The following is a 288,358-nucleotide window of genomic DNA, read 5'->3' as shown; positions in this document are numbered from 1 at the left end:
GTTAGCTAGTGGATTGCAACTTAAAGGTATTTTTCAGACTACTTCCAAGGCTGTGACACAGAGAAAAAGTAACTGTTGAGGATAACGTAATTTTAGATACACCTATTACGGAGTCTGAAATAGAAAGGGCTATTTTTTCAATGAATTCTGGTAAAGCTTCTGGTCCAGATGGTTTTCCCGTAGAATTTTAAAAATCTTTTTCTTCTATACTTTCTCCTTGGCTTTGTAAAATTTTTAAAGATGCATTAAGTGTAGGTAAATTACCACAATCTTTTTATGAAGCTTCTATTTCTTTAATTCTTAAAAAAGATAAAGACCCTACTGAATGTGCATCCTATCAGCCTATATCCTTGTTAAGTATGGATTTTAAGATTTTTAGTAAAATTTTGGCTGTTAGATTAGAAAATATATTACCTTGAAATATTTCTGAAGATTTATTGGATTATATGACTGGATTTATTAAAAATCACTATTCATCTTTTAACATTAGAAAATTAATTAATATTGTTTATACTTCTTCATCTAAAATACCAGAATGTGTTATTTCTTTAGATGCTGAAAAAGCATTTGATAGAGTTGAATGGCCATATTTATTTACTACAATGCAACAATTTAATTTTAGTTCAAAATTTATATCATGAATTAAATTAATATGCCATAAACCTTTAGCTTCGGTTTTTACCAATAATCAAAGATCCCCTTTTTTTCAGCTATTTCGTGGTACAAGGCTAGGTTGCCCTTTAAGTCCTTTACTATTTGACATCGCTTTAGAACCGTTGACTATAGCTATTCGTGAATCACCTAATATTCTGGGTATTACCTGTGGGGAGAGGACGTATAAAGTATCATTATCTGCTGATGATTTGTTATTATACATATCTGACCCTGAAAGATCTATCTCTGCTATTTCGTCTTTGCTTGCTCAATTTAGTAATTTTTCTGGTTATAAATTGAATTTTAACAAGAGTGAACTATTTCTATTAAATATGCAAGTTCCAATTTATAAACATTTACCATATAAAATTGTTACAGATTATTTTACTTACCTAGGTATTAAAATTACTAAAAAACATAAAGATTTATTTAAGGTGAACTTTTTACCTTTAATTGATCAAATTAAGCAACTTGCTATTAGGTGGTCTCCACTATCTTTGTCACTGGTTGGTAGAGTTAATGCTATTAAGATGATGATACTACCTAAATTCTTACATTTATTTCAAGCATTACCAATTTTTATTCCTAAAGCTTTTTTTTTTGATACTATTGACTCTAAAACATCTTCTTACTTGTGGCAGAACAAAAATCCTAGATTGGGTAAAAAATATTTACAGAAGCCTAAGAAGGAGGGCGGCTTGGCTTTACCAAACTTAAGATTTTACTATTAGGCAGTTAATATACGGTATTTAATATTCTGGACACAAGAATGGACTACAGCTACTTGCCCACAATGGGTAAATTTGGAATGTAAATCTGTGCAAGATTTTTCACTGATTTCAATCTTAGGATCTTCACTTCCTTTCTCTTAATTCAAATTGAATAAACAGATAACTAATCCTATAGTCAGATATACATTACAAATTTGGTTTCAATTTCGTAAATTTTTTGGTTTGAATAAATTTATTTTATCATGTCCTATAATATCTAATTATTTTTTTCGGCCATCTATGGATCAAGCTTTTCTTTTATGGAAAACAAAAGGTATAACATGTTTTCGTGATCTGTTTCTGGATGATAACATTATGTCCTTTGAACAGCTATCTAATAAATATAATTTACCTAAAACCCATTTTTTTAGGTATTTGCAAGTTAGAAATTTTTTGTATAATGAGTTACAGTCTTTTTCAAAAGAATGTCCATTGGACATTACAGATAGAATTTTAGCCCTTAATCCTTATCAAAAGGGTTTAGTAGCCATCATTTATAAGATGATCATGAATTTACATTTAGATGTATCAGAAAAAATTAAGAAAGAATGGCAAGAAGAGTTGCATTGTCCTATATCTACTGAGCAATGGGAAAAAATTTTATTATTGGTAAATTCATCCTCTACTTGTGCTAAACATGCCCTAATACAATTTAAGGTTGTACATGGAGCTCATATGTCTAAGGATAAACTGGCTCGATTTTATTCTCATCTTAATTCAACCTGCGATAGATGTCATTCTGATGTTGCTTCATTGACTCATATGTTCTGGTCTTGTCCTTGTTTACAAAATTATTGGAAAGATATTTTCAGTATTATTTCAAGAGTTTTAAATATTAATTTCCAACCGCATCCTCTTACTGCAATTTTCGGTTTACCAATGACGGAAAATAACCGTTTATCCGCTTCATCTCAATGAATGATAGCATTTGTTACATTAATGGCTAGAAGATCTATTTTATTGAATTGGAAAGAAATTAATCCTCCAACTGTATTTCAGTGGTTTTCTCAAACTATTTCTTGTTTGAGTTTAGAAAAAATTAGAAGTGTGGTTTTTGATCCTTCAGTTAAATTTGAAGAAACTTGGAGACCTTTTATTCAACATTTTCACATGAGTTGAATTGTCTTTTCCTAAACCTTACTTATATTATCCTTAATTGTTTGGATGGAGGTTCGGAGTTATTGGCACTACTGTATACGTACTTAACATTATTCAATGGCCCATGTTGGTTAGTGTTTTTTTTTGTTTTTTTCTCTCTCTTTTTTTGCGGTTTTTCTTTTTTTTCTCTTTTTACTACTTTGTTCATTAATGTTCTGAGTTTGAGAGGTTATATATTTTTATTATTATACATCTGAATGTCTATTTAAACTATTAATTATGTACTCTCAAACATTTTGTATTCATGTTTCATTTATGTTTGTTTAAAACTAATAAAAAGATTTAAAAAGAAAGAGAAAAATCGCGTCACACTATGTGGATTTGGGTGTTTTTGATTATTCGATTTTAGAGTCGTTTCTAATAAGTAATCTGGAGATGCAGTTGCAAATCGAACAAATGATATTAGAGCATTGTAAATTGGAGGCTGAACAGAAACAGAGAGAATTTGCATATGCAATGGAGGAATTAAGGTCTGGAAATCAGTCTACTGGTTCTAAAAAACCTTTGTTGCTAGTCAAGAAATTAAATTGGTCCCTCCATTTAGTGAAACAGAAGTGGAAAGATATTTTCAACATTTTGAAACTATTGCTCGGATGTCAGAGTGGCTGAAAGATAAATGGTCAGTGTTGTTACAGAGTGTAATTAAAGGTAAAGCACAACAAGTTTACACAGATTTAACTGCTGCGCAAGCACTTGATTATGATATTGTGAAAATGCATATCCTAAACGCATACGAATTAGTCCCAGAAGCTTATAGGGAAAGATTCAGAAGTTTGAAAAAGTCTGTGGAAAAAACTTACGTGGAATTTGCCTATGATAAAGCTGTGTGTTTTGAGAGATGGTTTTCTTCTAAAAATGTAAATGGGGACTAAGATACATTGAGAGAGCTGATTTTAATGGAGGAATTTAAAAGAAGCATTCCTGTTGAAGTAAGGCCCTACTTAAATGAGAGGGGTACTGATAAATTGCAGGACTGTGCTAGATTAGCTGATGAGTATGTTTTAATCCATAAGAATAAATTTCCTCAGGGCAGAAATTTTAAGAGGAAAAATAACATGGAGACTCAAGGTAAATCAGAAATTAAATCAGAAGTTAATGAGAAAGGTAAGGAGGAAGGAAAGCCTGCAAAGGAAAGACAGTTTAGTCTTATTTGCAACTATTGTAAGAAGCCTGGCCATGTAATAGCTAACTGTTTCAGATTGAAAAAGAAAGAGAAGGAAGCAGTTCCAGATGCTTGTGTGCAACATGCTAAAGTTACAGGGTTTGATAAACACAACTGAGGCTTTGTTAGAGTCTGACCAAGTTAAAAAGGGATATGATCATTTTATAACTGAAGGGTTTGTATCCTTGAAAGAAGGATCTACTCTGGTGCCAATAAAAATCCTTAGGGATACTGGTGCTTCTCAATCACTGATGTTAGACAGTGTGTTAAAGTTTAATGAAGAGTCTGATACTGGTGAGGTAAATTACATAAGAGGTGTTGGGAGTGATGTTATGCCTGTACGTTTACATAAAGTAAATTTAAAGTCAGGGTTAGTTACTGGATTTGTTAAAGTAGGATTACAGCATAGCTTACCTGTGAAGGGTATTTCTTTATTGTTAGGTAATGACTTGGCAGGTGGACAAGTTTTTCTTGAAGTACATTTGACAATGGAGTCAGAGGAACCAGAGTTGAATTCTAACACAGATTCTTCCTGTGTTGTGACTAGGGCTATGGCTAAAAAGATTGATGCACAGAATGAGGTTGTTACTCAGGACTGTTCAACTCAGGATTCGAGTTTTGAGGATGTGTCAGAGACTTTCTTACCTTTGTTGTTTGAACAAGATTCTTGGAGTAAGTCTGACTATGAAGATTTATCTCTGTCTCGGAAGGAGATGATAGCAGAGCAGAATAGAGACTCTGAGATTATAAAATTAAGAGAACAAGCTTTACTAGGTAGTGAAATTGAGAAGGTGCCAGTAGGATATTACTTGGAAAAAGGAGTGTTGATGAGGAAGTGGAGATCATCTACAATTCCTGCAAGTGAGGATTGGAATGTTGTTTACCAGGTAGTTGTCCCGAAAGTTTATCGAAATGAGATTTTGACTTTAGCTCATAGTGTGCCTTTAGGTGGACATCAAGGGGTAAGGAAAACTGTGGACAAGATATTAAAACATTTTTACTGGCCTGGTTTAAGAAAAGATGTGGCGATGTTTTGTAAAACGTGCCATACTTGTCAAATTGTGGGTAAACCAAATCAGGTTACACCAGTAGCTCCATTACAACCTATTCCAGCATTTGGTGAACCGTTTTCTAAAGTTATTGTAGATTGTGTTGGTCCATTACCAAAGACAAAAACTGGTTATCAGTATTTGTTGACTATCATGTGTACTTTGTCTAGGTTTTCAGAGGCAGTACCACTTAGGAATATAAAAGCTAAAACTGTGACAAAGGCCCTTATAAAATTCTTTACTTATTTTGGATTACCTAAGGAAATACAAACTGATCAAGGCAGTAATTTTATGTCTGGATTGTTTCAACAGATAGTTTATAAATTGGGAGCTAAGCAAATCACTTCGTCTGCATACCATCCAGAGTCGCAAGGTGCCTTGGAGAGGTTTCATTCTACCCTCAAGAATATGATGAGGACATATTGTGTGGAAAATGAAAGTGACTGGGATGAGGGTATAAACTTCCTTTTATTTGCAGTAAGGGAATCGGTACAGGATTCTTTAGGTTTTAGTCCATTTGAACTTGTGTTTGGGCATAGAGTTAGAGGACGTTTAGCTTTATTGAAAGAACAGTGGATTAGTAAGAAAGTACACACTAATTTGTTGGATTATGTTTTGAAGTTTAAGGACAGGTTACATAAAGCTTGTAGCTTAGACAAGGAAAATTTAAAGTTGGCTCAGGAGAAAATGAAGACTTGGTATGATAAAGACGCTAGGATGAGGATGTTTAAGCCTGGAGATAAGGTGTTGGTTTTTTTCCCAGTGCAGACAAATCCTTTACAAGCTAGATTTCATGGTCCTTATGAAATTGTGTCTAAAATCAATGATGTGGATTACGTGATAAGAACTCCAGATCGTAGAAGGTCAACACAACTTTGCCATATAAATATGATAAAACCATATTTTGAGAAACAATCTGATACTGTGACTGTTGTGGTTAGTGAGAATGAGTTTGATTTAACTAGGAACATGATAGATGATTCATCTGAATTTCATTCTAAATCCAACATTGTTTCTGTTAGGTTACAAAATTCAACCATTCTGGAAAATATTGATGAAAAATTAGCACATTTACAGCTAGAGCAGAAACAACAGATGAAGGAATTAATTTTTAAATATAAGGAGTTGTTTCCAGATGTTCCGAGAAGGACTACTATAGCTTCACATGATGTAGATGTTGGGGATGCCAAACCTATTAAACAACATCCATACAGGATGAACATAGAAAAATGTGAACCTGCTGAGAAAGAAATTGAATATATGTTAGAGAATAACATTATTAGACATTCTAACTCGAATTGGAGTTTGCCATGTGTTATGGTGCCAAAGCCAGATGGTAGTATTAGGTTTTGTACGGACTATAGGAAGGTGAATGCTGTAACAAAAACAGATGCATATCCAATTCCTAGAGTAGATGATTGTGTAGATAAAGTTGGAAAAGCAAAGTTCCTTACGAAGATTGATTTATTGAAAGGGTATTGGTGTGTTCCATTAACAGACAGAGGTAGAGAGATTTCTGCATTTGTAACTGCATCTGGGTTATATGAGTATAATGTTCTTCCATTTGGGATGAAGAATGCCCCAGGTACTTTCCAGAGGATGATTAACTATGTGATTCAGGGATTGAAAGATACTGATGCTTATATTAATGACTTAGTGACAGGAAATGATACTTGGGAAGCACACATTATTGCGGTGGAGAAATTGTATGAAAGGTTTTCAAAAGCTAACTTAACTATTAATTTAGATAAGAGTGAATTTGCACATGCCACTGTGACTTACCTTGGTTATGTTGTGGGTCAAGGTAAGGTAGCTCCTGTTCAGGCAAAAGTTCAGGCAATTTTAGAGATTCCCACTCCAACGGGGAAAAAGACTCTCAGAAGATTTTTGGGAATGGCAGGGTATTATCGAAAATTTTGTAAGAACTTTGCTAATGTTGCCCTTCCATTAACTAACCTTCTGCAGAAGAATGTGAAGTTTGTGTGGACAGTGCCTTGTCAAGAAGCATTTGAAAAATTGAAAACAATGATATGTCAACAACCTGTGCTTAAGGCACCTGACTTTGAAAAACCTTTTTCATTGGCTGTGGATGCTAGTGATGAGGCTGCAGGAGCAGTATTAATGCAAAGGAATGAGGGTGATGAGGTTGATCATCCAGTAGCTTACTTTTCTAAGAAATTTAATAAGCATCAAAGAAACTATTTGACAATAGAGAAAGAATTGTTATCTCTTGTTTTAGCTTTGGAATATTTTGAGGTATATGTTGGTACAACTCAAAAACCACTTATTGTTTACACTGATCATAATCCGTTAGTTTTTCTGAGAAAGATGAAAAACAAAAACAGAAGATTATTAAATTGGAGTTTGATGTTACAAGAGTACAATATTGTGATAACTCATACTAAAGGTAAAGATAATGTGGTTGCTGATTGTCTATCTCGATGTTGAATGTACAATGCAATTTTTTTATGGAGTGGTTTTTTTTCAATTGTAACACTCCAACTATATTGTGAGTTATAAGCTGTTATATGATGGTATTGTATATTATGTATGTTATAAAATTTATACATTTGTTTTTTCTGTAAGCAATTGTTAAAAATTTTTGTTCTTGTCAGACCAAAAATGTTTTTTTTTGGAGGGAGGTGTTATGTACTCGTGACACATGACAGTGGTACCCTTGTCATGTGACTGGGGTTGAAGCTATATTGGACTTGAGGTAATGGTCTTGTGATGGTGGAGTGATGTCATTTTCCCGCCAGTAGAGATCATGTGACAGGTTTTTTTTACAGGTTATAAAAGGAAGACACCATCCTGTGAGGAGGGGCAGTTCATGGCTGGATTTGCCAAGTTGACTTCATGCCACTGCGTGATTTAATGTGATGACGCAGTTTAATTGAAAGATGAACTTTTATCTAATGCCTAAAGTTTAAAAGGTCATTGCCAGCAGGTCCTTTACAATACTGCTAGTTTGAGAATCAGTGGAGAGTGAAGATCGGAGTTCGGGAGTTAAAGATCGAGGAGAATCTATTTCGACGGTGAAACAGGTTCGACCTTGTTTAATCCTTATTTGAAAGAAATTCGTTGACTGTTCTCGTGTTAATCTCTGCGGGATAGCAGAAGATTGAGGATAGTGTGATAAAGGAAAGGTCAGTGCCTTTAAACTGTTTCGTTTCGTAAATTCTTCGTGGGAAAAGTTTGACGCTGGGGATCGAAACAAAACGACGTGAAAGAGAATTTAAATCATCTTATAAAGTCTCTCCTTTTAAATGGACTGTGAGCATGTTTGAACTTTTGGCAATACTACTTTGAAGAACTGTTTGAGCTGCATCGCTTTAAGAACTGTTTAAGCTGCCACACAGCAGCTGTTTCCGGTTACGTTGGTGTTTGTTTACTTTTGGGGGGTTTGTTTTCAGTGTTTAATAAAAGTGTTATTTGTTATAAAAACCCTTGCCGAACTCATATATTTATTGTTGCCTGAATACGTAACAGAGGAAACCATTGCTCTAGAAAAAAACTTTGCTGCCCGCCTTGAGTTTGCAAAAAACCACCTGAACATTTTACAATGCTTCTGGGGCAATGTTCTGTGGACAGATGAGGCAGAAGTTGAACTTTTTGGCAGAAAAGCACATTGTTATTTTTGGAGGAAAAACAGCACTGCACACCAACACCAAAACCCCATCCCAGCTGTGAAGCATGGTGGAAGGAGCATCATGGTTTGGGGCTGCTTTGCTGCCTCAGGGCCTTGAGAGCTTGCAGTCATTGGGGGAACAATGAATTCAAAATTGTATAAAGACATTTTACAGGAGAATGTCAGGGTAGCAGTCTGTCACCTGAAGCTCAATAGAAGTTGGATAATACAACAAGAGAATGACCAGGTGCTGTGTCTCTCCATGGCCGACGTGAGAAGAACCCTGTGCAGGGTCAACCCACGGAAGGCTGCTGGCCCAGACAACATCCCTGGTAGAGTGCTCAGAGGATGTGCAGACCAGCTAGCAGATGTTCTCACTGACATCTTCAATATCTCCCTGAGCAGCGCCACCATTCCAACGTGCTTCAAGGCCGCCACCATCATCCCCATGCCGAAGAAGTCTTCAGTGTCTGGCCTAAGTGACTACCGTCTCGTTGCACTCACATCCACCATCATGAAGTGTTTTGAGAGGCTCGTCATGAGGCACATCAAGACCCTGCTGTCCCCCTCACTGGACACCCCCTGCAGTTTGTGTACCGTCCCAACCGCTCAACAGATGACGCCATTGCCACCACCCTCCACCTGGCTCTAACTCACCTGGACAAAAAAAGACACATACGTTCAGATGCTGTTCATAGACTTTAGTTCAGCATCCAACACAATCATCCCTCAGAAACCGATTGGAAAGCTGAGCCTACTGGGCCTGAACACCTCCCCCTGCAACTGGATCCTAGACTTCCTGACTGGGAGACCTTAGTCAGTCCAGATCGGGAGCAACATCTCCAACACCATCACACCGAGCATGGGGGCTCCCCAGGGTTGCGTGCTCAGCCCACTGCTGTTCACTCTGCTGACCCACGACTGTGCTGCAACTCACAGCTCGAACCATATCATCAAGTTCGCCGATGACACGACCGTGGTGGGTCTCATCAGCAAGAACGACGAGTCAGCTTACAGAGAGGAGGTGCAGTGGCTAACGGACTGGTGCAGAGCCAACAACCTGTCTCTTAATGTGAACAAAACAAAAGAAATGGTTGTTGACTTCAGGAGGGCACGGAGCGACCACTCCCCGCTGAACATTGGCGGCTCCTCGGTAGAGATCGTAAAGAGCACCAAATTTCTTGGTGTTCACCTGATGGAGAATCTCACCTGGTCCCTCAACACCAACTCCATAGCAAAGAAAGCCCAGCAGCGTCTCTACTTTTTGCAAAGGCTGAGGACAGTCCATCTCCCCCCCCCACCATCCTCATCACATTCTACAGGGGTTGTATTGAGAGTATCCTGAGTAGCTGCATCACTGCCTGGTTCGGAAATTGCACCATCTCAGATCGCAAGACCCTGCAGCGGATAGTGAGGACAGCTGAGAAGATCATCGGGGTCTCTCTTCCCGCCATCATGGACATTTACACTACACGCTGCATCCACAAAGCAAACAGCATTATGAAGGACCCCATGCACCCCTCATACAATCTCTTCTCCCTCCTACCGTCTGGGAAAAGGCTCCGAAGCATTCGGGCTCTCACGACCAGACTGTATAACAGTTTCTTCCCCCAAGCTATCAGACTCCTCAATGCCCGAAGCCTGGACTGACACCTTACTGCCCTACTGTCCTGTTTATTATTTATTGTAATGCCTGCACTGTTTTTTATTGTACTTTATGTAGTCCAGTGTAGGTCTGTAGTCTAGTATAGCTTTCTCTGTTTTTCTTTATTACGTAGTTCAATCTAGTTTCTTGTATTGTGTCATGTAAACCATGGTCCTGAAAAACGGTCTCATTTTTACTATGCTCTGTACCAGCAGTTGTGGTCGAAGTGACAATAAAAGTTGACTTGACTTGACTTGATCTGAAAGACGAGAAAATCACAACAAAATATTTAAAATGCAGAAAATACAAGTTTTGGAATGTCCAAGTTAAAGTCCTGAACTTAATCCTATAGAAATGTTGTAGAAAGACCTGAAGCAAGCAAGGAAGCCCACCAAAATTCCAGAATTGAAGTAGGAATAGCCTAAACTTTTTCCAAGCTGATGTGTGGGACTGCTCAACCGTTGCTGGAAACATTAGGTTGATGTTATTGCTGTACAAGGTTGGTGGGGGGGGGGGGGGGGTGAATCACACCAGTTACTGAAAACAAATGTTCACATTTTTTTCCAACAAATACATGTAACATTGGATAATTTTTAAAAATAAGTAAATGAATAAATACATTGGCATGCAAAAGTTTGGGCACCCCTGGTCAAGATTTCTGTTACTGTGAATAGTTAAGTAAGTAGAAGATGAAATGATCTCCAAAAGTCATGAAGTTGACGATGAAACATTCTTTTCAATATTTTAAGCAAGATTAGTGTATTATTTTTGTTTTGTACAATTTTAGAGTGAAAAAAAGGAAAGGAGTGCCCATGCAAAAGTTTGGGCACCCCAAGAAATTTGGAACCATATAACCATATAACAATCACAGCACGGAAACAAGCCATCTCGGCCATCCTAGTTCGTGCTGAACTCTTAATCTCACCTAGTCCCACCTACCTGCACTCAGCCCATAACCCTCCACTCATTTCCTGTCCATATACCTATCCAATTTTACCTTAAATGACACAACTGAACTGGCCTCTACTACTTCTACAGGACGCTCATTCCACACAGCTATCACTCTCTGAGTAAAGAAATACCCCCTCATGTTTCCCTTAAACTTCTGCCCCCTAACTCTCAATGGAAACAGCCTATTCACGTCAACTCTATCTATCCCTCTCAAAATTTTAAATACCTCGATCAAATGCCCCCTCAACCTTCTACGCTCCAATGAATAGAGACCTAACTTGTTCAACCTTTCTCTGTAACTTAAGTGCTGAAACCCAGGTAACATCCTAGTAAATCATCTCCTAGTTCCTAGTTATGGTTCACTGTTATTGAACCATGGCACAATCAAAGGGAATTAGGAGAAAATGGGGAATTAATGGTCGGGACTGTGACACATAGAGTAGTTGGGATGGGGATTTGGTGTTGGTGTGCAGTTCCCCTTTTCCTCCAAACATAGCAATGTGCATTTCTGACAAAAAGTTCAACTTTCATCTCATTTGTTCACAGAACTTTGTCGCAGAAACGTTGTAGAATGTCCAGGTGGTCAAGACATGCAGCAAAGATTTTTTTTAGAGCAATGGTGTCCTTCCATGAACACAATTCTTGTTCAGTGTATGTCTTATAGTCGACACATGAACAGTGACTGTGCTGATATGACGTGTCAGAACATGATTGGAGAGAGTTCTGAGCATACACATGTAAAGGGGGTTTCTTTTTTTTCTTTGTTACTGTTGGGAAAGGGTTTCCTTTTGTTAACTAGCAGGAATGCTAATTTACTGATACCGAGAATGGTATTCCTTTGTAAACCAAATGGGGATTAATGTTCTTTCTTCTGAGTCTGTAAGCTTTTGTTGACGGGCTTTTGGGCAGATTGGCGCGAGGGGGTCGAGAGAGAGGACGCAATGCTCTAAGCTGGGCGAGGATCGGACCCCAAAGTGGGGTCCGAGGCCGGGAGATTCTCCGAGGAGGGGGGGGGATGAAGCTAGATGTGCTTGGTTGACCACTCGGAGGGTCCTGAGCTGTTTGGAGAGTCGAGGAGTTCGGAGGGTCCTGAGCTGCGAGTCGAGGAGGGGATCGAATGGTGGCCAGAAGACTTCAGTAATTGAGCTCCAACGGCTGTGCACGAAGTGGTTTGGACTTTGATAAGTTTGGCGCCTTTTCTTTAATTTTCTCTTCATACATACTGTATCGTTATTAATCACTTAGTTATAGTAACCTTTATAAATTGTACTCATTTAATCGCATATGGTGTACTGTCTGTTTTTGGGCGAGGCGGGGACATCACACAGCATCCACACCGGCTGATTACCCAGTTTGGCGGGGCCGAAGGCTGCTCCCCCTAGACAAGAACGAGCTGAGCGAGCCTGAGGCGACCCAGGGAGTTACGCACAGAAATGTTAAAATGAACTATTTTATCCACAGATTTTCGATTATGTTTAGTTCGGGGGACTGTGAGGGCCATGACAAAACCTTCAGCTTGCACCTCTTGAGGCAGTCCATTGCAGATTTTGAGGTGTGTTTAGGATAATTATCCTGTTGTAGAAGCCATCCTCTTTTCATCTTCAGCTTTTTTACGGTGTGATGTTTGCTTCCGGAATTTGCTGGTATTTAATTGAATTCGTTCTTCCCTCTACCAGTGAAATATTCCCCTGCCATTGGCTGCAAAACAAGCCCAAAGCATGATCAATCCACCCCCGTTCTTAACAGTTGGAGAGGTGTTCTTTTCATGAAATTCTGCACCCTTTTTTCTCCAAACACGCCTTTGCTCATTGCGGCCAAAAAGTTCTATTTTAACTTCATTAGTCCACAGGACTTGTTTCCAAAATGCATCAGGCTTGTTTAGATGTTCCTTTGCAAACTTCTGATGCTGAATTTTGTGGTGAGGATGCAGGAAAGGTTTTCTTCTGATGACTCTTCCATGAAGGTCATATTTGTGCAGGTGTTGCTGCCTGGTAGAACAGTGCACCGCCACTCCAGAGTCTGCTAAATCTTCCTAAGTCTTTAGCAGTCAAATGAGGGTTTTGATTTGCCTTTCTAGAAATCCTATGACCAGTTCTCTCGGAAAGTTTCCTTTGTCTTCCAGGCCTCAACTTGACCTCCACTGTTCCTGTTAACTGCCATTTCTTAATTACATTACGAACTAAGGAGACAGCTACCTGAAAGCACTTTGCTTTCTTTGTAGAGCCTTCCCCTGCTTTGAGGGCATCATTTATTTTAACTTTCGGAGTGTTAGGCAGCTGATTAGAGGAGCTCATGGCTGCTGATTGTTGGGACAAGGTTTGAGGAGTCAGGGTATTCATAAAGCTTTGCATCACCTGGCCTTTCCTAATGATGACTGTGAACAAGCCATAGCCCTAACAAGCTAATTAAGGTCTGAGACCTTGGTAAGAGTTATCTGACAGCTCAAATCTCTTGGGGTGCTCACACTTTTGCATGGTGTTCTTTTCCTTTTTTTCACTCTAAAATTGTACAAAACAAAAATAATACACCTATCTTGCTTAAAATGTTGAAAACAATGTTTCATCTTTAACTCTATGACTTTTGGAGATCAGTTCATCTTCTACTCACTTAACTATTCACAGTAACAGAAATTTTGACCAAGGGTGCCCAAACTTTTGCATGCCACTGTATAATGTTCTGTTATTTATTAACTCGGTTCTCTTTATCCAGTTTAAAGACTTACGTGAAGATCTGATCATATTTTAGGTCATTTTTATGCAGAAATAGAGAAAATCCGACAAATTTCACATACTTTCTAGCACCACTGTTTGCCCTCCCGAGGGGGGGGGGGGATGGGGTTCAACATATTGGAGAAGTATGGATCAAGTAAAAAAGAAAAGTGTGGATAAAGATGAAGAAAAGGCAAAAGATAAAAAAAAGAAAAAAATAAGAGTGGAGTGAAAAGAGTCAAGTGCAAAAGAGTAAAAGATAACAAGATTTTAAAAGCAGAATGAGGGTAAGGGCACTTTATTTGAATGCCCGTCATATTCGAAACAAGGTCAGTGAACTTGTGGCACAAATTAGTACAAAGAGGTATGATTTAGAATTGGTTGCAGGGTGGAGAGGATTGGGAATTAAATATCCAAGGATATCAGGTATTACAGAAGGATAGGCAGGAGGGTAAGGGAGGTGGGGTAGCACTCTTAATTAAAGATGAGATCAGGGCGATAGTGAGAAATGTTATAAGATCTAAGGCGCAGAATGTTGAATCCATCTGGGTAGACATTAGGAATAGTAAAGGGAAAAATATCATTGGTGAGAGTTGTCTATTAGCCACCAAATAGTAACATTACAGTGGCACAGGCAAAAAGCAGAGAAATACCTGAGGCATGTAAAAATGCAACAGCAGTTATCATGGGGGAATTTAACTTGCACATAGATTGGGTGAATCAAGTTGGTCGAGGCAGTCTTGAAGAGGACTTCATAGCATCATCTGTAATGGTTTTCTTGAACAGCATGTTACTGAACCTACAAGGGAATGTGCTGTTTTAGATCTGGTCCTGTGCAATGAGACAGGTAAAATTAGTGATCGTGTAGTAGGGATCCTCTTGGAAAGAATGAACACAGTATGTTTGAGTTTCTCATACAAAAGGAGGGTACAATAGTCCAATCTAAAACCAGTGTATTATACCTAAACAGTGGAGACTACAATGAGATGAGGGAGGATTTGGCTAGAGTAGATTGGGAACACAGGCTATATGGAGGGATGGTTGAGGAACAGTGGAAGACTTTCAAAGAGATTTTTCACGGTGCTCAGCAAAAGTATATTCCAGTTAAAAGCAAGGACAGTAAGGGTGGGGAGAGCCAGCCGTGGATAACTAAGGAATTAAAAGAAGGCATCAAACTAAAAGCTCGTGCATACAAAGTCAGCAAGAGTAGTGGGAAACTGAAACATTGGGAAAACTTTAAAAAGCAACAAGGAACTACTAAGTGAGCAATAAAGAAAAGGAAAATAGGTTATGAAGATAAACTAGCACAAAACATAAAAACAGATAGTAAAAGTTTTTATAATCATATGAGGTGGAAAAGTGAACATAGGTCCCTTGGACGGTGAAAAGTGAGAATTGATATTGGGTAAAGAGGAAATGGCAGAGCATTTGAATGACTATTTTGTGACAGTCTTCACAGTGGAGGACACGTCAAACATGCCAAACTGCAATGTTATGGATGCGATGGGCGGTGAGGACCTTGGTAAATAGTTATTGCTAAAGAAGTAGTGCTGAGTAAACTTGTGGGCCTGAAGATAGACAAGTCCCCTGGTCCTGATGGAAATGGCAGAAGTTATAGTAGAGGCTTAGATGATAGTTTACCAGAATTGTCTGGACTCTGGGTAGGCCCCGGTGGATTGGAAGATGGCAAATGTCATGCCACTGTTCAAAAAAGGATGTAGGCAAAAGGCAGGTAACTAAAGGCCAGTTAGTTTAACATCTGTAGTTGGGAAAATGCTTGAAGCTATCGTTAAAGAAAAAATAGTGAGGCACCTGAAAATAAATGAATCCATCAGGCAGACGCAGCATGGATTCAGCAAAGGCAGGTTCTGTTTGAGAAACTTACTGGAGTTCTTTAAGGATATAATGAGCGCAGTAGATAGTGAGGAACAGATGGATGTTATGGATATCCAGAGAGTGTTTGTTAAGGTGCTGCATGAAAGACTTATCCATAATATAAGGATGCATAGAGTTGGGAGTGATGTATTAGCATGGACAGAGGATTGGTTAACTAACAGAAAGCAGAGAGTTGGATGCATGGTCGTTTCTCTGGTTGGCAATCAGTGGTGAGCGGTGTGCTGCAGGGATCGGTGCTGGGTCCGCAACTGTTCACAATATTCATTAACAATCCGGAAGAAGGGACAGAATGTATTGTATCTAAGTTTGCTGATGATACTAAATTGAGTGGAAAAGCAAATTATGCAGAAGATACGGAACTTCTGCAGAGAGATATAGATAGGTTAAGTGAATGGGCAAGGGTCTGGCAGATGGGGTACAATGCTGATAAATGCAAGGTCATCCACTTTGGAAGGTAAAATGGAGAAGCAGATTATTATTTAAATGGTAAAAATTGCAGCATACTGCTATGCAGAGGGACTTGGGAGTGCTATGTATGAATCACAAAAGGTTGGTTATCAGGCGCAGCAGGCTATCAAGGAGGCAAATAGAATGTTGCCTTTCATTGCTGGAGGGATTGAATTTAAGAGTAGGGAGGTTATGCTGCAACTGTACTGCGTACTGGCGAGGCTGCACCTGGAGTACTGTGTGCAGTTCTGCTCTCCTTACTTGAGGAAGGATATACTGGCTTTGGAGGCAGTGCAGAGATGAGGTGATCAGACCATGAGGAGAGATTGAGTTGCCTGGGACTGTACTCGCTGGAATTCAGAAGAATGAGTGGAGATCTTATAGAAGCATATAGAATTATGAAAGGGATAGATAAAAAAGAGGCAGAAAAGTTTTTTTCCACTTGTAGGTGAGACTAGAACCAGAAGACATAACCTCAGGATTTGGGGGAGTAGATTTAGGACAGAAATTAGGAGGAACTGCTTTTCCCAGAGAGTGGTGAATCTGTGGAATTCTCTGCCCAATGAAGCAGTGGAGACTACCTCAGTAAATATATTTAAGACAAGGTTGGATAGATTTTTGCATAGTAGGGGAATTAAGGGATAAGGGGAAAAGGCAGGTAGGTGGAGATGAGTCCATGGCCAGATCAGCCATTATCTTATTGAATGTCAGGGCATCCTTGATGGGCCTGATGACCTACTCCTGCTCATATTTTTTATTTTCTTATGTTTTTGTTCTCTAGTTATTGTCAGCCCAACTCTGCAAAATGAAACTGACTGCATTCACCCTATATTCCTTTATATACTCACTTCTCTGTCTCTTACATTCTAAGAAATATAGTCCTAGCCTGTCCAACATCTCCCTATCACATAGCTCCTCAGGTCCTGGCAACAAGGGCAACCAAAACCAAACACAATACTCAAGAGTGGCCTCATCAGCAGGCTGTAAATCAGAACCATGTAAAACAGAACCTGTTATACTCATTGCTGTGACTTATAGAGGCCATCATGCCAAAAGCCTTCATCATCAACATGTCTACCTGTGACTCTCAGGGAATCATGTATTTGTACTCAAAGATTCCTCTGTTCTACAACACTCCCCAGTGCCCTGTCGTTCACTGTGAAAGTTCTGCTAGATTTGATTTGCCAAAATGCAAAACTTTTGCACTTGAATTAAATTTCATTTGCCATTCCCTAGCCCAGCTGATCTGTAATTTTTGATAACCTTCTTATGCCATCTTCAGACTTACTAATCATGCCTTGTGTTATGAACCCCATAACTGGGTTACTTACCAGCAAAGATAGAGAGGTCTGTTGAAGTCTATTTTTAACAGTATTTATTGATAAAAATACACAAAATAATATCAATGCAACCATACAGATAATATACGTCGTCAGTACTAAATCTAGATGCGCGGGGTATAATAATAATCAATAAGAAATTGCTCTATCGTTGTCTAGGGCAGAGGTCGGCAACCTGCGGCTCCAGAGCCACATGCGGCTCTTTGATCTCTGTGATGCGGCTCCCCGTGGTTTGTTAGCTTTTGAAATGTAATTCGAAATTTGAAGATTATGGTGATCTTGTACAATATGAAAACTTTGCTGAGACACCGTTTCCTGGCACATCCGAACCAGCTTACAATTAGCCACCGTTCCGACTAAGGGAGATAGCCTACGGGGGTTTGTGAGTACGTGTCTTTTGGAGCATCCGCGCCCACGGGGACGGGTTGAGGGAGGCTTTAAAGCAAGGCTGTTTAGTTCGAATAAAGTTACCTTTGGCTGCAGTCTTTATTTTAGCGCTGCGTGTAGCGCTACACCGCTACAACGTGTTTTTTATCGCTATTAATATACATCACAACTGCCAATGCCTGACACCCGCCAGTGCGCGCTTTCTTTTAATTCTTCGATCCAAGGTAGGCTACCTATGTAGTAACCTTCAACCCAACGTCTTTTTTTCGGAGTTCAAAATGTTTTTGTTGCATGCAGAAATGTAATTTCGTTTTCTCTGCAGGAGTTCATCAATTTCAAAAATGCAACACATTATAGTTTGTTTATACATAGCATAAAGGCAAAAAAAACCCGTTGTATGCAGTGTTATTTCATTTTGTGGCTCCCAGTGTTTTCTTTTCTGTGGGAAATGGGTCCATATTGGCTCTTTTAGTGGTAAACGTTGCCGACCCCTGGTCTAGGGGATACTGTATTGTCCAATAGAAATATAAAAGTCACTGTTAGTTCGTTCACGCTGCAGCGTTTTGGTTTGAGAGAAAGACGGGTTTGAAACTTGCCCAATCCTTTTATGATGTTAATCCTTCGAGTCGTCTTTGGGAGTTGGTTTCCCTGTGGTTAGCTAAAATCCGTTCTTCCGTGGTAAAAGCCACCGGTTCCGGGGCAAAAATGGAACCGAACGCACGTGGCCTCCTGCCATCGGCTTCTGCTATTACGGGATCGCTAGCGTTTCTTCTGGTGCGTCTGAGGGGCTGTTCCCACAGACCCTCTTTTATCCTGACTCACAGGGTCTCAGATGTCGATCAGCTTGGGGGTGATGCAATCCCTCCACCAACCAGCCCACTTTGCCTGAGGGCTTCCACGTAGCACAGTATTGCAATACACAAGTTCATCTTTAAGAGACAATGGCCGTGTCCCGTAGCTTTATATCGCCGGGGAATGAGACATTCTGCATGTCTCTCTCTCATTTCCTGGGTCTCCTGACACAAATCAATAGTGATCTTGCGATTCTCACAAAGGAGGGGGCTACCCAGCACCCTTCGGCCCCTCAGAGCTGTGGTACATTCATAAAACTTGTACATTGTTAATTAAAGTAATTGATTTACATAACACAGTAGCAAAGATGTAGTCTACAAATCACAACAAGAGAAAAAAATGCATGTCAAAGGGCAATGTTATGATAATCATGGGATTTTTCAATATGCAGGTAGATAGGGAAAATCAGGTTGGTATGACAAGAGGACGCAGCCTCAGAATGTAGGGACATGGAGAGGAGGATGACATTTGCTCCCCTGTCACCTGTGCTTTCTGAAGTGCCTCCTACCGACAATACAGTACCTGACCCAACATCAACAGTAAATGTACACTACCAAGAGAAAAAAAAGTCTTTGGCATCATCGTCAGGCCATCTGTACCTTCATAGGAATGGGAAGATTGAGTTTCAGGAGTTCTCATCCGTGGTTGCAGTTTATATACCACCAGTGGCCGACTCTAAGAAGGCACTTGCAACATTGCATGATATCATCTGCAAACAAGAAACAGCCCAACCTGACGCAGTTCAAATTATAATCAGAGACTTCATCCTGCTCAGTTATCACCAGTGTGTAACCTGTTGCCAATACACAAGACTACAGCTATACTACGATAAGGAATGCCTATCATTCATTCCCTAGATGGCATTTTGGCAAATCGAACCATTTGGCTGTATCCCTACTAACTGAGCCAAAAAAGCAAAGCTCCAGAGATCAAGTCAACTAAGAGGAGGTCATAGAAGGCAGAGTACAGGTCTAGGACTGGGTTGAGTCAGTGGACTGGGTGGTGGTTCAAGCACTCATCTGAGGATCTGAATGACTACACCAAGGTTGTACCAAATTTTACCAAAACAGCTGTAGATGAGTGTGTTCCCATGAAAACATTCAGGGTCTACCCCAATCAGAAGCTCTGGATGACCCATGAAATCTGGATTTTGCTAAGAGCCTGATCAGAGGCATTCAAATCTGGAGATTAATAATGCTACGAGAGGCGAGATCTCCAGAAAGCCATCTCACGGGTGAAGAGGAGATTCTGGACTAGACTGGAATCAACGAAGGATCTTCGACAGCTGTGCTAGGATTTGAATGCTATAGCCTCCTACAAAGTTAAATCTATCGACATGGAGGAGAGCAGAGCTTTACAGTACTTCCAGATGAGCTCAATGTGTTCTACGCTCACTTTGACCACCGGAACAGGGAGGAACCATCGTGCACCCCCATATCTACCAATCATCCCTTGGGCTCATTATCTGAAGAGGATGTGTGGGCTGCCTTCAAGAGAGTGAATCCAGGAAAACACCCTGTCCCAACGGAGCACCTGGCCGAATACCGAACACCAGTGCTGACCAACTGGCTGGTGTGTTCACGGATATCTTCACCACTCGCATCGGCAGTGTGTGGTACTCATCTGCTTCACTCAGGCTTCATTCATACTGGTGCCCAAGAAGAGCATGGTAACCTGGCACAATGACTATCGCCCAGTGCACTTACTGTACACCACACTGATGAAGTGTTTGAGAGGCTGATGTTAAAACATATCAGCAACTTTCTGAGTGGCAACTTGGATCCTCTCCAATTTGTCTATCGAAGCCACAGGTCCACAGCAGATGCCATCTCATTGGCTCTTCACACAACCCTGGAACAGCTGGACAGCAAAGATGCATACATCAGGATGCTCTTTATCGATTTCAGCTCAGCATTTAATACCATCATCCCCTCAAAACTAATCAGTAAACTCCAAGACCTACGTCTCAATACCCCTGATGCACCATCAATAACTCTCTGAGACATGAGGCGAGATATAGGCTTTTATTGGCTGGAAGAAAGAACAAGCAGCAATTGACCACCACACTGCATCCTGGAGACTGAGGCCGGGGCTCAGGCTTCAATCACCTTTATACCGGGGTCCGTGGGAGGAGCCACAGGAGCAGTCAGTGGGAGGGGGGGGGGGTGTGCCCAGACAGGTATATGTAGTTCACCACAACCCCCTTGTGCAATTGGATCTTGGATTCCTCACTTGCAGACCCCAGTCAGTTTGAATTGGTAAAAGCATCTCTTCCACAGTCTCCATCAGCACAGTAGCACTACAGTGATGTGTGCTTAGCCCCCGCTCCACTCACTGTACACCTGTGACTGTGTGGCTTAGTACAGCTCCAATACCATATTGTTCTGTAGATTTGTTGAGTATGCCTGCAGGAAAAAGGATCTCAGGGTTGTATGTGGTGAAATGCTTGTACTCTAATAATAAATTTTACTTTTCAGCTTTAGAACTTTTTAAGTGACTAACACTCAGCACATGGGACAGAATAATCCCCAGGGTTAGGTCTGGGAATAGAGGCAGTCTACCCTCTTCTCCTGTTTAAAAATGTTTTTTGTTGCTGGTTGAATTTGATGATTACTTCATTCAGTATTAATAGTTCAACAACTGGTCTGTGTACAGGAAGGTGAGAAACCTTTAAAACAAGGGGGGGGGGGAGAAGGAGTGGAATATGTATAGAACATAAGGTGAGAGACCATTCTGGGTAGATGCTTTGCAAGTAAAATGAACACCAGCACATTTGATCCTCATCTCTGCATCTCCTGTGTGTGTTATTCACGTACACCTGGCTTCCCAGTACCACAAACAAAACAGTAATGCTGATCACCTCCACTACTTTATGATTTCCTGTCAGTCGCCTTATGTACAGACACTCTTGTGCTTAGTGTCACTTTTTTTGTAACATGCATACTATAAATTCTTATTAGATTATAATGTTTTGAAAGATTACTTACCAAAATAATTCAAAATATAGAATCTTTCACATGAAGCAAACACAATCACCAACTCACAACACAAGGAAATGATTCCAGGCTGTCAAAACAACTGATAAGCACAATGACATATTTTGACTGGATGGAAAAGGCGTTCAGCAGGCCAGCGGTTTATTATCAGTGAACTACGACCTCTATTTTGTGTGTATTGTTAGAATTTGTAACAGTATTGTAACTTTAACCACTTACAACGTAAAGATTTCGAAGCTCTAAAATATTTGAAAGCATCGATTGTGGTATGTTTATTATTTAGAAAATCTGGATTATAATCAGTAATGTGTAATTAAGTACTGGGTATTTCAAACTGATATTAACGTTTATATAAGGAAAATTCCAGTTGTCTGGCAACAAGTGCTATGTTTGCGGAAGCATTTCGGTTACTGCGGGGCCACGTAGCCATGCAGCTTAGATGGAACAGTGTGGGAGAGAACACTGCGGCGCACTACTGCTGGCTGAGCAGGGTGCAGAGCTGTTCTTTCCTACTCTCACATACTGCCTCCTGTCAGAAGGGAAGAAGAAAATTTGGGATTGAAAGTAGATGATGAGAAACAGCTCATAAAGAAGGTTTAACCTGACAATGGAAAAAATACATTCAAGTAGGTAAATGCTTGAAACTTGTAATTAGGCTACAATTATAATCCACAGAAAGCAGCAAAACAACTTAAAGGTGTTTTTGTAGTGGGCTGGGTTGATCAGACACAAAAACACCTAAACCAGTATGAGTGTTCATGAAATGTGTACAAACACAACAAAGTAACTTAAGACTAACTTAAAACTTAATTTATTATTATAAAACAAAAAGCACAAATATACCACACTAAATACTATGTCATCAGTTTCAAAGATTTTGGGGCTCACGATTCTCAGTCACTAATTGATTGTTGTCATTGCTGGGAGATCTCTGAATTCCATCTGGTGAAATCATCCTAATCAAGTCAAAGAAGAAAATATACGGAGACTGTGAAAGAACTAACAAATCTAAATGTGCGAGATATCATTAACGCTGCGAGGGATCATTCGATGTGGAGAGCCGTGATCACCCAAGCACATAATGCTCAAGGCACCTATCGATTTCAATCTTTTGTCTAAGTGAAAACCTAAGAACTGAGCGATAGGTGCCTTAATAAGTAGAGGTTCAATCTGCAAACATTGAGAGACCGGCAGAGACAGATAAACTCTTTGGCCTTTTGTTCTCATGCCACTAGTGTACACTAGTAGTAATTAGCCTATAGTGTAAGAATGCAACTGCTGTTAATAAGCATTTACCTAATCTACAGGGTGTAACTCGTACCGACATCTTACATGTTACAGGCTTTCAAAGAGCTAGTGAGTCATTTGGAGTTGTTCAGACTTTTATCTAAAATCTTTACAAAATTTAATACACCACACAGAGTTTATTTCAGTCTAACTCTACCGATGTAGTGAGCACCCTTCACCTTACATCTTACAATATGTTGTTGATGCTTTAAGTTTTAACTAAGGGATATGTCATCATCTTCTTCATTAACTTTCTCTAACTTTTGCTGTACATTCCTTCAACATATGGTCCTGAGCTGTATAACCATATAACCATATAGAAACAAAGAAAATAGTAAAGGAGTAAAGGATGCGAGACAGTAAAGGAGACCAAGGACTGACACGTTGGAAAGAGAATGAGAAGTAGGAATGAAATGGGCAGCCACCGGGAGATCTTCCTTTCTCTGGTTGACAGCGCATAGGTGCTTGGCGAAGTGGTCCCCTAATTTACGTGGGGTCTCACTGATATACAGGAGGCCACACCAGCAGCACTGAATATGGTAGATTACACCAACAGACTCACAGGTGAAGTGTCACCTCACCTGGAAGGACATTTTGGGGCCCTGAATGGTAGTGAGGGAGGAGGTGTAGGGACAGATGTGGCATTTGTTTTGCTTGCAAGGATAAGTGCCAGGAGGGAGGTCAGTCGGGAGGGACAACTGAGCAATGAAGATCCCTACAGAAAGCAGAAGTTGGTGGGGGGGGGGGAGAGAGAAAGATATGCTTGGTGGTGGGAACATAGTTCAATTCATAAGTCAATATACCATAAGACATAGGAGCAGAGTTAGGTCACATGGCCCTTCAAGTCTGCTCTGCCATTTCATCAGGGCTGATCCTTTTTTCCCCTCCTCAGCTCCCTTCCCAATCTTCTCCCATTAACCTTTGATGCCATGTCCAGTTAAGAACCTGTCAAGCTATAAGACCATAGGACATAGGAGCAGAATTAGGCCATTTGGCCCATCAAGTCTGCTCCGCCTATTTAGTTTCAGATTCAGGTTTTTTTTATTTCATGTACATTGAAACATACAGTGAGATGCGACATTTGTGTAAACAAGCAACACATCCAAGGAAGTGCTGGGGCAGCCAGTCACGGTCACCTACGACTGGCTTTGCCGGCGTCTCGGAGAGGCAAGCTCTCCGAAGGTGGGTACATGGCTTGGAAAGGTTTGTGCTCAGTGTGGGGTCAGGAGTGTGGGCAGAAATCTCGTAGTAGGGACCGGAGAGCTGTCTGACAGTGAGGCCAGACCTGATTAGAGCATGGCACGGAACGTGAATGGAAACTCGCCCGGAATTAGGACTAGGGTTGATTCCTGTGGATAAGAGAAATGTGACCACGAGCAAGGACGTGGATGAGAGGGATATGGAGAGCTATGGTCCGGATGCAAGTCGTTCGGACTAGGCAGTTTTTAAATGGTTTGGCACAAAGTGGATGGGCTGAAGGGCCGATTTCTGTGCTGTAGCTTTCCATGACTCTATGAACGTACATCATAGTTGATTAAAAAACTTCACCAACTGAAACTCTATCCTCACATACACAACCTGAGGAAATTATTGGAAGTGCATTGGCACTATTGTCAACACAAGAATTGGGAGCTTTGAACAAGTCGATTTGAAAGGATCTCATCTTGGATGCAGCAAACAGAAAAAGCCACCAGCTATTCCCAATTCTAGTGTGTTACTTTCTTCCAACAACCTAAATCAAAAGAAAAGTCATAGATTTTATTTCTTTACCAGGTAAAACATCTAATTTGTGATGAAATGTTGTTCAGTAACTAATCCTGATAAATCATCTCACTAAAGCACTGGTTGGATATGTCAGTCAATGAGTGGGAAGAGCAATGCATGGTTAAACCTGCAAGGTTAACTAGAAATAAAGATGTTTGGTGTTGGTTGCAATTCTTTCTTTGTTCATAATTGTCACTCACTGGCCATCTTCCCTTCTGCTTGAGGTAGAGTACTTTCTTGCATAAATTTACAAATGTTTTCACACCACCCTATTTTCTACACTATCCATGTAGAAAAATTGAAAACTCCTGAGATTTGATTATTCAGCACAGGACTCTTAAGTCCCAGATTCAATTTTGTTGATTTTTTTTTGAAAATCAGTAAGTTTATTTTTGATCTCCGGAGAAGTGCCCCACGATGCTGAAAATCATCCTTAATGACAATTCCAAGAAAATGTGGTTTGCTTTTGCTTGAAGACAATCAGCCAAGTTACAGGGTAGCGTGAGCTATCGCAAGCAACTTGGCAAGTCCATGCCCTTCAACAGAATGGTGGAGAGGCTCAAGGAAAGGTTAGTCACATCAGACACAGAGATGCTCTTATACTGTTTGGATGGGAATGAGGGGCCTAAAGATGGAAAATTCCATAATGCCGCCAGGAATATTTTTCTCAACAGCATGGAGTTATCTGTTTCTGTAGAAATTGGCCATTGAATGCACAATGTTGCTGAGTAAATACTATTATCTCTGCAATCCACAGCCCGTAATTTCCCTTTGGGAGTTGTGGTTTCGAACTAGCTGTACTACTTGGTGTCTTTGTGGTATCCCAAAGGATTTGGCAAGCTGGCCTCTCCAGAGCGCTAGTACGGCCATGGCCATTGCTGGAGCATTGGGCCAGATTGAAGCAGCGTTGCCCAGGCCAAGGAGCGAGAAATAAATTGATGTCTAGCCGATTTAAGCGCCGAGCCACATTAAAAAGATTAAGGTGTCGAGGCTGAGAGTGATGGACAAACCAGTGTTCAGCTCACTATTCTGAGGCTCTATCACTGAACTGGCCCTGCAGCTGTGACCTGCACCAATCCGGTTCCTGGACTGGCGTCAGCACTGGATTTGGCACAACCCTCCACACCATTGAGGACATTTTCAAGAGGTAGTGACTCAGGAAGGTAACATCCACCACTAAGGACCCTCACAACCCAGGCAAAGCCCCTTCTCATTACTACCATCAGGACAGAGGTACAAGAGACCGAAGACATACACTCAATGTTATAGGAACAGCTTCTTCCCCTTTGCAATCTGAGCAGCCCATGAAACCGTGAACTTACTTATAGCCCATTTAGGGCAGCAATGAAGGTCCTCCATCTCTGGCGGTGTTCAGGACTTCCTTCATCATGTCAGTAGCTTCCTCTCGGTTTTCACTACTGTCGCTCATGCAAGTCTCAGGTGGAGACTCAGGAATACCGTCACTGATATCGAAGGATTCTTCATTGCCGCTGCCTTTCAAATTTTGTTTTACCAGTCAGAGTTGTTAGCTCTGAGATGAACCCTTGAGGTGAACCACTCTTAGTCTGGCCTCTACCCTTTGACCTGCTTGGCATGGATGACCCTAACAAGAGCCAAAGCATAAACCCCTGACTCCAGCCAACACATCTCTCTGGATCATTGGGAGAGTTACGGTCCTCTTGGAGGAACCCATGAACACTATTTCATTATTCCTATTTTTGCAGTATTTATTTACTTTGTACTTTAGAGCAAATTTATGTTTGCACCATACCGCTGCATAAAACAACCAATTTCAAATCATAAAAGATGGTGATCATAAATCTGATTCTGATCAGACTGCAAGATCTTCTGAGAAAAATTCTGGAAAAGAAGTAAAATTTATTCCCTAACAGATAAAAGAGAGACTGTTTTGAACAAACGGAACTCATTTCACCATGTAATCGAGGCTATGTGATTGGCTGTCCATCATCTCTGACAGTGACAGTAAAAGCCAATGGTTACCTTTCCTGTCACTTTGCCCCTCCTCCATCGCCGCAGGACTTGAAGGTCGGGTTAAGTTGATGTGACCTTGTGGGAGAGTTTTTCAAGTGGAAAAGTCATTGCACTGGGGCTGGTCCACTCTTTCAACCTTGGAAGTCCTGTTTTGGAGGTATGAGTAGTCGTCACAAACTGGGATTTTCCTTGGTGGCTGTGGATGACCATGACATCTTCATCGCCTTGCCATGACCTTCACTCTCCAAGAAGCGTCACAGACCCACCTTCCTGGCCATTGGATCTTGCTGTTGATCTCGCCGGAGCGGAGTTCCCATGCTGGGACAAGCATGTCCCTACCTCGCCGAGGTATTGAGGTCCACCAGCTAACCTCACCTGGTTTAGCCCGCCTGTCGAAGTGGTGTACTGGGCTGTGGCCACTGTCACAGTTACTTGGAGCCTCAGGTGAGAGCTGTGTGTCCAGAGGGGACCAAAGGTGAGTGAGCTGCGCGAGAATGGACATGACAAGTCCTTCACCAGAGGTGCTACCCTCTCCTGGACACATCCCGAGCTTATATATTTATTAGGCTATGTAAATGTATGTAAAAATTAATAACTTAATACAAATTAAATGGCTGTTGACCACATGACATAATTTATACAAATCGATACCATTGATAGGATGTAATATACAAACCTTCTCTTTTATTCTCGACATAGTTTCCTACCTTACTACAAAGTGGTACATATAGCCGGAAATGTCTCTTGGCTTGTCATAAAACAAGCCAAAAGATCTGGTGCTTTTACTTTGAAGTGAAACATGGAGTTACCATGGTAACCTTGCTCAATATTTGCTCTTCAATCAGAATGACTAAATCAGACTACCTAACTTGTTCAACCTTTCCCTGTAACTTAGGTGCTGAAACCCAGGTAACATTCTAGTAAATCTTCTCTGTAGTCTCTCTATTTTGTTGATATCTTTCCTATAATTCGGTGACCAGAACTGTATACAATACTCCAAATTTGGCCTTACCAATGCCTTGTACAATTTTAACATTACATCTCAACTCCTATACTCAATGCTCTGATTTATAAAGGCCAGCATACCAAAAGCTTTCTTCACCACCCTATCCACATGAAATTCCACCTTCAGGGAACTATGCATCATTATTCCTAGATCACTCTGTTCTACTGCATTCTTCAATGCCGTACCATTTACCATGTATGTCCTATTTGGATTATTCCTACCAAAATGTAGCACCACACACTTATCAGCATTAAACTCCATCTGCCATCGTCCAACCCACTCTTCTAACTGGCCTAAATCTCTCTGCAAACTTTGAAAACCTACTTCATTCTCCACAATGCCACCTACCTTAGTATCATCTGCATACTTTCTAATCCAATTTACCACCCCATCAACCAGATCATTAATATATATGACAAACAACATTGGACCCAGTACAGATCCCTGAGACACACCAATAGCCACCGGCCTCCAACCTGACAAACAGTTATCCACCGCTACTCTCTGGCATCTCCCATCCAGCCACTGTTGAATCCATTTTACTACTTCAGTATTAATATCTAACGATTGAACCTTCCTAACTAACCTTCCATGTGGAACCTTGTCAAAGGCATTACTGAAGTCCATATAGACAACATCCACTGCTTTACCCTCGTCAACTTTCCTTGTAACCTCTTCAAAAAATTCAGTAAGATTTGTCAAATGTGACCTTCCACACACAAATCCATGCTGACTGTTCCTAATCAGACCCTGTCTATCCAGATAATTATATATACTATATCTAAGAATACTTCCCATTAATTTACCCACCACTGACGTCAAACTGACAGGCTTATAATTGCCAGGTTTACTCTTAGAACCCTTTTTAAACGATGGAACCACATGAGCAATATGCCAATACTCCAGCACCATCCCCGTTTCTAATGACATTTGAAATATTTCTGTCAGAGCCCCTGCTATTTCTACACTAACTTCCCTCAACGTCCTAGGGAATATCCTGTCAGGACCCAGAGATTTATCCACTTTTATATTCCTTAAAAGCGCCAGTACTTCCTCCTCCTTAATCATCATAGTTTCCAATAACTTCCCTACTTGTTTCCCTTACCTTACACAATTCAATATCCTTCTCCTTAGTGAATACCGAAGAAAATAAATTGTTCAAGATCTCCCCCACCTCATTTGGCTCCACACATAGCTGTCCACTCTGATTCTCTAAGGGACCAATTTTATGCCTCACTATCCTTTTGCTATTAATATAACCGTAGAAACCCTTTGGATTTATTTTCACCTTACTTGCCAAAGCAACCTTGTATCCTCTTTTAGCTTTTCTAATTTCTTTCTTAAGATTCTTCTTATATTCTTTATATTCCTCAAGCATCTCATTTACTCCATGCTGTCTATATTTATTGTAGATATCTCTCTTTTTCCGAACCAAGTTTCCAATATCCCTTGAAAACCATGGCTCTCTCAAGCTTTTAACCTTTCCTTTCAACCTAACAGGAACAAAGATTCTGTACCCTCAAAATTTCACCTTTAAATGACTGCCATTTCTCTATTACATCCATCCCATAAAACAAATTGTCCCAATCCACTTCTAAATCCTTTCCCATCTCCTCAAAGTTAGCCTTTCTCCAATCAAAAATCTCAACCCTGGGTCCAGTCCTATCCTTCTCCATAATTATATTGAAACTAATGGTATTGTGATCACTGGACCCGAAGTGCTCCCCAACACATACCTCCGTCACCTGACCTATTTCATTCCCTAACAGAAGATCCAACACTGCCCCTTCTCTAGTCGGTACCTCTATATATTGCTGCAAAAAACTATCCTGCACACATTTTACAAACTCCAAACCATCCATCCCTTTTACAGTATGGGCTTTCCAGTCTATGTGTGGAAAATTAAAATCTCTCACAATTACAACCTTATGCTTACTACAAATATCTGCTATCTCCTTGCAAATTTGCTTCTCCAATTCCCGCTCCCCATTAGGTGGTCTATAATACACCCCTATAAGTGTTACTACACCTTTCCCATTCCTCAATTCCACCCAAATAGTCTCCCCAGACGGCCCTCTAATCTATCCTGCCAGAGCACCGCTGTAATATTTTCTCTGACAAGCAATGCAACACCTCCCCCTCTTGTCCCTCCAATTCTATCACACCTGAAGCAATGAAATCCAGGAATATTTAGTTGCCAATCACACCCCTCCTGCAACCATGTTTCACTAATAGCTACAACATCATATTTCCAGGTATCAATCCGTGCTCTAAGCTCATCCACTTTTCTTACAATGCTCCGAGCATTAAAATAAATACATTTAAGAAATTTTCCACCTCTTCCTCTCTGTTTATCTCTAACAGTACAAAGAACTTTACTGTCTTCTTTTTCTTCCTTCTCCCATACATCTGTTCCTACACTCTGGTTCCCCTCCCCCCTTGTATCTAGTTTAAATCCACTGGAGCCTCTCTAGCAAACCTACCTGCAAGAATATCTGTCCCCCTCCAGTTCAGATGTAAACCGCCCCAACGGAACAGGTCCCACCTTCCCTGGAAAACTGCCCAATTATCTATAACTCTGAAGCCCTCCCTCCTGCATCAAGTCTTCAGCCACGTGTTGATCTGCACTATCTTACTATTTCTAAACCCACCTGCACGTGGCACTGGTAGCAATCCTGAGACTGCTATCCTGGAGGTCCTGTCCTTTAACTTGGCACCTAGCTCCCTAAACTCACCTTTCAGGACCACCTCAGTCTTCCTATCCACGTCATTGTGCCCTACATGGACCACGACATCCGGCTGCTCACCCTCCCTCTTGAGAATACTGAGAACTGGATCCGAGAGATCACGGACCCTGGGACCAGACCATTTGGGATTCTCAATCTCTTACACAGAACCTCCTATCTGTCCCCCTAACTATCGAATCTCCTCTCACTACTTCTCTCCTCTTTTCCCTCCTGAGCTGCGGGTCCAGTCTCGGTGCCAGAGATGCAACCACTGCAACTTGTCCCTGGTAGGTTGTCCCCACCAACAGTATCCATAACGGTATACTTATTGTTGATGGGAACAGCCCCAGGGGTGCTCTGCTCTTTCTGTCTATTCCCCTTCCCTCTCCTGACAGTTACCCAACTGTCTCCTGACTCCTAGGGGTGACGATCTCCCTGAAACTCCTGTCTATTTCTGCCTCTGCCTCCTGAATGATCCGAAGTTCATCCAGCTCCAGTTCCCAACACGGTTTGTCAGGAACTGCAGCTGGATGCACCTTTTGCTGGTGTAGTTATCAGGGAGAACTGTGCTCGCCCTGACTTCCCACATATTGCAAACGGAGCACTCAACTGCCCTAACTGCTGCCTCCATTACCTACTCCTGAGCTAAATAGATTAATTAAAGGAGCTTACCCGGCCTTACCTCACCCGGAGTGAAGCTCGTTCTCAGCCTCTGCTCGCTTTTTAAATTCCCCCACTGATCTTAGAGGCCGGCCTTCACGCACTTGCCCAGTCGTGCCCCGCTCAACCTCATCTATTCCTGTTCTCGCCAAAGCCTGATTGAGCCAAAGCTGTCCCACTCTGCCTCAGTCCACTACAACAATGGCCGCAATGATGATGGCTGCTGTATGTGGCGGTCTTTCTTTTAAACTTTTGGTGCGCTACGTCACGCGCCTGCGCAGTCTAGCCTCTTTGCCCCGATCAGTTTTAAAAAACCCAGCTTCTCTCCGAGCTTCTTTTACCTCTTCCTTCTCCGCCTCTTGCTTCGATTTAAAAAAATTGAAAAAAATGCTGAAAAAGTACTGATCTAATTTTAGGAGCAGTTCCATTTCAAAACAATATTTAGTCCTCAAACAGAGTCAAAGTAAATTTTTAAACATAGTACACATACATCACCAGAGACTACCTTCTGATTTGTTTTCCTGCAGGCATTTACAGGAAAATAAATGTAACCCTCTCGCCATAGGCTTGTAGTGAGTTAGTTATCACTGTGAATTCAATCTAACAGCTACCTAATTCTACTTGGGAAACAATGATGAGAAGGCCATTTCCAATAAATAAACAAGTCCAGGTTAAATATGATTTTGGGTAAAGACAACAGGTAACAGTTTGAATATCCCTTTAAGGGAGATTAGGATTGTTACTTGTATGAACACTGACCACCCATGCACATTTCCTGTTGGCCAGAAAGCAATAATTTAACTCGTACCACTATAAACTTAGATGAAAATTGTATTGATTGACAAAATATTTTGAACTTTCACAAAAAAATGGAAAGGCCCATTATACATATATTAGCCTAAAATGTGCATATAATTGTTGGAGCTCATTGTTGCATAATCAAACCGGTTTGTTTCACTCCATTTACTCATGGTACCAAACAATTCTGCCTGAAAACACAGCCCAAGCAAAATATAAATAAATATGCAAGGAATGTCCAAGAATAAAGCAGCAAACATTCTCCCAGGTCATGTGATAACCAGTTAATTAAAAAATTATCTGTACATTCTCCATGAAACCGTTGTCTCCATTAGGATTTTCCAGCAGCAGTATCTAGCCTTCCAAATGGATTCTGGGAGTGTTTCACCATGTTCTTCACTCATGTTTGTCTTCCATCTCCATTTCTTCTTCCTTCTTCTCCTCCTTATTTATATTTGCACAGTTTGTTGTCTTCTGCATTCTGGTCCAATGCAAAGTTGGGCAGTTTTTAATTTATTCTGTCATAGTTATCGATCTATAGTTTTATTGAGTATGCCCACAAGAAAATTAAAGGATTGTATATTGTGACACATATGTACTTGATAATAAATTTACTTTGAACTTTAAGCAGGTGCTACACCTTGCCCAAGGGTGACCCACAAGCTAGCACAGGGAAATAATGCAGAATGCCGCCTTTGGTAAAGATTCATCTCCACGCTGCCACCCAATTTGTAGCTTAGAAGAGTTTAACACACGCAGTATCTCCTGTACCCAATAAAGTATCCTCTGAGTGTATGTTCATGGTCTTCTGCTGCTTTGGCCCATCCACTGCAAGGTTAGACATGTTGTGCGTTCAGAAATGCTCTTCTGCACTCCTCTGTTGTAATGCATGGATATTTGAGTTACTGTCACCTTTCTGTCAGCTTGAACCGTCTGGCCATTTTTCTCTGACCTCTCTCATTAACAGTCTCCTCTGACATCTCTCATTGCCACAGAGCCTCTATTTACTGGAGTGTTTTTTTTTCCCATTCCATTCTCTGTAAACTCTAGAGACTTGTTGTGTGTGAAAATCCCAGGAGATCTGAAATTTCTGATATACTGAAAGCACCCTGTCTGGCATCAACAATTATGTCTCAGTCACAGTCACAGTCACAGTCACAGTCACTTAGCTCACATTTCTTCCTCATTCTGATGTTTGGTCTGAACAACAACTGAACCACTTGACCCTGTTTGCATCCTTTTATGCATTGAGTTGCTGCCACATGATTTGCTTATTAGGAATTTGCATTAGTGTGCAGGTATACAGGTGTGCCTAATAAAGTGGCCACTGACTGCAATATCAAAAGCAACTTAAACAATTCTCAAGTGCCTTGCTACTTCAAATTCCCTTCCCAATTGAGCTACAAAATGAATAAAACAGTGTTTCTACAAGTTTTCTGGAAACTGATACATTTGGAAGCAACTGTGTTTGACTTAGACTTTGAAGCTCAAGGATGGCTACCCAGACTTTGTCCTATACTGTAAAAATGTTTACAAGTCACTAAATTGATCTAGTCAATCCTCATTTAAATACAATTCATTACATCTCTGAATCTAATTTCTCCAACCCTGACACCCAAAGCCTACTTAATTAAGAAACAATTAACAAATACTGAGAGTTTATTTCTTTTTTTTTGTACTGTCCTTGAGAATTTATTTTTTGGCCAGTAAAAACTTGATATAAGACAAGCTAAAAAGAAACCAGGCTTTGATAATCCACACTGTAAATGTGTCAGTGCCTGGGCAAATATGCCCTTATCACAAGTCTGGATTAGAAATCATCTCGGTATGGTATATTGATATTCCAAAAATATTCTATGGATCTGTGAGAAGGTTTAATTATAGTGAAGGTAGAAAGTGTGTTTCCTGTGGTGCCTGAGTTGTGACCAGAGGATGCAGCCTGAGAGTACAAGGATGCTCCTTTAGAACAGAGACAAGGGGGTATTTCTTTAGCATGAGGGTGGCGAATCTGTGGAATTAATTGCCAGAGATGCCTGTAGAGGCCAAGTCATTGGTCCTTCAGTATACTTAAGGTTGAAGTTAATAGGTTCTTGATTAGTAGGGCCTCAAAGGTTACAGGGAGAAAGTAGGAGAATGGTATTGAGAGGGATAATAAATAGGCCATGATGGAATGGTGGAGCAGACTCGATGGGCTGAATAATCTAATTTTGCTCCTAAGTCTTATTGTCTTATGATCTTATGGCAGGAAAATATAGCCAATGCCAGAAACATGTCTAGAGAATTTTGTTTTTTGTGAGTTTGAATGTAATTGACCAGACTTCCATTCTGTCTCTAATTTTGTGTAATAATAATAGCAATACATCAAAAAGACCCCAGAGTTACCTCAAATACTTGTAAAAAAATCTATAACGTTATTTGAATTTTGGGACCTGCTCCTAAAAGTTGCACATTAGAGATGACTTATTAATAGAAACAAATTATTCAGCTCAATTTATGTTCCTTTAAAATCTGCCACTTCTTACCTAACATTGTTGACATTTTTTCCTCCCTCATACCAAGGTTTCACATATATCCTATTAAATGTAATTATTTCCTGTGAATATTGTGTTTTTCCTACTCTCAGAATTGAAGAATTTTTCAAATTCTCTATTTCATTTCTCATTGACAAATGTTCCCTCTAACTTGTAATGACCAGTGTGCACAAAATTCTTGTGTTGTGCATTTTTTTGCCCAGTGACAACATGTGCGCATTGAATTTGTAAGTAGAAGTCAACCTGAAGCTATTCTAAGGATAATAAACTACCAGATCCAGCTTGTTGTTCATTGTTTAAAAGGAACATAATAATACAAACCAGGGTCTTATTTCTCATATAATATATAACTGCATGTAATAATATCAATTTTTTCATGTTATTGAAATTGTTTGAAATGGTCAAGCAAAACTTATAAGTTTTATAACAGTTGACAAAATATCCAGATAGGCATTTTATTTGGAAATCTTACATACCTCACAGATTTTGTAGCGTAAGTCCATTAACAGACATAAAGTTGAACAACATAATGAAAATATTTAATGAGTCATTTATCTCCCTCCTGTCTTCGGCATTTACCCACTCTTTTTAAACTCTGTCAAGACTAATAAATCCTTCTTCCAAGAGAAAGTTTTAAATTCTCATCAGCGTCTCCAAATGACACTCACTTAAATGGTTTGTTAGTTTGTTTTGGAAGTGATTCATTACGGTAAAGCCTCTTTCACATGCAGAGCTAGATACAGGAAAGTTTCCACCAATGTGCATTAATTTTAGAAGGCTGCAAAATTCTTCATTTTGAGGTGCAAATGTCACCATTTCAGAAAAACTGGTAATAAGTCCAGATTTAATCTTTTCTTTATTTTTCTTTTTACAATATCTTTATTCAGAAGAAGAAAAGATTTACAGAGTGCAACACATAGATACATCTCAACATATCTTGTGTACATTCATATATTGTAATAAAATTGATCAAAATGTTATAGCATAACACTATACCACTCTGTAATAAAAAATTTAAAGATAGGTCATACATCATAAAAGAATTTTTTTATATAAAAAAAAGTCATCCCCCTACCAACTACCAAAGAAAAAAGCTGATGGATGACAATGGATAATTAGAAAAAAAAAACATATTCACTTAAGAAGCGAAGATAAAAATATACATAAAAGTCTGTGCACTGTTAAACTTTATAAATTGGAAAAGTAATTTAGGAAAGGTCCACAAATATCATAAAAAGATTGTTTCGAATTTAAGACTGAGCAGCGGATCTTTTCTAAATTTAAATACGACATAATATCATGTAGCCATTGAAGATGTGTAGGAGGGGTAGACTCCTTCCATTTAAGCAAGATTGCTCTTCTTGCTAAAAGAGAGGTAAAAACTAAATCCTGTAGGTTAGGAGTATTTAAAGTTATATCTTCATTTGCAATAATACCAAACAAGGCAGTAAGGGGATTTGGGTCAAATTGGACCCTAAAAAGTTGAGAGAAGGTATGAAATACTTCCTGCCAAAACTTTTCAATTGTAGGGCAAAACCAAAACATATGAATTAAAGAGGCATCAGCAGAGTTGCATTTATTACAAAGTGGAGAAACATTCGGGTAAAAACTGGAGAGCTTCTGTTTAGAAATGTAAGCTCTATGAACCACTTTAAATTGTAGAAGAGAATGACGAGCACAGAAAGATGATTTATTAATCCGTATAAGAATTTTATTCCATCTTTCATCAGAAATCTGGCAATTTAGGTCATCCTCCCAAGCTTTTTTTATTTTATCTAAAAAGTCTTGTCTAGAATCAATCAACAAGTTGTAGAACCATTAACAAAAGGTTTTAAATTTAAAAGATCGTCCAGTAAATTTTTATCAGGACCTATAGGAAAAGTAGCTAATTGGAAATGTAGAAAATCTCTAATTTGAAGGTATCTGTAAAAATGTGATTTTGAGAGTGCAAATTTATTTGACAATTGGTCAAATGAAGCAAGAGATCCTGAGATAAACAGGTCCCAAAAACACTTAATACCTAATTCATCCCAATCTTTAAGACTTTATCAGTCATGGAAGGAATAAAAAAAAGATAATTGAAGAGAATGGGAGATAATAATGAAAAATTCGCTAAACCAAAAAATTTTCTAAATTGAGACCAGATCCTTAAAGTTTGCTTAACAATTATGTCATCTGTTGTTTTATTTGCTGAAAAAGAAGAGTATGATCCAAGAAGAGAGACAATAGAGGAATTTTTTACAGAATTAATTTCTAAGGAGACCCATGATGGGCAATCTTTGGAAGGCCGCAAAATTCTTCATTTTGAGGTGCAAATGTCACCATTTCAGGAAAACTGGGAATGTCCAGATTTAATCTTTTCTTGTACATCAAATTTGAATTCATTGTACTGCTCAACTATGACAGTATTTTCAGCAAGGTAGTCAGAATATTTTCCACATAAGACGTTGACTTGGTCTTTGCTAAAAATCAAGTCACAATTTCCAAGCACAGAAACATTAAATGTTATCCATAATTGTTCTACATTCTCAGGAAACCGCTCCTGAGAAGCTTTACAAAGGTCAAGAGGTAATTTATATATGCTGTCATGTTTTTGGCACAACTTTGGCTTAGCTAAAATTTATTTTTCTTACTTCATGACACAGCCTCCAAAAACCTGCTTTCTTATTTTGTTAATTTTGCCTCATGAAAAATGAAGTGTATCAATTGGTGTTAACCCATTGCTTTACAGAGTCTTGCACTGTGCAGCCAGTACTTCAAAGACATCATTTAACACCTCTAAAGCTACTTTGTGTTCACTGCTAATCAACTTCTTGTGCCAGTATTTTGCCACAGGGTAATTTAAATTATCCTCCTCAAAATATTCAACATTGCCTCATAATTGTTTATGATTGCCTGCAGTGCAAAGTGTCTAGATGAGGGTTCCTTAACCAGGGTTCTGTGTGAGGTTGCTTGGGGTTCTGCGAGAGATCATAATAAAAAACACAAACATCATTTTCTGAACTTTGCGCAATGCACGATGCTAGCACTCGCAGTGGTGGCAGGGAGCGAGCAGCCCATTTCCAATCTCAGCCCAGTGTGGCTGTGTGCAGCTGGACCAGGTTTATTTGGTTGAGTCCATTCTCAGTTTTTGGTGCAAGATATGGGTAATTGGTTGATAACTGGTGAGCGCTGTATTGCACGGAGGGGAGGACGGTAAGCTGATAATTGGTGAGCGCTGTATTGCACAGAGGGGAGGATTGTAAGCTGATAATTGGTGAGCGCTGTATTGCATGGAGGGGAGGATTGTAAGCTGATAATTGGTGAGCGCTGTATTGCATGGAGGGGAAGACGGTAGGCTGTTGAGGAACAAGAAGCGCATTTTCTGAGCATCGAATGGACTCGCCCAACTTGGGCTGTGACATCAGCCTCTCCATCCCGAATTACCTCCCACAACTTCCCCTTATGTACTGTCAACTGACTTATGGATGTGAACAAACTACTAGTGTAGTAGAAAATCGGAGGGAACTTTTCATTCTGAAGATGGTCTAATGTGGCTCTTTTTGAAGAGGAAGTGTGAAATGGAAGAGGAGGATTCTAGGCCTCGGCCTATAGACATTCTGTTAAGATTAATGTTGAAGAATTACAATCTTCTGAGTCATTTCACTGCATTAATACAACAATGGATAGGAAAAAATCCGTCTTTACAATGAAAGCTGCTTACAACAGGCTTTAACTGGATTGGTGATTCAAGTTCTCCTATTCCATTAAGCCTAGTCTGTGGTAAACAACTTAAAAATGTAGCAACACACACAAAATGCTGGTGGAACGCAGCAGGCCTGGCAGCATCTATAGGGAGAAGCGCTGTCGATGTTTCAGGCCGAGACCCTTCGTCAGGACTAACTGAAAGGAAAGATAGTAAGAGATTTGAAAGTAGGAGGGGGAGCGGTTTCCTGAGGATGAAGAGCAATTATGGATCCCATCCCCCTTTCTTTCTCCCTAGGTCTCATTTCCAATGATCCTTTCCCTTCTCCAGCTCTGTATCCCTTTCGCCAATCACCTTTCTGGCTCTCAGCTTCACCCCACTCCCTCTGGTCTTCTCCTATCATTTTGCATTTCCCACTCCCCCTCCTACTTTCAAATCTCTTACTATCTTTCCTTTCAGTTCGTCCTGATGAAGGCCCAAAACGTCAACAGTGCTTCTTCCTATAGATGCTAACTGGCCTGCTGTGTTCCATCAGCATTTTGTGTGTGTTGCTTGAATTTCCAGCATCTGCAGATTTCCTCATGTTTGCCTTAACAAATGTAACAATGGTTCCAGCAAAATTGAAAAGCCACTTAACTACAAATCCCAGCCACATAACATGTAAAAGTGCTGATTATTTGAAATGACTATTGGAATCTCAAAACAAACAGATTAAAGCTGAAAATAAAGTCACATTGAAAATAAGGGGTTCAGGAAGCAAGTAATTCCGTAGCTTTCAGTCCAGTTCACTCAAGAAAGTTTAAAACACTGTGTGAAAACTTGGGACAGAGCACACCAGTTTCCTGCTAGAGACAGAAAGCTGGTGGCTTAGCAGAGGAAGTCTTTTCAACAGGATATTTGAGCTGAACAGTGAATTGTGGAAGTACTTTTAAGAAAATAGTCAATCAGATTTTGCTAAGTGCTTTGAGGATGAATAGCTGCAGAAACTAGCCTATTTAACAGACATTGAACAAGTTGAACCATTGGAACAAGTTTCTACAAAGTCCTGGAGAAATGTATTGACTTCAAGTAACAAGATTCTTGAATTTAAAAGGAAGCAGAGTCTTTGTAAAAATCATGTTGCAAAAAGAAATCTTGAAATGTTTCCACTGCTGCTTGATCTACAGAATGAGGAAGGACATCAGAGAGTTTCGAGTCTTCTTGAAAACCACCTGGGAGAACCACAGAACAAAATTGAACAGTATTTTTCCTCCATTTCAACATAAGTGTATAACTGGGTGAAGGACGCTTTCTTTTGCTCAGGAATCTTTTGCTCAGCCTGAGATCTTGACTTTGAGAGACGAGGAAGAACTTCTTGAGCTGCACTGTGAGTTGAAGGTGAAATCCATGTGTGCTTATCTCGAGTTCAGCCCAGAATGGAGAAATTTATTGTTTGCCTTATGATCTTTTAATATTTATGAAAGAGTAAGAAAGAGATTAATTTCAAGAAAGGCAAGCTAAGCTAACTATGTGTTTTTTTTAAGAAAGATTGGTTAAAAATTCATTCTCTACTCAAAAGAGCATTATTTTTGGATTATAATATCTACAACTTACTGATCACACTAACGTACTGTTAGCTGTAGATGTAATAATTTTTACGCATGGGTAACTCTGAGATCTGAAAATTATTTCAAGGGTTTCTCCAGGACAAAAAGGTTGAGAAAGGCTGGTCTAGATAGCCATCTCACTTCATTCAGTGGTCTGAAAGAAACAGCTTCATTTTCAGATGTTTTTGCAATATCTTTAAATGTGCTTATTTTAGTTGAAGATTGAGAAAACACCATATCAATTGCTTTCATCAAAATTTTGATGTTGCATATTAACCTGACATCTTACCATGCATTGCAAATTCCTAGATCTTCATTGTGTGTAACAGTGTTGAACTAAGTGCGGGATATCCTGTTTCAGTTGCACTGTGACGGTGCCAGGGTCTGGGATATCTCGGATTGAGTCCGTAGCATTCTTAAGTCAGAGAAAGAACAGCCAGAAGTCGTAATCCATGTAGGTACCAATGACATGAGAAGAGTAAGTGACGAGGTTCTGCACAAAGAGTTCAAGGAGTTAGGTGCAAAGTTAAAGGACAGGACCACCAGGGTTGTGACCTCAGAATTGCTAACCGTGCCATGTGCTAGTGAGGCCAGAAATTGGAAGATTATACAGTTTAATACATGGCTGAGGAGTTGGTGTAGGAGGGAGGGCATAAGAGTTTTGGATCATTGGGCTCTCTTCCAGGGAAGCTGGGACCTGTACAGAAGGGGCAGTTTGCACTTGACTTGGAGGGAGACTAATATCCTAGCATTAAGATTTGTTAATGCTGGAAGATGGGGCTTATACTAGAGTTGCAGGGGCTGAGAACCAGAGTGGCAGAACAGTTAGCGGAGAGGTTGTAGAGGCAGATATTGGTAAGACCTCAGATGAAGTTAGGAAGCAAAAAGTCGAGCATTGTGCAACTAGTGTCCTGTGTATTGTAGGAAAAGCAGTTAATAGTTCTGAAGATAAGGTAGCTGGTTTACAAACAGAGGCAATGGGCAGTGAAGAGAGGATATTAACAGGGCAAAGTTGTAGTCAACAGGATGGGTTGTACTGTAGACGGTGGACAAAATTGAAAAGGGTGAATACAGGACTGAAGGTCTTTTATTTGAATGTGTGCAGTATATGGAACAAGGTAGGTGAACTTGCAGCACAGTTGCTGGTTGGCGGGTATGATGTTGTAGGGATCACTAAATCATGGCTGCATGAGGATTATAGTTGGGAGCTTAATGTCCTAGGATACACATTGTAAGGATTTGTATGATTGATGGCTTTGTTGCAAAGTTTGTAGATAATAGGTGGAGGGGCAGGTAGTTTTGAGGAAGTAGAGAGGAAACAGAATGACTTGGACAGATTAGGGGAATGGGCAAAGAAATTGCAGGTGGAATACAGTGTCGGGAAGTGTATGGTCATGCACTTTGGTAGAATAAATGAAAGGGATAACTATTTTCTAAATGGAGAGAAAATGCAAAACACTTGGGAGACTCTGTGCAGGAATCCCTAAAGGTTAATTAGCTGGTTGAGTCTGTGGTGATGAAGACAAAGGCAATGTTAGCATTCATTTCAAGCAGACTAGAACATAAAAACAAGCAACATTGAAACTTTATAAGACACTAGTGAGGCCTTACGTAGAGAATTGTGAACAGTTTGAGGTCCCTTACCTTAAAAAGGGCTTGCTGAAACTGGAGAGGGTTCAAAGGAGGTTCATGAAAATGATTCCAGGATTGAATGGTTTTTCATATGTTTGATGGTTCTGGGCCTGTATTCACTGGAATCCAGAATAATGAAGGGTGACCTAATTGAAATCTATTGAAAGATGAAAGGCCTCAATAGAGTGGATGTGGAGAGGATGTTTCCTAAAGTGGGAGAATCTAAGACCAGAGGACACAGCCTTAGAACAGTGGGGCATCCTTATAGAACAGAGATGAGGAGGAGTTTCTTTAGCAACATCCTTCCACCTAAGCAACAATGCCCTCGTAGCTTTAAGAGAAATAAAAGGCAAAATGTGCAAATCAGGTGTCTCCAAGATAATATCTTTTCCTCCACCAATACCAAATAAGCCAGTCAAAGTGTTTGGTTTAAAATTTACTTTAAAAAGCACAGAGAAAGTTTGAAATACTTCCTTCATTTTTCAAAATGTGGGTATGTCCAGAACATATGAATTAATGAAGCCTCTCCATTAATTAATTTTATATCCGAATAAAAATGAGACAGCTTATCTTTAGTCATGTGGGCCCTATGGACCACTTTAAATTGTAGGAGGAAGTGACGGGCACACATCAAAGAGGTATTAACCAATTAAAAAATTTCATTCCAAGTTTCCTCAGAAATTGAAGTCTGTAAATCTTGTTCCCAGAGATTTTTAATTTTGTCTAAAAGAACATTTCTTATTCACAAGAACATACCATAAATATTAGATATTGATCCATTATGAAAAGGCTTCAAATTAAAAATTACATCTAATAAATTCTTATCAGGGCTTTTAGGAAATGTATGTACTTGAGACCGCAAAAAGTCTCTAAGGTTTTCGTTAAGCTATATTTACTTGACAACTGTTCAAATGAAAAGAGATTTCCTCCAACAAATAAATCCTGGAAGCTTTTAATACCCAGTCTATCCCAATCTTTAAAAGTTACATCAGTCATAGAAGGTTTAAGAATAAGTTAAAAAAAATGGGACTTGAAAAGAGAAAATCTCAGTAAACCAAAATATTTTCTAAATTGTACCCAAATCCTCAAAGTATGTTTAACTACAGAACTATCAGTTAGTTTACTTAAAAATAAAGGAATTGAGAAGAGAGATGATAGAAAATTTATTAACAGAGTTAGCTTCTAAAGAACCCAAACTGGGCAGTCCTCTTGGTTAATAATAGGCCTCCGTTAGTCTCAATAGACCATGGATTTGCACCTTGGAAAGTTTCCAGGGCGCAAGCCTGGGCAAGGATTTTTATGGAAGACTGGCAGTTGCCCAAGCTACAAGTCTCCTCTCTCCATGCCACCAATGTTGTCCAAGGGAAGGGCATTAGGACCCATACAGCTTGGCATCAGTGTCGTCACATAGCAATGTGTGCTTAAGTTCCTTGCTCAAGGACACACACGCAAGTGTAACTCCCTGGGTCGCCTCAGGCTCGCTCAGCTCGTTCTTGTCTAGGGGGAGCAGCCTTCGGCCCCGCCAAACTGGGTAATCAGCTGGTGTGGATGCTGTGTGATGTCCCCGCCTCGCCCAAAAACAGACAGTACACCATATGCGATTAAATGAGTACAATTTATAAAGGTTACTATAACTAAGTGATTAATAACGATACAGTATATATGAAGAGAAAATTAAAGAAAAGGCGCCAAACTTATCAAAGTCCAAACCACTTCGTGCACAGCCATTGGAGCTCAATTACTTAAGTCTTCTGGCCACCACTCGATCCCCTCCGAACTCCTCGACTCGCAGCTCAGGACCCTCCAAACTCCTCGACTCTCCAAACAGCTCAGGACCCTCCGAGTGGTCAACCAAGCACATCTAGCTTCATCCCCCCCCCTCGGAGAATCTCCCGGCCTCGGACCCCCCTTTGAGGTCCGATCCTCGCCCAGCTTAGAGCATTGCGTCCTCTCTCTCGACCCCCTCGCGCCGATCTGCCCAAAAGCCCGTCAACAAAAGCTTACAGACTCAGAAGAAAGAACATTAATCCCCATTTGGTTTACAAAGGAATACCATTCTCGTTATCAGTAAATTAGCATTCCTGCTAGTTAACAAAAGGAAACCCTTTCCCAACAGTAACAAAGAAAAAAAAGAAACCCCCTTTACACACTTCCTCCACCAAATAAAAGTCATGTCCTCATGACTACTAAATAACTCGCCACCTTTCCTGCCAACACACTGTAACCCAAGCACAAACAGTGACATCTCCTCCCCACACAGTAACCCTCACGCCCTGTACCTTAGGCGCTACTTAGGCCAACTATCTGGGAGTTCCCTAACCCTTCTGAGGCCTCCGTACCCCCTCACCTAAACCCTTCAGGCTCGGACACAACTGGGGATACCTTGGGCCCACTACCAACTCCTCTCTCAACCTTTCACTCATGCCCCACACTGCACACAGCTAACCCTCCCCGCTACAGCTGACTCAATGGGAGAAGGGCCAAAGGTCTCTTCCTCAATCGAGGGAAAGTCAGCAAAAGGCAGCATGTACCACACATCCAGCACATCATCCATCAAATCTGTATTCTTCCTCATTCCTGTGATCGGTAGCTGCTGTTTGATCTTCTCCAAACGGAAACACGTGGCCTGCACTGCTCCCGCAGTCTCTTCAGCCTCCTGTTCAGTATTCACTGCACTTCTCTCCAGCTTTTTCTTCCTCATGACTTCTTCCAGATCAACTTTCAGATTTTGCACTTCATTTGAACTGTCGATGGTCATCTTCAGGTTCCCTTCAAGCTTCCGCTTCTCTCTTCTGAGATTCGTCTGTAATTTCTTCACCTCCGCAAACTCCCCTCTCCGGGTTCTCAGTTAGCTATTACCCTCAGTCAGACAACTTTCTTCATTCTCTCCAACTTGTAAGTCTTCCGAATGGTTCCAGATCACTTTCTCCAGTCTCTCCATTTTCATTTCAAACTCGATTCCGTAGAGACAGTCACTCACGAGCTGCGACCTTCGCCAGCCCTGGCACGTGTCCCGAAAACACTTTAACTCGGTAGTTCTCAGCTGCTCCTGCAACGACCTCACTTCATATTCTCCTGAGGCAAATCCAAACACCAAGAGATCATCCACATACACCAAAACTCCAAACGCCTCCACATCCCCTATGGTCTTCCAACTGCCCCGCAGGAAGGTTGCAAAGGCTCCAGATATGCCCTGTGGCATCTTTTCAGACCCGAAGACTCCTAGGGAATGTATAACGGCCGTCTTCTCCTTGTCGGCCCCACTCATCGGGATCTGGCAACATCCACTCCTCCGATCCAGCACCTTAAACCACATCGCACCACTCAGACAGGCCATCGCCTCTCCGGCCCTCAGGGCCATATTCTGGTCACTGACAGTGCGCCTCTTCAACGCAATACAATCCACACACACGCTGCCTATGTCTTCCACGGCTGTCAGGGCCAGTCGCCGCAACCTCTCTCTCTCCGAGGTGTCTTCAGCAGTCAACTCCGCTCCCTCGTGGTATTTCGCAGCGTCCACTAAGAGGGTCTCACCCTCAGATACTTCCCCCAGGCCGTACCGCCACTGGCTCTTGTTTGAATTCGGTATCGGCCCAATGCTGCCACACACGTCCACACAAGCAGCTCAAAACTCTGGGTGCATCGACAATGCCTCCAAACAACGCTCCTCCTCCTCCTCCTCCTCCGGGCAGGCCCCCAAGCTCACCAGCGGGATACTGGTTCTCTCTAGAACAGAAACCCTGCCCATCTCAACAGGGTCCGGACACATCAGCATTAACGATTCATGAACTTCAGTCTCCTCCACATTTGCCTCCGAGAACTCCATTTTCACTAACCAACAACCGTCGTCTGGATAATCACCGGCACTGGTACCCCGAATCTCCAGTGTCCTCAATGTCATCAAGGGTAAATGCTTCCAATAACGGTTATGAAACAAACTGTACAGCAACTTAACCGGCGCCCCGGTGCCGAGGATGGCTTTAACCTGACTTCCATCCATCCGTAACAACACCTGTGCGCGTGGCCCCTCTAAGCCTTCAGGAATAGGGTCTGCTCCTTTCGGGAGTTCCTTGGTACATTGCTGGGAACGTGCTCCCCCAGAGACCCCAAGCCGTTCCCCCACTGGGCCTCCTCTAAGTTTCCTGACACCTCTCGAATCAACGGAACAACTGATCCCCTTGACAGATCCCCTTGGCACCACAAGCAATTTATCTGCCCCCCTAGGCAAAAAGGGATACCCTAAAAACTTCCCACCAATCTCCTGCCATGGATATGATAAGCCCCCCAGCTGCGGCATTTGACTTCCAGTCGAACCACACGCATTTTCCCACACTTTCCCAGAACTGGCAGCGGTCACTTCGAGGTAATTGCGCCCGACAGTTCTAACAAAGTCACCAGCCCACCTACTCAAACTTTCAACCCGTCCCTGTCGCTTTCCCTCAGCCAAGCACTGCCACTCACCCAACAACTGAGGGGTCCGCTCCGCCCAGGCATCCGCCCCTTTAGGGCTGGACATTATTCCAATAACCGGGCGGAGCTTACCACTGCTGAAACATCCCAACCTGTCACTCCTCAATCTCCAAACAGTACGGACAACCCATGGTCCCACCACCATTTCGTCACCACTAGTCGGAACTCGAACAACGACCTCCAGGCTAGCAACAGCAGCCACCCCACCCAACACACACGCAGCGATAACCAGCAATCGCACACCCACAAAGGCACACCAGCTCTTCGCCGCAGACACAATCCAAAGAGGGTGATCACACAGCTTCCACAGAAATCAACCCCGGACGAACCCCCTGGGTCCCCTCAGGCTGACTCAGCTCATTTCGTCTAGGGGAGCAGCCTTCGGCCCCACCAAACTGGGTAATCAGCTGTGTGATGCTGTGTGATGTCCCCCCCTCGCCCAAAAACAGACAGTACACCATATGCGATTAAATGAGTACAATTTATAAAGGTTACTATAACTAAGTGATTAATAACGATACAGTATATATGAAGAGAAAATTAAAGAAAAGGCGCCAAACTTATCAAAGTCCAAACCACTTCGTGCACAGCCGTTGGAGCTCAATTACTGAAGTCTTCTGGCCACCATTCGCTCCCCTCCGAACTCCTCGACTCTCCAAACAGCTCAGGACCCTCCGAACTCCTCGACTCTCCAAACAGCTCAGGACCCTCCGAGTGGTCAACCAAGCACATCTAGCTTCATTCTCCCCCCTCGGAGAATCTCCCGGCCTCGGACCCCCCTTAGAGCATTGCGTCCTCTCTCTCGACCCCCTCGCGCAGATCTGCCCAAAAGCCCGTCAACAAAAGCTTACAGACTCAGAAGAAAGAACATTAATCCCCATTTGGTTTACAAAGGAATACCATTCTCGTTATCAGTAAATTAGCATTCCTGCTAGTTAAAAAAAGGAAACCCTTTCCCAACAGTAACAAAGGAAAAAAAAGAAACCCCCTTTACACAAGCTTCAGCCAAGGCTCGAACCTGAAGGTCACTAGTCGAATGCCTTAACCACTTGGCCACGCGCCAACACTCTTGGTTAATATAATATAACCAAAACATAAGATTCTGTATATTGACTGCCCGGTAATAAAACCAAAGATATGGTAAAGTGAAACCTCCATTCTTTTTAGTTTTTTTATGATGAACTTTATTTAATTGAGAGTGTTTATTTTTCCATATATATGGAGATATGATAGAATCAAGAGAATCAAAAAAGGAATAAAAACAGGTAATGCCTGAAAAAGATAAAAATTTAGGCAAAATATTCATTTTAATAGAATTAATTTGGCCAATCAACGATAATGAAATCGGTGACCATTTTAATAGTGCCCTTTTTACATAATTCAGCAAGGTAAAACATTTCTTTAAATAAGTATTTATAATTCTTAGTAATTGTTAGACCCAAATAAGTAAATTGTTATCTTATAATCTTAAAAGAAAGGTTAGTATTAATACCAAATTATTCAAAAGAAAAAGTTCACTCTTATGAAAATTTAGTTTATATCCTGAAAACTGACTAAAACAGGAGAGTAAAGAATGAGTAAGTCTCAACATTAGAAATATAAAGCAAAAGGTCATTTGCATAAAGCGAAACTTTGTGAGTTATACCTCTCCTTAAAATACCAGTGATATCATTAGATTCCTGAAAAGCAATAGCTAAGGGTTCTAAAGCCAGATCAAAATGCAAAGGGCTCAAGGGCCAACCTTGTCTAGTTCAACGTTGAAGTTTAAATTCAGAGAGCTGGTCAGAACCCGAGCAGAGGGAGATAAATAAAGTAATTTAATCCAATGAATAAATAAATAGGTTTTAAATCAGTAGTTCCATTCAATCTGATCACAGGATTTTTAGTGTCTAAGGATATCATACACTTCAATATCTCTTTAGAAGGAGAATAAATAACATATAATAAACAACGAATATTAAAATAGGAATATCGATTTTTAATAAATCCAGTCTGATTGTCAGAGATAATAGATGGTAAAATATTTTCAATCCTATGAGCTAGAGGATAGGATTTTAGTGTCAACATTAAGTAAGGTAATTGGTCTATATGACTCACATTCAGTTGGGTTCTTATTTTTTTTAAGAATAAGCAAAATAGAAGCTTCATAAAAAAATTGTGCCAACCTACCCAACTTAAAGGAGTCCAAAAGGATTAAATATAAATGAGGTATAAGCAATGAGGAAAAAGCCTTATAAAATTCTCCAGAAAAACTGTTGGGACCCGGAGCCCTCACCGAATGCAATAAATGTATCCCCTCAGCAATTTCCTCATAAGAGATAGGTTGATCCAACTGATTTTGGTTATCATCAGTACTCACTCTTTATGATCCCCGAATTTTTCCATTTATGGTCTTTTAAAAAAATATTGATCGTGTCTGCCCTTCTGAAGAACATGTGCTGGATTACTTTCATTTTAAACTCAACAGCTGGGCTGTTGCTTTTCAAATTCATCCATTCCTCACAGCGTTAATTTTACTTTGAACATCTCACTTTGCTTTAACAGTTGCTAGCCATATCAGGTTCGTTTATAAAATACTCGGTACCAATGTTATGTTTTGTAACTTCAAAACATTAAAATTAATTCAAAGGAGATATGGGAGTTCAAAATGTGGGTGTAACTTTGTGTTTATTTTTAGTGAGGTCTGCATGTATCACATGGTAGTGATGTATGCAATTAACATTTTTATGTATAACCTGTAATTAATTATTTAAACTAACAAAAATATTTAATCAATCAATCAATATATATACAAGATTAATTAAATATAACTGAAATATTGAATATACACCACACTTCATGACCTAAATTTAACTTCTCTACTTATTAATTTACTTCTACCAGAAGTCAAATCTTCATCCCTGATGTGCCTTTGTGTGAGATTATTAACCTGCATGACTACCTTTAGTGATTTTGAATTTGCTTTCTGAAAGCTCTTTGCTTTTGTCCAATTTTTGGATTCTTGTTTGTCAAGTAAAATTCAACCACTTAATTTTTCTTATCTCTGCTAAGTTACATTAACATTTTTCAATTATGTTGCTAATTCTGCAGATTCATCCACATTTATTTATTTATTAATTAGATGCAGCATTGACTAAGCCCTTGTGGTCCTTCGAGCCATGCTGCACAGCAATCCCCTGATTTAACCCTAGCCTAATCATTGGACAATTACAAAGACCAATTAACCTTCTAATCAGTACATCTTTAGAAACCAGAGCACCCGGAAGATCGTATACACTCCTTACTAGAAGCTGTGAGAATTGAACCTAGGTTGCTGGTTCTGTAAAACGCTGTGCTAACCACTATGTTTCCATGATGCTACACTTTTGCAACATGCTGTTGTTTCCTCATAGTTAAATATTCTTCACATTGCAATGTTGAAGAAGGCTATCTGAGATCTGGTCACTATCACACAGCACAAAAACGGGCCCTTTGGACCACTATGTCCACACCAGCCATCAGGCTCTTGTTTAGAGAGAGCTGCAAGAAGGTGGCATCCATCATTAAGGACCCCTTGCCATCCAGGACATGCCCTCTTCTTATTATTACCATCCGGCAGAAAGTACAGGATGCTCTAAAACCACATTCAAAGTTTTAGGAACAACTTCTTCTCCTCCACTGTCAGATTTCTGAACAATTCATGAACCCATAAACATTACTTCACTCTTATCCTCTCTTTTTGCACTACTTACAGATTTTATATCTTCTATTCGTAATTTTATGCATTGTGTCATACTGTTATGCAAAACAACAAATTTCATGACATACGTCAGTGATAATAAATCCCATTTACCAGCACTTGGTCCAAGCCTTTGCTGCCTTGTTGATCCAAATGCTTGTCCAGCTACAGTAAGAAGTTCAATAGGATCAATTCCATTGAAAACATGTAGATTACATGGGCTAATATCTTAATGTAAGTTTTACTCCAATTAAAGATAGGCTTTTAATTGCCTTTATGCTTGGAAGGAAAAAAAATATTATGCAAATTTCATTCAACCATCAGCATCATTATCATTAAATTCTAAAATAATGTATTCTTCTCAAGCAACTCTCACAAAATGCTGGAGGAACTCAGCAGGAAGAGGAACAGAGTTAATGCTTTGTGTCAATCTAATGAAGGTCTGAAATATTACTTCTGTTTCTCTTTCTACAAACGCTACCTGAACTGTAAAAAGCTGCTTGAGATTCTTGACATAATCATTTTCATGTCAGCTATCAGGCAGCATTTATGAAGAGCCATCGATGATCTGCTCATTAGTTCCAGAAATTGTTTTTTTTTCACCTGATCACTCATGAAATACTTTATGATCTCATTTCAGCTATTCAGCCGCTTAAAATGGGCAGAGCCAGGGCAAAGTGGGACAGAAGGTTTTAACATGGATAATTCAAGCAGACTTTAGCCATTGCTGGAACTGAAATGAATGTTATTATTATTGTATTTAGTCAGCATCAAAAGGATTTTCCTGAGCAGCATGCAAAATAATGCTAGAGGAACTTAGCAAAGCAGGAATCATCTGTGGAGGGAAATCACCAGATGACAATTTTGTCTGAGACCCTTCATCAGGTCATCTATGGCCCCTCCATAGATATGCTGCCTGACTTGCTGAGTTCATTTTGTGTGTGTACCTCAAGATTTCCAGCATCTGCAGAATGGTTTGTGTTTATGCAAATAATTTTCCTTTAGTTTTTGGCTCTGACATGCCCTACTATTATTTAATTATGTCCATTGGAATTCTTTACTTTCTTTCTCTTCACACTCCTCTTCGCCGAGTTCTCCCAATACTTTCCAGTAAACTAGAATCTCTTGCGGGCTGACTCCATGCGATGTTACAAGCTTCTGAAATCTACAAATGTTGAATTTCACCTTGAAGTCGTAAAATGTCCGGCTAGAGTCGAGTTCCACTGGAGTTACATTTAGCTCTGCAAGGCACAGCCCGATGTATACATCTTCCAATCTGAGGATGGGAATGTGTTTAGAAACAGCAATGATTTTCCCTGCAAGGGCCCCAGAGAAAAGATATCCCGTACCCGAACAAAAGGGAGGGTAGGTGCTGTTCGGATAATCCTCCGTAGCCATAAACCACTTGCTCATTGGGTCCCTGATGGGCCCCTCCTTGAGTTTGACATGCCCTGTGTATAGGAGATCCTGATTCTTACCCAGAAGAAGCTCAGTCAGGTAATAAGTGTTTACAAACATATCAGAGTCAGTTTTCATCACAAAGGTAACCAAAGGGCATAGTTCATGCACCCACTTGATACCCATCAGCACTTTCAATGTGAGGTTATCATATGAGTCTGTAAAGTTCTTTTGTATAATGTCCCCATAGTAGTGGCTTTCATTTAAGATTGTGGATTGGTATACTGGATCATAACCAAGGAGAAAATAGGCAACAGTCCTTTTCCCAGCTATACGTTGATCTCTGCCCCAGGTGCGGCGGATGGCATCGCGTTCTTTTGTCTGGTGGTGGGTGGCTGTCACCAGATAGAGCAGGAAGGGAGGATCTTCATCACAGTTTGCCTTTGGTACAAGAAGGAATTCTTTCTTTCCCTTTGTGATCGAATGTTTATTGCTGTTGAAGACCGTGAGATTAACTTGGAATGTGCTTGTATACAAAAAGCACACAAAAAATGTGCAAGCTGTAAATAATACAGCTAGAAAAAGCACAATTTTGTTTCTGAACATCTGAAAAAAAGACAGAAAGATTAGTACAAATAAATAGCAATATGTTTTTACAATAAAGAATGCAAATAATTTTCATTTTACTGTCAGCTCAGTTATCCTCTGAGAAACCTATGCTCCCTGAATTCTTGTCTCAATCCAAAACATAATTCAGGTTGAGTGGCATCTGTGGGTGTGGAGAAAAGAACTGTTGAATCTGTCCTCAACTTTAATCTCTCTGGTGGCTACGCCCTCTATTTCCAGGCTCTAAGTTATGAATTCTCTGCCTAAAACTCTCAGATTCTCTTTCTCTTTCCTTTTTGACAAGCTTGTATTCAATATACTTAATACCTTTGACAAAAGTTAAATTTTGTTCAATAATTTCAGAATCAGATTTATTATCAGCACTATGTGTCATGAAATTTGTTGACTTACTTAATATAGAAAGAAAAAAATAAGTAAATCAATTACAGTAAGTATATATGTGATTATTAAATAGTTAGATTAAAATAGCATAATAACAGAAATAATATTAAAAAAACATGAGGTATTGTTCATGGGTTCACTGACCATTTAGTAATTAGATGGCAGAAGAGAAGAAGTTGTTCCTGAATCACTGAGTGTGTGCCTTCAGGCTTCTGAACCTCCTTCCTGGTGGTAACAGTGAGAAGAGGCATGACCTGGGTGATGGGGTCCTTAATAATGGACTCTGCCTTTCTGAGGCACCGCTCCTTAAAGATGTCTTGGATACTACGTAGGCTAGTACCCAAGACGGAGCTGACTAATTTTACAACTTTCTGTAGCTTCTTTTGGTCGAATGCAGTAGCAACACCCCCACCCTCCCCACCCCACCACCCAGACAGTGCTGCAACCTGTCAGAATGCTCTTCACACCTATAGAAGTTTCCAAGTGTTTTAGGTGACAAACCAAATCTCTTGAACCCATAATGAAATATAGCTGCTGTCTTGCCTTGTTTATAGCTGCTGTCTTGCCTTGTTTATAGCTGCATCAATATGTTGGGACCAGGTTAGATCCGCAAAGATCTTGACATGCAGGACCTTGAAATTGCGCTGTATGAGGATATTTCCCTTGGGATATTTAGTTGCATTACAGTTGCTGGATCATGCACATGGCAGATGCATCTAGATCAAATTACATAAATTATGAAGAACTGATATAATGTTCTTCTGCTTACAAATTAGTGCAAGAAATCAGAAGTGTACTTTAACTGGATTAAAATATGTTAAGAAAAATATTGAGGCTATTTAAGAGACTGACGCATTTTTCAGGATCAGGAATTATTTTTACTGGTTTTGAGCAGTTTGATGCAGACTGGGGAACTTTGGTGAAGAACGGCCTGCAGCCTGCATTACTAGCCACGTGGTGCTGAATTAAACTAGCCAGTCCTGATGAAGGGTCTCGGCCTGAAACATCGACTGTTTGTTTCCATAGATACCGCCTGGCCTGCTGAATTCCTCCAGCATTTTGTGTGAGTTGCTTAAACTGAACACTACTGGTTTGACATTTGATATTTTATGTGTTGTTCTCTTGTTTTTTTGCAATTTGCTCAATTTAATCTTTTTTCATGTTTTGGGTGTTTGATGTTCTCTTGATCAGGTTCCATGGTGTTTCTTTGTTTCATGGCTGCCTGTAAGAGTATTCTGTATATGTACACTTTGTACTTTGCTAATAAATGTACTTTGCATCTTTGAATCACAAGCAAGTATTACTGAATGAAATGGGTTGTTTAGTAGTTTTCATTATTACCTAGTAGCTTTTTCCCATTAAATTCCAAGTTATTTAGAGACTTCAAACTCTTCAGCTGCTCTGGTGGGATTTGAAGTCTGTACTCTGCTAGCCCAGTCTTTACTGGGTTACTGGTTTAAAGTTCAAAGTAAATTCATTATCATAGTATGTATATCATATAGAAGCTTGAGATTCATCTTCTTGCAGGCAGCCACAGGAAAACAAAAAAACACAACATAATTCATGCTAAACCACAAATGACCAACAAATATCCATTGTCTAAAAAAAGACCAAATAGATATTGCAAACAATAAAACAAAACAAATAATAGAGAAGATAAACCAGAGTTCACAGCTGCAGAGTCGATTTTGCACTGAGTGCTAAATATCATGTAATTTAATCTTAGTGCCTGATGCACCAACAATAACTCTCGGAGACGGGAGGCAAACAACAGGCTTTTATTAGCTGCAAGAAACGACCACACAACATCCTGGAGACTGAGGGAGGAGCAGTGCCTCCAACCACCTTTATACAGGGATCTGTGGGAGAAGCCACAGGAGCAGTCAGCAGAAGGGCATGTCCAGACAAGTATATGTAGTTCACCACAGTGCCACCACCATACCCTTTGTACATACAAACACACAAACTTGTGGCAGGAGTCATCACACAACCCCTTCAACCTGCACTTTTATTTAATAGGTTCAAGGCTATTGTGATTGCTACCTTAATATCATATTCTCATCTGTTTGCCATAACCACTCAACTACATGCATATGAAGAATTTTTCTGTCTTTATCTTAAACATATTCAATGACTCTGCCCTTGAGCTTTTCTCAAACCTCATTTCTGTCTTCATTAGGCATTGCCAGATTTAAAATTGCTGAGCCTCAGTTCTAGATTACTCTCAAAAGGAAACATGTTCTTGACATTCAAGATATCAGATTACCTCAGGATCTTATACGGTATGTTTCAATGATCCTCCTTCAATTTTCTAAACAATGAATACAAGCTTAGCATGTCTGTAATTTCCTCATAAGGCAACCTACCCATTCCAGTTAACATATGGAGTTAGTCAACTTTGATACAGTCTTAAAAAGAATATCTGCCTTTTTTCTGAAGGCTAGGTAACAAAGCTTCACAAGAGGAAGATCACATCAAGTTCCAATGAAAGATCACTGAAATAACAGTCTGTCTAAAATCCAGCACTTTGTATGTGTGGCTTGGATTTCCAGCATCTGTAGATTCTCTCCTGTTTGTAACAGTTCATCTATGAAGGCTCTCAATCTCTCAATTATCCAGGTCATTGTATTTTAAGCAGTAGTGAATCAAGGCAGCTGGATTTGCCTTGTTGTCTAGAAGACATTTCACCACTCATCCAAGAGGCTTCTTCAGTTCTGATCCATGGTGGGTGGTTCTCCAGCTTATAAACCCTGTGAGTTGTTTCAAGGTACAGCAATCACCTGAGGGTAGTTAAGCAGTGTAGAGGTAATAAGAGGGTCATTAGTCCTATCTTTGCATGAATGGAAGTGTGATCTTCCAAAATGGATCAATGTAATCAATTCAATAAATGGTTAATTGTTCTGCACATTTTAGACTTTGGTTTTCTTGTGAATTAACCTAATAACAGTTTTGCTAGCAAGCCATGTTCTTTACCACCTAGAACCATTTCAACCCCTACTACCAAGCAATGCTGCATCCATTGGTAAATTACACTAAACTACAGCTGGGACCTTCCAGCATGACAGAAAATACATATTAAGTTAGGTGTAAAACTTCAACCATTTTATACAGAAAATACATATTAAATTAGACTTGCACAACTTAATGCAACTTGAAGCACAAGGGAGAAAGATGCCAAGCATTGGAGGTACATAAGCCTATCATTTTGAATACTTGAGAAATCAAAGCCAGAATCTAAATATTGAAAATTGCAGAAATGCTTCCTTTTACTGTTAATTCCTTTGAAAGTCTATACAATAGGGATAATTTTGCTTCTTAGAAATAATATACTTTTTCAATCTTTCTCTATAATTATTAAGAATAAATCATAAACAGAAACAAAGTACAAATGTGGAATGCTTTCTTCAGTGTTTCAGGTGCAGAGAGTGAGTGTTAATGTTGGAACCCTACTGAAGTCAGCAGAGAGAGGATAAAGGGAGTAGATTCAGATAAGGCTGGTCTTTTTTTGGCTGCACAGGCACGGTATTGGCATCAGAGGCCTAAAGTCAGCTGCAAATAAAAAAGAAGGTAGGCTCAAGCAGAACAGCCATTGTCGAAGTGTGCCAGTGAGAGATTGGGATGGCTTTGGATTTAGCAGGCTTCAGCGTGAACAGGTGGAGGCACAGCTAAGAGGACTTAAGCCTCTTTTTTTTCAGTGCAGAGTGGTCAGGATGGAATGCTCCTCCTGTCAGATGTGGGGATTCAGAATGCCTGACAGGTGAGACAGAATCCATTTGGGTGGAGCTCAGGAATAGGAAGGGTGCAATCACACTGATGGGATTTTACTAGAGACCCCCAATAGCCACTGGGACACTGAGGAACAGACATGCAATCAGATTAAGGAAATGTGCAAAAACAATAAGGTTGTTGTCAAGGGGGATTTCAACTTCCGAATATAAACTGGGACTTTCTTGGTGTAAGGGGTTGGATGAAGCAGAATTTGTTAACTGTATCCAGGAAGGTTTCTTAGATAAATATGTGGATGGTCCAACTAAAGGACCTGGTGTTGGGGAATGAGTCTGGCCAGGTGACTGACCTTTCTGTGGGGGATCAATTAGGGAACAGTGACCACAACTCCTGAACTTCCAGGATAGTTATTGATAAGGATAGGCATGGTTCTTGTGGGATAGCTTTAAATTGGAATAGGGCAAATTATGAGGGCATTGAGCAGGATCTAAGAAGAGTTAACTGAGACGCCTTTTCTCTGGCATGTCCACATCATTCATGTGAAGGGTGTTTAAAGATCAATTGCACAGAGTACAGGAAAGCTATGTTCCTGTTAGAAGGAAGGATGGGGATGTGTCCAGAGAGGTGATGAATTTAGTCATGAAGAAGAAGTCAAAGTATGTAAATCTTTGGAAGTCAAGACCAAACAAAGCACATGAGGAGTATAAAGAAGCTAGAAAAGAACTAAAGAAGGGAATTAGGAAAGCCAGGGGGTGCCATGAAAATTCCTTCACAATAAGGATTAAGGTGAATCCCAAGGCATTCTATGAATACATCAAGAGCAAGAGAATAACCAGGGAGAAGGTGGGACCACTCAAGGATAAAGGGGGAGGCATTTGCTTGGATGTGGAGAATGTTAGAAAGGTACTTAATGAGCACTTTGCTTCAGTACTTACCAAGGAAATGGAGATGGAGGACCAGGAGATCTGTGCTGAGTGTATAAATATGTTAGGGCATTTGGAGGTGAAGGAGTAGGAAATGTTGGACCTCCTAATGAGTATTAAGGTGGATCAGTCCCCAGGGCCTGATGGGATTTACCCCAAGTTATTGAAGGAGGCAGGAGTTGAGATTGCGAACTGCTGGTGGGCTGGTGCATGCGTGAATGTGGTTTGGAACTTGCTGAGGGAAAGAGAGCGGGGAAGGAGCGGGAATTGGTGTGAGGGGGTTGCCCGGGTCTGGTAATGGCAGACAAGGCGAGAAGAGGGGTTGAGGGAAAGAGAGTGGAGAAGGAGTGGAATAGGGATTTGGGATCAGAGGTAGGCAGCTGGGGAGAAATGGATTATTGTGAAGGGAGAAATAAAGGGAATGAGGAGATAGTGAGGGGATGGATGGATGAATGAAAACTGAGACAAAGGGAATAAAAGAATAAGAAATGACAGTGGAGAGAATTCTGAAAGTGAGGAAGATGAACAAGTTCAGAGAGGAGGTGTTGTCATAATTAGGTTTAATGAGAAGGCTCAAGGACACATGAAGAAAATTAACCCATTTGTGCTAACAACAACTCAGGCAAATAAGATAGGGGAAATAGTATTTGCAAAAGTCCTTAATGATGGCAACCTATTGGTAAGATGTGTGAATGAGGAACAACTTGAGATGTAATAGTGGGTAAAGGATGAACTGAAGGAAATTTATATTGGGCAAGAAACGATGTTGGATAGACTGTTGAGTCTGAAGGCTGATAAGTCCCCAGGACCTGATGGTCTGCATCCCAGGGTACTTAAAGAGATGGCTCTAGAAATTGTGGTAATCATTTTCCAATGCTGTATAGATCCAGGAACAGTCCCTGCTGATTGGAGGGTGGCTAATGTTGTCCCATTTTTCAAGAAAGGAGAGAGAGAGAAAACAGGGAATTATAGACCGGTTAGCCTGACGTCAGTGGTGGGAAAGATGCTGGAGTCAATTATAAAAGAGGAAATTATGACTCATTTGGATAGCAGTAGAAGGATCAGTCCGAGTCAGCATGGATTTATGAAGGGAAATTCATGCTTGACTAATCTTCTGGAGTTTTTTGAGGACATAACTATGAAAATGGACAAGGGAGAGCCAGTGGATGTAGTTTATGCAGTGTACCTGGACTTTTGATAAAGTCCCACATAGGAGATTAGTGGGCAAAATTAGGGCACATGGTATTGGGGGCAGAGAACTGACATGGATTGAAAATTGGCTGGCTGACAGGAAACAAAGAGTAGTGATTAACGGGTCCCTTTCGGAATGGCAGACTGTGACCAGTGGGGTACCACAAAGTTTGGTGCTGGGACTACAGCTGTTTACAATATACTTTAATGACTTAGATGAAGGGATTAAAAGTAACATTAGCAAATTTGCTGATGACACAAAGCTGGGTAGCAGTGTGAAATGTCAGGAGGATGTTATGAGAATGCAGGGTGACTTGGACAGGTTGGGTGAGTGGGCAAATGTATGGCAGATGCAGTTTAATGTGGATAAATGTGAGGTTATCCACTTTGGTGGCAAGAACAGGAAGGCAGATTACTATCTAAATGGAGTCAAGTTATGAAAAGGGGAAGTACAACAAAATCTAGGTGTTCTTGTACATCAGTCAATGAAAGCAAGCATGCAGGTACAGCAGGTAGTAAAGAAAGCTAATGGCATGCTGGCTTTTATAACGAGAGGTATTGAGTGTAGGAGTAAAGAGGTCCTTCTGCAGCTGTACAGGGCCCTGGTGAGACACCACCTGGAGTATTGTGTGCAGTTTTGGTCTCCAAATTTGAGGAAGGACATTCTTGCTATTGAGGGAGTGCAGCGTAGGTTCACAAGGTTAATTCCCGGAATGGCGGGATTGTCATATGTTGAAAGATTGGAGCGACTGGGCTTGTATACACTGGAATTTAGAAGGATGAGAGGGGATCTGATTGAAACATATAAGATTATTAAGGGATTGGACACACTGGAGGCAGGAAGCATGTTCCCACTGATGGGTGAGTCCAGAACTAGAGGCCACAGCTTAAGAATAAGGGGTAGGCCATTTAGAACAGAGATGCGGAAATCTTTTTCACCCAGAGAGCGGTGGATATGTGGAATGCTCTGCCCCAGAAGGCAGTGGAGGCCAAGTCTCTGGATGCATTCAAGAGAGAGTTAGATAGAGCTCTTATAGATAGCAGGGTCAAGGGATATGGGGAGAGGGCAGGAACGGGGTACTGATTGTGTATGATCAGCCATGATCACAGTGAATGGCAGTGCTGGCTAGAAGGGCCGAATGGCCTACTCCTGCACCTACTATCTATTGTCTATCCCAGTGTGTGAAGACAGACTCTGGTGGATTGAATGGATGAGGCCAATGGAAGGTCCAACAGTCAAGAAGGCGGTCTATACAAGCATCATGGAATGCGTAGAGCATGACATAGACACAGAAGACGTCCTGGTCATCCACTGCGCATAATCCCATTTCCAGCCATCTCGACTCTGTATTGTGTTACGAAGGATGAACAGCTCTGATGGGCAGAAGGGTGCAAGGTTGCCCATGTCCGCCTTCCCTGGGAGAATTACAAACCATTACTGTTGCCAGGCTGCTAATGAGAGAGAAAGAGATGGAACAAAACATACTGGGACTGGAACATTTGCTTCAGACAAAGGCGAGATAACACCGGGAGGAAGAGACTTGTTGTTCCACCATATAATGACTCCTGAAAGACTTATGGCTTTGGAGAAGGATTGTTTACTTGGTACTATTCCGTTCATTAAAATTCCTCAGTGGACAGCCGGAGTGGGCTGGTTTGATGGGCTAAGCCATTCAAAACTGATTGACACCTGAGACCTGAGTAGGGATAAAAGTGAGGTCTGGGGAGACACCCCTCAGACACACCAGGAGACACACTAGTGAGCACTGTTTAAGTGTTGGAACCCACGAGAAAAGTGTGGGGCATCGGAGACCGAATGAAGGATCGGTCAATTTTAACTCACAGTGTTTATAGCGAGGCCGGTGGGGGCTTGTGAGTGTGTCCACCCTTGCCTGGGTGACGAGTCCACCATAGAAGAACGGTCTAGCTAAAGGACAGAGGGGTCAAACCTGAATAGCCACAATACATCGATGTATCAAAAACGTAAAGGAAGGTTTGAATGACTGTAGCTGTCACTGTTTGCTCGCCCTTTCTCTCTCCCTCCAACGGTTACAACAAAAGAACCAACAACTACCTCAGCCTACATGAACTGAACTGAACTTTATACTTTCCCATGATAATTCATTATCCCCTAGACAATGATAGAGCTTGTTTATTATTGATTATTATTATACTCACACTTTTAGGTTTAGTATTGCTAACGTGTATTATCTGTATATTTGCATTGTTGATATTGATTTGTATATTTTACTAATAAACACTGTTTTGAAAATAGTACCAGACTCCAACGGACACTTCTATCTTTGCTGGTAAGACACTCAGTTACGGGGTACGTAACAAATTGGGGGGGGGCAGTGAATCGGGCTATAAGTCCATTATTTGTCCTGGTTGCAATGTATCCAAATGACCAGGATGAAAATGTTAATGGGTGGTGTGACAGAACGATTGGCAATGCTAATTCTCCCGTTAACCTTGTTCCTTTGCCTGGTTAGTAACTCCTCCTCTTTCTATCGATTGTCTAGCTTACACAATAGATAGCACATTTTGCCCTCCTGTTCTGCAGTTCTTGGGAGTTCACCATTTACACAGCCCCAACGGTAAACAATCACTAGCATGGCTCATCAAAATAATTCCTTCAGTTAACATGCTCTACTGCTTTACAACTCATAAAAATAAGGATTCTAGACACAGGCATTCCAAAGTTCCATTTATTTTCACTCATGCTGTTACATTGGTTTGTAGGCAGCAGAACAGCTCCAAAAGACCTGTGAGACAGTCTGAGATATCCTAAAATAATGCCTGGGTTAGTAGAAGCAGTCACACCACACCATATGCATACAGATTTAATCTCTCAGTTTGGCTTTGCTGAGGAGTGTGGAGGTTGGATTTGACAGCTGGTGAATAGTTATATGGAAAGTTAAAGACAAATCTGCTCTGCATTTTAATAAGTTAGTGGTTGAATTGTTTGCAAACTCAACCCAACACTTCTCTACTCGTGGTTTTGTTTCAGTCCCACCCCTTGGTTTGTAAGCTTCTATTGTATTGAGCTCAGTATTTACGTCTTTGCTTAAAACATTCTTTGAGGATGGGAATTTCTAAGACTGAGAGAAAATAAATGTCTTTAAAAATGAATGATTGACCATTTAAGACATTTATATTCAGCCCTTTCCCTTATTGTCCTGCAATGAAACATCACTTCCATACACCCTGCTTGGTCTGAACAAACATTCTTCATAAGCCAATCTGCCCATTCAAGGAATTGTGGCGAACCGGCTCACAAATAACCCGCGCGCGGGGAGCGACTTTGGTCACGCACCCCTGATGTCATTTCCGCCCGGAGAGGGCGGGAACTCGGGATTAAAAACCAGCGCCGCGGAGTTTGAGTAAAGTAGTCTCGAAGCGGTTTACCGGCTGCGCGGCGTTGTTTGTAGCTCCATATGTAACACATCGCCACAGTATCACACTGACTATCCTCCTTTGAATTGCTTCCAATATTTCCTTAAATAACGAGACTGACACTGCACCAGATGCCTGAAGAATTATCTCCCTATTTTATTCTATTTTCCATGCCGCAAGGAGTAATAAAGGTTTTCTCAGCTTTGCTAATCACATTGTGTGCTTGCATGTGAACCTTTGATGAAACATGCAATGGGATGCAAAGATCCTTCTGCATGTCAAAGCTCCTGCAATTTCTCATCATTCAAATAACATGCATCTTAACTTTTTTTTGCCAAAATGTACAATTCCATATTTGTTTTCCACCATTATACTCTTTGAGAGACCTTTTGCCTACTTAATTAGCATTTGCTAATTGGTTTATTAATGTGACATGTAACGAGATCCAGTGAAAGGGTTTGATTTGTATGTCATATGGTGGTGGAGAGTGCTCGGTAACCGACACGCAACGCAGACACACACACAACTTGAGGACACACGCCGGTAATAATACACACAGACAGCCTTGTCTTCAGTTGCCGGTGTACTGAGTGCGCGCATCTATATGCCTCTCCCCCCCACCCCAGCCCGGTATAATGTTGCAACGGGGTTAACTTCCCGCCACCCGCGGTAGAATATTGCACTGTCGTAATGGCGACGCACAGATGATGGGCATATATTGTTTGTCTACTGTATTTAAGGGAGATAGTTCCGTGATTCAGTTGTAGCCTGTATTTAAAGATGGTATGTTCTGCTTCGCTCTCAGCAGGAGGGAGAAATCGAGTGAAGCTATTGTGTTACACACACAAAATGCTGGTGGAATGCAGCAGGCCAGGCAGCATCTATAGGGTGAAATCCAGAGGAAGCAGCTATTGTGCTTACTGGTAGATTTCAAACGCAAATTTTGGCTGTTTCCTTGTTGCTATTTTCGTTAGTGTTTGAGTTTCGACATATCTGGTAACCACCCTTGCATCTAGTGCTGAGTGACTCCAGTCTTTTACTCTTCGCTCATAAATCACTTTTCTCAACACACGCATACCGACCTCTGAAACTAAGTACATCGCGGTACATAATGGTAAAATGCAGAAAAAAGTGCTACACTTACAGAGAATATGCAGTGGAAGAACGCAAAGAACGTGCCAGGGCCACGGCAAGGTAACATATCTATAACTCAAGAGATTCTGCAGATGCTGGAAATCCAGAGTAATACACATAAAATGCTGAAGGAATTACCAGGTCGGGTAGCATCTATGAAGAGGAATAAAGAGCCAAAGTTTCAGGCCGAAACCCTTCCTAAGGACTGGTAAGGAAGTGGGAAGATTCCAGAAAGGGGGGGGGGGGGCGGGGAAAGACAATGAGCAAGAACCAAACAAGTGAAATCAGATGAGGCGGAAGGTATCTTCTTCATAGCTTAGTTTACAAGAAGTATAATCAGCAAACTTAGCAACCCCACATGTGGTGGCAGCATAATTGCAGGCATCCCATCCTGCAAAAAACTAATTTCAGGGAGTAGTACTACCCCCGCCCCCACAACCCCATTCCCCCCCTCGCCCCCCCCCCCCCCCCCGTCGACCTCCAAGGGTGTATGTATACAGGACATTTGATTATGAAAGAACACAACAATTTAGTTGATAACATATTGAAACTATTTATACACACACACATATGTTGTGGAACTTGATGACGGTGAGGACAAGATAAGTGAGGTTGATGTTCTGTAGCATGTTGATATTAAGGGAGAGGAGGTGTTGGAGTTGTTAAAATTCATTAGGACAGATAAGTCAAACACAAGGAAATCTGCAGATGCTGGAAATTCAAGCAACACACACAAAATGCTGGTGGAGCACAGCAGGCCGGGCAGCATCTATGAGGAAAAGCACTGTCGACGTTTTGGGCCGAGACCCTTCGTCAGGACTAACTGAAAGGAAAGATAGTAAGAGATTTGAAAGTAGGAGGGGGAGGGGGAAATGTGAAATGATAGGAGGGGGTGGGGTGAAGCTGAGAGCCAGAAAGGTGATTGGCAAAAGGGATACAGAGCTGGAGAAGGGAAAGGATCATGGGACGGGAGGCCTCAGGAGAAAGAAAGGAGGGGGGAGCACCAGAGGGAGATGGAGGGCAGGCAGAGTGATGGGCAGAGAGAGAAAAAAAAACACAACTAAATATGTCAGGGATGGGGTAAGAAGGGGAGGAGGGGCATTAACAGAAGTTAGAGAAGTCAATGTTCATGCCATCAGGTTGGAGGCTACCCAGCCGGTATATAAGGTGTTGTCCCTCTGATGCACCATCAATAACTCACACTGAGACGTAAGGCGAGATATCGGCTTTTATTGACTGGACGAAGGAACCAGGAATGAGTGTCCATCATACTGTGTCCTGGAGACTGAGGCCGAGCGTCAGGCCTCAGATCGCCTTTATACAGGGGCCTGTGGGAGGAGCCACAGGAGCAGTCAGCAGGGGGCGTGTCCAGACAGGCACATAGTTCACCACACCCTCCAACCTGAGTGTGGCTTCATCTTGACAGTAGAGGAGGCCATAGATAGACATATCAGAATGGGAATGGGACGTGGAATTAAAATGTGTGGCCATTGGGAGATCCTGCTTTCTCTGGCGGACCGAGCGTAGGCGTTCAGCGAAACAGTCTCCCAGACTGCGTCGGGTCTCACCAATATATAAAAGGCCACACTGGGAGCACCGGACGCAGTATACCACGCCAGCCGACTCACAGGTGAAGTATCGCCTCACCTGGAAGGACTGTCTAGGGCCCTGAATGGTGGTGAGGGAGGAAGTGTAAGGGCAGGTGTAGCACTTGTTCCACTTACAAGGATAAGTGCCAGGAGGGAGATCGGTGGGAAGGGGTGGGGGGGAACGAGTGGACAAGGGGGTCATGTAGGGAGTGATCCCTGCGGAAAGCAGAAAGTGGGGGAGGGTAAGATTTGCTTGGTAGTGGGATCCTGTTGGATGTGGCGGAAGTTACAGAGAATTATATGTTGGACCTGGAGGCTGGTGGGGTGGTAGGTAAGGACAAGGGGAACCCTATCCTGAGTGGGGTGGTGGGCAGATGGGGTGAGGCCAGATGTGCGGGATATGGGAGAGATGCGTTTGAGAGCAGAGTTGATGCTGGAAGAAGGGAAGCCCCTTTGTTTAAAAAAAGAAGACACCTCCTTCGTCCTGGAATGAAAAGCCTCATCCTGAGAGCAGATGTGGCGGAGATGGAGGAATTGTGAGAAGGGGATAGCATTTTTGCAAGAGACAGGGTGGGAAGAGGAATAGTCCAGGTAGCTGTGAGAGTCTGTAGGCTTATAGTAGATATCAGTAGATAAACCATCTCCAGAGATGGAGACAGAAAGATCAAGGAAGGGGAGGGAGGTGTCGAAAATGGACCAGGTAAATTTGAGGGCAGGATGAAAGTTGGAGGCAAAGTTAATGAAATCAACGAGCTCAACATGAGTGCAGGAGGCAGCACCAATGCAGTCGGTAATGTAGTGAAGGAAAAGAGGGGGATGGATACCCGTTTAGACTTGAAACATGGACTGTTCCACAAAGTCAACAAAAAGGCAGGCATAACTGGGACCCATGCGGGTGCCCATGGCTACACCTTTGGTTTGGAGGAAGTGGGAGGAGCCAAAGGAGAAATTACTGAGAGTAAGAACTAATTCTGCTAGACGGAGGAGAGTGGTGGTAGAGGAGAATTGGTTAGGTCTGGAATCCAAAAAGAAGTGAAGAGCTTTGAGACCGTCCGGGTGGGGGTTGGAGGAATGTAGGGACTGGACGTCCATGGTGAAGATAAGACGGTGGGGGCCAGGGAACTTAAAATCATTGAAAAAGTTCAAAGTGTGAGAAGTGTCACGAACATAGGTGGGAAGAGATTGAACAAGGGGGGATAAGACAGTGTCAAGGTATGCAGAAATGAGTTCGGTGGGGCAGGAGCAAGCTGAGACAATGGGTCTACCTGGACAGGCAGGTTTGTGGATCTTGTGTAGGAGGTAGAAATGGGAAGCACCGGGTGTGAGAACTATGAATTTGGTGGCAGTGGATGGGAGATCCCCAGAGCTGATAAGGTTGGTGATGGTATAGGAGACAATGGCCTGGTGCTCCTTAGTGGGGTCATGATCAAGGGGTAAATAAAAGGAGGTATCAGAGAATTGTTGCTGTGCCTCGGCCAGGTAGAGGTCAGTATGCCAGACAACAACAGCTCCCCCTTTATCAGTGGGTTTTATAGTGAGGTTGGGATTGGTGCAGAAGGAGCGGAGAGCAGAGTGTTCCGAAGGAGTTCAGAAGTCCCCGGGGCCTGACGGAATATTCCCCAGGCTGCTCCATGGGGCAAGGGAAGAGATTGCTGAGCTGGCTAGGATCTTTATGTCCTCGTTGTCCATGGGAATGGTACTGAGGGATTGGAGGAGGCGAATATTGTCTCCTTGTTCAAAAAAGGTAGTAGGGATAGTCCGAGTAATTATAGACCAGTGAGCCTTACGTCTGTGGTGGGAAAGCTGTTGGAAAAGTTTCTTAGAGATAGGATCTATGGGCTTTTAGAGAATCATGGTCTGGTCAGGGACAATCAGCGTGGCTTTGTGAAGGGCAGATCATGTCTAACAAGCCTGATAGAGTTCTTTGAGGAGGTGACTAGGCATATAGATGAGGGTAGTGCAGTGGATGTGATCTACATGGATTTTTGTAACACATTTGACAAGGTACCACACGATAGGCTTATTCAGAAAGTCAGAAGGTATGGGATCCAGGGAAGTTTGGCCAGGTGGAATCAGAATTGGCTTGCCTGCAGAAGGCAGAGAGTCGTGGTGGAGGGAGTACATTTGAATTGGAGGGTTGTGACTAGTGGTGTCCCGCAAGGATCGGTTCTGGGACCTCTACTTTTTGTGATTTTTATTAATGACGTGGGGGTAGAAGGGTGGGTTGGCAAGTTTGCATACGACACAAAGGTTGGTGGTGTTGTGGATAGTGTAAAGGATTGTCGAACCTTGTCAAATGCCTTACAAAAATCCATGTAGATCACATCCACTGCACTACCCTCATCTATATACCTGGTCACCTCCTCAAAGAACTCTATCAGGCTTGTTAGACACGATCTGCCCTTCACAAAGCCATTCTGACTGTCCCTGATCAGACCAAGATTCTCTAAATGCCCATAGATCCTATCTCTAAGAATCTTTTCCAACAGCTTTCCCACCACAGACGTAAGGCTCACTGGTCTATAATTACCCGGACTATCCCTACTACCTTTTTTGAACAAGGGAACAACATTCACCTCCATCCAATCCTCCGGTACCATTCCTGTGGACAACGAGGACATAAAAAACCATAAAATCATAAGATATAGGAGAAGATTTGGGCCACTTAGCTGATGCATTTTCCTCTCAGTCCTAATCTCAGGCCTTGTTCCCATATCCCTTCATGCCCTGACTAACCAAGTATCTATCAACCTCTACCTTAAATATACCCAATAACTTGGCCTCACAGACATTTGTTGCAATGAATTCCCCAGATTCACCACCCTCTGGTGAAAGAAATCCCTCCTCATCTCAGTTCTAAATGGATGTCCCTCTATTCTGAGGCTGTCCCTGGGTTGTAGACTCCCCCACCATAGAAAACATCTCCATATCCACTCTATCGTGACCCTTCACTATGATTTCTACCAGTGAACATATTAAATCTTCAAAATTATCAAGATTGTGGGGGTCACCTTTTACCAGAAACCCAACCATGTCAGTCGCCATAGCTACCAGTATCATGGCTTCAAGAGCAAGTATTTTGCCATGACTGACTAATCCCAAATGTCCTCAAACTTTTCCACCAGCTGTAAGTCATGCAACAGTATACCTTCCAGCTCCAACAGCCAGGATTAGGCAGCCCACTTGACTAGCATCCCATCCAACCCACCAAACACACCTTCCCTCCAAATCCAGCAAATCATGGCAGCATTCTGCACCATCTCCAAATGCAGTTAATATTACCCATGTAGACTACTCCCAAAAAGATCTCTAATACCCTTGACCTCCACCAGTTGCAATCTGCTTTCAGATCACACATTATAAGAGAGAATGTGGAAGCTGTTTTGCCAGGATGTTTCCTGAGCATGTCTTATGAAGATAGTTGAATGAGCTAGAGCTTTTCTCTTTGGAGTGAGGGAGGATGAGGGGCGACCTGACAGAGGTGATCAAGACAATAAGAGGCACAGATAGCCAGTGACTTTTTCCCAGGCTGGAAGTGGTGAAGACCAGGGGGCAAATTTTAAGGTTTTTTAGGAAAGTATTGGGGGATGCTAGAGACAGGTTTGTATTTTCCCCCCAGGAAACTTCTAGGTGACAAAAAAATGGAGGGTTATGTAGAAGGGAAGGGTTAGATTGATCTTAGAGTAGGTTAAAAGGTCAGCACAACTTTGTAAGCCAAATGGCCTGTACTGTGCTATAATGTTCTACCGTATGTTCTATTCCATTATTCTGACCTTAAAATATATCATGATTCAGTTCTCATTGCTAGGTATAAATCTCTACTTAGTAGTATTATGGGAATACCTTCAGCAGGACCGCAGTGTTCAAGTAGAAAGTTCACCACCACCTCCTCAAGATTAATTAGGATGGACAATAAGTGATGGCCTTGTTAGCAATTATCAGCGTCCAGTCCAGTAAAATGAATAAATTAAGAAAATATCAGGATTCCCTTGAACCTATACATCAGTGGTTCCTTACTTTTTTTTATGACAGGGACCAATACCATTATACAAGGGATCTGTTGACCCCATGTTGGGAATACCTGCTGTACACTATTGCCACATTCCAACCTCTACCATATTCTGTAGCTCTGCCTTACTTGCTCACCCAAAATGCATCATCTCACTCCTGGTCAGATTAAATTACATTAAGGACTTCTCTGCCCACATATTCAATCCATGAGTGCATTCTGAAAACTTGCCACGAACATAGCATTCAGAGGCTCCAGGCACACATGCCACTCAAGAAGAAAAAGAGTGCTCTTGATTTCAGCTATGCTTTAAAAGAGTAGCTGTAACACAAAGGCTAATGATGAAGTTATTAAAAGATTTGAAGCTATTGCCTCCCCACATTGTAGTTGGGTTATCTGAATGAGGACTTAACATTTCTGGCAGTTGGACTAACTGCAAATAGTCTTGCACCGATTTGAGGATTATCTCAAGATTACCTAAGTGTGTAAAGTTTGTATTGTGAGGTTGGATCACAGACCGTGGGATTTTTAAAAAATACTTTGCGAAGTTGAGTGGCAACTAAGTTCATAGTGGGTTAATAACTTATTGTGCTAAGTAAAGAAACGAGAATTTTGTTATGTAAGTACAATAGGCATCTTCACAAGATCTAGAGCTTTCTGTATGCAAATGTGTAAACAAACTGTATAAGTATAGTTTTTATATGCACACAGTTCTTAAGGAGTTCTATTTCATCTTCATTGGAAGAAAACAGCAGGGTGATATTATTATGATGGTGAACAATTTCCCAAGGTTCCCCACCTGTAACCTTGGCAGAGCGTTAGGGGTATCCCCTCATAAGTGGCAAAATCTGTGGAATTTAAGCCATGAATTCCACTTCACAAAGATTTCTGTCAGAGTTACAATAGTGGATTTGCAAACTCCATGAAAGCAATAGGTCGGGTTGATTAAGCAGTGAGGATGCATAATATCCTCATCTTTTAAATCGTATGTTGTGTTTTTATACACACACGTTCTGTGTACATATGGAACCCGCAAACTGTGTGAAACAGTACCTCAAATCGCACAAACTGAATTGTTACAAACACTCACAGAGTCATAGGGAAGTACAGCATGGAAACATAAGAACATAAGAAACAGGAACAGGAGTCCGCCATCTGGCCCGTCGAGCCTGCTCCGTCTTTCAATAAGATCATGGCTGATCTGGCCATGAACTCATCATCATCTACCTGCCTTTTTCCCATAATCTTTAATTCCTCTACTATGCAAAAATCTATCCAACCTTGCCTCAAATATAATTACTGAGGTAGCCTCCACTACTTAATTGGGCAGAGAATTCCACAGATTCACCACACTCTGAGAAAAGCAGTTCCTCCTCATCTCTGTCCTAAATCTACTCCCCTGAATCTTGAGGCTATGTCCCCTAGTTCTAGTCCAACCTACCAGTGGAAACAACTTTCCTATCTTATCTATCCCTTTGATAATTTTATACGTTTCTAGAAGACCTCCTCTCATTCTTGCAAATTACTGCAAGTACAGTCCCAGGCGACTCAATCCCTCCATATTGTCTAACCCCCTGATCTCTGGAATCAACTTGGTGAACCTCTTCTGCAACCCCTCCTAAGCCAGGATATCCTTCCTGGAGTAAAGAGACAAGAACTACACCCAGTACTCTTCGTGCAGCCTCACCAGTACCCTGTACATTTGCAGCATAACCTTCCTGCTCTTAAATTCAATCCCTCTAGCAATGAAATTCAATATTCCATTTGCCTTCTTAATAGCCTGGTGCACCTGCAAATCAACCTTGTGATTCATGCACAAACACTCCCATGTTCCTCTGCACAGCAGCATACTACAATTTTTTACCATTTAAATAATCTGCCCATTCATTTTTCCTTCCAAAGTGGATGACCTCACATTTATTGTACTCCACCTGCCAGATGCTTGCCCACTCAATTAACCTATCGAAATCTCTCTGCAGACTGTCTGTATCTTCTGCACAATTTGCTTTTCCACTCAATTTGGTATCATCAACAAACTTAGATAGGCCTTGATCGCCTTTATACAGGGGTCTGTGGGAGGAGCCACAGGAGCAGTCAGCAGTGGGCGTGTCCAGACAGGTATATGTAGTACACCACAACTACACTCGGTCTCCTCTTCCAGATCGTTGATGTATATTGTGAATAGTTAGGGGCAGCCTTTCCCATTTCCTCATGATCAAGTATCAATTCCCCTTTCTCATCCTCCAAGGGAACTACATTCACTTTACCCACTCTTTTCTGCTTTATATAATTATAAAAATTTTACTATCCATTTTTATATTTTGTACCAGATTACTTTCTTAATCTAGCTTCCCTTTATTTATTGCTCACTTAGTGGTTCTTTGTTGCTTTTTAAAGTTTTCCCAATCTTCCTGTTTTCCACTACTCTTGGCGACTTTGTATGCACGAGCTTTTAGTTTGATGCCATCAACATAAAGCACACTTTCATTTCAGGATGGAGCACACAAGGAAGTCGCAACAGCATATGCTGAACAGCAGGTTACTGCAGGCCCTTCACCCACATGAACTAATATGTGCACCTCTAATAACACTCAAGAAGATCAACCCTTTCTAAGATCAAGGAATCTGTTTGACAGGAACGTCATCCGCTTGTACTGAAACATTTTTACCATGTGATCTTAAACACGTTTAAATCCAACTTTTAACACACATTTCAATTATTTACCCGAGTTCCCTTGATATTACTTTCCAAATGTACAGCCACCAATGTTTTCTTCAGGAAGAAGAGGAGCTGCATGATAGCATCATTACTGCCATCAGGGAGCTGGTAAAAGGCAGCATGGTAGCATAGCAATCAGTGCATTTGCTTTGCAGTGCCAGAGATCAGAAGGTTGGGGTTCAATTCCCACTGTTGTCTGTAAAGAGTTTGGACTGTACATTCTTCCTGTGACCATGTGGGTTTCCTCTAAGTGCTCCAATTACCTCCCACTTCACTGAAGTGTACATGTTAGGTTTAGTAAGTTGTGGGCATGCTATGTTTGCATTAGAAACATGGCAACAGTCCTGGGCTGCCCCCAGCACATCCTCAGACCATGCTGGTCATTGACACAAACGGCACTCTCCATTCCCAACATCCTGTTTTCCCCCACGAGATTTACAAACTCACTCTCTGCTCCACATTGACAAATACAGTATTGTGCAAAAGTCTTAGGTACCTTAGCTATAAATATATGCCTAAGCCCTTTGCACAGTACTGTAATTTGACTCCCATTCCGTAATGGTTAGTCAGAATCCTGGAATTCTATACTCAATATTATTGTAGAGTTGTACATCTCAGAAAAAGTTTTTTGGCCCACTGTGTCTTTGTGCTAATTTATGCGTGCAGATCTTCCAAAACAGTACCCTCACTATTTGAGCATTTTAATGTGGTGGCTCAACAATGCTTTCTCAAAGGCAATAAGAATATCTTAAAAATCCCCAACACTGAGGACATCTTCAGAAGGCAGTGCCTCAAGAAGGTGGTATCCCTCATTAAGGACCCTCACCATTTCTCATTACTATCATCAGGGAGAAGGTACAGGAGCCTGAAATGCATATTCAATGTTTTAGCACCAGCTTCTTCCCCTCTGCTATCTGATTTCTGAACACTCAATGAAGCCATGAATACTACCTTAATATTCTTCTTCTGCATTATTTATTTTGTTCCTTATTGCAACTTCAGTCTTTTTTGTGTTTTACACTGCACTGCTACCTTAAACCCATGTCTTCTACTTCCAGACTCCACTGCCTTGTCAAAAAAACAAGAAATTTAATCTATCTTATCTATGTCCTCATAATTTATAAACTGCTATAAGATCACCATTCAACCTTGTAGGTTCCAGCCAGTATAAACCCAGCCTACCCAAACTCCACATAACTCCAGTCTTCCATACTAGGCAACATCCTGGTGAATCTCTTTTGCACTCTATCTAATGCTATCACATCCTTCCTAAAGTGTGGCAATCAGAACCATACATAATATTCATAAGACATGGGAGCAGAATTACCCTTTTCAGCCCATCGAGTCTGTTTCAGCATTCAATCATAGCTGACTTAGTTCCATTCTCCTGCCTTCTCCCCATAATCTTTGACACCCTTACTAATTAAAGACCTATTAATCGCTGCTTTAAATGTGGCATGGCTCTCAAGGCAATGAATTCCACAGATTCAGCTATATGTCCTTCTATTCTGAGCCTGTGGCCTCTAAATAAACCAAAATAAGTCTAACCAATGCTATGTACAGCTGCAACATGACTTCCCTATTTTCATAAAATAATTCTTATCTATGAAAGTAGGCATGCATACTAACTTCCTTATCACTGTGCACTTGCTAACTTACTTTTTCTATCCACTTTCAGTTAGCTAAGGACTTACACCCCTAGGTCACTCTGCCTGCCCCTTCTTCTAAGGTTGCTGCTATTTATTCTATATGTCCTACAAGATTTGACTTCCAAAACTCATTATGTCACACGTTTGGAGCACATCTGCCACTGCTCTGCCTAATTTTCCAAATGGCTTATCTCCCATTGTATTTACAGAAGAATTTTTCTTGCAGTCTATGACTAAACCACTTTTTGTGTCATTTGCAAACTTAACTAATCAGACTAAATCAGACTTAACTAATTTCCTATCCAAGTAATTTATATCTATTAAACCTAACCCAGCATTGATCTTTCTGGTCCATCACTGGTTACAGCTTTCCAGACAGAAAGATCCTTCTCCACTACTACCCTCTGCCTCTTATCACTATATCAATTTTGTATCCAGTTTGCTAAAATGCATCGGATCTCTTGCACCTTGACCTTATGTGCGAGCCCACCATGCAGGATCTTTTCAAAATCCTTATTGAACCCTATGTACTCCATGCCACATTACCTTCATCAGTTTTCATGATTATCTCCCAAACAAAACCATAACCAGATCTGTGAAGTATGAAGTCTGCCACTTAAAACCATGCTGACTCTTCTTCGGGTATATTTAAATTGGAGGGTGATAGTCTTACCACCTCAGCTCTCGGGAAGTAAAACAAAGGAGTCAGGCCACAACAGGAAATAAAAATAAAATACATTTATCAAATTAAAGTTAAGGTAAAGGGGAAAAGGGTGATATGTGGTGTGGTAGTGCTGGCTGCAGGGAGAGGGAGGAGAGAAGAGGGAGAGTGGGAGTGCCCTTGTTTTTAAGCAGTCCTCAGCAGGTGTTGGGAATGAAAGGGTAATTGCAGATGTCCCAGGAAATTGCAATTAAAGAGGAAACTCAAGCTAGGAAATGTATAGGACATAACAGTAGGTTCTTGATTAGTAAGGGTTTCAAAAATTATGTGGAGAAGGAAAGAGAATGCAGGTGAGAGAACCATAGAACATTACAGCACAGAAACAGGCCTTTTGGCCCTTCTTGGCTGTGCTGAACCATTTTTCTGCCTAGTCCCACTGACCTGCACCTGGCCCATATCCCTCCATACACTTCTCATCCATGTACCTGTCCAAGTTTTTCTTAAATGTTAAAAGTGAGCCCGCATTTAGAACTTAATCTGGGAGCTCGTTCCACACTCCCACCACCCTCTGTGCGAAGAAGCCCCCCCCTAATGTTCCCTTCACGCTTAACCCATGACCTCTGGTTTTTTCTCCCCTAGCCTCAGTGGAAAAAGCCTGCTTGCATTCACACTATCTATACCCATCATAATTTTATATACCTCTATCAAGTCTCCCCTCATTCTTCTATGCTCCAGGGAATAAAGTCCTAACCTATTCAACCTTTCTCTGCAACTCAGTTTCTCAAGTCCTAGCAACATCCTAGTAAACCTTCTCTGCACGCTTTCAACCTTATTAATATCCTTCCTGTAATTCGGTGACCAAAACTGCACACAATACTCCAAATTCGGCCTCACCAATGTCTTATACACCCTCACCATAACATTCCAACTCTTATACTCAATACTTTGATTTATTAAGGCCAAAGTACCAAAAGCTCTCTTTACGACCCTATCTACCTGTGACACCACTTTTAGGGAATTTTGTATCTGTATTCCTAGATCCCTCAGTTCTACTGCACTTCTCAGTACCCTACCATTTACCTTGTATGTTCTACCTTGCTTTGTCCTTCCAAAGTGCAATACCTCACACTTGTCTGTATTAAACTCCACCTGCCATTTTTCAGCCCATTTTTCCAGCTGGTCCAGATCCCTCTGCGAGCTTTGAAAACCTTCCCCACAGTCCACTACACCTCCAATCTTTGTATCACCAGCAAACTTGCTGATCCAATTTACCACATTTTCATCCAGATCTTTGATATAAATGACAAATAACAATGGACCCAGCACTGATCCCTGATCACTGATCCCAGTCACAGGCCTCCACTCAGAGAAGCAATCCTCCACTACCAATCTCTGACTTCTCCCATTGAGCCAATGTCTAATCCAATTTATTACCTCACCATGTACACCTAGCGACTGTATCTTCCTAACTAAACTCCCATGCGGAACCTTCCAAAGGCCTTACTGAAGTCCATGTAGACAACATCCACTTTCCTTGTAACCTCCTCGAAAAAACTCTAATAGGTTTGTTGAACATGACCTACCACACACAAAGCAGTGTTGACTCTCCCTAATAAGTCCCTGTCTATCTAAATACTTGTAGATCCTATCTCTTAGCACTCCTTCCAATAATTTACCTACTACCAATGTCAAACTTACCGGCCTATAATTTAAAGCCTTTTTTAAGCAACAGAACAACATGAGCTATCCTCCAATCCTCCGGCACCTCACCCTTAGATACCAACATTTTAAACGTATCTGCCAGGGCCCCTGCAATTTCAATTCTAGTCTCCTTCAAGGTCTGAGGGAATACCCTGTCAGGTCCTGGGGATTTATCTACTCTGATTTGCCTCAAGATAGCAAGCACCTCCTCCTCTTCAATCTGTATAGGTTCCATGACCTCACTACTTGTTTGCCTATTTCCATTGCCTCCATGCTAGTTTCCTTAGTAAATACAGATGCAAAAAACCCATTTAAGATCTCCCCCATTTCTTTTGATTCCATATATAGCCGACCACTCTGATCTTCAAGAGGACCAATTTTATCCCTTACTCTCCTTTTGCGATTAATATACCTGTAGAAGCTCTTTGGATTATCCTTCACCTTGTCTGCCAAAGCTACCACATGTCTTCTTTTAGCCCTCCTGATTTCTTGTTTTTTTTTGCTCTTTTTATACTCCTCAAGTACCTTACTTGCTCCCTGTTTCCTATACATGTCATACATCTCTCTCTTCTTCTTTATCAGAGTTCCAATATCCCTAGAGAATCAAAGTTTCTTATCCTTATTCACTTTGCCTTTAATCCTGACAGGAACATTCAAACTCTGTACTCTCAAAATGTCTCCTTTGAATGCCTCTCACTTAGCATCGACATCCTTGCCAGAGAACAACCTGTCCTAATCCACGCTTTTTAGATCCTTCCTCATTTCTTCAAAATTGTCCTTTTTCCAGTATAGAACCTCAACCTGAGGACCAGATCGATCTTTATCCATTATCAAGTTGAAACTAATGATGTTATGATCAAAGTGTTCCCCTACACACACTTCTGTCACCTGTCTTAACTCATTTCCTAATAGGAGATCTAATATTGCATCCTCTCTAGTCAGTACCTCTATATATTGATTTAGAAAACTTTCCTGAACATGTTTTATAAACCCTAACCCATCTAGACCTTTAACAGTATGGGAGTCTCAATCAATACGTGGACAATTAAAATCCCCTACTATCACAACTTTATGTTTCCTGCAGCTGCCTGCTATCTCTCTGCAGATTTGCTCCTCCAATTCTTGCTGACTATTGGGCGGTCTTTAATACAACCTCATTAATGTGGTCATACCTTTACTGTTTCTCAGCTCCACCCATATGGCCTCAGTAGACAAGCCCTCTAATCTGTCCTGCCTGAGCACTGCTGTAACATGTTCCCTGACTAGTAATACCGCCCCCCAACCCTTCATCCCTTGCCTCTATCACATCTGAAACATAGGAACCCCGGAATATTAAGCTGCCAGTCCTGCCCCTCCTGTAGCCAAGTTTCACTAATGGCTACAATGTCATAATTCCACATGTCAGTTCACACCCTCAGCTCATCAGCCTTTCCCACAATACTCCTCGCATTGAAATAGACACACCTCAGAAGATTATAAACACCACACACAACCCTTCTACTTGTGACTTTGCATGAAACTTTAACATCATTTATTTTTAACATTATTTATTTTCAGCCCCGCTCCACTATCTACTCTGGCACTCTGGTTCCCATCCCCCTGCAAATCTAGTTTAACCCCCCCCCCCCGAATAACACTAACAAACCTCCCTGCAAAGATATTGGTCCCCCTGTAGTTCAGGTATGACCTATCTCTCTTGTACAGGTCCCACCTGCCCCAGAAGAGTTTCCAATGATCCTGAAATCTGAAACCCTGCCCCCTACACCAGTTCCTCAGCCACGTGTTCATCCTCCAGAGCATCCTATCCTTACCCTCACTGGCACGTGGCACAGGTAGCAATCCTGAGGTTACCACCCTCGAGGTCCTGCTTTTTAACTTCCTACCGAGCTCTCTATACTCACTCTTCAGGACCTCCTCACTCTTTCCTCCTACATCATTGGTACCGGTGTGTACCATGACATCTGGCTGCTCACCCTCCCATTTCAGAATGCTGTGCACGCGATCAGAGACATCCCTGACACTGACCCTGGAGAGGGAAAATAAATCAACCATGATCAACTGGTGTAGTAGATTGAATGGCATAATTCTGCTCCTTTACCTTATGGTGATCTACCGTAACCTGCATGTTTACTAAGCTTCCCGGATGGTGCTATTCAATTTAATTGGGGCATCACAATTCTATTCCTATACCTTATGACCTTTCCAAGTGAACATACTGTATATCCTGTCCCTCAGAATCTCCTCCAACAACTTCTGATGTAAGGCTCATTAGCCTTTGGCTTCCAAACTTAATCTTTACTGCCCTTCTTGAATAAATGGAAAAATTTAACCATCCTCCAGTCCTTGACACACCCTGCACTGCCTCTAAACTCACTGAGCAACAAGTTGACACCCTCCCTTAAGCTCACAGACCCTGTTTTTTGACCCTCCATACATCCCCTTTAAGCTCATTAGGTTTGTTCCCAAAGCTCCATTTAAGCTAAAGTAGAGCCTTGTTCCTACACTCCCTTTAAACTTATTTTTTATTACTTTACTGTGTAATATGTATGTTTGAAAATAAAAAACAGTGTTGTGGAATTAATAGGAATCCCATACATTATTCAAGAAAAATTGGCCAGTTCAGAGTGTGCCAGATTAATAGACTTCACTGTAAATCCTTCTTTAGGTTAATGGAGCAGGATGCATTCTCACTATGGCAGTATATAATTTCAGTATTATGTCTTTATTATGCACTTAAATACTCCTGCAATAGAAGTCAACATACCACTTGCTTTTCTGATAAGGAAAGTGTCATGGTCTGAACTGTAAAGTCCGCGTTCCAGTTCACGGTCTGGTCTGTGGACTCCGGACTCCGGGTCTTCCGGCTGTCATTTGGGCTTAATCATAGGCATCTGATCCTCGTTTTAGGGCCGGGAATATAAGTGGCCCTGGGTTTGAGTGTAGCTGCTGGTTTGTTTTGTCAGTATCCTGTCCTTGCCTCTGTGGGGTAAGTCAGACTGTCTTTGCTGTTACCCTGCATTTGGATCTGTCCCTCCCTGGCCTTGCCTCTGTTGGGTAAGCCAGGCTGTCTTTGCTGTTACCCTGCATTTGGATCTGTCCCTCCCTGGCCTTGCCTCTGTTGGGTAAGCCAGGCTGTCTTTGCTGTAACCCTGAGGCTGGACTGTTCCCTTCCCTTCCCCTTCTTTCTGCTACCCATGCCTGAAGCCTTGCCTGTGTCCTCACCTGTATTCTCGTCAAGTTCAGCTGCTGGAGTGAGACCAGAGCCTTGCCATGCCAACAGAAGGAACCATCTATCATTGAGCTTAGAACTGTCTCTGTGTCCCCATGTTTGGTGTCTGTGTATGAGTCTTGGCCCTATGTCCTGTCCCCAAGGAGGGGTCCTGACTCTGTGTAAAGCCCCGGCCCTACGTCCTGTCCCTAAGGAGGGGCCCCGGCTCTGTGTCCTGTTGTTCCCGTGCTCAAGTCCAAGGCTCCGAGGAGGTTTCCAGTCCATGTCCAAGTCCAAGCCGTAGCCCAGGCCCTGTCCTAGTCTCGTCCAGGGCCAGCTAAGCCTCTCCCCGTTTCTGCTTTGCCCTCCCTCGACCTAGGCTGCTCTCCCTCGACCAAGACCAAGTCTGAGCTTCATGTCCTCGTCCAGCCCTTCAGTCCCGCGTCCTGCCCCCATGTCCAGTCCTCGCCTGTATCCGGAGTCTGAGTCCGAGTCAAGACCCAGGTCCCGGGTCCCTGTCCAGTCTCTGGCTCGGAGTCCTTGTCCAGGTTCCAAGTTCCTAGTTCCTCATCCAGGTCCCACTTTCCTAGTCTAGTCTTAGCCCGGGCCCTGTATCCTAGTCTTGTCCAGTGTTGTTTCTCCCCAACTTCCCTTGCTTTCTGACACACCAGGTCCCATTTTCCTTCGTACTTCAGTGTCTGTGTCTTGCATTTGGGTCCTCTCTCAATGCCTACCTTATGACAGCAAGTTTTTGTTTCATTCTCCAGTGTGAGCTCAGTTATATTTTTACTTTATTTATCACATACACTTTGAAACATAAGTGAAAAATAGGTGACTTCTGTCAACCAATGCAATCTGATGATGTGCAGGGGCAGCCCCTAAGCATTGCCCCACATTCCAGCACATTGCCCCACATGTAGCACAGGACAATTGCTAATAATAATTAACAATTATTATTAATTGCATTCCACTGCATTCCTGACCAAGGTGAGGTATTGATACCTGTTGGAGTATTGCAAACTAGTTGTTATGCAGTTTCCTTGGAATGATAAACACAAAAGATTCTGCAGACGCTGTAAATCCTGGTAACACACTCAAAATGTAGGAGGATCTCAGCAGGTCAATTAGCATCTATAGAAAGGAGATTTTAAAAAAATCAAAATTGCAGAATGAGACCTTTCATTAGGACTGGAAAAACCAGAATAACAAATTTTTGGGAGGGGAAGGATTACAAGGTAGATGGTGATATGTGAAGCTAAGTGGGTGGGAGAGGGAATGAAGTAAGAGGCTGGGAGCTGATAGGTGGAAAAGGCAAAGGATTGAGAAGGAAACTGATAGGTGGGGAGAGTGGACAATAAGAGAAAGGCTTAAACATCAAGTTCTTAAACTTCCAGCAATTTCTCCCCCACCGCTTCACTCATCTTCCATTCCCTATTTTGGGCCCCTTCTATCTCTTCTCACGCGCTAATCATCTTGTACCAGAGATAAGAAAGGGCGCCAGTGGCCACATCGCAGCAGTAGAGGACGCCATGAATTGACCTATCAGAATGGGAATGGTGTTTGGAATTAAAAAGGTTGGAATCCTGCTTGTTGTGGGCATTGCCTCAGAAATTAGATACGATAAGGAGAACTCTAAAGAATGAGAAAAAATAAAACCAATGAAGCAATGATCTGATATATAATGTTCTATGAAACGGCAGGGCGAAATTTACATTACTTGACTGTTATTTTCAAGGTAGAGTTAAGAGCTACGCAAATGTGCTTTTTATGTACCCTGAGTTCGCATCATCATAATGCTGTAGAAAAGTGTGAATTTAATATCTGAATAAGGACACTTAAAACACGTTTCGCGCGCATCCAGGAAGCGGTTTGCGGCTGGATTTAAAATTAATCGTTTAAATTTAATGAAACGCATGAGATCAAAGTAGGTACACTATGGCCACACAAAGAAAGGTCAATTGTTAATCATCTCACTCTTCCCGGGATGCTAAGAAAGAAGCTCAGTTAGCAGGATGAGCGGAAAGCATTACATCAGAAATTCAGAGATTAAGAAAACAATCTTGTGTTGCAATGCAACATCGGAAGTAAAATAATTGTCACAGTATTTCTGGGTGAACTTATCAGAGTGAACGATTTCAAATGTTTCTCACTAGTTAATGTAAGATCTCAGTATAAGCTTTATGTTTGAACCATTTGAGACGCAAGCACACATGAAATATACCATAATACTCTACGTATAACAAAATTATATAATAACGAGACAGCAACTACTACTTCATGTGTAACCTATCCGCCACCAAGGATGTACGTATATGTAGACAGAAAGTTGCCGGAAAAAGACTTGTAACAGCATGAACGATCTCCCCACCTGTTTGTCCCGTCCTGTCGGGGAGGAGATTACGTAACATCCAGGCAAAATCACCACGCTCAGAAGCAATTGCTTTCCCCGAGCAATGTACGTGTTCGTGTAGATTTTGATCCTTACAGGTTGCTGTCGAGCAACCCTAGTGTGTTAGGCACTGAACGTAATGTGAGAGGGTATTGTCGGTAGGTGATTACAAGTGAAATCTACAGCGGCACGTTTGTTCCTCACCTCTGCGCGTCTCGCTTTATTCACGGCCACACGACTCCCCAGTGCCACAAACACAACAGCTGGCGATGAGATGACAAGTCCTCGCCTGCTATTGCCGTTTTATTCCCAATGGCGCGAAAAATCTATTTGCATCCGCTGAAGGCACGGTAGAAAGAACGGAACGATCAAATAAAACAAATTGGAGAGGGAGACAGAACCTGCCTCGGTGGTGGCACAAGCAGGTCCTGCACTGTACGCAGTGGTAACCGTGACATTCCGTGCTCTCTGAATTATCTCCTGTTGACAATATAGTACGCGAGCCAGGGTCAGCAATGTGTATTCACCACCTAGAGAAAAGCAAGAACTCGCAACACCGTGGGCAGTCGTTTGCAGAGAAGAAACCGCCCCCAACGGGGGTGGGGCATCACCGGAAGTTTGAGAAATCGATTTTGGTCGGAGGCAACCCGAACGGAATGTGAGGTGTTGTTCCTCCAACCTGGAGTGTGGCCATGGATAGACATATCAGAATGGGAATGGGAAGTGGAATTAAAATGGGTGGGCACTGGGAGATCCCGCTTGTTCTGCCGGACGGAGCTTGTCTGCCTGGCGAAGCGGACTCCCAGTCTACATCGGGTCACTGCTACACCATGATGGGGAATGCCTATCGTTGGGCAAATTGGACCACTTGGCTGTACCCCTACTATCTGCATACCGACAGGGCCTAAAAATCAAAGCTCCAGAGATCCGGTCAACTAAGAGGAGGTCGCGGGAGGCAGAGTACAGGTCTCGGAGTGGACTGGGCGGTGGTTCAGGCACTCATCTGAGGATCTGAATGACCTCACCAAGGTTGTAACAACAGGCACCAAGGAGGGGCCCTCCCAGTCCGATCCCTCCTGTACGCCCGGAACGTCGCCTCCACACCCTTCTGCCCACGGGAGGACTGCAGAGAGGAGGAGTCGGTGACTCACCTCTTTGCACACTGGGGGTTCGCGGAGAAGGTGTGGAGGAGGATGGAAAGGGCGGTGTCGAGGTTCATCCCCAGCAGCTGCGTAACAGAGGACTCTCTGATCTGCAGGCTGTTCCCGGGGACGCACACGGACACCAACATCTGGTGCTGCTAGCAGATCCTCAACTCGGTCAAAGACGCTCTTTGGTCGGCCCGAAACTTGATGGTCAACCAGCACACGGAGATGTCCGTGAGGGAATGCTGAGGGAATGCTGCCGACTGGCACATTCTCGGCTGCAGCAGTACGTGCCTCAATGAGGGACGCAATCAAACTCGGAGCAGCCACCGCAAGGGCCGGTGGGGAAGGACCACAGTCTAGGGTCCTTCTCCCGTGGGAGTTGGGGGTATACCCCCTGAATGTAAATATGAAAGAACAAAGTGCCACGTGGGTGGCAAAACATTAGAACTTTGAAAATGTAAGGACAGTAATGGTACCAACTATAAAGAATTGAAAGTCTTTGAATGGTTATTGTATATAATTTTATTTTGGAATAAAGTATATTTTGTTTAATAATTTTTTTTACCAAAACAGCTGTAGATGAGTGTGTCCCCATGAAAACATTCAGGGTCTACCCCAATCAGAAGTCCTAGATGATCCATGAAATCTGGATTTTGCTAAGAGCCTGATTAGAGGCATTCAAATCTGGAGATTAATAATGCTACAAGAGGTGAGATCTCCAGAAAGCCACCTTGCAATTTCCCTCTAAACTGTGCACGGCATGCACGTTTTTCAACCAGCGCACAAAGTAAACTAATGTACGTACTAAAATAATGTAATTAATAATTATACTTATTGAAAATAATCTTCTAGCTAAATGTTTCTGTTAACTAGTTAGTCGATTTTTCAAATACCACAAGCAAATCACTAATCACCTCAAAGTTCCGGTTTGTACAATTGCATCACGACGGCAGCCATCTTTGGCGACTGTGTTCACGTTGTAAATTTCACATTTGGCGATGAACAAGTTAATGCCTTATGTCTAAGTATCATTATTTTCTAGCTGAAAATACTGTAATAGTTAGACAGATTAATGATTTTCAAGTTTTCCGTGCAAGAAAAAATTAAATCCAAACTGATTTCAAACTTTGCTCAAATGGTGGCATTTGCACTTCAAAATGAGCAGTTTTGCGACCTTGCACAGTTGATGGACACTGGGGGAACCTTTCTTGCGTCTAGTGCGGACTGTGAGCGAGGTTTTAGCCTAATGAATCAACTCAAAAATAAGCTGAGAAACCGTTTAGGTGAATGTCATTTGGATATGTTAATGAGAATCAAAAGTTATCAATTGGATGGAAGTTCTATTAGTCTAGATTGAGTTTACAAAGAATGGGTAAATGCTTAAGGCAGGAGAGAGAGAAAAAAATAACTGAGTGACTTAAATATGTGTGTTATTTTGTTGTTTTTCTGTACACTGACTACTAAAAACAGAGGGAACATTGCTCATGGGTGAAGTGGAGATTCTCAACTAGACTGGAATCAACGAAGGATCTTCAACAGCTGTGCTAGGATTTGAATGCTATAGTCCTACAAAGTTAAATCTATCGACATGGAGGAGAGCAGAGCTTTACAGTACTTCCAGATGAGCTCAATGTGTTCTACGCTCACTTTGACCACCGGAACAGGGAGGAACCATCGTGCACCCCCATATCTACCAATCATCCCTTGGGCTCATTATCTGAAGAGGATGTGTGGGCTGCCTTCAAGAGAGTGAATCCAGGAAAACACCCTGTCCCAACGGAGCACCTGGCCGAATACCGAACACCAGTGCTGACCAACTGGCTGGTGTGTTCACGGATATCTTCACCACTCGCATCGGCAGTGTGTGGTACTCATCTGCTTCACTCAGGCTTCATTCATACTGGTGCCCAAGAAGAGCATGGTAACCTGGCACAATGACTATCGCCCAGTGCACTTACTGTACACCACACTGATGAAGTGTTTGAGAGGCTGATGTTAAAACATATCAGCAACTTTCTGAGTGGCAACTTGGATCCTCTCCAATTTGTCTATCGAAGCCACAGGTCCACAGCAGATGCCATCTCACTGGCTCTTCACACAACCCTGGAACAGCTGGACAGCAAAGATGCATACATCAGGATGCTCTTTATCGATTTCAGCTCAGCATTTAATACCATCATCCCCTCAAAACTAATCAGTAAACTCCAAGACCTGCATCTCAATACCCCTGATGCACCATCAATAACTCTCTGAGACATGAGGCGAGATATAGGCTTTTATTGGCTGGAAGAAAGAACAAGCAGCAATTGACCACCATACTACATCCTGGAGACTTGAGGCCAGGGCTCAGGCTTCAATCACATTTATACTGGGGTCCGTGGGAGGAGCCACAGGAGCAGTCAGCGGTGGGGGGGGGGTGTGCCCAGACAGGTATATGTAGTTTACCACAACCCCCTTGTGCAATTGGATCTTGGATTCCTCACTTGCAGACCCCAGTCAGTTTGAATTGGTAAAAGCATCCCTTCCACAGTCTCCATCAGCACAGTAGCACTACAGTGATGTGTGCTTAGCCCCCGCTCCACTCACTGTACACCTGTGACTGTGTGGCTAAGTACAGCTCCAATGCCATATTGTTCTGTAGATTTGTTGAGTATGCCTGCAGGAAAAAGGATCTCAGGGTTGTATGTGGTGAAATGCTTGTACTCTAATAATAAATTTTACTTTTCAGCTTTAGAACTTTTAAGTGACTAACACTCAGCACATGGGACAGAATAATCCCCAGGGTTAGGTCTGGGAATAGAGGCAGTCTACCCTCTTCTCCTGTTTAAAAAATGTTTTTTGTTGCTGGTTGAATTTGATGATTACTTTGTAACCCCCTGGTTCGCCTCAGGCTCGCTCAGCTCATTTTGTCTAGGGGGAGCAGCCTTCGGCCCCGCCAAACTGGGTAATCAGCTGGTGTGGATGCTGTGTGATGTCCCCGCCTCACCCAAAAACAGACAGTACACCATATGCGATTAAATGAGTTCCTTGGTACATTGCTGGGAACGTGCTCCCCCAGAGACCCCAAGCCGTTCCCCCACTGGGCCTCCTCTAAGTTTCCCGACACCTCTCGAATCAACGGAACAACTGATCCCCTTGACAGATCCCCTTGGCACCACAAGCAATTTATCTGCCCCCCTAGGCAAAAAGGGATACCCTAAAAACTTCCCACCAATCTCCTGCCACAGATATAATAAGCCCCCCAGCTGCGGCATTTGACTTCCAGTCGAACCACACGCATTTTCCCACACTTTCCCAGAACTGGCAGCGGTCACTTCGAGGTAATTGCGCCCGACAGTTCTAACAAAGTCACCAGCCCACCTACTCAAACTTTCAACCCGTCCCTGTCGCTTTCCCTCAGCCAAGCACTGCCACTCACCCAATAACTGAGGGGTCTGCTCCGCCCACGCTTCCGCCCCTTTAGGGTTGGACATTATTCCAATAACTGGGCGGAGCTCACCACTGCTGAAACATCCCAACCTGTCACTCCTCACTCTCCAAACAGTACGGACAGCCCATGGTCCCACCACCATTTCGTCAACCAACAGCAACCACCCCACCCAACACACACACCGCGATAACCAGCAATCGCACACCCACAAAGGCACACCAGCTCTTCGCCGCAGACACAATTTAAAGAGGGTTGATGCACCATCAATAACTCACACTGAGACGTAGGCGAGATATCGGCTTTTATTGACTGGAAGAAGGAACCAGGAGTGAGTGTCTATCATACAAGGTCCTGGAGACTGAGGCCGATCTTCAGGCCGCAGGTCTCCTTTATACAGGGGCCTGTGGGAGGAGCCACAGGAGCAGTCAGCAGGGGCGTGTCCCGACAGGCACATAGTTCACCACAAGGGTGATCACACAGCTTCCACAGAAATCAACCCCGGACGAGCACCCCACAATGTAACTCCCTGGGTCGCCTCAGGCTCGCTCAGCTCGTTCTTATCTAGGGGGAGCAAACTGGGTAATCAGCTGGTGTGGATGCTGTGTGATGTCCCCGCCTCGCCCAAAAACAGACAGTACACCATATGCGATTAAATGAGTACAATTTATAAAGGTTACTATAACTAAGTGATTAATAACGATACAGTATATATGAAGAGAAAATTAAAGAAAAGGCGCCAAACTTATCAAAGTCCAAACCACTTCATGCACAGCCGTTGGAGCTCAATTACTGAAGTCTTCTGGCCACCGTTCGCTCCCCTCCGAACTCCTCGACTCTCCAAACAGCTCAGGACCCTCCGAGTGGTCAACCAAGCACATCTAGCTTCATCCCCCCCCCGTCCTCGGAGAATCTCCCGGCCTCAGACCCCCCTTTGGGGTCCGATCCTCGCCCAGCTTAGAGCATTGCGTCCTCTCTCTCGACCCCCTCGCGCCGATCTGCCCAAAAGCCCGTCAACAAAAGCTTACAGACTCAGAAGAAAGAACATTAATCCTCATTTGGTTTACAAAGGAATACCATTCTCGTTATCAGTAAATTAGCATTCCTGCTAGTTAACAAAAAAGAAGAAACCCTCTTTACAACTTCATTCAGTGTTAATAGTTCAACAACTAGTCTGTGTACAGGAAGGTGAGAAACCTTTAAAACAAGGGTGGGGGGGGGGGGAGAAGGAGTGGGATATGTATAGAACATAAGGTGAGAGACCATTCTGGGTAGATGCTTTGCAAGTAAAATGAACACCAGCACATTTGATCCTCATCTCTGCATCTCCTGTGTGTGTTATTCACGTACACCTGGCTTCCTAGTACCACAAACAAAACAGTAATGCTGATCAACACTTCACCCACTAACCTAGTAACCCACACTCCCCACCTCCACTACTTTATGATTTCTTGTCAGTCACCTTATGTCTCTGGCACCGAGACTGGACCCTCAGCTCAGAAAGGAAGGAGAGAAAAGAGGAGAGCAGTAGTGATAGGGGATTCAATATTTAGGGGCACAGATAAGAGGTTCTGCTAGAGAGATGGAGAATCCTGGATGGTCTGTTGCCTCCCTGGTGCCAGGGTCTGCTATATCTTGGATCGAGTTCTCAGTATTCTCAGGAGAGAGGGTGAGCAGCTAGATGTTGTGGTCCACGTGGGGACCAATGACATAGATAGGAGTAGGGATGAGGTCCTGAAGAATGAATATAGGGAGTTAGGAAAGAAGTTAAATAGCAGGACCTCAAGGGTGGTAATCTCAGGATTGCTGCCTGTGCCACGAGACAGAGAGGGTAGGAACAGGAAGTTATGACAGATGAATGTGTAGCTGAAGAGTTGGTGCAGGGGGCAGGGGTTCAGATTTCTGGATCATTGGGATACCTTCTGGGGAAGGTCTAATCTGTACAAAAAGGATGGGCTGCACCTGAACTGGAAAGGGACCAATATCCTGGCAGGCAGGTTTGCTAGAGCTGTTGGGGGGGGTTTATACTAGTTAGGCAGTGGGGTGGGAATCAGAATGTAAGTGCAGAGATTAGACTAGAAGGTCAAGGGCATGATGCTATGTGTTCTGAGTTGGCAGGGGACAAAATATAAATATAGCCATTCAGAGGGGTTGAAATGTGTCTATTTCAACACTAGGAGTATTGGGAATAAAGGGGATGAGCAGAGCATGGATCAGTACGTGGAACTACAATTTTGTGGCCGTTACTGAAACTTGGCTGGAGAAGGGCAGGATTGGCTGATGCAGGTACCGGGGATTAGGTGTTCTGAAAGGAATAGGATGGGAGGTAGAAAAGAGGGGGGAGTGGCACTACTGGTCAGGGATAGTATCACGGCTGTAGAAAGGGAGGATGCTACAGAGGGTGGAAGTCAGAAATAGGAAGGGATCAATCACTGTGCTGGGAATAGTCTATAAGCCCCCAAACAAAGAGCAGATAAGCAGGCAGATTTTAGAATGGTGCAGGAAATACAGGATTGTAGTTATGAGTGATTTCAACTTCCCTCATATTGACTGGCACCTCCTGACTGCAAGGGAGATAGATGGGGCTGAATTTGTCAGGTGTGTTCAAGAAGGATTCCTGACACAGTATGTGGACCAGCCGAGAGGAGAGGCCATACTGGATCTAGTTCTGAGTAATGAACTTGGTCAGGTGGCAGACCTCTTGGTGGGGGAAGATTTTGGTGAGAGTGACCACAACAACGTGGCAAATGTTCATGAAATATTTGTGTGGAGTTCTGCACCAGTACATTCCAATGAGACAGGGAAGTTATGGTAGGGTACAGGAACCATGGTATACAAAGAGTGTAATAAATCTAGTCAAGAAGAAAAGAAAAGCTTACAAAAGGTTCAGAGAACTAGGTAATGTTAGAGATCTAGAAGATTATAAGGCTAACAGGAAGAAGCTTAAGAAGGAAATTTGGAGAGCCAGAAAGGGCCATGAGAAGGCCTTGGTAGGCAGGATTCAGGAAAACCCCAAGTCATGTAGTGTATATGGATTTCAGCAAGGCATTTGATAAGGTACCTCATGCAAGACTTATTGAGAGAGTGAGGTGGCATGGGATCCAAGGGGGCATTGCTTTGTGGATCCAGAAATGGCTTGCCCACAGAAGGGAAAGAGTGGTTGTAGATGGGTCATATTCTGCACGGAGGTCGGTCATTATTGGAGTGTCTCAGGGATCTGTTCTGGGACCCTTACTCTTCATGATTTTTATAAATGACCTGGATGAGGAAGTGGAGGGATGGGTTAGTAAGTTTGCTGATGACACAAAGGTTGGAGGTGTTGTGGATAGTGTGGAGGGCTGTCAGAAGATACAGCAGGACATTGATAGGATGCAAAACCTCGGCTGAGAAGTGGCAGATGGAGTTCAATGCAGATAAGTGACAAGTGGTTCATTTTGGTAGTTCAAATATGATTGCAGGATATAGTATTAATGGTAAGACTCTTGGCAGTGTGGTGGATCAGGGGGATCTTGGGGTCTGAGTCCATAGGACACTCAAAGCAGCTGCGCAGGTTGACTCTGTGGTTAAGGAGGCATATGGTGTATTGGCCTCATCAATTGTGGAATTGAATTTAGGAGCCAAGAGGCAATTTTGCAGTTATATAGGACCCTGGTCAGACCCCCACTTGGAGTACTGCACTCAGTTCTGTTTGCCTCACTTCAGGAAGGATGTTGAAGCAATAGAAAGGGTGCAGAGGAGATTTACAAGGACGTTGCCTGGATTGGGGAGCAGGTCATATGAAAACAAGTTGAGTGAACTCGGCCTTTTCTCCTTGGAGCGACGGAGATTGAGAGGTGATCTGATAGAGGTGTACTAGATAATGAGGGTCATGGATAGTCAGAGGCCTTTTCCCAGGGCTGAAATGGCTGCCACAAGAGGATACAGGTTTAAGGTGCTGGAGAGCAGGTACAGAGCAGATGTCAGGGGTAGGTTTGTTACTCAGAGAGTGGTGAGTGTGTGGAATGGGCTGCCAGCAATGGTGGTGGAGGCGGATACAATAGGTCTTTTAAGAGACTTTTGGATAGGTACATGGAGCTTAGAAAAATAAAGGGCTAAGGGTAAGCCTAGTAATTTCTAAGGTAGGAACATGTTCGGCACAACATTGTGGGCTGAAGGTTCTGTATTGTGCCACAGGTTTTCTATGTTTCTGTGTTTTCCATGTTAACACTGGACCAAAGTTCTATATTCTATACATAAATATATCCCTGGATTTGGTAAAATAATATATATTCTATGTTTAAAGATGCAGCAGAGACAAAGTTGCAGCTTAGTTTGGGTGCTGTGTAGAAATCTGAAGTGTTCCGAGGATAATATATTTGCAACCACTATAAAATCTGCAGATGCTGGAAATCCAAGGCAACACATGCAAAATGCTGGAGGAACTCCAAGTTAGGTAGCATCAGTGGAAAGGAATAAATGTATCATGCTGAGACCCTTCATTAGGACTGGAAAAAAAGATGCAAAGTCAGAGCTAGGTGGTGGGGGGAGTGGAGGAAGAAGCACAAGGTGGGAATATGATAGGTGAAACCGGGAGAGGGGGAGATGGTGGAGTGAAGACCTGGGAAGTTGATTAGTGAATTAGTGAAAGAGATAGAGGGTGGAGGAGGGGTAATCTGATAGGAGAGGGTAGAAGACCATGGAGGAAAGGGAAGGGAGTGCAGCACCAGTGAGGCGGGGGCAGTGATGAGCAGGTAAGGTGAGAGAGGGAAATGGGAATGAGGAAATTTGAGAAATCCATGTTCCTGCGCTGTCAGGTTGGAGGCTACCCAGACAGATCATAAGGTGTTGTTCTTCAACATGGACTGACACGTTTGTATGGGAATGGGAGGTAGAATCGCAGTTTACAGACCAGTTCTGAAGATTCTGTAAAGGCCACATTTGGCCACATCTAGTTTTGGTGCAGCCTGACAGGATGGGTTGTGCGTTGTTCAGAGGGTTGCTTCTCTTTTCAAAATATCTGTTTATTGCTCTTACAGAATTTAAAGAAAACACTTTAGATCATCCATAGGTTTGAAAATACAACAAAGCTGAAGAAAAGGGAAAAAAATACATAAGAAATCCAAAGAAAAAAAACACACTAATAAAGCAAACACCCTGTCATTAAAAAAGCAGTCAATTCAGTTTGTTACTTTCATCATCCTGAATATTGTTCTCCAGAAACTTGTAGAAAATATCCCAGATTTTGTGAAATTTGCCATACTTGTTTTTTGTGATGTAGCTTATCTTTTCTAGTCCTTTCAGCCATTGTGAGCATCCACTGGATGTTGGTTTCTTCCATAAGTAGGCTCTGCAGTGTTTGGCTTCCAAAAAAACAATATTGAGCAGAGACCTTACATTTTTTGGAGGTTACAAGGACCTTTGGATAAATGTTCAGAATACATAGTTTAGGATCAAGGGGCAACTTTTTTCCCAAAAATCTGACTAATCAAATCCAGCACCTTCTTCCAGAAGCAGATTATCTGGGGGCACTCCAACATACAATGGAACAGAAGCACCTTCTGGTGATTACACCTAATGCATGTGTCTGGAATGTTGGGGTTTCATGCAATCTGACTGGAGTAATGTACTGTCTGGTTATCCATTTGTATTATAGTAATTTAGAATGAGTGTTCACTGATTGGGTTTGAACTAAAGAACAAGCTTCTGACTACTCTTTTTCTGATGGATTCTCATGCAAGTCGGTCCACCATGCTTGTAGTATGTTATTTGATGACTCTTTCCATTTACTTGCAAACAAATTGTATAATACAGACACATGTCCCCTAGCTTCAGATAATTTCAGAGTGATGTCTTCTAGGGTAGATAAAGGAGGGCGTTTCAAACTGTTGCCTTGCCTGGACACAATAAAACTTCGCAACTGAAGGTATTTAGAAAAAGTGTTTTGTTGGAATTCCATATGTGGCCTTGAGTTCTTCAAATAACAAATGTACTGCCATTATAAAGATCAGACACCTTAGCCATGCCTCGACTTGACCAAGTTTTAAAGCCAGGGTCTGCTCTGCTGGGCTGGAAGCTATCATTACCAAAAATAGGAGTGAACTGGGATAACTATGATGCCTCTCCCAAATACGCAAGAGCATCGTGCCAAACCATTATTGTATCTTTTTTAAGAAGGGGCTTTTAGTTTGTTTGACCAGTTTTTCCTTATCTGCGAATACGTATATAGTTCTAGAAGGATGTTGATCGACTGGGATTCCATCGAGACCCAAGTAGGGGAGTGACCCCCTGCTCTAATTTGGGCCGCCCAGAAATACCGTGTAAGATTTGGTAGCTGTATGCCACCTCTATCATATGGCAGAGATAACAGGGGAAGTCTGAGTCTTGGACGTCAATTATTCCAGAAGAAATTAGAAAAAAAATTTCTTTAATAAATAAAAGAAAGATGATGGAGGAGAAAGTGGAATGGATTGGAAAAGGTACAGGAACTTCAGTAAAATTGACATTTTTAGAATGTTTATGTGTCCAATCAAAGATGTGGGCAATTTTGTCCATCTGTTTATAAGTTGAATAACTGAGTCTGTGAGAGGGTTATAATTAGTTGGGGTAATTTCATCAATAGGAGTAATTTTAACACCCAAATAAATAAAACCCTGTTCTGACACCATAAACGGAGTTTGAAGTGAGAGATTGAGTTTCTCATCTTTATCCATGAATAATATTGCAGGTTTGTTGTTGTTTATCTTATAGCCTGCAGAAGTACTTATCAGGTCAATTAAGGCAGGTAATGTTTGTTTCAAGTTGGAGCAAAACAAAATTATGTCATCCACGTACAGGGCTATGCAATGTTCTATATCTTCTGTGGGATAACTCCTGCTATGTTAGCCTGTTTTTGAATTGCCATAGCAAGTGGATCAATGGCCAGGATAAACAGGAGGGGAGATAGGGGACAGCCCTGTCTTGTTCCCCGTTGGAGTTTAAAAGGTGCTGAAAAAAGCCCGTTAGTTAAAATTTCAGCCTGTGGGTTAGAATAAAAAAGCTGTATTAGAAATTTTCCCTCTATACCAAATCTTTCTAAAACTTTAAATAGATACTGCCACACCACTCTGTTGAAGGCTTTCTCAGCATCCAGTGACAGAATAGCACTATGAGAGCTTCCAGACTTTTCATAAAGTATATTAAGCACTCTTCAAATGTTGTGGAAGACCTGCCTTCCTTTGACAAATACATTTTGGTCAGGGTGGACCATTTTTAGCAAAAGTGGCTCCAGCCTCCTAGCTAATATCTTACAGAGAATTTTGAAATCATTGTTCAGAAGTGAGATTGGCCTAAAAGGTCCACAGAGGGATGGTGGTTTTCCAGGTTTTAACAGTAGTGTAATTGCTGCCGTATTAAGAGAGGGGGGAAATGGCTACATATCAAGCATTGCTTGTATTAGTTTAGTCTTAAAGATTTTATATATTCCAATCAGAATTCCATCGGGCCCAGGAGTTTTCCCTCCCTTCTTGTTAGTTATAGCTTCAGACAGTTCTTTAGCCTCTAAGTTAGACTCCGTCGAGGTCAAGGACTTTTCCTCCAGGGGTGTGAATTCTAGCAAGTCGAGAAATTATTTTTGCATTTGTGGAGCTGAATCTGAATATTCTGAGTTATACAGAATTTGGTAAAATCTCAAAAAGACATTGGTTATTTCTTTTGGGTCAGCAGTTGTCACCCCCTCATCTGATTGTGTGGAATTTATTGCCCTTTCTGTTTGCTTCTGTTTGATGTGCCAGGCCAAGAGTTTACCAGCCTTTTCACCCTGCTCAAAGTAGGATTGCTTCAGTCTCAAAAAACTAATTGTTTCCTTATTAATGGACAATACATTATATTTAGCTCTCAGTTCTATAAATAGCTGCTGAGAGGGATTTTGAAATATTTCAGATTCAGTCTCTTATTTTTTCAAGCTGTTCTATTTTCAATCTAAAAGATTTATGTTTAAAGCTGGTAAAGCTAATCATCTGACCTCTTAGAAAAGCTTCCCACCTTACAGCAGCACATGTGTGGTCCGTATTATTTCCAAAATAGTTGTCTATCTGTTTGATGCACTATCAATAACTCTCTGAGACGTGAGGTGAGATGTCGGCTTTTATTGACTGGAAGAAAGAACCAGCAGCAATTGACCACCACACTGCATCCTGGAGACTGAGGGCAGGGCTCAGGCCTCAATCGCCTTTATACTGGGGTCTGTGGGAGGAGCCACGGTCACTGGGAGGAGCCACAGGAGCAGTCAGTAGGGGGCGTGTCCAGACAGGTACATGTAGTTCACCTCACTGTTCTCCAATATACTCTCCAAATTCTGGCCAAATCGTTTGAAAGAGGTGAGCTGAAAGAGGCTGAAAAAATCTGTCCCGCCCATCTCTTCCTTCTAACTATTTCCACTGAGGTTAAATGAGTCTCCTGCAGAACAACTATTTTGGTTTTTAACTGTCTTATTCTACTCATGACTTGCTTTAACTTGACAAATTTATTTAATCCTCTTACATTCTAAGAGTTAAACTGAAGTTCACAGGGTATAAGCTATTAGTTATAATTTCAATCATGTTGAGCGGAATTGATTTAGAATAACTGCTAACTGAAATTACAACGTAACAAAAAAGATGAGTAAAAACCAGTAAATAGTAACTAGAACATTGTAAACATACTAAGTGTACTTCCTGAACTGCAATGCACTCGTCCACCCCACAATGAACACTTCCTGACGGCCCAGAAAGAGAGTCTAATTATAAGGTTTAACTGGTCCTCTGGTGCCATTGTCATGGTGAAGAACAGCATAGTCAACAGCCAGAACAGAGCCCCAATGTTATCAGTAGAAGAGAATATTACAACCAACTTATACCAAGAGTCTTTATCAAATTTAACCTGATCGTAGTTACAGTTCCATTATTCAAGCAAAAGTCAACAAAACTGCTGTACTGTCTCACTTGCCTGCAGCCTCCAAGCTCGGCTCCTGCACAAATTTCTCCGCTGCTGGTGCACTGTCAAAGGTGTGTCGTTTTCTTTTGTAGGTCACCAGCAAATTCGCAAGGTGAATTATCACCCTGGATGGAGAGAGAGGCTAACTCTTTCTTCACTGGATCAAAAATTTTCCTACGCCTCAGGAATTCGGCAGAGACGTCGGGGGGAAAACATGATTCTCTGATTGTTGAAAAGTACAGGTTCTTTCAGTCTGGCAGCCTTCATAACCAGGGTCTTGTCTGCATTGTTTAGGAACTTCATTATCACTACCCTGGGTCACTTAGCCGACTGTGCTTCAACCTTATTAGCCCTGCTAATTCTGTGCACTCTCTCAATCAACAGGGGCCCAGGGAAGTTTTCAGCACCAAACAACTCGGGGATCCATTTTTCCAAAAAATAGACCATATCAGCCCCTTCCGCCATCTCCAGGAGACCCACCAGGTGGAGGTTAGATTTTCCAAGTCGTTCACTTTAAACGCTAACGTCTCCATAGCTGCTTTCATGGTTGTATTCTAATTACACAAAGAGGCCATGTCATCTTGATTAGTGCTAATTCTATCTTTGGCTTCTGTAATTCACACTGTGACAGCTTTCAGATCAGCTTGTACTCCTTGTATAGAATTTAGTAGTCCATAAAATCTCAACACAAAGTCATTTTTTCATTGTTTGAATAGCGTTTAGGATTTGGTTTGGCCTGCTGTAGCCTTCACTAGCATTGTCGTTAGTTTGCACAGCATGGTTACACAGGTGGGGTCTGATTTCAAAGACTTTTGCGCCTGCTTTGTTGGTTTCAATGGCATTTAGGCTATCATTCAGTTTCCAGTCAGACAAACTGGAGCTGTTCAGATAACTCGGTTTTTTGGTTGCGTAATTTCAAAAGTTTTTGGAGGAGCTCTGATCCATGTCTGCTCAGCACTGTGCTGTAACCAGAAGTCCAGGGGATTACTTCTACTGCTTGCCACTATAAGAGAGGCCTGGGGGTTGCCACGTGATGACGTAGGATCGAGACATGGAAATCCAGCTCTCCCGTAAAAAAAGCAGTAAAATAATGTTTAAGTGAAGAAAAGTTAGTAAGTATTTTTTAAAAATTACTCAGGATTGTCTTAAGATATGTCTCCTAAACAGAAGCAGAAGAAAACTGCTACTTTGAAGACAACACCAGTTGGAAAAGAATCAAGGCTGGCCACCATCAAAGAACCTCGGACTCAAGTGCATTTTACCTCCGGCGATACAGAACAGGAAACTGCGGCAACATCAACCGTCTCCAAAAAAAAACGAGCAACAGGAATTGCGCATGCGTGAAAGAAGGGGCATACGCAATCACGAGCAACCCAAACTACAAATCCCAGCTATGAGCGGAACTGAAAGTGAAAGTGAATATGAGGTGGAATCAGATTCTCTGGACAAATCAGACGAAGGTGAAGAGACAAATAAAGAAGAGCGACAGGAAGAGGTTGGAGGTGATATTGGAGACATAAAAAATCTTTGGTGCAAAATAATGCATGAATTAAAAGCATTAAAAATAATAAAAAAAAGATATTAATTTGAAGATTATGTTTGATAAAATGATGAAAAGACAGGACAAAATTGACAAGAAAATTAAAAGCTTAGAAGAAACAATGGGAGACACCATTGATAGAGTGAATAAAATGGAAGATAATATTTCTGCCTAGACATCAGAAAGAAAACGGTTGTTGGAAAAAGTGGGTGTACTTGAAAATTTTAGCAGACAATATAATATTAAGATTGTTGGACTTAAAGAAAGTATAGGGGGAGAGGATCCAATAAATTTTTTTCAAAAATGGATTCCGGAAATTTTGGAAATGGAAGAAGGAACCCAGTTAATTGAAATTGAAAGGGCTCACAGAGCCTTAAGATCAAGACCTCAAGTTGATCAGAACCCACGATCAATCTTGATAAAATGCTTAAGATATCAAGATAAAGAAAAGATCCTGAAGGCGGCTGCCCAATGTGCCAGAAAGAGAAACGGGCCATTGATGATAGAAGGGAAAACAGTTCTTTTCTATCCTGATATAAGTTATGACCTTTTGAAGAGAAAAAAGGAATTTAACCCAGCAAAAAAAGTTTTATGGGTAAAGGGTTATAAATTTATATTGCGCACCTGTCAACCCTGATAATGTTTTTGGATGACGGAAAAAGAAGATTTTTTACTGATTATCGGGATGCGGAAGAATTTGCACAAGAACTCCCAAATATTTGCTAACCCCAGCCAAAGATTTAAAAGTGAAACGGATTAAAGTTGAAGACAGGGACAGTGAATGGAGTTGATGGATGTTTAAGGACAGAAGAATCTTTAAATATATTCTTAATTATATGATACATGGGGAGAAAGGTAAAAATTTGAGAAATATTAATTGAGAGTAGTGATATTATTTTTTCTCATATATAGTTTTTTATGTTACGGGGGAGCTGGGGGAACTTCGGATCGATTGCTACGGGATTCATGTGTGTAATCATGGCGATTGCCATGACCCGTACAACGGAGGGGGGGTAATGCTGTGTTTTTTTTCATTCACAACATTAGTCGGGGGGGTATTTTGTTTTTTTTCTGTATAATCTATTTTTCTTTAATCTTTCGTTCTTTGCCTGGACAATCGGGGGGGGGGGGGGGGTGGGGGAGGGGAGACACATAGCAACACGGAGAATTTTAAAAAGATTCCCCAAGGTACTACGAAAGTTGAAAAGTTAGGTATTACTATAGTCTGGAGTAACCCTGTTAAAAATAATGACTAATTTACTGAATTTTTAAAGTTTTAATGTTAATGGGCTTAATGGACCGGTAAAAAGAGAAAGTATTTTAACATACATTAAGAAAATGAAAATATAGCTTTTTTTTACAAGAAACACACTTAACAGAGATAGAACATCAGAAATTAAAGAGAGATTGGGTCGGAAATGTTATTGCAGCTTCATTTAATTCAAAGGCGAGGGGAGTTGCAATTTTGGTTAATAAAACTTTACCAATTAAAATACAAAATGTATTAATTGATTCTGCGGGGAGATATGTAATTATATATTGTCAATTTTTTTCAGAACTATGGACTCTTATGAATATTTATGCACCAAATGAAAATGATGTAAAATTTGTACAAGAGGCCTTTTTAAATTTGGCTGATGCACATGACAAAATATTAATAGGTGGAGATTTTAAATTTTGTCTAGACCCAGTTTTAGATAGACCAACAAAAGTTATTACAAAATCAAAAGTAGCAAAATTAACTTTATCATTGATGAAAGATTTAAGTTTGATTGATATATGGAGAAGAATTAATCCAAAAGAAAGAGATTACTCATTTTATTCAAATAGACATAAAACTTTTTCAAGGATAGATTTTTTCCTATTATCAATGAATATTCAAGACAGACTGAAAAATATGGAATATAATGCAAGAATATTGTCAGATCATTCCCCCTTGACAATGATAATGATGGACAAAGAGGAATTGATTTACAGATGGAGATTTAATTCAATATTATTAAAATGTCAAGATTTTTGTGATTTCATGAAAAAGCAGATTCATTTTTTTAGATACAAATTTACATTCAGTTGATGATAAATTTATATTGTGGGAAGCAATGAAGGCATATTTGAGAGGGCAGATAATAAGTTATACTTCTAAAATTAAGAAGGAATATATGGTAGAAATAGATCAATTGGAAACAGAGATTACAAAATTAGAAAAAGATTCTCGAAGATATATGACAGAAGAAAAACAAAGACAACTTGTTAACAAGAAGTTACAATATAATGCACTTCAGACATACCGAACAGAAAAAGCAATTATGAGAACTAAACAGAGATATTATGAACTAGGTGAAAGATCACACAAGATTCTTGCTTGGCAGTTAAAAACAGACCAGGCTTCCAAAACGATAAATGCAATTAGAACAAGTGTAAATAAAATTACTTATAAACCTTTAGAAATTAATCAAACTTTTAAGAATTTTTAATCTGAATTGTATCAATCAGAATCACAAAATGGTAATGTCGAGGTAGAAAGGTTTTTATCACAAATAACTCTTCCAAAATTGAATTTGGAAGAACAGAAAGGATTAGATATGCCTTTTACATTAAAAGAGGTCGAAGAAGCTTTAGGATCACTTCAGAGTAATAAATCCCCAGGAGTGGATGGTTTTCCGCCCTAATTTTATAAAAAGTTTAAAGATTTACTAATTCCTCCTTTTATGGAGTTAATATACCAAGCGAAAAGAATGCATTAACTTCCAGAATCTTTTTCAACAGCTATTTTAATAGTATTGCCAAAAAAAAGATAGAGATCTCTTAAAGCCAACATCATATAGACCTATTTCTTTGTTGAATACTGACTATAAAATAATAGCAAAAATTTTATCTAATAGATTATCTAAATACTTAACAAAATTAATACATATGGATCAAACAGGATTTATCAAAAATAGACAATCGGCAGATAATGTAACTCGGTTACATAGCATAATTCATTTGGCACAAAAGAGGGAGGAAATGAGTGTGGCAATTGCCTTAGATGCAGAAAAAGCATTTGATAGATTGGAATGGGATTTTTTATTTAAGGTATTGGAAAAATATGGATTAGGAGTATCTTTTATAAAATGGATTAAAACCTTAAATACTAATCCCAAAGCTAAAGTAGTGACAAATGGTCAAATTTCAACATCATTTCAGTTAACAAGGTCAACTAGACAAGGTTGTCCATTATCACCTGCTTTATTTGTGTTGGCAATAGAACCATCAGCTGAATTAATTAGAACAGACCCAGATATTATGGGTTTCAGAGTTAACCAGGAGGAATATAAGATTAATTTATTTGCTGATGATGTTTTGCTTTATTTAACAAACCCAGTGTATTCACTGCGTAAGTTATCTTCTAGATTGGAAGAATATGGGAAAATATCAGGCTACAAAATAAATTGGGATAAAAGTGAAATTCTACCCCTTACTAAAGGAGATTATAGTCAATGTCGACGAATAACTCAATTTAGATGGCCGATAAATGGTATAAAATATTTAGGTATAAGAGTTGATAATGATATAAAGAATTTATATAAATTAAATTATTTACCATTATTGAAAAAAATTCAAGAAGATCTTGATAAATGGATTACATTACCAATAACATTAGTAGGCAAAGTAAATGCTGTTAAAATGAATATTTTCCCTAGATTACAATATTTATTCCAAACACTACCAATACAATTACCACAGAAGTTTTTTCAAGAGTTAAATAAATGTGTGAGGAAGTTCCTTTGGAAAGGCAAGATGTCAAGAATATCACTGGAAAAATTGACATGGAAATTTGACCTAGGAGGGCTACAACTTCCAAACTTTAAGAATTATTATAAAACAAATCAACTTAGATTTATTGCATCTTTTCTTGATGAAGATAAACTGGCATGGATTAGAATAGAATTAGATAAAATAGGAGAAAATATATCAGAAGTTATTTCTCCGAAGATAAAATTATTGGTTACTTGGGGAAAGAAAGAAATATATATACTGAAACTATTACGAACTCCTTGGAGCATGTGGGGATCTTCCGATATCCAGGCACTCTTTCTTCAGGGATATGTTGGGGGGGGAGGGGTTAAGGGGAGGGGGGAAGGGTCGATAATTTTTTTTTTCCTTCTGTAACTATTTGAAAATTCAATTTAAAAAATATAAAAAAAAGAGAGGCCTGTCATAATGGCTCTGAGCCCAGGATTCCCATGAGTCAGTGAGGACATAAAGTTGTTTCAAAAGGGTTTGAGGAATTCTCCAATCTTTTGTCTTCAGAATGCATTGTGATACTGAAATTCTACGTCCAAAAGATTTATTTACTAGACAGTTGATTTGAAGTGAGGTTTTTTTCTGTCGTCTTGGGACCTGTTTGCTATGTAGGGTATTGGTGAGAAAGAGGAGGGTGGCGTTGGTCAGAAGGGGATGGGAAAATGGGGGCAAGGGGAGAGTTTATCAGAAAGAGGGGGTGAGGGACTGTGAGTAAGGGGACAGAAAAAGTGGGCAAGAGAAGAAAGGAGTGAGGCAGGAAGTTGGGGTTAGAAAGGAGGGGCAAGAGAGAACGAAGGTTAAAAGGGAGAGGGAGGAGTGAGAAGGAGGACTGGGCTTGCTTTATACCGTAGGTCTGGTGTCATGCATGTGGTCAATAAGTTCTCAGTGTGGGAGATGTCAGGTTGGAAGAGAATGTATGGTTGTCTATTCTACCAATTTTTCCTCCCTCTTTTTCATTTTACTTTTATTGCTAAGTTTTTATGATGAAGAAATTTTTAATGACTTATACTGTATTCTTCCACAAAAACAACACATTTCATGACCTATGTCAGTGATAATAAACCTGATCCTGTCTTCCTGGGATCACCTGAGAGAGTCAGAGAGGAATTTCCTGGATTTTTAAAAAAAATTTCAAATTGCCTGGGGATTTATCGTTGAGAGGGTCACATTGCTTTGGTCCTTTATTCTTAATGCATTCAATTTTTTAATACTTCCATTTCACAACAGATTCTCTACAATTTCCCTTGCCCTTGAAAAAATAAGTATTCCTAACAGTCGCTTTTTCCCAAACTCTAAAAGGCAGAATGTACTTTGGCATTGTATGTTTCATATGGAAGGCTATTATGGAAAGGTAAACAGCATAAACTCCCACAATGCCACTTGGCTACCTAACTTCAAGGAACTTTTTACTTCTAGGAACTTATCAGAATCAGAAGCAGGTTTAATTTCACTGGCCTGTGTCGTAAAATGTGTTGCTTTGTTGCAGCAGTACATTGCAATACATAGTAATAAAAAAACTAAATGTAACCCCCTGGGTCGCCTCAGGCTCGCTCAGCTTATTCTCGTCTAGGGGGAGCAGCCTTCGGCCCCGCCAAACTGGGTAATCAGCTGGTGTGGATGCTGTGTGATGTCCCCGCCTCGCCCAAATACAGACAGTACACCATAAGCGATTAAATGAGTACAATTTATAAAGGTTACTATAACTAAGTGATTAATAACAATACAGTATATATGAAGAGAAAAAATAAAGAAAAGGCGCCAAACTTATCAAAGTCCAAACCACTTCGTGCACAACCGTTGGAGCTCAATTTCTGAAGTCTTCTGGCCACCATTCGATCCCCTCCGAACTCCTCGACTTGCAGCTCAGGACCCTCCGAACTCCTCGACTCGCAGCTCAGGACCCTCCGACTGGTCAACCAAGCACATCTATCTTCATCCCCCCTCCTCGGAGTACCTCCCGGCCTCGGACCCCCGCTTGGGGTCCGATCCTCGCCCCACTTACAGTATTGCGTCCTCTCTCTTGACCCCCTCGCGCCGATCTCCCCAAAAGCCCGTCAACAAAAGCTTACAGACTCAGAAGAAAGAACGTTAATCCCCATTTGGTTTACAAAGGAATACAATTCTCCCATCTCTCTCTCGCAACAAAGAAACATTCCTGCTTTTAACAAAACAAAAGAAGCCCTTTTGATTACATACACAGTAACAAAGAAAAAAGAAGAAACCCCCTTTACATATAAATTAATATATATATTTTTTTCAGAGGCCCAAACAGTCCGTCCAGTTGAGGTGACACTTCACTTCAGATTCAGAATCAGTTTATTGTCATTTAGAAACCACAAATGCAATGCAGTTAAAAAATGAGACAACGTTCCTCCAGAATGATATCACAAAAGCACTTGACAAAACAGACTACACCAGAAAATCCGTGTAACTTGCAAGTCTGTTGGAGTCATCCACTGTATCTGGTGCTGTCGGTGTGGCGTCCTGTATTTCGGTGAGACCTGACCTAGATTGGGAGACCGCTTCACCAAGCTCCTACTCTCCTTCCACCAGAAAAAGTGGGAATCTCCCAGTCGCCACCCATTTTAATTCTACTTCCCATTCTCATTCTGACATGTCAGTCCGTGCCCTCCCCCTCTACTGCCATGACGAGGCCACAATCAAGTTGGAGGAGCAACACGTTACATTCCATCTGGGTAGCCTCCAAACTGATGGCATGAATATTGATTTCTTGAACTTCCCCCCCCCTTCACCATTCCCAATCTCATTTCCCTCTCTCCCCTTATCTCTTCACCTGCTGATCACCTCCCTCTGTTGCTCCTCCCCTTTCCTTTTCTTCCATGGCCTTCTGTCCTCTTCTATCAGATTTCCCCTTCTCCAGCCCTTTATCTCCTCCACCAATTGACTTCCCAGCTCTTTACTTTACCCCTACCCCTCCCAGTTTCACATATCACCTACTACCTTTTATTTCTTCCTCCCTTCCACCCACCTTATTCTAACTTCTCATCTCTCTATTCTAGTCCCAATGAAGTTTCTCAGCATGAGGTGTCGACTGTTTACTCTTTTCCATAGAGGAAGCCTGGCCTGCTGAGTTCCTCCAGCATTTTGCATGTACTACTGTACTCGAGCGGTTGACCCTCGGATGGGGAGAACCAGCAGCCCCCACTGTCCAGTGGACAGACAAAGTTGGCTGGTGGTTTGAAGGAGGGTACCTGAGTAGCTGCCACTTGAACTCGAAGGCTGACATTGAGTACCGTCTGGGCACCACGGCATGGGGGTCCTGGTGGTGGTGGCCCGGTAGGGGTCTTAGGCTGGATCCCTTGTGCCAATGCTACATCTGCCCACAAAACCCTCCAGATAAGAGTGACAAGAACAAGAAGCATCATGCTGGCTCGGATGTCGCCCGGATCAACAAGGTCCGTGCCAATGGTTGGGGAACTGGGATGATCTGGCGAGAAATTTGCTACCGGAACAAACCGTAAATGGACAAGGCTGGACAACATGGAATTAATGGAATGCTACTTTAATAGCAACCCACGTAAAGAGGATACATCAAGATCATGTGGGGACTCTGGCACCGACGAAGACTGTCATCCACATTCACAGAAAAAACTGGATACCCAGCAATCAAACATTGTCAACAGCGGATTGCTATCACATCTTGAATTGGAGGGCATACAATCACAATACACCAGAGCAACATCACCGCAGAACTGAGCTGATCGAGAGACATGGGTTCAAACCCCACCTCCACACTCACAGCAGTACCTTGTACATTGGGCATGCAAGTTCGAACCTCACCTCGGGTCACATCGACGCTGGCTGCTACAATCAGAGAGAAGATCATAGCTAAACTGGTGACTGGCAATCCATGACCTAGGCTCCCCAGGCTTGGTGATAAAATTCCATCAGACAGCGTGCAAGAAGGACCCAATGAAGCACCACTCACAATTGCAACCTTCAGCATTACTGAGACCTATAACCTGATACATGCATCGGCAGCAGCAGTTCCAGAAACGCTGGGCGACAAAATGAAATACAGTGAAGAGTATGTTATAATCCTCCGGGATACAATGATTGGAAGCCAAGATGAAAATCACAAGGGTGGAGGTCAGCAGACTAACTGAGCTGCAGAAAGGTGGGAAGACCAAAGGCTCATCTGGGCTACTAAGGAAGTTCAGAGGTATGTCCATAGCCGTAGCCCTGGAAACTGCCAATCAACAGTTAACAGCTCTGGCTACTAGAGTGTAGAGGTACACTAAGGACACAAAGGCCAAGTGAATAAAAGCATCTTCTCCAAAGAACCAGGAAAAGTATTGGCACAGTTCCAGAGCGACAATATGCCAAGGGCATACAGCAGAGACATCAGGATTCCATTTGGACTGGAAAAGTGCAGCTGAATGGTAGTGAAAAGGGACAAATTCATTGACATTGTGTGATCATCAGATCACTGAGTGTGTCAGAAAGATGACCCCTAAGGATGACCTGCTAGGATAATATCTCGGACAGCAGACAGGGACATGGATATGGAAGTGGGTGAAGCAGAGCCAGAGGACCAGAGGCCATGACAGGACAAGCCACTGCATGGGATGTACCATCGCCAGATATCAGAGATGGCTGACATAAGGAAGTCCTATCAATGGCTGGACATGGCAGGGGTGAGGGATAGCACAGAGGTGCTGCTCATGTGTGCATAAGACCAGGCGCTGAGCACAAGAACAATAGAAGCAGGGGTCCATCACAGCAGACAAGACCCAAGATGCAGATTGTGCAAGGAATCTGCTGAAACCATCTAGCACAGTGTAGCAGGGTGCAGGTGTTGTATGTATAAACACTTGCACTGAGTATGGATTGGACACTTGCAAGTCCAAATGGGAAACACCCGAGAAGGTAGTGGACAATGACAGAGCTACGATCCTGTAGGACTTCCAAATACTGACTGATAAGCAAGTACTGGCCAACCAACCAGAGCTCCAAATTTATGTGCACATTTAGACTGGTTTAAGTGTAATGGGCCCTTCTTTTCTTTTTCTATTAGATAGATAGATAGATAGATACTTTATTCATCCCCAAGGGGAAATTCAACATTTTTCCAGTGTCCCATACACTTATTGTAGCAAAACTAATTACATACAGTATTTAACTCAGTATAAATATGATATGCATCTAAAATCACCCTCTCAAAAAGCATTAATAAATAGCTTTTAAAAAGTTCTTAAATAGTTTACTAAAGTGCATTGAGTGGTAACTTAAGCTTAGGCTGTATTAACTGTTAAAGTTGGAATATTGGTTAATATACTTCCACTTTAATTTTATACTGATGTACAATCTTTTATTTACTGGTGAATGATAATTTGCGTGGGGCAGCATTTATACAGCATTAACTTCAATTTTTGTTTCCTCATTGGAACGTTTCCAACTACCCTTTGCTTGAACCTGAATCACACTGACCTGCTAGATGTGTGTTGCATATTGAAGGGGGCCTTCTCACCATTACCCATGCAATACTGAGTCACATGGCTATTAGCCAGAGTTAGCTAACAAGCCTGGTTTATTGCGAGCCACAGTAAGAGGGTTACATAAATATGTGTACGTATACACAGTGAATTCCAGTCAATTGGGCCATTGGTTAATCGAGGCAACCATTTATTTGGGTCAACTCTTAAAGGACAAAAACAAACTGAGAAAATAACTGAGGTACTGGAATTCCCTTTGTTTATTTGGGACACTCTACCGTTTATTGGGTCAGGACACTGGTGCTGATCAGTTTTTAACTACCATCAGTTGTGTGTATTTGTATGACCGTTCGACACTGCACCATGCTTAGAGAGAACTGTTTTTAGAATAGCATTAGCTATGTGTGTTTGTGTTCAAAGAGCAGCGATTTTTCTTTTGTCACTGATAGCTGTGAGAAATTAGTGGTATGACAATTCAGAACTGTTTTGCTCTCTGAAAGTTTCAAGCCTTTGGGATTGTAGATGCCAGAAACAGCCAAGAATGAAAATGAAATGATTTCACTATTTCAACAAGTTAGGGACTATGAAGAATTTGAAGGCATTGACAATCTTCTTGAACGTTATACTGAAAATGAAGATTTGGAGGATGCGATAGTTGACAGCATTGTGTTAAGGCAGCAATTATCTGCATCAGGTGTTTGCACTGATTTTGTTCATTTACAGACCAAAGAATGCGATGCAGATAAATTCTTCTGTCAATACAACTAATACCCAGTTTTAGTGTAACTTAGATGTATTGGTAGTGTTCTAATTTGTCCTGAATTTTACTTAAGTGCATACAGTTGGCCCTCCTTATTCACGGGTTCCGCATGCATGGATTCAACCAACCGTGGATTGGGAAAACCGGGAAGTTCTCTCTCCAGCACTCATTGTTTGAGCATGTACAGACTTTTTTTCTTGTCATTATTCCCTAAACAATGTAGTATAACAGCTATTTACATAGCATTTACATTGTATTAGGTATTATAAGTAATCTAAGGATGATTTAAAGTATACGTGAGGAAGTGCATAGGCTACTGTGGATCAGGATCGAAAAAAAAACTGGTAGTTCTCGCTCTAGCACTCATTGTTTGAGCATGTACAGACCTTTTTTCTTGACATTACTCCCTAGCCATGCAGTATAACTATTTACATAGCATTTACATTGTATTAGGTATTATAAGTAAGTCAGAACAGGTATATCCGGTATTATTTAGTGTCAGTCAAATATTTGTCTTAGTATATAGTATATATTTTACCTTTCTATGCATATAAATATATTGTGTAAGGAGATAGCAGATATTTGTAGTAAACACAAGGTGGTGATTGTGGGAGATTTTAATTTTCCACACGTAGACTGGGAAGCTCATTCTGTAAAAGGGCTGGATGGTTTAGAGTTTGTGAAATGTGTGCAGGATAGTTTTTTTGCAACAATACATAGAAGTACCGACTGGAGATGGGGCAGTGTTGGATCTCCTGTTAGGGAATGCGATAGGTCAGCTGACAGATGTATGTGTTGGGGAGCACTTCGGGTTCAGTGATCACAATAGCATTAGCTTCAATATAATTATGGAGAAGGACAGGACAGGACCTAGAGTTGAGATTTTTGATTGGAGAAAGGCTAACTTTGAGGCGATGCAAAGGGATTTAGCGAGAGTGGATTGGGTCAAGTTGTTTTATGGGAAAGATGTAATAGAGAAATGGAGGTCACTTAAGGGTGAAATTATGAGGGTACAGAATCTTTATGTTCCTGTTAGGTTGAAAGGAAAGGTTAAAGGTTTGAAAGCACCATGGTTTTCAAGGGATATTAGAAATTTGGTTCGGAAAAAGAGGGATGTCTACAATAGATATAGGCAGCATGGAGTAAAGGAATTGCTCGAGGAAATATAAAGAATGTAAAAGAAATCTTAAGAAAGAGATTAGAAAAGCTAAAAGAAGATACGAGGTTGGTTTGGCAAATAAGGTGAAAGTAAATCCGAAAGGTTTCTACAGTTATATTAAAAGCAAGAGGATAGTGAAGGATAAAATTGGCCCCCTAGAGAATCAGAGTGGTCAGCTATGTGTGGAGCCGATGGAGATGGGAGAGATTTTGAACGATTTCTTCTCTTTGGTATTCACTAAGGAGAAGGATATTGAATTGTGTAAGGTGTGGGAAACAAGTAAGGAAGTTATGGAACCTATGACAATTAAAGAGGTGGAAGTACTGGCGCTTTTAAGAAATTTAAAAGTGGATAAATCTCCAGGTTCTGACAGGATATTCCCCAGGACCTTGAGGGAAGTTTGTGTAGAAATAGCAGGAGCTCTGACGGAGATCTTTAAGATGTCATTAGAAACGGGGATTGTGCCGGAGGATTGGCGTATTGCTCATGTGGTTCCATTGTTTAAAAAGGGTTCTAGAAGTAAGCCTAGCAATTATAGACCTGTCAGTTTGACATCAGTGGTGGGTAAATTAATGGAAAGTATTCTTAGAGATAGTATTAATAATTATCTGGATAGACAGGATCTGATTAGGAGTAGCCAGCATGGATTTGTGCGTGGAAGGTCATGTTTGACAAACCTTATTGAATTTTTTGAAGAAGTTACGAGGAACGTTGACGAGGGTAAGGCAGTGGATGTAGTCTATATGGACTTCAGCAAAGCCTTTGACAAAGTTCCACATGGAAGGTTAGTTAAGAAGGTTCAGTTGTTAGGTATTAATGCTGGAGTAATAAAATGGATTCAATAGTGGCTAGATGGGAGATGCCAGAGAGTAGTGGTGGATAATTGTTTATCGGGATGGAGGCCGGTGACTAGCGGGGTGCCTCAGGGATCTGTTTTGGGCCCAATGTTGTTTGTAATATACATAAATGATCTGGATGATGGGGTGGTAAATTGGATTAGTAAGTATGCCGATGATACTAAGGTAGGAGGTGTTGTGGATAATGAGGTGGGTTTTCAAAGCTTGCAGGGAGATTTATGCCAGTTAGAAGAATGGGCTGAATGTTGGCAGATGGAGTTTAATGCTGAGAAGTGTGAGGTTCTACATTTTGGCAGGAATAATCCAAATAGAACATACAGGGTAAATGACAGGGCATTGAGGAATGCAGAGGAACAGAGAGGTCTAGGAATAACAGTGCATAGTTCCCTGAAGGTGGAGTCTCATGTAGATAGGGTGGTGAAGAAGGCTTTTGGTATGCTGGCCTTTATAAATCAAAGCATTGAGTACAGAAGTTGGAATGTAATGTTAAAATTGTACAAGGCATTGGTAAGGCCAAATTTAGAGTATTGTGTGCAGTTCTGGTCACCGAATTATAGGAAAGATATCAATAAATTGGAGAGAGTGCAGAGACGATTTACTAGGATGTTACCTGGGTTTCAGCACTTAAGTTATAGAGAAAGGTTGAACAAGTTAGGTCTCTATTCATTGGAGCGTAGAAAGTTGAGGGGGGATTTGATCGAGGTATTTAAAATTTTGAGAGGGATAGATAGAGTTGATGTGAATAGGCTGTTTCCATTGAGAGTAGGGGAGATTCAAACGAGAGGACATGATTTGAGAGTTAGGGGGCAGAAGTTTAAGGGAAACACGAGGGGGTATTTCTTTACTCAGAGAGTGATAGCTGTGTGGAATGAGCTTCCTGTAGAAGTAGTAGAGGCCAGTTCAGTTGTGTCATTTAAGGTAAAATTGGATAGGTATATGGACAGGAAAGGAGTGGAGGGTTATGGGCTGAGTGCGGGTAGGTGGGACTAGGTGAGATTAAGAGTTCGGCACGGACTAGGAGGGCCGAGATGGCCTGTTTCCATGCTGTGATTGTTATATGGTTATATATGGTTATAAAACACTTATGAAACGTATGTATTTCAATAATTAAGCCACTGCGTTGCTTAGTAATAATTGTAGCTTTCATTGGGGCAGGGCCTTTCACATGCTCCATTATTCTCACTTTATCCTTTTAAATTGTTCTGATCGTTGACTGACTGTAGCCTAACTCTTTTCCAATGACTGATGGCATTTCACCTCTTTCCGATCGCTTCATTATTTCTACTTTATTTTTAAACGTGATTGTTTTCCGTCAACTGAACAGAAACATTGTGGATTCAGTAGCAGCTGCGGGTCCCAAGCTCCGTTGGGTCCTAAAGTCCACCGCACTGAGACAGGTTAAATAACGGATTTGAGCATCTGTGTTTTTTGATATCTGCGAGGGGTCCCAGAACCAATCCCCAATGGATAAGGAGGGCCGACAGTAGTTTGTTACTCAGTTTGTCCATTTCATACCTTTGTAATTATTTCCATGAAACTTTGGGTAATTGGGGCAGCCACTTAATTGGGTCAAAAAATACTGGACCTGATGTGTTCCATTTAATCAGAATCCACTGTATTAATGCAAGTTTCATCAGCTTGTATTTATTTGGCTTATCCCTACTTCCTTTCTTAAATAAAGAAACCACATTAGCTGTCCTCTAATTTTCTTGTAACTAACAAGATTCAAGATTCAAAATATTTATCTTCATTCTTCAGCACAGAAGTGTAAAAGTGAATGAAATGAATCCAATGCAGCATAAAAACACAATAAATTTAATTATAAAAGCAATATATAGATAGATTTTTAAAAAATTAAATAGTTAATGCAAAAAGAGAGCCAAAGTAGAAAAGAAGTAGTGAGGTAGTGTACATGGGTTCATTGTCCATCTAGAAATCTGATGGCGGAAGGGAAGAGCTAAGGGGCCAAGAAAGAAGAAAAGATATATATACTGTACTTACAGTAATCTATAGTTTACTGTATTTATTTACTTTATTGTCACCAAACAATTGATACTAGAGCGTACAATCATCACAGCAATATTTTATTCTGTGCTTCGTGTTCCCTGAAGAACAAATCCAAGTAAATATAATTTAAAAAATTAAATATAAATCATAATTAGAAAATAGAAAAGGGAAATACATTATGTATTGCAATGTACTGATGCCGGCTGACTACACATTTCGTGACACATGCCAGTGATATTAAACCTGATTCTGGTTTTGATTCTAACTTGTATAGAGATAGAACAGTTTTTATGATGGAATTGTGAGATGGGTAACAACATACATAGAAAAAAACATCTAGACTAAAGGAACCTGTTTTAGAGTCTGAGTGGTAACTGCTGATCAGGAACTACATCTGGGACTGAACATATCCTACAAGTTGGCATTTAATTAGTTCACAGTGCCAAATGGGAGGCTGAAATATAATAGAAAAAAGCGCCTGCACAGTTTGAGCATAAGTTTCCACTGGGAATACGGAGATCAATATTACCAAGCCTTCAATCTGAACACGTTATGTGGTGTGATTCACACTGGTACAGCAGAGGGCATTCTTTCCATATTATAGCAGAGTCAGAGAAGCTTAACTTTGCATCCAGCATGTGCTATACCAAAGGTCACTTATGAAATCTCTCCGGGGATGTAGGGGGAAATCAGATGCACTGATTCCATATTTTTCTGATTTCTGATATTACTGAATGTGAGTATTTTCAATATAGTGTTAGTTAGAGGCTCCTTACTGCACAGTTGCTGAAAATTACTTCCTATTTATGTATATTTTCCCTATTTTAAATTTGGAAAATTTCAAATCAAAATTTAAATAACTTAATAGACATGACATTTCTGTTCCTCAGCACACGTTATGCTTTGCATCACTAAAGTATATCAGTACTATAAGATACAAAGCAAAGCAGCCTGCTTAATTCAAGATAGTTTATTGGCCTGCTTCAGTATACGAGTATAAAGGGGAACAGAATGATTGTGTCTGCATATCCAATGCAACATAAAAAACACAATCAGCATAAAGAACACAATAAGAAACAAAAGAATTATGCAATAAATATAGATATAGAAGCAATACTGTAAGACATAATGTACAAGTAATTGTTATATAGATAGACCGATTGCTGCTAGGTGATGTGCATGTAGTTGTGGAGGTGTTGATGAGCCTGATAGCTTGGGAAAGTTACTGTTTTTGAGTCTGGTGATTCTGGTGTGGATGCTGTGTAGCCTCTTCCCTAATAGGAGTGATACAGACAGTCTATGAGCAGGGTGGGTGGGATGCTTCATGATATTGCTGGCCTTTTTCCCAGCAACTTTCTGGGATATGACTAAGTACATTGTGCACATCGTGAGTAAAGCCCTCCCCACCACTGAGCATATCTACATGAAACATTGTTGCAGGAAAGCAGCATCAGAGACCCCCACCACATGGGTCATGCTCTCTTTTCACTGCTGCCATCAGGAAGAAGGTACAGGAGCCTCAGAACTCACTCCACCAGGTTCAGGAACTCAACCATCAGGCTCTTGAAATACCTACCTGCCTGAATATTGAAATGTTCCCAAAACCAATGGACTCAGTTTCAAGGACTCTTCATTGTCATGTTCTTGCTATTTATTGTCTATATATTTATTATTTATTTTTTTGTTTGCACATTTTGATGTATTTCACACACTAGTTGACTACCCATGTTAGTTCAGTCTTTTATTGATTCTGTTATTCCATTATGGATTTATTGAGTATGCCCACAAGAAAACATCTCAGGGTTGTATATAGTGACATATATGTATGTAGATAATAAACTTACTTGGATCTTTGATATGTCCACCACATATTGGCTCTGTATCCACTGCCCTGAGTTTGCACTCATTTCATCTCTAGTGCTAAATTTTGTACTAGCGATACAATTCACTGCAGGTATGGACCTAGACCATTCCAACAGCATCTCTAAAAACCATAACCTCTACTAGCAAGAAGGACAAGAGTTTTCATCTGCATGCTCCCCACCACCCTGAAGTTCAATGATGTTGTCATTCATTTGGCACTAAGTCTAAATCCCGAAACTCCCTACCTGATAGCATTGTCCCAGCAGCTTTTCCCAACGAACTGAAGCGATTCAAGAAGTCGGTTCAAAGTAAATTTATTATCAAAGTACGTATATGTTACCATATGCTGCCTTAAGATTCATTTTCTTGCAGGCGTTTGGAGTAGAACAGAGAAATACAGTTGAATCAGTGAACAAACTACACACAAAGACTGACAAATAACCAATGTGCAAAAGAAGATGAACTGTGCAAATAAATATAGGAATAATGCTGAAGGTTCACCTTCACAAAGGCAGTTAGAGATATACAATATATGTTGCTCTGGCCGGAGATCCTGAATAACAATTTCTCTGCCTGTCCATATCCCTATCTATTTATCTAATTATGCCTGTCTACTCTTCCATTTCCCTGCTCTTTTTTGTCTGTTGGTTTGTTTGTTTGTTTATTTATTTATTGCACATTGCACAAACTACGAGACAAATGGCTCAAACTTCTCATGAACAAGTCGAAAATAAACATAAAGTACATTGCAGATGCTGTGGTCAAATCAAGACATACAAAAAAGCTGGATGAACTCAGCAGGTTGGGCAGCATCTGTTGAAAGGAGCAGTCAACGTTTTGGGTCAAGACCCTTCGTCAGGACTAAAGAAGGAGCGGGCAGGGGCCCTATAAAGAAGGTGGGTGGAGGGTGGAAAACCAATCAGAGCAGGCCATGTATGGACATATCCAAATGGGAATGTGAAGGAGAATTGAAGTGAGTGGCAACCGGGAGATCCTGTCTGTTGTGACGGACAGAGCGTAGGGGCTCGACGAAGCGGTCTCCCAGTCTGCATCGGGTCTCACCGATGTAGTGGAGGCCGCACCTGGAGTGGATGCAATAGATTATTCCAACAGACTCACAAGTGAAATGTTGCCTCACCTGGAAGGACTGTTTGGGGCCCTGAATGGTGGTAAGAGATGAGGTATAGGGACAGGTGTAGCACTTACACTTGCAGGGATAAGTGCCAGGTGGGAGATCTGTGGGGAGGGCTGTGTGGACCAGGCAGTCACGGAGGGAACGATCCCTGCGAAAGGCAGAGAAGGAAAGATGTCCTTAGTGGTGAGGTCCTGTTGAAGGTGGCGGAAGTTGCGGAGGATAATATACTGGATCCGGACGCTGGTGGGGATATGTCCATACGTGGCCTCCTCTACTGCCATAATGAGGCCAAACTTCAGTTGGAGGAACAACATCTCATACACTGTCTGGGTAGTCTCCAGCCCCTTGGTATGAACATTGAATTCTCCAACTTCCTGTAACTTCCTTCACTCTGTCTCCTCTTCTAGCTACCTATCACCTCTCATGACTCTGTCTTCTTCTACTACCCATAGTGCTTTCCCCTTAGATTCCTTCTTCACCTCTCCTGCCTATCCCCTCCCTGCTTCCCCTACCCCACCCCTTGATCTTTCCTCTGATTGGTTTTCCACCCTCCCCCCACCTTCTTTATAGGGTCCCTGCCCCCTCCTTCTTTAGTCCTGACGAAGGATCTCGACCCAAAACATTGACTGCTTCTTTCAATGGATGCTGCCCGACCTGCTGAGTCCATCCAGCTTTTCCGTATGTCTCGAAATAAACATTTCTTCTATTATTATCCTGACATGACTTTGTTCTGCTAAGCCCAGGTTGCAGGATATACACTGGGATTTGCATTTGACCTCTTGTAGAGGTGCATGCTAAAAAGGTGTGTATTATGTACATAAGTACAAATGGGTTCATCCTTAATAAGCTTCATGATGATGGGGTGGGGGGAGGGAGAGTTGTATCCCCCTTGGCACCACCTTGCATATGCTTCTTGCCAACACACAATACCGTTGCTGCTGATGGAGATACTGTGGCAACCCACTTCCTAGCACACTCGAACCGGCTCACAATTAGCCAGCATGCAGGCACAAAGGCCAGGTCCGCAACAAAGGGAGAAAGCCTGAGGGGGTGTCAGTACGTGCCTCTCGAAGCATCCGTGCGGGGGAGGGCGGATTGAGGGCGGCTTTAAAAGCAAGGTTGTGAAGTTCGAATAAACTTAACTTTGACTGCAGTTTACCAACTCTGTGCCGTTATTTTAGTGCTGCGTGTAGCACACCGCTACAATACTAACGTACTCATCTTTACCATAATCAAATGAGGCACAGTACAAATTTTTTGTGCTTAGTAAATAGCTGTTATTAGAGGGCATGGGCTCCTTGTACTTGAAGGGCCTGTTACTGTACTGTATCTCTAAAATAAGATAAAAGAAAAAGAAAAGAAAGGTGGATTCCATTTGGGATGGAATGCTTAGCAGGTGATTGTTGAAGATAAGTGACAATCATAATCTCCCACAGTCCTTGATGATCCTGGGATTTCGGTCTCTGAGCCCAATGTGCAAGGATCCATGAAAAACATCTGACCCAGGTGTGATACTTGGCCAAGTACCAAAGATGTGTGCTGATCAACTGGCTGGAATCTTCACTGAAATCTTTAAACTCTTGTTTTGGCAATCTGAGGAACCCACCTGCTTCAAACAGGCTTCAATTATACCGGTGCCCGAGAAGAATGTGATAACCTGTCTCAACGACTATCATCCAGTAGCACTTACATCCACAGTGATGAAGTGTTTTGAGAGGTTGGTGATGAAGCATATCAACTCCTGCCTGAGGAGCAACTTGGATCTGCTCTAATTTGCTTACCAGCGTATCAGGTCCACAGGAGATGCCATCTCATTGGCTTTCCACTCAACCCTGGAACATCTGAATAGCAAAGATGCATAGGTCAGAATACTCTTTATCGACTACAGCTCAGCTCAATACCATCAGCTCTTCAAAATCAATAAGCTTCAAGACCTTGGCCTCAATACCTCTTTGTGCAATTGGATCTTCAATTTCCTCACGTGAAGACACCAGTCAGTTTGGATTAACAATGACATCTCCTCCACAATCCTCATCAGCCTAGGTGCATCACAGGGCTGCGTGCATAGTCCCTTCCTCTACTCACCACTCTAATGACTGTGTGGCTAAGCACAGCTCCAATGCCATATTCAGGTTTGCTTACAACACTACTATCATTGGCTGAATCAAGGGTGGTGACAGATCTTCAAATTGAAAATATGGGTGAGTGGTGCCACAACACCTATCTCTTAATATCAGCAATACCAAGGAGCTGAGTATTGATTTCATGAGGTGGAAACTAGAGGTCCATCAGCTGGTTTTCTTTGGAGGATTGGAGGCGGAGAGGGTCAGAAACTTTAAATTCCGTGGTGCTATTATTGTGGAGGACTTGTCCTGGGCTCAGCACATAAAAGCATTAATGAAGAAAACACCTGTACTTCCTTTGGAGTTTTCAAAGATTCAGCATGACATCTAAAACTTCGTCAAGCTCTTATAGATGTGTGATGGAGAGTATATTGACTGGCTGCATCACAGCCTGGTATGGAAACACCAATGTCCTTGAATAGAAAATCCTACAAAAAACAGTGCTTATGGCTCAGGCCATCAATGGGTAAAGTCATCTCCACCAATGAGCACATCTACACAGAGCGTTGTCGCAAGAAAACAGTGACCTTCATCAAGGACCCCCAGCACCACATCATCCTTTCTCTTCTCTGCAACCACCAGGAAGGAGGTACAGGAGCCTCAGGACTCACTCCACTAGCTTCAGGAATACCCCAAACCATTAGACTCTTGAACTTCACTCAACCTCCCTTGCCCCATCACTGAAATTATTCCACAACCTATGGACTCACTTTCAAGGACTCTTCATCTCATGTTCTCAATAGTTATTGCTTATTTCTTTCTTTTTGTATTTGCCCAGTTTATTGTCCTTTGTACACAGCTTGAATGCCCAAGTTGGTGTGGTCTATCATTGATTCTATTACGGTTATAATTCTCTTATGGATTTATGGAGTATGCCCATGAGAAAATGAATCTCAAGGTTGTGTATGGTGACATACATGTATTTCAATAATAAGTTTACTTTGAATTGTGATGTCAATAAATCTAAGTGGGATTTAATTAAGAACAGTGTTGCTAGCATCTGATGGTTGAAGTGATCCACAGGATCACGCTATTGTCCAGATCATTTTCAGGTTGGCTGTCATCAGCAACAAGAAGGCAGATAAATCTGGGGTTGCTGTTGGCTGCTTCTCAGTAGTGACAATCTGGTTTCTGCATTCAAGGCTCTATCCAGTGAATTGTGCACTGCCAACTGGATGCATCACTTGCTTGTTAATGGAGTGCAGTACTTTTCAAAAATCTAGCTTTCAAATCAGAAACTAAATTAAGATGAAGATTTCTGGCCCAAGTTGTTGACTGTTTATCCCCCTCAATAGATGTTGCCTAACTTGCTGAATTCCCCTAGCATTTTGTGTGTATTGCTCAAGATTTCCTGCAGAATCTCATGTGTTTAAGGCACTGTCTGCCATTTTGGGTAGACACAGGGAAATTCAGTGCACAGTTCAAAGAACATGGTTGTTCAGCTGGTGTTCTGATCAATGTTTATCAATTAACCACTGAATTATTAAAGCATTATCTGGTTGATGTCATAATATTGCAGTTTGTGGGATGACTGTGAATCTGAACAGCAAAATTACACTTCAGAGGTAGCAGAAAACAGTCTGGGGGGGTGGGGGCAGCTCAGCGGGTCTAGTCATATCAGTGGGGGGGAGGAATTGTCAATATTTTAGAATTACGAAAGGACAATTTCTTTTGCCTCACAGATGCTGCTGAGCTCCTCCAGCAGACTGTCTGTTGCTCCAGATTCCAGCATCTGCACATCAAAGTTTCATTTTATTTATTTATTTAGAAATACAGCAAGGAACAGCTCTTCCAGCCCACCGAGCCACACTGCCCAGCAACTGACCTAGTGAACACTAGCCTAATCACAGAGCAATTTACAATGACAAATTATCCTATTAACCGGCATCGATGGACTGTGAGAGGAAACCCACTTGGTTATTGGGCGAACATACAAACTCCTTACAGATGGTGCCAGAATTGAATTTCGAACACTGGAGCTGTGATAACATCACACAGACCGTTATGTTATCATGACTCTCATAATGCAAGTTATTGCATAGTGAAATTTTCTTTCTGCATTTGTACAGATAACGACTTACAAATAGAGTTACAGTCATAGAACACTACAGCACAAAAGCAGGCCCGATGGCCCATCTAGTCTATGCTGATCTATTACTCTGTCTAGTCTTGTTGACCTGCTCCCTGACTATGGCCCTCTGTATCCCTCCCAACCATATACCTATCCAAATTTCTCTTAAATGTTGAAATCCAACCAGCATCCATCACTTTTGCTGGCCTCTTGTTCCACACTCTCACCACCCTCTGAGTGAAGAAGCTCCCCTGCATGTTCCCCTTAAATATTTCACCTTTCACCCTTAACCAGGTGTGTTTTGCTGCAGCTCCTAAGGGACAGAGTTAGGGAACTAGAGATGAAGCTCAATGACCTTTGCCTGGTCAGGGAGAGTGAGGAGGTATTAGAGAGGAGTTATATGCAGGTAGTCACACCAGGACCACGGGAGACAGACCAGTGGGTCACAGTCAAGAGAGGGAAGGGGAAGAGTCAGGTACTAGAGAGAACCCCCGTGGCTGTACCCCTTGACAATGAGTACTCCTGTTTGAGTACTGTTGAGGGGGGACAGCCTACCTGGGGGAGGCAACAGTGGCCATGCCTCTGGCACACACTGTGGCACAGAAGGGTAGGGAAAGGAAGAAGAAGGCAGTAGTGACAGGGGACTCTATACTTAGGGGGTCAGACAGGGATTCTGTGGACACAAGAAGGAAAATCGGATGGTAGTATGTCTCCAGGTGCCAGAGTCTAGGATGTTTCAGATTGTCTCCAAAATACCCTACAGTGGGAGGGAGAACAGCCAGAGGTCGTGGTACACATCAGTACCAATGACATAGGTAGGAAAAGGGAATAAGTCCTGAAAAAAGAGTACAGGGAGTTAGGAAGGAAGTTGAGAGCAGGACCTCAAAAGTAGTAATCACGCGACAGTGAGAATAGGAATAGAATGAGGTGGAGGATAAATGTGTGGCTGAGGGATTGGAACGGGGGCAGGGATTCAGACTTCTGGATCAGTGGGACCTCTTTTGGGGTAGCTGTGGCCTGTACAAAAAAGAAAGGTTGCACTTGAATCCCAGGGGACCAATATCCTGGTGGGGAGGTTTGTTAAGGCTACTGGGGAGAGTTTAAACTAGAATCGTTGTGTGGGTAGGATCTGAACTGAAGAGACTGGGGAAGAGGAGGCTGGCTCACAAATAGAGAAAGCTTATAGAAGTGTTACGTATTCAGGCACCAATAAATATATGAGTTCGGCAAGGGTTTATATAACAAACAATGCGTTTATTAAACACAGAAAACAAACCCCCCAAAAGTAAACAAACAGTAACGTAACCGGAAACCAGCTGCTGTGCGGCAGCTTAAACAGTTCTTAAAGCCATGTTGCAAAAACAGTTCTTTAAAGTAGTATTGCCAAAAGTTCAGAAATGCTCACGGTCCATTTAAAAGGAGAGACTTTATAAGACGATTTAAATTCTCTTTCACGTCGTTTTGCTTCGATCCCCGGTGTCGAACTTTTCCCACGAATAATGTATGAAACGGAACGAAACAAAACGGCTTAAAGGCACTGACCTTTCCTTTATCACACTGTCCTCAATCTTCTGCTATCCCACAGAGATTAACACGAGAACAGTCCACGAATTCCTTCTAAATAAGGATTAAATAAGGTCGAACCCGTTTCACCATTGAAAATGGATTCTCCTCGATCTTTAACTCCTGAACTCCGATCTTCACTCTCCACTGATTCTCAAACTAGCAGTTATTGTAAAGAACCTGCTGGCAATGACCTTTTAAACTTTAGGCATTAAATAAAAACTTCATCCTTCAACTAAACTGCATCATCACATTAAATCACGCAGTGACATGAAGTCAACATGGCAAATCCAGCCACGAACTGCCCCTCCTTACAGGGTGGGGTCTTCTTTTTATAACCTGTAAAAAAAAACTTGTCACATGATCTCTACTGATGGGAAAATGACATCACTCCACCATCACAAGATCATTACCTCAAGTCCAGTATAGCTTCAACCCCAGTCACGTGACAAGGGTACCACTGTCATGTCACGAGTACGTAACAGAAGATGTGAGAGGAAGGATAGGCAGGTGATAGAGAAGGGATGCGCTCACACTGAAGGTTTGAGTTGTGTCTATTTTAATGCAAGGAGTGTTGTGATCAAAGTGAATAAGCTTAGAGTGCGGATCAGTACTTGGAGATACGATGTGGTGGCCATTACAGAGACTTGGATGGCTCAGGGACAGGAATGGTTACTTCAAGTGCCGGGTTTTAGATGTTTCAGAAATGATAGTGAGGGAGGCAAAAGAGGTGGGGGTGTGGCACTGTTGATCAGAGATAGTGTCACGGCTGCAGAAGCTTGGTGGACGCCATGGAGGGACTGTCTACGGAGTCTCTGCGGGTGGAATTTGGGAATAAGAAGGGGTCAATAACTTTACTGGGTGTTTTTTATAGGCCACCCAATAGTAACAGGGATATCAAGGAGCTGATAGGGAAACAGATCCTGGAAAGGTGTAATAATAACAGAGTTGTTGTGATGGGAGATTGTAATTTCCCAAATATTGATTGGCCTTTCCCTGGAGCAAGGGGTTTAGATGGGGTGGAGTTTGTTAGGTGTGTTTAGGAAGGTTTCTTGACACAGTATGTAGATAAGCCTACAAGAGGAGAGGCTGTACTTGATCTGGTATTGGGAAATGAGCCTGGTCAGGTGTCAGATCTCTCAGTGAGAGTGCATTTTCGAGATAGTGATCATAATTCTATCTCCATTACAATAGCATTGGAGAAGTTAGAAAAGTGTTTAATTGGAGTAAGAGTAATTATGAGGCTATCAGGTAGGAAATTGGAGGCTTAAATTGGGAACAGATGTTCTCAGGGAAAAGTACAGAAGAAATGTAGCAAATGTTCAGGTGATATTTGTGTGGAGTTCTGCATGGGTATGTTCCAATGAGACAGGGAAGGTATGGTAGTGTACAGGAACCGTGGTGTACAGGAACCGTGGTGTACAAAGGTGATAATAAATCTAGCCAGGAAGAAAAGAAAAGCTTACAAAAGGTTCAGAGAGCTAGGTAATGTTAGAGATCTAGAAGATTATAAGGCTAATAGGAAGGAGCTTAAGAAGGAAATTCAGAAAGCCAGAAGGGACCATGAGATGGCCTTGGTGGGCAGGATTAAGGAAAGCCCCAACGCATTCTACAAGTATGTAAAGAGCAAGAAGAGAGAATAGGATCTATCAAGTGTGACAGTGGGAAAGTGTATATGGAACTGGAGGAAATAGCAGAGATACTTAGTGTATACTTTACTTCAGTATTCACTATGAAAAAGAAACGGTGATTGTAGTGATGACTTGCAACAGACTGAAAAGCTTAGGCATGCAGATATTAAGAAAGAGGATGTGCTGGAGCTCTTGGAAAGCATCAAGTTGGATAAGTCACCAGGACTAGATGAGATGTAACCCAGGCTACTGTGGGATGCAAGGGAGGAGATTGCTGAGCCTCTGGTGATGATCTTTGCAACATCAATGGGGATGGGAGAGGTTCTGGAGGATTGGAGGGTTGCAGATGTTGTCCCTTATTTAAGAAAGGGAGAAGAGATAACCCAGGAAATTATAGGCCAGTGAGTCTTACTTCAGTGGTGGTAATTTGATGGAGAAGATCCTGAGAGGCAGGATTTATGAACATTTGGAGAGGTATGATATGATTAGGAATAGTCAGCATGGCTTTGTAAAGGGCAGGTTGTGCCTTACGAGCCAGATTGAATTTTTTGAGGATGTGACTAAACACATTGATGAAGGAAGAGCAGTAGATGTAGTGTAGGTGGATTTCAGCAAGGCATTTGACAGTGTACCCCATGCAAGGCTTATTGAGAAAGTAAGTAGGCATGGGATCCAAGGAGGCATTGCTTTGTGGATCCAGAACTGGCTTGCCCACAGAAGGCAAAGAATGGTTGTAGACAGGTCATATTCTGCATGGAGGTCGGTCACCAGTTTATTTGTTTTGGGACCCTTAATCTTCGTGATTTTTATAAATGACCTGGATGAGGAAGTGGAGGAATGTGTTAGTAAGTTTACTGATGACTCAAAGGTTGGTGGTGATTGTGGATAGTGTGGAGGGCTGTCAGAGTTTATAGAGGGACATTGATAGGATGCAAAACTCGGCTGAGAAGTAGCAGATGGAGTTCAACCCAGGTAAGTGTGAAGTGGTTTATTTTAGTAGGTCAAATATGATGGCAGAATATAGTATTAATGGTAAGACTCTTGGTAGTGTGGAGGATCAGAGGGATCTTGGGGTCCAAGCCCATAGGACACTCAAAGCAGCTGCACAGGTTGACTCTGTGGTTAAGAAGGTGCATGGTGTATTGGCCGTCATTAATCGTGGAATTGAATTTAGGAGCCGAGAGGTAATGTTGCAGCTATATAGGACCCTGGTCAGACCCCACTTAGAGTACTATGCTCAGTTCTGGTTACCTCTCTACAGGAAGGATGTGGAAGCAATAGAAAAGGTGCAGAGGAGATTTACAGGGATGTTGCCTGGATTGGGGAGCATGCCTTATGAAAACAAGTTGAGTGAACTCAGCCTTTTCTCCTTGGAGCGACGGAGAATGACAGGTGACCCGATTGAGGTGTACCAGATGATAAGAGGCATTGATCGTGTGGATAGTCAGAGGCCTTTTCCCAGGGCTGAAATGTATGCCACAAGAGGATACAGGTTTAAGGTGCTGGGGAGTAGGTACAGAGGAGATGTCAGGGGTAAACTTTTTACTCAGAGAGTGGTAAGTGTATGGAATGGGCTGCTGGCAACAGTGGTGGAGGCGGATATGATAGGGTCTTTTAAGAGACTTTTGGATAGGTACATGGAGCTTAGAAAAATAGAGGGCTATAGGTAAGCCTAGTAATTTCTAAGGAAGGGACATGTTTGGCACAACTTTGTGGGCTGAAGAGCCTGTATTGTGCTGTAGGTTTTCTGCATTTTTATGTTAACCGATGACCTCTTCTTCTCACCCAATCTCAGTGGCAAAAGCCTACTTGGATTTACTCTATCTATACTAGTAATTTTGTATACCTCTATCAAATCTCCCCTCATTTTTCTATGTCTAGGGAATAAAGTCCTGACTTACTCATCATTTCCCTATAGTTCAGCTCCTCATGTCCTAGCAAAATCTTTTGGCGTTCTCTCCAAAATGGCTTCCCTGGAGTCTGGAGAGATCATATTGCTTGTAGTGAGAACTCATCAGGCTGAAGTAAGCTGCAAAGATTTGACAGTGTATGTATGAAAATCTATTGAGAAATAATCAAACCGTCCAATAGGAATGCGGCAAATCTTACCCTGGTGGAGGAAAGTCTTCAGAAAGCTTTGACAGCATCGAATTATCGAAACGCTGTAAAGCTCAGTTAAAAACTAAGTACCTAAGCTCTATCATTCCAATTCCTGCATAGTGCTTTGTTTATCCTTGAGGAAGGAATTAGGTGGCATAAGGTCTGATCAAAATCCTGCATTTCACCAAAGCTAAGCACTTCCTACTGCAGCGTTTGTGATAATTTCCTGGAATGGAAGGGTGACCACACTTCCAAAGTATATAATTGGCTGCAAGAGGTTTTTCAGACAAACTGAGATTGAGAAAGATGTACAGCATTGCAAAAGCTTTTACTTATCTGCCTGTCCATGGCTATTATGTCTTCCGCCCCCCCCCCCACCCCACTACCACCCCAACAAACTAAAATAAAATACAGCAAGGTGATCTCTAGATGTCATTAATGAGTTGGTGCAGCCATTGTGATTTTGACTCTGGGGAAATTCTGCACTGGACACCACACATAAGGAAGGAAGCTTGACAAAAAAAAAAATCTTGAAGGATAAATTAAGTATATAGAAGTATAGGTAAAGATCTGTGAAATGGAAGCAGTCTGTACCAAAGAACTAGCACTGATCATTGGCTGAATGATCACTTTTCCATCCAGATGCTTTGACTGCATGAAACCATCTTTGCCTTTCTTGTGTTATGCCATCTACAATTTTTTTTTAATTTAAGGAATGTAGGCTTTACCTTTGAGTTAGATAAGTTGCTGTAGTGTTTTAGAGAGCAGCTAAGAGGCAACTGTGCTTTTGTATGTTGAAGTTACATATACGCCAGACAAGCTAAGTCTTCAATTGTTTAAAGGAAATTCCCATGGGGGAATAGTATAAATATTTTTAATGAATTTTGTAGTCAACATTACTGATAAGAAGATTTCTTATAAATGCAGGCAGACTTTTTTTCCAGAGGTTCGGTGAGAATAGAACAAGAGGTCATAGGTTAAGGGTGAAAGGTGAAATATTCAAGGATAATTTGAGGGGAGAACTTCACTCCGAAGATGGTGCGAGTGTGGATCAAGTTGCCAGGCGAAGTGGTAGATGCAGGTTCCATTGCTTCAGTTAAGAGAAGTTTAGATAGGAACATGGATGAGAGGGATTTAGAGGGATATGGTCTGGATGCAGGAAGGCAGAAGATCAGGACTTCATTGACTGAATGGGCCAATGGGCCTGTTTCTGTGTTGTAATGCTCCATGTCTTTACCAACTGAAACAAAATTCCTCCTCCTGCATTTGAGGATTATGAATTCATGAGATGACAAGTCCTCGCTTGGTATGAATCTTCTGGTTCTAACATACGGGTTTTCAAAGTATCATGCATTCAAATTTGGTGGGCAAGATATCAGGTACCCCTACTCGTTAATGCAAATGTCTAGTATGTCAATCATGTGGCAGCGACACAATGAAAAAAACACGCAGAGATGGCCAAGAGGTTCAGGTATTGCTCAGACCAAACATCAGAATGGGGAAGAAATAGGACCTAAGTGACTTTGACCATAAAATGATCGTTGGTTCCAGACTGGGTGGTTAGAGTATCTCAGAAACTGCTGATCTCCTGGGGTTTGCATGCATAATAGCCTCTAGGAGTTTACAGAGAATGCTACAAGAAACAAAAAAAAACATCCAGTCAGCAGCAATCCTACGTGCGCTAATGAGAGAGGTCAGAGGAAAATGACCAGATTGTTTCAGGCAGGAAGGTGACAGTAACTCAAATAACCACTTTTCACAACACGGTGTGCAGAAGAGCATCTCTGAACACACATGGCAGACCTTGAAGTGGATAACGTGGAAGGCCACAAACAGGCAGGGGGTACCTAATAAAGTGGTCACTGAGTGTACAGCAGGCAAGCACCCTGACCAGAGAAACTGCAAATGAAACTATTGTAATTTCTTTTTTAGGCAAGAAAATGTGTGGTGTGTGTTTGTTATGTTTGGTTACCATAATTGGAAGGAACATTTAGAATGATTTGTGAAAATGCTTCAGATTGTAAGAATATAACCTGAAGCTAGAATCAATAAAAGGAGTAACCTTAACGATGCCATCTTGAATGAAACGGGGTTGAAATTGTGCAGTATTAATGGTGAATGGGATGAATAGCGGGAATTAAATTATTTTCATTAAATAAATGTTTTCAGTTCAAATTCTGATTGATGTTGCTGTTAAAATAATGCTCCAAAGAATTTATTTCAACATATTTGCAGGACCCACAGGATTAACACAAGTTTTGCTGTTAGTGTACACTGCAACTTCAGAGCTAATCCTCTAATCTCTAACCTAAATCCCCCATGCTAAGCATAATGCAAATACTCTTACAGGACTACAATCTTGCTATTTAGTAATGTATGCATTAAATTGTCATCTTGATCCCTCTTGCTTGCAGCTTTATTGATTTCTTTGCCACTATTTAGAAAATCTAATATGCAAAGAGTTCCCTGGCTTTTTAGCTGAAAATTGCTTGGGCTATTGGGCCAGTAGAGGGAAACCTAATGCTTCTTTGAGTACACTGAGTGGCCACTTTATCAGGTAAAGTGTCGCCTTCCTGTCAGCTTGAGCCAGTCTGGCCATTCTCCACTGACCACTCTCATTAACAAGGTATTTTCACCCTCAGAACTGCTGCTCACTGGATTTTTGTTTGTTTTACTTGCCATTCCCGGTAAACTCTAGAGACTGTTGTGCATGAAAACCCCAGGAGATCAGCAGTTTCTGAGACACTCAAACCACTCAGTCTGCCACCAACTATCATTTATTTCATACTCAAAGTCACTTAGATCACATTTCTTCCCCATTCTCATTTTTGGTCTGAACAACAATCGAACCTCTTGACCATGCCTGCGTGCTTTTATGCATTGCGTTGCTGCCATATGATTGGCTGATTAGATATTTGCATTAACCAGCAGCTGTACAGGTATGCCTATAAAGTGGTCACAGAGTGTACTCTGTCAAATCACCTTCCCTACCCCAAGATTAAAAAGGAATGATTTATGAAGTGCTTCTATGTAATAACAGGTAGACAAGTATTTGATCAGTACTAATCAACAAGCTTCAAAACATGTCCTCTGTACACCCCTCTGCAACTATATTCTTCACTTCATTCATCGGGAGACCACAGTCAGCATGGATCAGCAATAACATCACCTCCTTGCTGGTAATCAACACAGGTACATCTCACTAATGTGTGCTTAGCCCATGGGTCTACTCCCTCTACACTCTTGACTGTTTGGCAAGGCATAACTCATCTCTAAATTCGCCTGTGACACCACTGTTGTTGGCATGATCTCAGATGGTGATGAGGAGACATACAAGAGTGAGATAGATTGGCCGGTTGAGTGGTGTTGCAACAATAACTTTGCACTCAATGTCAACAAGACAAAGGAATCGATTGTGGACTTCAGGAATGGGAACTTGGGAGAACACACACCAGTCCTCATTGAGGGATCAGTAGTGGAAAGGGTGAGCAGCTTCAAGTTCCAGGGCATCAGTATCTCTGTAGGCAGCACAGCACACAGCAGCAGCGGCCTTTCGGATCTGGTGCACTTTTATTTAGTTTTTAAAATTTAATTTGAAGGCACAGTTAGGGTTTAGGGCAGGGGTCAGCAACCTTTACCACTGAAAGAGCCACTTGGACCCGTTTCCCACAGAAAAGAAAACACTGGGAGCCGCAAAACCCGTTTGACATTTAAAATGAAATAACACTGCATACAACGTTTTTTTTGCCTTTATGCTATGTATAAACAAACTATAATGTGTTGCATTTATGAAATTGATGAACTCCTGCAGAGAAAACGAAATTATATTTCTGCATGCAACAAAAACATTTTGAACTCCGAAAAAAAGACGTTGGGTTGAAAGTTACTTTTAAGTAAAATACTCAATGTCTATTTGAGTCCTTCTTGTATTTATGAAAAACGCCGAACTTAAATTTTCCGCCAGCAGCAAACCAAAAATAACATCAGCCAGCTGTCAGCCTGAAAAATAAAAGGACTATTTCACTGAACAATGAAAAAATATGAATATACATAAAATAATAGGCAATTAAAATATTTATCATACTTGGTTAATGGGATTTCTGCTCCTGGACCTCAGCGCACAGCGTCTGCACATCAGGGCTGTATGACGTCACCTTCATCTTTACACAGGATCGCAAGCTGTCATCTGTGAGGCGTGCGCGATGTTTGTTTTTAATAAAGTTCATGTTGGAGAACACCTGCTCACTTACATATGTGGATCCAAAGATCGACAGGACTCAAAGCGCATACTTTTTAATGTTTACATAAATGTCGGGCATAGCATTCCATGTTTCGAACACAAGTTTGTCCGGTTTTGGAAGGTTTTCAATATCACTCCATTTGTGTTTCTGAGCAAGAACGGCCTTCTGACGGGCAACATCTTCAAGGTCTGCTGTCAAGCGTCTAAACTTGGACACCCATATGTCTTTGTCGGCTATGTCGGCCAGTTCCATCTCAAGATCAGGTTGACTCACACCTGCCAATGCAGTCGTATTCAGTAGGGAAGGATCGATGCTTAGGGGAGTGACCGGGAAGGATAATGTGTGTTTTTCCTCTCTGAACTCACAGAAGCGTTTCCCAAACGATGTTTGCATTGCGATGATTGCAGAATGTAAATACTCCGAAATTATCATGTCGTGACCTTGTTTGAACTCTCTCAAATTGGGGAAGTGAGACAAAGTGCCTTTCTGTAAATCTCTGGCAAGCACTGTCAACTTGCGCTCGAATGCCAAGACATCCTCCAACATGTGCAGGGCTGTGCGTCCTTTCCCCTGAAGAGCTGTGTTCAGCGTGTTCAGGTGCGCTGTCATGTCTACCATGAAGTGTAGCTTTTCCAGCCACTCTGGCTGTTCCAGCTCAGGAAAGGTGAGCCCTTTGCTGCCCAGGAAAGTTTTCACTTCTTCCAGACACGCGACAAAGCGTTTCAGCACCTTCCGTCTGGACAGCCAGCGATAAAAACACGTTGTAGCGGTGTCAGTAAACTGCAGTCAAAGATAGCTTTATTCGAACTAAACAGCCTTGCTTTTAAGCCTCCCTCAACCCAGCCCCCATGGACGCAGATGCTGCAAAAGACGCGTACTCACAAACCCCTGTAGGCTATCTCCCTTAGCCGGAATGCTGGCTAATTGTGAGCCGTTTCGGATGTGCCAGGAAATGTGTCGCCACACTTAGATTGTACAAGATCACCATAATCTTCAAATTTAGAATTACATTTCAAAAGCTAACAAACTAACATAAAATACATTTTAATTAAATACTGACCAATTATTTCCCAAAGCCACAGGGAGCCGCAGCACAGAGGTGAAAGAGCCACAAATGGCTCGGGAGCCGCAGGTTGCCGACCCCCGGTTTAGGGCAATGGATAACAGAGCACCTATCTACCATCGCCAGATACTGCTACAGTACAGAAATCACCCAAAAACAAACCTTCATGAAAATCTGCTGGTTAGATTGTGCGACCTCGGCTTGCTGAGGGAATCGGGCCTGCAGTCCTCGGAGTCGCCTGATGCCGGTGGCCGGTTGGGGACGTTGTAGGCGGTGTGAGAGGAAGCGGAAGCGAGGCGAGCGGGCAGGAGTCTGTGCCAGGAGAAAAGCAAGCCCTAGCCGGTCGGCTCTCCCGTCCATTCTGCTCTCCAATGGACATTCAATTGGACTACATCTGTGGCAACGAAATACTCGGCGGGAGTACAGAAATGGACGGAATCCCGGACGCCGCCATTCAGTGGCTTATTTATGTAACAGATTTTCCCCCAAACCATCGGACTACCAACCTACTGCCCTCCGCTGTGCCTATTGTCTTGTTTATCATTTATTGTGATGCTTGCACTGTTCTGTGTACTTTATGTAGTCCTGGGTAGGTAGGTCTGTAGTCTAATTTTTTTGTGTTGTTTTTGTATTGTTCATGTAGCACCTTGGTCCTGAAAAAGTCTGGTTTTTACTGTGTACTGTACCAGCCATTATGGTCAAAATGACAGTAAAAAACAACTTGACTTGACTCTGAAGATCTATCCTAGGCCCAACATATTGATGCAATCATGAAGAAAGCACACCAGTGGCTATACTTTTGAAGTCTGAGGAGATTTTCTTGCAGATTTTTACAGATGTATGGTGGAGACACTCTTTCGGTCTCTGCTGCTCCTTTGGATTCACCAGGTGGAGAGTGGGAGCCTGCTGCATGGACAACAGCTTGCTCTCCATATCATACTGCCCAGGCTTGGTCATTGACTAGTGAATCGTGTAGACAGCTCGGATGCAACATCCATGGTTGACTCTGACCGGTGGAGGCCTCAGTGGCAGAGAGCATTTCGTGAAACAGCTCTTGGCTGCTGTGCTTCACGTCTGTGAACTTTGCAGTGATTTTTCCCGTTGATACGGTGAACCGAATACGGAGGCTTTGTGACTACTCTGGGCAGTTCCGGGGATTTGAACCTAAGAACTTAATTTGGTTCGGAATGCAGCAGTTGTTGCTCGCTTCTATTGTTTACATGATTTGCTTTGTGTTTTTTTCCCCCCTCTTTCTCTGTGGGCACTGGGGTGGGGTTGGTCTTATTTTTGAAAATTGGATTCTTTCGAGTTGCTTGCTTTGTGACTGCCTGTAAACAAACTCATCTCAAGGTTGTATCACTTAAACATTCTTTGCTAATAAATGCACTTTGAAACTTTGAAATTCTGAAACTTTTGGTTGCATTACCACCTGTTTGGAAGCTCCAATGCACAGGATTGAAAGAGGGTCCATCTAGATGTGTTGGTTGTTAGTACAACCAATGCATTTCATGGTTTGTTTCAACATACATGTGATAAATAAATCTGAACCAGAACTAGAGGCCACAGTTTAAGAATAAGGGGTAGGCCATTTAGAACAGAGATGCGGAAAAACTTTTTCACCCAGAGAGTGGTGGATATTGGGAATACTCTGCCCCAGAAGGCAGTGGAGGCCAAGTCTCTGGATGCATTCAAGAGAGAGTTAGATATAGATAGCAGGGTCAAGGGATATGGGGAGAGGGCAGGAACGGGGTACTGATTGTGTATGATCAGCCATGATCACTGTGAATGGTGGTGCTGGCTAGAAGGGCCCAATGGCCTACTCCTGCACCTACTGTCTATTGTCTATTGAATCCAGAGGGCTTTAGACTCATCGAGCTCTATCACAGACACAAGCCCCCCACCCCCACCCCACATCTTCAAGACATCTTCAAAAGGTGATGCCTCAAGAAGCTGCATCCATCATCAAGGGCCCTTACTACCTGGGTCATGCCCTCTTCTGAATTCTACCATCAGGGAGAAGGTATAGGAGCCTGAAGACACACGAGCAGTGTTCTAGGAACAGCTTTTACCCCTCTGCTATCAGATCTCAGAACGGTCCGCCAACCCAAGAGCACTAACTCACTATTACTCTTTTGTGCTGTTTATTTACTGGAACATTTTACTTTTCTACGTCTCGGTCTGTACTGCTGCCTCAAAGCAGCAAATTTTATGACGTATATGATAATAAAATTGATTCTAATTGTGATTCTGGACTGTTTTATTCTGACTTATAGCAAGAAGTGGTAACTCATAGCAACCGAAAGACGGAGCGGCCCACTAGTTTAGCGGTTAGTGTGATGCTATTATATCTCAGGGCATTCCAGAGTTCAGAGTTCAATTCAAGCACTGTTCCGTTAGAAGTCCCTATGTCCTCCCCGTGGAACGTGGTACTCCGGTTTCATCCCACGGTCCAAAGACTTACTGGGTCAGCTAATTGGTCATTGTAAATTGTCCTGTGATTAGGTTAGGGTTAATCGGTTTTGTTAAGGGACATTGGGGCGGAGGGTCTCATAGGGCTGGAAGGGGCAACTCTGCACTGTATCACTAAATAAATAAATCAAGACAATGTAAATATATGGACTGACAACCCTGGCCTAAGACAAATAGCACCGGGGCCTACCAAGAATGGTAAAAATAAAGCAACATGGTGCTGTTGGCTGGTCAATGATAAGAACATGGTCTAGGTGACCAGTCAGGAACTAATCATGCCTTTTCCAGTGCACAATGGTGATAAAGAACAAATCACATCAATACCATTACTGCACTTGGAGGAGTTGATCTAGTCAGTAGGTCTCAAGAAAGTACATTTGGCCAAGACTGAATATCCAAAGACTGTTTGGTTGTATCAAACATCAGCAAAGATGAGGTCTCTGAATGAAATAGTCTAAGTGAGCTGTGAGAGTGGCAAGGACATTGATATTCTGTACACAAGGAACAGTACACAATTTGAACCAAGTCGTTTGATAAAGGTCTTGACATAATTGCAACAACAATCTCTCTAATGGACAAAAGTGCTAGAAAACCTCTGTTACTCTGGATTTTGGTGATGGCTTTAGGACTTTGCATTTCAGGACAAATAATGATGAAATGGAACGTTCCTAAACTGGGTAAACAAATTCCTCAGTGGACAACTGAAGATTGTGTCAGAAAAGTATGTGTGGAAAAGGATATCGGTCGGCTGGAGTTTGCTGTGCAAAAGTCTTTTGATTGTTTGGAAAGCTTAATGAAATGCCAGAAACAGGCAAAGTCTATATGGTCATTGGACTTGTCAAACAATAGCTGACGAGAGCTAGGAGAAAGAACTGCGTCAAGGATGCAAAAATTAATCAGGTTAAAAAAATTAAAAGGAATTTTTGGACTTTAAAAAAAATTGAGTTATTTGGGTTTCTTGCTTTGTGGCTGTCTGTAAGCAGGCAAATCTCAAAGTGTATGATTTGTACATTCTTTGATAGTAAATGTGATTTGAATTTGAAGGCAGAAAGTCAAAGGAAGAAATGCAGGAAATAGGTGGGATCGTGAAGGAGCTTTTTGCATCTTTATTTGTCACAGGTTAGGTACTAGAAGACTGGACACAGCTAATGCCCTTTTTTAAGAAGGGAAGTTGGGATAAGTCAAGTGACAACATGCTGATGAATTTTATTCCAGTAGATGGAAAATTAATGGAGGAAATTCTAAGGCATAGATTTTTTATATGCAGTATTTGGAAAGATAGAGACTGATAAGGCAAATTCAGCATGCTTTTGAGTGAGGGAAGTCCTGGTTAACTAATTTGGTTGCTTGTTTCGAGGAATTAGCTAAGAAGATTATTGAAGGAAGGACTCATATGGAATTTAGTAAGGCAGTTGACAAGGTAGCACATGCAAGCTGGTCCAGAAGGTCAAGGCTTATGGAATTCAAGGTGAATTGACCAATTGGATCGAAAACTGGTGTGGTGACAGGAAGCAGAGGGGTGGTAGTTGCTTTTCTGTTTGGAAGTCCGTGACCAGTGGTGTGCTACAGGATCAGTGCTGTGATCTTTGTTGTTTGTAATAGATCTTACTGACTTTGGTGTGTTTGCAGGAGCGAGGTTCAGTGTCCGTAGATGACACGGAAATTATTGGTGTTGTGGATAATGAGGAAGTCTGTGTAAGGTACAGTCAGATATAGAGCAGATGGACAATCGGGGAGGTGGAATTTAATCCCAGCAAGTGTGAGACGATACATTTTCAGAAGTCAAGTACAAGTAGGACAAGGAAAGTAAATGATGGAGAGTAAGAAAGACTATTAATAATCAGTAAGGAGTGTTGATGAACAGAAAGACTTAGGGGTAGGAGTCCATGCATCCCCAAAAGTGGCAACATGTGTAGTTAGGGTGGTGAAGAAGGAATATGCATGCTCTGCTTTATTAATTAAGACAAATGATATGAGTATTGGAATGTTTTATTGAAGCTCTACAAGACTCTGGTTAGTGTGTGCTTCAGCAACAGGAAAGGGGTTGCAGAGCTGGAGAAACTGAGGAGGCGATCGGAGGGGAAATCAATGGAGGCTGGCTGACAACTAGAGCTTGTGCCACAGGTGTGATGTGAGACCTAGGCGAGGATGGTAAGGACCCAAGTGCTGGAGTATCCGAGGCCAGACTCAAGACACGATTGCAAGATTGAGACAGGAACAGGATTCTCGACTAGATGCTAAATGAGAATCCAAGCAAGACAGAAATCCTAAACACAATCACAGACTGGACTAAGGTTGAGCTGATGATTGCACACCAAGCCCAAGTTCAGGTGAGGTGTTCTTTAAATATGAAAATTCTGGTGCCAGAACATGGCCGTCAATTAGCAGAGAGGGCTTGACCTCTAAAGTGGCCACACCAGCTATCCATATTCTGGAGAATTTCAGCATCTGAACCCTGGATGCTGAAGCGGGTAACAATAGGAGGTGGTGGAATCACTTACCAGCACTCCACCTCGGAGATGTTCAGTCATCCACTTGCATTAGCAGGGTAGGGAAGGCTGTGCTGGCGTTTTTATGCTGTACAGCACTGTAAAAGATAAAGAACCTTTCTCGGTTCTGGAGAACTAAAATGGGGCTGGTGGGAAAGCAACCCACCATGTGTCAAAAGCAAACTGCAGAACTGCAAGAGCAAGTTTACCGATACAATTGATGGGTTTGGCAGTGAACCTTGATTGGGAGTTCCTAATGTGTATTCTCCTTTAGATTGGATAGATCTGCATGTTAACAAAGGAATGGAGTATGAGCTCACTTAATTTGTAATTCCAAGTCAGCAATATATCTACAAGGGTCTGTAATTCCAGAGTTAAATTTGCCAGAAGTCATATAATTCCTCCTTGGTATGTGCATGAGTATTACACAAAACAGTGGTTGTAATATAAAATGGTGTTAGTATAGATTGCGGGAATGTTTTGAGAAAGTCAAAGGGGATCAGTCCACAGGGACTGTTTTGCAAACTAACAGGAGAATCAGTCTACAATTTTGAGAGTAAATAATGGAAATGGTCTAGTCTTGGGAAAGGAAAAATGATGTGCAGGTTTAGGTATTATCTGGTATCATCCCATGCCAATGAACTCCTCACCAATTGAAAGTCCTAGATGGGGTGGACATGGAGAGGATAAAAGTCTAGGTGTAGAGGACACAACATCAGTATAGAAGGACATCCCGTTAGAACAAAGATGAGGAGGATTTTCTTTAGCCCAAATCTGTGGAATTCATTCCCATGGAAAAGAGTCATTTGGTATATTTAGAGTGGAGGTTGATAGGTTCTTGATTAGTAAAGATGACAAAGGTTCTGGGGAGAAGGCAGGAGAATGGGTTCAGAGGGAAAATAAATCAGCCATGATTGAAAGGGGGAGCAGACTCAATGGGTCGAATGGCCAAATTCTGCTCATCTATCTTATAGTGATCTGCCACAAACATCTCCTGTATATTTACCAAGCTGCCTGGATCAGGGCAATACAGTTGTGCAGCAGGTTGTAAAGCAGTTTCCTTCAAATTTCCTGGTTAACTTATTATTGACTGTCATATTTATAGGTCTGATTTCTGACCTGCCTAGCAAGTTGAAATATTTTCCCAATGCCTGGTGTGATGAATGCAGTTTCTTGAAAAATGATTTGTTTTTTTCAACAAGTATGTGACAAAGTTCTACTGCGGTGGATTTATTATGAATTTGATCATGAGCTCCACAAAACAAGACAGTTTTTATGGCATAAAATATCAGATTGGTTCTCATTTCCAAGGGAGCATATATCACTTGGTTGTCCTTCACTAGAGACACAGAGTCAGAAGTTCTGGATTCTTGGGGAATTTCTTGAAACAACACAGAAGGTTTTCCCCAATATTCGGTGACCAGAACTGTACACAATATTCCAAATTGTACAAGGCATTGGTAAGGCCAAATTTGGAATATTGTGTATAGTTCTGGTCACTGAATTATAGAAAAGATTTCAATAAATTAGAGAGAGTGCAGAGACGATTTACTAGGATGTTACCTGGGTTTCAGCACTTAAGTTACAGAGAAAGGTTGAACAAGTTAGGTCTCTATTCATTGGAGCGTAGAAGGTTGAGGGGGGATTTGATCGAGGTATTTAAAATTTTGAGAGGGATAGATAGAGTTGACATGAATAGGCTGTTTCCATTGAGAGTAGGGGAGATTCAAACGAGAGGACATGATTTGAGAGTTAGGGGGCAGAAGTTTAAGGGAAACACGAGGGGTATTTCTTTACTCAGAGAGTGATAGCTGTGTGGAATGAGCTTCCTGTAGAAGTAGTAGAGGCCAGTTCAGTTGTGTCATTTAAGGTAAAATTGGATAGGTATATGGACAGGAAAGGAGTGGAGGGTTATGGGCTGAGTGTGGGTAGGTGGGAGTAGGTGAGATTAAGAGTTCGGCACGGACTAGGAGGGCCGAGATGGCCTGTTTCCGTGCTGTGATTGTTATATGGTTTGTTATATGGTTATATTACAAGCAAGAACTCCTCATCAGCAATATCAGCAAAATGGAATGTTTGACAAATCACTTCACTATGGTTTCTGTAGTCTTCTTTGTGAGAATAGGTCTAGTCTGGTGAGAAACCAGAAACTGTGGAGCAGAGAGCTGTTTGGCCACCTATGTATGAAACAACATCATTGAGGAGTAATTTCTCCACTCAAAAAGCTAGGAGAAATGCAGGCTTACCCACTGTCGAAAATACTTCAAAGGTTGAAGTTCAAAAGTGCACTTATTATCAAAGCATGTACACATTACACAGCCTTGAGATTCATCTCCTTACTGGCAGCCACAAAACAAGAAACTCAAAAGAGCCCACTAAAAAAACCAACAAACACCCAATGAGCTGAGAGAGAGAGGAAAAAAATCATGCAAACAATTAAAGCAAGCAAAGAGCATTCAGAAGGAAAGTGAGTCCATAGAGGCAAAGTCCAGAGCAGCAGGAGCAGGCCCACAGCCTTGGCTTCAGTGCAGTAGAAAGCGGAGTAGTAAACAGAGCTGGACCGACCCTTGCCTCCAATCCTGACACTGTGCCTTTTCAATCCACCCGGCCCGGTGTTTAAACTCCTCCGCGTTGACTTTTCTCCACTTTGCTCTCTCTTGCTCCATCTCCAATTCCAACTCCAACTTGACCTCGCTCACACCCACCTTGAGTCAACCTTGCCTTCGCTCTCCTCTTCATTGTTTGCATGGTTTTAAAAATTTTTTTAAATATTTATTTTCTTTTCTACAAAACAAAACAAAATACAGCACCTCCACAAAAACCATGACCTTAACAAAAGCAAATTAAATATTGAGCAGCAAAAGGGAGAAAAATATAAAGGCAGAAGTAAACATACACAGCAGAGGTGTACTGCACCAAAAAACCTCAGACCTCACCCCGTAAGAAAGTCCAATACAGAGCCCCATATCCTTTCAAAGATGTCCCCTCTGTCCTCTTCAAATCTCTCCAAATGTAAAGTATTTGCCAGTTCTCTCAGCCACAGGTCATATGTAGGCACTGAGTCCATTTTCCACATTTGCGGGATTATCTTCTTAGCAATCACCATTCCAAACAATACGGCCATTTTTTCATACTTGTCGGCTGAAGATAGGGAGCTTGTTGCTCCAAGGCTGGCTATGAGCGGGTCCGGTTCCCACCGCTTCCCAAAAGCCTCAGAGAAACAGTGAGAAATACTTTTCCAGTATGCATAAAGCTTACAACATGACCAGAATGAATGTGACAAGTTACTGTTCTCAGATTTACATCTATTACAAACTGGTGAAACATCAGGATAGAAGCTGTGCAACTTTTCTGAATAATGGAGTCTATGTGTTGTTTTAAACTGTATAAGTCTGTGTTTGACGTTGACCGAGCAATCATGTGTACTCTTTAAACACTCATCCCAGACCTCCTCTGTCAGTTCTATACCCAATTCATCCACCCATGCCTATTTAAGACCTACAGTATTCACCCGAGCTCCATTATGTAGAATCTGATAAAAATAGGATTCGGCACTACGAGTAACGGGACCAAATTTATTTATTGCCTCCAGGGACTCATGTTTGTCTAAAACTTCGAAATTAGGTATATATTTCCTAACATAATCTAGAATTTGTAAATATCTAAAAAAACTAGTTGCAAGGATATTGTAAACTGCTTGTAACTGCGCAGATGAGGCAATGTTTCCATTAATATATAGGTCACCTACACTACAGATGCCACTCTGTTTCCAGGACGAGAAAACAGTATCATTCAGTCCAGGCAAAAAGGAATGATTGTCACAAATCGGAGTGTCAATATAAGTTTTTGGGGCCTTAATGTGTAGTTGAATCTGCTTCCAAACTCTTATAGTGCTGCCAACCACAAAGCTGTTGTTAAAATGTAACTTATTAACTGCAGTGGGGCTATTAAGGAAAGCTGGTAGGGAAGTCTTCTTACAAAGCACTCGCTCTATGAGTAACCATGCAGGGCATGAGTCTGAGGTAGAGGGTGGGCCTTTTATCCACCATGCAAGAATGGATAGGTGGGCAGCCCAGTAATACATTTTAACGTCCGGTAGGGCAAAACCTCCTGCTTCCTTGGGCTTTGACTAGTGTTTTTTAGTAATTCTAATGGCTTTATAATTCCAAATGAAAGGTATAATAATTGAACCCAATTGCTTAAAATATGACAGAGGAATAAAACATGGAATTGACTAGAAAAGATGAAGAAATCATGGCAGTACAATCATCTTGATTGCGTTAACCCTCCCCACCAAAGAAATTGGAAGGGTTTTCCAAAAGCCAATATTGCATTTAACCTGCTGAACTTTGTTTCGCCAATTCACTTGCAAAAGGTCTTCTGGGTTTTTTTGTAATAGACATACCAAGATAGGAAAAATTATCATGTTATTTTAAAGGGAATAGACCGTAAATACTCTGCATTAACCACTGCAGTGACTGGCACTAGTTCACTCTTATCCCAATTAATAGAGAAACCTGAGAAACTACCAAAATTATTAATTAGAGTCAGAAGGGCGGGTATTGATGTTTGTGGGCTGGAGATACATAAAAGGACATCGTCAGCCTATAATGAAAGGTGATGTTTATGTCCATGCATATCAATGGGAGATATCAAAGGGTCCTGTCTGATGCTAACAGACAGTGGCTCAATGATAACTGCAAACAAAAACGGAGAAAGGGGGCAGCCTTGACGAGTCCCGCGATGAATTGCAAAAGGGGAGGAAATATTCTGATTAGTGATAATAGAAGCAGATGGGTGTGAATAAATTATCTCAATCCATTTAATGAAAGATGGTCCAAATCCAAATTTCTAAAGTGCAAACATCATATATGGCCATTCCACTTGGTCAAACGCACGTTGAGCATCTAATGAAATGACTACAACCTCTTCTGCATGTTTTGTATATAAAATATTGAAAAGTCGACGCAAATTAAAATGCATATGTCTACCTGGCATAAAGCCAGTTTGATCTGGATGAATAATAGAACAAAGGCATTCTTTTAGCCTATCGGCCAGGACTTTCCCAAGAATTTTGGTTTCAACGGGCAGCAGTGAAATGGGGCGATATGATGAAACCACCTCGGGATCACGGCCCAGTTTTGGAATCAGCGAAACATTGGCTTTACATAATGTAGGTGGCAATCTGGAAGCTGTCCTGGAGTGATTCAACATTCATAAGAGCAGAGGTGACAACTTTGGACCAAATACTTTGAAGAATTCCATGCTAAAACCATCCAGACCCGCTGCCTTATTATTGGGGAGGGAAGAGATGACCTTCTTGATCTCATCTAGGCTTATATCAGCATCAAGTGCATTCACTGAATCTGTTGACAGCGTGGGCAGATTCAGATGATCAAAAAATGCTTCCATAGCTTCATCGTCCGGACCTCCTTGTGATTGGTAAACATTAGCATAGAACTCCACAAAACACATTAATTTTTTCCGGGTCTGTCAATAAAAAGCCATCTTTCGCCTTTTTTACGAAGTATGGCCCTGGAGGCCTGCATCTATCTTAACTGATGGGCTAATAATTCCCTTCTGCCACCGGCGTGGGATGGCAAGTCTGTCAGGACCCTGGGGACTTGTGGAAACTGTGTGGTGGTTTCTTTCGAACTTATAGTCTTTTAACATCTTTGGACTATTTTTACTGTACCCATGGTCTGATGTTTTAATCAATTATGCTATTGTCTGCACTGTTGTAACTCTATGTTGTAACTATGTGGTGTTGTACAGGTCTTGTAGCTTTAGTTTTTGGTCTTGTTTGTCTGGTGGATTTGGAGTTCATTTCCCAGCAACGCGCTAAGATGGTAGCGCAATATTAATATGCAGCAGCCTCTCTGGACTCTGGATTGGGGATTGCCAAACGTTATGTGGATTTTCTAGTGTAGTCTGTTTTGTCATGTGCTTTTGTGATATCATTCTGGAGGAACATTGTCTCATTTTTTAAATGCATTGCATTTGTGGTTTCTAAATGACAATAAACTGAATCTGAATCTGAATTAGGCATGGCCTTAAAGAGGTTCTGGAAAAAAAAATTGGATCATCTAAGTTGGGCCCATAGACATTTACTAGTGTCTATGGAAAAGAATTTAATATTCTACTTACTATTACATATCTGCCCCCTGGTCAGCGATAGATTGTGTGTGAACAAACGGTGTGGTTTTTTAAAATTAGGATTGCAACACCTCTAGTTTTAGTACTAAAATTCGACTGGTAGAACTGAGATGCCCAGGAAGGACAAAGCACTTTTGCCGCTGTTTTCTTAATGTGCGTTTCTTGGAGAAAACAACTATCAGCTTTGAGTGTACGAAGATGTGCATACACCTTCCCTCTCTTCAGTGGAATATTCATCCCCCGTACATTCCAGGTGACAAGTTTAGCCTCACCAATGTTGTGTGTTTGCGAATTAGATGTCATAATTGCTGCTTAACAAAAAAAAATGTGCTGTATGGTCGCGGCATAACACAAACTGTAACTTGAACAAATAGATGTGCTTTAACAACCCCTTGAGAAACACAAAAAACCCTCCCAAAAATTAAAACACACCAGGGGTAGTACTTCCATACCCCTAACCTAGAATTAAAGCTATATCCAAAGGCCAACAACACAGACCATGATTCTTTTTAACAGAAAAAGTTGCTAAAAAATTATGCTGATGCTACCTGGCCTGCTGAGTTCCTCCAGCATTTTGTGTATGTTGCCCCTTCACACTCATTTTCAAGAGGTCTATTCATCTCGTTGGTGGGATTTCAGTTTGCCTTCTTCATCGCCACTATTTTCTAGTCTCCGTTCTCTTATTTCGTCAAAGAATTTCCACAACTCAGTAACACAGCTTCAGCCCTTCCTTCTGGAACCATTTTCTACAGTGTAATTCAAAGCAGCCTTTTTCTAGTACATTGCTCAGAAAGCTTCTGTTCCAGCTGGGGGTACATTCTGTAAGAGTAGCAAAATGACAGGGGCACTATCCTCTTTGGCCCGGGTAACTTTGATTGCTCATTGGATAATCTTTTCCTGATTATAATTTGAAGGAGCTATTTGTGTGGAAATTGGATACCTTTCCCCTTACATGACAACAGTGTCAGCACTTCAAGAGCCCCAACGGGTTTAACTGTCCATGAAGATCAAGAAAAGTGCTCTAAAAATCAAATCTTTCCTTCTACTGACGGAATGGGATGGGGGGTGGGGGGCAAATGCTCAGAGTGTGGTACTTATAACATCATCAGCTTGGCAAAGAAAGAAAAGAATTGAATGCTTGCAGGTTAGTTTGAACTGCCTTCAATTAACTTCCTTTGGACCACTGGATATGAGGTCTGATCTTGGACTTAACTGTTTAGCCACACTGCACTTTCTTGTAGGTTATAATTTAATCTACATTGTTATTGGTCTAGCGCAGTGCACTGTGTAATGAATTGATCTGTATGAATGGCATACAAAACAAGCTCAGTGCATGTGCAATAATAAACTAATTCCAGTTTCACTTCCAGAGGGATTATAATGGGCAAGGTGCACACTCCTCCCATTGGTCTCCAGCTGGAATCCTGTAGCCAGAGTCTAACCCCAGCTGAATATTTAATCTGATTGCTATCATTTGCAGAAAGAAAACAAAACAATAGTTGCAGGAGTCTACCTCTCTAGACTGCCTGCCATTAATTATTATCATGGCTAATATATGATGGCTTCAACTCCTCTTCTTCACTGGTTCTCTTTTACTCTTAAGTTCCTCGAGCTTTCTAATATTCATCTTTCTCCTGCTTAAATAATCTGAACTCGTCTCCACCTTCCTCTGAGGCAGAGAATTCCAGAGATTCAGTGTCAGATTCTAGAGTTGGACAATTACCTTGCCATTTACAGAAATTACAGTTGAACAAAATGAACTATGGAGCTATGAGGGAGGAGCTGGCCAAAGTTCAATGGAACAATACTCTAGCAGGGAAGACAGTGGAACAATAATGGCAGGTATTTCTGGGAATAATGCAGTAGGTGCAGGATCGGTTCATTTCAAAGAGGAAGAAAGATCCTAAGGGGAGTAAGGGGAAGCCATGGCTGACGAGGGAAGTAAAGGGCAGTATAAAAATAAAAGTGAAGTATAACATAGCAAAGATGAGTGGGAAACCGGAGGACTGGGAAGCTTTTAAAGAGCAACAGAAGATAACAAAAAAGGCAATACGCCAAGAAAAAATAAGGTGTGAAGGTAAATTAGCCAAGAATATAAAGGAGGATAGTAAAAGCTTCTTTAGGTATGTGAATAGCAAAAAAATAGTTAAGACCAAAATTGGGCCATTGAAGACAGAAATGGGTGAATTTATTATGGGGAACAAGGAAATGGCAGATGAGTTGAACAGGTACTTTGGATCTGTCTTCACTAGGGAAGACACAAACAATCTCCCAGATGTAATAGTGGCCAAAGGAACTAGGGTAAAGGATGAACTGAAGGAAATTTATATTAGTCAAGAAACGGTGTTGGATAGACTGTTGAGTCTGAAGGCTGATAAGTCCCCGGGACCTGATAGTCTGCATCCCAGGGTACTTAAAGAGGTGGCTCTAGAGATTGGGGACACATTGGTAATCATTTTCCAATGTTCTATAGATTCAGGAACAGTTCCTGCTAATTGGAGGGTGGCTAATATTGTCCCACTTTTCAAGAAAGGAGGGAGAGAGAAAGCAGGGAATTATAGACTGGTTAGCCTGATGTCAGTGGTAGGAAAGATGCTGGAGTCAATTATAAAAGAGGAAATTATGACACGTTTGGATAGCAGTAGAAGGATCAGTCCGAGTCAGCATGGATTTATGAAGGGAAAATCATGCTTGACTAATCTTCAAGAGTTTTTTGAGGATGTAACTATGAAAATGGACAAAGGAGAGCCAGTGGATGTAGTGTACCTGGACTTCCAGAAAGCTTTTGATGAAGTCCCACATAGGAGATTAGTGGGCAAAATTAGGGCAGATGGTATTGGGGGCAGAGTACTGACATGGATTGAAAATTGGCTGGCTGACAGGAAACAAAGAGTAGTGATTAACGGGTCCCTTTCGGAATGGCAGGCTGTGACCAGTGGGGTACCGCAAGTGTTTACAATATACATTAATGATTTAGATGAAGGGATTAAAAGTAACATTAGCAAATTTGCTGATGACACAAATCTGGGTGGCAGTGTGAAATGTCAGGAGGATGTTATGAGAATGTAGGGTGACTTGGACAGGTTGGGTGAGTGGGCAAATGTATGGCAGATGCAGTTTAATGTGGATAAATGTGAAGTTATCCACTTTGGTGGCAAGAACAGGAAGGCAGATTACTATCTAAATGGAGTCGTTAGGAAAAGGGGAAGTGCAACAAAATCTAGGTGGTCTTGTACATCAGTCAATGAAAGCTAGCATGCAGGTACAGCAGGCAGTGAAGAAAGCTAATGGCATGCTGGCCTTTATAATGAGAGGAATTGAGTATAGGAGTAAAGAGGTCCTTCTGCAGCTGTACAGGGCCCTGGTGAGACCCCACCTGGAGTATTGTGTGCAGTTTTGGTCTCCAAATTTGAGGAAGGACATTCTTGCTATTGAGGGAGTGCAGCGTAGGTTCACAAGGTTAATTCCCGGAATGGCGGGATTGTCATATGTTGAAAGATTGGAGCGACTGGGCTTGTATACACTGGAATTTAGAAGGATGAGAGGGGATCTGATTGAAACATATAAGATTATTAAGGGATTGGACACACTGGAGGCAGGAAGCATGTTCCCGCTGATGGGTGAGTCCAGAACTAGAGGCCACAGTTTAAGAATAAGGGGTAGGCCATTTAGAAAAGAGATGCGGAAAAACTTTTTCACCCAGAGAGTGGTGGATATGAGGAATGCTCTGTCCCAGAAGGCAGTGGAGGCCAAGTCTCTGGATGCATTCAAGAGAGAGTTAGATAGAGATCTTATAGATAGTGGGGTCAAGGGATATGGGGAGAGGGCAGGAATGGGGTACTGATTGTGTATGATCAGCCATGATCACAGTGAATGGTGGTGTTGGCTAGAAGGGCCGAATGGCCTACTCCTGCACTTACTGTCTATTGTCTATAAATGCCTGAAAATTCTATCCACAGGTCCTTGTGCTCTAATGGGGAATCTGCAGGGGCCGACTTGGGTGAAGTTAGAATTGGAATTGGTTTGTCACTGTCCCATCTACTTAGATACAGTGAAAGTTTTGCAAACCATCCATACAGATAATCTCAAATCATAAGTACATTGAGCTGTATGCAGGGAAAGTAATAACAGAATGCAAAATTTTGTATTACAGGGAGAGTTCAAGAGAAAGAATGGGGTTACTAAATGGAGAGGAAGTTAAAAAAATCTGAGGTGCAAAGGGACTTGTGCAGGATTCCCTAAAGGTTAATTTGCAGGTTGAATCTGTGGTGAGGAAAACAAATGCAATGTTAGCATTCATTTCAAGAGGACTAGAATATAAAAGCAAGGATGGGTAATGTTGTGGCTTTATAAAGCATTGGTGAGGCCTTATGGAATATTGTGAGCAGTTTTGGGCCCCTTATCTACGAAAGGATGTGCTGATCTTGGAGAGTGTTTAAAGGAGGCTTACAAAAATGATTCCAGCATTGTAAGGCTGGCCATATGAGGAGCATTTGATGGTTCTGGCCCTCTACTCACTAGAATTCAGAAGAATGAGGTGTGACCTCATTGAAACCTATCGAATATTGAAAGGCCTCGATAGAGTGGATATGGAGAGGATGTTTCCTGTGGTGGGGGTGTCTAAGACCCAAGGACGTAGCCTCAGAATAGCGAAGGGTTGGTTTAGAATGAAGATGAGGCGGAATTTATTTAGCCAGAGGATGGTGAATCTGTGAGATTTGTTGTCACTGGCTGCTGTGGAGGCCTGTGATTGGGGATATTTAAAGTAGCGGTTGAGAGGTTCTTGACTGGTCTGGGATACAGGGAGAACACAGAAGATTGGGGTTAAGAGTGAAAATGGATCAGCCATGATGAAATGGCAGAGCAGACTCTATGGGCAAAATGGCCCAATTCTGCTCCTGTATTTTATGGTTTTGTGGGTTTGTGGCCAGAGTGCTTGCCCTGTTTGCCAATATCATGAGCGTAACATGTGACCGACGTGCTAATGGGATGGCTTTAGAGCTTGAACTGAGTTCTAATCGGGGATGAAACCAGTGCTTGGGCTGAGTGTTAATGGAGTTGGGTATAGCTTTTGTCCTGTGTGGTAATGGAATGGAACGGTGTTCTGTGTCAATGAGGCAGCAATGGGCCTTTCCCTCACTCAATCCCCATTTTTCAAGTGAGAAAAATGAGCCATAGACTTGTACAAAATAGCATTGAGCTTCTCGGACCTGAAATTCACCGTTTCAGTAAATGGGGAAGCAGCTCATTATCAATATTGCTGCAATGTAGATGACTGACCACACCAGGGCCAACAAATGAGCACGTCACAGCTGGACTAAAATATTTTCCAATATGTGCACAGAAACCTACAGCACAGAGATGGACCTTTTTGTTCCACTTTATCCATGCTGATTGTCCTCACACTAATTCCACTTTCTCACATTAGGGCCATATCCCTCGATACCTCTCCCAAAGACCTGTCTGTTCCCAATCCACGCTAATCCCACTTCTTCACATTAAGGCCTGATCCATCTACGCCTCTCCTAAGAGCTTATTAAATGTTCTAACTGTATCTGTTTCTTCCATCTTCTCTGGCAGCTCATTCCAGATAACTACCACCCCACCCCTTCCGAATCCTTTTCCTTTCCTTTTTAAATCTTTTTATTAATTTTAAACAAACATAAATGGAAACATGAATACAAAGTGTTTGAGAGTACATAATTAATAGTTTAAATAGACATTCATATAATAATAAAATATATAACCTCCCAAACTCATAACATTGATGAACAAAGAGATAAAAAGAAAAAAAAAGACCCCAGAAAAAAAAAGAGAAAAAAAACACTAACCAACATGGGCCATTGAATAATGTTAAGTACATATACAGTAGTGCCAATAACTCCGAACCTCCATCCAAACAATTAAGGATAATATAAGTAAGGTTTAGGAAAAGACAATTCAACTCATATGAAAATGTTGAATAAATGGTCTCCAAGTGTCTTCAAGTTTAACTGAAGAGTCAAAAACAACACTTCTAATTTTTTCTAAGCTCAAACAAGAAATGGTTTGAGAAAACCACTGAAATATAGTTGGAGGATTAATTTCTTTCCAATTCAATAGAATAGATCTTCTAGCCATTAATGTAACAAATGCTATCATTCATCAGGATGAAGAGGATAGACAACTATTATCCACCATTGGTAAACCAAATATTGCAGTAAAAGGATGGGGTTGGATATTAATATTCAAAACTCTTGAAATAATACTGAAAATATCTTTCCAGTAATTTTGTAAACAAGGGCACGACCAAAACATATGGGTTAATGAGGCAACATCAAAATGTTGAATTAACATAAGAATAAAATCGAGCAAGTTTATCCTTAGACATAATGAGCTCTATGTACAACCTTAAATTGTATTAGAGCGTGTTTAGCACAAATAGAGGACGGATTAACTAATAGTAACATTTTCTCCCATTGCTCAGTGGATATAAGACAATGAAGTTCTTCTTCCCATTCCTTCTTAATTTTTTCTGATACATCTGGCTGTATATTCATGATCATATTATAAATGACAGCTACTAAACCCTTTTGAGAAGGATTCAGAGCCAAAATTCTTTCCGTAATGTCCCTCCCGAAACCAACCCTCAGATCTACATTAACTTTCTTCCATCTTACCCAAAACTTTTCTTGTGTTAAGGAGCAAAGGTGAGGATTTCACAACTTCTCAGGATGTTTTGATTTATCTTATGACCAACAGTCATGTTCGAATGTAGTCACTGTGATACTGGTAGGAAATTGTGAAGGTTCTTGGTGGTAACTGAAATATATTTCATAATCTGTATCCTTGGCAACAGCACATTTGAAATCCTTGGTTTTCCTTTGTGGATTTCTGGTTAAAATTAATGACATCTTTGCATTTATCTCATTTTACAGCATTGGGAGGGGTTGTGTTGACAGTCAGTAATGACGTGTGTGAGTGGATATTAAACATTAACCCACGATTGGGTTTCTGCAGACTTTGCCCTTTAACTTGGCTGTACAAATAGTCCTTGCCTTATATCAAATCATAATAAGATTCAGTTTTTATACGTCATCAGAGAAGCCTGCAAACCTAAAGCTCTACTGGTATGGAGTCTTGTTTGATTCCTTCTGTATGATATTTGTTTTTAGGTGACATTACCTTTGTTTATTCTGCAGGCTTCCTAGTCGGGTAGCTGAAAGCTGCTGTTGCTTTTACTTGCAAAGGTTTTCTTTGGAAAACACAGGGCTTCCACTCAAGGTGTATGGTTGATCATTCCTCAGTGCAAAGTCGGAAGGGCACTGGAAAACTCTCGAATGTGTTGGTGGAATTTCTTACCCACGCTTCGTTGCAAATTGAGGAAAAGAACATTTTCAAGCTTAGCAAGACTGTTGAACAGGTCAGAAGTACACTTCTCTCATGAATTCGCCTTTGGTTGGAATATAGTTAACTCTTTCAAAAAAATGGATGGAATATTGAGCCAGATAGCTCTTGGGCCTTGGATGAATTTTGCCTGATTAACTTCTGATCTGTGCCCAAAGGATCTGCTATTTTACAGCAGGCCCTAACACTATGATGGCTTCACTTATTCACCTCTGGTTTATAATTTAATATTCAAAAAATGTGCAAATAGTAACAAGCATAAAACCAAAAGCAATTTAAATAGAGTTGTAGAGCACTATAGCACAGAAATAGGCCTGTTGGCCCAGTGAGTCCATCAAATGTATAATAATAAACAATTAAATAAGGCAGAGCTCTGACCCTTTCCACTGGGGTTTGCCACTTCTTTCAAATGAACCGTTAACTGCTTGTCAGCCAGATTGAAAAATGAGGGGTGAATGTGTCAAACAAGAATGCTTAATCAAACAATATATATGCATATAATATACAGTGTATATTGTAAATATGGATGGATCTATATATGTTGTACAATATAGATGGAACAGTCCCCAGTATTGCTCCCCAACTCTTCCTGTGCTACATTGATGACTGCATTGGTGCTGCTTCATGCACCCATGTTGAGCTCAGCAATTTCATCAACTTTGCCCCCAACTTCCATCCTGCCCTTAAATTCACTTGGTCCATTTCTGACACCTCCTTCCCCTTTCTTGATCTCTGTCTTCATCCCTGGAGACAAACTGTCAACCAATGTCTTTTATAAACCTGCTGATTCCCACAGTTATCTTGACTCTACCTCTTCCCACCCTGTCTCTTATAAAAATGCTACTCCCTTTTCTCAGTTCCTTTGCCTCTGCCACATCTGTTCCCAGGATGTGGCCTTTCCTTCTAGGACATCAGAGATGTCCTCCTTCTTCAAAGTACGGCACTTCCCTCCATCTTGTATTGATGCCAGCTCACCTGCATCTCCTCCATTTCCCCAACATCCATGTTCACCCCATCTTGCTATTGCCTTGTCCTTGAGTCCTCCACCTCCACAAATCATCCTCCGCATCTTCCACCATCTCCAAAGGGATCCTAGAACTAAACGTACCTTTGCTTCCCCTGCTTCTACTTTCCATAGGGAATGCTCCCTCCATGATCTGCTTGTCCATTCATCCCTCCCGGCACTTCCTCCTGAAAGCAGCCTAAATGCTACAACTGCCCGTTCACCTCCTCCCTTGCCTCTCTTCAGGGCTCCAAACCATCCTTCCAGGTGAGACTACACTTCACCAGTGAATCTCCTAGGATCATCTATTGTGTCTGGAGCTACTGATGTGACCTCCTTTACATTGGTGAGACCTGTCATAAATGTTATTTAAATTCTGAGGGACTTATGGAGGATGAATTTCTCTTTGACAAGGGTTCCAGGCTGAACGTAACTGGTGTACCCTCTTGTGCTAGCCATTTCAGCCCTGGGGAAAAGCCTCTGACTATTCAGATGATCATTGCCTCTCATCATCTTATACACCTCTATCAGATCATCTCTCATCCTCTGTTGCTCCAAGGAGAAAAGGCCAAGTTCACGCAACATATTCTCATAAGGTATGCTCCCCAATCCAGGAATCATCCTTGTAAATCTCCTCTGCACCTATTCTATGGTTTCCACGTCCTTCCTGTAGTGAGGCGACCAGAATTGAGCACAGTACTCCACACGGGATCTGACCAGGGTCCTATATAGCTGCACCATTACCCCTTGGCTTCTTAAACTCAATCCCATGACTGATGAAGGCCAATGGACTGTATGCCTTCTTAACCACAGAGTCAACCTACACAGCTGCTTTGAGCGTCCTGTGGGCTTGGACCCCAAGATCCCCCTGGTCCTCCGCTCTGCCAAGAGTCTTGCCATTAATATTATATTCTGCTATCATATTTGACCTACCAAAGTGAACCACCTCACACTTACCTGGGTTGAACTCTATCTGCCACTATTCAGCCCAGTTTTGCATCCTATCATCTGACAGCCCTCCACACTAACCGCAGCACCCCCAACCTTTGTGTCATCAGCAAATTTACTAACCCTTTCCTCCACATCCTCATCCAGTTCATTTATAAAAATCACAAAGAGTAGGCAGTCACAGTACAGATCCCTGAGGCACACCACTGGTCACCCGCCTCCATGCAGAATATGACCCGTCTACAACCACTATTTGCCTTCTGTGGGCAAGCCAGTTCTAGATCGACAAAGCAATGTTCCCTTGGATCCCATGCCTCTTTACTTTCTCAGTAAGCCTTGCATGGGGTACCTTATCAAATGCCTTGCTGAAATCCATATACATTACATCCACTGCTCTACCTTCATCAATGTATTTAGTCACATCCTCAAAAAATTCAGTCAGGCTCATAAGGCACAACCTGGCTTTGATAAAGCCATGCTGACTATTCCTAATCATATTATACCTCTCCAAATGTTCATAAATCCTGCCTCTCAGGGTCTTCTCCATCAACTTACCAACCACTGAAGTAAGACCCACTGGCCTATAATTTCCTGGGCTATCTCTACTCCCTTTCTTGAACAAGGGAATAACATCTGCAACCCTTCAATTCTCCGGAACCTCTCCTGTCTTCATTGTTGATGCATTGTTGATGCCAGAGGCTCAGCAATCTCCTCCCTCGCTTCCCACAGTAACCTGGGGTACATCCCGTTCAGTCCCGGTGACTTATCCAATTTGATGCTTTCCGAAAGCTCCAGCACATCTTCTTTAATATCTACATGCTCAAGCTTTTCAGTCCATTGCAAGTCATCCCTACAATCGCCAAAATCCTTTTCCTTCGTGAATCCTGAAGCAAAGTATTCATTAAGTATCTCTGCCATCTCCTTCGGTTCCATACACACTTTTCTACTGTCACACTTGATTGGTCCTATTCTCTCATGTCTTATCCGCTTGCTCTTCACATACTTGTAGAATGCCTTGGGGTTTTATTATATAACCATGTAACCGTATAACAATTACAGCATGGAAACAGGCCATCTCGGCCCTTCTAGTCTGTGCTGATCGCATACTCTCATCTAATCCCACTGACCCGCACTCAGCCCATAACCCTCCATTCCTTTCCTGTCCATATACCTATCCAATTTTCTTTAAATGACAATACCGAACCTGCCTCTACCACTTCTACTGGAAGCTCATTCCACACAGCTACCACTCTCTGAGTAAAGAAATTCCCCCTTGTGTTACCCTTAAACTTTTGCCCCCTAACTCTCAACTCACGTCCCCTTGTTTGAATCTCCCCTACTCTCAATGGAAAAAGCCTATCCACGTCAACTCTATCTATCCCTCTCATAATTTTAAATACCTCTATCAAGTCCCCGCTCAACCTTCTACGCTCCAAAGAGTAAAGACCTAACTTGTTCAATCTTTCCCTGTAACTTAGGTGCTGAAACCTAGGTAACATTCTAGTAAATCTTCTCTGTACTCTCTCTACTTTGTTGACATCCTTCCTATAATTCGGAGACCAGAACTGTACACAATGCTCCAAATTTGGCCTTACCAATGCCTTGTACAATTTTAACATTACATCCCAACTCCTATACTCAATGAACACACACAAAATGCTGGTGGAATGCAGCAGGCCAGGCAGCATTTATAGGGAGAAGCAATGTCGACGTTTCGGGTCAGGGCAAAGGGTCTCGGCCCGATACGTCGACATTGCTTCTCCCTATAGATGCTGCCTGGCCTGCTGCGTTCTACCAGCATTTTGTGTGTGTTGCTTGAATTTCCAGCATCTGCAGATTTCTTCGTATTTGTCCTATACTCAATGCTCTGATTTATAAAGGCCGACCTACCAAAAGCTTTCTTCACCACTCTATCCACATGAGATTCCACCTTCAAGGAATTATGCACCATTATTCCTAGATCACTCTATTCTACTGCATTCTTCAATGCCCTACCATTTACCATGGATGTTCTATTAGGATTATTCCTACCAAAATGTAGCACCTCACACTTATCAGCATTAAACTCCATCTGCCATCGTTCAGCCCACTCTTCTAACTGACCTAAATCTCTCTGCAAACTTTGAAAACCTACTTCATTATCCACAATGCCACCTACCTTAGTATCATCTGCATACTTACTAATCCAATTTACTACCCCGTCATCCAGATCATTAATGTATATGACAAACAACATTGGACCCAGTACAGATCCCTGAGGCACACCACTAGTCACCGGCCTCCAACCTGACAAACAGTTATCCACCACTACTCTCCGGCATCTCCCACCCAGCCACTGTTGAATCCATTTTACTACTTCAATATTATCTAACGATTGAACCTTCCGTGCAGAACCTTGTCAAAGGCCTTACTGAAGTCCATATAGACAACATCCACTACTTTACCCCATCAACTTTCCTCGTAACCTCTTCAAAAAATTCAATAAGATTTGTCAAACATGATCTTCCACGCACAAATCCATGTTGATTGTTCCTAATCAGACCCTGTCTATCCAGATAATTATATATACCATCTCTAAGAATACTTTCCATTAATTTAACCACCACTGACGTCAAACTGACAGACCTATAATTGCTAGGTTTACTCTTAGAACCCTTTTTAAACAATGGAACCACATGAGCAATACGCCAATCCTCCGGCACCATCCCTGTTTCTAATGACATTTGAAATATTTCTGTCAGAGCCCCTTCTATTTCTACGCTAACCTCCCTCAAGGTCCTAGGGAATATCTTGTCAGGACCTGGAGTTTTATCCACTTTTATATTCCATAAAAGCGCCAGTACTTCCTCCTCTTTAATTGTTATAGTTTCCATAACTTCCCTACTTGTTTCTCATATCTTACACAATTCAATATCCTTCTCCTTAGTGAATACTGAAGAAAAGAAATAGTTCAAAATCTCCCCCATCTCTTTCAGCTCCACACATAGCTGTCCATTCTGATTCTCTAAGGGACCAATTTTATCCCTCACTATCCTTTTGCTATTAATATAACTGTAGAAACCCTTTGGATTTATCTTCCCCTTGCTTGCCAAAGCAACCTCGTATCTTCTTTTAGCTTCTCTAATTTCTTTCACAAGATTCTTCTCACATTCTTTATATTCCTCGAGCATCTCATTTACTCCATGCTGTCTATATTTATTGTAGACGTCTCTCTTTTTCCTAACCAAGTTCCCAATATCCCTTGAAAACCATGGCTCTCTGAAACTTTTAACCTTTCCTTTCAACCTAACAGGAACATAAAGATTCTGTACCCTCAAAATTTCACCTTTAAATGACTGCCATTTCTCTATTACATCCATCCCATAAAACAAATTGTCCCAATCCACTTCTAAATCCTTTCCCATCTCCTCAAAGTTAGCCTTTCTCCAATCAAAAATCTCAACCCTGGGTCCAGTCCTATCCTTCTCCTTAATTATATTGAAACTAATGGTATTGTGATCACTGGACCCGATGTGCTCCCCAACACATACCTCTGTCACCTGACCTATTTCATTCCCTAACAGAAGATCCAACACTGCCCCTTCTCTAGTTAGTACTTCTATGTGTTGCTGCAAAAAACTATCCTGCACACATTTTACAAACTCCAAACCATCCATCCCTTTTACAGTATGGGCTTCCAAGTCTATGTGTGGAAAATTAAAATCTCCCACAATCACAACCCTGTGCTTACTACAAATATCTGCTATCTCCTTGCAAATTTGCTCCTCCAATTCTCACTCCCCATTAGGTGATCTATAATACACCCCTATAAGTGTTACTACACCTTTAACATTCCTCAGTTCCTTAATTCTGTCCACCAAGACCTTCTCATGGCCCCTTCTGGTTCTTCTAATTTCATTCCTAACCTCCTTCCTGCGAGCCTTATAATCTTCTAGTTCTCTATTATTACCTAGTTTTTTGAAACTCATAAGTTCTTTTCCTTTTGACTAGATTGACAAAAGCCTTTGTACACCACAGTTCCTGTACTCTACCATGCTTTCCTTGTCTCATTGGAATGTATCTACACAGAACCCCACGCAAATATCCCCTGAATATTTGCCACATTACTTCAGTACGTTTCCATCTGTTTCCAATTTATACTAACAAGTTCCTGCCTGGTAGCCTTATATTTCCCCTTACTCCAATTAAACACTTTCCTAACTTGTCTGTTCCTATCTTTCTCTAATGCTATGGTAAAGGAGATAGAATTGTGATCACTATCTCCAAAATGCTCTCCCACTGAGAGACCTGACACCTGACCAGGTTCATTTCCAAATACCAAATCAAGTACAGCCTCTCCTCTTGTAGGCTTCTCTACATATTGTGTCAAGAAAATTTCCTGAACACACCTAGCAAACTCCACCCCATCTAAACTCACTCTAAGGACATGTCAATCGATATTTGGGAAATTAAAATCTCCTACCACAACAACCCTATTATTATTACTCCTTTCCAGAATCTGTCTCCCTATCTGCCTCTCAATGTCCCTGTTACTATTGGGTGGTCTATAAAAAACACCCAGTAGAGTTATTGACCCTTTCCTGTTACTAACTTCCACCCACAGAGACTCTGTAGACAATCCCTCCATGACTTCCTCCTTTTCTGCAGCCGTGACACTATCTCTGATCAGCAGCACCATGCCCCCACCTCTTTTGCCTCCCTCCCTGTTCTTTCCGAAACATCTAAAGTCTGACACTCGAAGTAACCATTCCTGCCCCTGCACCATCCAAGTCTCTGTAATGGCCACAACATGATAGCTCCGAATGTTGATCCACGCTCTAATCTCATTCACTTTATTCATAATACTCCTCGCATTAAAAAAGACACATCTCAAACCATTGGTCGAGTGCGTCCCTTCTCTATCACCTGCCTATCCTCCCTTTCACACTGTCTCCAAGCTTCCTCTTTTTGTGAGCCAAACTCCCTTTCCTCTGTCATTTCAGTTTGGTTCCCACCCCCCCCAGCAATTTTGGTTTAAACTCTCCCCAATAGCCTTAGCAAACCTCCCCGCCAGGATATGAGTCCCCTGGGTTTCAAGTGCAACCTGTCCTTTTTGTACAGGTCACAAGTGCCCCAAAAGAGAACCCAGTGATCCAGAAATCTGAATCCCTGCCCCATGCTCCAATCCCTCAGCCACGCATTTATCCTCCACCTCATTCTATTCCTATACACACTGTCATGTGGCACAGGCAGTAATCTTGAGATTACTACCTTTGAGGTCCTGCTTCTCAACTTCCTTCCTAACTCCCTGTAGTCTGCTTTCAGGACCCCCTCCCTTTTCCTGCCTATGTTGTTGGTACCAATATGTACCATGACCTCTGGTAGTTCTCCTTCCCAATTCAAGATATCGTGGATGCGATCAGAAACATCGCACCTGAGAGGCAAACTACCATCCGTGTTTCTTTCCTGCATCCACAGAATCACCTGTCTGACCCCATAACTATAGAGTCCCCTATACTGCTGCCATCCTCTTCATTTCCCTACTCTTCTGAGCCACAGGGCTAGACTCTGTGCCAGAGGCATGGCCAATGTTGCTTCCCCCAGGTAGGCTGTTCCTCCCAACAGGACTCAAGCAGGAGTACTTATTGTCAAGGGGTACAGCTACAGGGGTGCTCTCTAGTACCTGCTTCTTGCCCTTCCCTCTTCTGACTGTTACCCACTTCTCCCCAGGCCCCGGTGTGACCAACTGTCTATAGTTCCTCTCTATCACCTCCTCACTCTCCCTGACCAGACGAAGGTTGTCAAGCTGCATCTCCAGTTCCCTAACCCGGTCCCTAAGGAGCTGCAGCTCGACACACCTGGTCTAGATGTGGCCGTCTGGGAGGCTGGGAGTCTCCCGGTCTTTCCACATCTGACACTGAGCACAGAAAACCAGCCTCACACACATACTTTCTGTCTGATTTCTAAGCAGATAACCTACCTTGCCTCGACCCATTATTGCCGAAGCCCCGTTGAGCCAAAGCCTTCCTACTCTGTCTGCTTCTACTCGAATGCCTGGTGCTCTGAAGCCCGCTCTGTAAAGCTGTCTTCTTTTTAAACTCTTCCCGCTGTTCTCACTGGCCCACCTCCATGCGCTTGTGCAGTTATGCCCTGTTCAAACTTTTGAAGAGCGGTTGAAGAATTCATGTTCTGAAAGTCCCTCATAATTTAAATGATATTAAATACCCCTCATGATATGACAAAGTATTTAAATACCCATTTACACTACACAAAGACCAGTGAGGGAGAGGTTGGTGGCCCACTAGGTCAGCAAATCCTTCTGGGTCCATAGGTCCTGGGATTGGATATCTCTGTGAGTAGGAGTCATGAGAGCAGGTGACACCCCCAGTGTGCAAGTCATCGAGTTCAGAGTTTGAGGCTTAGAATTTAGGGTAATTTAAATCTTGACGGCCACGGTGAGGAACGAGATGCCTGTAGGACACCAAATTAGATACTTTTATTCAAGAAGGGTAGCAGGATTATGCCACTCATTGCGGGCCAGCAAATTAAATTAACTGCCTCTCATGATTACCTCTCAGTCTCCTACACTCCAGGGTATAACCCTGTCCAACCTCTCCGTCTAACTCCATCCTGGCAGCATCCATGTAAATCTTTTCTGCACACTTTCCATCTTTCCTACAGCATGGTGACAAAAACCGAACACAATTCTCCAAGAGTGGTCTCACCAACATCTTGCACAACTGCACCATGACATCCCATCTTTTATACCCGATGATCTAACTGACAGTTTTCAAGAGAAATCATTATATCTGTTGTCTAAATACTCCCTGACCTGCTGACCATTTCCACTACTTTCTGTTTTATTTACGTTGATTGTGATGTTATGTGCTGTCAGCTACCATGTTGGATGTACAGATCAGGATATTCCAGAGTTCAGAGTTCAATTCTGGCATCATCTGTAAAGAGTTTGTGCTGCACTCTATGGCTTTCCTCCGGGTGCTCCGGTTTCCTCCCACAGTCCAATGACGTACCACTTAGTAAGTTAATTGGTTATTGTAAATTATCCTGAAATTAGGCAAGGGCTAAATAGGTGGGTTGCTGGGTGGTATGGCTTGTTAGGCTGGAAGGGCTTGTATCGCTAAATAAATAAATTTCCACACACCTGTTACGGCCTGTGTGGACGAGCAGCAGAATCAATCCCTTTCTCTGTCTATTTTAGGGAGACTAGTGTCCACTGTTCCTTATGTGTCTCCCACTCTGTTTGTGGAATGTCATTTGTCCTGTCAGATTAACATTTGCTCTTACATGCCCAAAACAGTTCTGGTGAGAATTTATTTATTTAGAGGTCCACCGTGGCAACAGGTTCTTCTGGCTGAACGAGCCCACACTGCCCCATTGCGTCCATGTGACCAACTGACAAGCTAACCTTGGCTTTTGAATGTGACAGGAAACTGGAGCACCGGAGCAAATGTGCACACTCATGGGGAGAACGTACAATGGGAATTGAACCCTGGTTATTGGCGCTGTACTTGGGTTACACTAACCATTATGCTACCCTGCTGCCTAAATTTTTTCAGCTTTTTTTCAGTTATATCACCAGTCAGAAATATTATTTAATTGAGCATTACTGTAAGTTACTGCAATAATTATTTTAATAATCCATATGTTTCTTATTTCAGGCATCACATTTAACGTAAAATCCCTGGTACACCATGGTGGCGATTACAACACATCTAGCACTGTTTAGCTTCTCATTAGGTGAGTATCCTGTCTATAGAGATCAGTTTTCATAATACACAGCTGTAGTGAAATAGATCCCACCCTCCCCTGAATGAAAAGAGTGGTGTTTTGACAACCATAGGCTCAATTGGGTTTGTGCAGAAATCAAGATTAGGAGGAAAGCGTTGGACACCTGCGTGTTGAAGGAGGAGGGGATGAATGAGAGGACTTCATGGCAGAAGAGAGATCTGAGCTCTGTAGGTCAGGCATGGGAGAAGTAGACAGATAGAGGAATTAGGATCAGAATTGACAATGAAAGGAAGTAGCTGGATTGGGATGGACGTGGTTTAGTGTAGCCCACAATAAAGGTGTCTCCATCCAGTCACCTATTGCACCACCCTATTGACCCAGGAACACCTAATAAAACTGGTCGAAAAACATCACTGTATCAGATCATCAGAACATTTGCTGGAGCTTGCTATGCAAAAATTGATTGCTGTAAGTTTTGCCTTCATTGATCCAGTTTGCTTTGTATTTCACTGGCTGTGCTTTGGGATGACTTGAAAGTGACATGGAAGTTGTAAACCATATTTTCTTCGGGATATCTCCTACCATCAAGTGCAACAACACTAATCCTGTTATTTGCTTATAATTGAGATATCATTTCCTTTATGTTCTACATACTGGAATGCACCATTTTTTTATAGTTCTGTTTAAATTCAAAGCCATTATGTTTAAATAGAAAAATGAAGTTCAAATTTCCCTCTTGCAACAGAACTAATGACCTAAATTGATTTGTGCGACACCATTTCTTCAGGTGCTTTTCAGACTCTAAGGATCCAAAATGTCAGAAAGAAAGTGCACAAATATTGGGCAGATTGTTTGCCTTTTTTTTCAATGGGGTAAGGACAGGCACAAGGATTATTGTCCTGATACATGGCCCAGATATTGTTCTCTGAGGATTCATACAGGCAAGCCACTGTAATCCAGTCAGAGATGAAGATTTGGAGTCTAAATCATCAGCTTCTCTGGCAACACTGAGAATGAGAGAGGAGGATCATGGGAAGTGTGAGTCTTGCCTTTGAGGAGAGTGGTGGGTTTGGATTGGTTCAGGGTTCAACAGCAAACCTCTCAACAGCAAAAATTTGGCCACAGGCCCAATTACAAGCCTCTGTATTTGAATAAGTCCAAGTTCAATGTACATTATTAAAGTATGTGTGCAGTATATAACCCTGAAGTTTGTCTTCTCCACAGACAGTCCCGAAACAAAGTACCATGGAACTAACCTGTTCAAAGAAAAACATTAAACATCAACCGCCCCTTCTTCCCACATGCATTCAAAATTGCAACAAAAAAAAACTGAGAACACAGAAAATGAAACACAAAAAGCACATTTCAGTGCAGTTCAGATCAGTGTTCATTATCTGCAGGCCGCCTGATTCAAAAATCACCTAATAGTAGTAGCAAAAGTTTATATTTTATTAAAAGTAGACAATCATCCATCTGCCATCGGCACCATTTCACAGGAGGCACGCACTAGTTAGATTCGCATTGCTTTTGAAGTCTCTATTGTATGATATCCAGATGTTGAGGGAAGTTTATTCATGCAATTGTACTGTTACAGGCTTGAAAGCCAAGAGGTCATTGATTGCCAACTTTTTCCTTTCTTAAAGAATTTCACAGCCACTTTTCTCAATGTTACATTTATGCTCTCTCAACTGTTTATCTTTTAGGTGTGTGTTTATCTACTCAAATCATAGCAGGTCCAAAAAATGTCTATGCTTTGCTTCATGCTGATGCTGCGTTCAACTGCACAGTTTCAGAACCGTGGAGTGTTATCATCTGGTTAATGGGCTCGATACCCATCCTTACTGTTGTAAAAGAAGGACCAATTATAACAGATCCTCAATTTGGGCAACGGAATTATTCAACTAACACTGCTTTTACTTCAGAACTTATCATCTCATCAGTGAGCATGGAAGAAAACATGACCGTGAGCTGCAGCATCCAAACTGACGGACAAAAAGAGGCATTTTTGTTTGTACAGGGTCAGTACTAATGCTTTAAATGATTTGGAATCTGAGGTTGTTGTCTGTTGAGTAGAGATAATTAAAAGGAGGACTAGTTAAGGGGCAGCACGGTAGTGTAGTGGTTAACACTAAGCTTTACAGGACAGTAGAAGAGGGTTGAATTCCTGCCACTGTATGTAAGGATTTTGTACATTCTTCCTGTGACTGTGGGTTTCCTCCGGGTGCTTCAGTTTCCTCCCACAGTCCAAAGACATACCGGTTGGTAGATGAATTGGCCATTGTAAATCGTCCCATGATTAGGTTAGTACTATATCAGTGGATTGCTGGGTGGTACAGGTTGAACTTCTGGAAGGGCCTATTCTGTGTTATATTTCAATAAACGGATAAATAATAATAAAAAATAAATATTCAACTCCCTTTGTTTAAATTGTGAGTGTCCTCAACAGGGATGATAGGGAGGGCATCAATGATGAATATATTGGTGAGGGGATAGGAACTTATGTTTATTTCGATGCAATGAAAAGCACCACTTGAAAGACCTCTGGGGGAAGATCATTGATGCAGAAGAAAATGGCAGAGTGAAGGAAATGATGAAAAGAGAAAAATAAAGGAACAAAAGGTGTATTCAGAGAAGGTGTGAATGGTTAAATAAATGTTGCAGTGTGTCCAGAAAGGCAGGCAAAGGTTGGAAATATATAATTTTCTAATTTTGATGGTAAGTCCTCGACCTGAAATACTGCCTCCACATCCCTTTCTACTGAGTATTTTTTCACCATTTTTTCCCTTTTGTACTTCATTCTATTCTCTGTCATTTTTCCTCTTTTTCATTATTAAATACAAACATATGAACATAGAGCAGAAGATTCTCAGACTCTCCAGCCATTTTATAACATTGTGCACAGACTAACAGAAAACTACCAAGTGGGAATTCTGCATGACCAAGATTACCTTTATGGGTTTAAAAGTACCTTTGAAACATTTTAAATGGTTTACGAAATATTCTCTCTTCTTTCAACTTACTATTAATCTCTAATACATCTTTGGTTCTTGCATTCTTAACCCTTTATAAAATATTTTGGCCTCTGCTTTGAGCCTTCGCTACATCTAATGGTTACCTGTGTCAGGATGGTTTAAAGACAATTGGCAGAATGAGCCTTGTGCCAGCCATTTCAGGTTCTGGGTTTGCGCTGTGACCAACTGCAGTCTATATTGTGAGCCAATGATCAAACCACTCTTTCATCTAACAGGATCAGAAGCTTCGAGCAGGAGATGTGGAAGGGAAAGGAGTTAAGACAGGGGTTACAAAGGCTATCTGATAGATCAAAAGAAATGCATTATTATGGTTTTCTGTATGTTTCAACTACTGGACTGAAGGCAATTCTTTCCCATCTCCTCCTCAGTTTTTTTTCATCTTGTGTGCTTTGATTGTTGTCTGTTTCAGTTGTTCACACTCTTCAAGCAAGCAAGGAAATCTTTTATCTTGCTTAGTCCTTTTTATTTACCTCTGCATACAGCCATAATCACGCCTTTCCCAGGGGAGTAGATATGCAGTAGTTATTTATGTTTCCAATACTAGCTTGCATTAATGTATTATCTATTATGCAGCAAGGTGCTCCAAGAAGCTTTGCATGAATATTTTTAAGCACGTGACCACTCAGCTGGGCCAGAGTACATCAAGCTTGTTTAAGGAAATGAACTAGTATTGAATTATGCTTGGAAATTTACCTTGATAATTTTCATTCATTGTAGTTCTACAGTTCTCCACTATCTTTAGAAGGTTTAATACATCTTCTTTCATAAACATAAGCACAAAACGTGTTTTGGGACCAATTTCCTTACTGAATTTATTTTGTGTTATAGGTGTATACACTCAGTGTCCACTTTATCAGGTATAGCTGATCGTTAATGCAAATATGTAATCAGCCAATCATTTGGCAGCAACGCAATACACAAAAGCATGTAGACGTGGTCAAGAGGTTGAGTTGTTGTTTAGTCCAAATATCAGAATGGGGAGGAAATGTGATCTAAGTGACTTTGATGGTGGAATGATTGTTGGCGCCAGACGCTGTAGTTGCAATATCTCAGTAACTGCTGATCTCCTGGGATGTTCATGAGCAACAAACAGACTTCAGCTTACAGAGAATGGCGGATAAACCAAAAAAAAAATCCAGTGAGCAGCTGTTTTAAGGGCAAAAGAAACACCTTGTTAATGAGGGAGGTCAGAGGAGAATGGCCAGACTGGTTCAAGCTGACATGAAGGCAACAGTAACTCAAATAGTTATGTGTTACAATAGTGGTGCACAGTAGAGCATCTCTGAATGCACAACACATGGAACCTTGAAGTGGATGGTCTGCAGCAGCAGAAGGTTTACACTCAGTGGCCACTTTATTAGGTACCTCCTGTAAACAGCGGCAGGGTGGAGATATGTCTCTACCAAAGGAGGTGTAAGGCGCTTTTTCCCTCCGCTAGCTAGAAGGCCACCCTTGGGCAAGGCGTAACTCCTGCTTAGCCGCCCCCTCTCCCCCCGATCAGGGTCATGTGAAGCCAGGGGGCAGGTGGTGGATGGTCGTATGAGGAGTTGGTGCATATCACAAGTCCTGGTTATGCAACCACTGACATCAGGCAGACAATCTCTGAAGAGCATTGGCAATGGTTGGGGTCACCAGTCTTGTAAGATACTACCCAGAAAGAGGCAGTGGCAAACCACTTCTGTAGAAAAATTTGTCAAGAACAATTGTGGTCATGGAAAGGCCATGATCGCCCCATGTCATATGACACGACACCTAATAATAATAATAATAATAATAGCCATAATAATGTGTACTTTATTGATCCACAGTGGGAGGTTCTTTTGTTACAGCAACAACATTTAAAAACACACTTAACAGTGTGAAAACTTAACTAAAAATAAAGTACAAAACAATAATATACACCTCACTCTACTTGGATGGTCTTGAAGCTGGGTATGGCAGCACTACGATGATAATGACGATGATATACCTAATAAAGCGGTCTCTGAGAGTGTATAACTTATGAGTAAACTATGTATTAGTTCTTTAAGTACTGCTAGAGCTATAACAGAGAATGGGGCCATTTGACTCATCCCACAGAGCATTCCAACTGGTTCCATTCAGTTATTCCTCTGCAGACTTACACCTTATTCTTTTTCGCTTGCTTTCCAACTCCCCTTTCACTTTTTTCCCCCCACTTTCCATACCTACTGTCGGGGTAATTCAACCTCCAAGTGCGCCTTTAGAACGTGGGTGGAAGCTGGAAAGTGCGGCCAAACCTCCAGACGAGGTTTAGCTTTGTTTTACATAGGGAGTGCTGGGTGCATGGAGTGCTCTGCTCCGGATGGTGGTAGAGGGGAAATTTTAGGGACATTTAAGAGACTCTTTGATAGGCACTTGGATGAAAGAAGCGTAAAAGGCTATGTGGGAGGGAAGGGTTAGATTGATCTTGGACTAGGTGAAAAGGTCTGCACAACATCCTGGGCCAAAGGGTCTGCACTGTGCTGTACTGTTCTGTCTTCAGAGTTCTATATATATATATATTTGTTAACTTGAATGGCAAGTTCATCACTGTTAAAACAACATGCAAACCAAAATCCCTGCTCTTACTCTATTCACAGTTGATGGAACAGTATATTTTGAGAAGCTGATTTCATCTGTTGTGGTAAACCATGCCTCGGATATCGTCTGTAAGGCAGAGGGCTGGAATCCTGCACCGATCATTGAGTGGAAAAATAATGGAACAGTGGTTGATTCGCAAATGTACAGCACCACCATCCAACAGTCTTCAAAAAATCTCTACAATGCCATCAGCATTTTAAATCTCACCCTTAGCGCTAATGCCAAGATCATCTGTCAGGCTGACATCAAAGCTCTTCCTCAGCCTAAATCTGCTGAACTATCCATCACTGTGAAACCAGGTTAGTGTAGTGCTTTGTGCATTGGGGTGAAGAAGGGCTTATTTAATACTGTGATTTACTGTCTGATCTTAGAGATGAGAGTTATTTCAATCCTAGTCTACGGGAAGGTACCACAGATGGATGACTGTCGTATAGGGAATGGAGCATTGCAAGGTATACCTCAACTTTGTTTCCTGGAGAATATGGTACTAGATGTATCTGCTTGTGAGAAAAAAAAACAATATTGTTTACCGTACTGGCCTAGACCAAGGGCATGAAAGTCATTAATCATTCCTTGATTCTGATGAAATGTTTTGTGGGGGCACAATAAATGAAGATAGGATTAGGCTGAAACTTCCTGACATTTATCTACTGAGTCCTCTTCTGAGGACTGGCTTCTGAAAGGGACCACTGGTCGTTCACAGGAATCCACAGAATGACTTCGGTGACAAAGAAGATAATTGTATAAACTTATTTTTTTTTTAACTTTATCCTTATTTATAGGGAAGCAGACAACCACAATAATGAGGAGAATAGAACCATATTTATTAAATGTACAATGCAAAAACACTACTGGATTTGTAACCAATAGTGATTTTTATCCTATGATGTTTGGTATTCATGCCTTCAAGGATTCTAAAGCCAATTTCTAATTGGTATAATTGGGAGGTGTGTACCACCAGAGGTGATTAAAGTCAGTTTAATCTATTGACTTTCTTTAAAATCAAGAGTACATATAAAACTATCTAAGTCACATCCTCATCAAATAACTACACTGAATTTATCACACAACCAGCTCTCTCTCCAGTACAATAGCAATGGTGAACAGAGACAATTTTTCCAAGGTTCCTATGTTTATGCATTAGAAATTTGCAATATTACGGTTTGTTCCCCCCTTTTCCAAATTTAAAATCAATTAATGGTATTTAACAATTTGCTAGTTTTCTGATAGTGTTTAAAGCCAATGCATTCTAATGAAATACAGTTATGGAGAAGCATAGAACAGAAACAGGTTCTCTGGCCCATCTGGTCTGTGCCGACCCATTTAAACTGCCTGCTGTCATCGACTTGCACCGTAGCCCTCCGTACCCCTGCCATCTTCGTACCTATCCAAAATTCTCTTAAATGTTGAAATCAAGCTTGCATGCACCACTTGCTCTGGCAGCTTATTCCACAGTCTCATGAACCTCTGAGTGAAGAACTTTACCCTCATATTCCCTTCAAGCTTTTCACCTTTCGTCCTTAACCCATGACCTCTAGTTGTAGTCCCACCCAACCTTAGTGGAAAAAGTCTGCTTGGATTTACCCTATCTATATCCCTCATAATTTTATATACTTTTATCAAATCTCCCCTCAGTCTTCTATGTTCCAAGGAAAACATTTCTAACCTATTCAATACTTCCTTATAACTCAGGTCCTCCAGCCCTGGCAACATCCTTGTAAATTTTCTCTGCATCCTTTCAACCTTATTTACATCATTCCTGTAGGCAGGTGACCAAAACTGTACACAATACTCCAAATGAGGCCTCAGCAATTTTTATACTTCTTCCTCCTGTACTCTGTTCTTTGATTTATGAAGGCCAATATGCCAAAAGCTTTCTTTATGACCCTATCTATCTGTGACACCACTTTCAATGAATTATGGACCTGTATTCCCAGATCCCCTTTTTTTCTACAACACTTTTCAGTGCCCTACCATTCACTGTGTAAGACCTACCTTTACTTGTCTCGCACTTGTCTGCATTAAATTCCATCTGCTATTCTTCAGCCCATTTTTCCAGCTGGTCCCAGTCCCGCTGCAAACTCTGATAGTCTTCCTCGCCGTCCACTACACTCCCAATCTTGGTGTCATCCAGAAATTTACTGATCCAGTTAGTCACATTATTATCCAGATCATTGCTATACATGACAAACAGAAATGGACCCAGTCCTGATCCCTGCGGCACTCCACTAGTCACAGTCCTCCAGTCAGAGAGGTAACCATCAATTACACACTCTAGTTTCTTTCACAAAGCCAATGTCTAATTTAATTTAATTGAATGCCAAGTAAATGAACCTTTCTGACCAACCTCCAATGTGGGACCTTGTCAAATGCCTTACTAAAGTCCACATAGCCAACATCCACTGCCTTTCCTTCATCAGCCTTCCTGGTAACTTCCTCAAAAAACTCTTAAGATTGGTTAGACATGACCTACCACGCACAAAGCCAGGTTAACGATCCTTAATCAGTCCCTGTCAATCCAAATACTCCTCTATCCAGTGCCTCAGAATACCTTTCAATAATTTTCAGACTACAGACATCAGGCTTACCAACCTATAATTCTCTCGCTAATTTGTAGAGCCTTTCTTAAACAGCAAAACAATGTTAGCTATCCTCCTGTCCTCTGGTACTTCACCTGTTGCTAAGGATGATTTAAATATCTCTGCTAGGACCCAGCAATTTCTTCACTTGCCTTCCATAGGGTCTGAAGGAGCTCCTTGTTAGGTCCTGGGGATTTATTCACCCTAATTTACCCCAAGAGAGCAAACACCTCCTCCTCTGTAATCTGTATAGAGTCCATGAAGTTGATGCCATTTTGCCTCACTTCTATAGACTCTGTGTCCTTCTGAGTAAATACAGATGCACAATAATGCAGTTAAGATCTCTCCTATCTCTTTTGGCTCCATGCATGAATTACCATCCTGATTTTCAAGAGGACCAAATTGGTCCCTTGCAGCTCTTTGGTCTTAACATATCTGTAGGATACCCTAGGATTCTTCTTCACCTTGTCTGCTAAGGCAACCACATACCTTCTTTTAGGGGAATTTTAGGGGAAAGGATATCAGTCCAATATCCCCCTGATCAAAAGTTACCAACACATTTGAGAGTTAGATCGATTAATTGACAACTTATCCTTTTAAAAAATTTTGCTAATGTTATAATTTACTTTGACGGACAAATCTCAATGTATTTGCACTCTAAAGTAACAAAGATACTACTGCACACACACAAAATTCTTCAAGAACTCAGTAGGTCAGTGAGCCTGTACTTAGGGCAATGAACAGTCAGTATTTCGAGCTTAGACCCTACAGCAGGACCGTTCATATCCCTCCATAGATTTCCTCCGGCATTTTGAGTGTGTTGCTGCAGATTTCCAGCATCTGCAGAATCTCTTGTGTCATAGATACCACAGAATGTTTTACAGAGAGGCATATCCAGCTGTAGTATCCAGTGATGAAAATAAAATAAATATTATATTTGTACAATGCCTTTGAAGATTTCAGACATTTCAAAGCACTTTGTAGCTATTGTTGAAATTTGGGATACTTTGGGTTTTCATTATAACTTACTAAACTGGATAGTATTAACTCTTCCAACAGCTCAGCCTTCCTGGATTCAGTTTGATAGTCTGTGCTGAGCCAATTTATGCCAGGCGTGTGATGGTGAAGGTACAAGAATTGATCTTAATTTCCTTAAAGGAAAGTGGAAACCTGTCTGGCAATTTACTGACATGAAAGCTGTGGGTGTACACTCAGTATTCATTTTATCAGTACTTCCTGTGCCTAATGAAGTGGCCACTGAGTTTACAGTATGTTCATGGTCTTCTGCTGCTGCAGCCCATCCACTTCAAGATTTTATGTGTTATGCATTCAGAAATGCTCTTCTACACACCACTGTTGTAACGTGAGGTTATTTGATTTCCTGTTGCCTTCCTCTCAGTTTGAAGCAGTCTGACCACTGTCCGCTGACCTCTCTCATTAACAAGATGTTTCACCCACAGAACTGCTGCTTACTGAATATTTAAAAACATTTTCTCACCATTCTCTATGAACTCTGCAGACCGTTGTGTGTGAAAATCCCAGGAGATCAGCAGTTTCTGAGATACTCAAACCACCCCGTCTGGCACCAACAATCATTGCACGGTCAAAGTCACTTAGATCACATTTCTTCCTCAAACTGATGTTTGGTCCGAGCAACCAATGAATCTCTTGACTGTCTCTACATGCTTCTATGCATTGAGTTGCTGCCACATGATTGGCTGATTAGATATTTGCATTACTGAGCAGGTGTACAGGTGCGCCTAATAAAGTGGCCACTGAGTGTAGATACGTGGTGACAACAGGGCTGAATTCTACCATTGTAAACTCAAAGTTAAACAGCTTCCTAACACTTGGGCTCAGATAAAAGTGGACAAATGAGAAAGCCAGCGTCTACAAATCATATCCAAGTCAGAGGCATATTTTGGGTTAGGTAGAGTGAATTTGGGATTGTATTCTCAAGTTTACTGGTACTGCCTGATTTTTACCTGGTTTACCCTGTTTACATTTCATCTACTGTCTCAAAATGATTCTATTATTAGGAAATGTTTAAAGTTCAAAGTAAATTCATTATCAAAGTACGTATATGTTACTATATACTGCCCTGAGATTCATTTTCTTGCTGGCATTTACAGTAGGACAAAGAAATACAGTATAATCAATGAAAAACTACTCTCAAACAAAGAATGACAATCAATATGCAAAAGAAGACAAGCTGTGCAAATGCAAAAGAATAGTAATTAATAATAGACAAATCAATAATACTGAGAACACGAGTTATACAGTCCTTGAGAGTGAGTCCACAGGCTGTGGAATTATTCCAGTGTCACGGTGAGTGAGACTATCCATGCTGGATCCGGAGACTGATGGTTGAAGGGTAACAACTGTTCCTGAACCTGGTGATGTGGAACCTAAGGCTCCTGAACAACCTCCCTGAAAGCAATAGTAAGTAGAGAGCAGCACACACAAAATGCTGGAGGAACTCAGCAGGCCAGGCAGCATCTATGGAAACGAGTAAGTAGAGAGCATGGGCTCCTTGATGATGGATGCTGCTTCCTTGTGACATCACTCTCTCTTAATGTGCGCCTGTCGGTGGGGAATGTTCTCAAATGTGTACTAATCCTCTGTAGCTTTGACTTCTACAGCTGGCACGGATCAGACCTGGCTAATTGTTGCCATTGTGGTGCCAATCGTTGTGGCCATCCTGCTGATCATACTCATCATTGTGATTATTTTCTGCATAAAACGAAGAAAGCAAGATGGTTAGTTTCAATTTTCTCTTAGTCCTTTAAAAGATGAACTTATGTATGTACAGCTTTACTTAACATGCTTGCTCTTTACTTAACAGACTTTGTATTATATTTATGAATGTGCATAGTGAGTTGGTATACCGTATTACCCTAGGGCCTAGGGTCTTACTGCACAGCATGCCTGATGGATTTTATCTGTGGTAGCAGAGTCTTTGACTGTCATTCTATTCAAGTGAGCTGGAGTGATCTATATTATTTGATGTTAACATAATAAATTAATTTCTGACAATGATAGTAACAAATGAAGGCATGGGGGAGGAAAAAGCCTTGAAAAAAGAATTCTCAATTGATCCCTTTGCTAAGTAGCTACCTTGAATTAGTCAAGGACAAATAGTTGCCAATGTTAGTCATTTATTTGCAGACAATATGTTCCACATATTCACTGCTCTCTGTGTAAAATAATGAGGCATAGATTATTGTCTGAAGCCCTTGATTCTAGATAACTCAGTGATTCATATCCAGTTTTGTCAAAACATGGTTTAAACTGGGTTTCAGATGTTCTCCCAAGATGGAGCAAAAAGGATTGAACTAACTTCTGTGTAGCACATTGAGATGGTTATATCATTTGAAAGCCTCAATTATGGACACTGGGCTGCCTTCTCAGGCGTGTTTTGTCCCTTTATGTGGACCTTTAACTGAGATACAGCGCTGAACAGGCCTTTTGGCCCTTCAAGCTATGCTGCCCAGCAATTCCCGATTTAATCAGAGCCTCATAATGGGATAATTTATAATGACCAATTAACCTATTAACCAGTGCGTCTTTGGACTGAGGGAGGAAACTGGAGTATACCGAGGAAATCCATGTGGTCAATGGGAGAACGTACAAACTCCTTACAGACAGCAGCGGCAATTGAAACTGGGTTGCCTCTACTGTAAAGTGTTGTGCTAACCACTACACTATTATGCCATCCAAATTAATTTGCTCCTTTATAATTTCATTTTTCTTTTGATTTTAGAAACAAGCTACCAGAGTGAGTTAAGGTAAGTAGGCGTGCATTAATTTTTTTGTATGGAATGTGCGTGGAAGGTCAGGGCTTAGAGGACTATGGGCTGAAAGCAGGAAATTGAGACTAACTGAGAGGGCATATGGTTAGTATGGACTTGTTGAGCCAATATGAACCCAGCCATACAAACTCTCTGAGATTCCTGCTCTCCTCCCATTTAGGGTGAGAAGGGAGAGATTTCACAGGAACTTGAGCGGCAATTTTATTGCCCAGAGTGGTCAGAGGAAGTTATTGACAACATTTAAAAGGTACCTGGACAGGAAAAGGGTTTAGACTCTCTGAAAATTTTTTTATGCCATGGACTAATACCATTAGGCAAGAGGTCCCTGGACCCCTTGTTCAGAAGGATATGAGGCAAATGGGACTAGCTTAGATGGGAATCTTGGTAGGCATGGATCAGTTGGTCCGAAAGGCCTATTTTCATGCAGCATGACTCTATAACTCTAAGTTTGGTGCCTTGAGCATCCTTGAATTTAACAGCTTCAGTACTGCTGGTCATGTCTTCATGGAAAGGGAATTGCTTCAGGAAAGCTCTCCCAAAATCCCTGTCTCCTTTTCCTCTGTTATTCCTAATCTCAGCTTTTGGTCAGCTTCCAAAAGGTTCCCTTGTGCGTCAAAGTAGGGCTATTTAAAATTGATAACAGTCCTATGAAGTGTCTTGGAATATTTTCATTATAGGAATGGTGCTATACAAATGGAAGTACCGGTTCTTATAGAAGTTACTAATTTACCGAGATATATTACTAGCAAGCTCTGCATATACTCCTCTTTCCTAAGTGAATGCACTGAGTGGATTACTCAAGGCTGGCTTTCTTTGTCATGTGTACATTGAAACACACTGTGGTATGTGTTGTTTGCATCAAATCAAATCAGGAAGGATTGTGCTGAGCAGTTCATAAATGTTACTACGCTTCTGGTGCCAACATAGTCTGCTCACAATTCACTAATCCTAACCGTGTGTCTTTGGAATGTGGGAGGAAACCAGAGCGCCTGGGGAAAACACACATGTTCACAGGGTGAACGTATAAACTTCTTACAGACAGAGGCAGGAATCGAACCTGATCTTATATCAGAGGCTATAAAGTGACTGTGCTAACTGTTACTCTACCATGTGGTTATATACCTCCTGGCTGGCCACTCTAAGGGGTATTGAAGAGTGGGTCTAAAATTTCCCAACCTGGGTCCACAGCCCCTTTGCTGAATGGTATTGGACCATAGTATAAAAAGGTTGAGAATCCCTGCTCTTGAGACCCATATGAACCAGACTAGATGAGGAAAAGCAGATTTTCATCCCTCATATGGGACTTGCTTAGGTGGCCATCTTGGTCAGCATGGACAAGATGGGCAGAAGGGTCTTTTCTTATGCTGTATTGTTCTGTGACTCTATAAGGATGGCAACTAGTTTTCTCATCATGCCTTTTAATTCCATACTTAATATTTAAGTTTAAATTCTCAGCTCCCAGGATGGGATTTGAACTCATGTCCACAGGTCAGTCATTCCCGACTTTAAGAACGAGTATAGTAACTTAATCCAGTATTAATCTGTGACACTCGTTTTGCTGCATTTGTTCTAAATCCTAACATTATTTAATGTATGTCCTCTATTGCAATACACCCTCCACTACAAACTGAAAACTAACACAACTAGAAAAGATGTAATGATGCAGCTCTATAAAACTCTAGTTAGGTCACACTTGCAGTACTGTGTCCAGTTCTGGTCGCCTCACTATAGGAAGGATGTGGAAGCATTGGAAAGGGTACAGAGGAGATTTACCAGGATGCTGCCTGGTTTAGAGAGTATGCATTATGATCAGAGATTAAGGGAGGTAGGGCTTTACTCTTTGGAGAGAAGGAGGATGAGAGGAGACATGATAGAGGCATACAAGCTATTAAGAGGAATAGGCCGAGTGGACAGCCAGCACCTCTTCCCCAGGACACCACTGCTCAGTTCAAGAGGACATGGCTTCAAGGTAAGGGGAGGGAAGTTCAAGGAGGATATTAGAGGAAGGTTTTTCACTCAGAGAGTGGTTGGTGCGTGGAATGCACTGCCTGAGTCAGTGGTGGAGGCAGATACAGTAGTGAAGTTTAAGAGACTACTAGACAAGTATATGGAGGAATTTAAGGTGGGCGGTTATATGGGAGGCAGGGTTTGAAGGTCGGCACAACATTGTGGGCCGAAGGGCCTGTACTGTGCTGTACTATTCTATGTTCTATGAAATATTTATTATTATTATTAAAATACAGAGCAGAAAAGGCCTTTCCGGCCTTTCGAGCCGCACCGTCCAGCAATCTCCCAATTTAATCCCAGTGGCGGGAATTGAACCCGTGTCGCTGCCACTGTGAAATGTTGTGCCAGCTACTACACTGCCGTGCCGCTCCTAGTACTAACTAGTAATACTGGCCACCCCTAGTAATAAAAAATAGTAATAGCTCAGTTCTTCAGTTTAACTTGTATCCTATAATGATAGCTACTTGGAATAGTGTGATTATTGCCTTGGAAGAAAAAAAGGGCAAATAATTTCCACAAGAAGAGGAGCTAAGTAGTCAGCTAATAACTTTTACCGGTTTGTTAATTGAGAGAGGAATATTGCTCAGAAGTTTTGGGAGATCTCTCGGTTCCCTTATGAATAGCGTTATGGAATGTTTTGTGCCCAGTCGATGAACAAACAAAGCGGAACAACCTCCTCATATCAGTTGTTTAATTGTTCACCACAGTCCGTGGGTGGATATGGCAGAGTTGCAGAGCTCTGACCTGATCTGCTGTCAGCTGCTCCAGGCAGTCATGTAGAAAATAAAATACTTTCGGTGAGAAAGAATATGAAGGTTAGGAATTAGATGAAGCAACTTGAGAGAAAGCTCCTGTGCAGTATAAATTCCACCACAGGATGGCTATTAATACAGTGTGAATTTACTCTAAGTGGCCACATTAGTACTTGTACACCTGCTCATTAATGCAAATATCTAATCAGCCAATCATGTGGCAGCATCTCAATGCATTAAAGCATGCGGGCATGGTTAGGAGGTTCAGTTATGTAAGAGATTCAGCAGATGTTGGAAATCCAGACTGACAAATACAACTCAGCAGGTCGTGCAGCACCAATGGAGAGGAATAAACAGTTTATGTTTTAAGCAGAAACCCTTCATCAGTTGTTCAGACTAAGTGTCAGAATGGGGAAGAAATATAATGTGACTTTGACCATGGAATAATCATTGGTGGCAGGCGGGTGGTTTGAGTATCTCAGAAACTGCTGATCTCCTGAGATTTTCACACACAACAGTCTCTAGAGTTTACAAAGTCTAGAGTTCTGTGCATGTAAGTGCCTCGTTAATGAGAGAGGTCAGAGGAGAATGCCTAGACTGGTTCAAGCTGACAGGAAGGCAACTAACTCAAATAACCATGTGTTACAACAGTGGTATGCAGAAGAGCATCTCTGAATGCATATAACATCAAATCTTGAGGTGTATGTTATAGCAGTTGAAGACCATAAAAATGCACTCAGTCGCCATTTTATTAGGTACATGAAGTTCCTAATAAAGTGGTTATCAACTATGTATAATTATCTAGATGGATAAATTATGAATTGAACCATGTTTTTCACCTATCTGGAATGTATAAAACTTCTAAAATATTTTGATTCACTACGTCCTTTACACTTAAGCTGTGATTTTGTACTGGAGCCATCTGCTTTCTTCCAGTTCTGTGAAAACAACAATCTTTTTCTTCAATCCCTGCTGCTCCAAAATCCACATCTACTTTCTCCAACTAAAATCCTTCACCTAGGTAGTAGCAGCATTTAGCTATTTAATAATTTCATTTTATATTTATCATTCAAGGAAAATATCAATGAAGAAACCCCTCGAGGTGACTGCAGATGGAGTGGAAAACATGGGAATGTCAAGTGAAAGTGTAAATGATTTGCAGTATCCTTCAGGTAAGCGCTCTTGGAGTGTCACATTCACAGGTGAAAATCTGTTCCTCCCCCCTTCTCCTGCTACCTCCAACTTTGATTTGTAGTCCTAATTTCACACTTCCAGTATATTGCATGACACAGGCCAGTCAATGGTTGTCATGGCAACATCGTTTAAAGAAGTGTAAAACACAATATGGTGCCTACTTCTATCCTCAGCAGGAGTGGAAACTGGAAGGAGAGTGATGAATTATGTTAAGTTCTTCCATGTGCATTCAGGTAAATCAGAGAGTAATCCTACAGTTAAATATTTAGTAAATTTCTCAATAAGTTAGAAGATGTTTAACTAACTGGAATTCAGAAGAATGAGGGGTGACCTCATTGAAACTTTATGAATAGAGAAAGGCCTTGACAGAGTGGATGTGGAGAGGATGCTTCCTATGGTGGGAGAGTCTAAGACTAAAAGGCACAACGTCAGAATAGAGGGGTGTCCTTTAAGAATGGAGATGAGGAGGATTTTCTTTAGCTGGAGAGTGGTGAATCTGTGGAATTTGTTGCTACAGGCAGCTGTGGAGGCCAAGTGTGTATATATATTTAAGGCAGAGGCTGATAGATTATTGATTGGTCAGGGCTTGAAAGGATATGGGGAGAAGGAAGGATATTGGGGCTGAGAGGGAAAATGGATCAGCCATGATGAAATGGTGGTGAAGACTCAATGGGCCAAATGGCCTAATTCTGCTCCTATATCTTATGGTCTTATGATCTAAAAGAATAAGAGAAAATTGCATTAATAGAAACAGATTGATTACAAAACCAAGGAAGTTAAACAAAACTAGCACCAGCCTACCCACCATCCAGGACATACAGTTAGTTACTGTCTGTTATATCACTGCTGTTTAGGGCAGCTTTTATACTGTTTTCATAATCTTTTTTTTTGACCATTCAGGGTTGTTAGCCCTGATCTGAGCCTGGAGGACCAGTGGACCACTCTTAGTCTGGCCTCTACCTTATCACCTGTCACATGGGTGAACCTATCAAGAGTCAAAGCACAAGGCCCTGACTCCAGCCAACATAGCTCTCCAGGTCATTGAGGTAGACTAGCCTCCAAACACTATGACATGGCTGTGGTCCGCTTGGAGGACCAGAGGCATCCAGTATATACAGAAAGGTGCTGGTAAAAGGCCAGCAATATCTTGAAGACTCCTACCCACCCTGCTCATGGACTGTTTGCCCCACTCCCATCACAGAAGAGACTATGCAGCATCCATAGCAGGACCACCAGACTCAAAAACAGCTACTTCCCCTAAGCCACCTGGTTGATCAACAGCTCCACTAATTAATCCACCCCACCACCACTACATATACGTCACCTAGTGTCACTTTATGTGTGTTACAATCAGTCTATGCACTATGTGGCCACTTTACTAGGTACCTCCTGCACCCAATAAATTGGCCACTGAATTTATGTTCATGATCTGCTGCTGCTGTAACCCGTCTACTTCAAAGTCCAGTGTGTTGTCCATTCAGAGATGCACTTTTGCGCACCACTGTTGCAGTGTTTGCTTTACTTAAGTTACTGTCACCTTCCTGTCAGCTAGAACCAGTCTGGTCATTCTCCTCTGACCTCTCTCATTGAGGTGTTTTCTCCCACAGAACCAGATGTTTTTTTTTGCTGATTTTTTTGCACCATTCTCTGTAAACTCGCGACTGTTGTGTGTGAAAATCTGACCAGCTTCTGAGATGCCCAGACTCTCAAACCACCCAGTCTAGCACCAATGATCATTCCACAGACAAAGTTGCTTGGATCACATTTCTTGCCCGTTCTTATGTTTGGTCTGAATGACATCTGAACCTCTTGATTACGTCTGCCTGCTTTTATACGTTGAGTTGCTGCCACATGCTCGACTGATTGGACATTTGCATTAATGAGCAAGTTTACCGGAGTACCCAATAACTGAGCCACTGAGTTTACATAACGGCTACTCGTGCATTGCTTTTATATTTATATTTATTGTTCTTTGTTTGTTTTTTTATTGTGTTCTTTATATATTTTTTGTATTGGATCCAGAGTAACAACAATTTTGTTCTCCTTCACACCCATGTACTGAAGAACGATAATGGATCTTGAGTCTAAACCTTCCTTGTAAGCAAAACCAAAACTGAATGCAGTGGTCTCAATGCTACTGCATAAAACTTTGGTTCGGCCACATTTGGAGTACTGTGTTCCTTTCTGGTTGCCGCAGTACAGGAAGGTTGTTGAGGATTTGCCCAGGGTGCAGAGTGGCTCACCAGGTTAATGCCTGCATTAGGGGGTATTAGCTCGGAGGAGAGGTTGGACAGAGTCGGACTGTTTTTGCTGCAGTGTCGGTGGCTGGAGGGAGATCTGACAGAAGGTGATAAAATTATGAGAGGCAAAGGTAGTCAGAGTCTCTTGCTCAGGGTAGAATCATCAAACACTGGAGATCATAGATGTAAAGTGGGGGCAGTTGAAAGGAGGTGTGAAGGACAAGGGTTTTTATACCAAGAGTGGTAAGCACCTGGAATGTGCTGATAGAGGTGCTGGTAGAATCAGACATGGAAGTGGCATTTAGGGAGACTCATGAACACGGAGGGACTGAGGAGATATGGATTCGGTGCAGGCCAATAGGAGTAGATTTATTTAATGTTATAGAACAAAGAACATAGAACAGACCCTTTGCCCCACAAGGTTGTGCCGCCTTTAAACCTACTCTAAGATCAACATAACTCTTCCCTCCTACATAGCCCTCCATTTTGTTTGGCACAGATATTGTGGACCAAAAGGCCTCTCCTTGCTCTATGTTCTCTGCTAAGCTAAAACTCAGTCTTCCTTTGGAATATAACCATATAACCATATAAAAATTACAGCACCGAAACAAGCCATCTCGGCCCTTCTAGTCCGTGCTGAATGCTTACTCTCACCTAGTCCCACCGACCTGCACTCAGCTCATAAGTCTCCATTCCTTTCCTGTCCATATACCTTTTCTTTCTGAATCTGTTTATTGATTTTAAACAAACATAAATAAAACATGAATACAAAGAGCTTGAGAGTACATAATTAATAGGTTAAGGTACAAATACAAATAGATAATAATCCATATATAATAACCTCCCAAACTCATACTGGTTACAAACAATTGAGAAAATAAGAACCCCCCACCAAAAAAAAAGAAAAAAAAAATCTAACCAACATGGGCCATTGCATTATGTCAAATATACACAGTAGCGTCAATAACTCCGCACCTCCATCCAAATAATTAAGGATGATAAGAGTAAGGTTTAGGAAAAGTCAACTTAGCTCATATGAAAATGTTGAATAAATGGTCTCCAAGTTTCTTCAAATTTAACTGAAGGGTCAAAGACAACACTTCTAATTTTTTCTAAACTCAAACAAGAAATAGTTTGAGAAAACCACTGAAATATAGTTGGAGGATTAATTTCTTTCCAGTTCAATAGGATAGATCTTCTAGCCATTAAGGTAACAAATGCAATCATCCGCCGGGCTGAGGGGGGGATAAACAACTATTATCCACCATTGGTAAACTGAAAATTACAGTAATAGGATGCGGTTGCAATTTAATATTCAGAACTGTTGAAATAATACCAAAAATATCTTTCCAATAATTTTGCAAACAGGGGCAAGACCAAAACATGTGGGTCAATGAAGTGACTTCAGAATGACATCTGTCACAGGTTGGATTAACATAAGAATAAAATAGAGCAAATTTATCCTTGGACATGAGAGCCCTATGTACAACCTTAAATTGTATTAGGGCATGTTTAGCACAAATAGAAGAAGAATTGACTAATTGTTAAATTTTCTCCCACTGTTCTGTGAGTTTAAGACAGTGAAGTTCTTTTTCCCATTCCTTCTTAATCTTTTCTGATACTTCTGGCTGTATTTTCACGATCATATTATAAATGATGGCTACTAAACCCCTCTGGCAAGGATTCAGAGCTAAAATTTTTCCGTAATATCCATTGGACATGATTTTGGAAAAGACTGTAACATATTATTCAAGAAATTTCTAACTTTTAAGTATCTAAAAAATGAGATTTAGGCAAATTATATTTATTGGATAGCTGTTCAAAGGACATAAAACTGTTATCTAAAAATAGATCACAAAAACATATTGTACCTTTTTTCCATAACACAAAGGCTTGATCCATAAAAGAGGGCTAAAAAAAAGTTAGATATAATAGGGCTTGATAAGATAAACTTATTCAAGCAGAAGAATTTACAAAATTGAAACCATATTTGTAATGTATGTTTTACTATAGGATTAGTTATTTGTTTATTCAATTTAGATAAAGCAAAAGGAAGTGAAGATCCTAAAATAGAAAACAATGTCCTGTCCATATACCTATTCAATTTTACTTTAAATGACAGTATCGATCCTGCCTCTACCACTTCTACTGGAAGCTCGTTCCACACAGCTACCATCCTCTGAGTAAAGAAATTCCCCCTCGTGTTACCCCTAAACTTTTGCCCCCTAACTCTCAACTCATGTCCTCTTGTTTGAATGCTGTGCCCAACTCTGCATGTTACATTTAAGGTAGAAAATGTGTGAAGACATTAACTAAGATGGTGTCAAAGGGGAGGGTCTTCATTTGCTTGGAAACATTAGGCATTCAACTTAAGGGGCTCAATATTGTTACTTTAAGTAAGTCAAGTTAAGTTTACTGTCATTTAACTGTATACATGTATATAACCATATAATGTATATAGAAATGAGACGTTTCTTCACAGGGTTAATCATTAAAGGACACAGTAATAAGGTCACTAGCTCCAGAAGTGAGATAAGAAGTAGTTACTTGTTATTATTTGGAGTACATGACTGAAAGGGTGAAGATTGTAATTACTTACAAAAGGAATTGTATAAATATGTGAAAGGGGAAACATTGCTGGGAAGGGTAGGGCTAGATATAAATATGGCAGGTCAAGAACAAGGTGGGACAGTAGTTAGGTTATTGTACTAGCAACCAATGACCTGAACAATGGCCCAGAGACATATTCTGTAATTATAGTCTGGTGTTATTAATGAAGAGCACAAACCTACTAGATTATGGTTAGTGAGTTGTGGGCATGGTATGTGGGCAAGTGTGGTAACAATTCCTAGCTCAAGCCTTGCTGATTTGATTTGACACAAACAACGTATTTCACTGTATATTTCGATGTACATGTGACAAGTAAAGCTCATCTTATCTTCATCATCATTATGTACCGAGTCGTTTGACGTGGGTGATCATGGTCCCACGACCTAGATTGTTATTGGCAAATATTTCTACAGAAGTGGTTTCCCATTGCTGTGTTCCGGGCAGAATCTTACAAGACGGGTGACCCCAGCCATTATCAATACCCTTCTGAGGTTGTTTGCCTGGTGTCAGTGGTTGCATAACCAGGACTTGTGATATGTACCACCTACTTCCATGGCTTCAAGTGACCTGGATCAGAGGGCTAAGCAGGTGCAACACCTAGTTCAAAGGTGACCTATGGGCTAGCAGAGGGAAGGAGCGTCATACACCTCCTTTGATAGAGACGTATCTCCACCCTGCCACGTAATCTTTTCTTAGATTGTCATAAAAAGCCTACAGGTCTATTAACGTACTTATATAGAGATCTGATCTGGCTTATGTGATTTCGGAACTGATGGTTACTCAGAACATAGCGCAGAACAGCACAGGAATAAGGCCTTTAGCCCACAATATCTGTGCAAAGCATGACGTTAAATTAAACTAAATCTATCTGCCTGCACATGATCCATCTCCCTCATTCTCTATATGTTCTTGTGCCTGTTTAAATCCCTCATGAATACTACTACTGTGCCTTCTTCCACCACAACCCCGGGCAGCCTGTTCCAGACACCAACCACTTTCTATGTAAAAACCCTGCCCCATGTATCTGCAGTAAACTTTGCCCCTTTAATCTTACATGCATATATCATAGAATTTGACAGTTCTACACAGGGAAGAAGATTTTGATTATCTAGCCTATTTCAGTCTTCCTTAATTTTTTTAAGCTTCTGTTAGTTCACCCCTCAGCCTCCTACACACTGGAAAAACAAATCCAATTTCTCCAACCTCTCCTTAACACTAATGCTCTCTAGGCCAGGCAACATCCTGAAGGACCTCTTCAGCACCTTCTCCACCATCCACATCTTTCCTGAATGGGCCAACCAGAATTGCACACATTAACCTAACACCACCCTCAAAAATCCTCAGAGAAAACCATGCAGATGAGAGGGAAATAGAGATGGTCAAAAAATAATGCCTTTGGATGAACAACATAGCAACAGATAGCTGTTCCAAAGAACAGCTGTAGGTACAATAGGAATCAAATTGTCTCCTTCTCTGCTGCAATATCCTTTGACTTCATTCAATTCATTTGGCCGCTTTCCAAGATGACAGTGATTGGGTTCAAGGAATCAAAGATTCAAACTACATTTAAAACATAGAATGTAGAAAATTTACAGCCCACAATGTTGTGCCGACCATGTGACCTACTCTAGAAGCTGTCCCGAATTTTCCTTTCACATAGCCCTTGATTTTTCTAAGCTCCATGCACCTATCTCTTAAAAGACCCACTGTAGCTGCCTCTACCACCTGCCAGCAGTGCATTCCACGCACCGACCACTTTCTGTGTGAAAAACCTACCTCTGACATCCCCTTTGTACCTACTTCCAAGCACCTTAAAACTATGCCTTCTCATGTTAGCCATTTCAGCCCTGGGGGAAAGCCTCTGGCTATCTGCATAATCAATGTCTCTCATCATCTTATGCACCTCTATCAGGTCGCCTCTCATCTCTGTCGCTCCAAGGAGAAAAGGCCAAGTTCTCTTAACCTATTCTCATAAGGCATGCTCCCCAATCCAGGCAACATCCCTGTAAATCTCCTCTGCACTCTCTATAGTCTCCACATCCTTCTTGTAGTGAGGTGACCAGAACTGAACATAATATTCCACGTGGGGTCTAACTAAAGTCTTGTATAGCTGTAACGTTACCTCACGGCTCCTGAATTCAATCCCATGGTTGATGAAGGCCATCATACCATATGCCTTCTTAACAACACTGTCAACCTGCACAGCAGCTTTGAGTTCCCTATGGACATAGACTCCAAGATCTCACTCATCCTCCACACTGCCAAGAGTCTTACCATTAATACTGTATTCTGTCTTCAAATTTGACCTTCCAAAATGAACCACTTCACATTTTTCTGGGTTGAACTCCATTCTTTATTATCAAAGAATGTATAAATTATACAACCTAGAAATTTATTTGTCACAGATAGCCACAAAGCACGAAACCCAAAAGCACCCAATCAGTGAAAAAACGAATAAAAAATAAAAATAAAAGATGAACAACTAATGTGCAAGAGGAAAAAAACACAAATCATGCAAACAATTAAAATGAGCAACAATTCGAACCAAAAATTGAGTCCTCAGATCTGAACCTAGGAGCAGCCCAGAGTAGGCCCAAAGCCTTGCTTATCAGTTCATCAAATTAGCGGACACGGAGACAACAGACGGGGCAGTCTTTATAGCCTCAGCGGCATAAAGAGAGAGGAGTGACTATCACGGACAACAAGCAAAATCAGCTCCTGGCCCAGATCCCGACAGCTTGTCTTTTTAGTCTATCTGGGCTGGTGTTTAAGTTGACAAACCAACAGAACAGTGAACGGCTCTGGTACCCTGGAGAGAGAAGTGAACATCACAGAGAGGGAGCAAAATCTGGACCGCTTCCAATCTGGACCGTTATTTAATTTGTCTAAACAGGGTATTGTACTTCACACTAGGACCCAGGTGCTGCTGCATCAAAAGGCTCTGGACCTAGATCATGCTATCCAATGACTTGCTGCTGGCCCAGATTTCACTGCCCAGCCCGAAGAGGCTCTCTAGCTCTCGAGCTAGTTATATGGGCACCAAATCTCCTCTGCCCAAGCCCTGATTTCTCCTCTTGGTGCCCAGAATAATCCAACCTCACACCTGGGACAGTTGTATTGGCATCATAACTCCATCTGCATTGATACTGCAACACACCATCACGGCTCATCCCCCAAACTCACCTCACCATCGTTTGCCCCTTCACTGTCTGCGGTGATAATGTAACACAATTTACCTCAGAAAATGTATTTTTAGTGATGTTTTTAGTCGGATTTCTTAACTTTTTGATTACCAGAAAGCTGTCAGTAGTGTTCAGTAGTGCAATCTTAAACAGGTTATGTCTGATTTGTCTTTCACCCCAATCAAATTTGGATAGGAACGCATGAAATAAGAAGGAAGCTTCAAAAACAAAACAGATAATTCAGTAACAAATAATCTAGAAGACTGTAGAAATTGAAATAAGAACAAAATTTATAGGAAATAGGTTGGGCAGCATCTGTTTTGTGCTGAAGGTTGCAACATGTCCAGATAGAAGATGTGACGCTGCTCCTCAAGCTTACATTGGGCATCATTATCTTAGTGTAGATGGCCATAGAAAGTTGGATCTGAATGAGTGGGATGGAGAACTAAAGTTGCAGGTAGCAAGGAATCACTGGTGTTCTGCAAAGATGGATAATTCAAACTTGGTGTCAATCAACGTGCAATTATTGCAACAACTGATGATAGTCGAGTCATAATTTGTAACCATTTACTACGTGCATTGTAGTTACAAAGGAGAAATTTATTAAAAATTCTTGTGAAAATATAACAATGTAAGCTGTTAGTAAGCTGTTCTTGATATTGTTTCATGACCAGGTTTGGCTTCACCCTACTGGATTGATACATGTTCTGGAGAAAAGAGCAACAATATCTTGGAGGTAGGTAATGATGATTTGGTTAACATGATGCTTTCATGTATGATCAGTAGGCTAAGTATCAAAGGTCATGTCCCGCCTACCTGTTGGGAAAATAACAGTAAGATTATTAAAAGATATTTGGGTATGTTTTCTACAAAATGTGTAGGATTATTCACAAATCTGAATTGTTTAGATGTTAGGTATTTGCCATCTATATCAATGATCAGCAGATAACTGGATCAGCAGATTTGCAGATGACACCAAGATTGGGGATGTAGTGGATGGTGAGGAAGGTTATCAGAGCTTGCAGTGGGATCTGGACCAGCTGGGAAAATGGACTGAAAATTAGCAGATGGACTTTACTGCAGACAAGTGTGAGGTTTTGCACTTTGGTAGGACCAACCAGGGTAGGTCTTACACACTGAATGGTAGGGTACCGAAGAGTGCTACAGAACAATGGATCTGTGAGTACAGGTCCATAGTTCATTGAATGTAGCATCACACGTAGATAGGGCTGCACAGAAAGCTTTTGGCACATTGGCTTCATAAATCAAAGTACAGGAGATGGGATGTTATGTTGAAGTTGTATAAGACATTGGTGAAGCCCAATTTGAAGTATTGTATACTGTTTTCCACAGGGAATATGAAAATAAGGTTGAAAGAGTACAGATGAAATTTACGCGGATGTTGCTGGTACTGGAGGACCCGAGTTATAAGGAAAGATCGATAGGATAGGACTTTGTTCCTTGGAATGTCGAAGATTAAAGGGGGATTTGACAGAGGCATACAAAATTATGAGAGGCATAGATATGGTAAATGTAAGCAGGCTTTTTCCACTGAGGATGGGTGGGACAACAAGTAGAGGTCATGGGTTAAGGGTGGAAAGTGAAAGGTTTAAGGGGAACATTAAGGGAAACCTCTTCACTTAGAGGGTTGAGAGCATGTGGAACAGGTGATGCATGAAAGCTTGATTTCAATGTTTAAGAGAAGTTTGGATAGGTACATGGATGGTAGAGTATGGCGGGCAACGGTCCCGGTGCAGGTCAATAGGAGTAGGCAGTTTAAATGGTTCAGTATGGATTAGATGAGCTGAAGTGCAGTGCTGACAGACAATAAGGGTCAAAATCATACGAGGTAGATTGTGAGGTCAAGATTCCATCTTATGGTACTGAACCATTGAATAGTTTGATAACAGCAGGGAAGAAGCTGTCCTTGAGCCTGGTTGTACAGTACAAGCTTCAGGCTTGTGCCTTCTGCCCAGTGGGAAAGAGGAGAATACACAACATCCAGGCGGGTGGCGTCTTTGAGATCAGGTTTGATGACTAAATGAACGGCGCTAGGATACTGAGTCACAGGGAGATTTCTGAGCCCAAATTTTTGGAGGCCTGGCAGGTCAGCTCTTGGCCTATCGAGTTTGCTCTGCCATTCCACAATGCCTGATTCATGATCCCTCTCAACCCCATTCTCTCGCTTCCTTCCAATTTGCTTTGACACTCTTACTAACCAAGAACCTATGAACCTCTGCTTTAAAGGATCAGGCTGGTTTTTACAGCACTTCAATAGTTTCGCAGTTATAATGCCTGGCACTACTAATTTATTTAGTGTCTATTTAGTTACTCAATTCAGTCTAATTTCTCCAACACAACAGCTTATACCTCTGGATAGTACTGCAATAACCACTGTGCTACAGGACCCAGTGAGTATTGGACTATTCCTTCTGCACCAAAGAGTGAAAGTCTTAACACATAGATTGATTAAATATCCTCACAAACAACAGAGACAAAAGCAAAGAGACAAGAACAGCATAGTGAGTAGGTTATAACAAAGAGAACTGAATTAGAGATGGGAATTTGAATGCAACTATGGCTGGCAGAGAACTTCAATCCAAATAACCAAATTAAGTTGATACAGAAGGAAAGGAAACCATGAATATCAACTTCTGGTAGTTTTTCCCATTCCAGCTTCCCACTTCTCTTCATCTGCTCATCATGTCTTTCTGGTGCCCCTGCTCTTTCCCTTTCTCCCACCGTCCACTCACGTCTCCAAACAGATTACAACCTCTTCCACGTATTGACTGTCAACTTCTCCCTTCATTCCCCCTCTGCTTTCACCTGTTGGCTTGTATTCCTTCCCCTCCCATTACCTTCTTGTTCAGGCTTCTTCCCCCTTCCTTTCCAGAGCTGAAGAAGGGTCTCAGACCCAAATGTTGACTTTTCATTCCTTTCCCTAGATGCTTCCTGGCCTGCTGATTTCCTCCATCATTTTTGTGTTTTCTGCTCTGGATTTCCACCATCTTCAGAATCTCTTGTCTTTATGAAGTTCATGGTCTGTTGGAGGACTATGCATTTCAGGGAAAGAGAATATCTTTTCTAGTATAGGATTTGCATGACTCCATCCACAAATGTGATTAACATTTAACTCCCTCCTCAGGTTAGGAACTATTAGGGATGGATGAGAAGTGACAGCTTTGCCATAGTAGTTGCACTTTACAAAGGACAAAAGCCGCAGGATCACAGGGATGGAGTAACTGACCTGCAAGATTTTCACAATAATGGTACATTGTTATATCTTCTCTGAGGATCATCACCTTGTCATGGTGGAGAGATTTGTGAGTTCCTGACATCCTGAGAGTGATGCTGTCTCCAGATAGGGTCACCCATGGTAGTAAGGTCAAGGGGAATGTTCAAGACGAAGAGCTGTCTGACCAAGACCTCAATGGTGAAGCTGGCAAAAGATGCTGACACATCACAATGGCACTGAAGTTGGAGGATGTCTGCAGCATTTAAGGATCCCCAGGCACCTTGCATTTCATGCCACTGGAGCCTGACCTCGATCTTGTCATGGACCATGTGGTGGCCTCTCATGCATCAGCCTCCTGCGTTAAACAAAGTCAAGCACAGGCGTTCTACATTAAGGGAATCCACCTAACATTCCGGGTTCCAGTACGAGCTGAAAGTCATCCAGCTGCAGCTCCAGTTCCTGAACACAGTGTCTAAAGAGCTGAAGCTCCATACACTTTGTGCTGATGTAGTTATCGGGGAAAGTGGAGGTCCCTGAGAGTTCCCATATCTCACACAAAAAGCATACCACTAATCCTGGGCCCATTGTCATTGCATTAGATATGTACTAATAGACAACCAAAGAGGAAAAAAACCTTACTAGAAACTTACTTAGTACCTGTGCCTATGCTTGTGCAAGTCTGTTCATGCCCAAACCTGTTCAGTCAATTCCTGAGCACTCTAACACTACACCACCAACAATGGCTGCTCTGCTTACACCTCGCTTCTTTTTATTGGCCTTTACTGATGCCAAATCCATTGCAGGCTGCTGAAAACGAGAATTAGCAAGGAAACTTGACACCAGGAGGATAGTAAGCTAAAGAGTAAATGCTTAATCAGAGATAGCATTTAACAAAACTATTAAGAAGCAGAGATAGAGAATTGGAGGGGGTAGGAAAAGAAATCTCATACTTAAGGAGGCAGCGAGGATTAGGAAGAGAATTCCATAGCTTGAGCCTGGATAACTGAGGCATCAGTCACCAATGAAATCCAAAAATGAAGGAACACAGAGGCCTTTGAGGGTTTTGAGGCTGGAAGAATTTATAGAGGAATGAATAATCAAATCATGGTGCCATTTGTGTACAACACACGTGTGCAGGTCAAATTATCGATAAATAAAGGAAGTTCAACCCAGTATTGTATTAACATGGAAGCACAGTACAGCCCTTTGGCCTTACTCTGAGATCAATCCAACCCTTCCCTCCTACACACCCTCCATTTTTCAATCACCCATGTGTTTATCTAAGTTTCTTAATTGCTCTTACTATATCTGCCTCTGCCATCACCTCTGGCAGCATGTTCCACACATCTACCATTCCGTGTAAAACAAAACTTACCTAATATCCTGTGTAAACTTTCCTCCAATCACCTTAAAATTATGCCCCTTGTATTATCCATTTCCACCCTGGGAAAAAATCTCTGGCTGTTCACTTGATCTATTCCTCTTATCATCTCGAACACCATTTTTTTGTTGGCCAGTTATTTTTTATTTGAAGATACAGCACAGTAAAAGGCCCTTCTGGCCCAATGAGCCTGTGCCACCCTGTATATCCATGTGACTGACTGACCTATTAATCTGTAGATCTTCAGAATGTGGGAGGGAACTGGAGCGGTCGGAGGAAACCTACAGGGAGAACATACAACTCCTTACAGACAGCAGCTTAATTCAGCACAGGTCTCTGTACTGTAATAGGATTCTGCTAACTGCTAACTGCTGTTTAGATTCCTATCCTCAGATAAACTAACACACCTTTTAATATTTGGCATCATGCATTTGAGTAAAGTGCTAAGAGTTACCCTGACTGCCAGCAAACAGTATTTCCATTCCAACCACAAAAAAATTAAATTATAACTTAATAAGCAGCAGTTCTTTTAATTATTACTGTAGGCCGATGGGCCTTGAAACACTTTGGAAAATGAATTGCACTTTGCAATTGCAATGATAATTATGTGGGAAACGTGGGCACCGTTCCCACTAAAAGCAAATGAGATGAGCAGGCCAATATCTGTTTTTTGGTAGCATTAACAGGAGGAGGAATTTGGGCTGAGATACTGCAGGAAATCCTTGCACTTCTTTGAGCAGCATATTCAGAGAAGATGCACCAAAGCAAATAGTCTTCATGTTCCATTTTAAATGAAGGACTTGGCCACGGATTGTACTTTCTCCCAGTTAGTTCACTGACCAGCAAATCAGGATGTGTAGAGCTGAATACTTGGGTTTTTATATCAGCAATTGCTCTCTCCTGTGCCTCGTGCTTGCGAATTTCTCCCTCACGTCTTTAAGAAACTGAGTGAGTCAGTAAATATTTGGAATATGAAAACAGGAAGTGCTGGGAAACCTCAGCAGGTCACAGAGCATTGGTGGGAAAATAAATAATGTTTCCTAAGTAAGAAATGAAATTAAGGCGCAGGGAGGGTAGGGTAGAGGTGGACAGGACAACGTGAATATATTTAGGGTGAGGTTGGGTTGTCATGTATGCTGTGCATATGGATCAATCCATTACACACTGCATTGAAATAGAACAAAGAGAATCTGTACGGCAGGTAAACGATGAATTTCAAGATCAAAATGAAATTGATTGTAAGGCCAGGAGCCCATCTTATCACACCAGGAAGCATTTACTAGCCTTATTACAGTGGAGTAGAAGTTGACTTTGAACCTGGTGGGGGTTGCTTTCAGGATTTTGAATCTTCTTCCTGATGGGAGAGTGGAGAAGAGAGAATGTCCAGGGTGAGCGAGGTCTTTGATTATGCTCCCTTCTTTACTGAGGGAACAAGTGTAGACAGAGACCATGGAGAGGACACTGTTTTCTATGGGCAGGTAGAGGTAGCATGAACACAAAACCCAAAATCCATCTATTTATCTATTTACTTATTGTGTTTGCACGGTTTATCTTTTGCACTTTGGTCATTTGTCTGTCTTGTTTATGTGTAGTATTTTCCATTGGTTCTGTTGTATTTCTTTGTTCTACTGTGAATGCCTGCAAGAAAATGAATCTCAGGGTAATATGTGGTGATATATTCACACTTTGCTAATAAATGCACTTTGAACTTTGAACTGCTTCTGTTCATATGAGGTTCCTGGTGGACCAACTTCTGCTGTCATCACCAGCACATGACATAAGGCAGTCTCTATGATAATGGGGCATTGATGAATGTTGATGAGCTAAAGGTAATTGTTTATGTTCTCATCCTCCTTTTTGCTCCAATGGAACAGAAAGTTTCCCATAGACATTCCTCCACAGGCAATGAATTTATGAAAATTATTGAGTTGCCTTCTCGCCATCTGAAACGCTAGGTTATAATCCAGCAATCATATGCAGAGATACGGCCAGGAGATAGATCTTCAGTGCTAATCATCAATCATCCGTTTAGACCAAACCTACATTAACTCATTTTCTTAAATTCTTCCTACATTGTCATCAACTCTCCCAGATTTTTCCACTCACCGTTAAGCCAGGGGAAATTTACAGTGATCAATAATCTAGTAGCCTGCACACCTTTGAGATGTGGGATAAAACTGAAATATCATGAGGAAACATACAGAGTCACAGGTAGCATCGAAAGTCAGGCTTTCAGGCACCACGAGGAATCAGTTGCATTAGCTAGGGTGTTGTATCGCTGTGGGTGTAATCCTGTGTATTTAATAAGAAGAGGACAATCAACCTGGGGGTGCCAGTTTGGTTGTAGGTCAAGCAGCAAATCTTTCCCCCACTGGTGCCAAAAGCTGGGGCTTTTGTGCGGAGCTGTGACCTTTGCTGTCAACTCATAAAAAAGGCAAAAGCACATTGCTCAAGGTACAGGACCCAGTTAGCAATGAAAGAATTGGCAGTGTGTCATTGGTCACCTCTTAATCACCACTGTCACATTTACTTATTCATTGTTTAGAGATACAGCATGGTAACAGAACCTTCCACTCCATTAAGTCCATGGTGCCAAGTTACACCCCTGTGACCAATTAACATACTAACCTGTACATCTTTGGAATGTGGGAGGAAACTGGAGCACTCAGAGGAAATCCACATGGTCACAGGGAGAACATACGGACCTTACAGTCAGAAAAAGAAATTGAACTAGGGTCACCGGTTCTGTAAAAAAGCTAGGTAATGATAGAGAGCTCAAAGATTATAAAGCTAGCAGGAAGAAGCTTAAGAAAGAAATTAGGAGAGCCAGAAAGGGCCATGAGAAGGCCTTGGCAAGCAGGATTAAGGAAAACCCCAAGGCATTCTACAAGTTTGTGATGAGCAAGAGGATAAGACGTGAGAGAATAGGACCTATCAAATGTGACAGTGGAAAAGTGTGTATGGAACCGGAGGAGATAGCAGATGTACTTAATGAGTACTTTGCTTCAGTAATCACTACAGAAAAGGATCTTGGTGATTGTAGGGATGACTAACAGCAGACTGAAAACCTTGAGCATGTAGTTATTAAGAAAGAAGATGTGCAGGAGCTTTTGGAAAGCACCAAGTTGGATAAGTCACAGGGACCGGACGAGATGTAACACAGGCTACTGTGGGAGGTGAGGGAGGAGATTGCTGAGCCTCTGGCAATGATTTTGCATCATCAATAGGGACAGGAGAGGTTCGGAGGATTGGAGGGTTGCGGATGTTGTTCCTTTATTCAAAAAAGGGAGTAGAGATAGCCCAGGAAATTGTAGACCAGTGAGTCTTACTTCAGTGGTTGGTAAGTTGATGGAGAATATACTAAGAGGCAGGATTTAAGAACATTTGGAGAGGCATAATATGATTAGGAATAGTCAGCATGGCTTTGTCAAGGGCAGGTCGTGCCTTACGAGCCTGATTGAATTTTTTGAGGATGTGACTAAACACATTGATGCAGGAAGAGCAGTAGATATAGTGTATATAGATTTCAGAAAGGCATTTGACAAGGTACCCCATGCAAGGCTTATTGATAAAGTAAGGAGACATGGAATCCAAGGGGAAATTGCTTTGTCGATCTAGAACTGGCTTGCCCACAGAACGCAAAGAGTAGTTGTAGACGGGTCATATTCTGCATGGAGGTCGGTCACCAGTGGAGTGCCTCAGGGATCAGTTCTGGATTCCCTAATTGTTGTGATTTTTATAAATGACCTGGATGAGGAAGTGGAGGGATGGGTTAGAAAGTTTGCTGATGACACAAAGGTTGGAGGTGTTGTGGATAGTGTGGAGGTCTGTCAGAGGTTGTGGGACATTGATAGGATGCAAAACTGGGCTGAGAAGTGGCAGATGGAGTTCAACCCAGATAAGTGTGAGGTGGTTCATATTGGTAGGTCAAATATGATGGCAGAATATAGCATTAATGTTAAGTCTCTTGGCAGTGTGAACCAAAGGGATCTTGGGGTCCGAGTCCATAGGACACTTGAAGCTGCTGCGCAGGTTGACTCTGGTTAAGAAAGCATGCAGTGCATTAGCCTTCATCAATCATGAGTCTAGGTTTAGGAGCTGAGAGGTAATGTTTCAGCTATATAGGACCCTGGTCAGATCCCAATTGGAATACTGTGCTCAGTTTTGGTCACTTCACTACAGGAAGGATGTGGAAACTATAGAAAAGGTACAGAAGAGATTTACAAAGATGTTGCCTGGATTGGGGACTGTGGTGGAGGCGGATATGATAGGATCTTTTTAGAGATTCCTGGACAGGTACATGGAGCACAGAAAATTAGTGGGCTATGGGTAACCTTAGGTAATTTCTCAGCTAAGGGCATGTTCGGCACAGCTTAGTGAGCTGTATTGCGCTGAAGGTTTTCTATGTATCTCCGTTTCCATGTTAATAGTGTTACTCTAACCACTACCTCCTGTGCTAACCCTGTTAAAAGATTCTCTGGAATTCCCTTTCCTGATCCCAGTCTTTTCCCTGAACTGTGAGAAGAGATCATTAGTCAGCCATTCAGCCCTAGGCTTGCAGCAAGCTCATCTCAGGGGTTGATAAGATCAGGCCATCCCATTGGCTGGGAAGGCAGGAGTGGACACAAGGCGCACTGGAGAGTGCCACCCCCCTTTCTTCATATTTTCTGTCTTCTCCTTGTTAGCTTTTATTACCACTGCTCTGTGGAGAGAATTCTTCAAGTTCTGAGCCTTTTTCCTTTGGTCAGCGCAGCTGTTAGTTCAGTAAGCCCCAAAGGTTCCCTTCACACAGATTTACACTCTGTGACTACTTTACTAGATTCCTTCTGTACGTGGTCTTCTGTTTCTGTTGGTCGTCCTCTTCAAGGTTCGACATGCTATGCTTTCAGGGAAGGTTGAGAGAATTGGGAAGCTTTTAAAAACTTACAGACAGCAACTAAAATAAACATTAGGGGGGAGAAGATGAAATATGAAAGCAAGCTAGCAAACAATATCAATGTGAATAGTAAAAGCTTTTTTAAATAGGTAGAAAATAAAAGAGAGGTGGGAGTGGACATAGGACCGCTGTAAAATGAGTTTGGAGAAATAATAATGGGGGACAAGAAGATGGCTGATGAATTAAATGAGTATTTTGCATCAGTCTTCACTGTGGAAGACATTAGCAGTGTGCCAGATGTTGAAGGGAGCGAGGGAAGTGGGTGCAGTTATTATTACAAGGGAGAAGGTGCTCAAAAAGCTGTAAGACCTAAGGGTACATAAATCACCTGGACCAGATGAATTGCACCCTAGGGTTCTGAAAGCGGTAGTGGTAGAGACTGTGGTGGCATTAGTAATGATCTTTCAAAAATCTTTGGACTCTGGCATGGTATCAGAGGACTGAAAAATTGCAGAAGTCTCTCCATCCCTTTAGAAAGGAGGAAGGCAGCAGAAAAAAATACATTATAGACCAGTTAGCCTGACCTCAGTGGTTGGGAAGACGTTGGAATCAATTTTTAAGGATGTTATAGAGAATTTGGTGACATAGGACAAAATAGGACAAAGTCAGTATAGTTTCCTTAAGGGAAAATTTTGCCTGACAGACCTGTTGGAATGCTTTGAGGACATTACAAGTAGGATAGATAAAAGGGATGCAGTCAATGTTGTATATTTGAACTTACAGAAGGCCTTTGACAAGTTGCCACACATGAGTCTGCTTACCAAGTTAAGAGCACATGTTATTACAGGAAAGTAACTGGCATAGTTAGAGCATTTGCTGATTGGTAGGAGGCAGTGAGTGGGAATAAAAGGTTCCTTTTCTGGTTGGCTGCCAGTGTCTAGTGGTGTTCCGAAGGGATCAGTGTTGGGACTGCTTCTTTTTATGCTGTGTGTAAATGATTTAGATGATGGAATAAATGGCTTTGTTGCCAAGTTTGCAGATGATCCCAAGATTGGTGGAGGGTCAGGTGGTGCTGAAGAACCTTGGACAGATTAGGAGAATGGACAAGGAAGTGGCAAATAAAATACAATGTTGGAAAATGCATGGCCATGCTCTTTGGTAGAAGAAATAAATGTGCGGACCATCTTCTAAACAGGGAGAACAATCCAAAAATTTGAGATGCAAAGGGGACTTGGGAGTCCTTGTGCAGAACATCCTAAAGGTTAACTTGCAGGTTGAGTCGGTGGTGAGGAAGGCAAATGCAATGTTAGCATTCACTTCAAATGGTCTAGAATACAAGAGCAGGGATGTGATGTTTGAGGCTTTATGAGGCACTGGCGAGTATTATGAACAGTTTTCGGCTCCTCGTCTAAGAAAATATGTCGCTGGCATTGGAGAGGGTAAAGAGGAGCTTCGCAAGGATGATTCTGGGAATGAAAGAGTTATCATACAAGGAGCTCTGGGTCTATACTTGCTGGATTAGAAAGATGAGGGGGTATCCCATTGAAACCTTTGAAATGTTGAAAGGCCTTGACAAAGCAGATGTGGAAAGGATATTTCCCATGGTGGAGAGACTAGGACAAGAGGGCACAGCCTTAGGATAGAGGAGTTTCCATTTAAAACAGAGATCTGGAGCAATTTCTTTAGCCCAGAGGGTGGTGAATTGTGTAATTTATTACCACAGGCAACTGTGGAGGCCAGGTTGTTGGGTGTATTTAAGGCAGAGATTGATAGGTTCTTGATTGGACACAGCATCAAAGGTTACGGGGAGAATGCCGGGTAGTGGGGCTGAGGAGGGGAAAAAAGGATCAGCCATGATTGAATGGCAGAGACTTGATGGGCCAAATGGCCGAACTCTGCTCCTATGACTTATGTCTTCTAGTCTAAAATCTGCTTCATCACCTACAACTGGAACTGCCGGAAGAATTCCATCATTAACTATATTTTTGGCCGGGGATAATGACAGCCTGACATGCAGCAACAGTTTATTCTGTTGTCAGGATGGGCTTGATCATACTTGCCCCTATATATTAAATGAAGGGCATTTTTGTGTATTTGTTTTACTGTTAAGAGCAGGATTAAGCTCCTTCACATGGGTTCACATTGATCTTCCTTTAGTTTACAATGGGTTTTGTTATGTGTGCAAGGAACAAGAACGATAGTGGAGCAGTAAGATTCAGCGTTTTTACCATGTTAGTAACAGTACACACTGGGCAACATACAGCGAGGGAGCAACGAACCTGAATAGCTGAGATGAAAATACGCTCTCGAAAGCCCACGCCAAAAGTGAGGGTCTCCTTTGTGTAGGAGGCTCAATTGATTCACCATACAATTAATCAGCTGCATGCAAACTTGCTACGGTTCAGTTTTGCACCTGAATTTCAGCAGAGTATTTGGATTACAGTACAAGCAAAATGCTGAAACCCTGCTTTGGAAAGTGATTCACAAAATTTACATTATATTTCAATGTATCTCAAATGGCAGTGAGTTCTGATGAATGCTGATGTGCAAATTTGTTTGTGTGAGTTGTGGAGCATCTTTCTTGGTACTACAATTAATGAGATGAGCTAGTAGATTGTAAACCTTCTCCGTGACATGCTGTACACCATAGATACTAGCTCTTGACATGGCAATCTGAATTAGCTTTGATTCTGCTTGTAATCTTTGCAAAAACAGCAGCCTGATTTAGCCTGGCTCTGCTGATGTCTTCATTGGCAAGGGGGGATTTGTTGCTACATTTCCAGCTATTGGGTAGAAATTAATCTACACCTCTGAAACAAACTGCATTGTGTTGCTGAAAATCACATTAGCCTGGGTTAGAGCGATTTTTCTCACACTTCTGGTGCCCCAGTGCTTGTCACCAAGCTCTTCTTCTTTCTTTTGCTCATTTGTGTTTCTTTCAGGCAGAAGATCCTGCCATACAGTGCTGCAGTGCAAATTTCACTGTGTGCTGTGCTGCGGAGTGGAACGTGTACAGACCAGCACATCCCCTCCCCTCCATGCACTCTGCCTATAAGTCTCTCTACCCTAACAAATCAGCCAAAACCAAAGAACCACCCCACCTTAGACTTCCTCTCTTCTCCGCAACCCCCCCCCCCACAAAAAAAATCAGGCAGACGAAACAAGAGTCCAGAAAGTTCCTGCAACCGGGCTCAGGTTCACCTTCTGTGCTGCTGTAGTAAACTCTTGAAAGGACTTGGACGCAGATGGCTGATAAGATATTTGCATTAATGAATGGTTGTATTTGAATTTGAATTTGAATTTTGAATTGGAATTTATTTCTTACACCCTTCACATATATCTGTATGTTATGGCTCTGTCTAAATGTGCAATGTGCAATCGTAGTAATTAATAATAAATAGAGCAGTTAATGTAAATTAGAAATGCATTCAAATCAGCGTGAGTTAATCAGTCTGATGGCCTGGTGGAAGAACCTGTTCTGGAACCTGTTGGTTCTGGCTTTTATGCTGCGGTTTTCCGGATGGTAGCAGCTGGAATAGATTGTGGTTGGGGTGACTTGAGTCCTGAATGATCCTTCAGGCCCTTTTTTTCACACCTGTCTTTGTAAATGTCCTGAATCATGGGAAGTTCACAACTACAGATGCGCTGGGCTGTCCACTCCACTCTCTGCAGAATCCCGCGATTAAGGGAGGTACAGTTCCCATACCAATCAGTGATGCAGCCAGTCAGGATGCTCTCAGTTGTGTCCCTGTGGAAAATTCTTAGGATTTGGAGGCCCATACCAAACTTCCTCCACCATCTGAAGTGAAAGAGGCTCCGTTGTGCCTTTTTCACCACACAGCTGGTGTGTACAGACCACGTGAGGTCCTCGGTGATGTGGATGCCGAGGAACTTAAAGCTGTTTACCCCCTCAACCCCAGATGCATTGAAGTCAATAGGGGTTAGCCTGTCTCCATTCCTCCCGTAGTCCACAACCAGCTCCTTTGTTTTTATGACATTGAGGCTGCCACTTCCCAATGATGGAGGGATTGGATGCTTGTGGAAGTGGGATGCCTTGTACTGGATGGTGTCAAGATTCTTGAATGTTGAAGGAGCTGCACTCCTCCGGGCGAGTGGTGAGTGTTTCATTACACTCCTCACCTGAGCCTTCCAGATGGTGGACAGGGTTTGGGGAGTCAGGAGGTGAGTTACACACCTTTGACCTGCTTTGGTGCTTATATGGCTAGACCAGTTCAGTTTCCTGTCAATGGTAACCCCGAGGATGTTGATAGGAGGGGATTCAGTGATGGTGATGCCACTGAATGTCAAGGGACAATGGTCAGGGCCTCTCTTGTTGGAGATGGTCATTGCCTGGCACTTGCATGGCTCGAATGCTTCTTGCCGATTGTCAGCACAAGCCTGGGTATTGTCCAGGTCCTGCTGCGTTTGGGTATGAACTGCTTCACTATCTGAGGAGTCACGACTGGTGCAGAACATTGTGCAGTCATCCTCACTTCTGACCTTATGGTGGTCAATCTCAATAAATAAATAAATGAAGTAGAAAACAAAGAGTGCATCTTTATCCTGGCCTCCCGTGTTTTTCTTTCCGGTTAGTTATGGAATTACAAAGCATAACAGTATATTTTAAGATAAACGACCACGCTGTCAACCTCATCATAGCTTACACCTTATTGTCTACCTGCACTGCACTTTCTCTGTAACTGAAACACTATGTTCTCCATTCTGTTATTGATTTCTCTTTGACTATCTAATGTACTGATGCGATGGAATGATCTGAATAGACGGCATTCAAAGCGAAGTTTTTCACTGTACATATAACAATAAATTAAATTGCTAATTAGTATAGTGACAGCTTGAACTTTATGTTTGAAAAGTAGCCATCCTTAATTAGTTAAAGAATAACTGGGTTTTGCTAACCCAGCTTTCTATGATTCAAACTGTATTCTTAGTGCTCCTTTCAATCTTTGATCTCATATGAGGTCATCAAAGCTTTGCCCATGGATATCATGTCTTGGTCAGTCTGAAGTTATTGTCAGAGCTGCTTCTGGCATCTGCCTTATCTCACAGTTTGATGGAGGTACAAAAGGTTGGAGTAACATGCGATCTGCTGGAGGAACTCGGTGAGTCGAGCGATGACTTTGTGGGTAAAAGAATCGTCGACTCTTGATACAGGTTTTGATCTGAAATGTTGACATTTCCTTTTGCCCCCACAGATACTGCATGACTCATTAAGTCTGTCTCACAATTTGTATTACTCTTGTATGATAAAATGGACTCTTGAACACATGATCTACCTCAGTGTGATCTTGCACTTCATTGTCTAAGTTTCTCTGTAGCTTTTACACTTTATTCTGTATTGTTTTGTTTTACCTCAATACACTGTGTAATGATGTGAACTGTATTAACAGTACATAAGTCAAGCTTTTCACTGTATCTTGATACATGTGACAATAATAAACCAATTCCAATATTAGGGAGGTGACCCAAACTCTGTATTTTGGAAGGAGAGACTTAAATCTTCATTTCATTCATTTTAAGGGAACAGACAGTATGGGCAATCATGGATATTTTTTCTTGGACTATAAAGTTATCCTGTCATAGACACCACTTATGCCTTGTGGAAACCTCCCTGCCAGCCTTTTATCTGGAGCAATTGGGCTGTGCCCCTGTGAAATTCCACACACCTCCTTTGCAGTAAGAATGTTCTTCCTGTGTGGAAAAATACTTCACTGTGGTGAACTACATATACTTGTCTGGACACACCCCCTGCTGACTGCTCCTGTGGCTCCTTCCACAGACCCCTGTATAAAGGCGATCAAGGCCTGAGCCCAGCCTCTCAGTCTCCAGGATGTAGTATGGTGGTCACTCACTGCTTGTTCCTTCTTCCAGTCAATAAAAGCTGATATCTCGCCTTTACGTCTCAGGGTGAGTTATTGATGGTGCATCATTCACTTATCCATCCACACTTCTCTGCTCCCCACTGAACAATCTCTGCCCTTCCCTGCCCCTCTCATCATTCACTCACTGTTAACATAGTGAGGCTTTATACTCATTTGGAGTATTGTGTGCAGTTTTGGGCTCCTTATCTTAGAAAGGATGGGCTGACATTGGAGAGAGTTCAAAGAAGGTTCACAAAATTGATTCCAGGATTGAAAGGCTTATAATATAAAGAGTGGCGTCTTTGGGCATGTAATCTATGGAATCCAGGAGAATAGAGGGGAGGGAATCTCATTGAAACCTATCAAATGTAGAAAGGCTTTGATAGGGTGGATGTGAAGAGGATGTTTCCTTTGGTGGGGGAGTCTAAGACCAGAGGACACAGCCTCAGAATAGAGGGGCATCCAATTAGAATAGAGACGAGGAGGAATTTCTTTAGCCAGAGAGTGGTGAATCTGTGGAATTCGTTACCACAGGCAGCTGTGGAAGCCAAGTCATTAGGCATATTTAAGGCAGAAGTTGATGGGTTCTTGATTAGTCAAGGTATAAAGAGTTACAGGGAGAAGGCACGAGACTAGGGCTGAGAGGGAAATGGATCAGTCAAGATGAAATGATGGAGCAGACTCGATGAGCCAAATAGTCTAATTTTGCTCCCGTATGGTCTTATGGCCTTAACCAAAAGACTCTCCTTGTCATCCCCAGAATTCAGCCCCATAGTTGTTAGCACTCACTATCTCACTATATCGTACCATCAAACCTGCCATGAAAGCTTCCCAATAAGTGTATTCATCTGTGGCTTATGAGGCAATACAGTTGGGAAAGTAACACCCTTCTGGTGATCCCCAGCACCCTATTCCCCGTGCCTGGTGCCAGATTACAGCCCAGTGATGTCTTGGGTATCTCTCAGTAATATGCATCTTTATAATTCTATAGAGTTAAAGAGTTGTATTGAGCACAAATACAACCCTTGGCCCAAGTTGTCTGTGCCGAACAAATTGCCTACTGAGCTTGTCCCACTTACTTGCATTTGGCCCACATCCCTTTAAACCTTATCTGTCCATATAACTATCCAAATATCTTTTAAATGTGGCACTTGTTCACGCATCCACCTTCCTCTCTAGCTCTTTCCATAAGCCCACCACTCTCTGCAGTACGGTGCAAAGGTCTTAGGCACGTATACAATATATAGTGAGGGTGCCAGTACTGTATTTGTAAACGTGATGCAGAGAGCGAGCTTGTAAAGGGTGCGGGAGCAAAGGGTGCTAGGATGGAGTGTTGTGTGCGATGTACTTGGCAGGCGGCAGGGAAGGAATGCTGGGGTGGGGGTTGGCACTGGTGCAGACACGCCCAGCTCTAATGCACCAGATACAGTCATTTGATTCCAAACAATTGGTTTATTGATCATTACAGAATGCCTCTCTGGTGCTTCCTGCTCCCTCGCCTCTCCCTGTCCCTTCCCACTCTCAGTCCACAATAGAGACCCATATCAGAATCGGGTTTATCATCACTCACCTTTGTCATGTAATTTGCTTTTCTTGCAGCAGTAGTACAGTGCAACACATAAAGTAAGTACAGTACATTGCAAAAGTCATAGGCACCCTATATATGTGCCTAAGACTTTTGCATGTCTGTGAAAAAGTTGTCTCTTGGATCCTCTTTAGAATCTTTTGCCCTGAATTTTAAATCTTTGTCCTCCAGTTCTGGACTCCCCTCACTCTGGGGAAAAGACTCTAGCCATTTTCCTTGTTCGATATCACTCAGGACTGTATAAACCTCTATAAGGTTGTGTCCCTCTCCCTACATTCCAGGGCAGATATTTCTAGCTTGGCCCCTTAGTTCTACTAGCCTCCTCAAAAATCCTTTCCGCACCCTCTCCAGTTTAATGACATCCTTCCTATAGCAGGGTGACCAGAACCATACACAGTACCCCGGCCTTACAGACCAGACTGTCAGTGATGGTGGTGTCAGGTGATGCTGTATGGTGTTCGCCATCAAAGTCCTCTTAGTCTTGCTGACCCTGACCACCCTCTCCTCAGAATCCCATCCTCTCCCACCCTCCGCCCAGAAACCTGGCTTCTCCCACCTGTGCTCCAGCGTCTCCCGCTGCCCGCGAGCTTTAGCACTGCAACTTTCTGTGGAGTGGTCGAGAGCTAGTCTGGCCTGTTAGCCTATTAAAACAGAGGATGGTTGTGCCAGTGAGCAGAGGCAGGACCACCTTGACAGTGAGGCAGCAGTGGAGATGGTAATGGCAGCATGCTCAGTTGATCAAAGGCGACGTGGTAATCGACAGAAGCTACATCCTTTGCCTCCACGGATGCTGCTCGACTCTGAGTTCTTACAGCATTCAGTTTTCAGTTGGAACATCTCCTGGATCTCACTAACCAGAGGACCACCCTTTCTGGTCTCAGTCTTGACCGCTGCCACCTCAATTAATAATAGAGTAAAGCAGCATACTAACTCTTTTCCTCTCTCTCCCTTCTCCCCCACGCTCTCTCTCTCTCTCTCTCTCTCTCTCTCTCTCTCTCTCTCTCTCTCTCACTACTCTTCCTACTATTCCTACCTCGCCTCCACTCGCTACAGCAGGTGAGTGCCTGTGATGGGTAGTGTGCTTCTGAAGATTGTGTCCCTGTTGGGATCTGTGCACGCAATCATATCTGCAGGTGCACTGCACTGGATGGGCTCCACTGGGAATACTGCTTTAGTGTATCAATAAATGTGAAAACACCCAAAACCTTTCTCAATCATACTTTTTTTGCCAATTTGTCAATTTGACTTTCTTTTTAAGGTGAGGCACTTAATTGACTATTAGTGCCAAATGCTGCACCCATTTAGAACAGCAAGCCATAGAGTTATGGACTATGACTGCACTAAAACAGACTATTCAGCCCATCTAATCCATATCAAAATATTATTCTGCCTCGTCCCTTTGACCCATACCTAGACTATAGCCCTCTATAACCCTCCCATCCATGTACTTATCCAAACTTCTCTTAAATGTTGCAGTCGAACCCATATGCAGAACTTCTGCTGGCATTTTGCTCCACATTCTCGCCACCCTCTTGAGAGGAGAAATCTCCCCCTCAGGGTCTCCTTAAAGAATCCACCTTTCACATTCAGCCCATGACCACTAGTTCTGGTCTCACGTAACCTCAGTGGAAAAAAGTCACCCCTCATCATTTTGTATACCTCTGTCAAATCTCCCCTCATTCTCCTATGCTCCAGGGAATAAATTCCTAACCTATTCACCCTTTACTGAAAGTATGAAATCTCAGCTCCCAGGCATAAGCATCTGATGGTCAAATCTCATGTCAAACCAGAGTTGTGGCCCTAAAGGAGCAGAAGAGAGGAGATACCTTGATCCCCCTGGTGACAGGAGACATGGAGCCGTGGTTTACTCCCTGATTTTCGGGAATTGGCATTGTTCCTTGGTGTTCAGGGGTTCCAACCCAGGGTCCACTGACCACTTTCTTAATAGCATTGATCCGTGGCATAAAAAAGGTTAGGAACCCCTGCTTGGGGTCAAGGTGAAAACGTCTGGCGGGTCCCAGGTCATCTGTAGGTGGTAGGCGGGGAAGGTGTGGGCTTGTTTGATCCTGGCAGAGGGGCTGGACGCAGATTGATGAGAAGCTGAGTCAGACAGGGAGGAATTGGTGTACTTTGTCCTGGAGGATGCATCCTTAACCCTGCATCTTAATGAGACACATTGAGACTGGCTCTAATTTTCAAATACAAAATGACCTTTTGAATTATAATACCTGACGTGACAAATGAATGCAAATAAATGGATATTGCAGTGTGCTTAATTTTTGCAGCAGGATATGCAAATATGAATGTGACATTTAGGGAATAAACTGTGAGCAGCTTGTGGGCTTTTTTTCACACTTGGCACACTGCTGATAGGGGAGAGTCACAAAGGGCTCTGTCAGCTGTGGAGACAGCCCCTCCTTCCTGGTCCCTTCTCAGGAGAAACTCAAGCACCTCCAAATGCACGCTGCGCTGCTCCAAAAGCTGCTGCCATGGCAACGATACTGAAAGGAGTTTTCATTTTAGCGAGCAGTGTGCCCGCCTGTCAGCAAATGGAACTGTAGGGAGGGTAGGAGGGGCAGCAGTATGGTCGTAGGCTGCGTAGGTGGGAGGTGGGAGAGGTTGCTGAGCAATGGGGGTGGGGTCTGTATTAGGGAGGAGGCATGAGAGCAATTTGCTGAATAGAACCTTTGCATATTGGCCCTGTATCACCCTCTCAGTGACCATTCATTCATTGTGTGTGTGTGGTGGCTGTGCCTTAATTAGTAATTGGTCTATTATTCTCACATGTGCCAAATTACAGTGACAAGCTTCACTTGCTTGCCATCCAGGTAGATCATCCCCTCCATAAGTACATCGAGGTACCACAAAAATTAAACAATTACAGAATGCAGAAACAAGAGAAAATCTGCAGGTGCTGGAAATCCGAGTAACTAACACACACTAACCTACTAACTGGTACATCTTTGGAATGTGGGAGGACACCAGACACACACACACACACACACACACACACACACACACACACACACACACACACACACACACACACACACACACACACACACACACACACACACACACACACACACACACACACACCCCTGGAGGAACTCAGCAGACCAGGCAGCATCTTATGGAAAAGAGTACAGTCGACGTTTCAGGCTGAAACCCTTTGGCAGGACTCAGGGGTCAGCCCAAAACATCAACAGTACTTTTTTTTCTATAGATGCTGCCTGGCCTGCTGACTTGTTCCAGCATTTTGTCAGAGAGTGCAGACTATAGAGTGCGGTTACAAAAATAGTGCAGTGTAGAAGACAAATAAACCCTGAGCAGGTAGACTGAGAGATCAGTAAGTTCAGTTCTTGGTAGAACAGAGGCATTCTGGAGTTTTACAATCGCTCTCGAAGTGTTCTTCAGAGTTTCGTATCTTAGAGTCATAGAGCACTGCAGCGTAGAAACATGCCTTTCAGCATATCTAGTCTGTGCTGAACTGTTATTCTACTTAGGTCCATTGACCCACACCTGGACCATAGCCCTCCATACCTTCCCATCCATTTACTCATCCAAGACTTCTCTTAAAAGTTACTATTGAACATGCATCCTCTCCAGTTCCAATGGCAGCTCATTCCACCCTCTGAATGAACAAGATCCGGATCAGAAACCCTTTAAGTACCCCACGTGGAAGGGGGGAAGAAGAGAGAAACTTCTGAGAAGGGTCTTTGATTACATTGGTTGCTCTCTTAGATAAAGCCAGTGGAGTTTGACAGAGGCTAGTTTAAGTGCTGGACTAGGCTGTGGGGAGTGACTAGCGGACTGGTCTGGACTAGGCTGTGGGGAGTGACTAGCGGACTGGTCTGGACTAGGCTGTGGGGAGTGACTAGCGGACTGGTCTGGACTAGGCTGTGGGGAGTGACTAGCGGACTGGTCTGGACTAGGATGCTGGACTAGGCTGTGGGGAGAGACTAGCAGACTGGTCTGGACTAGGCTGTGGGGAGTGACTAGCGGACTAGTCTGGACTAGGCTGTGGGGAGTGACTAGCAGACTGGTCTGGACTAGGATGCTGGACTAGGCTGTGGGGAGTGACTAGCGGACTGGTCTGGACTAGGCTGTGGGGAGTGACTAGCGGACTGGTCTGGACTAGGCTGTGGGGAGTGTCTAGCGGACTGGTCTGGACTAGGCTGTGGGGAGTGACTAGCAGACTGGTCTGGACTAGGATGCTGGACTAGGCTGTGGGGAGTGACTAGCGGACTGGTCTGGACTAGGCTGTGGGGAGTGACTAGCAGACTGGTCTGGACTAGGATGCTGGACTAGGCTGTGGGGAGTGACTAGCGGACTGGTCTGGACTAGGCTGTGGGGAGTGACTAGCGGACTGGTCTGGACTAGGCTGTGGGGAGTGACTAGCGGACTGGTCTGGACTAGGATGCTGGACTAGGCTGTGGGGAGTGACTAGCGGACTGGTCTGGACTAGGCTGTGGGGAGTGACTAGCGGACTGGTCTGGACTAGGCTGTGGGGAGTGACTAGCAGACTGGTCTGGACTAGGCTGTGGGGACCGACTAGCGGACTGGTCTGGACTAGGCTGTGGGGAGTGACTAGCAGACTGGTCTGGACTAGGCTGTGGGGAGTGACTAGCAGACTGGTCTGGACTAGGCTGTGGGGAGTGACTAGCAGATTGGTCTGGACTAGGCTGTGGGGAGTGACTAGCAGACTGGTCTGGACTAGGCTGTGGGGAGTGACTAGCAGACTGGTCTGGACTTGCAGGCTGTTGAGTAAAGAGTGGGTGGAGATCAGTGAAAGATGGATAGGTGTGAAAGTCATCTTAGAAATGTACTGTTCTGTAAGGTTTGGATTCAGCTGCAGATTGTAAAGTGCTCTACTGAATTCACCATTCATTAACAAACTATAACCCCATCTTTACTGAACCCTTCCTGTAATTGACTGGAGCACACATTAGAAGTGCTAAACAGTGTCTCTGCCCTGAAAGCTGGAGAGACGCTGAGTATCACGGGAGTTATTTTGTTCCCAGGCACTGCCATCGTCCACAGGCTAAGTGGCTGATTTGCCCTGCAGCCTCAGAGGGGTAAGTGGCAGAATGAATATGCCTCTTTGTGAGGAAAAGACAACGAGGATCCACTCTGTTGCATTAGAGGCCGGGCAATGAGGGCAAAAATCCCCTCTCCAGCTTGTTTTAGTCACAGTGCAGGCCATCCTCTTATCAGGCAATTATAGCTTAAATGTGCAATAACTGGGTCAATAACATGGCTATGAATATAGGTTATTCCCTTCTCCCTTGGATGTGCTAATTCCGGTGGGAGGTGGGTAATTAAGTAAGAGTGCAATGGTGTCACCCCTCACACAAGTGTCAATTCTTCATGTGTGGGTTGAAATGATGGCTGTTTGTAATCCAGTAGTCTCCTTCCACAGCCACACTCAAACATACACACACACAAACACACTCACACACTTACACATACAAACACACAAGCGTACACCTACACACATGCAGACATACTGACACATGCACAGACACACACACACACATGTGTACACACAGCCATACAGTGTTTCACACACAGACACACATGATGCATGCATGTAAGACCATAAGATATAGGGACAGAATTAGGCCATTCAGCCCATCAAATCTGTGCCACCATTTCATCATGGCTGATCCATTTCCTTCTCTGCTCCAATCTTCTGTCTTCTCCCCATATCCCTTCCTGTCCTGACTAATGAAGAATCTATTAACCTCTGTCTTAAATATATCAATGACTTGGCCTCCACTGTCACCCGTGGCAACACATTCCACAGATTCACCACTGTCTGGCTAAAAAAAATTCCTCTTCGTCTATTCTAAATGGATGCCCCTCTATTCTGAGGCTGTGTCCTCTGGTCTTAGATTCCCCCACCATAGGAAACATTCTCTCTACACACACCCTATCCAGGCCTTTCAACAGTTGATAAGTTTCAATGAAGTTACTCCCCATTCTTCTGAATTCCAGTCAGGACAGGCCCAGAGCCATCAAATACTCCTCAAGTGATAAGCCGTTCAGTCCGAGAATCATTTTCATGAACCTTCTCCAATGTCAGCACATCCTTCCTCAGATAAGGGGCCCAAAACTGCTCACAGTACTCCAAGTGAAGCCTTAGCAGTGCTTTATAAAGCCTCAGTGTTACGTGCTCACTTTTATATTTTAGTCCTCTTGAAATGAATGCTAACATTGCATTTGCTTTCCTTACTACTGACTCAAACTGCAAATTAACCTTTAGGGCAGGGGTCAGCAACCTTTACCACTGAAAGAGCCACTTGGACCCGTTTCCCACAGAAAAGAAAACACTGGGAGCCGCAAAACCCGTTTGACATTTAAAATGAAATAACACTGCATACAACGTTTTTTTTGCCTTTATGCTATGTATAAACAAACTATAATGTGTTGCATTTATGAAATTGATGAACTCCTGCAGAGAAAACGAAATTACATTTCTGCATGCAACAAAAACATTTTGAACTCCGAAAAAAAGACGTTGGGTTGAAAGTTACTTTTAAGTAAAATATTCAATGTCTATTTGAGTCCTTCTTGTATTTATGAAAAACGCCGAACTTAAATTTTCCGCCAGCAGCAAACCAAAAATAACGTCAGCCAGCTGTCATCCTGAAAAATGAAAGGACTATTTCACTGAACTATGAAAAAATATGAATATAAGTAAAATAATAGGCAATTAAAATATTTATCATACTTGGTTAATGGGATTTCTGCTCCTGGACCTCAGCGCACAGCGTCTGCACATCAGGGCTGTATGATGTCACCTTCATCTTTACACAGGATCGCAAGCTGTCATCTGTGAGGTTTTCAATATCACTCCATTTGTGTTTCTGAGCAAGAACGGCCTTCTGACGGGCAACATCTTCAAGGTCTGCTGTCAAGCGTCTAAACTTGGACACCCATATGTCTTTGTCGGCTATGTCGGCCAGTTCCATCTCAAGATCAGGTTGACTCACACCTGCCAATGCAGTCGTATTCAGTAGGGAAGGATCGATGCTTAAGGGAGTGACCGGGAAGGATAATGTGTTTTTTTCCTCTCTGAACTCACAGAAGCGTTTCCCAAACGATGTTTGCATTGCGATGATTGCAGAATGTAAATACTCCGAAATTATCATGTCGTGACCTTGTTTGAACTCTCTCAAATTGGGGAAGTGAGACAAAGTGCCTTTCTGTAAATCTCTGGCAAGCACTGTCAACTTGCGCTCGAATGCCAAAACATCCTCCAACATGTGCAGGGCTGTACGTCCTTTCCCCTGAAGAGCTGTGTTCAGCGTGTTCAGGTGCGCTGTCATGTCTACCATGAAGTGTAGCTTTTCCAGCCACTCTGGCTGTTCCAGCTCAGGAAAGGTGAGCCCTTTGCTGCCCAGGAAAGTTTTCACTTCTTCCAGACACGCGACAAAGCGTTTCAGCACCTCCCCTCTGGACAGCCAGCGATAAAAACACGTTGTAGCGGTGTCAGTAAACTGCAGTCAAAGATAGCTTTATTCGAACTAAACAGCCTTGCTTTTAAGCCTCCCTCAACCCAGCCCCCATGGACGCAGATGCTGCAAAAGACGCGTACTCACAAACCCCCGTAGGCTATCTCCCTTAGCCGGAATGCCGGCTAATTGTGAGCCGTTTCGGATGTGGCAGGAAATGTACAAGATCACCATAATTACATTTCAAAAGCTAACAAACTAACATAAAATACATTTTAATTAAATACTGACCAATTATTTCCCAAAGCCACAGGGAGCCGCAGCACAGAGGTGAAAGAGCCACAAATGGCTCGGGAGCCGCAGGTTGCCGACCCCCGCTTTAGGGAATCCTACATGAGGACTTCCAACCCCCTCTGCACCTTAGATCTATGTATACACACATCTACACCAAGAAATACAGCACATCCACTTAAATACACACTGACAAACAACACACACACACAAAGAGTGGTGAACAGATATTATTCTACTTGCAGAGATGTGTACAGTAAAGCCTTCACATGGAATCATTAGGGTTGTTGCTTTTCTTGTTATTAAATTGACTTTATTTCTTACAACCTTCACGTATATGAGGGGTAAAAATCTTTATGTTACATTTCCACCTAAATGTGCAATATGCATATTATAGTAATTTGTAATAAATAGTATGTACAGAAAGATATACAACAGAGCAGTCAATATAGACTAGAAATACAACTGTGTCAGCGTGAATTAATCAGTCTGATGGCCTGGTGGCAGTCTGTTGGTCCTGGCTTTTATGCTGCGGTGCCATTTCCCAGATGGTAGCAGCTGGAACAGTTTGTTGCTGGGGCGACTCAGATCCCCAATGATCCTTTGGGCCCTGCTTACACACCTGCCTCTGTAGATGTGCTGAATAGTGGGAAGTTGGCATCTACAGATGCGCCGGGCTGTCCGCACCAGTCCCTGCAGAGCCCTGTGAATGAGGGAAGTACAGTTTCCATACCAGGCAGTGATTCAGCCAGTCAATAAATTCTAGTCAATGTAATTTCTCTGAAAAGTTGGACCAGGTGGAGGATGATAACAAATCAGTTATGTGTACAGCATAATGTGAAGCATCTCAAAGCTTTGGGTAAGTATCACCAACGTCATGTCTGCAAAACCTTCTAAAATGACTGGAGGCCCATGTGAGCCAACAACACCATCCTCTCTTAGGCCCACATTAAGCCCCTAATTACTCTCAGTCAACATCATGGGATTGACCACACCAGTTACATGCTTGAGAAGCAGTCAACTGTATGGGATTGACCACACCAGTTACATGCCTGAGAAGCAGAGTCCAGAGACAAGTACTCAATTTTGAGAGCTGATTACCAGTTGGCTCGTGGATGATAAAAAAAAATGAGGGGTTCTGTGGGAGTGGGGTAAGAGTTGTCCTAATCTTACAGTAGGGTAAACGTTTGCAGCAACATCATGGGGCAAAGGGCTGTATTGTGCTGTACTGTTCTATGTTTTAAGTGTGTAGAGGAAAAGATTCAAAGATGTGTTTAAGCAGGAGAAGGAGGGCTTCTCGAAAACCACTATCTCATTGGCTCTCACCCTCCCATTTATATATAAGAATCTGAATTTTGGCTTTGTTAACCTCTTCTGAACCCTTAAAACCAGAATGAAACTGTCATCCTCAAACCTAAGGGGAGAAAGATAGGTATGAAATCAATCTCCGTCCTTCGCAACAGTGAGGTTACGAAACATCACTGACAGGTCATTACCCCTCATGTTATCCCCAGTAAAACAAGCAGTGGTGGAAACATTCAGCAGGTCAGGCAGCAAATGGGGAGAGAAACAAAGTAAATATTTCAGTTCAGTGATCAAGTTTTGACCTGAAATAATTAACACTTTCTCTCTCCCAGATGCTACCTGACCTGCTGGGGAGTTCCAGCACCTGATGTGTTTTTACCTTCAGATTCCCAGCTTCTGCAGTTTTATATTTTAATTCCATGCATAATAGTGTCATGTCTAGTAACTCCAAATCATAAAAAACTAATTGGAGGAAAAAGCCGGGAGTCCAAGAGATGTGAATCTTAGTTTGCTCTCTGCTTCACGCAAGGCGCACACGTATCACGTGTCAGTGTCGTAACGTATGCCATTTATGTACTTTTACATACAATTGGCAATGCATTATGTAAACCACAAAGAATGCTTAACCAAACAACATAGTTACAATATTACTCAAATATGCTGGCTGGTGGCATAGTGGCATCAGCGCCGGACTTCGGAGCGAAGGCTCCCGAGTTCGAATCCAACCGGCCCCCTTGCACGCTTTCCGTCCGTGCCTGGTTGAGCATCGAGCTAGCAACTCAGCCTCGTAAAAAGAAGAAAGCCTGCTAAAAACACGCCGTCATGACAGCATCCCGAAGACTCCACTTGGAGTTAAGGGTTTTCTTCTCTTCTTCTATTTTCAAATATTAAATATACAGTAATAAGTAACTTGAAGTATTATAAAAAGAAAACAATATGAGAATGCAGAATACAGTGTTCTGAGAAAATGCAGTGCTGGTAGACATTGTGCCATGGCCATGAAGAGATGGATTGAGAAATCACAAGTTCATTTTTATTGCACAAGAGATCCATTCAAGAGGCTTACAATAGGGTAAAAGGTGTCCTTGAGCCTGGTGGTACTCATTCTCAAGTTTTTGCATCTTCTGTCCAGTGGGAGGGAGAGAGAGAATAACCAAGGTTGGAGGAGTTTGATTATTTTAACTGTTTTTGTGAGGCATTTGGAGAGGTAGACTGAGTCAATGGAAGGAGGACAGAGTTTTGTAATGGCCTTGGCCACGTTCTCAGCTCTGCAATTTCTTCCGATTTTGAGGAGAGACCAGTGTTTTTTTCAACTCCCTCTCCACCTCTGGTCCCTGAATGAGGACTGGCACATAGACCTTCAGTTTATACCTCCTCTAATCAATAATCAGCTCTTTGCTTTTGTAGACGTTCAGTGAAAGGTTGTTGTTGTGACACTACTTAGCCGGATTGTCAATCTCCCTCCAATAGGCTGATCCATCACCACGTTTGATTCAGCCTGCAACAGGGGTGTCATCAGCAAACATAAATGTGCTTTGAAGCTGTACTTAGCCTCACAGTTACAGGTGTAAAGCGAGTAGAGTAGGGGGCTAAACACACAGTCTTGTGGTGCACCTGTGCTAATAGAGATTATGGAGGAGATATTGTTGCCAATCCAAACTGACTGGGGTCTGCAAGTGAGTAAATTGAGGATCCATTTGATAAGAAGGGACCGAGGTCTAGGTCTTGGAGGTCATTGATTAGTTATGAAGGGATGATAGTGTTGAATGCTGAGCTGCAGTCAGTGAAGAGCAATCCTGATATACGCATCTCCACTGTCCGGATGTTCCTGAGCTGAGTGAAGAGCCAATGAAATGACATCTACTGTTGACCTGTTATGATAGTAGGCAAATTGGGGCAAATCCAATTTAGTCTTCAGTCAGGAGTTGATATACTTCATGACCAACTTCATAAAGCACCTCATCACCGTGGATGGAAGTGCTTGTGGATGATAATCACTGAGGCAGGCTACCGTGTTCTAAATTCAGCAATAGTGATCAAAGCAGCTGCAGACTTCAGGGGAACAACTGATGAAATGGGAAGACTTGGAAGTTACTTAACATGAAATGATGGACTTTAAGGCAACCTAAAGTGAAATGTACAATTTTGGATGTTGGACAAACAGTTAAAATGTGTATGAAAAAACTGGCTTTGTAATTAGGAGCAGTGAAGACAAACCAGAAGACCATGCTAAGCTATCGTAAATTTGTAGTCAGTCCTTGTTTGTAGCATGGTGAATACATTTGGACACATCCTCCAGAAAGGATATGAGAACAAGTGCAGCAAAGATTTACCAGCAGGAAAATGAGGATGATGGGAAATTGGAGAAGTTGAGATTATTCTCCTGAGAATGAAAATATAAAGAGTAGGCCTGGTGAAGAGATTCAAACCTGTGTGTACTTAATCGAGAAACTAACTCATCAGAATCGGCTTTATTGTCACTGACTTATATGATGTGAAATTTGTTGTTTCATGGCAGCAGTACAGTAGACGTAAAGACATAAAGGAACTATATGTTACACAATAAATAAAGAGTACATAAAAAAAGCAAAAACGAGATCATGTTCTTGGGTTTATGGGGCATTCAGAAATCTGATTTTGGAGCTGTCACTGAATCATTGCATGTGAGTCTCCAGTCTCCTCTGACCTCTCCTTGATGGTAGTAATGAGAAGAGGGCATGTCCCACTTGGCCAGGTTCCTTAGTAATGGATGCTGTTTTCTTGAAGCTTTGATGGTTGGGAGAGCTGTGGCCATAATGGAGTTGGCTGACTCTACAACCCTCTACAGCCTTCGACTGTCCTGTGCTTTGGAATTTCTGTACCAGGCTGTGATACAACCAGTCAGAATGTTTTACACTATGCATCTATAGAAATTTTAGTCTTTGGTGGCTTACTGTACTAAATCCCCTCCAATTCCTAACAAAGTTGAGCTGCTGGCATTCCTTCTTTGTTGTTGTTGTTCCGTTGCGTGCCTTGTGGCACATCAGGTGGTAACCTTGCCATTTATTTAGCATTTTGTCTGTCTTTTATGAGGTCATGTTGCTAGCTTGAATGTCAACCCAGCACAGATGGGAAGCATGGAAGGGGCTGGCCAGGTTCCAATCTGGGATCGCTCGCCTCAAAGTCCATTACTCCACTGGCTGGCTGCATTCCTTCTCCATGACTGCATCAATACGGACAGATCCTCCATTGCTGACACCTAGGAATTTGAAGCTGCTCACCTATACCGCCACTAGAGATAATTCTAACTGGTTGAGTCACAGCCTGGAATGGAGCCTGCCGTGTCCAGGCCTTCAGGAGGCTGCAAAGAGCTGTGAATTCAGCTGTCTCCAGCGGTGATTATCAGTAAATGAAAATCGGAATCTGTAGGTGCCAGAAGTCTGAGAACTAAAAATAGAAAATGGTGAAAACACTCAGCATACACACACAAATCTATATAACATTCATTTTTCCAAGAACCAATCTAATAACATTCTGTTAATCCTTTCTAAAACAAGTCAGTGCATACTTGAGAAATTTCTTCTGCATTATAGAGTCATAGAGAAGTACAGCACAGAAACAGGCCCTTTGTCCCATCTAGTCCATGATGAAACCATTTAGACTGCCTACTCCCATCGATCTGCACTGGGACCATAGCCCTCCATACCCCTACTATCCATGTCTCTATCCAAATTTCTCTTAAATATTGAAATCGAGCTTGCCTGCATCACTTCTGCTGACATCTCATTCCACACCCTCACGACCCTCAGAATGAAGACATTACCCCCCATGTTCCCCTTATGCTCCTCACCTTTCACTCCTAACCTATGACCTCTGATTGTAGTTCCCCCCCCCACCTCAGTGGAAAAAGCCTGTTTTCCTTTACCCTATCTATACCCCTCATAATTTATATACCTCTATCAAATCTCCTCTCAATCTTCTATGTTTTAAAGAATACAGCCCCAACCCATCCAATCTTTCCTTACAACTCAGGTCCTCTAGACCCAGCAACATCCTTGTAAATTTTCTCTGCATTCTTTTAACCTTGTTTACGTCTTTCCTGTAGGTAGGTGACCAAAACTGCACACAATCCTCCAAATTAGATCTCACCAATGTCTTTTATAACTTCAACGTAACATCCCATCTCCCGTACTCAATACCTTGATTATTAAAGGCCAATATGTCAAAAACTTTTCAAAACCCTATCTCCCTGTGACACCAATGGACCTTTATTCCCAGATCCCTTTGTTCTACCACACACCTCCGTGCCCTACCATTCACTGTGTAAGACCTACCTGCCTGGTCCTACTGAAATGCAAAACCTTGCACTTGTTTGCATTAAATTTTATCTGCCATTATTTAGCCCATTATTCCAGCTGAAGTAGATCCCTCTGCAAGCCATGATCACCTTCCTCAATGTACGCTACATTCACAAACTTGGTGCCATCCACAAATCTGCTGATCCAGTTAACCACATTATCATCCAGATCATTGATATAGATGACAAACAACAAAGAACCCATCACCAATGCCTACAGCACAACACTAGTCACAGTCCTCCAGTCAGAGCAGAAACCATCTACTACCACCCTCTGGCTTCTCCTGCAAAGCCAACGTCTCATCCAATTTACTACCTCATCTTGAACGCTGAGCGACTGACCCTTCTTGACCAGCCTTCCATGCGAGACCGTGTCAAATACCTTGTTAACGTCCAAGTACACAATATCCACTGCCTTGCCTTCATCCATTTTCCTTGTAACTTCCTTGAAAATCCCTGTAATATTGGTTAGACATTCTTTAATATAAGTTGCCTCAAAAGCCTTAATGATTGTGTCTTCTCTCTTATCGTTATACAGACCCCTACGATTCCAGCCAATTATCATGAAATCCAGAAGGAAACACAGAATCAACCTATGAAATTTCCCTGGTACCCACGGAAAACCAGACACGTGACCGCTGTGTAATGAGAATGACCGTGCTGAGGAGTTTTTGTATTTAATGGCTTTATTTAGGTATTTTATTGGGTTTTGCAATAGAAATGAAAACTACATTGAAAGCATTTTGAATTTGAATGTTACTGATTGGAGGAGTCACTTATTAGTGGGAAAAGATTGCTTGGTAGAAACAGATGGAATCTCAGTTAGTACAAAGCGAATTAAGTCTCAATGTGCCACGCCTATTTGTTTTTATCTAGAGATACAGTATGGCAACGGGCCATTCGGCCCAATGAGTCCGCACTACCCGTTTACCCCCATGGGACTAATTAACCTATTAACCCATACTTCCTTGGAATGTACACCCAAAGAAAACCCATGCGGTGACAGGGAGAATGTACAAACTCCATTCAGACAGCGCTGGGAATTAAACCCAGGTCGCTGGTAAGGTAAGGGGTTACACTAGCCACTATGCTACCACACTGCCCCAGGATGATAGACGTGAATCTAAACACAAGGATGGGTGGTTGTCTCCTTTCCCACGGACAGATTGTGCAAATGAAGGACGAAACTTGCTTCATTGTGCTTGTATTCTTTGGAATATGAGGTACTTAAATTGCTCATGAATCACTGCGCACTGGTGCTAAGTAAAAGAGATTGATATTGACCTTAAACTTGCACTTCCAGGTCAAATTGCATGGTCCCCTTGTCCAGTCCGAATGCCAGCTTGGATTCTACCCTTGTAGAGCACTGGGAGGCAGAATGTCTTCTCCGAGTGTGGTGAACTATGTGCCTGTCGGGACACGCCCCTGCTGACTGCTCCTGTGGCTCCTCCCACAGGCCCCTGTATAAAGGAGATCTGCGGCCTGACGCTCGGCCTCAGTCTCCAAGACCTTGTATGATAGACACTCACTCCTGGTTCCTTCTTCCAGTCAATAAAAGCCGATATCTCGCCTACGTCTCAGTGTGAGTTATTGATGGTGCATCACCGAGTCAAGTCCAAACACTCTTTTTTACTGCTTCCATATCACTCCAGATCAGGTTGACTCCCTCCTTCTCTGCCATTGACATTCAAACTCCATGTTCTATTCATCATCATGGCAACAAGACTTGATTTCACTTATTCCACTGCCCCTCCCATCCCCAGTAGTAATCTGATCCAGGGATTGCCTTTCTGTAAGAGCCCCACTGCCCTTCCTGCACTAGGTGTTCAGTCTGTTGGATCAGATTTCTAAAGAACTTCCATTTATGAAGCAATTTTCATAAGCTAGGGCATGAGCTGCTGAAGAACCATCTATTGCAATGTTGAAAATGCAACTTTGAATTGCGCATTGTGGGCACTTGCAAATAGAAATACCCCATAGCCAGAAAGCAAGGGTAAAAATCTTTTCTTGGCTGGCAGTTTTAAGTATTCTCTATGTACACTGGGTGTTATACACTGTCAAAGTTAGTGAATTGAAAAGAATAGGCCAAGGAATTTGGGAGGAAGTCAGGCCTTGTTTTTGCACTGTATAATTATTCATAAACCTATTGTATTCCTTTATTTTCCTGTAAATGCATGCAAGAAAATGTATCTCAAGGTAGTGTATGCTAACATATACATATTTTTATAATAAAATCCTGCCTGAAAAGCAGATGACTGACTCTTAAGGTTACCCATCAGGATCTGATAAGGGCCTCCTGCTGATTGTCAGAACTTCAACAAGTTTCCCAGAAAAAATCTCCTTTCCTGTTCTGACATGTCAGTCCTTGGCATCCTCTTGTACTAAGATGAGGCCACCCTCAGGGTGGAGGAGCAACACCTTATACTCTGTCTGGGTAACCTCCAACCTGATGCATTGAATATTAGAACCATAGAACATTACAGCACAGAAACAGGCCTTTTGGCCCTTCTTGGCTGTGCTGAACCATTTTTCTGCCTAGTCCAGGGGTGGGCAAACTTTTTGACTTGAGGGCCACAAAGGGTTCTAAAATTTGACAGGGGGGCCGGACCAGGAGCAGATGGACGGAGTGTTTTGGTAATACACCTCATAAGAGAAAATAAAATATCATGGGATATGTAGAAAACATGTGCTTTAATTTCAATTGAAAATGAACAAATGCATTACAACAAAATATCTGTCTTTGAAGTCCCATGGTATTTAGCTATTTATTGAAATGTCTTTTAAAACATTGAAAATTAAATGAATAAAATACAGCTTTTTTTAATAGTAACAGTTATTATTTTAAAGCACTGAAAATTCTGTTATCCTTCAAGATATTATCATCATCACTCTCCTCCTGACTGTCTTTATTTCAAAAACGGTAGGAGATGCAGGTCTACTTGTCCTGCTCCTTCTTATTCAATTGTCCCGTGCCAAAACTCAACAACGACCCGCACAATGACAGAACAGTGAGAGCGCGCCAATATGCGGAGCTCTGTGCTCGCAAATCCCCGCAGGCTATCTCCCTTAGCCGGAACGCTGGCTAATTGTGAGCCGGTTCGGATGTGCCAGGAAATGGGTCGCCACAAGGTCACAAAGTAAAGCGCAAATGTGGAGTAATACGCTGCACCTCAACAAAGGTCAATGTATATAGAGTGCGTCATCTATTGGGAAGACGCCAGAATTGTGGGGAAAAAACGTTAACAAGGTTTATTAATATAATTTCATCAAGTTCTATGGGCCGGATTAAAAAGCTTAACGGGCTGCATATGGCCCGTGGGCCGTAGTTTGCCCATGCCTGGCCTAGTCCCACGGACCCGCATCTGGGCCATATCCCTCTAAACCCCTCTCATCCATATGCCTGTCCAAGTTTTTCTTAAATGTCAAAAGTGAGCTCGCATTTGGAACTTAATCTGGGAACTCATTCCACACTCCTACCACTCCCTGTGTGAAGAAGCCCCCCCTAATGTTGCCTTTAAACTTTTCCCACTTCACCCTTAACCCATGACCTCTGTTTTTTTTCTCCCCTAGCCTCAGTGGAAAAAGCCTGCTTGCATTCACTCTATCTATACCTATCATAATTTTATACACCTCTATCAAATCACCCCTCATTCTCCTACGCTCCAGGGAATAAAGTCCTAACCTATTCAACCTTTCTCTGTAACTCAGTTTCTCAAGTCCTGGCAACAACCTTGTAAACCTTCTCTGCATTCTTTCCACCTTATTAATATCCTTCCTGTAATTAGGTGACCAAAACTGCGCATAATACTCCAATTTCCATCTCACCAATGTCTGATACAACCTCACCATTACATTCCAACTCTTATACTCAATACTTTGATTTATAAAGGCCAATGTACCAAAAGTTCTCTTTAGTACCCTGTCTAATTGTGATGCCACTTTTAGGGAATTATGTATCACTATTCCCAGATCCCTCTGTTCTGCTGTACTCTTCAGTGTCCTACCATTTACCTTGTATGTTCTACCTTGGTTTGGCCTTCTGAAGTGCAAAACCTCACACTTGTCCGCATTAAACTCCATCTGCCATTTTTCAGCCCATTCCTCCAACTAGTCCAAATCTCTCTGCAAGCTTTGAAAACCTTCCTCACTGTCCACTACACCTCCAATCTTTGTATCATCAGCAAATTTGCTGATCCAATTTGCCACATTATCATCCAGATCATTGATATAGATGACAAATAACAATGGACCCAGCACTGATCCCTGTGGCACACCACTAGTCACAGGCCTCCACTACCACTCTCTGGCTTTTTCCATCGAACATATTGATCCATCATATTGATTTCTCCTTCTGAAAACAAAAGAAATCCCTCCCCCTCCACCCTTCTTCTATTCCCCACTTTGGCCTCTTATCACTTCTTACCTGCCTATCACTTCCCACTGTTCCCCTCCTCCTTCCTTTGGTCCATCCTCCTCTCCCATCAGATTCCTTCCTCTCCAGCCCTTAATCTTTCTGCCCACCTGACTTCACCAATCACCTTCGAGCTATCCTCCTCCCCCTCCCCCACCTTTTTTATTCTGGTGTTTTCCCCTTTCCTTTCCAGTCCCGAAGAAGGGTCTTGGCATGAAACGTTGACTGTTTCTTCATTTCCATAGATATTGTTGACCTTCTGAGTTCCTCCAGCATTTTATGTGAGCTACTTTGGATTTCCAGTATCTGCAAACTTTTGTGTGTTTAAAATCTCCATTATTATTTATCTCACTGTATTGCCTTTCCTTCTGAGTTATTGGGTAGTTAATAAATAAATTTTATATACTTGCAAACTGCTGCTGCCTGGGAACCTCTGGATGTTAATCAAATGGGCATGAATTTGATTAGCTAGCGATTTGCTGTGTTATTGAGAGCTGAAAGTGAAGTTTATTTTTCAGGCAGAGAGGATGAGTTATTGCAGAAAATTGCAGATACACAGTTTAAATATTGGTAAAATACATAGTTGCTGTATCTGTGATTTCACATAGAGCAATTTTAACAGTTAACACAATTCATTAATCTTTACCTTCTGAATCAGGTTTAATATCACTGACATATGTTGTTTTGCAGCAGCAGTACAGTGCAATACATTAAAAACCATAATAAGAAAATTACATATATATATATAATTAAATTGTCAGTAGCACAAAAAGAGAGCAAACATGAGGTAGTTTTCATTGTCCATTCACAAATCTGATGGTGGAGGGGAAGAAACTGTTCCTAAGATGTTGGGTGTGTGTCTTCAGGCTCCTGTATCTCCTCTCTGATGGTAGTAATGAGATGAGGCCATGTCCTGGCTGTTGACGGTCCTTAATAATGGATTCCCCTTTACTGAGGCATTGATGTTTGACGATGTCCTTGTCACCTGGGAGGCTAGTGCCCATGATGGAGCTGGCTGGGTTTGTAACCTTCTGCAGCTTTTTCTGATCCTGTGCAGAGGTGCCTCCATACTAAACTGTGCTATAACCAGTTAGAATGCTCAACACGGTACATCTGCAGAAATTTGATAGAGTCTTTGGTGACATACCAAATTTATTCAAACTCCCTATGATATATAGCTGCCATTGTGTCTTCTCTGTAGTTACATGGAAATTTTGGGGTGAGGATACATCCCCAGAGAAGTTGACACCCAGGAACTTGAAAGTGCTTACCCTTTCCACTGCTTCTCCAGTTAACTACTCCAAGCTCTCCTCATCTGCCATCTTTCCTGTTCTTTCACAGAATTCTCTCATCCGATCCAGGCATAAGGCCTTTTTGCTCATTATCCTTTTGTCTACTGGCTAAAGTCTCAACCTCAAGTTCAAATCTGTCTCACCAGCAGATTAACATGTTGGTAGGGCACAAAGTAGTAGCTATTGTAAATAAATCCACAGTTAATGATAAGGGACTTCAAGCTCATTGCAGGCCAGGTGAGAAAGAAAGGTGGCTGGTGACAGGAGCATTGTGATCATTATTGTGGAAGAGTAAAGAGCATAACTCAACACGTCCTTTGATTTCCCCAGAAAGGATGACATGAGCTCAATAACTTTTTCTCATGTACTGATACACTACGTGTCTGTCATGCATCACAACTAAGTTTTTCCTTGCACCTCACCATATGTGTTCACATGCAACAAACTTGACTTGATAAGGAGGTGGGGCATCTCTCAGCTGAGGGTTGCTCCAGCATTTGATAGGGAAGGCTAGGGGAAATGGAACTGGAACTGGATGTGGTTTATTATTGTCACATGTACTGAGGTTCAGTGCAAAGCTGGTCATGAATACGGTTTGTTCAGATCACAATGCACAGTGCACAGTAGAACAAGGTAAAACAATAACAATGCAGAATTACACATGCAGAGCGCTGAAGGAACTCAGCAGGCCAAGCAGCATCTATGGAGAGGAATAAAGAGTTGACATTTCAGGCCGAGTCCTGATGTACGGTCTTGGCTCGAAACATTGACTGCTTATTCCTCTCAATAGATGGTAACTGGCTTGTTGAGTTCTTTTAGCATTTTGTGTGTGTTATTATGAATTTTCAACATCTGCAGAACCTCTTGTGCTTACAATGTAGAATAAAGTGTAACATAGAAAGTTCAGCGCAGGTAAACGTTAAGGTGCAAGATAATAACCAGGTATATAGTGAGGTCAAGAAAGAGTCCAAGATCGCACAAGGGACATATTCAGTAGTCTTATAACAGTGGGGTAGAAGCTGTCCTTGAGCCTGGTGGTATATGCTTTCAGGCTTTTGTACGTTCTGCTCATGAAGAGGGGAGAAGAGAGAATATTTAGTGTGGGTGAGGTTTTTGATTAGGTTGGCTGCTTTACTGAGGTAGTGAGAAGTATAGACAGAGTCCATGGAGAGGACGCTGGTTCCTCCAATGTGCTGAGCTGTGTCCACAACTCCCTACAGTTTCTCTCAGTGCAGAGCAGAGCATTGATGCATCCAGATAGGATGTGTTCTAGAATGCATTATTAAAAACTGGTAAGGGCCATTTCTCCTTCACATGAGGAGACCAGTCTGGGAGCAGTCAGCATACCAAGCGGCATTAGTGGGGACCTGAGCAAGTCAAGGACCCTTCATCACAAATGCAGAATTGAGAGAGAGAAAAAGAAACAAACAAATACGTCAGGGATGGGGTAAGAAGGGGAGGGGCATTAATGGAAGTTAGAGAAGTCAATGTTCATGCCATCAGGTTGGAGGCTACCCAGCCGGTATATAAGGTGTTGTTCCTCCAAGCTGAGTTTGGATTCATTTTGACAGTAGAGGTGGCCATGGATAGACATATCAGAATGGGAATGGGACGTGGAATTAAAATGTGTGGCCATTGGGAGATCCTGCTTTCTCTGGCGGACTGAGCGTAGGTGTTCAGCAAAACGGGCTCCCAGTCTGCGTCAGATCTCACCAATATATAAAAGGCCACACTGGGAGCACCGGACGCAGTATACCACACCAGCCGACTCACAGGTGAAGTGTCGCCTCACCTGGAAGGACTGTCTGTGGCCCTGAATGGTGGTGAGGGAGGAAGTGTAAGGGCAGGTGTAGCACTTGTTCTGTTTACAAGGATAAGTGCCAGGAGGGAGATCGATGGGAAGGGATGGGGGGACGAGTGGACAAGGGAGTCGCGTAGGGAGCAATCCCTGCGGAAAGCAGAAAGAGAGGGGAGGAGAAAGATGTGCTTGGTCGGTGGATCCCGTTGGAGGTGGTGGAAGTTACGGAGAATTATATGTTGGACCCGGAGGTTGGTGGGGCGGTAGGTGAGGACAAGGGGAACCCTATCCCGAGTGGGGTGGCGGGTGGATGGGGTGAGGGCGGATGTGCGGGAAATGGGAGAGATGCGTTTGAGAGCAGAGTAGATGGAGGAAGAAGGGAAGCCCCTTTGTTTAAAAAAGAAAGACATCTCCTTCGTCCTGGAATGAAAAGCCTCATCCTGAGAGCAGATGCGGTGGAGACGGAGGAATTGTGAGAAGAGGATAGCAATTTTGCAAGAGACAGGGTAGGAAGAGGAATAGTCCAGGTAGCTGTGAGAGTCTGTAGGCTTATAGTAGATATGGACAAACTTGGTTTGTTTTCTCTGGGGCAATAGAGGCTGTGGGGAGACCTGATGGAAGTTTATAAGATTATGGGAGGCTAGATAGACTAGACAGCCAATGTCCAATACTAGCTGGCATGCATTTAAGGTTAAGGTTAACAGAAGTTCAAAGGAGAAGTGCTGGGCATTTCTTTTTACATAGAGAGTGGCAGGTGCCAGGTGAGGTAGAGGACTCAAGCATCACAGAGATGCTTAAGAGCCCCTCAGGTCGATACACAAATGTGCAGAGAATGGAGGGATATGGAAGTTGTGTAGGCAGAATTGATTAGTTAGAGATTTAATCACTTGTTTATCTCCCTCTATCACCTCCATTTGGGGCCTTTCTTCCCTTTTCTCCAAAGTCTATTGTCCTCTCCAATCAGATTCCTTCTACTTCAGTCTTTACTTCTTCCACCTATCACCACCCAGCTTCTTACTTCATCCCACCTCCCCCACTTTCCAACCCTGCCCCTTGCCTCGTCTCACCTGTAACCCACCAGCATGTACTCCTTTCCCAACCCTTTTAATTCTGACTTCCTTTCCAGTCCTGATGAAAGGTCTCAGCCTGAAACATATTACAATTTATATAAATTACTTGGATGCAGAGGTTTATAGATTAAATGGACAAAGATCAGGCAATGGAAGGTGAAAAAAATATTGAATTGTCCATTTTGACAGTGAAAATAAAAGAAGTGTTTTTAAATGGTGAAAGAATACAGAGCTGTGAATTACGGAGGGTTCTAGTGTTCCTGTCAAATATTTGCAGTTAGTTGTTGGTAAAACTAGCAGAAGGTCACTGCCTATTGTCAAGGGAATTGAATACAAAAATAAGGAGTGACTTTTCTCAATTAAATTAGACGTCAGTGAGACCACATCTGGAGTACCGCGTAGAGCACAGATGTCCTTATTTGATCTGGACATTAGTATGTTGGACATAATTCAGGGTGAGTCATGATTAATGATGGAATGTGCAGGTGATTTTATGAGAAAAGGTTGGACATTAGCATTGGTATTGGTTTACTATTCTCACATGCATTCAGTGGCTACTCTATAAGTTACCTCTTGTACCTAATGAGGTGGCCCCCGAGTTTATGTTCCTGGTCTTCTGCTGCTCACTACAAGGCTTGTTGTGTTGTGCATTCAAAGATGCTCTTCTGCACCCCACGGTTGTAATATGTGGTTATTTGTTTTACTTTGTTTCATCTTGAACCAGTTTAACTATTCTCCTCTGACCTCTCTCATTAACAAGACATTTCTACCCACAGAACTGCTGCTCAATGGATATTTTTTGGTCTTTTTTTTGCACTACTCGCAATCAACTCTACACACTGTTGTGCATGAAAACCCCAGGAGATCAGCAGTTTCGGAAATATTCAAACCACTCCATCTGGCACCAAGAATCATTCCACAACCAAAATCACTTAGATCACATTTCTTCCCCATTCTGAAGTTTGGTCTGGACAACAACTGAATCTCTTGGCTATGTCTGCATGCTTTTATGCATTGAGTTGTTGTCAGATGATTGGCTGATTAGTTATCCGTGTTAATGAACAGATGTACAGGTGTACCTAATAGAGTGTCCACTGAGTGCCTCCCGAAATGCTTTTGTGTGCATGCCATCCAGGCAGCTCGTAGCTACACTGAGGTAGTAAAAAGAAAAACGCAGAATATTGCAGTTACGGAGAAAGTACAGCGTAGATTGACAAGTAAAGTGCAAGGGCCTAGATGAGATTGGGAGATCAGAATTCAAGAAGTCATCTTTGAGCATTTGTGAGTCTGACAGCAGTGGTACAGAAGCTGTCCTTGAGTCCAGTGGTTTGCACTTTCAGTCTGATGGGGGAGAAGAGAAGAGCGAATGACCAGACCAGGAGAGGTCTTCGATTTAGTTAGCAGCTTTCCCCAGTGTAAATTTTAAACAAGGTTCTTTGGAAGTCATGAATGAGAGGCACATTTCAGGAAGAAAGACAGTACCGTGGGATAAACAATAAGAGAGATTTTAAACAGGAGAAAGTCTGCGGATGCTGGAAATCCAAAGCAACACACACAAAATGCTGGAGGAAATCAGCAGGTCAGGCAGCATCTAGGGAAATGAATAAACAACTCTCCGCTGAACATCGACGGCTCCTCGGTAGAGATCGTTAAGAGCACCAAATTTCTTGGTGTTGACCTGGCGGAGAATCTCACCTGGTCCCTCAACACCAGCTCCATAGCAAAGAAAGCCCAGCAGCATCTCTACTTACTGCGAAGGCTGAGGAAAGTCCATCTCCCACCCCCCATCCTCATCACATTCTACAGGGGTTGTATTGAGAGCATCCTGAGCAGCTGCATCACTGCCTGGTTTGGAAATTGCACCATCTCGGATCGCAAGACCCTGCAATGGGTAATGAGGTCAGCTGAGAAGATCATTGGGGTGTCTCTTCCTGCCATCACGGACATTTACACTACACGCTGCATCCACAAAGGAAACAGCATTATGAAGGACCCCGTGCACCCCTCATACAATCTCTTCTCCCTCCTGCCGTCTGGGAAAAGGCTCCGAAGCATTCGGGCTCTCACGACCAGACTATGTAACAGTTTCTTCCCCCAAGCTATCAGACTCCTCAGTACCCGAAGCCTGGACTGACACCTTGCCCTACTGTCCTGTTTATTATTTATTGTAATGCCTGCACTGTTTTTGTGCACTTTATGCAGTCCTGTGTAAGTCTGTAGTCTAGTGTAGCTTTCTCTGTATTTTTTTTATTATGGAGTTCAGTCTAGTTTTTGTACTGTGTCATGTAACACCATGGTCCTGAAAAGCATTGTCTCATTCTTACTATGCACTGTACCAGCAGTTATGGTCAAAATGACAATTAAAGTTGACTTGACTTGACTTGACTTGAACTGACGTTTCAGGCCAAGACCCTTCACCAGGACTGGAAAGGAAGGGGGAAGGAAGGGAGAATAAGAAGGTGGGTGTGTTCATAATAAAGAATTAATGGTAGAGCTCCTTGAGCTGGTAACACAGCCAAAGAGAACTAACTCTAGCTGTAACCAGCTCACTCTGACACTCTGCCTCATGGTCTGTCTTTATATTGAAAATTGGTTCAAACCTGACCAATTAGGGGTCTTCTCTGATAAGAACAGCCTTTGAGAAAACTGGAACAGTCTTGATTTACATGGTCATGACACCTCAGGCTTATAGATATAAAAACTACAAAAGTGCAGAGCCAACTATACTAAATTACTTAAAGTTCACTGAACATTCATGGACAAGCAGGTGATTATACAAACATATAAGTAAAGAAAAAAGAAAATTAAACTGCAGAAAGAAAATCAATAAATTGATTCCAGTAAGATTAGCTTGCATCGGCCAATAAAAGGTGTAAGTGTTTGTTTTAAACATTTTTTTGTGATTGCAAGATGCTGTTGGACATTGGTGATATAAAATACTGTAAGTCCGGTTCACTGGCTCAGTGGAAGGCCGATGGCGGGGAGCCGCGTGGCCTCGGCTGTTGTGCAGACTAGACTGCCATGCTGTGGCTTTGCCTGTGCTGGAGATGGACAGAATTGTGGTGGGTGAGCTGAAATCCGTGCTGGGTTAGGGGCTGGCCCCCTGCAGGGTGGCTGCTCTATAGTCTTTGCTCCCTTGGAGACGAGCTGGACCGCCTTTGTCTGCGGCTGTGGGAGATAAGGCGCGATCGTGTGCTCGTGGCTCCAGGCCAGCATCCTGTGCACTATCAGTCTTCATGCCATGCCACTCAAAGACTTGTGCTAATATTATTTTGTGACTATGCGCTATTGTACACAGTTACAGTCTACCGCGTATGACTGCATGCACTGTGTTTTGCACTTTGACCTCAGAGGGACAATATTTTGTTTAGCTCTATACATCTGCATGGTGAATGGCCATAAGACCATAAAAGATAGGAGCAGAATTAGGCCATTCAGCCCATAGAGTTTGTTCTGCCATTTCATCACAGCTGATCTATTTTTCCTTCTGAACCCCATTCTCCTGTCTTCTCCTTGTAATCCTTCACTCCCTGGCTAATCAAGAATCTATCAATCTCTGCCTTAAATACACCCAATGACCTGGCCTCCACAGCTGCCTGTGGCAACAAATTCCACAGATTCACTACTGTCTGGTTACAGAAATTCCTCCTCATCATTCTAAATGGGTGTCCCCTATTCTGAGGCGGGATACCCATGTCTTTGACTCCATCACTACAGGAAACATCCTCTTCATATCCACTCTATCAAGGCCTTTCAACATTTGATAGGTTTCAATGAGATCCCCCCCCTCATTCTTCTAAATTCCAGTGCTACAGGCCCAGAGCCATCAAATACAATAACCCCTTCATTTCCAGAATCATTCTCTTGAACCGCCTCCGAAGCCTCTGTAATGCAGGATATCCTTTCTTAGATAAGGGGACCAAAACTGCTCACAATGCTCCACGTGAACCTCACCATTACCTTATAAAACCTCAGCATTATATCCCTGCTTTTATATTCTAGTCCTCTTGAAATGAATGCTAACTTTCCATTTGCCTGCCTCACTGCTGACTCAACCTACAAGGTAACCTTTAGGGAAACCAAACAGTGTCTCCCAAGTCACTTTGCAAATCAGATTTTTGAATTTTCTTCCCATTTAGAAAATACTCTATGCTTTTATTCCTCATACTAAAGTGCATGACCATCCATTTCCCGACACTATGTTCCCTCTGCCACTTCTTTGGCCATTCTCCCAATCTGTCCAAGTCCTTTTGCAGACTCCCTGCTTCCTCAACACCTCCTGCCCCTCCACCTATCAACTGAACCTGCACTCGAAATTTGAAGAAAAGTAACACTTTAGACCCTAATCCACCAAAATAGGCAATGAAAGGGAGTCTAGTTTATGAGGTGGACTGGGCTGTGTTCACAACTTCCTCATTGTCTTGGGCAGCTCTCGGCTATTAGTCCTGGGAATTTGGAAGGATGAGAAGGCACTAGACTGAAACATATAAGATTCTGAAATATTTATACAGGATGGATTTGGTGATTATAAGACCATAAGGCATAGGAGCAGATTTAGGCCATTTGGCCCTATGCCACCATTGAGTCATGGCTGATCCTTTTCTTCCCTCCTCAGCATCACGCCCCAGCCTTCTCCCCATAATCTTTGATGCTCTGCCTTAAATACACCACAGCTGCCTATGGTAACAAGTTCCACAAATTCACCATCCTTTGGCTAAAGAAGTTTCTCCGTATCTCTGTTTTAAATGGATGCCCATATCCTGAGGCTGTGCCCCCAGACTCCCCCACCATGGGAAACCTCATTTTCACATCTACTCTGTAAGGGTCTCTCAACATTTGAAAAGTTTCAATGTGTTCTCTGATACGTTCTCTGTTAAGGGATTTATTATAACTATTGAATGATAAACAGTTGCTCTTCTGCATCTATATAATTTAAGTGCTTGTCTCGACACTTCTTAGATATTGTTAGTGACTCTGCTTCCACCACTTTCCCTATTAGTGGATTTCACTCTATGGATAGAAGATGTCCTTCTTAGATTCCCAATTTAGGGAAACCTAGTAAACTGTTTTTCATTGTTTATCTGTTTTTGTGTTTTGGTTTTCTCAATTTGTTTTAATTACTTTTATATTTTGTTAATTGCTTACGTACATAATCTAACGTAATGACGTTAGATTAACACAAGAGTTTCTGAAGATGCTGGAAGTCTAGTCCTGTTGTTCTTCTTGGGCCTTAGTTCCCAGGGAAGCATAGGCCATTGATGATCTCCTGTCTCCAGAGTCAGAATCAGGTTTATTATCACCGGCATGTGACATGAAATTTGTTAACTTTGCAGCAGCAGTTTAATGCAATACATAATCCAGCAGAGAGAGAAAAAAACATAATAATAAATCAACAAGTAAATCAATTATGTATATTGAATAGATTTTAAAAATGTGCAAAAACAGAGATATTGTATATTTTTTAAAAAAGTGACATAGTGTCCGGAGCTTCAATGTCCATTTAGGGATCGGATGGCAGAGGGAAAGAAGCTGTTCCTGAATCACTGAGTGTGTGCCTTCAGGCTTCTGCACCTCCTAACCGATGAGGAAAGTGAGGAAAGGGTGCTGGAGGTCCTTAATAATGGATGCTGCCTTTCTGAGACACTGCTCCCTAAAGATGTCCTGGGTACTTTGTAGGCTAGTGCCCAAGATGGAGCTGACTAGATTTACAACCTTCTGCAGCTTCTTTCGGTCCTGCGCAGTAGCCCTTCCATACCAGACAGTGATGCAGCCTGTCAGAATGCTCTCCACGGTACAACTATAGATGTTTTTGAGTGTATTTGTTTACGTGCCAAATCTCTTCAAACTCCTCATAAAGTATAGCCGCTGTCTTGCCTTCCTTATAACTACATCGATATGTTGGGACCAGGTTTGATCCTCAGAGACCTTGACACTGAGGGATTTGAAGCTGCTCACTCTCCCCACTTCTGATCCCTCTGTGGACATCAGCCAGAGTCAATGGTATGGTTGGAATTCATCAATGTTTCTGTATCTGGCTGATACAGTTTTACCGAAGCCCTGTTGCCTAGCTTTACCTCTCATGAAGAGGTTATAGGTTTGGACTTTCAGAGGTGGAAATCCAGAGTAACACACACAAAATGCTGGAACAACTCAGCAGGTCAGTTAGCATCTGTGGAAAGGAATAGACAGTTGATGTTTTGTGCCAAGACACTTCACCAGAACTATTTATTCCCTTCCATTGATGCTGCCCAAGCTGTTCAAAAACATTTACAGTTTTTATTGCATTGGACATTTGACTAAGGCCGTGTGTTTCTGAGCCAGTGGTCAAAGCTTTTACAATTAGAATTGGAATGAAATTGATACATTATTGCTGCTTATTAATGTGCCTTGATTAGATTGTATTATATTGAGTAAGACCAGTCTTGACATTGTGAAACAGGCCAGGTAATCTCACAACATTGAAATTGTTAGATGAGCACTGAATTCCAGGCATTGAAGGCTACAGACCCGCTGTTGGTAAATGGGATTAGAGTGGATGGGTGTGGGATGGTCAGCCTGCACACGATGGGTACATTTCTAAACTGACAATTTTATGGCTCAATCAAGGGAAAAGAGGTGGAGTGAAGAGGACAAAAGGAAAACTCTGTGATAGGATGGAGATAGAGAAAAGAGGGGGAAAAAGCCTGAATTAAAGGCTAAAATTCAAATTTTTTTTTAATACAGCATTGAGTTCTGAAGGTTGTAATACACCTAGCTAGAAGCTGAGAAGCTTCTCCTTGAACTTCTGTTCTGATTCGCCCTGACAGATTAGGAAGCTGAAGACACAGTGACCAGAGAGAAGGTGGGATGGCGAAAGATCAGACAATAGGAAGCTTGGAGTCACACCTACGGACAGGAGGAGATGGTTTTCACAAAGCGAACTAAACTCGTTCTGAGCACCAAAATGAGTGTAATATCACACAAAGTTGTTCCACCTGGAAGGGATTTTCAAAAAGCTGCTCAGCCGGAAGGGAGAAGGACATTTTTTTTTTGCATTACCTATGATTTCAGTGGAAGGCGTGGTGAGTGACGATGGTGATGGAAATGAGTGTCAGTTCATCCTGAAGGGTGCAGGTCCTTCAGAAAGGGGAGGGCAGAGGGAGGGAGGGAGGGAAGGTGAGGGGAGGTCATGTTGTAAGGGGAAAGGAGCTAAATATAAGTTTAGCGATGGAATTACATAGGAGTCATTGGTAATTATGGAGGATGACCCATTGAACAAAGGTTAGTTGGGTGGAAGGTGATCAAAGTGGGAAACTCTAATCATGTACTGAATGGGAAGAGGAGGGTGAGTATGGACGAGTGTGAAATGGAACAGAATAATTGAATGACTTTCAGTCAGGTAGGCATTGCTGGCACTAATCATACTTAATCCCCTTATAATTACTTGAAGCTAATGGATGAGTGATTTTTTTTATGCCAGCTCTATTCTTGCAGTGGTATTTTGAGTGAATTTCCTAGAATTGGTGCCAGGGAGCTGAGGAGATCTTGGGTTCAGTTGATAAATTGATGAAGTTTAGGTCTTGTGCATTTGAACATACGCTCAGTGGCCACTTTATTAGGTACACCTGTTCGTTAGTGCAAATATCTAATTAGCCAATCATGTGGCAGCATCTCAATGCATAAAAGCATGCAGACATTGTCAAGAGGTTCAGAACAAACAGAATGGGGAAGAAATGTGATCTAAGTTACTTTGACTTTTCATGTACAACAACCTCTAGAGTTTACAGAGAATGGTGCAAAAAGCAAAAAGAAACGCCAAGAGAGCAGCTGTTCTGTGGGTGAAAATACCATGTTAATGAGAGAGATCAGAAGAGAATGGCCAAATTGGTAATGCTTTCAGGAAGACCACAGCAAATCAAATAACCATGCGCTACAACAGTGGCAAGCAAATAAGCAAATCTGAATGAACAACATGTTGAACCTTGAAGTGGATGGACTACTTGAGAAGATCATGAACAGCAGGTACCTAATAAAGTGGCCACCAAGTGTTTGTCTCCAGTAATCCTAAAGATGCTGGGATTTGCACAGGGAGTTGCTGGCACTGATCTACAAAATCTATTCTAATGTGCTACCATACGTACCTGAAAGATTTTGTTATAAAAACAGTGAAATTACTATCTATAATGTCTTCAGATCTCAGGTTGTGTTATTAAAGAGAACACTGTAACAGATTTGTACAGACTCTTATAACACTTACTATAATTTATCATTGTCAGATAGATGACATGGGCACAAATAAAACTAATTTCAGCCGAACCATCTCTCTGCTCAAATGGGACAAGCAAGTAATTAAAAATAGCCTGCTTTAACTAATTGAACAGGCCAGCACAGTCGCTGGACTGAAGATACACTGAAATTGCTGTTGGCACTGGGATTTGGCTGTGAATCTGAAGCAGACTGCCTCAGTCAGATCTGTGCCTGGCTTACATCGTTGTACTTTACCCAGAGGGTGGTTCAGGGCAGTCACCCACAATCTGCAGCAAAATGGATTAAATTAGCATTCCATTCTCAGAATGTGTAAAAAAAAAATTCTCATCTCTGTTCTGAATGGTTGATCCCTTATTTAGAGAGCTTGGCCTTCGGCCTGGATGTTTCAGCATGGGGAACATCAAATCCATCCTGGCAGAAGTCACTTGGCGCTCATTTCCCACCGTTCCTGCTCCTCATTATGCTGATGATTTTGCCACTCCGCTCTCAGTCCTGATGCAGAATTTCAATCCAAAAAGCTGACAACTTCTTTCCTCCTCAGTTTACTGCTGAACCTGCTGAGTTCATCCAGCAGATTGTTGTTCAAGGTTACAGCATCTGCCATCTCTTATATCCTGGTCAACTTTATCGTCTCAGACCACAGCAGCAGCTGCCAGGCTAGTGGGACTGTGGCCGGCTCTGGGGCTCGACAGGGAAGGGTGAAGTCAGGCATTGTGGTAGTTATAGGGACCCGATAGTTAAGGGGGTCAGAAAAGATATTTTGTGTCTGCAAACGTAACAGCAGGATGGTGTGTTTCCTGCTGGGTGCTAGGGTCCAAGATATATTGGAGTGGCTGCAGGTTGTTGTGGTGGAAGGTCTTAATTTCCCAAATATTGACTGGCATCTCCTGAGAACAAGGGGTTTAGATGGGGTAGAGTTTGTTAGGTGTGTTCAGGAAGGTTTCCTGACACAATATGTAGATAGGCCTACAAGGGGAGAGGCCGTACTTCAAAGGTTCAAGGGTCCAATTTAATGTCAGAGAAATGTATATAATATACATCCTGAAATACATTTTCTTCACAAACATCCAAGAAAACAGAGAAGTGCCCCAAAGAATGAACAACAGTTAAACGTAAGAACTCCAAAGTCCCTCCCCCAGCTCCCCACTACCATGCATAAACAGCAACGAACAGCAGTTCCCCCTCCCCCCGCCAGCAAAAAAAAGCAAACATCAGCACGAACACCGAGCACAAGCATGAGCTGGACAATAGCAGACAAAGACTTGCAGTTACCCCAAAGACTTCGCGTTTCATCCGGCTTTCGACAAACCACAGTGTCTCTCCCTAATGAGGGAGAGGGAGGTGTCCCCCATTCTTACAGCGAGTGGGAGACATAGCAACAACCCACTGGTTTATGATGTTGAAAGACCGTTTTGTCACTTTTTACGAGCTCTGTACCTGAAAATCGCAAAGATCTCAGGTCTTCGGACCCACAGCGAAAGATTTTCTGGCCTCCCCGAAGGCACACGAGTCTCTTGCCATGACACTGACCCTCGATCTGCCCGTCTCCAGAGCCAGAGATCTTAGGCTTCCAAGTACGTGTGAGGCTCTCAGGCCGAACCCTAGGCATGTCGGATAGAGGCCAGTCTGGAAACCCAGAGAAAGGGTCCCATTCCCGCAACAAACCCAAGTCAGTGTGTCTGGTATCGGAAAATGAACCTGGTCAGGTGTCAGATCTCTAGGTGGAAGAGCATTTTAGAGATAGTGATCACATTTCTATCTCCTTTACCATAGCATTGGAGAAGAATAGGAACAGACAAGCTAGGAAAGCACTTAATTTGAGTAAGGGGAAATATGAAGATGTCAGGCAGCAACTTGGAAGCATAAATTGAGAACAGATGTTCTCAGGGCAAAGCATGGCAGAAATGTGGCAAATGTTCAGGGGATATTTGTGTGGTGTTCTGCATAGGTACATTCCAATGAGACAGGGAAAGGATGGTAGGGTACAGGAACCGTGGTGTACAAAGGCTGTAATAGATCTAGTCAAGAAGAAAAGAAGAGCTTCCAAAAGGTTCAAAAAACTAGGTAATAATAGAGATCTAGAAGGTTATAAGACTAGTAGGAAGGAGCTTAACAAAGAAATTAGGAGAGCCAGAAGGGGCCATGAGAAGGCCTTGGTAGACAGGATTAAGGAAAACCCCAAGGCATTCTACAAGTATGTGAAGAGCAAGAGGATAAGAATAGGACCAATCAAGTGTGACGGTGGAAAAGTGTGTATGGAACCAGAGGAGATAGCTGAGGTACTTAATGAATACTTTGCTTCAGTATTCACTATGGAAAAGGATCTTAGTGATTGTAGGGATGACTTACAGCAGATTGAAAAACTTGAACATATAAACATTAAGAAAGAGGATGAGCTGGTGCTTTTGGAAAGCATCAAGTTGGATAAGTCTCCAGGACCAGACAAGATGTACCCCAGGTTACTGTGGGAGGCGAGGGAGGAGATTGCTGAGCCTCTGGAAATGATCTTTGCATCATCAATGGGGATGGGGTAGGTTCCGGAGGATTGGAGGGTTGTAGATGTTGCTCCCTTATTCAAGAAAGGGAGTAGAGATAGTTCAGGAAATTATACCCCATGCAAGGCTTATTGAGAGGGTAAGGAGGCATGAGAGCCAAGAGGACCTTGCTTTGTGGATCCAGAATTGGTTTGCCCACAGAAGGCAAAAAGTGGTTATAGATGAGTTATATTTTGCATGGAGGTCAGTGACTCAGGGATTTATTCTGGGACCCTTCTGTTTGTGATATTTATAAATGACCTGGATGAGGAAGTGGAGGGATGGGTTAGTAAATTTGCCAATGACACAAAGGTTGGGGGTGTTGCGGACAATGTGGAGGGCTGTCAGAGGTTACAGTGGGACGATGAAAAACTGGGCTGAGAAGTGGCAGATGGAGTTCAACCCAGATAAGTGTGAGGTGGTTCATTTTCGCAGGTCAACTATGATGGCAGAATATAGCATTAATGACAAGACTCTTGGCAGTGTAGAGGATCAGACGGATCTTGGGGTCCAAGTCCAGAGGACACTCAAAGCTGCTATGCAGTCTGACTCTGTGGTTAAGAAGGTATACGGTGCATTGGCCTTCGTCAATTGTGGGATTGAGTTCTGGAGCCGAGAGGTAATGTTACAGCTATATAGGACCCTGGTCAGATCCCACTTGGAGTACTGTGCTCAGTTCGGGTCACCTGTCTACAGGAAGGATGTGGAAACCATAGAAAGTGTGCAGCGGTGATTTACAAGGATGTTGCCTGGATTGTGGAGCGTGACTTACGAGAATAGGTTGAGTGAACTCGGCTTTTTTCCTTAGAGCGATGGAGGATGAGAGGTGACCTGATAGAGCAGTAAAAGATGACGAGGGGCATTGATCGTGTGGATAGTCAGAGACTTTTTCCCAGGGCTGAAATGGCTAGCACGAGAGGGCAAAGTTTTAAGATGCTTGGAAGTAGGCACAGAAGAGATGTCAGGGGTACGTTTTTTTTACGCAGAGAGTGGTGAGTGAGTGGAATGGACTGCCGGTGATGGTGGTGGAGGTAGATATAATAAGGGACTCCTGGATAGGTACATGGAGCTTAGAAAAATAGAGGGCTATGGGTAACCCGAGGTAATTTCTAAAGTAAGTACATGGTCAGCACAGCATTGTGGGCCAAAGGGCCTGTAGTTTTTCTATGTTTCTATATTCTCAAGTGGGAGGGGGTACAGCCAGAGGTAGAGGTGCTATTGGTAAAAGGGGAGTAAGGGGAGATATACTACTAATCAGGGACAATTTCACAGCTGCACTCGGGGGAGACATAATGGAGGGGGCAGACACTGAGTCCATTTGGGTGGAACTCAGGAATAGGAAGGGTGCTATCGCACCGATGGGATTGTACTACAAATCCCCAATTGCCACTGAGACATTGAGGAACAGATAAGTAATCAGATAAAGACAATGTGTAAAAATAATAGGGTTGTTGTCATGGGGGATTTCAACTTCCCTAATATAAACCTTCTTAGTGAAAAGAGTTCAGATGGGGTTGAATTTGTTAAGTGTATCCAGGGAGGTTTCTTAAATCAATATGTAGAAGATCCAGAGAGAAAGGGCCATATTGGATCTGGTGTTGGGGATTGAGTCAGGCTAAGTGACTGATGTTTCAGTAGGTGAACAATTAGAGAACACCTTAACTTTCAGGATAGCTATAGATAAGGATGGATATGGTCCTTGTGGGAGAGTATTAAATTGGAGAAAGGCAAATTACAAGAGCATTAGACAGGAACTAAGAAGAGTTAATTGTGAACACCTTTTTTTTCCAGCAAAGTTACATCTGTCATGTGGAGGGTATTTAAAGTTCAATTACACAGTACAGGAAAGGTATGTTCCTGTTTGAAGGACAGACAGGAATGGAAAGATAAGAGAACCTTGGACTTGTATGCCCTGAGAGGTGATGAAATTAGTCAAAAAGAAAAAGGAAAACTATGTAAAGCTTTGGAAGTTAGAATCAAATGAAGTACCTGAGGAGTAAATGCCAGAAAAGAACTAAAGAAAGGAATAACGAAAGCTGGCAGGGGGTGGGGGGCATGGAAAGTCTTTGGCAAGTAGGATTACGGTGAAACCCAAGGCTTTCTAAACATATGTACATAAGAGTAAGAGGATAACTAAGGAGAGGGTGGGACCACTCAAGGTTAAAGGGCGGGAAGATTTGCTTGGATGCAGAGAATGTAAATAAGGTACTTAATGTGTACTTTCCTTCAGTATTCCCCAAGGAAAAGGATATGGAGGACCAGGAAATCAGTGTTAAGTGTAAAAGTACTTTAGAACGTTTACAGATCAAGGAGGAGAAAGTGTTGGGCCTCCTAATGAGTATTTAGGTGGATAGATCCCCAGGGCCTAATGGGATTTTCCCCAGGTTATTGAAGGAGAGCAGAGATGAGATTGCTTGGCCTTTGGCCAGTATCTTTGTGTCCTCTCTACCCACAGGTGAGGTGCCAGAGAACTGGCAGGTGGTTAATGTTATACCTCTAATTAAGAAGGGAACATGGGAAAACCCTGGGAATGATAGACCAATGATAGCTGTAGGGAAACAGTTGGCGAAAATTCTTAGGGATAGGATACACGAACATTTGGAAACCCAAAGCCATCATCGCTTTGTGTGTGGCTGCTCATGCCTTACCAACTTGATTGAGTTTTTCTACAAGGTGACGAGAGAGATTGATGAGGATAGGAGAGTGGATTTGTCTACATGATTTTGAGTAAGGTGTTTGACAAAGTCCCTCATGGAAGGCTAATCCAGAAGATTAAGATGCATGGGGTCTGTGGCAAATTGGCTGTTTGGATTCAGAACTGGCTTGTGCATAAAAGACAGATGGCAGTGGTTGAAGGGACTTAAACAAGCTGGAGTTTCACAAGTATCTGTGCTGTGCCTGGTTTAGCGGGCATGTGTTATCACAAGAGGCTGCATAAACTTGGACTGCTTTCTCTGGAACACTGAGGCTGAGGGGAGATCTGACAGAGGTTTACAAGATTATGAGAGGCATAGACAGAGTGGACAGAGAGTATTTGTTTCTCACAGTTGAAATATCTTAATACCAGAGGATATGTATCAAAGTTGAGAGGGGGTAGGTTCAAGGGACATGTGAGGGGTAAGTTTTTTACTCAGAGTGTGGTGGATGCCTGGAATGCACTGCCTAGTATGGTGGCAGAGGCAAATACATTAGAGGCTTTTAAGAGAAATTTGTATAGGGACATCCAAAGGAAGATGTAAAGAAGATGGAGGGATATGGACATTGTGTAGGTTGGATTTTGGGTGTTTTTGATTTACTTTTTAGCTAGTTTGGCACAACATTGTGGGCCGAATGGCCTGTATCTGTGCTCTACTCTTCCATGTTCTATGTTCTACTTAGTCTCCACTGAAGATAAGCCAATGCTATTATTAGATGCCATAGTAGGTTTAAGGAGTTAGGTGGCTTATTGCCACTCCAACTTCTTAAGCTGTATTCCTTTCCAAGTAACACATACAAAATGCTGGAGGAACTCAGCAGGTCAGGCAGAATCACTGGAATGAATAAATAGTTGATGTTTCCGGTCAAGACCCTTCATCAGGACTGGAAAGTAAGGGGGAAGAAGCCAGAATGAAAAGGTAGAGGAGGGGAAAGAGAACAAGCTGGAACATGATAGGAGAAGCTGGGAGGGGGAGAGGGGATGAAGTGAAAAGGTGATAGGTGGAATATGTACAGGGTTGGAGAAGAAGGAATCTGCTAGAGGAGAGTGGACCATGGGAGAAAGGGAATGAACAAGGGACCTATGGGTAGGTGATGGGCAGGTGAGGAGAAGAGAAGAGGTAAGAGGGGGGTTAGAGCGGGGAATGGAAGGAGAGGGATTGGGGGAGGGGAAAATTTACAAGAAGTTAGAGAATTTGATGTTCATGTCATCAGGTTGGAGCTTTCTCAGGCAGGATGTAAAGTGTTGCTCCTTCAGCTTGAGAGTGGCTTCAGCATGGCAGTAGAGAAGGTCATGGACCGTTATGTCTGAATGGGAATGGGGATTAGAATTAAAATAGTTGGCCACTGTAAAATCCTGATTTCTGTGGACGCAGTGAAGGTGATCGACAAAGTGGTCCCCCAGTCTTCGCCTGGTCTCATCAATATAGCGGAGGCTACATCAGAGCACCAGATACAGTAGACAATCCCAACAGATTTGCAGGTGAAGTATTGCCTCACATGAAAGGACTATTTGGAGCCCTGAATTGGAGGTGAGGAAGGAGGTAAATAGATAGGTGAAGGAAATAATGCCAGGAGGGAGATTAGTGGGGAGGGAGGAATGGGCTAGAGAATCACAGAGCATTCCCTGCAGAAAACAGAGAGCGAGGAGTAGGTAAGATGGGTTTGGTGGTAGAATCCCTTTGAAGATGGTGGAAGTTGCAGAGAATGATTTGATGGATGTGGAGGCTGATGGGGTGGTAGATGAGGACAAGTGGAACTGTATCCCTGTTAAAGCAGTAGGAAGAAGGGATGAGGGTGTATATCTGGGAAATGGAGGAGATGTAGTTGAAGGCAACATCAATGGTGATAGTGGGAACCCCATTCTTGAAGAAGGAGGACATCTCTGATGTCCTGGAAAGGAAAGCCTCATCCTGAGAACAGATGCAGCAGAGATGAAGGAACTGAGAAAAGGGAATGACATTTTTATAGAAGACAGGGTGGGAAGAGATTTATTCAAGATGCTTGTTGAAGTCGATAGGTTTATAAAAGATATTGATAGTTTATCTCCAGAGAAGGAGAAAGAGAGATCAAGAAAGGGGAGGGAGGTGTCAGAAATTGACCAAGTGAAGTTAAGGGAAGGGTGGAAGTTGAAGGCAAAGCTGATGAAATTGACGGGCTCAACCTGGGTGCATGAAGCAGCACCAGAGCAGTTGTCGATGCAGTGGAGGAAGAGTGGAGAACATTACCAGGGAAGGCTTGGAACATGGACTATAACGTGTAGCCAACGAAAAGGCAGGCATAGCTGGGGCCCATGTGGATACCCATGGCTACACTTTGAGTTTGGGGAAGTGGAAGGAGCCAAAAGAGAAATGGCTGAGTGTGAGAGCAAGTTCCACCAAACTGGGGGTGGGGGGGTGGGGGGAGGTGGTGGTCAGGTATTGTTGTCGAGAAAGAAGCTGGTCTGCTGAAGGGTCTTGGCCTGAAATGTTGATTGTACTCTTCCATAGATGCTGCCTGGCCTGCTGAGTTTCTGCAGCATTTTGTGTGTGTTGTTTGGATTTCCAGCATCTCCAGATTTTCTCTTGTTTGTGAAGAGCCAGGGAAGTATAGGTTTTTAAGGAGATTGAGAGCATGTGAAATGTCAAGGATGTTGGTGGGAAGGGGCTGAACCAAGGGTGATAAAACGGAGTCAAGGAATGCAGAAACAAATCCACTGGGGCAGAAACAATTAGCCTACCTGCTTAGTCAGGAATGTGGATCTTGGGTAGGAGGTAGAAAAGAGCAGTGTGGGGTAAGGGAACTATGATGTTGGTGGCAGTGGATGGGAGATTCTTTCTAAGGTAAGTTTAAGGAATGTGCCACGTTAACAGAAAGAGCTAGTTGTCATTTCGCAGCATTGCACTGAAATATTTGACCTTGCTGATTGTGTCACAGAGGAACTCTGAGCTGGATTCCATTCCAAACCTTTGTCATCCTAACACTAGGATCAGTTTTTAAGTTTCACAGTGTATACCTGTTCTGTTTGACATGCTGTGGAGATGTATCTTGTGACTAAATTCAATATTTTCATATTTTCAATAGCACTGAACAAGAAAGAATTTGAGAAGCCATAATTTGATTTCTTGGTTACTTTTCAACAAATTAACCCCAATATTCCATTCTGCTGAATACAGTAACTGAGTAATATTAAAATCCAGTGGTAATAAGCCATTCAACCTTTCAAACCTGCTTCTATTTTTTTCACAAGATCATGGAAGATCCTAAATATCGAGACCATATTACTGCCTTTTTCCATATCCATTTATGACGCTTTCTTTTGGCTTGAAAATTATTACCTTCTTAAATATATCTTCCACAGCCATCTCAGTCCTAAATATTTGATCCAAATCCTGAGATCATGACTTCTTGTTCTAGAAAACTTCTTGTTCTAGAAAGCCTATTAAGTACTTTCAAACTTTTGAATCCAATTTTCACTCATTCATTGAAACTTTAGTGTACACAGGCCAAGTAAAGCCAGTCTCTCCTCATACGATAGCTCCCGTCATCCCGGAAGTTGGCTTGGTGAAACCTTACTGGATATTTCTATGGCAACATATACTTTCTTGGATAGGAGATCCAAACTACTCATAACACTCCAGGTGTAGACACATTGAGGGCCTGTAAAATTGTAGTAACACATCCTTGGATATCCTATTGAATATTAAAAGGGATAGATAGAGTGGACATTGACAGAATATTTCCAGTTGTAGGGGTGTCTTGGACCAGTTGGCATAGCCCCAGACTGTAAGAATGTCCTTTTAGAACAGAAATGAGGAGGAATTTCCCTAGCCAAAGAGTGGTGATTCCATGGATTTTATTGCCACAGATGTCTGTGGAGGTCAAGTCATTAGGTATATTTAAAGTGGAGGTTGATAGGCTCTCGATTAGTCAGGGCATCGAAGGTTACAGGAAGAAGATAGGGGAATGAGTCTGAGAGGGATAATAAATCAGCCATGATAAAATGCTGGAGCAGACTAATTCTACTCAGTGTCTTATGGTCCTGATTTGATACTCAAAATCTCTTGTAACAGAGATCGACAAACTCTTTGCCTTCATGATTTCTTCTGAACTTGCAGTGACTGATGTGCAAGGACACCTAGACCTCTTTGTACCTTGACATTTTCCGACCTATGACCATTTAAGTACTATTTTGTTTTTATTACCATATTTATCCATATCACTCTGCATTTGCTGTGCCCATCCAATCAACCTGCCTACTTGGCTTTGAGGAATCGAATGTAATATTTTGAAAATTCTCAATGAATTTAATCTGGATGAGATCATCCTTTCACCCTTCTCAAAGTTTATAATATCACCCAAATTAAATTGATTGATAAATTTAGAAATATACAGTTGATTCCTTATGGACATATATTTTCACTTGTCTCTCTTTCCCATCTACAGCAAACCTTTAGTCTCAGGCCAACAGCAACACGTACAAAATGTATGGACGGAAATGAACAATTGATGTTTCAGACTGAGACCCTGCACTAGGACTTTGATGAATTATCTCAGCTTGAAATACCAACTGTTCATTTCCCTCCATCAATGCTGCCTGACCCATCGAATTCCTCCCTCATTTTGCTGTGAATCTCTTGTGTCTCCATTTTATTCAATTACAAGTCATTTCTTATATGGGACCTTTGCTGCATGCCTTCTGAAAATCCCAAAAAAAAACACCACATCCACAGCCCTCACATATATTCCATCTCATCAAATTAGTAAATTTGTCCAAGTTCCCTTCCATAAAGCTACATCGGTATCGTCTAATCCAGTTGATAGTTTTTAAATGTCTTATGATAGCTTTTTCTCCTTCCTAGAGCTGCTATTTTTTTTGGCAAGTTTATTTATCAGCTTCCTTTAGTGCAGGGGTTCCCAAACTTTTTTATGCCATGAACCTCTACCATTAACCGAGGGGTCTGTGGACCCAGTTTGGGAACCTCTGTGATAGAGAAATTTGATGAAGTTTGCTCATAATCCAGAGCTTCAACGAAGACCCTTTGCACTTGCAAGTAAATATTTAAGTTATTTCAGCTATGATGGAGCAAATGTGGAGAAATTATTGTAACCCGATAGGTGTCCTTCAGGATCTGCAAGTTAATGACCAGCACTGGGAACCATGGCTTATTCTTCCCCAGATTGCCCAGCCTATCCAATCAGGATCAGCTTCTTAACTTAGTTTACAACAAAGTGGCACACACAAAATGCTGGAGGACATTCGGACCGAGACATTGGCAACACTCTTTTCCATAGATGCTGCCTGGCCTGCTGAGTTCCCCCAGCATTTTGTGTGCATGGCTTTGATTGCCAGCATCTGCAGATTTTCTCTTGTTTACGACTAAGTGAGCTGAGTTTAGTAATCTTTGTGGTAATGTCCATTAGAGAGCACTGCATTTTTAAACCAAGCCACCTCCAGCTTTGCCTACTTAGTGAATGCTGTGGGTTTCAGAGTAAACTTGTCAAATAATTTGGCCTATCCTCTGTCATACAACAAATGTTTCTTCAATCCACACAGTGTTATTTTTCACTTCATGCGTTAGCATCAAGAATGGAAGGGAAGCTGTATTATGCATGATTATGGGATAGGTGCAATGTATCAAAGTTTGAATTTGACATAAGCAGCTAAATAATGAATGAGAATTCCACTCCAAGACAAACATTGAAAGTACATTCTGAAAAGACGAACAATTCTATCAAACAATAACTCTCTTGATAATAATACGTGCTTCCTGGTGAGAAGAGTTACACTGAAATTTCACAAAGTCCAGATATGACCGTGTGTTGCATTAGTGTAACAATATTTTAACCATTCCTGCTCTTTTAATAAAGGTGTTAAACAATTTCTGAGTTAATGCCTGTACTGGGAGACAGCTGATGAACAGACAATAATCATTTACGGCTTTTCTTAGCTTATGGTTTTAGCTAAAGCAGTGGATTAGAAGCATGGTTTACAGTTTAAGTTGCCCACTCCAGAAAGGTTAGTATACTTTTAACAATTACGTTTACTTTACTAGCAGACTGATTTGCTTGTTTTGGAGACAGTTACACATTCCCTAATGAGAGAAGCTCTAACATATAAAATGTTTTCACAATGGGCTATGGGAACAATTGTTCATGTAGTTTTACATCAGATTCATGAACATCCCTGCTCTTCATCAAGATACACCATGCATCAGTTTGAACACTTGCAAATAAAATCAGTAGATACTGTGTATCTTTCATGTGAAAGAGTCATCATAGGAATTAACAACATGCTGGAGGAACTCAGCAGGTCAGGCAGCATCTATGGAAGTGAATAGATAGTTGATATTTTGGGCTAAGACCCTTCTTCGGGAATCAACATCCAGGTTGACTATGGCCTTCTGAGTGAGTTTGGAAAAGCAACCCCTCATATTCTGTCTTAGAAGCCTTCAACCTTCAACTAACTTCCAGTAGATTCTCAAAGCCAGTTTATACAGCTAATGATCGGGTCATTAACAGCATTAAAGTGGCGATCAAGCATTTTTTACAATATTATCTTAATAATTGCATGTCTATTGAAGCTGAGCTCAGCTCCTGTTATTGGGGAGTGCAGAGTGGCCTTTGTCCTCCTCAGAACCATTCCTTCATCCAGTCCATTCAGGCAGCTGTTAGAATATAAAAGGTAGAACAATACACACCAGTACCAGCCCTTTGACTCATGATGATGTGCTGACCTTTTAACCTGCTCCAAGAATAGTCTCGCCCTTCCCTCCTACATATCCCACCACGTTTCCATCATCCATATGCCTGTCTAAGAGTCTCTTAACTCTCCCTGGCTCTACCACCCACCCTCGCAGAGCATTCTGCACACCCACTACCCTCCGCGTAAAAATAACAACTGCCTCTGATATCCCCTGCCTCTGATATCCCCCCTGTACTTTCCTCTAAACACCATAATAGTTTTGCACCCTTGAATGAGCCATTTCTGCACTGAGGGCAAAAGTTTCTGGCAGTCTGCTCTGTTTTACCTCTTATCTTGTATACCTCTATTAAGTCACCTCCATCCTCCTTCACTCCAAAGAGAAAAACCAATCAACTTTACATTCATATTGATGTCAATACCTGGATTAGGAACATTTTTTTCTCCACCCAGAGTAAGCAAGCTTACTAAAATGGACATTTAATGCTCAATTTAATATTTGAGATGGTACTACCTATGGCATAGCCTGCATTAGCTATCTGAAGATAGAACCTAGAATATTATAACACAGTACCGGCCTTTTGGCCCATGATATTGTGCCAATCTTTTCATCTAATCCAAAATTAATCCAATATTTCCCTCCTACATTGCCCTCCATTTTTCTTTCATCCATGTGCCTATCTAAAATGTCTAAAGTCTATCTCCCTTTACCACCACACCTGACAGTACATTTCAGGCACTTATCATTCTCTGTGTAAGAATCTTTCCTCTGACATACTTCCCTCCAATCATCTTTATATTATGCCCTTTTGTATTACTATTGCTGCCCTGGGGAAAAAAGACACTGGCTGTCCATTCTATCTGTGCCTCCTATCATCTAATACACCCCTATCAAATGAACTCTCGTATTCTTTTGCTCTAAAGAGAAAACCTCTGGCTCACTCAATGTTTCCAAGTTTGCTTCAGGATCCTTCAAGGGTGTTCCCCTGGGAACATTGCATTCACCACTGTGAGCACAGGCAATTGAAAACCTTTCCTGCTTAACAAAAGATTTGGTCTCTTCATGTGGGTGCCTATGGGGATGTGAGGGCGGTCAGTGGCTGCCTGAACTTGCAGAGAGCCAGCAGTCACAATGCTTGAGATGCCACCTGTTGGGTGACATGTCACCTGATGCTGTGGCGAACAGCAAATTGGGAAACATTGCAAAGCACGGCTGAAGGGTGCACAGTTATATGACTGACTTAAATTAACTGGAACAGCTCTCTGCTGGAGGAACTCAGTGGGTGAGGAAAGAATGACTGACGTTTTGTAGGGTTTTGATTTGAACCATCGCCAGTCCCTCCCCGCCCCCCCACCCCCACACAAATGCTGCTCAACCCATCGACCCATTCGCTTCCTCCAGCAGATTGTTGCTCTAGATTCCAGCATCTCTTGTGCTTCTAAATGCTTGAACCTAACTCTGCAGACATCCCGTCAGGTACAGGCCTTCACACAGAATGAAGCGGTAATTGAATAGTCCCACACCACCAGGTTCATGAACAGCTATTTCCCTTCAACCAACCTGCGCAATTCTAATTGCTGCTTTAGTATAACACTATTATGACCACTTTGCACTATATGGACTTCGATTATTTTTGTGTTCGATTGTTTTCTTCCTTGTATAATTTGTTTATTTTACATTTATTTGTGAACGTTGTGTTTCTAATGCTATGTGCTTCTGCAAATAAGTTTCCCAATCCACCTGTGTGTATATGTACTTGGGCAAATGACAAAAAACCTGACTTAGATTTTGATTTTGCTATTAAAATATCTGTGGTAAAACTTGCAAAGTCTTTCCCCTAGAAATTTATCCTCTGACTGTAGCTCTATGTATATGTCCTAACATGCCAATGCATATTACATCCCATTTCTTAAATTCAGTCCCATTTACTGCATTCCAAATGCACCCATCATTTCTGCCAGGGACACATTTCTGGGGTCAGACTTAAGGGCTAACTTAATAACCAGATAATTAGGATCCCTTTCAACATAGGATGGGTGAAGGGATACAGGGAGAGGGCATGAGATTGGGGCAGAGAGGAAAAATGGATCAGCCATGATGAAATGGCAGAGCAGACCTGATGGTCAAATTGCCTAATTCTGCTCCTATATATGATAGTCTTATGGGTGAAGAAGTATTAATCAGCATTTATGAGCTCACAGAATTTGGAGAGTGATGTAGAGGGATCAATATGATTTTTTTCTAGTTTTCAGTAACCATGTCTCTCTGTTCCGTCCCTCTGTTTTTCCTTATCACTCTGGCCCATTTGCCTGCTCCTTCCCCCTCCTCCTGCCCCCATGACCTGCCTCTTCACCCACACCTCCCTCTAGTTCCCTAGTTCCTTCCCTTTATTCCACAATAATTGACAATTCCTATCAGACTCCTTCATTTTTGTCCCTTCTGCCCATTCAGCTCCCAGCTTCTCACAATATTCCCCTTTTCCACCCTCCCCACTGTTTCCTACCTTCCCCCCTCTCACCTGGATTTGTCTATCACTTGTCAGCTTGTGCTCTATCCCTCCTCCCATCCTTTTATTCTGTCTTCTGCCCCCCTTCTTTCTAGTCCCGATGAAGAGTTTCGGCCTGAAACGTCAACTGTTCATTTCCTTCCTTAGATGCTGCCTGACCTGCTGATTTTCTCCAGGATTTTGAGTGTTGAGGTAGAGGCATTTGGTGAGTTTTCTTCCCGAACGCCAAATGATCAAGAAGTGATAATTAAGAGGAGCCAATACCAATGACGAAGTCTATTAGTACCTCTGATAATTTAATTTAATGTCCCCAATATCAAATTAGTGGCGTAGAACACGGGGACACATGCAGGATTGTTCCACCCAAACTTCCAGAGGGAGTAGTGATCCACCTTCTCTTCTGCCCATTGGTCGATCCGCTCTTTGCCCCTCTCGCAGTTTCCTGGAGTGTGCTTTTGAAGCTGTATCCCGATTGGCCCCTGAAATGCTTGATCCATGTCACAGGTTTCTCAGTTGTCCCGGAAACATGAACATTTGTGTATTGTAAACATTGGATCAATTACAAGACAATTAACAGATAACCATACTATTAAAGAAGGGGAAAATATCACAATTTTCATTATTAAAAATAGAACATTTAAATTCACTACAAGCACTGAGAGCAATTAAATATGTTCAAGTAATTTAAATCAGCAATTACATTAATTTGAGTTAATACAATAGAGCTAAAAAAATACTTGAAAGTCTTCTGAGAGTGGTTCCTCAAAGTGGTTCCTTTCCGTTGATGTCGAAGAGCAGCTGAACCTGTGCCTGGAGTAACATTGCAAAGCTTCAGGAGTCAGAATTCCCTGGATAACCTGGGAAAATGGAGGAACTTGACTGTAGGCTGTTGTGCCTCTGAATTACTTCATTTCAGCTGGAGTGCAATAAACATTCCAGATCCATGTGAAAGCATCAGCCACCATCAATGACCTTCACAATCCAAATGATGCCCTCTCCTCACTACTACCATCGGACAGGAGCTACAGAAGACTTGGGTTCCAAACCATGAATATCAGGCCTCTGAATCAGCATGGATAACTTCAATCATTGATTCTACAACCGGCAGACTACCTTTCAAGGACTATTCACAAATGATGTTCTTAGTTTTATACTTCATTTGCACAGTTTGTCTTCATTTGCACATTGGTTGTCTGCAAGTCTTTTATTTTTCAAATTCTGGTTGTATTTCTGTTTTTCCTCTAAATGCTTGCCAGAAAATGAATCTCAAGGTAGTGTAATGGTAATATATATGTACTTTGATAGTAAATGTACTTAATTTTATTTCAACAATTGCAGTTGTGAGCATCACCTTTGGTTCCAGTTGCCTTTTTATAGGAAGGATGTGGAAGCTTTAGAGAGGGTGCAGAGTAGATTTACCAGGACGCAGTTTTATGAGGACACTCTAAATGAACTCGGGCTTTTCTCTTTGGAATGAAGGAGGATGAGACATGACTTGATAAAGTTTATGAGGTAATGAGAGGCATAGACAGAGTGGACAACCAGCACCTTTACTCAGGGCTACAATGGCTAATATCAGCAGACTTCCATTTAAGGTGAGTGGAGGAAAGTTTAGGGAAGATATCAGTGATAGTGTTTTACACAAAGCAGTAGGTTCTGGAGCATAATGTGAGGAAAATGGAGTGATATGGACTACCTGTCAGGGGGAGGCGGGAGGGTTAGAGAGATTGTGGAGTAAGTTTATATTGATTGGCACAACATCATGGACCGTACGTTCTATGTGTGGCGCAGTAATATAGCAGTTAGCTCAGTGCTTTACAGCGCCAGTGATCACTGATCGGGGTTCAATTCCCGTTGCTGCCAGTAAGGAGTCTGTACATTATTCCTGTTTCTATATGGGTTTCTTCCAGGTGCTCCAGCTTCCTCCCACATTCCAAAGATGCACAGATAGTGAATTATAGGCATGACCAACATAATCCTCACAGACAGGATTTGATGCAAATGACACCTTTCACTGTCTGTTTCAATGCTTCAACCTACATGTGAGAAATAAAGCTAATCGTTCTCTTTCTCTATTCCCACCCAGCAACACTGAAAGAAAGCTTAGCATGCACTACCTTGCACTCACACAAAATATTTTACTTTTAACTGTCTTTTGGCATTCTCATCCAGGAATCAAAGGCTGAAGGTCAGGTTCCAGAGTGGGAGCTTCTCTCTGAGCATGTGGATTACTGCTTCTGGGCCCCATGTACGTTCAGTGGCCACTTAATAAATACCTACTGTACCTCATAAAATGGCCACTGAATGTATGTTCATGATCTTCTGCTGCTGTAGCCCATCCACTTCAAGGTTCGACACATTGTGCATTCAGAGATGCTCTTCTGCACACGACTATTGAAACACTTGGTTATTTGGGTTACTGTCGCCTTCCTGTCAGCTTGAATCAGCTTGGCCACTTTCCTCTGACCTTTTTCATTAACAAGGTGTATTTGCTCATAGGACTTCCACTCACTGGATGTTTTTGTGTTTCTTGAACCATTCTCGGTGAACTCTAGAGGCTGTTGTGTGGGAAAGTCCCAGGAGATCAGTAGTTTTTGAGATACTCAAATCACCCCATCTGGCACCAATATTCATTCCATGGTTAAAGTAATTTAGATTACGTTTCGTCCCCATTCTGAAGTTTGGTCTGAACAACAACTGAACCTCTTGACCACGCCTATATGGTTTTATGTATTGAGTAGCTGCTACATGATTGGCTGATTAGGTATTTACATTATTGAGCTGGTGTGTAGGAGTGGTCACAGAGTGTATAAATGCAATTCTTTCTCTTTCTGCTTTGTTCATGGATGTAACAACCAAAACTAGGTCTCTCCTTTGGAGCTACAAGGCTGATACCTTCCACCAGGAGAGACCATGTCACTTCTTATTTCTGTAATACAATCTGCATCATTAATGTAATCGCTTCTTATGTAATTTTTATATTAAGATGGCTTGTGGGCTTTTTCCAGTTGTTTTTGTTGCACTTTAGGTGCATATTTTAATTTTGACTGATGGTGTATGATCTTATGATTGGTTTGGAAATTAACTTTTATTGACTTTTAATGAGTTTTATTATCATTTTAAATAATGTGTTCTGCAATTTAATTGTAATCAGCACAATCAATTTCACCTTTAGTACACTAAGCGCTTGAGAACCTTTCAACAGCTGTGGTTGTGAATGTTGCCACCCATGGAAACTGCACTCCCTAGAACTCACAGGAAATATTTTTCTCCTTGGCTCTCTCATTTGGGGCTTTCGTGCTTTCTTAGAAACCTGGTTGCCAGGAGGAATCGAGGATTAAAGGTTGACCTCTAGCACATCACTGCATTAATTGGTACTGTGGCTTAGTGATCCAGTTGTGACCATTGACTTTGAATTGTACCCTTCCAGTGAGGGATTTTAAAGTCAAGTGAAGAAATACATGAAGAATATATTTTCAGTACTGGTGACTGTAAATCTACCATGTTGTAGTAATAACCTATTTGTTTCACTGAGGTTCTTCAGGGAAAGAAAAGTGTATTCATATTTGTTTTGATTCTAGATTCAGCTTCAGATTCAATTGTCACACGTACTTTGAAAAATACCATGAGATGCATTGTTTGCGTTATCAACTAACACAATCTGAAGATGTGCTGGAGGCAGCCTTCAAGTGTCACCACACATTCTGATGTCAACATAACATGCCCAACATGTTCACAAGAGCAAGCAACAAAAACGATAGCATGGCAGGCTGATCTGGAAGGCTGCGTCGCATGGGGTTCAGGGGGAGCTGGTGAGGCGCACTTAGAAATGGCTCGACGATAGGAGGGTAACGTGATGGTTGAAGATCAGTTCTCCAAATGGAGGCTTGTGACCAGTGAGGCACCAAGGGGTCAGTGTTGGAACCTCTGCTATTCACTATTTATGTAAATGATCTGGATGTGAATGTTCATGGCATGATTCATAAGTTTTCTGATTACTAAATTATGGGGTCTTGTTGATAATGAATAATTACAATGAATAACAAAAGTACTTTGATTGCCTAGAGAGTTGGGCTGAGGAATGGCAAGTGGGTTTCAACTTATATAAGCATGAGATGGTGCATTTTGGGAGGTCAAGCCATAGTAAAACCATGGAGTGAATTGCAGGGCACTGGCCAGTGTCGTGGAACAGAGGGACCTGGAGAGCATGTACACACTGAAAGCAGCCATACAAGAGGACATTTAGTTCACTTGCCTTCATTAGTCAGAGCATCGAGTTTAGGAGAGGGTCATTGCATTGCAGTTATACACGTAAGTTACTGGTGCGATCCTGTTTGGAGTAGTGTATTCAACTTTGGTCACGCTGTTATAGAAAAGACTTTGTCAAGCTAGAGAGGGTGCATAAAAGTTGCCTGGTCTAGGGTTGCTAACTTATACGGACTGAATGCAGGCATCTAATACTAGCTTGGAAAATGCAATGGTCAGTATTGAAGGCCCTGCCTCCGTGCTGTATTATTTTATGGCTCTAAGACTCTAACGGGGAAACCAATGTCAGAAAACATTGGAGGTCACATGGTGAAACGTCTCAGATGTTTAGAGTTAGCAGTCCTTGAACCAGCTGAGTCGAAGGGCTTGTTTCCACGCTGTGTTACTCTTTGTCAGTCCATGGCCCCCTCTACTGCCACGATGAGGCCACAGTCAGGTTGGAAGGACAACAGCTTATAGTCCATCTGGGTAGCCTCCAACTTGATGATACGAACATTGATTTCTCAAACTTCCAATAATCGTCCCCCCTTTCACCATTCCCCATTCCCATTTTCCTCCCTCTCCTTATCTCCTTACCTGCCCATCACCTCCCTCTGGTGCTCCTCCCCCTTCCCTGTCTTCCATGGTCTTCTGTCCTCTCCTATCAGATCTCCCTTCTCCAGCCCTTTAACTCTTTCACCAATCAGCTTCCCAGCTCTTCACTTTACCTCTCCTCCTCTCCTGGTTTTACCTGTCACCTCCAAACTTGTACTTCTTCCTCCCCTCCCCACCTTGCTCTGACCTCATCTTTTCTCTCCAGTCCTGATAAAAGATCTCCGCTTGAAACAATAATTGTTTACTCTTTTCCATAGATGTTGCCTGATCTGCTGAGCTCCCCCAGGATTTTGTGTGTTGCTTGGATTTCCAGCATTTGCAGATTTTTCCTTGTCTATATTACTCTATGTCTTTATGACTCGAATGGGGTAACCGATGTCAGAAAAAAAAAGCACTAGATCCTTCTTCAATGTCAGAAAACATTGGAGATCACATGATGGAACATCTCAGACCACTAGAGTTAGCAATCTTTGCAATGAGGTTGGATATCTATTGGAATTTCATTGGGCTGGTCTATACCAAAGCTCTGTTGTTTTTAATTGTACAAAATGATCTTCTTTCTCATAAATTGTTGTATTATATTTTATATATCTTTTTGTATGAATCTGTACATTCCCATGATACCTCAGTTAAGGCATTTGGTTGCAGCTTTTATTGAAACGCTGTTCTCGCTAGAAATTCCTGGGAAACTCAAACTCGTTTCTCCTCCTGCATTCGCAGCTTCTCTTAGGAGAGGCTGCTAGATCAAGGTCAGCTTGGTTACACCACCAGTGCTTCATCAGCAGTTCCTCTACACCAGATGGCAGCTAATTTTCTGCTCCCTAACTAAGGAGCAGATCAATAGATACTTGAGAACAGTAATCACACTCTCAAGGTAACTTATTATCTATAGAGCGCATCCTGATCTTTTGAATGACGCAATAAACTGTTAAGAAGGTTTCTTGCTGGACCGTTCTGAGAGCTGAGCATACTTGTTAGCCTTTCCTGTTATGGGCTGTTGTGACTCCAGGTGTAACTGAAACCTTTGCAACTGCACAAGAAGTCATCCACTTCAGAGATGCAATAAATGCAGTGACATCCATATCCTGTGGATGAATAAATAATTTTTAAAACGTGGATGATTCTCTAATATATTTTGATCCAATAATGCCCTGTTTTTATGCTGCCACTGTGATTTGGGGGAGTTGGTGTGCATTAACTGAAGTGGCGTGCACACAACACAGCAGTCCTGATCATCTCATTTCTCAGTCACATGGAACAACATTTATCTCTTTTTAATTAGTTGTTACTGCAGCAACGCTTGATATTAAGAATTGATGAAGACTGGCAGGCTCATTGTTTATGCATAACAGTAGTTCTCACACTGTAATTGTATTTTTTTAATGCTCTGGTGTGTTGGATTTAAAAAGAAATGTAAAAGGCTTCGATCTCACAGTATGGTCTGATAATTCCAGTTCATTATGAAATACAGTGTACAACTGCTTAGCATTATTTTATAGCCTGGGGATTTGATTTATATAAAGTTATACATTGAATTTGCTGACATCTTGGGGTTAAAAATGTTTTTGAAGATGTATCTTGCAGATGTTAATTTGCACTTTGAATAGACAGAGAGATTTAGTTGCTGAATTTTAGACCATGTGCACATACATTTGACTGGATCTTTATCGAATGCCTTGGACCCTTTTTCCTGCACTTAATAGTGGGAGATACTGAGAATCAAGTGTGTCAGATAAGTGGTTGCAGGTCTGGGAGAAACTTCTTTACGTGGAGAGCAGTTAGAATGTGGAACTTGCTTTCACATGGTGTTGCTGTGGCAAATTGATACATTTAGAGAAATGTTAGAAAAACATATAAAAGAGACAGGAACTGCAGGATATAGTGACAGTATCTCCTTCCTCAGAATTTTTAATTGCTGGTGATGGGATCAATCATGGCTTCCAGTTTAGTAGCCAAGTAAAGCAATCAACTGTAGTTGAATAGGTCCTAAGTTCATTAAAAGTTTTTTTTTATTCAGTTGAAACCTCTGAAAGTTCAGGCTCAGGAGCTGTAATGAATCCATCTCAACAAGTTCTCCTTCCACCTTCTTATTCTGGCTTCTGCCCCCTTCCTTTCCAGTCTTGATGAAGAGTCTCGGCCCAAAATATTCACTCTCCATAGATGCTGACTGACCTGCAGAGTTCCTCCAGCATTTTGTATGTTACTCAAATTTTAGCAGCATGTTGATGCTCCTGAAAATTCGAATGATTGGATAAGTATTTAGATCATAACAATGGCATCTAGCACTGGTGAACATGTGTTAATCTGGCAAGGTTGGTGTAAGATGGTGCTAACTTTGAAACTAGGCAACGTGCAGTTGTGGAGGGGGAGGGTCTGAGGGGTGAAGTTGGAGCAATATAAATGGTACCAGTTGCCCAAGGGTGAGCTTTAGTGAAAATAGGGATGGAAGACAACGGGTAATTTTGAGAAATGCACACAACTTGCTGGAGCAGCTCAGCAGGTCGGACAGCATCTGTGGACAGTTCAGACTGAGACCCGTGGTCAGGACTGGAAAGGAAGGGGAAGGGAGTCAGAAAAAGAAAGTGGAGGAGGGGAGGAAGTACATGATGGTAGGTGATAGGCGAAACCTCAGTGGAAGTTGCAGCTAGGCGTCATATTGAGCAAACCATACATCTTTTGAAAATATAGTTGAAAATATTTTGCAGAGCTGGGCGGCCACAGCAGGAAATGGAGCTAAATTGGGCTTTATTTCATTTACAGGAGCTTTTTGCCATTCCAAATGTCTTCAGTTGGATGTCAGGGTGAAGATACGTCTCTATCAAAGAGGTGTAAGGTGTAGCACCTACCTAGACGCCACATCAAGGTCATGTGAAGGCATGGAAGTAGGTGATGAATGTTTGTATGAGCAGCTGGTGCATATAACAAGTCCTGGTTATATGACCACTGAGGCTAGGCAGACAGACACTTTTAAAGACACTGCCCAGCAGAAGGCAATGGGAAACCACTTCTGTAGAAAAATTTGCCAAGGACAATCATGGTCACGGAAAGACCATGATTCCCTGCATTATAATCATGCCACACCATTAACGAATGAAATGTCTTCAAGGTGGTGGCAATCAATTGGATTAGCTGCCACACCACTCTGATGAAGATTCGAGAGAGGTTGCTGAAGGAAGGTATTGTCACAGCATTTAAAATGCTATCCAGATGAATTCTGGAATCTATAAGTTTGGCAAAGAGATGGTAAATAGGATTAGTGTGGATGTGTTCTTGATAGTCTCTATGACCACGGTGGGCTGAGGGTCTCTGTGCTATAGAACTCAATGGCCTCCCTTAACGTCGCACAGCTTTAAGTTTCTACAGATCACTGCCAACTCGGTTCACTTCGGTTTTAGCTGCCAAGTTTCTTAGTCGGATATTTACAGCATGGAACAGGCCCTTCGGCCCATCTGGTCCTTTCTTGGCTGGGAGAAGGCAGCAGCTGCTCCCCTGACTGTGTGTTTTACTGCTGTACTAAATGTGCTATATATGCCTTGTGCTGCCCGTGACGGTTGCTACTGTGTTTTGCACCTTGTCTGAGGAGGAAAACTGATTTGTTCATGAATATACATGTATGGCTGAATGATAATTAATCTTGAACTTCTGAAATTATTTAATTCACTATGAAGACCGCTCTGGATTTCGCATAGGGAGTGCACAGCCACTTTGGGCAGCTCAGGGAAAAACAATTCTAGGCTTTAACTTAATCATTGATGCAGCACGTCTGCAAGTGGCAGAAACACAATTTTTATGTTGATTTTTATTTTTATCTGGCTGTGGTTTGCTTTCTGACACTGAATTGTTTCATTGAATTCATTCTTGTTCAAATGCATCACTGCAACCTGGCATGCGCCAAGTAAAAAACAATGCACCGGCTGGCTGACCGGCATGCAGCATTTTAGACCTCGTCCATGTGCAGTGTGAATTGGCTGGATGTTTTATTGAGTGTCTTGGTCCCATTTTCCTTCACTTAACCTATAATTATGGGAGAAATCAAAACCAGGAATCTAGTGTGACAGACATGATGTAGAGTGTCTAATGATGTTTACACGAGAGCCATTAGAATGACAAATTATTCACAGAGTGTGGTGATGGCAAATTACATTGATGTACTTAGGGAAAGATTTGAAAAATGTGTTAAAGGGAGGGGAACCACAGGATATAGTGACATTAACACACACAAAATGCCGGTGGAGCACAGCAGGCCAGACAGCATCTATAGGGAGAAGCGCTTTCGACGTTTTGGGCCGAGACCCTTCGTCAGGACTAACTGAAAGGAAAGATAGTAAGAGATTTGAATGTAGTGGGGGGAGGGGGAAATGCGAAATGATAGGAGGGGTGGGGTGAAGCTAAGAGCTGGAAAGGTGATTGGCGAAAGTGATACAGAGCTGGAGAAGGGAAAGGATCATGGGACGGGAGGCCTCAGGAGAAAGAAAGGAGGGGGGGAGCACCAGAGGGATATGGAGAACAGGCAAACAACTAAATATGTCAGGGATGGGGTAAGAAGGGGAAGAAGGGCATTAACGGAAGTTAGAGAAGTCAATGTTCATGCCATCAGGTTGGAGGCTACCCAGCCAGTGTATAAGGTGTTGTTTCTCCAACCTGAGTGTGGCTTCATCTTGACAGTAGAGGAGGCCATGGATAGACATATCAGAATGGGAATGCGACGTGAAATTAAAATGTGTGGCCACTGGGAGATCCTGCTTTCTCTGGCGGACCGAGCGTAGGTGTTCAGCGAAACGGTCTCCCAGTCTGCGACGGGTCTCACCAATATATAAAAGGCCACACCGGGAGCACCGGACACAGTATACCACACCAGCCGACTCACAGGTGAAGTGTCGCCTCACCTGGAAGGACTGTCTGGGGCTCTGAATGGTGGTGAGGGAGGAAGTGTAAGGGCAGGTGTAGCACTTGTTCCGTTTACAAGGATAAGTGCCAGGAGGGAGGTCGGTGGGAAGGGATGGGGGGGGGGGGATGAGTGGACAAGGGAGTCGCGTAGGGAGCGATCCCTGCGGAAAACAGAAAGGGGGTGGGAGGAAAAAATATGTTTGGTAGTGGGATCCCATTGGATGTGGCGGAAGTTACGGAGAATTATACTTTGGACCTGGAGGCTGGTGGGGTGGTAGCTAAGGACAAAGGGAACCCTATCCCGAGTGGGGTGGCAGGTGGATGGGGTGAGGGCAGATGTGTGGGAAATGGGAGAGATGCGTTTGAGAGCAGAGTTGATGGTGGACGAAGGGAAGAACCTTTGTTTAAAAAAGGAAGACATCTCCTTTATCCTGGAATAAAAAGCCTCATCCTGAGAGCAGATGCGGCGGAGATGGAGGGATTGTGAGAAGGGGATAGCCTTTTTGCAAGAGACAGGGTGGGAAGAGGAATAGTCCAGGTAGCTGAGAGAGTCTGTAGGCTTATAGTAGATATCAGTAGATAGGCCGTCTCCAGAGATGGACACAGAAAGATCAAGAAAGGGGAAGGAGGTGTCGGAAATGGACCAGGTAAATTTGAGGGCAGGGTGAAAGTTGGAGGCAAAGTTAATGAAGTCGACGAGCTCAGTACGCGTGCAAGAGGCAGCGCCAATGCAGTTGTCGATGTAGCAAAGGAAAAGAGGGGGATGGATACCGGTATAGCCTTGGAACATGGACTGTTCCACAAAGCCAACAAAAAGGCAGGCATAACTGGGACCCATACGGGTGCCCATGGCTACACCCTTGGTTTGGAGGAAGTGGGAGGAGCCAAAGGAGAAATTATTGAGAGTAAGAACTAATTCCGCTAGACGGAGGAGAGATATGGTGACATTATCTGCTTCCGCAGATCCTCGGTGAGCTCTGCGGCTCTCTGACACTATAACCACATAGTCATCTGGACTCATGACCACAGACACATATTCATTCTGGGAGCTTGTCTCTGCCGACATCTTGTTCTCATTTCATCTTTCTTCCCCCACTCACTAACATTCCTCCTCACCTGGTTTCACACTCTGGCTTTTACTCCTCCGCCCTCCCCATCTTCTTCTGGGTTTTTGTTCCTTCCTTCCTTCTTTCCTTCTGATGAAGGGTCTCGACTTGAAATGCCAACTCTTTATTCCTTTCCATAGATGCTGCCTGATCTGCTGAGTTCCTCCGGTAGTTTGTGTGCTTTATGCTTTCCCCAGAGTATGATAGTTTCTCCTTCTCCATTTCTACTGAGAGCAATGCATGACTGGAATTTGAAGATGATTCAAGAGGCATAAATAATGGTGCAGACCAAACGGCATTCATGTCATATATAGTTTATATACCTTATGTTGATATGTTGAGTTCTAAAGTGTGTGAAAGAAGCATTGATACAAGATTTTTTAAATCCTTTTTGATCTTTAGTGTTTGTTTGCCCCCCTGCTTGTTTTTCTTCATACTGATCACCCTCTCACCCTTTTCCCTATCCCCCTCCTTCATGATTTCCCTCTGGTTCCCTATTCCATTTTCTACTGTCCTATCAGATTCCTTCTTCAGCCATTTACCTCTTCTACCTCTTCATTCTCCCAGCATCTCTCATCAGTCCCGTTCATCCCCCCTACCCACCCATCTACCTTCCCATTCATTCGGACTCACCCCTGTCACCACTTGTGCTCCTCTCCTTCTCCTCACCTTTCAAAGAAGAGACTTCTGCCTCTTTCTTTCCAATTCTTATCTTGGCCAGAAACATCAAATGTTCATTTCCCTCCCTAGGTGATGCATGACCTGCTGAGCTCCTCCACCATTTTATGTACGTTTGTTATTCTTTTGTCTGTATCGATCGAGGTGACATGTGACTCCAGCTAATGAATAGTATTTAACTTGCCCAGGTCCTCCAGGGTCTCAGGATGTCAGATTGTCCACTGTTTGGTGAACTACAGTCTCCCTGAGATGACTCCAGCCCATATGGACCTGACCAGAACTCGAGAACTTGCAGTTTTCTTTTTGCATATAGCTGGGGCTCATTAGAGTGAGGTTGGATATGCAGGATGGGTGTTGCTGGGCCAGGGTACATGGGTATGGGTTGGGGTGGTACAGTAGTGGAGTGATTAAAGTGCTAGACACCTGGATTCAGTTTTGCCATGGTACGTAAGGAGTTAGGCATTCTCCTCATGACTATGCAGGTTTCCTCTGGGCACTCTAGTCTCCTCCCACATTCCAAAGAGGCTAATTAGACACGAGTGTAATTGGGCAGCACGGGCTCGTTGGGCCAGATGGCCTGTTGCCATGCTGTATCTCTAAATAAATACATATGTAACACAGTAAGTGCACAGTCTGGACACGTTCATCAGGATCAGGACAGCTACTGCTCCCCACAACTTTATTGCCATGCAGAGGGGGCTGGGGCTAAGCCAACCTCATCTGCAATGGGAACTCAGACCTGGTCACTTAGTTTCCACCTGTCAGCCTGCAGTCTGTGTGTTATTTGGGCCTAGCCATGGTACCTCCCATTCCCGGGCTCAGGGCCTGTCCTTGTGATCCATTCACAGACAAGCAGCACCAGGCCCTGCTGTCTGGACTGAAGAAAGGAAGAACTAAGTTCAGACCGAAATGATTTGACCCTGCCTTTGGATCTTGGGGAGATGGTAGAGGTGGGCTGTGTGAAGCTGGAGAACTAAGAAGTTAGATGCTCTCTAAAGAAGATCTGCCAAGGAAATGAGATCCATGAGACAATGTCCTGATATTCAATGGTAGGGTCAAGGCCTAGAGGGATGAATGAAAATGTGCTTGAGAGCTGATACTTGGTTTCTGCAAGATAGAGATTAGGTCACTTGACCACAACAATACCACCCTTCCTGGTAGGTTGATGACTGTATCAGTATTGGTCCCTAGTGAGTTGAATTCTGCAAGTTCAGAGCGAGTGGAAGAAATAGAAAAATCAATGTGATCAATGTTTGAGGGAACAACATCTTGATGTTCCATCTGCACTTAATAAGGAATAGATCTAGAGGAGGTAAAAGGATAGAGGGAGAATGGACTGGTATTCCTGGAGTTTAGAAGCAGGATCTGCTATCTTGATTGAAGGCTACTGGTCAAAGAGGCAGCAGAAAGATCAACATCAAGTTGTACTCAGAATTAATTTAAGTTGGAGGGGTGAAGCTGAGCCCTTTGAGGACTGATCGTTTAGCATCAGAGAGGGGAAGATTGTAAAAGATGATTTTGAACCCAACAGAGGAAGGCACGGGGAGAGATGAGGATCAGAGGAAAGTGATGGGGAAGTATTGGAATCCACAAGCAAATTTTGACATCTGAAAGAAAGGGAACAAATCTAATGCAGCACTGGATATGGTAGTGACTCAAAGGCTTTGAGATAGAATTAAAGGTGTGAAAAGACAGGTCTAGAGCAGGCATATGCCAACACTTAGCTTTAAGTGCAGATCTCAGTGTGTGCTGAGAACCTTGCCTGAAGACCATAAGACCATTGGACATGGGAGCAGAATTAGGCCATTCAGTCCATCAAGTCTCTGCCATTCCATTAAGACTGATTTATTATCTCTCTCCATTCCATTCACCTGCCTTCTACCCATACACTTGGATGCCCTTACTAAGAACCTCTGCTTTAAATATATCCAATGACTTGTCCTCCACAGCTGTCTTGGCAATGAATTCACCACCCTCTTCGTAAATAAATTCCTTTCATCTCTGTTCTAAAGGGATGCCTTTCTATTCTGAGGTTGTGCCCTCAGGTCCTAGACTCCCCCCAGGTAGGAAACATCCTCTCCATATCCCCTCTATCTAGACCTTTCATGGGGTAGTTCAAACATTCCCGCGATCCATTGTAATGTGCCATAGGGTAGGGAGTAGCAGCTGGGAATAGAAGAGCAAACCAATATTTGTCTAGTTTTGTAGCTTGCTTTGAAAAGTTGTTGTAGGAGATCTTCTCAGTCTGCAAGGCATAGTAATTACAGTTTTTTTTTACTTTTAGGAAATGCCTCTCACGTGCCTAGGATGCATGCGGTGTATGTTGAATACAATGTATACAGCATTCACAGATCCAAAGTACATTTATCATCAAAGTATGTATACAGAATACAACTCTGTGATTCATTCTCCCACAGGCAGCCATGAATCAAAGAAACATCATGGACCCCTTTCAAGAAAACATCATACGCGCAATGCGCGTAAAAAGAACAAATTGAGAAAACAGCAAAAGGTGAGTGAACAGCACGTTGACTGTCAAACATCAAACCAGGAGACCACTATTTTTCAGGTTGATTCAGTTCAGTGTTATGCTGCCGGGCAAAGTACTCATCGCTGAAGCGCCCCAGACCACAATGATCACCTTGATCAAACCACTCTCAAAAAGACCAAAAAAATAGAGCATAACCAGAATCCAGGAACACCTGCAATATGAACCCCAGAATACCCCAAAACAAGTCCACAGTGTCTTCACTTATTCTTTGCAACGTGGATCCCAAGACGCTTGCAATGTCCTCTGACTGCAGGTGAGAGGGAGAGGAAAGCTGGTCAAGTGCAGGCAGGTGGCGCTGAACACTCACCCATCCTCCACTTTCAGCCTCATCGACTTCAAGCTTGCTCGAAGTCTCAATCAGAGAGACGCGATGGAGTCGATTGCGCCCTGTCTCCAGGCCTCCAGGCTGCACAGTCCACTCCAAACCTCACTAAACTCTTTCGGAAACAGCAAAGCGCCAGTTCACACACACACAGTCGCTGCATTCAGAGTATGTGGACTCAAAGCAATCAGAATCAGAATCAGAATCAGGTTTAATATCACCGACATATGTCATGAAATTTGCTGTTTTGCGGCAGGTGCATATATATATCCAAAATACTTGGGGCCAGAAATATTTTGGATTTCAGACTTCTTGGGATTTTAGAATATTTGCATCTATATAATGAGTTACCTTTGGGATGGGACCCAAGTCCAAACATGAAATCTACTTCCATTATATATACCCTGAAGATAGTTTAATGTGATATTTTTAATAATGTGCAATCTCCAACCTGATGGCATGAACATCAATTTCTCAAACAGCCGGTGAGTGCCCCCCTCCCCTCCTCCTCCATCATTCCCCATTCTTGTTTCCCTCCTATCACCTACCACCTTGTACTTCTTCCTCCCCTCCCCCATCTTCTTACTCTGACTTCTCCTGTTTCGTTCCAGTCCTGATGAAGGGTCTCAGCCTGAAACATCGACTGCTTACTCTTTTCCATAGATGTTGCCTGACATGCTGAGTTCCTCCAGCATTTTGTGTGTGTTGCTTTGGATTTCCAACATCTGCAGATTTTCCTATTTTTTATATAGCGTATTTATTCATTTTTTATTTACAAAGTGTATTTAGAGATGCCGTGTGGAAGAGGCCCCTCTGACCCTTGGAGCTGTGCCACCAGCAACATACTGATTTAATACTAGCCTAATCATGGGATAGTTAACACTGACCTGCTAACTGGTACGTCTTTGGACTGAGGGAGAAAACCAGAGCATGCAGAGGAAACTCGCGCATTCACAGAGAGGAAATACAAACTCCTACCAGTTGACATTGGAATTGAACTCTGAACTCCAATGCCCTGAATTGTAAAAGCGTTCCGCTAACCGCTACGCTATTGTGGGGCCCATGGGTTGGTTCTTTGTTCATTCAGAAATCCAAAGGTGGAGGAACAGAGCGTGTGCCTCAGGTTCCTGTACCTCTTCCCTGATGGTAGTAATAAGAGGAGAGCACGCATTGGCTGATGGATTAATAATGGACGCTGCCTTTTTAAGGTGCTGCTTCTTGAAGATGTCCTCGATACTGGGGAGTCTAGTGACCATGATGGAGCTAGCCGAGTTTGCAACCCTATTTCCAAACCCACGCAGTGTCCCCTCCATACCACACGGTGACCCGACCACTAGAATGCACTTCATGGCATATCTGCAAAATTTGCTAGTCTTTGGTCATATTCCCAATTTCCTCAAACTCCTAACGGAATAAAACCACTGGACTGCCTTCTTTGTAACCAATACATTGGGCTCAGGATAGACCTTCAAAGATTTTGACGTTTTGTTCTTTATACCTGCACCTCGCATGATCAACTGCACACTCCCTCAAGGACAGAAGCGTTGGCTTCCATCATTAAGCTTACTGTTGGATTGTTAGTCACCTGAAAAACATGGTAATCACCAGAGTTATCTGTCAGTCCAGTCCCTGCCTTTGAAGCTCCTCCAGACATCTCGCTGCCGTAGTACATTGGCTGACAGACAGGGAATGTCGAGAATGCCGCCTTCTTCAGCATTAGCAGTTTCATCAATCACTATGACAACGCAGTCAATGGACTGCCTGGATCTGTGACATATTGCAGGCCAGCCAGGCAGCTAGACACTGTGAAGCTTTTATATCTTAAAAGTGCCATGTGTATGAGATTGACTTCCAATTATCTCTTCCACTTTGGTTTGCACAGTTTATGGAGAAGGATGCTAACTCCAGCTAGCTCAATCAGTTTTCTCCTTCACTCTCTCTCTTCCTTTCTGTTTTTCTCATTTGCTCTCTCTCTCACACACATACACATTTCTTTCATTCTCACTCTCTACTCTCTCTTTCTCATGTCTTTTTCTTCTCTCTCTCTCCTGTTTCTTTTCTCTTTCTCTCTCTCTCTTTCACACACATGTACCTACACAATTCTCCCTTTTTCATTCTCATTCCCTCTTTTTCACTCTCCTCCTCTCTCTGCTCTCTTTTACTCTCTCTTCTCTCTCTGTTTTCTCTCTCCCTCTCTCTCTATCTTTCACACACAAACACACCCACACTCTTTCCTTCACATTCTCTGTTTTCAGTTGGGGACACACTATGACTCGTTGCTTGATTGTTCTGCATTCCCCACTGTTTGTCCTTGTGTGGGATTTTCAAAAGGTATTTGAATGATACATTTTCATAGATAATAATGTACCTTCAACAGACTAGGCTGGTATCTCACCGTACAATGACTGAAAAGTTGATTTCACCCATTTTCAGGGCACCATTCCATCTATTTTATGCCATTTTATCGAAATCCATGCAAAAGTCATGGAATTGGTCAGAAAAACATTTTAAAGGGAGGTTAGTATCCAGAAACATGATTAAAAGTGACTTGTACAGTTCCTGATGAGACAAGTTTCAGCTGAATGCAGCTTCTGACGACCTGCTGGGTACTAATTAGAGAAGAGAATCTTCCCTTAAAAGCACATTCCCCATGGTGTCTAGATAACACACACTACAGCTGCTGTGGTGGAGAGTGAGGCTACAGAGGACACTTCCATAATCACTCTAAGGGATATCTTCTCTGAGGATTGTCATCTTGTCGTGGCGGATCCCGAGAGTAATGCTGCCTGAACTTCAGCCAACTGACACGCTGCTCCTCACCCATACTGATCAGGTCAAGGGGAAGGGTGCAGTCAAAGAGCAGTCCAATGGTGGAGCTGGCGGGAAGATGATTGTGAAGGTGGAGGAAGGCTGCAGCGATGAAGGGTCCTCAGTCATCTTGCATTCCACGCCACTGACTCCCAACACTGATCTGTCAAGGACTGCATGGGTCCCGTGCGTGCATCAGCCTCTGCACATTAAACCAAGTCACGCACAAGCATTCTCCATTAAGTAATTCAACATGTGGTGACTAGCAGTTGGTGAAAGGAGCAGGTCTGAACAGAATATGTGGACCCCAGCCTGCTCTCTACAGCCACCAGAAGATCCACCAGTAGACAACCCCTTAGAAGAACGTGATGGTATTAGTTCTACCAAGGGAAATAGAAGTCCTGGTCAACAGGACCCATGCCAACTTATTAGGGCAGCCATCAGTTCTAGCCATGAGAATTTCCAGGAGGTGTCTCCAGATATCTATCAATTTGTCAGAGAAATGACACAGAACTAAATTTCATGTCCCCGTGAGGAGATGTCACACTGAGGCCGAGTGCACTGAAAGGAGTTGAGTGGTGTGTCAGTATTTGGATCAGGGATTCATTCGCTGATAGTTTATTACCTCTGAAGATGGTCCTGAAAAATTGGGATGTGAGGAATTATTTTGTGTGTCATCAGAGTCCTCTCTGGTCGATTAGTGAAGAACAATGCCGGCAAAATGACTGAAATGTGGAGGGGGTTGCATGGTTTTTTGGCCATCGTCATTTTTCTGGTGGAAGAACTCCCACACTATTAAGGAAAGGACTACAATTTTATAAACTCCTGAGTAGAAGCAGCTTTCGACCAGGATTCTTTTTTCCTCTTCTGAGCAATACATGTTTCATCTGTTCAGTTGGAAGATGAGGTTTTAGCAGTGATATCCCTCTGGTGACCACCTACATATATTTTTTTTCTTATTGTAATTGATAGTTTTTATGTATTTCACTGAACTGCTGCCCCAAAATTCAAATGACACAACATATGCCAGTGATATTAAAGTAGGAGGTTCACTTGTGCTAACTCAGATCTAGTGATCTGTGTAGTTGGCTTAGCTTTATTACTCAATGTCACTGTGGTCTAAGGGGGATGTCGTACTTTTACTTGAAGACTGTGAATTAAAATCCCATTCCAGAGATTCACAAACAGAAATCTAAGATGATGCTTACATGGCCTTTTTAATGAGGTGAGTCCTGCTGAAGGGTCTTGGCCCAAAATGTCTAACTCAAATGTTCATTTCCCTCCGCAGATGCTGCCTGACCTGCTGAGTTCTTCTGCATTTTGTGTGTGTTAATCCAAAGCTTAGTTCTTTCAGCTGAGCATAAGGGATCAAATATTGCCATTAAGCAGAACATCATGGAAGTTCTCCACTGTGTCCCGACCCTTAATCAGCATCAGTGAAAAGACATGTTGTGATCATGATCATTGCAGTTTGTGAACATATCTTAAGTGTCGCACCACATGGTATTAATAATGTGTTATGTACCCTGTGACGGGTTAAAGAACCAGCAGAAATGGAAAACACTCTGGAGTCTGGTATTGCTATAAACTAATAGTGTTTATTAGTAAACTATGCAATACAGTACTATAAATGCAGATATATCAAACAGGTTGGCAATAATATATATATACATAAGTGTGGAAATAGGAACAAAACTAGGCTCTTTCAAATGTAGGGGTGAAAGAATAGTCTTACAATGATGAAGAGAGTTCAGTTCAGTTTGAGGTAGTTAGTTGAGTAATGTTGGAGAGAGAGAGAGAGAGAGAGAGAAGTGAACTGAAGCCGTTGATCTTCCTGTTGTCCTCCGAAAACCTGTTGAAGTCACCGACTGTGACCATAACACAATGCGACCATTTTTCAGTGCTGGAATTATCACTCAGGCAAGGGGTGGACACACAAATAATTCACCACCGGTCACACCTTTTTTCCACTGTGAGAGCCACTGATTGATTTCCCCGAATCGATCCTCCAAAACCCCACCTTCCTGTGGGTACAACAAAGTTCGTCCGGTGTCCGAAATCGTGAGTGTGTCTGTGTATCAGCGGACCTGGTTTTTATCTCCACATGTTGGACACCTGCTGTCCATCAATCTGCTCCGCCCTCCTCTCTCTGTAAGAGTTTTACAAGCAGGCAAATGACCTTGTGGAAAGGTAAACAAGCTTGTAGAGAAACCATAACATCAATCTTTTGAGCAGTCTCTGTCTGTCTCTCTCACTCTCATTGCGTTGGACGCCTCCCTCTCTCTCTTAATAGCAGCACAGTTCATAGTGTCATTTCTGGACCCCGTCACAAATGACTGACGTTTACTCATTTAGCCCAAAGCCTTTCTACTATCCATTTGACAGAAGTTCCAAGTTCAAAGAAAATTTATTATCAAAGTAAGTTTATGTAAAATAAAACAGATGAAGTCCCACGGCATTACAGGAAAGATACTGGCATGGATAGAGGAATGACCGACAGCCAGGAGACAGTGAATGGGAATAAAAGGAGCTTTTGCTGGTTGGCGGCCAGTGACTAGTGGTATTCCTCAGGGGTCAGTATTGAGACCACCACTTTTCACACTGTATGTCAATGATTCAGAAAATGGAATTGGTGGATTTGTGGCAAAGTTTGCAGATGATATGAAGATAGTTGGAGGGGTTAGTGCTGAGAAAGCAAAGTGATTGCAGCAGGACTTAGACAAATTAGAAGAAAGAGCAGAAAAAATGGCAGATGGAATGCAGTGTTGGGAAATGTACGATAGTGCATTTTGGTAAAAGGAACATGGATGTGGAAGCTATGGAGAGGGTGCAGAGGAGATTTACCAGGATGTTGCCTGGTTTGGAGAACAAGTCATATGAAGCAAGGTTAGCAGAGCTGGGACTTTTCTCTTTGGAGTGTAGAAGAATGAGAGAGGACTTGATAGAGGTCTACAAAATTATGAGAGGTATAGTTAGGGTGGATAGTCAGTACCTGTTTCCCAGGGCACCAATAGCAAACACTGGAGGGCACATGTACAAAGTTAAGGGAGGGAAGTTTAGGGGAGACATCGGGGGTAAGTTTTTTACACAAAGGGTTGTGAGTGCCTGGAATGACTTGCCAGGGATGGTGGTGGAGGCTAAAACATTAGGGGTATTTAAGAGCCTCTTGGACAGGTACATGGATGAAAGAAAAATGGAGGGTTATGGGATAGTGTGGGTTTGGTACTTTTTTAAAGGATTATGTGGGTCGGCAAAACATGGAGGGCTGAAGGGCCTGTACTGTGCTGTAGTGTTCTATGGTTCCATGGAACAATAGTGCAGACTTTTATTTAAATGGGGAGAAAATTCAAAGTGAAAAGGGACATAGCAATCCTTGTGCAAGACTCCCAGAAGGTTAATTTACAGGTTGACTCTGTGATAAAGAAGGAAAACGCAATGTTGTTATTCGTTTCAAGGGGAATAGAATATAAAAGCAAAGAGATGATACTGAGGCTTTATAAGACTCTAGTCAGGCCACACTTGCAGTATTGTCAACAGTTTTGGGTCACATATGTCAGAAAGGATGTGCTGTCATTTGAGAGAGTCCAGAGTAGATTCTCAAGGATGATTCTGGGAATGAAGGGGTTAACATATGAGAAGTGTTTGGCAGCTTTGGACCTGTATTCGCTGGAAGTTAGAAGAATGCGGGGGTCTCATTGAAACCTACCGAATGTTGAAAGGGCTAGATAGGGTGGATGTGGAGAGTATATTTCCTGTGGTAGAGGTGTCCAGAACTAAAGGGCACAGCCTCAAAATTGAGGGACAACCTTTTAGAACAGAGTTAGGGAAGAATTTTTTTGGCCAAAGAGTAGTGAATCTATGGAATGCTCTGCCACAGACTACGGTGGAGGCCAAGTCCGTGGGTATATTTAAGGCAGTTTTCTGATCGGTCAGGGCATCAAAGGATATGGCAAGAATGCAGGTGTATGGGGACCAGGATCAGACTCAAAGGGCTGCATGGCTTTATTCTGCTTCTATGTCTTATGTCACCATATACTACCTTGAGATTCCTTTTTTGCAAACATTCACAGTAGGACAGAGAAACAAAATAGAATTATTGAAAACCTATAACAACCAATGTGCAAAAGAAGACAAGCTGTACAAATACAAAAAAGCAAATAGATAACACTGAGAACCTGTGATGTAGAGTCCTTGAAAGTGAGTCCATAGGTTGTGGAATCAGTTCAGAGCTGAGGTGAGTGAAGTTATCCATGCTGGTTCAGGAATCTGATGGTTGAAGGGTAATAACTGTTCCTGAATCTGGTGGTGTGAGGCCTAAGTTTCCTGCACCTCCTTCCTGATGGCAGCAGCTAGAAGCCAGCATGGTCAGGATGGTGGGGGTCCTGGAAGATGGATGCTGCTTCCTTACTGCATTCCCTGCAGACGTGCTCAGTGGTGGGGAGGGCTTTGCCTGTGATGGGCTGGGCTGCATCTGTTCATGCGATTGGAGCTGATATGCTTCAGTAAAGCAGGTAATGGAATACTCTCCATTTGTTTGGGTGAGTGTATTGTCAGAACTTTCTGGAGCTTAACATTCTCCAGGATAAAAAGGTTTGATTGCTACACCATCCAATACTCTGACAATCACCCTGCCCAACCTTGGACCAATCATCCTCCCAAACCCTCCAAACAATCACCCTTTCCACCCCTCTGACAATCATCCTCCGCAACCCTCCAGACTATCATCCTCCCTACCCTACCCCTCCAAACAATCACTCTCCCCACCCTCCAAACAATCACCCTCCCCAACCTTCTGAACAATCACCTTCCCCAACCCTCCGAACAATCACCTTCCCCAACCCTCCGAACAATCACTCTTCCCACCCCTCTGATTACTAATTCTCCGAACACCAGCTTACGATGGTTGAATTGGAAATGCACTGCATTTATTCACATTAAATATTTAAACTTCTTAAACCAGTGACCTTTACTATTGAGGACAAGGTCACCACGGACATGAGAAATTCACCACCTTTAGACTCTCCTTCCTCCAAGACACACACCATCCTGACTTAAAATACGTCACGGGTCATTCATTAGTTATCACTGAGACTAAACTGGGAACACTCTTCCCAGTAACTCTCGGAAGGGTCTTTCATCAGTGGCAGCAGAAGCCCAAACAGCACCAACTTCTCAAAGGAAATAACGGATATGTAATAAATGCTGACATTAGCAGATTACCAAAATGATTAACATTAAGCAGATGTGAGAAACAATGACATACTGTGGATAGGATGAAGAAGATGGTTCTGCTGAAAGAGTAGTTTGATTTACTTATTAAGAGATAGAGTATGGAACAATCCCTTTTGGCCCAACAAGTCATACTGCTCAGACCTACCTGTTGAACACTAGACTACCCAAAGGAAAACTTACAATGACCAATTAACTTACCAGCCAGTAAGTCTTTGAGGAGGAAAATGGAGCACCTGGAAGAAGCATGTGTTCATGGAGAGAACATGCAGACTCCTGACTGAAGGCGCCAGAACTGAACTCTGTACTCAGGAACACCCTGATCTGGAGTAGCATTGCCCGAACCACTATGCTCCCATGGCACATAATATGAACAGTTTGCGTCCAAGTTAAAGAGGTAGAACCAGAATGGAAATAAGCTCTGACTATAGTCTGAGCTAAGTGCGAATCAGCATAGGGTCAACAAAGTCAGAGAGTTGAGTTTGTGGTCAAAGATTGATGTGGAAAAAATGATTCAAGTGATGAAAATGATCAAAAATGAGTTAAAGTGTACTGGATCCTGCACTATGGAAAGAGGGAGACACAAGAAACTGCAATTGCTTGAATTTGGAGCAAGAACAAATGGCTGTGTCCATTTCCCTACACAGATGTTGCCTCACAGATAGATGCTTCAGGTTTCTGGATCACTGGGTTCCCTTCTGGGGTAAGGTAAGATCTGTATAAAAAGGACAGGCTGCACCTGAACCCAAAGGGGATCAATATCCTTGCAGGCAGGTTTGCTAGAACTGTTGGAGAGGGTTTAAACTAAGTTGGCAGGGGATGGGAACCGGAGTGATAGGGCTGAGTGAGGGCTGTTGATATACAAGTCAATATAGTGTGTAGTGAATGATCATAGTATGATTGAGTTTCTCATACAAATGGAGGGTGCAATAGTTCAATCTAAAACCAGTGTATTATGCTTTAACCATGGAGATTACAATGGGATGAGGGAAGATTTGGCTAGTGGGAACACAGGCTATATGGTGGGATGGTTGAGAAACAGTGGAAGACTTGCAAAGAGATTTTTCACAGTGCTCAACAGAAGTATATTCCAGTTAAAAGCAAGGACAGGAAGGGTGGGGAGAGCCAGCCGTGAAAAACTAAGGCAATAAAAGAAGGCACCAAACTAAAAGCTCGTGCATACAAAGTTGCCAAGAGTAGTGGGAAACTGGAAGATTGGGAAAAATTTAAAAAGCAACAAAGAACCACTAAGTGAGCAATAAGGAAAGGGAAGCTAGATTATGAAAATAAACTGGCACAAAATACAAAAACAGATAGTACAAGTTTTTATAATTATATCAAGCGGAAAAGGGTGGCTAAAGTGAATACAGGTCCCTTGGAGGATGAGAAAGGGAATTGATATTGAGTGATGAGGAAATGCTGAGGCTTTGAATGACTATTTTGTGTCGGTCTTCACAGTGGAGGACATGTCTAGCATGGCAAAGAGAGAAATTATGGATCTGATGGGAGTTGAGGATCTCGTTACAATAGTTATCACTAAAGAGGTAGTGCTGAGCAAACTTGTGGGCCTGAAGATAGACAAGTCCCGTGGTCCTGATGGAATGCATTCAAGGGTACTGAGAGAAATGGCAAGGTTATAGTAAAGACTTTGGTAATAATTTACCAAGATTTTTTGGACTCTGGGCGGGTCCTGGCAGATTGGAAGATGTTAAATGTTATGCCACTGTTCAAAAAAGGATGTAGGTAAAAGGCAGGTAACTAAAGGCCAGTTAGTTTAACATCTGTAGTTAGGAAAATGCTTGAAGCTATTATTAAAAAAGAAATAGTGAGGTATCTGGAAAGAAGTGGATCCATCAGGCAGACGCAGCATGGATTCAGCAAAGGCAGGTCCTGTTTGACAAACTTACTGGAGTTCTTTGAGGCTATAATGAGGGCAGTGAATAGAGAGCAAAAGATGGACATTATTTACTTAGATTTCCAGAAGGTGTTCGATAAGGTGCCACATAAAAGACTTATCCATAAGATAAGGATGCATAGAGTTGGAGGTGATGTATTAGAATGGATCAGCTAACTAATAGAAGTGTTACTCTGGTTGGCAATCAGTGGTGAGCGGTGTGTCACAGGGGTTGGTGCTGGGCGCGATATCCATTAACGACCTGGAAGAGGGAATTGATTGTAGTTTATCTAAGTTTGCTGATGATGCAACATTGAGCGGAAAAGAAAATTGTGCAGAAGATACACACAGTCTGCAGAGAGAGATAGATAGGTTAAGTGAGTGAGCAAGGGTCTGGCACATGGAGTACAATGTTGGTAAATGCAACATCATCCACTTTGGAAAGAAAGAGCAGATTATTATTTAAATGGTAAAAAATTGCAGCATGCTGCTGTGCAGAGGGACTTGGGAGTGCTTGTTCATGAATTGAAAAAGGCTGGTTTGCAGGTGCAGCAGGGTATCAAGGAAGGAAATGGAATGTTGGCCTTCATTGTTAGAGGGATTGAACTTAAGAGCAGGGAGATTATGCTGCAACTGTACAGGGTACTGGTGAGGCTGCACCTGGAGTACTCTGTGCAGTTCTGGCCTCCTTACTTGAGGAAGGATATATTGGCTTGGAGGCGGTGCAGAGAAGGTTCATCAGGTTGATTCCAGAGATGAGGGGGTTAGACTACGAGGAGAGATTGAGTCACCTGGGACTGTATTCACTGGAATTCGGAAGAATGAGAGGAGATCTTGTAGGAATATATAGAATTATGAAAGGCATAGATAAGATAGAGGCAGGATAGTTGTTTCCACTGGTAGGTTGGACTAGAACTAGGGGACATGGCCTCAAGATTTAATGGGAGTAGATTTAGGACAGAGATGAGGAGGAACTGCTTTTCCCAGAGAGTGGTGAATCTCTGGAATTCTCTGTCCAATGAAGCAGTGGAGACTACATCAGTAAATATATTTAAGACCAGGTTGGATAGATTTTTGCATAGTAGGGGAATTAAGGGTTATGGGGAAAAGGCAGGTAGGTGGAGATGAGTCCATGACCAGATCAGCCATGACCTTATTGAATGGCGGAGCAGGCTCAATGGGCCAGATGGCCGACTCCTGCTCCTATTTCTTATGTTCTTGTGTAGTGAGACTGTGAGGAAAGGCAGGCAGATGATAGGGCAAATTTGCAGTCAATGGGATAAGGTGAAATGCAACATGGGGGTAAAATTGAAAAGGCTGATGAATACAGGACTGAAGGTGTTATTTTTGAATGCATATAGTATACAGAATAAGGTAGATTTGTAGCACAGTTAGAGATTAGCAGATACGATGTTGTGGGCATCACCAAGTCATGGGTGAAGAAAGGTCTTAGTTGGGAGCTGAACCCCCAAGGATACTCATTGTGTTGAAAAGACAGGCAGGTAGGCAGAGGGGATGGAGTGGCTCTGTTGGTGAAAATGAAATCAAATCCTTAGAAAGAAGGTGACATAGGATCGGGAGATGTAGAATCCTTATGGTTGGAGTTAAGAAACTAATGGGTTTTATATACAGGCCTCAGAACAGTAGCCAGAAGGTGGGATATAAATTTAAACGGGAAGTAGAAAAGCCATGTAATAAGAACAATGTTACAATAGCCGTGGGGGATTTCAATATGAAGGTAGATTGGGAAAATCAGGTTGGTGCTGGATCCTAAGAGCGGGAATTGGTAGAATACCTATGAAATGGCTTTTTAGAGCAACTTGTTGTTGATCCAACTAGGGAAAAGGCAATTTTGGATAGGGTGTCATGTATTGAGTCAGATTTGATTCAGGAGAGGATCTGTAAAGGAACTCTTGGGAGGCAGTGATCGTAACATGATGGATTTCACCCTACAGTTCGAGAGGGATAAGATAAAGTCAGACATAGCAGTATTACAGTGAAACAAAATGAATTACAGAGGCATGAGAGAGAAACTGGCCAAGGTTTATTGTAAGGGGACACCAGCCAGGATGATGGTAGAACAGCAATGACTAGAGTTTCTGGGGGTAACTCAGAAGGAAGATACTTCCCAAAGATGAAAACGTATTCTAAAGGGAGGACGAGGCAATATTTGCTAACAAGGGAAATGAAAGACAACATAAGAGCAAAAGAGAAAACATAAAATATAGCAAAAATTAGAGGAAAGTCTGAGGATTCAAAAGCTTTTAAAAACCAGTAGAAAGTAACTAAAAAGACTACAAAGAATGAAAAGATGAAATATGAAGGTAAGCTAACCAATAACATCAAAGAAGATACCAAAAATTGTTTTCCCAGATATATAAAGAGTAATAGAGAGGTGAGAGTAGATATTGAACCACTGGAAAATGACGCTGGAGAGGTAGTAATGGGGGACAAAGAAATGGCGGGCAAACATGGTAAAATAGTCTCAAGTCAGAATGGTTTCCCTCAGGGGAAATATTGCCTGGAAAATCTGTTAGAAATCTTTGTGGAAATAAAAGGCAGGATAGACAGGCAATGGATGTTGTTTATTTGGATTTCAGAAGGCCTTTGACAAGATGCTGCTGAAGAGGATGCTTAACAAGATAAGCGCCAATGGCATTACAGGAAAGATGGATCGATGGAAGATTGGCTGACTGGCAGAAGGCAAAGAGTCAAAATAAAACAAGTGCATTCCAGTTGGCTGCCTGTGACAAGTAGTGTTCTGGAGAGGCTGGTATTGAGACTGCTTCTTTTCATGTTATATGTCAATGATTTGCATGATGGAATTATCCTTCAGGCCCTTTTTATACATCCAGTTAGAAAAAAGATGAGAAGGGATGGAGTATATTTAAAGCAGAGGTGAGTAGTCAGGGTGTCAAAGATTCCAGGGACTAGGCGGGAGAGGGGTTGTGAGGGATAATAAATCAAACATGATGGAATAGTGGAGCAGAGATCAATGAACTGTGAGGCCTAATTCTGCTCCTATGTCTTATGATCTGCTGAGTTCCTCCTACAGCTCTGTCCATTTCTCCACAGAGATGTTGCTTTACCTGCTGAGTTTCCTCAACTCCTTTGAGGAGGAGATGGAGAAACTCAACAGTTCAGGCAACATTTACAGTATGTAGGGAAATGGACAGAGCAGTTTGTCTTTTTCTCCAGAATTCCTCCAGCATTTTGTAGTTTGCTGCAGGGAGATGCTAAGTTGGTATGGGCTTCACTTGACTGAGGGTTGACCAACATCCTGAAAATTGAAATCTTGGATTTCTTTTTTTTTAATTTATTTTTTTTAAATTGAAGTTCATCATAAAAAAAACATGTCTATAAGATGTATTTCAGACATTGTACATATATCATATATATCACAAATCTCCACATAGTATTTATCTGAAGAATACACTTATAGAAAAGAGTGGAAAGAAAAAAACAAGCAAAAGGAAAAAAATTATGTACAAGTAGGGAGTGATTTTTTTTTTACAACGTTTTCATTGATTTGTGAGAATAAAATCAGGCCTATGAGGCATTATGTAGATAAACCATTTTTCCCAGTTAGAATCAAATTGTTCCAGCTTATGATTAACAGATGCTGTTATCTTCTCCATTTTGTAAATGTCCATTGTAGTTTCCATTCACGCATTTAAGGTTGGGCTCTCCTGTGATAACCATTTCCTAGTAAGAGTCTTTTTACCAGCCACCAAAAGTATATTCATTAAATATTTATCTCTTTTCAGCCATTCTTGAGGTATATATCCAAAATATATGGTCTTACTCTCTAAGGGTATTTCACATTTAAAGACTTCTTGTAGGGCATTGTGTATCCCACTCCAATAGTCTTTGATAACAGGGCAGTCCCAAAAAATATGATAATGATTTGCATTTTGATTTCCACAACTTCTCCAGCAAACAAGAAGGTTACTATCATAATGGGATTTCTGAGAGGGTGTAATAAAATATCTTATCAAGTTTTTCCATCTGAACTCCCTCCATTTCTGTGAACTGGTACACTTCCATTGATACCTCCATATTATTGTCCATTCTTCCTCAGATATAATTATCCCTCCTTCCTTCTCCCATTTTGTTCTAATGTATGAAGTCAAATGTGTTTTAAGATTTGACAACCCCTTCTACATGCTTGAAAAGATTTTACTACCGTTATCTGAATTATATGCTTTTCTAAATAGCTCTATCAAGCATGTACTTGCCTTGGTGACATTTTTAAGCATCCTATTAACATATTGTCGCATCTGTAAATACCGATAAAAATCTTGTTTTTCTAATAAGGGTTTCTCTTTAAGCATTTCAAAACTGAACAATGTTTCTTCTTTCATTTAGTTGCAAAGAACTGTTATTCCTTTAGCTGTCCAATCCTTAAATCTAGCATCCAGTTTATTTGGTGTAAAATCTGAGTCATATGCACACCATTTAAGAATTGCAATATCTCCCTCTAGATTATATTCTTTTATAGCACTTTTCCATATTTTAAGAGTCAATTTCAATAGTATTTATGTACCTTTTGCAGGTTGTTATCAGCCAAAATTGCCTGTATAGGGATGGGAAGTACCCTCTCCTCAATGTTTTTCCATTAAGTGTCATATGATGAGTTGCACCAACACATCACAGCTCTCAACTGTGCTGTAAAATAATAATCTCTAAGAGAAGGAAGGCCCCAGCTCCCCTTTTCCTTTGCTAATTGCAAAGTTTTGAGATGAACTCTAGGCCTTTTACCCTGCCATATATACCTTGATAACTTCTTGTTCCATTCATTGAATTGATTTTGATTAATCTCTATTGGTAGGGTCTGAAAGAGATATAACAGGATGGACAGTATATTCATTTTAATAGACTCAATCCTTGAACTGAGATTAAAAAAAGGAAGCAGATTCCATCTTGCCATATTTTCCTTAATTTTTTTTTAAAGGCTGATAATTACATTCTGATAATTTTGCCAAATCTTTTGGTATAATGATGCCCAAATATTTGAAAGATTCTGTGTGCCATGCCCAGGGATATCTACTTTCAATTTCTCTTGGTGGGCTATAGTAATATGAAAGTAATTGGGTTTTATCTATGTTGATCTTGTATCCTGATAATTGACCATATTGTTCAAAGGATTGCATCAACTTAGGTAAAGAGTATGTTGTTGCCCTAGATAGATCAAAATGTCATCCGCATAACAGGACAACTTATGCTTTGTCCCTTTAATAGTAATTCCCCTGATAACTTCATTTTGTCTGTTGTATTGAGCTAATGGTTCCAGATATAATGCGAAGAGTAGCGGTGACCATGCACAACCCTGTCTTGTGCCCCTTTCTAGGGTAAGACTATTCGATAAGTATCCATTGATTTTAATCCTAGCAGTAGGGTTGTCATATAGTGCCGGTATAGTTTTAATGAAATCTTGGATTTCATGTCAAGTTAAAGATGAAGTTTGGGAAAGGATGATTCCGTGACAAAAAATAAATAGAAAGTTCAGGAGAATGTAAGATGCAATGGGATCACTACTTTTCTGTTGATGGATACACAACCTTTTGGTAATAGTCTATAAGGAAGGGAAAAACACACAGTGTAATCATATTGACTTTTTTCTCCAGTCTTGCTGAAGGGCTTTGGCCCAAAACGTCAACAGTACTTTTTTCCATAAATGCTGCCAGACCTGCTGAGCTCCCTTAGCATTTTGTGTGTGAGGCCTCTGATTTCCAGCATCTGCAGATTTTCTCTTGAGATTAAAAAGAAACAAATTTCAGAATATGATTCAGAATCATTGTCAAGTTTAATATCACTGGTGTATGTAATGAGATGTTTTATGTCTTTGTGGCAGCAGTATAATGCAATATTTGATAATAGAGAAGAATCTGCGAATTACAATAAATATGTATATTAAATATTTAAATGAAATAAGTAGCACAAAAATATATATTTTTAAAGTAGTGGGGTAGTGTTGATGGGTTCATTGCCCATTCAGAAATTGAATGGTGTTACGATATGCACCCAATCAGGCCAGCTTCTGCAATTTCACCATTCTAACTCTCTGGAGTATGGACAGCTGGTGTGGCCCCTTTAAGAATTCAGCTCCATCCCTCTAATTCACTACCATGATTAGGTGCCAGGATTTCAATATTTAAGAAGCATCTGAATGGAGGTTCAATGCTCAATTGTATGCTCAACTTGGATGATTGTTTAGTGGTCAGATCTTGTTTCAGTTGTACCATGTCTCAATCCTAGCCTCGGATCACACCTGAGTCCAACCATCTGCGTCTGGGTCTCTTGTCACAGATGGCACATGGGAAGAAGCTGTTCTTGAATCGTTGGGTTTGTGCCTTCAGGCTCCTTCCTGATGGTAGCAATGAGAATAAGGCATGACCTGGGTAATGAGGGTCCTTAGTGATCACCTTTTTGAGTATCACTCCTTGAAGACACCAGGCACGACAGTGAAATGCTCCTCTTGCAGGATGTGGGAAGACAGGGAGACCTCCAGCATCCCTGACAACTACAACTGCGAGAAGTGCATCCAGCTGCAGCTTCTAACAATCCATGTTAAGGAGCTGGAACCGGATGAACTCCGGATCATTCTGGAGACTGAAGGGGTGACTGAAGGGGTGTATGTATATAGGACATACAGAGAGATAATTACACCCAAGGTGCAGGATACAGGAAACTGGGTGACAGTCAGGAAGGGGAAAGGGGTTAAGGAGCCAGTGCAGAGTATCCCTGAAGTCAACTCCCCAACAACAGGTATATTGCTTTGGATACTATTGGCGGGGGGTGGGGAATGACCTAATGGAGGAAAGCCACAGTGATTGGATCTCTGGCACAGAGTCTGCCCCTGTGACTCAGAAGGGAAGGGGGCAGAAGAGGCGCACTGTGGTGATGGGAGATTTGTTAGGTGAATGGATAGGAGGTTCTGTGGGCGAGAATGATTTTCCTTCTATGTGCCAGTGCCAGAGTGGCTAGGCCAGTATTGTAAGTAGCTGATAAGTAGACACTTACAATGAGGTCCTAACAACTCTACCCTGGTATCTCCCCTACAGTTCACATCTCTACTCATGCAAATATAAGACTAATGATCCTCTCATTATCTCTATGACTCTTAACAACCCTCAGGTGATTGCTGTGCCTTTAAACAATTCAGAGAATTTATAAGCTGGAAAATTACTCATGATGGATCAGAACTGAAGAAGCCTCTTGGATTAGTGGTGAAATGTCTTCTAGACAACACAGCAAGTCCAGCTGCCTTGATTCACTACTGCTTGATGTACAGTGACCCAGATGACTGAGAACCTTCATAGGCATATCCCTAAAGGTTAACTTGCAGGTTGAATCTGTGGTGAGGAAGGCAAATGCAATATTAACATACATTTCAAGGGGACCAGAATATAAAAGCAAGCATATAATGTTGAAACTTTATAAAGCACTGGTGAGGCCTCACTTGGAGTATTGTGAGCAGTATTGTCCCTCATTTTAAAAAAGGTTGTGCTGAAACTGGAGAGGGTTTAAAGGAGGTTCACAAAAATGATTTCAGGATTGAATAGCTTGTCCAATGAAGAGTGTTTGATGTCTCTGGGCCTGCATTCACTGGAATTAAGAAGAATGAGGAGTGACCTATTGAATGGTGAAAGGCCTTGATAGAGTGGATGTGAAGAGAATATTTCCTATGGAGGGAGAGTCTAAGACGAGAGATCACAGCCTCACAATAGAGGGGTGTCCTTTGAGAACAGAGATGAGGAGGAATTTCTTCAGCCAGAGAGTGCTGAATCCGTGGAATTCTTTGCCACAGGTGGCTGTGAAGGCCAAGTGTTTATGTACATTAAAGTCAGAGGCTGATAGATTCTTGATTGGTCAGGGCTTGAAGCTGATGTGGGGATAAGGCAAGAGATTGGGGCTGAGAGGAAAATTGGATCAACTGTGATGAAATGGCAGACCTGGTGGGTGAAATGGTCTAATTCTGCTCTGATATCTTCTAGCGTTATGGTCTTAAGGTGTTCTGTATACTACGGAGGTGGTGCCCATAATGCAGTAGCCTCTCGCGCCCCACCCCCCCCAATACCAGTCAGTGATGCAGCCAGTTAGAATGCTCTCCACAGTACAGCTACAGAAATTTGCGACTATCTTTGGTGACATACCAAGTCTCCTCAAATTCCTAACAACCTAGCCACCGTCATGCCATCTTTGTAGTTGCATTTCATCAATATGTTAGGCCCAGTATAGCTCCTCAGAGGTATGGATACCTGTACATAAAAACTTGAATTTGCCCACTCTCTCCTCTTCTGATCCCTCTGAGGTCTCTCATTGTTCCCCTTCTGAAATCCACACTCATTTCTTTGGTCTTACTGATGGCTCTTCACCTGAAATCACGTTGCATTAAAAAGAAGATGAAGTAGAACCCTGGTAACCTGCTATCTCATTCTTCACAGTTCCCAATGGTTTGCATATTACTTCTGGTCTCCCATGCTCCAATTGAATTTGCTCAGACTCAGTCGCCAAATTCCCTACTCTCTATAGAGCAGTAGCAGAGTGATAAGTGTAACATTTTACCGTGCTGGTAATCAGAAGATCAGGTTTCAATTCCCACCGGTGTCCGTAAGGAGTTTGTATGTTCTCCCTGTGACCACGTGGGTTTTGTCTAGGTGCTCCGGTTTTATTCTACTCCCCCTCAAAAAAAGACGTGTTGCCTAGGGTTAGTAAGTTGTGGACATGCTATGTTGGCACCTGATGTATGGCAACAGAGAAACATAGAAAAACTACAGCACAATACAGGTCCTTCGGCCCACAATGCTGTACCGAACATGTACTTACAACACTTGTGGACTTAACCCTCCCCACCACACATTGTAAATGATGATGCACATGATGAATTTCATTCTATATTTTGATGGACTTATATCAGATGAAGTTAATCATTATCTCACTGGGGCCCCAGCTGCAGAGCTCCGATTAAACTCACCAGCCCCTGGTTGCAGGACCTCAATGGTGCCCCAATTTAACAAAAATTGACACAACTTAACAGTCATTACAGAAACAATACTTCAAGGTGCCCAGAAAATGGGAATAGCATGTTTCGAGCAACTTGACTTTTAGAAGAGAAAGGCAAAATAGACCACCTTTATTGAGGGATTTGTGAGGCCATGTGTGTAGAACTTACAAACAAGAAAGGGAGGGCCACTCTATTGGAGATGTACTATTGACTCCCCAATATCACTGGGAATTTGAGGGGCAGATGTGCAGAGAAATTCTTCATACTGTAGTTATAAGAATTACATGTTTGTATTAGTGGGAGATTTTAAATTCCCTGGTAATGACTGGGCCACCAAGAGAATGGGGTGGAATTTGTGAAATGTGTCTCGGAAAGATTCCTGAGTCAATATATGGAGGGCCCTACTCAAGAAGCGCAATACTAGACCTTCTCTTAGGGAATGAGGGAAGACAGGTGACTGAAGTGGTAGTAAGGGAGCACATTAACTCTAGTGATCACTATTCTATTCATTTTAGGATGAAAAAGGATAGTGTAGGTCCACAGGTTGGGGTCCTAACCTGAAACAGAGGTAACTTTTGGGGATCTAGCTGAGGTCGATTGGGTGAGACTGCTTGAAAGAGCAGGAATGAATGGCATTAAAGAATGTGTTAACAAGAGTCTAGGAACAGTCTGTTATTGCTAGTGTGAAGTATAAGCCTGCCAAGTGGAGTGGAACGTGGCTGATATTGTGCTCTTCTCAAGTAAAAGGAAGGTTTAGGGGATCGGGATTGAGCAAATTCCATGATAACAATAAAAAGATTAAGAATTCTCTTTAGAGGGAAATCAGGAGGATATCTAGCAGATAAGGTGAAGGAAAATCCCAAGATGATCTATGACTATATTAAGAGTAAAAACAGAAGTTCAAAGTAAACTTAGTATCAAAGTACATATTGTATATGTCACTATATACAACCCTGAGATTCATTTTCTTGCAAGCATGCTCAGTAAATCCAAGAAAGGTAATAGATTCAATGAAAGACCTCACCCAACAGAATGGACAAACATCTAATGTGCAAAAGACAACTAACTGTGTAAATACAAAAAAAAGGTGATAATAAATAAATAAATAAATAAATAGATAAATAAATAAATAAATAAACAAACAAACAAATAAATAAATAAATAAATAAGCAATAAATTTTGAGAGCATGAAGTAAAAAGTCCTTGAAAGTGAGTCCATAGGTTGTGGCAACAATTCAGAGATAGGGCGAGTGAATTGAATGAAGTTATACCCACTGGTTCAAGAGTCTGATGGTTGAAGAATACTAACTGTTTCTGAACTTGATGATGTGGATTCTGAAGCTCCTGTACTTTCTTCCTGTTGGCAGCAATAAGTAGGGAGCATAGCTTGGGTGGTGGGGGTCCTAGATGATGCTCCACTGGAGATGGGTGGAGCTTTAGTGCATATTTCTGCTCGTTGTTTACTTGGGGAAAATTGGCGTTGCAAAGGAGATAAGGTAACAAGGCTTGATCGGTAAGTTTGCACCTTAGGAAGAGGGTGGAGGAGTGGCAAATGGATTTCACTACAGGTAAGTGTGAGGTGATACACTTTGGAAAGTCAAACCAGTGTAGGATATGTACTATGAATAGCAGGGCGCTAGGGAGTGTGGCAAACAGAGGGACCGAGGAGTACGCACATGTGCACAGTTCATTGAAAGTGGCGTGACAAGTAGACATGGGTGGTGCAAAAGCATTTAGCTGCCTGGCCTTCGTCAGTCAGGCATTGCTGGGTCACTGTGTTGCAGCTGTCTGTCACTGGTGAGGCCACACTTGGAGGGCTGTGTACAATTTTGTTAAGGAAAGTGTGCAGAGAAGATTTATGAGGTTGCTGCCAGGTCTGGAGGACCCGAGCTACAGGGAGTGAGTGTCCATGCCAGGTGTTTATTCCTTGGAATGTAGGAGACTGATAGGTGACCTTACAGAGATATTTAAAGTTATGGGAAGCATAGATCAGATGGAGGGTAGCAGTCTTTTCCACAGTGCAAAACTAGGGGCAAGGATTTAGGATGAGAGGAGCAATCTTCTTCACGTAGAGGGCTGTGAGCATATGGAATGAGCTGCCAGGAGAGGTGGTTGAGGAAGATGTAACAGTGCCATTTAAAAAGCACTTGGGTAGGGGCATGGAGGGGTGGGGGTTAGAGGGATGTGGGCTGAATTCAGAAAATTGGTCCTAGCTGGGTCGGTCTGGGCTGATTTGCCTGAAGGGCCTGTATCTGAGCTCTGTGACAATGACAATGGAAATTTGGGAGCTGGGACATGAAACAAGCCGCACAAAGAGTGTTTAAAAAGTATTTGGACGGTTTGATGGATGGGTAAGGAATAGAAGTGTACGGGCCAAATGCAGGAAGATCGATTTGGCATAATAGATCCACGCCAGGGACTGGGGGCTTTGGAGGCCTGATGTCTGCAAGTCTGAGAAGCCAAGGCCGTGGACAGGAGGCCTGGAGACAGCTTGTCCGAGAGTTGGAGATCTGTCTGTGTGTGTGACGGTAGGAAAGGAGCTTGTTTGCTGCTGTTGTCTTGTATTATTTGGTTGTTGCTGCTGCTTGCGTTGTACTGCTGAATATTACTGGCACACTAAGTTGGCGCCGGAACGTGAGGCGACATTTGCCGGTTGCCCTAGCACATCCTTGGGTGTGCTGGTTATTCCTGTAAATGACTCATTTGTTTTGATGTACGTGTGACAAGTAAATCTCAGTCTGAGTCATAGATGGGCATGTTGGTCAGCAGGGATGAACTAGGCTGAAGGCCTGTTTCCATGGACTATGATTATGGATGTTAGGAGGAAGCAGGTTCACGGGTTCGGTAAGTGAGACAGAGGACACCGATTATGAATAAGCATAATGATCATTTATTTACAAGCAGTAAAACATTCGACCAAACATCTAAGACCCCCATTTCCAAGGTACACAAGCTACAAGACCAAAGAAACAGCAGTTACCTTTCAGTAAAGATACTAAGAGTGTGCGTGAGCCCTTCCATAATCTGCAGCATACTTTGCCAATGGTTCTTCAGCACTGGTTGTGACCTCAGGCTGAAGAGGGCCTTGGTGTGAAAGGAAGGGGCCGAGCCTCCTGCACATTCTATTCTTACACTGCTGAGGTGCCTGAAACCGGACACTGCTGCCGTGGCACACAAAGCAACCAATGGGAAAGAGCTGCTGCATCCTTTAAACGGGCCAATCAATGACTGGCACGTAGGAGCAGCCATTGACCAGCAAGTAAGCTAACCCCCCCAAATGACTGGAAAATTGCAAATGTCTCCACTCTTTAAAAAAGGAGGGAGGCAGCAGAAAGGAAATTATAGACCAGTTAGCCTGACCTCAGTGGCTGGGCAGATTTGATGTCAATCGTTAAGGAAAAGGATATGAAGTATTTGGTAACACAGGTCAAGAGGGGACAAAGTCAGCCTGGTTTCCTTAAGGGAGAATCTTGCCTGACGAACCTGTTGGAATTCTTTGAGGAGATTACAAGTAGGATAGATAAGGGGTATGCAGTGGATGTTGTAAATTTGGATTTTCAGAAGGTGCCACACATGAGGCTGCTTACCACATCAAGAACCCATAGTATTTCTGGCAAGTTACTAGCTGGCATGGTTAAAGCATTGGCTGATTGGTAGGAGGTAGTGAGTGGGAATAAAAGGATCCTTTTCTTGTTGGCTACCAGTGACTAGTGGTGTTCCACAGATGTCGGTGTTGGGACCACTTCTTTTTATGCTGTGTGTCAATGATTTGGATGGGATTGATGGCTTGATTTCCAAGTTTGCAAATGATACGAAGTTTGGTGGAGGGGCAGGTGGTGTTGAGGAAATAGGAAAGCCTCTGTATGTGTAGGCCTCTGTTAGTCTCGATAGACCATGGACTTACGCCTTGGAAAGTTTTTTTAATGGAAGACCGGCAGTTGCCTAAGCTGCAAGTCTCCCCTCTCCACGCCACCAATGTTGTCCAAGGGAAAGGCATTAGGACCCATACAGCTTGGCACCAGGGTTGTCGTAGAGCAATGTATGGTTAAGTGCCCGGCTCAAGGACACTTGAGCCTCAGCCAAGGCTCGAACTAGCGACCTTCAGATCACTAGAAAAACACCCTAACCACTTGGCCACGGACCATCACAGAAGGACTTAGACAGGTTAGGAGAAAGAGCAAGAAAGTGGCAAATGAAATACAATGTTGGAAAATGTATGGTCATGCACTTTGGTAGAAGAAATGCATGTGCATAATCTGAGATGTAAAGATACTTGGGAGTCCTTGTGCAGAACACCCTGAAGGTTAACTTGCAGGTTGAGTCGGTGGTGAAGAAGGCAAATGCAATATTAGCATTCATTTCAGGAGGTCTTTACAAGATGGGTGACCCCAGCCGTTATCAATACTCTTCAGATATGGTCTGCCTGGTGTCAGTGATCGCATAACCAGGATTTGTGATCTGCACCAACCGCTCATATGACTATCCACCACCTGCTCCCATGGCTTCACATTAACCTGACTGGGGGTTAAGCTTGTGCTACACCTTGCCCAAGGGTGACCTGCAGGCTGGTAGAGGGAAGGAGTGCTTTACGCCTCCTTTGGTAGAGAGGTATCTCCACCCCACCACCAATGCATTGAGCTAGAATAAGGTATTTTAAAAAAGCAATGCAGAACAAACTGTGAACGCTACTGTAAAGGTGCAGTGCAGGTCAACAATGAGATTCAAGGTGATAACGATGTAGATTGAGAGGTCAAGAATCCATCCTATTGTATAGAAGGGCCATTCAAGAGTCTGATACCAGGGGGATAGAAGCTGTCTTTGAACCTGGTGTTACATCCTTTCAGGCATTTGTATGAGACTATACAAGGCATTGGTGAGGCCACACATTTGGAATATTGTCAGCAGTTTTGGGCTCCTAATGCAAAAAAAAACTATGCTGGCATTGGAGAGTGTCCAGAGGAGGTTCACGAGAATGATCCCAGGAATGAAAGGGTTAATGCATGGGGAACGTTTGTTGGCTCTGGGCCTGTACTCACTGGAGTTTTGAAGAATGAGGTGGATCCCATTGAAACAGACTGAATATTGAAAGGCATATATAGAGTGGATATGCAGAGGATGTTTCTTATATTGGAAGAGCCCAGGACCAGAGGGTATAGCCTTGGAATACAAGGATGTCTCTTTAGGACAGAGATGAGGAAGAGTTCCTTTAATGGTGAATCTGCAGAATTCACTGTCGCAGACCTGGAGGTCAAGTCGTTACGTATATTTAAAGTGGAGGTTAATAGGTTCTTGATTGGTAAAGGTGTCAAAAGTTACAGAGAGCAGTTACCGAATGGAGTTGTGAGTGTAACTCTCGGTTCAGTTAGTGACTTAATCTAAAACCGTTCACAATATTCCAAATGTGTGGTCTGACCAATGAATTGTAAGGTCTTAACAATGTAGATTGAAAGGAGCACAATTCAATATGGTGGTCACATCATTATTGGGTACATATGTACAGTATGTCCAGCAATGTTGAACTTCTGATCAACGTTACTTGCCTTAGACACAGGTGTACAGGTATTAAATTTCAACACCTTTTCTTTTAGCCATTTTCACCAGGTCTGAAAATGAATCCCATCTGGGCTTTAAGGCATCGATCTCTGCATTAAGGGCACTGACACCTGAAATTGTTTCATCCAGTTTACCTCAGCTTGAAATCCCTGATCTAATTTCATTTGGTTTCTAAATATTTAAAAATGTTAACTGGAGTAAATGATGGATTAACTGTCTGACAATACCTTGCCTTTCAGGATCACATTTTAGTGCAAGGTAAGAATATATCGCTTTGTTTTCCAAGTGCTGTTATCAGTTATGTAAACACTGCTAATGTTACTGGGCACAGACCGGTGGAGGAAAATAACAGTTTATATGAAAGCAATAGAGTCTTACGACTGCGTCGGTTGAAATCCAATAGGGCATTGAAAGGAATTATGAGCTGAATAGAAATTATTGACTGTTCAGTCATTAGAAGTGCCAGCAATGAGTCACAGTAAACTTCCTCCTGCCAGTCTTCAATGCCGCAGACCCTGATGTGCAGCAAAATGCAGTTCTGTCAAATTCAAACTGACTGAGAGGAATTGCGGGAATGGGAAAATGTAATAAAAACTCAGCACAGTGCTGCAGAATTCGAGTAAAGGATGACTTTGCCCGAGTTTACACTGGTCAGTGGTGTTTCAGTGACCTCTGGAACTATAAGAATTAGAAGCAAGAGCGAGTGGCACCCTCCCTTGAACCTGTTACATCACCATCACAAATCTGATCAATTGTCTCATCTCCACATTTCCCCTCTGATCCTCATCACCCTTTATATCCCAACTGTAGTTCAACCCCACCCTGATCTTCCTCAGTCTCCTCAGCTCTTTGGAGTGGAACTTTCCAAATAATTGACAGAAGAAATTCCTCCTTAATGCTACCTTAAAACGTGATTTTTTAAAATTCTGAAACCATGCTTAAAGGTGAAACATCGCCTCAGTATCTATGTGGCCAAGTCCTCTCAGACACGTAGATGTTTTAATCCTGTATTTTTCTAAACTCTAATGAGTTTAGATCCAAGCAATTCAGTTTTTTCTCATAAAACAACAACGTCAAGTCTGAAATCAACCTTAATGAACCTTCTCTGCAGGGTTTCTCGTCACAACATGTGCGGGCAGTATCGGAACCCGTGCGGAGGAAAGACAGACTCCAATGTAGAGACGGTGACCATGGTTTGCTCGTGATAATTCCCAAAAACCTCGTGGCTCAGCTGAGCGACACCATGAGAAGTAACGTTCTCAACACTAGGACCCCGCAAAAGGCACTAATCGGGCATCTGCTTAAATGAGACAAGTAACATGAATCTCCAAGCCAATCAAAACAAATTAGCAAGATTAAACAGAAAGCACCTGGAGACTGCCTTACAGAGAGCGAGTCACTTGAAAAAGACACAACCTGAACGATGTTTCACTCTTATTAAACAACAAATAACCAATTCAGCTGCTCTATAAACCTCAGGGCCCAATGCCCTCTGACACCCCCATCAGGCCCAAAGAGCTCATTACAGCTTCTAGTGCAAATAGGTGCAGTTGTCTCAACAAATTTTCTACACATAGAAACTTCCCTCCTTTACTTCCTCCTTTCAATAATACCTGAGACTTCATTTACATTCCTAATTATTTGCTGTATCAGCTTGCAAACTGTCTGTGCCGAAATCAAATCAAGTTTAATTATCATTCAACCATAATAGAAACAGCAAATGAAACAGTGTTCCTCTGGGGCCAAGGTACAAAATCAAACAAAATAGTACATGTGAAAAAACGAGCAAAGAAGTATATTAATGTGGAAAAAAAACATATATAGAGACTAAGACCCTCAGCAACATGTCCTGCAATTATTGATAGTGCAATCTCTCGGCAGTGTGCGGGTGAATGTGATGCAGCCTGTCATTCCATGTTCAATAGACAGTAGGTGCAGGAGTAGGCCATTCGGCCCTTCTAGCCAGCACCAGAATGATCATTCACTGTGGTCATGGCTGATCATACACAATCAGTACCCCGTTCCTGCCCTCTCCCCATATCCCTTGACCCCGCTATCTATAAGAGCTCAAGCACAGGGGGCAGCACCAACAGGAGAGGCAGAACACCCCACCAAGCATGGTGCCGTGTTGCGCTGTCTCCGGCATTTCAAAGACACCCGATGCTCTCCATACAGCATAATCTGTTTTTTTTTCCATATTTAAAAATACTTTATTATTTTTTTAACTAATCCCAGCTGGTAGTGCAAATCCTAGGTCATGAAGCATCTACAGTTTTGTTAGCAGTTAACAGGTAGCCATGGCAAGTGCCTGACCTTGAGTTTGCAAAAAAAGACCAAATGCTCATGTTGCCAGTTTTGTTCTGCCCAAAGCTGCTGTGGTCTTTATTCTGTCAACTACTACATCCCTCTTCTCAAAGTGAAAACTACTGAAATCTCTGGGTTTTGCTCATTAAATCAAACACTTTCCAGAAGGGATAAATTCCTCTTTTCACTATGTCCAACCCTTGAAACCTCTGTTGTTTCTCAGATGCTGACACAGATTGATCATGTGGCTTATGTCCAGCTGGTTCAACACTCACTTCAGACTCCAATGGCTTTGTTTATTATTCCATTCCCAATTTTGGTTTCCCTTCACCTCGCCTGCTCATCACCTCCCTCTGGTGGCCCTCCTCCTTCCATGGTCCTTTCTGTCTTGTCCTATCAGATTTCTTTATACAGCTGCCAGGTTACTTCATAGTATGCTATCATTGCGAATTATATTTGCCTTGTGGATCACCACCAGGAGGGTGACCTGGTCTCTCATCTGGGCCTTCTCTGTTCCAATAAATTTTCTATTTCAAATGTTTGTAAGTATTTTGAAAAATTAAACATCTTACCTTAATCATAAGACAATATTAGCTATTATTTCAAGTATGGTTCTAGAGAGGTATAATTCAAGAATATCTCAGATTTATCAAGAAAAATGCATGAACTACTAAACAGAAACATTTAAACAAAATTGTGTTTAATCACAATTATTTATTGAATGTTTGGGAACATCAAGTGGTAAATTAAATTACTCCTTTCTTCCCACGTATTTGAAAACCTCAGAACTTGAAGAAACAGGCTGTCTTATCTAAGGGCAAGGTTTCTTCTGATGGAGAAAGCACAAAGGATCTGGAATTGAAGCAGATACTCCTGGAATTTGTAAATCACTGGAGACTTTGGGTCCCAGCCTGTAGTAGAAGTAATCCTGAAGTTTGCTCCTTTAGGGTCTTCAGCTTGTGGCTTCTGCCTTTCTGAATGCAGCTGGTCTATCTCATTTACATTTATTTGCCGTTGAATGTGGCGGCATCATAGTGTAGTGGTTAGCACAACACCAACTGTAAGATCGGGGTTCAACCCCTGTTGCTCACTGTTTGGAGTTTTGATATTCTTCCCGTGACCACAAGGGTTTCTTCCGGGTGCTCTCGTTTCCTCCCACATTCCAAAGATGTACGGGTGAATTGTGGCGTGCTATATTGGCACCAGAACTGTGGTGACATTTGCGCGCTGCTCAGCCCAATCCTTGCTGGTGCAAAACAATGAATTTCACCGTATTTCTTGATGTACAAGTGATAAACCTATAATCTGTTGTCAGACGACAAGATCACAGGCAGGGTAAGGGCACCATTCCCAGAATACTATTCACTCCTGACAGACTTTGCTGGAAAGCAAACCAGGGGCAGGGGAAAGTTTTGCCTCCTGCCAAAGCTAAAAATTGATTAAACAAATTTTTAAAAACCTGTGAAGCATCACTATAAGCTATTACTGGCAAACACATGAAGTACCAACCAAGTTTTAAAACCAGGGAAGTTAATTAAAACACATAATTACATAGTAATTACAAACATCAAATTAAAGCAAATTAATTCAATCTTCCCTTCTTCCTTAGCTCATGTTTCCCCATGGGAGTCTCCAGTCTTATGCCAGGAGTGACCTGAGTTTGGATCAAAGAGACGGCTCCTGCGAGCAATGGTGATGGAACTCTGCTCCATCACTGAAATCCCTAGGAAGTTTTGTGCCACAGTTCAATGGCAGGTGTGTTTCCATCTGTCACTCAGTAAGTCTCGGCCTTGGGTGTTTGGCAAAAAATGGATGATGTCAGTGATTTACTGATGTTTTAATAACTGGAATCTAGAACTTCTGACTGGAACTCCTAACACCAGCCCAGCCAGCCTTGTCCTGTTACTTTTTTATGCATTTGAGATAATGTTAATAATTTGGTAATTGCAGTGAAGAGAATATTCTGTACCAGACATTTATTTTATGTTCTTGGAGTTGTTGGAAAGATTGGAAGTTCTTCCTAGTGACAAATCAAGTTTTATTCCTGTCTCAATGGGGAAATTTTATCATGTACTCATAAACTTACAAATGAAAGAATCAGTACATTCAATAGAGTGAGCCTGACAGGGAACTTTTTCACACAGAGGGTGGTGTATATATGGAACAAGCCACCAGAGAAAGTGGTGGAGGTGGGTAAAATTACAATATTTAAAAGATATTTGGACAGGTACATGAATAGGAAAGATTTAATGGGAGGTCAGACGAATGCAGGCAAATGGGACTAGTTCAGTTAGCCACGTTGGTTGGGATGACAAAGTTGGGCTGAAGTACCTGTTTTCTATGTTGTATAACTGTATGACGAGCTCTATTAGCTGAACACTGTGCCCCCTAGACTTGCCAAAAATAAACCATCAAATACAATTAAAGAAATAAAATGAAAAGGAACTGTTCAACAACAGGGAGAAAAATTCAGGGGAAAGTGGGAGATGGATCCAAAAAAGATGACCAAAATGGGAGAGGGAATGTGGAAAGAAACCAATGGGGGATGCCACGCAGAGGGTGAAACTTTTCACTCAGATGGTCATGAGAGTGTGGAATGAGCTGCCAGCCCAAGTGGTGCATGTGAGCTCGATTTCAAAGTTTAAGAGAAGTTTGAATAGGTACATGGATGGTAGGGTATGGAAGGCTATGGTCCCAGTGCAGGTCATTGGGAGTAGGCATGGAGTGGATGGGCCAAAGGGCTTGTTTCTGTGCTATCCTTTTCTATGACTCTAAAGGTACAGAGCTTTTTCTTTAGGGAAGAAAGGGACAAATACTGTATTACTCCTTGTCTGCATGCAGGAATTGGACAGTATGTATGTCTTGTGTTGTACTCCACTTGCGAAATACAGATCCATTGAAGCCAACAGAACTGAATTTTGCCAACAGAATCCATTGTGGATCAGGTGTATGTGACAAAACTGTGGAGGATTATTGATAAATACTTGGTACATGGAAACAAAATAGGGTTAACAATGGCAGAGCAAAATCATTGGGAATAGAATATATCAATAATTATAAACAAAGAGCTGGAAATAGACAACATCAGTGACAAGGGAAATAGAGTTAACGGTTCAAGTGGATGACTTTTTATCAGATCTAAAAACATTGGAGATGTAGCTCAGAAATTTGTCTTTGGTTCGAATCACAATACAAATGCACATGCACAACTCTACACAGTAATTAACGCTGGTGACCTTGGAAGAGGTTTTTACCGTTTATTCCTTTAGAGGATGAGGCCACTATGATTAAGTGACATTTATTAAACATTCCTAAATGTGTTGTAAAGCCAGGTCAATTCTGAGGTAGGCTAAGAATCACCTAAGAGGCATGAAAAGTTTGACATTAAGTCAATGGAATGCCCAAGTTGGTGTGGACTATCGTTGATTCTGTTATGGTTTTTCATTCTAGGAATTATTGAGTATACCTACAAAAAATGAATCTCAAGATTGTATTGTATATGGTATATGGTGTCCATCATTAAGGATGCCCATCACCCAGGTCATGACTTGTTCTCAATGACAAGGAAAGAGGTACAGAAGTCTAAAGGCACAAACTCATCGATTCAGGTACAACTTCTTCCCCATTGCCATCTGATTTCTGAATGGACATTGACCCCATGAACACTACCTCTCTACTTTTTAATTTCTATTTTTGCACTAATTATTTAATTTAACTGTTTAATATAGATATACTTACTGTAATTCACAGATTTTTTTCTATTATTATGTATTGCCCTGTACTGCAGTTACAAAGACAAAAAATTTCACCACATATGCCAGTGATATTAAACCTGAGTCTGATTCTGAAATATGCACTTTGATAATAAATTTACTTTGAACTATAAACTACTGGGATTGAATTGAGTAGCAAAGGGTTATAATGGGACAGATTAAAATGAATATTAAAATGTATGGAGACCTTTGAGATAGAGTCATAGGGTTGTGGAGTCAGATTACATAGAAACAGGCCCTTCGGCCCAGCTGATTGATGATGGCCAAGATTCCCATCTAAGGTTGTCTCTATTGGCTCATAGGCCTCTAAATCTTTTTTATCTATGCATCTGTCCAAGTGTTGATGATGTACTTCCCTCAACTACGTCCTCTGGCAGATACTGTCCACCTTCTGGGTGAAAAGGATATCCTTCAGGTTTCTATTAAAGTTTCTCCTCTCGTCTTAAACTTATGCCGTCTGGTGTTCGATTCCCCCAAACCCTGGGGAACAGTGTACGTACATTGACTCTATCTTTTCTCTCATAAAATCACTCCTCATTCTCCTTGTCACAACCACGGACGCTGCTGCAGGGTCCACATGCCCGAGCAGGCAGACTGCAGAACAAGTTCAGCATTCATCCTCGTGACTATGCACGTTCCTGCTGATTATTGTTTCATTATGGTGGCATTTAACTCCCTTTTCATGCTGGTCTTGACCAAAAGCACAGCAATATCTACACTCTCTGCTTACCCTTGTCCTTGTCCAGGAAAGAAGACTACCATTTTGATTGTCGCTGTAAAGGAGCAGTATACGTTTAGTATTTATTTATTGCTTTCAGCTGCAGTGTCTGCATTTAACTTTGTTTGAGAGTTTTAGTTAACAGCCTTCTTGGCCTAATGTTTATGATTTCTCTTTTCCTTTTAATTCTGCAACAGTTCTCATTAAAGTCAGTGAACTGATGTTCCATTTCAGTGTGCCTCTCTCTCTGCAGTTGGGCCATACCTGAACAATTTGACACTTCTTTGCTCCAATGAAAGAAATCTCAACCTCTCTCTAGATCAATCCCTCAAGTCCTTGAAACATATCATTGAGGCATAGAGACGTAGCCAATAATTCAGACAATATGGAAACAGGTCCTTTGGACCAACCGATCCATGCCAACTCATCTCAACTAGTTGTATTTGCCTGTATTTGGCCGATATCTCTCTAAACTTTTCCTATCCAAGTACTGGTTCAAGCATCTTTAAAAATTCCTCTACTCTTTCTATCTTAGTGGCATAATTTCAGAGGGTAGAGGATCAGTCCTAGGTCTAGTGCATAAATACATTACAGAGAAAGCACAGCAGTGCCTCTATTTTCTTAGAAGTTTGTGAAGATATGGAAAACTTCTGTTGATTTGCAGTGGAGCGTATATTGGCTGATTGAATTGCAGCCTAGTATGAAAGCACCAATGCCTTTGAATGAAAAATCCTACAAAAAATAGTGGATACGGCCCACTCCATCATGGGTAAAGCCACCCCCCCCCCCTCCATTGAGCACATCTACACAGAGTGCTGTCTAGGAAAGCAGCATCCATCATCAAGGAATCCCACCACCCAAGTCATGCTTTCTTCTCACTGTTGCCATCAGGAAAAAGGTCCAGGAGCCTCAGGACCCACACCACTAGGTTCAGGGACACTTATTACCCCTTGATCATCAGGCTCTTGAACCAGAGGGGATAAATTCAGGAATCTTCACTCGCCCCATCACATAAATGTTCCCATAACCCATGGACTCGCTTTCAAGGACTCTTCATCGCATGTTTCTGATAGTTATGGTTTATTTATTTGTTTGTTTGTTTATCTATCTATTTGTTTATTAAAATATATTATTTTATCAGCTCATGCTGGTAAAACCTGAGCTATGGGCATAGCCAAACACAATAGACAATAGGTGCAGGGGTAGGCCATTTGGCCCTTTGAGCCAGCACCACCATTCAATGTGATCATGGCAGCTCATCCACAATCAGTACCTCATTCCTGCCTTCTCCCCATATCCCTTGACTCCACTATCTTTAAGAGCTCTATCTAACTCTTTCTTGAAAGCATCCAGAGAATTGGCCTCTACTGCCTTCTGAGGCAGAGCATTCCATAGATCCACAACTCTCTGAGTGAAAAACTTTTTCCTCAACTCTGTTCTAAATGGCCTACTCCTTATTCTTAAACTGTAGCCTCTGGTTCTGTGCTCCCCAAACATCAGGAACATGTTTCCTGCCTCCAGTGTGTCCAATCCTTTAATAATCTTATGTGTTTCAATCAGATCCCCTCTCATCCTTCTAAATTCCAGTGTATACAAGCCCAGTCACTCCAATCTTTCAACATATGACAGTCCCACCATTCCGGGAATCAACCTTGTGAACCTACGCTGCACTCCCTCAATAGCAAGGATGTCCTTCAAATTTGCGGACCAAAACTGAAACACAATACTCTAGATGTGGTCTCACCAGGGCCCTGTACAACTGCAGAAGGACCTCTTTGTTCTTAAACTCAACTCCCCTTGTTATGAAGGCCAACATGCCATTAGCTTTCTTCACTGCCTG

General features: G+C 42.1%; 2 protein-coding genes across 11 annotated transcripts; one reads left to right on the top strand and one right to left on the bottom strand.

The window, feature by feature from the left end:
• Positions 1-48,599: 48,599 nt before the first annotated feature.
• On the bottom strand, positions 48,600-138,822 carry LOC132393483 (beta-1,3-galactosyltransferase 5-like). Of its 3 annotated transcripts, none has more exons than XM_059968772.1 (2): positions 138,720-138,822; positions 48,600-51,502 (listed from the first exon to the last, which is right to left on the bottom strand). In XM_059968772.1, exons 1-2 carry the CDS (start codon positions 138,789-138,791, stop codon positions 50,537-50,539), a joined length of 1,038 nt encoding a protein of 345 aa, XP_059824755.1. In that variant the 5' UTR covers positions 138,792-138,822; the 3' UTR covers positions 48,600-50,536. The 3 variants fall into 3 exon arrangements, with proteins under 3 accessions (XP_059824755.1, XP_059824757.1, XP_059824756.1); XM_059968774.1 differs by lacking the exon at positions 138,720-138,822 and adding an exon at positions 80,179-80,734; XM_059968773.1 differs by lacking the exon at positions 138,720-138,822 and adding an exon at positions 80,404-80,734.
• A 1,166-nt stretch (positions 138,823-139,988) lies between these two features.
• Positions 139,989-211,843, top strand: igsf5b (immunoglobulin superfamily, member 5b). Of its 8 annotated transcripts, XM_059968765.1 has the most exons (11): positions 145,205-145,573; positions 146,807-146,906; positions 147,016-147,156; positions 155,167-155,245; positions 156,940-157,254; positions 160,869-161,168; positions 166,076-166,207; positions 167,212-167,236; positions 171,094-171,191; positions 179,920-179,981; positions 191,680-192,082. In XM_059968765.1, exons 4-11 carry the CDS (start codon positions 155,200-155,202, stop codon positions 191,953-191,955), a joined length of 1,254 nt encoding a protein of 417 aa, XP_059824748.1. In that variant the 5' UTR covers positions 145,205-145,573; positions 146,807-146,906; positions 147,016-147,156; positions 155,167-155,199; the 3' UTR covers positions 191,956-192,082. The 8 variants fall into 8 exon arrangements, with proteins under 8 accessions (XP_059824747.1, XP_059824746.1, XP_059824748.1 ...); XM_059968764.1 differs by lacking the exons at positions 146,807-146,906; positions 147,016-147,156 and adding an exon at positions 139,989-140,013 and having other exon boundaries at positions 145,353-145,573; XM_059968763.1 differs by lacking the exons at positions 146,807-146,906; positions 147,016-147,156 and having other exon boundaries at positions 145,172-145,280; positions 145,353-145,573.
• The last annotated feature ends 76,515 nt before the right edge of the window (positions 211,844-288,358 follow it).

This window comes from Hypanus sabinus, chromosome 4 (genome assembly GCF_030144855.1).
Source record: "Hypanus sabinus isolate sHypSab1 chromosome 4, sHypSab1.hap1, whole genome shotgun sequence".
Taxonomy (NCBI): Eukaryota; Metazoa; Chordata; class Chondrichthyes; order Myliobatiformes; family Dasyatidae; genus Hypanus; species Hypanus sabinus.
The sequence above is the reverse complement of the archived record's forward strand: the minus strand, read 5'-3'. Positions and strand labels throughout refer to the sequence as shown.

What these genes read in the sequence shown, in the direction of transcription:
- LOC132393483 (XM_059968772.1), bottom strand. Translation starts at nt 138,791, where the DNA reads ATGAATAGACCTCTTGAAAATGAGTGTGAAGGGGCAACATACACAAAA. An exon ending in GGAGGAACTCAGCAGGCCAG is followed by an intron (nt 51,503 to 138,719) that starts GTAGCATCAGCA and finishes TCTTTTTTTCAG; the next exon opens with ATGTTCAGAAACAAAATTGT.
- igsf5b (XM_059968764.1), top strand. Translation starts at nt 155,200, where the DNA reads ATGGTGGCGATTACAACACATCTAGCACTGTTTAGCTTCTCATTAG. An exon ending in AAAACGAAGAAAGCAAGATG is followed by an intron (nt 166,208 to 167,211) that starts GTTAGTTTCAAT and finishes TTTTGATTTTAG; the next exon opens with AAACAAGCTACCAGAGTGAG. An exon ending in TGATTTGCAGTATCCTTCAG is followed by an intron (nt 171,192 to 179,919) that starts GTAAGCGCTCTT and finishes TTTCATGACCAG; the next exon opens with GTTTGGCTTCACCCTACTGG.